The sequence below is a fragment of the Pan paniscus genome, chromosome 23 (assembly GCF_029289425.2).
Source record: "Pan paniscus chromosome 23, NHGRI_mPanPan1-v2.0_pri, whole genome shotgun sequence".
In the NCBI taxonomy this organism is placed as follows: domain Eukaryota; kingdom Metazoa; phylum Chordata; class Mammalia; order Primates; family Hominidae; genus Pan; species Pan paniscus.
The window spans coordinates 48,427,193-48,709,048 of NC_085927.1; the positions used below are offsets into that span (position 1 = coordinate 48,427,193).

General features: G+C 49.5%; 8 protein-coding genes, 1 long non-coding RNA gene and 1 pseudogene across 23 annotated transcripts; 4 read left to right on the forward strand and 6 right to left on the reverse strand.

Moving 5' to 3' along the window:
• Positions 1 to 6,685: 6,685 nt before the first annotated feature.
• Positions 6,686 to 85,034, reverse strand: FAM227A (family with sequence similarity 227 member A). 2 transcript variants are annotated; one of them, XM_034949048.3, is made up of 17 exons: positions 84,528 to 85,034; positions 78,285 to 78,520; positions 74,132 to 74,214; positions 68,409 to 68,478; positions 67,486 to 67,562; positions 65,202 to 65,348; positions 57,566 to 57,667; positions 56,970 to 57,074; positions 54,888 to 55,011; positions 51,877 to 51,984; positions 48,925 to 49,004; positions 36,292 to 36,379; positions 34,161 to 34,255; positions 28,683 to 28,840; positions 26,127 to 26,279; positions 20,324 to 20,427; positions 6,686 to 15,093 (listed from the first exon to the last, which is right to left on the reverse strand). In XM_034949048.3, exons 2-17 carry the CDS (start codon positions 78,424 to 78,426, stop codon positions 15,017 to 15,019), a joined length of 1,713 nt encoding a protein of 570 aa, XP_034804939.1. In that variant the 5' UTR covers positions 78,427 to 78,520; positions 84,528 to 85,034; the 3' UTR covers positions 6,686 to 15,016. The 2 variants fall into 2 exon arrangements, with proteins under 2 accessions (XP_034804939.1, XP_054961693.1); XM_055105718.2 differs by lacking the exons at positions 68,409 to 68,478; positions 74,132 to 74,214; positions 78,285 to 78,520; positions 84,528 to 85,034 and adding exons at positions 16,084 to 16,087; position 50,552 and having other exon boundaries at positions 6,686 to 15,088; positions 20,249 to 20,427; positions 51,866 to 51,984; positions 67,486 to 67,557.
• A 7-nt stretch (positions 85,035 to 85,041) lies between these two features.
• CBY1 (chibby 1, beta catenin antagonist) lies at positions 85,042 to 102,287 on the forward strand. Of its 7 annotated transcripts, none has more exons than XM_063603307.1 (7): positions 85,051 to 85,158; positions 93,956 to 94,095; positions 95,992 to 96,085; positions 96,440 to 96,555; positions 99,301 to 99,406; positions 99,487 to 99,605; positions 101,582 to 102,287. In XM_063603307.1, the coding sequence occupies exons 2-7, from the start codon at positions 94,024 to 94,026 to the stop codon at positions 101,657 to 101,659; spliced, it is 585 nt and encodes a 194-aa protein (XP_063459377.1). In that variant the 5' UTR covers positions 85,051 to 85,158; positions 93,956 to 94,023; the 3' UTR covers positions 101,660 to 102,287. The 7 variants fall into 7 exon arrangements, with proteins under 7 accessions (XP_003821649.1, XP_003821650.1, XP_063459377.1 ...); XM_055105721.2 differs by lacking the exons at positions 93,956 to 94,095; positions 95,992 to 96,085 and adding exons at positions 89,356 to 89,468; positions 89,605 to 89,702 and having other exon boundaries at positions 85,057 to 85,158; XM_055105722.2 differs by lacking the exons at positions 93,956 to 94,095; positions 95,992 to 96,085 and adding exons at positions 89,359 to 89,468; positions 89,605 to 89,702 and having other exon boundaries at positions 85,086 to 85,158.
• Positions 102,288 to 110,376: 8,089 nt separating this feature from the next.
• TOMM22 (translocase of outer mitochondrial membrane 22) lies at positions 110,377 to 112,930 on the forward strand. 2 transcript variants are annotated; one of them, XM_003821600.5, is made up of 4 exons: positions 110,377 to 110,535; positions 110,763 to 110,881; positions 111,319 to 111,436; positions 112,206 to 112,930. In XM_003821600.5, the coding sequence occupies exons 1-4, from the start codon at positions 110,419 to 110,421 to the stop codon at positions 112,278 to 112,280; spliced, it is 429 nt and encodes a 142-aa protein (XP_003821648.1). In that variant the 5' UTR covers positions 110,377 to 110,418; the 3' UTR covers positions 112,281 to 112,930. The 2 variants fall into 2 exon arrangements, with proteins under 2 accessions (XP_003821648.1, XP_063459379.1); XM_063603309.1 differs by having other exon boundaries at positions 111,319 to 112,930.
• Positions 112,931 to 114,064: 1,134 nt separating this feature from the next.
• On the reverse strand, positions 114,065 to 129,785 carry JOSD1 (Josephin domain containing 1). Of its 3 annotated transcripts, none has more exons than XM_034949058.3 (5): positions 129,702 to 129,785; positions 128,553 to 129,366; positions 117,749 to 117,877; positions 117,388 to 117,582; positions 114,065 to 116,454 (listed from the first exon to the last, which is right to left on the reverse strand). In XM_034949058.3, exons 2-5 carry the CDS (start codon positions 128,735 to 128,737, stop codon positions 116,355 to 116,357), a joined length of 609 nt encoding a protein of 202 aa, XP_034804949.1. In that variant the 5' UTR covers positions 128,738 to 129,366; positions 129,702 to 129,785; the 3' UTR covers positions 114,065 to 116,354. The 3 variants fall into 3 exon arrangements, with proteins under 3 accessions (XP_034804949.1, XP_034804948.1, XP_034804947.1); XM_034949057.3 differs by having other exon boundaries at positions 129,640 to 129,758; XM_034949056.3 differs by having other exon boundaries at positions 129,548 to 129,736.
• A 25-nt stretch (positions 129,786 to 129,810) lies between these two features.
• On the forward strand, positions 129,811 to 162,302 carry GTPBP1 (GTP binding protein 1). The gene is made up of 13 exons (XM_034949054.3): positions 129,811 to 130,260; positions 133,868 to 134,832; positions 137,527 to 137,638; positions 144,605 to 144,785; positions 145,350 to 145,698; positions 150,448 to 150,571; positions 152,998 to 153,112; positions 154,709 to 154,853; positions 154,961 to 155,143; positions 155,917 to 156,052; positions 156,687 to 156,865; positions 158,166 to 158,366; positions 159,316 to 162,302. The coding sequence occupies exons 2-13, from the start codon at positions 134,641 to 134,643 to the stop codon at positions 159,406 to 159,408; spliced, it is 2,010 nt and encodes a 669-aa protein (XP_034804945.1). The 5' UTR covers positions 129,811 to 130,260; positions 133,868 to 134,640; the 3' UTR covers positions 159,409 to 162,302.
• On the reverse strand, positions 151,337 to 152,991 carry LOC103786613 (thioredoxin-dependent peroxide reductase, mitochondrial-like; annotated as a pseudogene).
• Positions 162,303 to 163,428: 1,126 nt separating the features above from the next.
• On the reverse strand, positions 163,429 to 187,968 carry SUN2 (Sad1 and UNC84 domain containing 2). 5 transcript variants are annotated; one of them, XM_034949053.3, is made up of 19 exons: positions 184,545 to 184,626; positions 183,425 to 183,489; positions 181,297 to 181,455; positions 179,938 to 180,101; positions 179,626 to 179,763; positions 178,953 to 179,048; positions 178,494 to 178,587; positions 177,444 to 177,514; positions 174,416 to 174,543; positions 171,056 to 171,310; positions 170,239 to 170,316; positions 169,731 to 169,774; positions 168,991 to 169,156; positions 168,445 to 168,666; positions 168,065 to 168,149; positions 167,596 to 167,711; positions 167,310 to 167,477; positions 166,896 to 166,988; positions 163,429 to 165,101 (listed from the first exon to the last, which is right to left on the reverse strand). In XM_034949053.3, exons 3-19 carry the CDS (start codon positions 181,416 to 181,418, stop codon positions 164,988 to 164,990), a joined length of 2,154 nt encoding a protein of 717 aa, XP_034804944.3. In that variant the 5' UTR covers positions 181,419 to 181,455; positions 183,425 to 183,489; positions 184,545 to 184,626; the 3' UTR covers positions 163,429 to 164,987. The 5 variants fall into 5 exon arrangements, with proteins under 5 accessions (XP_034804944.3, XP_034804942.3, XP_054961695.2 ...); XM_034949051.3 differs by lacking the exon at positions 183,425 to 183,489 and having other exon boundaries at positions 184,545 to 187,968; XM_055105720.2 differs by having other exon boundaries at positions 163,429 to 166,988.
• Positions 187,969 to 207,246: 19,278 nt separating this feature from the next.
• On the reverse strand, positions 207,247 to 223,002 carry DNAL4 (dynein axonemal light chain 4). Its single transcript, XM_003821605.5, has 4 exons — positions 222,873 to 223,002; positions 211,401 to 211,608; positions 209,664 to 209,747; positions 207,247 to 208,351 (listed from the first exon to the last, which is right to left on the reverse strand). Exons 2-4 carry the CDS (start codon positions 211,467 to 211,469, stop codon positions 208,187 to 208,189), a joined length of 318 nt encoding a protein of 105 aa, XP_003821653.1. The 5' UTR covers positions 211,470 to 211,608; positions 222,873 to 223,002; the 3' UTR covers positions 207,247 to 208,186.
• On the forward strand, positions 219,228 to 224,841 carry LOC117977397 (uncharacterized). The gene is made up of 2 exons (XR_004668526.3): positions 219,228 to 222,473; positions 224,156 to 224,841. It is a non-coding gene; the product is annotated as an uncharacterized LOC117977397 (long non-coding RNA).
• A 20,039-nt stretch (positions 224,842 to 244,880) lies between these two features.
• Positions 244,881 to 270,554, reverse strand: NPTXR (neuronal pentraxin receptor; the record flags this gene model as incomplete). The annotated part of the gene is made up of 5 exons (XM_034949356.4): positions 244,881 to 249,260; positions 249,510 to 249,689; positions 252,929 to 253,176; positions 254,706 to 254,931; positions 269,490 to 270,554. Coding segments are annotated over 5 exons (1,944 nt in total), but the record flags the coding sequence as incomplete, so codon positions are not given.
• Between the last annotated feature and the right edge of the window lie 11,302 nt (positions 270,555 to 281,856).

Genomic DNA, 281,856 nt, shown 5'->3' on the forward strand with positions numbered 1-281,856 from the left:
GAGTCAGGAAACATTTGAGAGAGCAGCTGCCGAGGTGGAGGCTGTGATGTATCTTGGATGAATCTCTGTGCAAACAGTTCTTTGGGTTCAGGACCTAGTACAGGGCGATCCTTTTTGTTTCTTCTGTCTGAATCATTTTGGTGGAATAAATAGCAAAACATTCCCACAATAGCAGTTGGCATTTTGTGTAGGACGCACCCCCCCAACAGGTGGATTGTTTTAAGAGCCAACAAATAACTGCCATTGTGCTTCCAAATCTGTTATTTTCCCCCAAACACAGTCGTCCTTGTTATATGGAGATGAATGCCCATTTGGGGGAGGAACTGGATAGTGGTGAAAGGCTTTCGCTCTGAGGCCTCACCTAAATAATTATGGGAACTTTTGAGCAACTCGTTAGGTGAAGACATCAACAGTCTACAGAAGAGCTGCAAAGAGCACAGCAAGATGATTTAGGGAAATATAACATATGTAGTTTGGTGTAGTGACAGCTGGGAGAGAGAAATGTTCATAATATTTGAAGGTTGTGTGCAGTACACTTAAAAAAACTAAAATGAGCTGGGTAATGACAAATTCATGAAGGGAGGAGAAAAATCTTATTTGGGTATCATATCGATGGTTAGAGACAACTTTTAAAATATTTAAAACAATAACAAACTCTGGGACAGTTAAAAAGTGCACATGAAGACTTTCCACTAAAATCGGAACCAAAAAAATTGTCTTTCATATCATACAAAAACTCTGAATATCATGAAGGTGGCATTTCATATCAGTGGAGAAATGATGAATTCAGTGAATAGTGTTAGAACAACTAGGTAACCATCTGGAAGAAAAATAAAATTGGAACCACACTTTACACATTATACCAAAATAAATTCCAGACAGATCAAAAAATTAAATCTGAACAATAAAATAAAGTACTAGAAGAAAATATGGGACATTTAAAATTACTTTGTAATAAGGAACATCTTTTTAAGTATGCTACAAAACTCAGAAGCCATGGAAGATTGTTAAGTATGCTTATATTTAAAAAAATATATCCTGCATGGCAAAATGGTACTTTCCTATCCACAATATAGAACATGGCAAACCAGAGCTTTTGTGTCAATTATTAACTGGATAATATAGCTTGCCTAATTTTTCAAATCCTTCAGGAAGTCCACAATTTCTCTACACAATTTAAAAATTTTGTGCCTTTTTATGATATTTTTAGAAATAAAAAAATAGGCAGTGGGATTATAGTTAAGACCTGAATTTTAAACTATTACACTTTACTGCCCCTCCGTGGACAGTCACCTTATAACCAAATAGAGGCACAGGATTCCGGCGCGTATAGCTGGGCTTCTACAAAGTGATGCTTGCTGATACATATTCTTGAAATTTCAAGAGCTTGAATTTGAGAAATGCTTTAGTAGAGAACTAAAGAATGAAGGCTCATCAGGTACAAATTTCACTGGGTAGAATTCCCCCTTAAACATATTTGTTTGTTTTGTTTTGCTTTTTGTTTTTGAGTCAGGGTCTCCGTCACCCAGGCTAGAGTACGGTGGTAAGTAAGATCTTGGCTCACAGCAGCCTCAATCTCCCGGGCTCAAGCGATCCTCCCACCTCAGCCTCCTGAGTAGCTGGCACTACAGGCACAAGCCACCACACCCAGCTAATTTTTTGGTATTTTTTTGTAGAGATGTGGTTTCACCATGTTGCCCTGGTCTCAAACTTCTGGGCTCAAGTGATCCTCCCATCTCAGCCTCCCAGAGTGCTGGGCTTACAGGCATGAGCCACTGCATCCAGCAGTGTTCCATTTCTTTATCTCCAATTTCAAATAATTTCCCTTTAAGAATAAGGTACTTGTAGCCTATTGCTGAGACCTGTACCTCTTAGTGGCTCTTCCCCTGGCTACATAAAGGTTAAAAATGACTGCTGTTTGTAAAGAGTCGATTAAAATTTTAACCTAGGGTCTTACATTATTCACCTCCAGTTACAAGAAGGAATACGGGGTGCCATAGGAACACATGGGAGGGACATCTTATTCAGTTTGTGGGTAAGTGGGGAACATGGCATTTAGAGGCTGACACCCATGAGTAATTCATTAGTCAGGTAATAAGAGGGAACCAGTACTAACTTAAGAGAGTGCATTTAGCTGGAGCTCAATACTTATTTGTAGAATGAATGACTAGTAAAACACCTCTTACATTTGCCAAACTTTCTCTTTTTTTCTCAGTATTCTAGTTCCATCAATCTTGTCATGCTTTTTTTCTTACACTTCTAGTTTATATAGACATTTCAAATACTGTGTTTCTTGCCTCAGCAGAGGGAATATTCTGAAAGATACTAATTCTGCAGTGTGTGGATTTGCATTAACCTAAAGGGGTTTACTATAGATTTACTGGAAAGAAAAAAAAATCTGTAGGATTATGAACCAAAAAATAAAAAACCAAAGTTCCCATCTTTATTCAAAGCATTGATTAGCAAAAATAAAAGGCAAAAGTTGTATATATTTTTGCATATCTACTTCTTTTTTTTTGAGGCAGAGTCTCACTCTGTCACCAGCCTGGAGTGCAGTGGGGTGATCTCAGCTCACTGCAACCTCTGACTCTCTGGTTCAAGCGATTCTCCTGACTCCTGAGTAGCTGGGATTACAGGCACATGCCACCACATCCAGCTAATTTTTGTATTTTTAGTAGAGACAGGGTTTCACCATGTTGGCCAGGATGGTCTTGATCTCCTGACCTCGTGATCTGCCCACCTTGGCCTCCCAAAGTGCTGGGTTTACAGGTGTGAGCCACCACACCTGGCCGCATATCTGTTTATTTCTGATCCTACTTTTTCAGTCACCTAATAAGCATTTTTCCATGTCTTAAGCATAATTTTAAATGATTACATAATATTCCATTGAATGTATTATTAACAAATTCCCTATTATTGGACATTACTAATTAGTGTCAGCATCTTTTTGCATTGTTTGTTTTTTAGGATAACTTTTATTTATTTATAATAAAAAAATAGAGATGGGGTCTCGCTATGTTGCCAAGGCTGGTCTTGAACTCCTGGGCTCAAGCAATCCTCTCACATTGGCCTCCCAAAGTGCTGGGATTACAAGCATGAGCCACTGCACCCGGCAGAGGATCACTTTTCTTAGGGTAGATTTCTGGATGTATAATCATTGATTGAAAGGCTGTGGACAATTTTAAGGCTATTGATAAATATTTAAAGCTCATGGAAATATTTGGTTGTACTAGTTTCCATTTACCAGCAGAGAAAGAGTTGGTTATTTCATAGCTGTCACAGAGCTTACAGTCTAGTAGGAAAGATAGATTTTATACAAAGAACTATATAAGCAGAATTGTGAAAAATGCATTAAGGGAAAAATAGTGTGCACTGTGCTAAGCACACAGATAGAAAGGTGACTAAGTCTCTGCTGTGGAAAGCAACAGTGCTTGGGAGAGGCAGACCGATAAACAGGTTGTTCCTTTAAAAAAGATTGTTTTAGGCCGGTTGCAGTAGCTCACGCATGGAATCCCAGCACTTTGGGAGGCCAAGGCAGGCGGATCACGAGGTCAGGAGTTCGAGACCATCCTGGCCAACATGGTGAAACCCCGTCTCTACTAAAAATACAAAAATTAGCTGGGTGTGGTGGAGCGTGCCTGTCATCCCAGCTATTCGGGAGGCTGAGGCAGGAGAATCGCTTGAACCAGGGAGTCGGAGGTTGCAGTGAGCCGAGATCGCGCCACTGCACTCCAGCCTGGATGACAGAGTGAGACTCCGTCTCAAAAAAAAAAAAAATTTAAATTTTTATTTTATGTAAAAAGATTTTTTCTTTCATTGAGTGGATGCCTTGGATAATCTATTCAAGGAAGATCACTTAGTCCAACTTAAAGAAACCTATATCCTTCGCGTACTGACTGGCAGCACACATTAAGGCCATATTTCCTTTTCTTTTCTTTTTCTTTTCTTTTTTTTTTTTTTTTTTTGAGATGGAGTCTCGCTCTGTTGCCCAGGCTGGAGTGCAGTGGGTGCCATCTCGGCTCACTGCAACCTCCACCTTCTGGGTTCAAGTGATTCTCCTGCCTCAACCTCCTGAGTAGCTGGGATTACAGGGGCCTGCCACCATGCCGGCTAATTTCTGTATTTTTAGTAGAGACAGGGTTTCGCCATGTTAGCCAGGCTGGTTTGGAACTCTTGACCTCAAGTAATCTGCCCGCCTCAGCCTCCCAAAGTGCTGGGATTACAGGCGTGAGCCACCGCACCTGGCTGAGGCCATATTTCTGAATCAGACCTTGCTGGTTTGAGCAGACGTGACAAAAGCACAAACACTGGCCACATTTTCATGGGTGGCTCCAGTAGAGCTGCTGGTGACCTATCTTGCTTTCAGTAGTACAAGGAAGAAAAAGGCATAAACAAGTCATTCTAAGTGTCGTGATTGACAGTTGATACTTCAGTCTTAGTCTGTCCTTGCTTTTTTTTTAAATCACGTTTTCTTCTCTTGCACCTTTTAAATTTCATAAATATTGTTTATTTAACTATAATCCAATATACCACAGCCAGGTGGCTAAATGTCCTGTTTTTGCTCACATACTACCAATTTCTGTTCACCTACTTGAGTACTGTTCTGAGAAAAAAATCAGACTCCATGCAAGTTCTAGAAAAATCTATCCAGGTTCTAGATAAATGAAATGTCAGGGCAAAAACTTGACTTATTGTTGGGTGCAATGGCTTGTATTTGTAGTCCCAGCTACTCGGGAGGCTGAGGCAGGAGAATCGCTTGAACCCATGAGGTGGAGGTTGCAGTGAGCCAAGAGTCCATCTCAAAAAAAAAAAAAAAAAAAAGGCCGGGCGTGGTGGCTCATGCCTGTAATCCCAGCACTTTGGGAGGCCGAGGCGGGTGGATCACAAGGTCAGGAGATCGAGACCATCCTGGCTAACACAGTGAAATCCCCTCTCTACTAAAAATGCAAAAATTAGCCAGCCGTGGTGGTGGGCGCCTGTAATCAGTTACTCAGGAGGCTGAGGCAGGAGAATCACTTGAACCCGGGAGGTGGAGGTTGCAGTGAGTTAAGATCGCACCATTGCACTCATAAGGGTATAAACTCATAAGGATATAAAGAAAGAAAATATTGTTGTATAGTTGTACAATGTGTGTTTTAAGCTACTCCAAAAGAGTTTAAAAGTTTAAAAAAATTAAAGTTTATAAAGTAAAAAAGTTACAATAAGCTAAGGTTAATTTATCATTAAAGAAAAATATTTTTGTATAAATTTCGTGTAACCTAAGTGTACAATGCTTATAAAGTCTATAGTAGTGTATAGTAATGTCCTAGGTCTTCACACTCACTCACCACTCACTCACTGACTCACCCAGAGCAACTTCCAGATCCATTTATTATAAATGCCCATTTATTATAAGCTCCATTTATTGTAAGTGCCCTATGTAGTTGTACTATTTTTTATCTTTTATACTATATTTTTACTGTACTTTTTTATGTTTAGATATGTTCAGACACACAAATATTTACCATGGTGTGATAGTTGCCTACATTATTCAGTACAGTAACATGCTGTACAGGCTTGTAGCGTAGGAGCAATAGGCTATCCCATGTAGCCTAGGCCTGCAGTCAGGTATAACATAGAGTGTACTAGGTCTGTGTAAGTACACTCTATACTGTTCACACGATGACCAAATCACCCAATAATGCATTTCTCAGAGCATATCCCCATGGTTTAAGTGACACGACTGTGTGTATATATATATATGTAAATATATATACACATATAATATACATAATATACAGTATTTAATACATAAAACATTTATATATAACTTTTATGTGTACGTATAACCCACAAAATATGTATAAAACACATACATGTTTATATTTATGTATATATAAAATAATCCTTTTGGGCTTTGTCATTTATTGTCTATCTTATAGAAGTATATCTCAATATATTAAAAGTTTATGTAAATGGTTATTTATAAAAGAAGTTTAAGCTAAACCAGAAATTCATTTGTGCCTAGATATTTGTACTTCTTTAAATCTTGTTCCAGGTAATGTGTTCCTTTAAAGGCTGTATGTAAATGAAAATATTTACTCTTTTTTTTTTTTTTTTTTTTTTGAGATGGAGTCTCACTCTGTCGCCAATCTGGAGTGCAGTGGTGTGATCTCGGCTCACTGCAACCTCCGCCTCCTGGGTTCAAGTGATTCTCCTGCCTCAGCCTCCTGAGTAGCTGGGATTACAGGTGTGTGCCACCATGCCCGGCTAATTTTTGCATTTTTAGTAGAGATGGGGTTTCACCATGTTAGCCAGGATGGTCTCGATCTCCTGACCTCGTGATCCGCCCGCCTTGGCCTCCCAAAGTGCTGGGATTACAGGCATGAGCTACCACGCCTGGCCTTTTTTTCTTTTTTTTTGAGATGGAGTCTTGCTTTGTCACCCAGACTAGAGTGCAGTGGCGCTATCTTGGCTCACTGCAACCTCTGCCTCCCAGGTTCATGCAATTCTCCTGCCTCAGCCTCCCAAGTAGCTGGGATTACAGGTGCATGCCACCACGCCTGGCTAATTTTTGTATTTTTAGTAGAGACAGGGTTTCACCATGTTGGCGAGGCTGGTCTCGAACTTCTGACCTCAAGTGATCCACCTGCCTCGGCCTCCCAAATTGCTGGGATTACAGACGTGAGCCACCGTGCCCGGCCAATTTTTTTTTTTTTTACCTAAAATTTATTTGGTTAAAGATGAAGACACACACACACACAGTAGCCTAGGCCTACACAGGGTCAGGATCATTAATATCACTGTCTTCCACTTCCACATCTTTGTCCCACTGGAAGGTCTCTGCGGCAATTACATGCATGCAGCAGTCATCACCTATGATAACAATGCCTTCTTCTGGAATACCTCCTGAAGGACCTACCTGAGGCTGTTTTACAGTTAACATTTTTTTTTAATAAACAGGAGTACACCATAAAATAATGATAAAAACTATAAGATAGTAAATACATAAACCATAGCTAAAGAACACTGAAAATTAAATAATGAAATAAATAAAACATAAACCAGTAACAGTCATTTATTACCATTACACCAGTATTGTGTACTATATTTTATATGACTGGCAGGCAACACAGTACGTTTGTTCACACCAACATCACCACAAACACGTGACTAATGCGTTACGCTATGACATTACGAAGGCTAAGAGTCGCTAGGTGATAGGAATTGTTTAGTTCCATTATAATCTTATGGGACCACCGTCATATTCAGTCAGCTGCTGACTGAAACATCGTTACGTGGCGCATGACTGTGTGTATGTATACACACACATACATATATATTTAATAGTCATTTTGGGCTTTCTCATTTTTTCAGTCCAAATTTGAAAAACTTTTTAACTTCAGCACATAGCTGTCCAAGAGAGGCTTGCTATGACAGTTTATTTTACTAGCATTTATTCAACACTGCTCAGTTCCACATCTCTGCTGGATATAAAGACAGGTAGGTACCTGCCCTCAAGGAGCCATGAGTCTAGTAGAGAAGACAATGCACAAAGAGATAATCACCACACAAGGCAGGATGAGAGGGATTAGACATGCAGCTGGGAACCAAGTAGAGGCTCTCTCTGGGGTTGCGGGGATGGTGGCCCTTAGCTTGGGGCTGGATCAGTGAGGATTTGTCAATCGGGCAGGGCGGGAAAGGCAGAAGGAACAGAGGCTTATTTGGGGAACTGCAAGTGGTTCTGGTGGAGGATTTTAACTTCAAAATTAAAGGAGAGAGGCCAAAAGGAACGAGTATTTGTTGAACACCCAATAATGATCATGATAGCCAGTACATGCTGCACTTACCATGTGTCAGGCACTGTTCTAAGTGCCTCCCACAGATTCATGCATCCACTCCTCACACAGACACCATGAGGCACAACAATTATCACCCCTATTTACACGATGGAACTGGGGCACCAGGAGGTTAAGTAACTTGCCTGAGGCTCACAGTCTGGCTCCAGTGACCACGCTCTTAACTGACATGCTAAACCACTATATGGCAGGCTTGTATATTCATATCTTGACTTTATTTTCCTGTCATAAGTACACATAGGAGCAGCAACTAAGCCAGACATAGAGCACACTTCAGCCATTCACTAGCTGTGTGGTCTTGGGAAAATTATTTAACCTCTCTGTGCCTGAGTTACGGTATCTGAAAACCAAGAATAATATCGGCGCTGAGTTGTGAGAATTAAATGGGTTAATACACATGAAGTATGTGGGCTCCTGTGTGGAGAACTGATTGGAGGGGCAAGAGAAAGGGCAAAGAGAATGCTAGGAGAATATTGTATAACAGAAGTCCCAAGCCAGGAGTAATGGTGCTTTAAACAAGAAGAGCCTCAATTTGAAAATGGGGGAAATTGTACCTCATTCACAGGGCTTTAGTGAGACCACAATAAAACAGTGTGTAAAATATGCTTAGAAGTGTCCATGGTAGATGCCTTTAATTTTAAAAATTATGGCTAATATCAAATATGCACAAAAGTAAAACAGTATAATATTCCCATCACCCATCTTCAACAGTTTTCAACACATGGTCAATCTTGTTTCACCTATACCTCCATCCACTTTCTCTCTCCCATATTGAGTACAAATTCCATAAATCTTATAATTCCATCTGTGAATATTTCAGTATATATCTCTAAAATGTGATAACTCTGTAAAAAATATAACCATAATGCTATTATCACACCTAGAATAATTTAATATATAAAATATTTAAGATTCAGATATCCATTTGTCTCATAAATGCCACATTTTGTTTGTTTCAATGGGATCCAAATAATGTCCACATGTTGTGATTGATTGATGTCTTTTTTCCTTTTAGAGATGTGGTCTCATTCTGTCACCTAGGCTGGAGTGTGCAGTGGCATGATCATAGCTCACTGCACCCTCCAACTCCCAGGCTTAAGCAATTCTCCCACGTCAGCCTCCCAAGTAGCTAGGACTACAGGCATATGCCACCTTGCTCTGCTAATTTTTACTTTTTATTTTTGTAGAGACAAGGTCTCACTATGTTACCCGGTTTGGTCTCACCTCCTGGGCTCTAGGGGTTCTTCCACCTTGGCCTCCTAAAGTGCTGGGATTACAGGCATGGGCCACCATGCTCGGCAACCGATGTCTTCTTTTAAGTCTCTTTTAATCTATATATTCCCCTTTTCCCTTGAAACTTATTTGTTGAAAAAAATGAAGTCATTTGCCCTGGAGTTTTCCATGGCCTGGATTTTGCTGATTGCATCCCCTAGGTGTCATTTACCATTTGCCATGCTGTCCCCATCCTCTGTATTTCCTGTTATGGTGGTTGGATCTAGAGTTCAGATCACATTCAGGTTTACTTATTTGTAAGACTATTTGATAGGTGGTCTTATGGTCTAATATCAAAAGGCATTTAACAGCTGTTTTGTGATGTAAGCAGCCATGGATAATCAACCTAGATCCATTAATTCATTAGGGGCTTCAAAATGGTGATATTTTAAGTCTATCATTATTTCTGAATTTATTAGATGGATTGTTTCTAAAGACAAGTTTCTGTTCCACTACTATTTGGTTACCTGGTAATACAGTTCATATGGGAATGGCATGATAAATGCTTATTCATTTACTTACCAGTTTTCAAAATAATGAGGAAGTTTCCTAGTATCCAATTAGTTTCTTCCTTTCCCCTTTCCTTTTTTTTTTTCTTTGAGACAGTCTCACTCCATCACCTAGGCTGGAGTGCAGTGGTGCGATCTCAGCTCACTGTAACCTCCGCCTCCCAAGTTCAAGTGATTCTCCCGAGTAGCTAGGATTCCAAGCATGCACCACGACGCCTGGCTGATTTTTGTATTTTTAGTAGAGACAGGATTTTGCCTTGTTGGCCAGGCTGGTCTCAAACTCCTGACCTCAGGTGATCTGCCCACCTCGGCCTCCCAAAGTGCTGGGATTACAGGCGTGAGCCACTGCGTCCAGACACCAATCCGTTTTTTAAAAGTCACAATATGAACTTACAGGTAAGAACATGTTTGACGTGCTTCAAATATGGCAATTATTATTAATGCCCAAATGGTCCTCTCTTTTAGCTAATGGGATTGTCTCTAAGTTTGCTCCCAAGTCTTTCTGACAGGATCCTTGTCTTTGATAGCTTCCTTGGTGTTAAGTGTGATAAGGTGTTTCAGGTCTCATGAATTTCCTGCCCTAGACCTGGAACTGATCATTTCTTCAAGGATCCCTAGATCCTTTTAGGGCAAATAGTATTTCACGACCACAGTCTGGGTCACTGCTGCTGGGTCAGTCTTTATTTCTAGGTCATTTCAATGGACAGTTTTAGGAAATATATACACATATTTTTGAGACAGAGTCTCGCTGTGTTGTCCAGGCTGGAGTGCAGTGGCATGATCTTGGCTCACTGTAACCTCCGCTTCCTGGGTTCAAGCGATTCTCCTGCCTCAGCCTTGCGAGTACCCGGGACTACAGGCAGCCGCCACCACACCCGGCTAATTTTGCATTTTGAGTACAGACAGGATTTCGCCATGTTGGTCAGGCTGGTCTCAAACTACTGGTCTCAGGCAATCCACCCGCCTCGGCCTCCCAAAGTGCTGAGATTACAGGCGTTAGCCACCGCACCTGGCTCAGGTTTTTTTTTTTTTCCCAGACACAGTCTTGCTCTATCACCCAGGCTGAGTCTAGTAGCACAATCATAGCTCATGGCAGCCTTAAGCTCCCAGGCTCAAGCGATCCTCCCACCTCAGCCTCCCTAGTAGCTAGGACTATAGGTATGCACTACCACATCGGACTAATTTTTTATATTTTTGTAGAGGCAAGGTCTCACTATGTTGCCCTGTTTGGTCTCAAACTCCTGGCCTCAAGCAATCCTCTTGCCTTGGCCTTCCAAAGTGCTGGGATTACAGGTGTGAGCCACCATGCCTGGCCTGTTCGTTTTTTAACAAAGCTTTATCGAAGTATAATTGACATATGAGAAACTGCACACATTTAAAGTGTGTTTAGGTGTGTATACACCCATGAGCCTTTCACCACAATCAAGATAGTAGACGTATCTGTCACCCCCAAAAGTTTATTTGGGCCTCTTTGTAACCCCTTCCAGCTTCCCTCCTATCCCCTCTCTAGCTATCCCTCCTGTTCTTCAGGAAACTGTGTGTTCTAAAACATACATTTCATCATCAATTCATAAGCAATTCAAAATCAGGACTATAGGATTTTAACTTCATCTCTTCTAGTTTAACATCTGAATTTATCTTCTTCCATGCTGAGAATATGGGTTTTCAGCAACACTGGGAATGACAGAATTAGAATATCATACAATTACTCATTTGCTTTATCCCACATTACAGCAAATGCTTTTTAAATGTTAGTTCCCTTTGATGCTCTACCCCGCTTCCCTTATAAAGGGCAAATAATTCTTCCCCATAATTTTCCCTTCTAATGTTTACAAAGGGCAGAGACAGGTTTCTTCATATTTAACATCCTGAGAGGCTACAGCTCTGAGTCCTCAGTCATTTCTGGAAAGGGTCCATGCAGGGATGATCTTGGACTGTGCAACAAATGGCCCTGAGAGACAGAAATGCGGTTTGTCCTGGGCTTAGAAAATAAGGAGACCTTCTTGCTGTATGGGGGCTAATAGCAGCGGTGGATAGGTAGACAGGCAATTCCAATCTACTATGGTAACTGCTGCCATAATGGGATGGCACAGAATGCTGTTGGAGCATAATGCAGTGGAGCACTTGTGCCTACCTTGCTCCTGTATATTAGGGAAGGCTCCCAAGATGATGGACGTCTAAGCGGGGTCCTGGAGGAAGAGCAGGAATTAGTGATGTTGGCAGTTAACAAAGAGGAGGGAGGAGAAGGCATTTTCAGGTCCAGAAGCAGCAACAGACAAAAGGTCCAGAAATAGGAAAGTGTGGTTCCTAGAGAAACTGCAAATGAAGAGTTGACAGTGGCTGGGGTAGTAAAGGGAAGGTGAGAGAGTGTTCTGCTTATCTGCCCCACATGGTGCCTTGTACTCGGCAGGTGCTCACACATTCTGGTTTCAGAAGACTATACTTTTTTTTTTTTTTTTTTTTGAGATGGAGTTTCACTCTTGTTACCCAGGCTGGAGTGCAATGGTGCAATCTCAGCTCACTGCATCCTCCACCTCCCGGGTTCAAGTGATTCTCCTGCCTCAGCCTCCTGAGTAGCTGGGGTTGCAGGCACCTGCCATCGTGCCCGGCTAATTTTTTTGTATTTTTAGTAGAGATGGAGTTTCACCATGTTGGCCAGGCTGGTCTCAAACTCCTGACCTCAGGCGATCCACCTGCCTTGGCCTCCCAAAGTGCTGGGATTACAGGCATGAGCCACTGCACCCGGCCAAGAAGAGTACACTTTATAACAGCAATAACAACAATAACAGCTTGTGGCAATTACAAAGTGAAAAGTACTGTGCCAAGAACTTTGCACAAATTATCTCATCTAATCCTCACAACAACCCTCCTAGGCAGGCATTCCCTTTCTGCAGTCAAGAAAGCACGTTCAGAAAGGTCAAGATGCACAGCTACTATGCTGAGTCACACATCCATATGGTGAAGCAGGGCAGGGATTCAAAGGCCCAAATTTTCTCATGCCAAAGCCTAAGCTCCTTCCCTCTTACCTTTCCTTCATCCCCTTTTACATGAGTAATAGCCTCCAAGGGGGTCACCTAGAGTTCTACTCAGGATTCAAGTAAAGATGTGTGTCTGAGGGATGAGCTACATTTCCCAAGATCTGCTTATCTGCTGCTTGGTTTGGGCAAACAGCCATCTGCACCATTTCTTTCCTCTTGGCTGTGACAGGTGAACTGTTCTAGCACAGACCAGGTCACTGCCTTGTGCCTTGAAGCTCAAATGATAAAACCTATGCCCCTCAGCCCAGCTGCTGGTCCTTTGGCAAACCAACCCCTGTGCCTGTGCCCCTCAGTGAAATATCTTCTGTCTCAAAGGGCTGCTGGCACACTGGCTTCACCTGCCTTGGTTTTTCTCAGATTCCACGCAGCTCTCTATCGGAGCATTAATGCATTTATTGGTTTACACATCCTTCTCTTTTTTCCAGATTGTGAGCCCCATAAGGTCAGGGACTGTGTCTTTATTTATCTCTGTATTCACAGGGCCTAGTGCAGGGATGGTACAGAATAGACATCTAGCAAATACCTAATCATCCCCACCAAGTCTGTTTCTTCCTAGGAGAAAATGGAGGTAACAATATCCATCTTGGGGGACACCAGGAAGGTTAACTGAGATAATGTCTAAACCAGACTTAGCAGAGCACTCAGCACATACTAAGTACTCAATAAATGACATCGCCTATGATTACTATTATTATGTTATACAATATTAGATACTCCAGGCCAGGTGCGGTGGCTCACACTTAGAATCCCAGTGCTTTGGAAGGACAAGGCAGGAGGATTACTTGAAGCCAGGAGTTCGAGACCAGCCTGGGCAACACAGTGAGATCCCATCTCTACAAAAAAATTTCTTTAAAAATTAGCCAGACATGGTGGCATACCTGTAGTCCTAGCTACTTGGGAGGCTGAGGTGGGAGGATCGCTTCAGCCCAGGAATTTGAGGTTGCAGTGAGCTATGACTGCGCCACTGCATTCCAGCCTGGACAACAGACTGAGATTCTGCCTCTAAAAAATTTAATTTAGTTAAAATTAATTAAAAAAATTTTTTTTGAGACAGAGTTTTGCTCTTGTTGCCCAGGCTGGAGTGCAATAGCATGGTCTTGGCTCACTGCAACCTCCGCCACCTGGGTTCAAACGATTCTTCTGCCTCAGCCTCCCAAGTAGCTGGGATTACAGGTGCCTGCCACAACATCCAGCTAATTTTTGTATTTTTAGTAGAGATGGGGTTTCACCATTTTGGCCAGGATGGTCTCGAACTCCTGACCTTGTGATCTGCCCACTTCAGCCTCCCAAAGTGCTGGGATTACAGGTGTGAGCCACCACGCCTGGCCTAACTTAAAATTTTTTAATTAAAAAAATTAATTTACATTTAAATCCTGACTTTGGCTATGGTAGGAATGAACTTTAATATTCCTTGTCTCATGAACTGGGAGTGACTAAATGTGTCCCTAGTTGCAGTATTATTTTTTGTTTTCTTATTTCTATTTTAGATTAAATCAGACAACATGTGCATGCTTTACCTATAAAGTTTCTCTCAATTCTTGGACAAAGATTCACTCAAATGAGCTGGAAGGTGAGAGGTTAAGAAGGCAGAAGCCTGGGAGTCACACAAACACATTACAGATGTCATGTCCCTGGGCTGAGTTTAGAAAAGACAAGATGTTTGCCAGGCAGAAAGAGGGCATATTGGAAACAGGCTGGCAATCCCAGTGGTTAGAGGAGCAGGAGGCAAAGGCTCAGAGGCAGCATAATAGAAGCGCCTATCAAATTATCAAATTAATAGTTCCACAAAGCTTGTTACAAAAAATTGCACTCCTCTAGGCCCATTTTCCTTTTCCCTCACAACACTTTTCTCTTTTTCCTCTGTCCAATACTTACAGCATTTAATGTGTTGATACATCTGTCTTCCCTCTACCAGATGGTGACTCCCTTGAGAACAGGGACTGTGTCTTATCTACTGTTAATTACCCAGTGTCTACAGCAGAGAACTTCGGAAACCTTTCTAAACCTGGGCTTGCTGCTGCGTAAAATGCAGTGGATAATCCCTACTTCATATGGCTGGTATGAAAGTTTAACCTTTGTAGGAGGTCATATTTGTAACATACTTACCAGCATGCACGTAATAAAATACTGAAAGAGTAAATCTATGAATAAATGTAGTGACCCAAGCACCAACTCTCTACTCCTGCTTTTCACTCAGCCTAGGAAAAATTACAACGGAATCCTTCCCCTATGGAGAAATCATGATTCCTATTTCTGTCTTTGGCCACAATTTTCTTATTTTCTTGTTGTTCCACTCCACCTCATAGCAGAAATATCACGGATTCTGTAGGCGCTTCCTGGTTCTAGGTTGTGGAGCTCCTCAGGGCTTGGAAGTGAGTGGAAAGAAATGTTCAATTTCTGTTTCTCTTCTCTTTCCCTCTCCTCCTTTCCCCTCCTGTGGGGGAAACAAACGAGCAAAAGCAAAAATTAATTTAAAAAATGTAATTTCTTCAAAGACTTTGCACGTGAGCAGTGGCGTGGCCAGTGGTGATCCTTGTGTGCATGGAATATCGAGGGCGTGCTCCTGCCTCCAGAGAAAGTGGTCGAGCAGGACAGCTGGCATCCACGGCTTCCACATCCCCAGTGCCTCCATCCTTCATCTTTCACCAGTACTGACAGGAACACTGCTGCGTGGGATCTGAACTGGGCCCCAAAAACCTCTAGGTAGCAGGCAGGTACTACTCCATTGGAGGTGACATCCCTCTGGTGACGCTGAAAACCTGGATTGTGTTTTCTAACTCTGTCTGCTTCACACCTCCAGATGTGAATCTTCAGAATATTATTTGCTGGGCTATCGGATGGAGACTAGTCTCACAAGCCTAAAGGACTTCCTTTAATATTTCACGAAAGCATTACATTTCTTTTTTTCTTTCTTTTTTGGGACAGAGTATTGCTCTGTCGCCAGGCTGGAGTGCAGTGGCACGATCTCGGCTCACTGCAACCTCTGACTCCCAGGTTCAAGTGATTTTCCTGCCTCAGCTTCTCAAGTAGCTGGGATTATAGGCATGCACCACCACGCCCAGCTAATTTGTTTTTTGTATTTTTTTTTTTTTTAGTAGAGACAGGGTTTGACTATGTTGACCAAGATAGTCTCAATCTCCTGACCTCGTGATCCGCCTGCCTTGGCCTCCCAAAGTGCTGGAATTACAGGCGTGAGCCACTGTGCCTGGCCTACACTTCTTCTATTTAGGTTCACTGTCCGTATTTGGAAAGAACATGCTACAACTTGAAGGAGAAATCACAAGATATACTAAAAAATATTTTGAAATAAAAACAAAAACATAACACAATAAAACTTATGGAGTACAGCAAAAGCAGTGCTAAGAGGGAAATTTATAGCCATAAATGCCTATGTTTTAAAAACAAGAAACATCTCAAATCAATAACTTCACTTTATGACTTGTGGGCCTAGCAAAAGAAGCACAAACTAAATCTGAAGCTGGTAGAAGGAAGGAGATTAAGATTAGAGCAGAGGACGTGAAATAGAGAATAGAAAAAATAGAAAGTCAATTGAAAGAAACAAAATGTTAGTTATCAACAAAATTAACAAACTTTGAGTTTGAATGACTACCAAGAAAAGGACACACATAGATGAAAGTGAGAACATGATTACCGACCTTACAGAAATAAAGCTTGTAAGAGAATACAAATGCCAATCAATTATATAGCCTATATGAAATGGAAAACTAGAAATACACAAATTACCAAAACTGACTCAAGAAAAAAATAAAAATTCTGCATAGACTTATAACAAATAAAACGATTGAATCAATAATCAAAAATCTCCCTTTGAACAAAGAAAAGTGAAAGACTACAGGGCTTCATTTGTGAATTCTACCAAACCATTAAGGAAGAATTAACACCAATTCTTCTCAAGCTCTTCCAAAAAATAGAAGAGGTAACAGTATTTCATAGCTCATTTTATGGGGCCAGCATTATGCTGATACCAGAACTAGAGAAAGAAATGACAAGAAAAGAAATTATAGACCACTCTTCCTTAAGAATACAAATGCAGAGATCTTCAACAAATACTAAAATATTAAAAGGATTATACACCAGGAACAAGTGGGATTTATCCCAGGAATCTGAGGGTAGTTCCCCTCAGTGAAACATAAATCGATCAGTGTATAGAGCACAATAAAAGAATGAAGGGAAAACCCCACATGATTATCTCAAATGATGCAGAGAAAGCATTTGACAAGAACCAACAGCATTTCATGATAATAAACAATCAGAAAAATAGGAATAGGATGGAATTACTCCAACATGATTATGGACATTTATGATAAGCCCACAGATAACAGCACACTCAATGGTTAAAGACTGAAAGCCTTTCCCTAGGACCAGGGACAGGACAAAATGCCTCCTTTCATGGCTGGTATTCCACTTTGTATCAGAAGCTCTAGACAGATAATTAGGCAAGAAATGAAAGGCATCCAAATTGGAAATGAAGAAGTAAAACTATCTTTATTTACAGATAGCATGATTCTATACGTTGAAAATGCCAACACAGCAAGACCCTGTCTCTACAAAGAAATTTTAGCCAGGCGCGGTGGCTCATGCCTGTAATCCCAGGACTTTGGGAGGCCGAGGTGGGTGGATCACCTGAGGTCAGGAGTTCGAGACCAGCCTGGCCAACATGGTGAAACCCCATCTCTACTAAAAATGCAAAAATTAGCCGGGCGTGGTGGTGCACACTTGTAGTCCCAGCTACTCAGGAGGCTGAGGCAGGAGAATCATTTGAACCCGGGAAGTGGAGGTTGCAGCGAGCCGAGATTGCACCACTGCACTCCAGCCTGGGTAACAGAGTGACTCTGTCTAAAAAAAAAAAAAAAAGCTGGGCGCAGTGGCTCACGCCTGTAATCCTAGAACTTTGGGAGGCCGAGACTGGTGGATCACGAGGTCAGGAGTTCGAGACCATCCTGGCTAACACAGTGAAACCCCGTCTCTACTAAAAATACAAAAAAAATAGCCAGGTGTGGTAGCAGGTGCCTGTAGTCCCAGCTATGTGGGAAGCTGAGGCAGGAGAATGGCATGAAGCTGGGAGGCGGAGGTTGCAGTGAGCCAAGATCACGCCACTGCACTCCAGCCTGGGCGACAGAGCAAGACTCCATCTCAAAAAAAAAAGAAAAAAGAAAAAAAGAAGAAGAAAGCTGTTATAGGTTTTGGGGAATATGTTCCCCAAAAGATGTGTTAAGGTTGTAAACCCCAGTACCCGTGAATAAGACCTTTTTTGGAAATAGTCTTTGCAGATGTAATCAAGTTCAATGAAGACATTAGGGTGGGCCTTTATCCAATATGACTGCTGTCTTTAGAAGAAAAGATGCAGACAGACATGAAGAAGGCCAGGTGATGACAGAGGCAGAGATAGGAGTGAGGCCTCTACAAGCCAAGGACAGCCACGGACTGCTGGCAACCGCACGAAGCTAGGGAGAGGCAAAGGAAGACTACCCTGAACCCCGCACAGGAAGCATAGCCCTGCTGACACCTTGACTTTGGACTTCAGCCTCCAGAACTGTGAGAAAATACATTTACGTTGTTTGAAAAAGGAAAGAAATATACATACAGATGCCAAGAGGCGAATAAAGAAAGATAAGAAAATTAAAGGATCAGTCCAGCAGGTCTGACAATTGACTATCATAGTTCCAGAAATAGCAAAGAAAATGAAGGAAATTTTCAAAGAAATAATACAAGCAAAATTCTCAGAATTGAAGGACTCTACCCTCTGGACTGAGAGCACTCCCGACCTCAGTGACGCATATTAAGAAAAGGACTCATACCAAGATATATCATTGTGAAACTTCAGGATACTAAGAATGAAGACAATATCCTAGAAGTTCCCACAGCTGGGAAGACAGTGACCCACAAAGCCATAGGAATCAGAATAGCGTGAGACTTCTCAACAGTAAAAGCAGCAGGCAGGAAAAATTCTCCAAAATTCTGTAGAATATTGACTTTTAACTTAGAATTTTATTTCCAGCAAAACATTTGCCAAATATCAATCAAGAACAAAGACATTTTTTCATGTCTGTAATCCCAGCACTTTGGGAGGCCAAGGCGAGAGGACTGCTTGAGCTCGGGAGTTCGAGACCAGCCTGGGCAACACAGCAAGATCTCATCTCTTAAATAATTATTTTAAAAATAGAACAAAGGGCCGGGAATGGTGGCTCACACCTGTAATCCCAGCGCTTTGGGAGGCCGAGGCAGGCGGATCACCTGAGGTCAAGAGTTTGAGACTAGCCTGGCCAACATGGTGAAACCTCATCTCTGCTAAACAAAACAAAACAAAACAAAACAAAAAAACGAAAAAAATTAGCTGGGCATGGTGGCATGCGCCTGTAGTCCCAGCTACTCAAGGAGGCTGAGGCAGGAGAACTGCTTGGACCCAGGAGGAGGAAGTTGCAGTGAGCCAAGATCGTGCCACTGCACTCCAGCCTGGGTGACAGAAGGAGACTCCATCTCAAAAAAAAAAAAGAAAGATGTTTTGGATATGCAAAACATTTATCCCAAATAATTTCCCATATACCTTCGTTTTGGGAACTGCTAGAAGATGTGCTCCAGCAAAGTGGACATAGCTTTTTAGGTCAGGACTATAAGGAGACAGACTTGGGCTGTCCATGGCCCTGAGGCAGAGGCAGCTTGAAAAAGAAGTCAGCCCACAGAAGGGAAGAGGATCAAGAGACAGACAGAGAAAGAGCCTGAAAATATCAAGCTGTCAGGTCTAATATGCCTGCAGATGGCCTATCATGGCCTTCCCAGTTATTTAAGCTGCTACATTCTCCTTCCATTTAAGCTAGTTTGAGCTGGCTTCCTGGCACATGCAACCAAGGAGCTCTGTCTCATACAGTTCATAAAGTACATAGGCCAATGCTTGGTACAGAGGAAGTACAAAATCATTAGTAGCCCTTACTACTACCAATAATAACACTGAAACTAAAATGAGAGTGGTGTGAGTAATACATAAAAGTAAGTGAACTTTTTTTTTGAGACGGAGTCTCATTCTGTCTCCAGGATGGAGTGCAGTGGCGTGATCTCGGCTCACTGCAACCTCCAGCTCCCGGGTTCAAGAGATTCTCCTGCCTCAGCCTCCCAAGTAGCTGGGATTACAGGCACGTACTGCCATGCCCAGCTAATTTTTGTATTTTTAGTAGAGATGGGGTTTCACCATGTTGGCCAGGATGGTCTCGATCCCTGACCTCATGATCCGCCCACCTCGGCCTCCCAAAGTAGTGGGATTACAGGCGTGAGCCACACACAGTGCCTGGCCATAAGTGAACTTTTATATGCTCTTTCCTATGTTTTAAGAATTTTCCAGCCTGGGCAACATAGTGATACCCCCAACTCTACAAAAATAAAAAATGAGCTGGGCATGGTGGCACACACCTGTGGTCCCAGCTACTCAGGAGGCTGAAGTGGGAAGATTGCTTGAGCCCAGGAGGTGGAGGCTGCAGTGAGCTATGATGGCACCACTGCACTCAGCCTTGAGGAGAGAGTGAGACTCTGTCTCAATAAAATAAAATAAAATAAAATAAAATAATTATTATTCTTACACTGTTCACACTTCTACCTTTCCCATGGTTTTTGTTCGAACAAACCTTAAACTCAATTTCTCTTTGGAGACTTCCCTTAGTTTTCTTGTCAGGTGATTCCTCATTGACGGCTGAAGGTGGGATGAACATGTGGTTTGCCTTTTTTGTATCTGCTGCTTTTTGATCAATACTCTTCATTTCCCTGGGGGGAAAACACAGAGACATATGGAAAAAGGCTGGAGTGATTAACATGTCCTCAATGTTCTGTATGTCCTATAAACTGATAGATCCACGTGACCATTTACAAAACATGTATTGAAGTATAACATAGAAACTAGGAGTGCACAGATTCTAAGTGTGCAGCTCAAGAAATTTTCATATACTGAGCACGCCCATGTAACCAGCACTCGGATCGAGAAAGAGAACGCTGCCAGCTCCTTAGAAGCTGTCTCACGTCCCTGCTCAGTCACTATCCTACTTCCTTAAGAGCAACCCTGCCCTGATGTCTAGTAGCACAGTTGTGTTTTAAGGCACCACTTTTATCTGTAGACAAAACTTTGAGAATCACTTTATTAATATAAGGCATGATGAGCTTCTCAACAATATCTTTTTTTCTTTTTTTTTTTTGAGATGGAGTCTTGCTCTGTCGCCCAGGCTGGAGTGCAGTGACATGATCTTGGCTCACTGCAACTTCCGCCTCCTGGGTTCAAGCGATTCTCCTGCCTCAGCCTCCCGAGTAGCTGGGATTACAGGTGCATGCCACCATGCCTGGCTAATTTTTTGTATTTTCAGTAGAGACGGGGTTTCACTGTGTTAGCCAGGATGGTCTCGATTTCCTGACCTCGTGATCCGCCCACCTCGGCCTCCCCAAGTGCTGGGATTACAGGTGTGAACCACCGCGCCCAGCAACAATATCTTAAACAACAAAAAGTGGATGTATTTAGCAATGCAACTGCTAACACACAGTTACAAACTTCCTCTTGACAAAAAAATCTTTACTATAATTCACCTAATGAGAATTTATTTATTAAACAAGAGTATCCTTTATTTCTGAAATATATAAGCTATAAACTTAATCCTGGATATTCTATATGAATTTAATGTTAATTTTAAACTAGTTCTGAACTTTAAAACGTTCTGGCCATGGAATGGAAGGGTTATTTGCAATTTCCAGAAGAAATGCATTTCTTTGGACTCATCTTCCTTTGAACTGGATGAAATGTGGACCTGGTGGCTGGAACTTGAGCAGCCATTTCTTACCATGAAGTTAAATCATGGGCTGAAGCTAAATCATGGGCTGAAGCTAGTGGAGCAATATGATAAAAGATCTTGAGACCCTGTCACTATGAACTTTCATATCTGCTGGAGTCCTTGTAAATGAGAGAAAAGAAATTGTAATAAATTTTAGCCACTGTTTGAGTTTTTCTGTCACTCTAAGCCAAACCTAATTATAACTGATACAATTACCTACCTATGGGCCTAGTTCTGAGAAAAGTCTTTACAGACCTTAATTTATTTGATCAATACAACCCTACAAAGTAGGAAATACTATCAAATGACTGAAGTACAACAAAACGACTGAGGATCAGTGAGGTGTGTGCAAATAACCTTTCCATTTTTATTCCATGGCTAGAACTTAGCCCCATAGCCAGACCTACCTGTGGCCTTAAAAAGGCAAAAATAGTTTAATAGTCCATGGTCACAGAACCAGTAAGTAAAAAGACCTGTATCCCAGCCTTAGCCTCTGCCATTCCATGGATCCCGCCATCAAGGCTTGTTATGACTATTGGGAGAGACAGATATGAGAGCAATCATAATGCCTGATGCCCAGAAGGTGCTGAAAATCTGTTGGGACAATGAACTACAGAATAAATAAAGCATAATGGACTGGTCGCAGTGGCTCATGCCTATAATTCCAGCACTTTGGGAGGCTGAGGCAGGCAGATCACAAGGTCAGGAGATCGAGACCATCCTGGCTAACACGGTGAAACCCTGTCTCTACTAAAAATACAAAAAAATTAGCTGGGCGTGGTGGCGGACACCTGCAGTCCCAGCTACTCGGGAGGCTGAGGCAGGAGAATGGCGTGAACCCAAGAGGCGGAGCTTGCAGTGAGCCGAGACTGCGCCTCTGCACTCCAGCCTGGGCGACAGAGCAAGACTCCGTCTCTAAAACAAAACAAAACAAAACAAAACAAAACAAAACAAAACAAAACAAAACAAAACAAAAAAAGAATAAATAAAGCATAATGAACAACAGTTACAGAGGCAGAAGCAAAGAGCCCCAAAGAGCAGTCCCTATGTCTTCTCCCTTCTCCATCCTGACCCTCTCCTCCCTCACCTACATGTTCAATCTCTCCCCCTTCACACAGGCTTGGGTCTTCTACCTTATGTTTATTTATTTATTTAGAGACAGGGTCTCACTCTGTCACCCAGACTGGAGTGCACTGGCATGCTCCCGGCTCACCTCAACTGCCTCCCAGGCTCAAGCGATTCTCCAGCCTCGGCATCCCAAGTAGCTGGGATTACAGGTGTGCGCCACTACCACCCAGCTATTTTTTCTATTTTTAGTAGAGATGGGGTTTCACCATGTTGGCCCGGCTGGTCTCAAACTCCTGACCTCAAATGATCCACCCGCCTCGGCCTCCCAAAGTGCTGGGATTACAGGTGTGAGCTACTGTGCCCAGCCTTCTACCTTATGTTTAAATAGCCCCTGTTGCTTACCATCTGATCTTGCCTTTTTGATGCAGAATTTTATTCCTTCTGCTTCCTAGGAATCCCATCCATCCACAGGGACTTACATCTTCCCCTTCATGTCCCAGGCTCTGCCTTCCGACTTTAGCCTTGTTGAGACTGCCCTCTACCAAGTCGCCTACCTGTCTCTGCCCCACGTTTTGGAGTCTGGCCACCACACTGCTGCTTGCTGCTTCCCTACTGTCCTTTGTCCCCTTGGCTTTATGGTCAGTGTGTCTGCATGTATGGACTCTCCTCCTTCCCTTCTGGTCACTCCTCCCCCCCTTCTGGTCACTCCTCCCCTTACAGAATATTCTGTCCTCCCTGACGTATGTGGTTGCCCTCCAAGGTTCTGTCCTCAACCTCAGCTTCCACATCTGTAAAATGGGGATAAGTAAATAATTGTACCACTTTAAACACACTGTCTTATAACCTAAACTTCGGTCCAATAATATGTTGTGACCATCTTTCCTTGTAAAACAAAAATAGAAGGAGGTTTTTCTTGGCTGCAGAGTATGGAGGTATGATAGTTTTATTTAACCAATCATCTTTTGATGAACATTAATGCTGAACTGCATTCCTGTGGTGGTGGTGGTGGTGATGTCTAACGGGGTTTTGTGAATGTGTGTGGTCTGTGTCCCATAATATTTTATAAATAACTCAATTGTGGCCGGGTGTGGTGGCTCATGCCTGTAATCCCAGCACTTTCGGAGGCTGAGGCGAGCAGATCATGAGGTCAAGAGGTCAAGACCATCCTGGCCAACATGGTGAAACCCAGTCTCTACTAAAAATGCAAAATTAAAAGGCCGGGCATGGTGGCTAACGCCTGTAATCCCAGCACTTTGGGAGGCCGAGGCGGGTGGATCACGAGGTCAAGAGATCGAGACCATCCTGGCTAACACGGTGAAACCCTGTCTCTACTAAAAATATAAAAAATTAGCCAGGCGTGGTGGCATGTGCCTGTAATCCTAGATATTTGGGAGGTTGAGGCAGGAGAATCGCTTGAACCTGGGGGACGGAGGTTGCAGTGAGCCGAGATTGCACCACTGCACTCCAGCCTGGCGACAGAGCGAGACTCTGTCTCAAAAAATATATAAAAATAAAAATAAAACCCAATTGTATTATACTGCATAACAAAGTATTTATCTACATATTCATATTTCTCTGTCCCTCTTATTATGGGAGACATGGATAGCTGTCTAGCCAATAGCAATTCCCTCTTTTTCGTTTGTAAACTGAATCCCATTTTGTTTTGGACAACAAAGTGCCCAGTTCTATGGAAGGTCCAGTCCAGTTGTGGAAATCTTGCCCTCCTTGGCCAGATATTTCCCATGCTTCCCTTGCAGACAGGGTGGCTCCATGAAAGAGTTATAGGGGCATGAAGGAAAGACATGAGAGAGACAAAGAAAGATAAAAGAAAGTGAGCTATTCTTTATGGAAAAATGCCAGCTAATAAATGTAGAAGGAATGGCAGAAGTAGAAAAATCACCATTTTGCAACCTTAAATGTAATAGTTAATCAGGCAAAGACCACTGATGAGTGCTAAAACCACTGTGTGAAAGATGTTGGGGAAGCACATTCACACAGTCTGGGAGAATCACATCATTTATTCCTGACTAATTAGAAAGACAAACATGTGCTCTTACAATGCAGAGATCTGGTAGATACCAGTTTAACCAAGTGTTTAAACTTAGCATCACCAGCAGCAGAGCAACCTGACATGATATGCCTCCTAATGGGATGCAACATAAATATACAACATCACCTGTGAAAGATTCTGGGCAAAATGATTTAACTTGAATCTAATCAAACCTCTAGCATAGACCTAATGTCCAGTGTACAGAAAACATAGGCTATATTGGAACAAATTCAATGCTACTTTGAGGAAATATCAGAAAAACCCAGAATGTGGCTTGAGCTTTTCAAAAAAGTCCATGTCATAAAAAAACAACTAATAAAGGGGGGGGGGGTGGGCAGGATACTGTTATAGATTCAAAGACACCAAAGAGATAAAACTAAATACAATTTCTGGCTAGGCACGGTGGCTCACGCCTATAATCTCAACAGTTTGGGAGGCTGAGGCGGGGGCAGATCACCTGAGGTCAGGCGTTTGAGACCAACCAGGCAACATGGTGAATCCCCTTCTCTACTAAAAACACAAAAATTAGCCGGGCATGGTGGTGCACACCTATAGTCCCAGCTACTTGGGAGGCTGAGGCGGGAGGATTGCTTGAGCCCAGGAGGCAGAGGCTGCAGTGAGCCAAGATCACACCACTGCACTCCAGCCTGGGCAACAGAGTGAGACTGTGGCTCAAAAAACAAAAAACAAAATATAATTTGTGATTCTTGATTGGATCCTGGAGCAGCAGGTAAAGCCAAAGACACACTGAGTTAGGCACAGTGGCTCATGTCTGTAATCCCAGCACTCCAGAGGAGGCTAAGGAAGGAGGATCACTTGAATCCAGGAGTTTGAGGCTGCAGCAGGCTGTAATTGAGCTGCTGCACTGCAGCCCGGGTGACTGAGTGGGACCCTGTCTCTAAAAATTAAAATACATTTTGGGGACAATTGGGGAAATCTGAATTTGGATTAGCTATTAGAGAGAGAAAGCAAATGGGGCAAAATGTGAATACTTGGCAAATGCCTGATGGACAGTTCAGTGTACTATCCTGATGGACAGTTCAGTGTACTATCAACTTTCTGAAAGGTTTTTCTAAGTAAAATAAAATTTCTGAAAAAGGCAGAAGACAGAGGAAAATGTCCATAATATGCTGCTAGTGGGAAAAAATAGGTCTAAAAAACAGACCAACAGTATGACTCTACACTACTTTATTTAGTGATACGGATATATGGGCCCAGAAAAAAAAGACTGGAAGGATTTATAGGAAAATGTTGGCAATGTGTATCTCTTGGTACTTTTATGTGGTTTCCGGGTCCTTTGTTTGCTTTCATTGAACACATAATGTTTTTGTAGTTAGAAAAAAAAAATAACAACAAAAAAAGCTCTGGTCTCTGTTATTAGGAGTTTATAATCTGACCACAAGAAAGCTGATTATGCTTATGATGGTTACAGGAAACCCCCCTGCCCCACCAACCCATTTAAAAATGATGATGATGGTGTGCTGCAAAGGATGAGTGCGGAACAACGGCATTCCCCAAAGCCCCTTCCATACCTGGAGAAGTTGTCTTGCAGCTCCTTTAGATGCTTGTCAAAATAATTCCATTCAGTCCAGTGACGCTGGTACAACTGATTGAGGTTGTCTTTCCGCTTCTTCATGCTGCACAGGGTCTCGCTGATGACATCAGTATACGTTGGGGTGCAGTCAGTGGCTTCCGCTGTCAAGGAAATCCCCGTACTGTGGAACTGTGTTGACCCTGCATTATTAGTGGCATGAGCGCAGTGCATGGGGAAGAGGGGCATGGAGGACAGAGCTGGGAAAATGCCCTGCGTTTCTGGATAAGATACCTGAAATCTGAGCAAGAGATGACTCTCCTGCTCTTTGACCATGGCCTGCTTTGGAGGGAAGAGGCCATCCTATCCGTGGCCAGGCGTTCTCTACGTAGCAATAAAGTCCTTCTCTGCCCCTGTGGATGGAAGGCAGGGCTAAGAAATACTTTTTTAGACTGTCATCTGAAATTCTTATTCTATTATCACAGCGGTGAATAGGAAGGGCTCCCAGCTTTCCTTTTCTCTCAGCCCAAGGCCTCATTCTCCATCTCGTTTGTATATAAAAATATTCTTGGCCAGGCGCGGTGGCTCACGCCTGTAATCCCAGCACTTTGGGAGGCCAAGGCAGGCAGATCACGAGGTTAGGAGATTGAGACCATCCTGGCTAACACTGTGAAATCCCATCTGTACTAAAAATACAAAAAATTAGCTGGGCATGGTGGCACATGCCTGTAATCCCAGCTACTTGGGAGGCTGAGGCAGGAGAATCGCTTGAACCCAGGAGGCGGAAGTTGCGGTGAGCCGAAATCGCGCCACTGCACTCCAGCCTAGGCAACAGAGTGAGACTCTGTCTCAAAAAAAAAAAAAAAAAGAAAATTCTCCCTCTGCTCTGCCCTCCTTCCATCCCTTCTTGATTGGTTAGAATCTCAGCTACACTCGCCACAAGCTGTGGGACCTCAGACAAGATAGCAGTCATCCTCTGTGCCTCCATTTCCATATCTGTAAAACAGAGATAATAATGCCCACTTTAGATGATGTTAATCATAATCCTGGTAGTTATTTATGTAGTATCAGCTGTATGCCATTTAATCCTCATCACAACACTGTAAGTTTGGTAAAACTATCCAAATTTTAGGAATGAGTAGATAAAGATATTGAGCTTGGAGGTCGAGCTGTGCACATAAGATCTCAAAGCCAGTGGTTGCTAAACTGGGACTCAAATCTAGGGCTGCATATCCCAACCCAGGTTCCTTCCACTACACTAAACTGTCTTTAGAGAACAATGAAGTGATGTTTGGGAAAACATGTTGCAAGAAATAAAACACTATGAAATGTGAGTTGTTGTTATTACTCTCTCCCTATAGAACATGTAAATAAGTTTGTGGACATGCAGTTCTGTGCAGAAGATGCAAAGTCCTCCTAGTTCATTACGAAACTCCTCCTGTTGGGGAGCTCAATGTAGACGTGGATCATCCCAGCCCTTGTTATCTGCCAGGCACTAGCCTTTATCTCTGTTGTGTCTGTAATCTGCATAATAGCCCTATGAGGCAGGTACTCTTATCCCTATTTTACAGGTGAAAAAAATGAGGCACAGAGAGAAGCTGGAACTTATCTCAAATCACTGGGTTTGCAGTAGGGTTGGTTCCTGAGTCCAGGTCTATTTGAACCAATAGACCAGTTTGATTCCAAATAGAACCCATGTTCTCTGACTCCTATGGTAAGCTGCTAAGACTCAGGACACCAATATATGCCACACTTGTTTTCTTTTTTGAGATGGAGTTTTACTCTTGCTGCCCAGGCTGCAGTGCAATGGCGTGATCTCGGGTCACTGCAACCTCCACCTCCTGGGTTCAAGCGATTCTCCTGCCTCAGCCTCCCAAGTAGCTGCGATTATACAGGCATGCACCACCAGGCCCAGCTAATTTTTTTTTGTATTTTTAGTAGAGACGGGGTTTCACCATGTTGGCCAGGCTGGTCTCAAACTCCTTACCTCAGATGATCCGCTCATCTCGGCTCTCACAGTGCTGGGATTACAGGCGTGAGCTACCACGCCTGGCCAACCACACCTGTTCTCTTGAGATCTGAGCTTTCTATTAGATCTTTAGGATAAATGGCAACAGGGCCAGGAATATGCTGATGGGTCTAAGGGTGGAGTGTGTCTGAGGAGGGTGTTAGATGAAACATACATGTGGACAACAAATTCCTGGTCAGTACATACTCTGGGGTCAACGAGTGTCTGGGAAGCACTATTTAGTTTCAATATATGTTAGAATACCAAGTTAGCACATTCATTCTGGTAGGTGGAAAACAGATTTTGCACACAAGGAAATTTGACACACCCTGGGGTCTCACGGCCAGTTCACGAGGCTGGCTCTAGATTTGGAACTAAGATGAGCACGATTCTGACCCTGAGGCTCGCACCACTGGCCACCTCTGGCGAGTACACATGGTGTGCCAGGCGCTGTGCTAAGGCCTGGGTGCCATTCCCTGACCTTTGCTTCTGGGAAGACGACGCAGGGGCCTGGAGCAGTGCACACCCTGCCCACAGTGACAAGGATATGGGGTGCTCGTGGTCTTTTCCCTTCTGACTATCAACACATTCTTGCCGTGCTGCTGCAGACCGGCATATTTCTGGAGAAAGTACACAATCAGAGGGCTCTTCCCATAAATGTTGAAGAGGTTTGAAGTCAGCTCAGGGCTTTTGCAGGCAGCACACGACTAAGGATGAAAGAAAAAGGAAAAATAAAGGATATTGTCATTTTTACAGTCTGTATTAAGAACCAGAAAGGCATCAAAGCACTCATGTCCTTTGATCCAGTAATTCCAGTTTTAGGATGCATCCTAAGAAAATTACTCAAAGCAAAAAAAGGTCAAGGGGCAAAGATGTCCACTGCAGAGATGTTTACTATACATAGCAAAATATGAGAATAACTTAAATGTTCAAGGAGAAGACATTGATCTCTTTACCCAAAGGAATGGTATGTCACTAGTAAAATGTTTATGAAGAGTTGATAACCTAAAAAAGGTTTCAGGTATAATAGTAAATTTTTAAATACTGAGATGCAAAGTTTGATAGTGTTTTTTATATGTGTGTGTGTATATATATATATATATATAATTTTATTTTATTTTATTTTTGAGACTTGGGTCTCAATCTATCGCCCAGGCTGGAGTGCAGTGGCACAATCTCAGCTCACTGCAACCTCCATCTCCTAGATTCAACCAATTCTCCTGTCTCAGCCTCCCGAGTAGCTGGGATTACAGGGGCCCACCAGCCACCATGCCCAGCTAATTTTTGTATTTTTAGTAGAGACAGGGTTTCACCACATTGGCCAGGCTGGTCTCAAACTCCTGACCTCAGGTAATCTGCCCGCCTTGGCCTCCCAAAGTGCTTGGATTATAGGCATGAGCCATCGTGCCCAGCCGATAGTGTTATATATTTTATAGAAAATAATTTAGTAAAAGCCAGGTGCGGTAGCTCACACCTGTATTCCCAGCACTTTGGGAGGCCGAAGCAGATCGCAAGATCAAGAGATTGAGACCAGCCTGGCCAACATGGTAAAACCCTGTCTCTACTAAAAATACAAAAATTAGCTGCGCTTGGTGGCATGCGCCTGTAGTCCCAGCTACTCAGGAGGCTGAGGCAGGAGAATCACTTGAATCTGGGAGGCGGAGGTTGCAGTGAGCCGAGATTGCACCATTGCGCTCCAGCCTGGAGACAGAGTGAGACTCCGTCTCAAAAAAAAAAAAAAAAAGAAAATTATTTAGTAAAAAACAGATAGATGAGAGACTGGAATGCTCTTACCAAAACGTTAATAATTCATTCAGCAAATATGTATTGAGTGATTACTATGTATAAATACTATTTTAGGTGCTGGAGATTCAGCAGAGAACAAGACAAATTCCAGCCCTTATGGAGTTTGCATTACAGTTGGAAGAAAACAATGAAAAAAATCAACAAATAAAGGAATAACATGATATGATGAATACTAATAAGATCAATCAGGCCAGGGTATGGAGAGTGGTAGGGAGGAGAGGACTGGGGTTCCATGGGGTGATAAGGGAAGGCTGTGAGGTGAGACCCCAGGGATCCTGAATGCTGTGGGGAAGGGAGCCATGGGAAGGTCTATCAGGAGTTGTTCCTGGCTAAGAGGACAGCAGGTGCAACAGATCCAGCCACTGATATGTGCTTGGTGTGGCTGAGGGGCAGAAATGAGGTGGCTCACAGGGGTGGGGGCGGGTGCAGAGGGAGCAGGTGCTATGGTCATGGTGAGGAGCTGGGATATTTTTCTAAGGGTCATGGAAGCCACTGGCAGATTCTGAGCTGGGGTACAATATAATCTGAGTAATCTGTTAAGGTCTCTTTGACTGATGGGAGGAGAAATGACTGTGAGGGTAAGAATGGGTGCAGAAGAGCAGTCAGGAGGCCCCTGCAGGAGTTGGGGAATTGCTGATGGGGCCCAGGACTTGGTGATTGCAGACAAGGGGTGAGAAGTGAGCAAATTTACAACATATGATAAAGGAGAACTGGCAAGATTTGCTGATGGACTCAACTCTACGTAGGTGTGAGAAAGAGAAGAGTCTAGGGCGGCTCAGAGGACTTGGGTGTCAGCTGCTCAGGTGGGACAATCTGGGGAGGAACAGGCTGGGGCGGTGGGAAAGTCAAGTCCCGTTTTGGATGCTATTTGAGATGCTAATAGACAGCCAGGAGGAAACAGATCAGAAAGAGAACAGGCTGGGGCCAAGAATGGTTTGTTTTCTTCTGCCTTTTTCCAAAAATGACAATACCGCTTTTGTGTTTAAAAAAATAATACATTTTATTTTGAAGAAGCAGTTATACCTTAATGGAACAAAAATTCCACTTCACAAATAAAGGCTGCAGCAGTACCCAATCACACTATTTTCTAATCCTGTTCTAATGGGATAGGGTTGCATTTAATTAATTGTCTAATGGGATTTCTTCTGTCTCCAGCAAGGTTTCTCAACTTCAGCACTACTGAAATTCGGAGCTGGATATTTCTTTGCTGTGGGAGGCTGTCCTGTGCATTGTAGGATGCTGAGGAGCATCCCTGGCCTCCCCCAATGTCCCCCTGCCCCCAGTTCTAACAACTAGAAATGTCTCCAGAGCTGGCCAAATGTCTCCCAGAGGACAAAACTGCCCCAGTTGAGAACCACTATTCTAACAGCAAGATACCACTGGAATCACAGAAACCTGGAGTTAGCAGGGAATTTATAGATCATTTGGTCCAGTGATTCTGACATGCTGTCTCCTAATGGAGGCCATGCTGTGTCCAGTGGTCACCAGGGAAATGAGTGAAACAAGGAAAAATCTACACGAGTCTAAGTAAATTGATTCACTTTAAAGACCTTTTTAAATTTTTTGATTTGTGATATTAATGACTTTCTTTTATAAAATGCTACTGACGACAGACAGCAGTCATTTTGTTTTAATGAATTTACTTAGTAAAAAAAAAATTTTTTTTCAAAGCCTACGAAAGTCCAGCATCTGGGATCCACTAATGCAGTGCAAAGGTTTCTCTGAGGGTGATTCTTTGGCAACCCAGCGTCCTTCCCCTTTCCTAACAGCCCCTGACTCTGGTGTGTTTTTGAGGGGGTGATCTGGCCTCTACTGCATTTGGGCTTGAAGTTTTGCTTTTTGTTGTTGTTGTTGTTGTTTTTGAGATGGAGTCTCGCTCTGTCACCCAGGCTGGAGTGCAGTGACGCAATCTCTGCTCACTGCAACCTCCGCCTCCTGGGTTCAAGCAATTCTCCTGCCTCAGCCTCCCGAGTAGCTGGGATTACAGGCACCTGCCACCATGCCTGGATAATTTTTGTATTTTTAATAGAGGTGGCGTTTCGCCATGTTGGCAAGGCTGGTCTCGAACTCCTGACCTTAGGTGATCCGCCCACCTCGACCTCCCAAAGTGTTTGGATTACAGGTGTGAGCCACCATACCCAGCCAACTAATATTAATTTTAAAATTATTTGCATTACTGTGGGCTGGGAGCGGTGGCTCACGCCTGTAATCCCTTTGGGAGGCCAAGGTGGGCTGATCATTTGAGGTTAGGAGTTTGAGACCCGCCTGACCAACACGGCAAAACCCCATCTCTACTAAAGATACAAAAATTAGCTGGGCGTGGTGGCACACACCTGTAATCCCAACTACTTGGGAGGTTGAGGCAGGAGAATAGCTTGAACCCAGGAGGTAGAAGTTGCAGTGAGCCAAGATCGCACCACTGCACTCCAGCCTGGGCAACAGAGTGAGACTCCGTCTCAAAAAAAAAAAAAAAAATTATTTGCATTCCTGTGGTATGGGCATCCCTCTCCTCATCTCTTTAAACTTCAGTAAAGTCTTCCATTCTTCCATATACACAAATACATGCACACAGAGGCCTTGTGTGAGTGGTTTTTGTAAAAATCAGAAGAGTTCCACATTCGGGCTGATGCAGTTAGTATGTGCATAGTGTATGCCGGACAGACAAGGAGCTTAGTGCCAGGAAAACATCAGGCCCCCAGAGGTCACAAACATATTTGAGAGGGTACTAGACTTCAAACAAATTAGATAACAAATGCTTAAGCCAATTTTTAGCTAAATTCCAAGGAATAGAGTGACCCCTGGTGATACTGGGGGGTTATGTGAGTAAAGATTTTATTGAGAATAGGTAATAATATAAAATATTGGGAAAAAATTGGGGAAGATGTTTTATATAATCTTAGAATGGTAAAATGCTTAGCAACAAATGAAATCTAAAAGCTATAAGAGACTACTAAATATGACTATAATAAAAAACTTCTAAGGTAAAACACCACGATTAAAGTCAAAAGATTAGCCCAGGGGTGGTGGCTCATGCCTGTAATCCCAGCACTTTGGGAGGCTGAAGGGGGTGGATCACCTGAGATCGCGAGTTCGAGACCAGCCTGGCCAACATGGTGAAACCCCGTCTCTATTAAAAATACAAAAATTAGCCAGGTGTGGTGGCACATGCCTGTAGTCCCAGCTACTGGGGAGGCTGAGACATGAGAATCACTTGAACCCAGGAGGTGGAGGTTGTAGTGAGCTGAGACGGCACCACTGCACTCCAGCCTGGGTGACAGACTGAGACTGTCTCAAAAAAAACAAAAACAAAAAAACAAGAAATCTACATTCCTTGTGGTACTTGGCCCAAATTCTATGGCCGACTCCCTTGCTAGCTGGTGCCTGGGGAAGCTCCCAAACCTCTCACCCTGTTCTGGTCCCACTACACAAGACTGAAATTCCTATTGATATAAACTACCATCCACTGAGGTTTGTGGGGAAGGGGAGGAGGAGAGAATGATGCTAGTGACTTTCCTGTGCTGGGCACTGAACTAGAGGGAAAGCTCAGTGGTTGAGAGCTCAGGCTCAGAGCCAGAGATCTGCATGCAAATCTTGGTTTTATCACTTATTTGCTTTTTATTTTATTTATTTATTTTTTTTGAGACAGTGTCAGACTCTGTTGCCCAGGCTGGAGTGCAGTGGCGCGATCTTAGCTCACTGCAACGTCCGCCTCCCAGGTTCAAGCGATTCTCCTGCCTCAGCCTCCCAAGTGGCTGGGATTATAGGCACGCCACCGTGCCCAGCTAATTTTTGTATTTTTTAGTAGAGACAGGGTTTCACCACGTTGGCCAGACTGGTCTCAAACTCCTGACCTCAAGTGATCCACCTGCGTCGGCCTCCCAAAGTGCTGGGATTACAGGCATGAACCACTGCATCCAGCCTTTATTTTTTTATTATTGTTATTCATTTTTTTACTTTTAGTATCACTTATTTGCTTTATGATATTTGACAAATTGGGTACCTGCTCCCAGCATCACTTTGCTCATTAATAAACTGGAGAATAACAATGGTAACTATCTCAGAGGACTGTGACAGTAGAAGAAAATGCACTGTTTGCATAAGGTTTGGCATAGTACCTGGCATATAGTAAATATTCATTAAATGTTAATTATCATTTTCTTACCACACCTCTCACCCCCTTTGGAATCACCTTTACTATTAAATTTCCAATCATGTGCTCACCTTTTTAGGAAACATATTCTCACATTCTCTTGCTTCTGATATCCTCTTGACTCCTTGTGTAGGTTTCTTCAAGACCAGGGTCTGACAATGATGCTCTGTCAATGTGACATTAGCAAGAAAATGGCCATTAGGTTCAAGCAATTCTCGTGCCTCAGCCTCCTGAGTAGCTGGAATTACAGGTGTGTGCCACCGCACCCAGTTAAATTTTGTTGTTTTAGTAGAAACGGGGTTTCGCCATGTTGACCAAGCTGGTCTCAAACTCCTGGACTCAAGTGATCTGCCCACCTTGGCTTCCCACAGTGCGAGATTACAGGCGTGAGCCACTGTGCCCCGCTAAAGCAGTGTTTAGAGGGAAGTCTCTAGCCTTAAATAAATGCTCGTATTAGAAAAGAAGGTCTCATTTCATTCAGTTCAAATATTTTCTAATTTCCCTTGGCAACTCCTCTTTGATACACGGGTCTTCGTGAATTGAATATATATGTAAGCTCTGGGGGACTTGCAAAGTTTCCTACAAATATTTACCTCTATTTAGAGCCCTGGCTAAACCTCTTGGTCAGTGGTCCCCAAGCTTTTTCTTTAAAAGTTTTACTGGGACATAATTCGCATACTAACTTCTCTGAGCATCCATTTCTCCCTCAAAAAAAGAATAAAGTTTAAATAACAATAATGATGTGAAATTACCTAGGATGATACTTAACAGTTCCTGTTCTGTGTTTTCTTATATTCCGTATTCGTCTATTTGCCATCCATTAATTACCAGGGCTAGACTAACAGACAAAGTTGCTAACATACCTCTCCTACAATCCAGAGGCCACACTTTGAACCAACTCTTATATCTAACTCATACACCAAGCCAACTAGGGACAGCCCCTATGCCCCAGAGCCCATTGGAATTATTCAGTCCAGCCAATTCTAAACTTTTTTTATTTTTTTTGAGACAGGGTCTCACTGTCACCCAGGCTGGAGTGCAGTGGCTCAATCATGACTCACTGTAGCCTCAACCTCCTGGACTCAAGTGATCCTCCCACCTCAACCTCCTGAGTAGCTCGGACTACAGATGTGCACCATGGTGTCCAGCTAATTTTAAAATTTTTTTTGTAAAGACAGGGTCTCGCTATGTTACTCAGGCTGGTCTCGAACTTCTGGGCTCAAGCAATCCTACTGCCTCAGCCTCCCAAAGTGTTGGGATTACACTGTAATGTACCCAACTAATCCTAAACTGGTTACCATGCCTTGCTTTGTCTTTCCTGCTGAGAAACTTCAAAAAAGAGTGTGGCCTGTCCCTTCCCCATGCTCCTTTCTGCCTCCTGGCCAGCACTGGTGCTTCCCCCTGTGGCCCTGCATGGTGTGCTGAGTTTAACATTACTCATGATTTCCAGGGCGAATTGCCAGGGGAATTGCAAGTAACACGAAACTTTTCTTTCAATGGCACTGACCTCTCTGTACTATCACAGTCACCAATATAAATTAAGACCTGGGTGCAAATTAGTTCCAATTTTAGTAATTACTGGTTTCTGGTGGGGGAGAGGAGCAGTCATCATGTCTTAAATTTATTTTCTTCTGGTGTCAGTAACCTCTCTTCCCCACAGATAACAGCACTGTGCTGACCTCATCACCACAAAAGTGGAACTTAATCAGTGCTTAGGCTGGGCAAGGTGGCTCACGCCTGTCATCCCAGCACTTTGAGAGGACGAGGCGGGAGGATCATGAGGTCAGGAGTTCGAAACCAGCCTGGCCAACATGGTGAAACCCCGTCTCTACTAAAAATACAAAAATTAGCCAGGCGTGGTAGCGCACGCCTGTAGTCCCAGCTACTTGGGAGGTTGAGGCAGGAGAATCGCTTGAACCTGGGAGGCAGAGGCTGCAGTGAGCTGAGATTGTGCCACTGCACTCCAGCCTGGGCGACAGTGAGACTTCATCTCAAAAAAAAAAAAAAAAAAAATCAATGCTTATTGAACTGAAAAGACAACTACATCCTTTCATAAAATATTACTTGGTGCCAAGGCCCAGGCTGGAACCCCAAGTATAAAGTAGGTCAGCAAATTCTGTTCATACGAACCCAAGAAACCAGGGTTTTGGAGACAATAACTAAGCCAAAAGCCTACATTTCCCTTTTTGGTAGTCAATATACCTTTTGCAGTATTCTGCATTCGTAAGCTTTTTTCTGAGTTCTGCTTGGCTGAAGAGGTTTTTTCACTGGGTGAATTTGCACTAGAAGACTTCAGGAGACAAAAGAGAGAAAGAGAGGGAGAAAGCGAGCGAGAGAGAACAAAATAAAATTGGCAGTGAGAGAAATACAAAAAAGCAATACATGCAATTTCTTTGCTATTTCTTCTTGTTCTCAGCAAAGGAACATGCAGAACGAGACCTTTCAGGTCCTCCCAGGAGCATGGCAGACAGCAGTGGCTGATGTGGAGAACACATGGGCTGGGGACCCAGGGCAACCAGGGTTCCAGTCCCAATTCTCTCACTCAACAGCCAGCGATCTGGGGCAAGTCATCAAACCTCTTTACCACCTTGGTTTCCTTGTAGGATTAAGTCAGCAAATGCATGCAAATTACACGAATGCTCAAGGTGAGTGCTTCAAAAACATTGCTGTCACCCTTTATGCAATCACCTTTTTCAGCAAATGTTTCACTGGGCAACTACTAATGTGTCTGCACTGGGCAAACACTGAAACTGAGCCCCTGGCTTGAGGAGCTTCCAGTCTAGCAGGGGAGAAAACAGGAAATAGACAGTTATACTGAAGTGTGGAAAGCATCCCCTATTTGTTATAGAGAGGCAATAGAAGTTAGGATTATGTTTGAATGTGACAGAGACTCAAAATAACAGTGGCTCAAACTAGGTAGAAATTTCTCTCCCACCATCCTGGGCAACATAGTGAGACCTTGTCTCTACAAAAAAAAAAAAAAAAAAAAAAAAAAAAAAAAAAAAAAAAAAAAAAAAAAATTAGCCAAGCACGCTGGTGTGCACCTGTAGTCCCAGCTACTTGGGAGGCTGAGGTGGGAGGATTGCTTGAGCCCGGAAGGTTGAGGCTGCAGTGAGCCATGACTGTGCTGCTGTACTCTAGCCTGGGTGACAGAGCAAACCCTGTCTTTAAATAAGTAAATATAAATACATTTCTCTCCCACATAAAAGTCTGAAGGCAGGCAAGCCTGGGTTCATATGGTGTTTCTAAGCACTGGTGGTGCTAAGTCCTCAGGGATTCTTTTTTTTTTTTTGAGACGGAATCTTGCTCCGTTGCCTAGGCTGGAGTGCAATGGCATGATCTCGGCTCACTGCAACCTTTGCCTCCCGGGTTCAAGCAATTCTCTTACCTCAGCCTCCCAAGTAGCTAGGATTACAGGTGTCCGCCACCACGCCCAGTTAATTTTTGTTCTTTTATTAGAGATGGGGTTTCACCATGATGGTCAGGTTGGTCTCGAACTCTTTACCTCAAGTGATCCACCTGCCTCGGCCTCCCAAAGTGCTGGGATTACAGGCATGAGCCACCGTGCCAGGATACATTCTGACTTCTTCCAGCACACGGTTCCAGCTTTCATAAGATAAAATAAGACCCTTGTTCCTTTTTTTTTTTTTTTTTTGAGATGGAGTTTTGCTCTTGTTACTCAGGGTGGAGTACAATGGCGCGATCTTGGCTCACTGCAACCTCCACCTCCCAGGTTCAAGTGATACTCCTGCCTCAGCTCCCCGAGTAGCTGGGATTACAGGTGTATGCCACCACACCCAGCTAATTTTGTATTTTTAGGAGACAAGGTTTCACCATGTTGGCCAGGCTGGTCTTGAACTCCTGACCTCAGGTGATCTGCCCAACTTGGCCTCTCAAAGTGCTGGGATTACAGGCATGAGCCACTGCACCCAGCCAAGATCCTTGTTCTTAGGGTCCAAGGAGGCATCTGGAGCTCCTGCCATCATATTCGCATTACAGGCAGCAGGAGGGAGGAAAGGACAAAGAGATAAAGCTGTTTTTTAACGAAGGTTTCCAGAAACTGCCACACGACACATCCACTTACATCTCATTAACTGGATCTTAGTCACGTGGCCACACGTAGCGGTAGGGGAGGCTAGGAAATACAATCTTTATTTCGGCCAGGTACATGCCCAGCAAAAAATTGGAGGTTTTGTTTTCACAGGTGAAGGGGACAACAGATATTGGGAAACAACTCATAGTTGGCCGCAAGTGGTATGAGGAGAGTATCACGGGAAGCTAGAGCAAAGAACGCTGGATTGGTCTGGGCGAAAGCTGGAGGGCTTCCAAGGAGAGAAGACATTTGCATTCTGTCTTTAAGGATGAGTAGGAGGTTGGCAATGTTAAACAGATGGCCCACCAAGTGGCAGACAAGCAGTCCACCAGCCTCAACAACAACCGTTTGCTTTTATAGAAATGTGATATTTGAATGGGCAGGAGAAAGCCGAAAGGACTTCCCAGACATCATGCAGCTGGCTGTCCAACAGCTACTGGTTTTTATAGTGTTGAGGTGGTTGCAGGGAAAACACTCCCAGGGCTCAATGAAGCATCAATGCTCATTCTTTTTCTTTTCTTTCTTTTTTTTTTTTGTTTGAGGAGGAGTTTCACTCTTGTTGCCCAGGCTGGAGTGCAAGGGCGCGATCTCAGCTCACTGCAACCTCCGCTTCTTGGGTTCAAGTGATTCTCCCGCCTCAGCCTCTTGAGTAGCTGGGACTACGGGCGCCCACCACCACGCTTGGGTAGGTTTTTGTTTTTTTAGTAGAGACAGGGTTTCGCCTTATTGGCCAGGCTGGTCTCGAACTCCTGACCTCAGGTGATCTGCCCGCCTTGGCCTCCCAAAGTGCTGGGATTACAGGCGTGAGCCACTGGGCCCGGCCATTTTTTGTTTGTTTGTTTTTAAGAGACAGTGTCTTTACTCTGTCACCCAGGCTGGAGTGCAGTGGTGCAATGCAGCTGGGTCCACATGCATGTACCACCACACCTGGCTAATTTAAAAAAAAATTTTTTTTTTGGTAGAGACAGGGGGTCTCACCATGTTGCCCAGGCTGGTCTCAAACTCCTGGGCTCAAGCCATCCTCCCACGTTAGTCCCCCAAAATGTTAGGATTACAGGCCTGAGCCACCACTCCTGGCAACCTGGCAAGGCTCATTCTTAACAGGCCTCAGAGAGTTCTGCAGTGGAGCAGAGAACAATGCGGGGGGATTCGCTTGGGTTTCAGTGACTAGACCCTCTTACTTGCTGGAGAGGCAGCTTGCTGATGCAGAGAGAGCTCAGACTGACAGTGTCCTGACATCAGCTGAGGTCAGCTGTGTGGCCTGGGGCAAGCCATTTATCCCCTCAGTCTATTACTTGCTTTGTCAAATAAAGATAATAATGAACCACCTTGCAGGGCTGTTGTAAGGACTAGAGAGGATATATGCAAAGAAAACCCGAACATGGGAGGTGGAGGTTGCAGTGAGCTGAGATCACGCTATTGCAACAAGAGCGAAACTGCATCTCAAAAACAAACAAAAACAAAAGAAAACCTGAACATGGTAGACTCCCCATAGAGACCACGTCCTTCCACTTAGAAAGTACTTTCCTGGGCCGGCGCAGTGGCTCACGCCTGTAATCCTGGCACTTTGGGAGGCTGAGGAGGGCCAATCACGAGGTCAGGAGTTTGAGACCAGCCTGGCCAATACGGTGAAACCCTGTCTCTACTAAAAATACAAAAATTAGCTGGGGGTGGTGGTGGGCACCTGTAACCCCAGCTACCTGGGAGGCTGAAGTAGGAGAATCATTGGAACCCGGGAGGCAGAGGTTGCAGTGAGCCGAGATCATGCCATTGCACTCCAGCCTGGGTGACAGGGCAAGACTCCGTCTCGAAAAAAGAAAAAAAAAAATCTTTCCTATCCATTCCCTGATGTTGTGACCAGCCACCACCCCAGGGGTGTATGAGGCAAGGTGACTATCATAAGGGTCGGGGGTAAACCAAGACTGTTCTGAGACCCCCTGTCCCATCCCAGCATAGAGGAGATGGAAGTGTTCCAGCCCACCTGGCCACCCAGCTGCTCAGATTCAGCACGCTGAGGGCTCAGTTGTTATTGTACAGAGTTGGTGGTTGGGGAGCCTAAATTTGAGCTACTATGAGATACAATCTAGGGATGCCTAGAAATGTCTGGGTGCGGAGGGAGCTGCGCAGACCTGGAATTAGCAGGTATGGGCAAGAGCTGCAAAAATCTTGAGTCCTTATTGTTAAGGACACTGACTATATCTATGCTGTTGAACTTGGGAAAATTCTGGTTAAATTAGTAGGTATTCCGACAAGACATAACTAAACGACAATCTCTGGGATATCACCTACCCCTAGATTGAATCTATAAGAATTAATACCAGTCGCGATGCCCATTTTGTGGATAAAAACATTGAGGCCTAGATTTGCCTCAAGCAATGTAACTGATAGGTGCATCACTTAGATGGAAATGTAGGTCTCCTGGCACCAAGCCCAGAGAAGGTCAGCACTGTACCCCAGTGCCTTTGCCCGTGGTTCCACCGTAGTCGTGCACTCCTAGTTCCCATATTTTGGCTTGGGTAGAAATTGTTCTCTCTGTAAGCCAGGTCTCTCCTCCAAAGTCCAGTCTTGTATATTTACCCACTTGGCATCTATCTTCATTTGCACTTTTCATAGGCATCTTAAAGTTAACAAGTTCAAAGTTGAACTCTTGATAGCTTTCCACTAACCCAAACCCTACGCTGTCCATCTCAGTAAATGGCACCATTCGGATGCTGAAGCCGCACACCTGGGAAGCAACCTTCAACTCCGTCCTTTCTTCCCCCACTTCTCCTCCCCACTCCCAAGTGTTGAAAGATCCATCTCCCAATGCGTCAGGTCTGTCTGCTTCTTGCCACCTTCCATATTTGTCATTTAGACAAATACAGAAGCCTCCCAGCTGGTCTTCTGTGCCCCTCCAATACATCCTCCATATTCAAAAGACAGTGTGATCTTTAAAAAATATAAATCACACCATGTCATCCCTAATGTAATGAATTCTCATGGCACTTCAATTATATCCATATTCATATTCCTTTCTATGATGCTTACAACTCTGCAGCATCCAGCCCTGCCAACATCCCAGCCTTCGCTTGTGCCTCTCTTCTCACTCTCTGGGGTACAGTATTGGCCTTCTCTGTTTCCTGAACACTCGAGCTCTTTTTTTTCGCCTCAGGGCCTTTGCACATGCTGTCCCTTCTTCCTGGAAGGTTCTGCCATTTACTCTTCCAATGGCTGACTCCTCATCTCTTGGTTCTTAGCTCAAATGGTATCTTCTGGGGTCATTACTTGTTACATGTGTGCTTTTTCTTCTCCACATATGTGAAACCCATCCCCAAGGTAAAAGACTTAAGTTGCAGCTGGGGTGCAGACATTTCACCTAGGCTCTACCTGCAGATGCACCACCCCTGCCTGAGATTTCAAGATGGAAATGAGCAATGGGGAGGAAATGGGAAGTATGCGGACTCCAGTTTTTGGAGAGACTGTTGACAGAAGCAACTGGTTTTTCAAGGAGTAGAGTAGAACTTTTAACATCCAGTCCTCAGTCACACTGGCACACAGTAGCACACCTTGGCAGAGGCAGTATGGTTTGGCCATCATTCTTGGCAGCATGGCCTCTGAAGCTAACACAGAGACTCTTCCAGGGTAGCTGTGCACCTTTAATACATTTCTTTCTGCTTAAAGTAGCTAGAGTGGATTCTACAGTTTGCAACTGAGAACTTTGGTGATGATTCCTCCTTACAGAGGCCTTCTTTCACTTCTTTTTTTGGCGCTACAAAAACTCTACAAAAAAATATATTATATATATATTTATATATATTATATATAAATATATATTATATATATGCTGTATATATATTATATATATAAAATATATAATATATATATAATATATATAAAATATATAATATATATATAATATATATATAAAATATATATATATATAATTTGTTTGTTTTCCCCCCTGCAAGGATCTAGGTTCCAAGGTCCCAGCCCAGGGATGTCCTTGGACCCTGACAATGCAGTTTGTAACCATCTCATCATCTTCCCAGAGACAAAGCTCAGGATCCTAATACTACATGTTTGCACCTGACATATATAACGGGGAAGGTGTGTACAACTGGGTTTCACGGATGTTGGGAGTCCCTGAAATGTATGCCTTCCTGGCTCAAAGACATCATTTTTCCTAATCTCCAGCTGTGTTTCTCTAGGTACCACCCTTGTATAATATGATAAGAGCTAATGTTTATTGAGTTCTTACTCTGTGCTATGCTGTTTGCTGAGTGCTTGCATGTAAGATCATATTTAATGCCCACATTGTAACTGATTTCTCTAGGTACCCATTTTACCGATAAGAAAACTGAGGTTCAGTGAGATGAAATGACTCATCTGAGAGCTAGAATTCTTTTTTTTTTGAGACAGGGTCTCGCTCTACTGCCCAGGCTGGAGTGCAGGGGTGTGATCTCAGCTCACTGCAACCTCTGCCTCCTGGGTTCAAGAGATGCCTCAGTCCCCCAAGTAGCTGGGACCACAGGTGCACGGCACCATGCCCATCTAATTTTTGTGTTTGTAGTAGAGACAGGGTTTCACCATGTTGGCCAGGTTAAGAGCTAGGATTCTAGTCCATGCCTAATTTGATAGTCTGGTCTCTCAACTATATACTACTTCTCCAGGTTTAGGACCTGGGGAGCTGGGAAGGGGGGACACAGAGTTGAGCCACTGTGCAAAGAGACGCAGGGGAGAATATCCTGCCTGCTGCTCTTTTCATCTCCCTGGTTTTCTCTCTCCCTATCATTTTCTCCCTCAGATTCCATTTCCTACAACTTTTTATCTTTAAAAATATTTATTAAATGAACAAATGACTCAGTCTCTAATAGGTGGGTGTCCTAATTTATAGCTGGGTCTCATAGCAGAAGCCAGCTCTGTGGTTAGATACTTTTTCATTTCCACTGTGCAAATCCCTAACACTTAAACAAGAGAAGGGCAGACAGGAGACCAGAGATGGAAAGTAATTGCAACTCATTCCCCTGAATTGTGGACTCTCAGACAGACTACTGCCATTGAAATGCATATTTTGAACACAGCCAGCTCTTTCATTGAGCAGATGGGAAAATGTGTCTGCTCTTGATGAGAGAGGCTCTATCCCCACCACAAAACCCAATTACTCCCTCTATCCTGGTTTGCCCATTAAAACTTCAGCTGTGCTCAAGGTTCCAGAGTTTTTGATTATTTCTATTTTGGGGGCAGTAAATGGAATCTCTTAACTAGGTTCCTGAAATAACTGTCAGAAGAGTTTATGTATTTCAGCACAAAGAACACACGCTTGTTTCAAGCCATTGTGACAGGCAGTACCCAAACACTGAATAATATTTTGGTCTTGGTCTCTGGGTAATGGCTGTCCCTCTGCAGCACCTATGTCATCTGCACTTTTTGGGAACTGACGTTTACAGAGCACCGTCATATGCTAAGCACAGGGCCAAGAGTTTACATAGATGACCTCATTCATGAAGTCCAGAAATATTTGTTAAGTGTCTTCTTTGTGTTAGGTCTGTTCTAGGAGGTAAAAGAGATAGAACAGCAATAAATGTTACCCAGGCTGGAATGCAGTGGCACGATCTTGGTTCACTGCAACCTCCGCCCCCTGGTTCAAGCAATTCTCCTGCCTCAGCCTCCCCGTAGCTGGGATTATAGGCACGCGCTGCCACGCCCAACTAATTTATGTATTTTTAGTAGAGATGGGGTTTCACCATGTTGGCCAGACTGGTCTTGAACTCCTGACCTCAAGTGATTCGCCTGCCTGGGCCTCCCAAAGTGCTGGGATTACAGGCTTGAGCCACCGTGCCCGGACAGAGTTTACCTTCTAAGAGAGGGAGACAAACTCTAAACAACACATCAACCCAACGGAAGATAAGTACTGTACAGAGATTGAGATAGGTGATGGGAAGACAGTGGCTGGCAGTCAGGGACAGCTTTCTCTAGGGCAATGACAGTGAACCTGGCATCTGTGGGACAAGGAGGAACCAGATTTCCCCTCTGGATCCCTGAGGAAAGCAGATTCCAGGCAAAGAGGACAGCGAGTGCAAAGGCCCAACCAGGCATAGACCTGGCACGTCCAAGAGGCAGAAGGAAGTCCAGTGCCTGGTGCTGCGGGAGGGCATGGGTGCCAGGCACCTGCAGTGGGGGGGCCTGATTCTGTACGGCACTCACTGCAAGTCAGGTGAACGAGACTGGATTTTATTCCAAATGCAATGAAGAAGTTATTGGAGGTTTTAAGCAGGGAATAACCCCATCTGATGTATATCTGTAAAAGATTACTCTGGTCACTATGTGGAGGCTGGGTTGGTGCTACAAGTAAAAGAAAGGAGCCCAGGTGGCAGCTGCTGCAGTCAGCCAGGCAAGAGAGGACACTGAGGGTTAGGAGTCAGGTGCTTTCCTCAGCTGGTTAAGTCTCAGATCCTCCTGGTGTGGCTGAGAGGGCTGGTGGACAGACAAGTACGAGTTCCGGGAGAGGCTAGGGTGAAGGTGGGTCACTGGCGTATGGGCGGTATTTGAAGCTACCAGACCAAATGAGGCCACCCAGGGAGAATATGTAGATACAGTAAGGAAGGGGGCTTGGGAAAGAGTAGACTGACAGAACAGGGAGCTGGCAGAGAAGATGGAGAGGGGTCAGCCAGTGAGGAAGGAAAACACCGTCAAAAGTTTGGCAACAAAGAAGCCAAGAGAACAAAGCGTCTCAAGAAGATGGGAGTGGCCAACCACACCAAACAGGTTAGAGGAGTGACTCAGTCCAAGCCAGTGGGGTCCCCGCGCTGTTGGCAAGAGCAGCTGCAGTGGCTGCCGAGGGCAGGAACCTGACAGGAGTAGCCAGGCAGAGATGGGGGTACAGAGGCATCTTTCAAGAAGTTCTGGGCTGGACGTGGCTCACGCCTATAATCCCAGCACTTTGGGAGGCTGAGGCAGGTGGATTGCCTGAGATCAGGAGTTCGAGGCTAGCCTGGCCAACATGGTGAAACCCCGTCTCTACTAGAAATACAAACAAAATTAGCTGGGCATGGTGGTGCAAGCCTGTAATCCCACCTACTCGGGAGGCTGAGGCAGAAGAATCGCTTGAACCTGGGAGGTGGAGGTTGCAGTGAGCCAAGATCATGCCATTGCACTCCTGCCTGGGCTACAAGAGCGAAACTCCGTCTCAAAAAAAAAATAAAATAAAATAAGTTCTGGAGTGAAAGGGAGCAGAAGATGGGGATGTGGAGTCAAGATAAGAGATGATGAAAGCACGGCTGTTCAGTGATGGGAACGACCCCACAGAATGGGAGGAAATGAAGATGCAGGAAAGAGGGGCGCTAAGGGCATCTCTACTTGGGAAGTTGAGGGCCAAGGTTCAGAACACAGGCTGGGGACTGACCTGGGAGGGGAGCAGGACCTCTCCATAGGCACAGAGATGGCAGACGGTGAGGGTGCAGAGGGGGGCAGGCTGTCTTGGTGGTGGGAAGGCACGGGCCTTCCTGCTGACTGCTTGTGATTTCTCAGTGAAGACCTTCCCTGGGTGGTGCTGGGGTGGAGGGCAGCTGGGGAAGAACACGCTGCAGGGGAAGTGTTTCGAAGGTGGGAGAATCTGGGCATGCTAGGGCAGTATAGTGGTGCGGCCAGGCAGCACTGAGTGCCCTTCTGAGCTGTGGGGCCACAGTCTTCAGAATGTCTGCAAAAAGGCACCATGGTTGTTGTATCTATTTTATACCTATAGAAACAAAGTCTTAGGGAAGTCAAATAACTTGCCTAAGGCCACACAGCTGGAATCTGAACCTGTGAGAACAGACTTTTTTTTGTTTGTTTTTTTGTTTTTTTGAGACAGAGTCTCGCTCTGTCACCAAGGCTGGAGTGCAGCGGCATGATCTCAGCTCACAGCAACCTCCGCCTCCCGGGTTAAAGCAATTCTCTTGCCTCAGCCTCCCGAGTAGCTGGGACTACAGGTGTGTGCCACCACACCCAGCTAATTTTTTGTATTTTTAGTAGAGATGGGGTTTCACCGTGTTAGCTAAGATGGTCTCGATCTCCTGACCTTGTGATCCGCCCGCCTCGGACTCCCAAAGTGCTGGGATTACAGGCGTGAGCCTCCGCACTCGGCTGGAGGAGGCTGTCTTAATGAATTAAGCCTCCAATGCCATTTGTTAAGGAAGCATGTCATTAGAAATGGGGCATTCAGGTACTAGAAGTGGGAATGTTGTCCTAGGGTTTAAAGATTAGTGGGAAGGCTGGGCCTGGTGGCTCACACCTATAATTGAAGCACTTCAGGAGGCTAAAGTAGGAAGATTGCTTGAGCTAGGAGTTCAAGACCAGCCTAGGCAACATAGCAAGACTCCTCTATTAAAAATTCATGGTGACATGTTCCAGATACTCAGGAGGTTGAGGCAGTAGGATCACTTGAATCCAGGAGGTTGAGGCTGCAGTGAGCTATGATCACACCACAGCACTCTGGCCTGGGCAACAGAGTGAGACTCTGTCTCTAAAAGAATAAACCAATTAAAAAAAAGATTAGCAGGGGAAACAGCCATGATCAGAGTAATAACCAAATAATTACATGAGTGCTCTGAAGGAAAGGGACATTGGCCTGTGTAATAAGGAACCTCATCCAGCCCAGAGGGGCAGAAAGCTGACCCTGAGGATGAGAGTGAAGGGGGTCAGAATCTGCCATCCCAAAATAGGCCACTTTGCATAGGAATTATTTTGAGCTGAAGGCAATTGAAAAACAGCAGATGCAGGAAATCTCTTTAAAATTCCAGTTTCCATCTAAAAGCAGAGCATAAATTTTCCTTTGTGAAGGTGTCCCCACTTCCCATCTCCAGTACCAGGAAGAAGAGACAACTCATCACTGGAGATGGCACCCCTTGAATCTGCATATAGAAATCTTATTGAAAGAATCCTTATCTTCCATTAGTTTCTCCCATATATTTACCTTCCCACAATTTACCAACCCCAGAAGCCCAAACCTCTTTTCCTTTGTCTTGTCACATCTCCACAATTAATTGCTCTTTGTTAGGGTGGTATGTGAACTATCAGACCTAGCCACTTCCTTGAGGTTTTCGCTTTCTTCCAATGAAGTCCTGTGTCATGTAAAAATATTAACATCAAATAAAATTTGAATGCCTTTCTCCCGTTAAACTGTCTATCTTTTGTCAGTTTAACTTGTAGGGCTCCATACACTTTGCCTCAGAGGGTAGATAAAAGGTTTTTTTCCCTCCCTACAAGAATCTGAACTGAGATGGAAGGATGACTATGTATCTCCTAGACCAGGGGTTAGCAAACTTTTTCTGCAAAAAGCCAGATGATAAATATTCAGCTTTGCAGGTCCTAAAGTCTCTGTCGCAAGTACTCGACTGCTGTTTCAGTGTGAAGGTAGTTGTAGACAATAGTAAATGAATGGCCATGGCTGTGTGCCAATAAAGCTTTATTTTCAAAAACAGGCGGTGAAAGGTCTGATTCATAGTTTGCTAAACCCTGCCCTGGAATTTTTTTTTCCAGCTCTTCAGAAAAAAAAAAAAAAAAAAAAAGCCTTTATTTGTGGCATTTGGTTAACTGCATGCTATCAATGTCTCTGGACTTGGGAGTTGGGAGGAAATGCTGACAGTGACAATGGCAGTGGTGATAGGAGCTTACCTGGGACAAGAACAGGAGGTACAGAGGCCACATACAGAAAGGGAGTGTGGTATACAAGGAAATAAAAGAAGTCCCCTGAGGCAGGACCCCTGAGAGCCCAGGAGGTTGGAGAAGGGGTTGAGCCAGATGAGCAAGGCTGTGCAAGTCAGTCTACCCTAAAGGCCAGAGGAAGCATTCTGGGGTGTGGAGGGTGTCATTTTATCGGCTAGAAGTAGGATCTTATTTATTTATTTATTTATTTTTGAGACAGAGTCTTGCTCTGTTACCCAGGCTGCAGTGCAGTGGTGTGATCTCAGCTCTCTGCAACCTCTGCCTCCCGGGTTCAAGCAATTCTTGTGCCTCAGCCTCCTGAGTAGCTGGGACTACGGGTGCATGCCACCAAGCCTGGCTAATTTTTGTATTTTTAGTAGAGACGAGGTTTCACCATGTGGACCAGACTGGTCTTGGACTCCTGGCCTCAAGAGATCTGCCTGCCTTGGGCTCCCAAAGTATTGGGATTATAGGCGTGAGTCACTGCGCCTGGCCTGGAAGTAGGGTTTTTAGGGTCGGGGGATAGGATAGGGTCAGGTGGTGATGGGATGATGTACTTAGCTTTGCACTTTGAAAAGATGGCCCTAGAAGTATCTGAGAACCTGAGGGAGACCAGTTAGGTGCCTACTGCAGTAGTGATGGGAGCTCAAACTAGGGTGGTGGGAGTGGAAGAGTGAGAAACAGGTGGTTCTGGGAGGTACATCAGAAGGAACATCAATAGGGCAGAGGAGAAAGTACGTATCAGGGATGACGGCTAGGTTTCAGGTTTGCCATGAGGATTAGTGGAGAAAAAAAATAAGTAAAAGCATCTTGCACTGCAGCCTACACTGAAAACCTGGTTCCTTCCCTCTCTCTTCTCAATTGCTGCATTTCTGTGAATGCCCCTTAGTATGCCACTTAGCCACTTACCCGCGGGAGACCTGGAGGCCTCCCAGGGCTCCTCACTTAGAAGATGGAGTAGACCTGGGCAAGGGGTACAGAGATGTGCAACTAACCGGAGGCCACTGATGCTCCAGAAGAACCGAGGGTTCCTGAAGCTTATGGGACCCCAAAGGAGTCCCAGTCTGTGCCTCCCCAATTACCTGAGGGTGGTAGAATTTCCTGCTCTGGGCTGGCTTCTGGGAGAAGGCTCTCTTACCAGCAAACAAAGAAAACTCTCTCCCTATAGAAGGGGAAAAGCTGTTATTAATTCCTCTTGTCATGGGACAATGAAGATTGCAGCCCAGGAGCTTGAGACAGCCTCCTTTCTGGAGACAGTGACACCCACCAGACCTAGGGTCTCTCTGTTGACTCCACCTGCTGGGCAAGTTACCTAACCCTGACCCTGTTAGACTGTGAACACTATCTCCCTCTAGGGCGAATGCACCAATTAAAGGAAATAATGTATGCACAGGGCCGGCGCGGTGGCTCACGCCTGTAATCCCAGCACTTTGGGAGGCCGAGGCGGGCGGATCATGAGGTCAGGAGATCGAGACCATCCTGGCTAACACAGTGAAACCCTGTCTCTACTAAAAAAAAATATAAAAAATCAGCCAGGCATGGTAGCGCGCGCCTGTAGTCCCAGCTACTCAGGAGGCTGAGGCAGGAGAATAGTGTGATCCTGGGAGGTGGAGCTTGCAGTGAGCCGAGATTGCGTCACTGCACTCCAGCCTGGGCGACATAATGAGACTCCATCTCAAGAAGAAAAAGAAAAAAAAAGTATGCACAGCTCTGTGCATAGGGCAGACACTCAACCCACAGGAAAAAAAGGACTGGTTTCAGAAGAAAAACCAATTCAGAGCTCTGCAAAGTTAAAATGCTTAAGTGCTTAAGAAATAATCTATCAAACTCATAGCTGTTAAATTTAATATTCATTAAAATGTCATTAAACTCAGGCAATTTATGGGTTAGGTTTTTCTTCACTTTGAAAAAACTCCCTGAGTCGGCCGGGCATGGTGTCTCACACCTATAATCCTAGCACTTTGGGAGGCCAAGGTGGGCGGATTGCTTGAGCTCAGGAGTTTGAGACCAGCCTGGGCAACATGGTGAAACCCTGTCTCACCCTGTATTTTTGTACTAAAAATACAAAAATTAGCTGGTGTGGTGGCGCATGCCTGTAATCCCAGCTACTTGGGAGGCTGAGGCTCAAGAATCGCTTGAACCTGGAAGGCAGAGGTTGCTGTGCGCCGAGATCACGCCACTGCACTCCAGCCTGGGTGACACAGAAAGACTCTGTCTCAAAAAAAAAAAAAAAAAAAAAAAAAAAAGAAAAGAAAAGAAAACAAGAAAAAAAAAAACTCCCTGAGTGTGCATGATGACTACAGGGAAATCGTTATCTATGAAGGGATCAGGAAATGGAAATGCTTAGAGAGCTAACAGGTAAAAGTGTCTATGTCGGGAGGCTGAGGCAGGAGAATCGCTTGAACCTGGGAGGTGGAGGGTGCAGTGAGCTGAGATTGCGCCATTGCACTCCAGCCTGTGCGACAGAGCAAGACTCCAAAAAACCAAAAAGTGTCTGGCCCTGAATAAGTGCCAGCTTATAATTTCCAGCTAATAACCACCACCGTGCTCTGCTCCAAAGGTTTCAGGTATTCTATTCCTTAGTGCCCTAAACCAGGGCTTCTCAAACTGGAACATGCTTCTAGATCACTGGAAGTCCTGATCAACTGCAGAGTCGGAGTCAGTTGATTTGGAGAGATGCTGATGCTGCAGGTCCTTGGACCAACACACCCTTCAAATCTCAGCTCAAACGCCACGTACTGACCTTCTCAGGGCTGGACTGGGTACCCCTCCCGCTGTTGCCTTACCCCTCTGAATCCCCCCACTGCAGTGCCCAATCCCCTGCAGGACAATTGTGTGGCCTGAGTTTCCCACTAGATCATGAAGAGGTGAGGTTGGAGGTGGAACTCTATTTCAGACCTAATTGAAGACTAGCTTCCTAAGACGTGCCCACCAGGCATCAAGACAGTTTATCCATTCCCTAGCAATGACCGGACTTGGAATTTACCACCCCTTTTTCCAGAAATTTCTGAATAATCTGCCCCTTAATTTGCCTGTAATTAAAAGTGGGTATAAATGAGCCTGCAGAACTGGCCCTGAGCTGTTCTTCTCAACACACTGCTTATGGGGTAGCCCTGCTCTGCAGAAGCAGTCAGAGAGCTGCAACGGTCAAGGTGAGCTGCTTTGTTCTACCACTAGCTCATCCTTGAATTCTTGAATTCCTTCCCGGGCAAAGCCATGAACCTTTCCAGGGAGAAGCCCCATTTCTGGGGCTCCTTGGCCCTGCAACAGAGGGACTGGGCTTGCCTCCACCACCATGTTCCCAGTGCTGAGCAGAGTGCCTGGCACCCAGAACTCGTTATGGGTCTGCTGAGTGAAATGGAAAAGCTGACCTTGGACAAGTTGCTTCTCTGAGCTTTAGTTTCCTCATCCGTGAAGTGGATTTAGTGTGTACTTCAGCAGGTTGTCGTGAGGATTAAATAAAATGGGCTGGCCAGGCATGGTGGCTCACGTCTGTAATCCCAGCACTTTGGGAGGCCGAGGTGGGTAGATCATTTGAGGTCAGGAGTTCAAGACCAGCCTGGCCAACATGGCAAAACCCCGTCTCTACTAAAAATACAAAAATTAGCTGGGCGTGGTGGTGGGTGCCTGGGATCCCAGCTACTTGGGAGGATGAGGCAGGAGAATCACTTGAATCCGGGAGGTGGAGGTTGCAGTAACCCGAGATCACACCACTGCACTCCAGCCTGGGTGACAGAGCAAGACTGTGTAAAAAAAAAAAAAGAGGCAGAGAGCCCAGCACAGTGCCTGGCACACAGGTAGACACTCATTATCTGGCATCCACTATTCCAATACAAAATTCCATCCCCTGCCTCCCAACGATTATGTTGTACACTACAGTCCACAAGCACGAAGAATTTTGGTGGCTAGTTTGGGGGTACCCGAGAGAGAACTTGACCTGAGGACATCAATGCTAAGGCCTCTCCTCCCTCAGTTAGATAGTGGTTGAGTATGGCAGTGGCAAAGAAGGCGGGAGGCTGTAACTGCTATCTTACCCTTTGTCAGTCTTCTTCTGTATAACATTAATTCTTCTCTGCGGAATCGCTCTGGGTCTAGTTCCGAGTAGTCCCAGCTGTCATAGCTCTGTGGGCTAGGATAGGTGCCTAAGGGAGGAGTCAAGAGTGAGAATGGGGCCGGGTGCGGTGGATCACGCCTGTAATCCCAGAACTTTGAGAAGCCAAGGTGGGAGGATTGCTTGAGCCCAGGAGACCAGCCTAGGCAACATAGTGGGACTCCGTTTCTATTTAAAAAGAAATCAAAAAAAGAGTGAAAATGGACGCTTCTGCAAAAGAGGCCTGGGGAGCCCCTGCTGGCTCCTGGGAGGCTGGGCTTCCAGTGTTAGCCCTGCCCCATGCTAGCCTTGTGGCCTTGGGCGAGTCACTTCCTCTCTAGAGGGCTTTGGCTTCTTCATCTGGAAAACAGGGATGATGACCCTGCCCTACGTGTCAGCTGGGTGTAAGGGTCAGAACACACAGGTGTGTGAGTCCCTGACATGCTTTGCAAATGTGAAGACATCACAGTTATTTGTTTTCCATGTCCCCTGTTCTGGCTAGACCATGAGTTCCCTGAGAACAGGGACTGGGTCTTCTTCATCTTTATACCTCCAGAGCTCTAGATCTGGCACATAATAAATACAGTAGGTGCTTAGTAAATGTTTAACATGATCACACTTAGCTTAGTGCCAGAAATGGTTTCTCTTTACGTGTTTGACAGTGATGCTTCCAAGGATTACTTGAGACATTTGAGCCACTATGCAAAGCTGCTGGCTCCATTGGACAAAGTGGACAGGGGGTTTATTACTGGGGATAAATTGGGGTAAGGTGGTGTAGCCTTGGACGTTAAAGGGAACAGCAAGGTGCAACGGCAAGAAGAGAAGACAGTCAGAAAATGGGAGGCAGGGTGGCATAATGGTCAAAGACCCAGCTTTGGAGTGGCACAGCCCTGGAATGAACACTTGTTCAGTGCTCATGCCTGTAATTCCGGCACTTTGGGAGGCTGAGGCAGGTGGATCACCTGAGGTCAGGAGTTCGAGACCAGCCTGACCAACATAGTGAAACCCCAGCTCTACTAAAAATACAAAAATTAGCCGGGCATGGTGGCGGGCACCTGTAATCCCATCTACTCAGGAGGCTGAGGCTGGAGAATCACTTGAACCCTGGAGGCAGAGATCCTGCCATTGCCCTCCAGCATGGGCAATAAGAGCAAAACTCCATCTCAAAAAAAAAAAAAAAGATTAAATGGGTGTGCAGAAAAAAGTTAACACAGCAGGCCTGAGACTGCTATCCTTAGAAAGGCCTGCTTGCAAGGATGCCTTGGCTGGCCTCTGGGAACCTGGCTAGTAAACAGTTTCTTCCACTGATATAAAACTCTCTCTAACGGAAGAAGAACGGCTCGTTGTGCCTATACTGTTGGTAGAAACTACGTGGCTTATGCTGAACACTGCCTTCCTGGAATTGTGGTACATGACAGACAGAGGTGTCTATGTGACTATCCCAATGAAAACTTTGAGGACTCCAGCTCTAATGGGCTTCCCTGGGCAGAAGCAACACACACATGTTGCTAGATTTTCATTGTAGGGGGATGAGTGGGTTCTGTATGACTCCTTATGGGAGGGAGGGGCATAAGGAAGTCTGCGTATGGATTCCTCCAAACTCTACCTTTTTCCCTTATAATCCAGCTCTATTTCCTTACTACATTACTGTAATAAATCATAGCGAGACTACACTTAAACGCAGAGACCTATGAGTTCTTCTAGCAAATCTTCTAACATGGGGGTGATCTTAGGAAGCCCCAACACAATAGGAAATTTGAAAGTGCTTACTTAGCACAGCACCAGGTACACAGGAACCTTCCTATAAATGGTAGCTTTTAATGAACTTAGAAAATGTCAAGGTTGAGATGGGGGAGGGGACTAGGAGGCGGTTGAAAAAGCAGACATCTGCCGGGTATGGTGGCTCACGCCTGTAATCCCAGCACTTTGGGAGGCCTTGTCGGGCGGATGACGAGGTCAGGAGATCGAGACCATCCTGGCTAACACAGTGAAACCCCGTCTCTACTAAAAATACAAAAAATTAGCTGGGCGTAGTGGTGGGCGCCTATAGTCCCAGCTACTCGGGAGGCTGAGGCAGGAGAATGGCATGAACCCGGAAGGCGGAGGTTGCAGTGAGCAGAGATTGTGCCACTGCACTCCAGCCTGGATGACAGAGCGAGATCCGTCTCAAAAAAAAAAAGAAAGAAAAAGCAGGCATCAAGCTGGTCCTGTGTGTGCTGGAGGGAGAGAACCATGATTGGCCGCTGGGGGGTCACATGGAGGGTAGAAGGGTGGGATGATCTAAACCCGCATACTGCTTTTGAGTCCCTGAGTCCTGGGTGCAGCAGCCCACAGCACATGGTTAACTAACAGGGCTGTGCTGAAACTTTGCTATCTTATTAGGATATGGCCCCTCACTCCCTGTAGATGTAGCTGAGCACAAAAAGGGGATCAGGGGCCAGGCGCCATGGCTCATGCCTGTAATCCCAGCACTTTGGGAGGCCGAAGCAGGCGGATTACGAGGTCAGGAGGTTGAGACCAGCCTGACCAACATGGTGAAACCCTGTCTCTACTACAAATACAAAAATTAGCCGGGCATGGTGGTGCACGCCTGTAATCCCAGCTACTCAGGAGGCTGAGGCAGGAGAATCACTTGAACCCGGGAGGCGGAGGTTGCAGTGAGCCCAGATCACATCATTGCTCTCTAGCCTGGGTGACCGAGCGAGACTCTATCTCAAAAAAAAAAAAAAAAAAAAAAAGGATTAGGAAGGGATGTCTCAGAACTGTTTTGAGGAAGCAGGAAAATTTGTATTCCTTGGGACTCCAACCACATACTTTGCTCTCTTTAATGTTAAGGAGAGAAAAGAGAGAATGCCTTCATGAAGGGGTGTCATAGCAAACAATAACATACCTAGGTGCCAGCGGAAAACATTTTTCTAGAATCGCTTTCCCCGGTGGAAAAAAGTCACCTCTCACCTGAAATCCACAGGCTCATTGTGTTACAGATGTCAGACTTGAATTCGTGCGTGTTGAACCAGGACTGTGGAAAGCAGCAACAGAAGCTGGTGTACACGGCTTTGCTCAGAAGTGATGGCAGCCTCTGCGGAGCAAGCCGAGCTCAGGCAACGTTCTCAACATTTCCACCTGGCTTACATGATTTGGGGATGAGGAAGGACTTTCTTTTTTTATATATAGTTTTTGTTGTTGTTGTTGTTGTTTAGAGACAAGGTTCTCACTGTGTTACCCAGGCTGGATTTGAACTCCTGGCTGAAGTGATCCTCTAATCCACTTGCCTCAGCCTTCTCGGTAGCTGGGAATAGAGGTGTGTACCACTGCACTTGGCTATACTCTTTAATCTACACAATCTAAGAAGTAAAATGGGGCCGGGTGCGGTGGCTCACGCCTGTAATCACAACGCTTTGGGAGGCCGAGGCGGGTGGATCACCTGAGGTCAGGAGTTTGAGACCAGCCTGGCCAACATGGTGAAACTCTGTCTCTACTAAAAATACAAAAAAAAAAATAGCTGGGTGTGGTGGTGCATGCCTGTAATCCCAGTTACCTGGGAGGCTGATGCAGGAGAAGCACTTGAACCAGGAGGACGGAGGTTGCAGTGAGCTGCGACCCTGCACTCCAGCCTGGGCGACAGAGACTCTGTCTCAAAAAAAAAAAAAAAATATATATATATTTATATATATATTTATATATTTATATATATATTTATATATTTATATATTTATATATATATATATATATATATATATATATATATATATATATATAAATTAGCTAGGTGTGGTGGTGCATGCCTGTAGTCCTAGCTACTCAGGAGGCTGAGGTAGCGGGATAGTTCGAGCCTAGGAATTTGAGGCTACAGTGAGTTATGATTGCACCACCCTGGCAGCAAAGCCAGACTCTGTTTCTAGAGAAAAGAAAACAAAGAAAGTCCTTCCTCATCCCTAAATCATGTAAGTATTCACTTACATTTTCTTCTAGCAATCCTTTTAGTACATATATACATACATATATACCTATATAAAAAGTATATATGCATAGTCACATTTTAAATTTTAAAATTATATGTTTAAATACTACAGAAAAATATAAAATGGAAAGGGAGGCCGGGCGCAGTGCTCATGCCTGTAATCCCAGCACTTTGGGAGGCCGAGGCAGGCAGATCACTTGAAATCAGGAGTTTGAGACCAGCCTGGCCAACATGGTGAAACCCTGTCTCTACTAAAAACACAAAAATTAGCCGGGTGTGGTGGTACGCACCTGTAATCCCAGCCACTCGGAAGGCTGAGGCAGGAGAATTGCTTGAACCCAGGAATTGGAAGTTGCAGTGAGTCGAGATCATACTACTGCACTCCAGCCTGGGCGACAGAGGGAGACTCTGTCTCAAAATAAATAATAAAATGGAAAGGGAAAGTTTTTTGTTTTTTGTTTTTGAGGCAGAGTCTCACTCTGTTGCCCAGGCTGTAGTGCAATGCTGCAATCTCGGTTCACTGCAACCTCCGCCTCCCGGGTTCATGTGAACCCTGCCTCAGCCTCCCGAGTAGCTGGGATTACAGGCACCTGCCACTCACTCCCAGCTAATTTTTATATCTTTAGTAGAGACAGGGTTTTGCCATGTTGACCAGGCTGGTCTTAAACTCCTGACCTCAGGTGATCCGCCCGCCTTGGCCTCCCAAAGTGCTGGGATTACAGGCGTGAGCCACCATGCCCGGCTGGGAAAGTTTCTTATAACCTCACTTCCCAGTGATAAGCATTGCTAAAAGTTTGGTAAATATTTTTCCAGGTTTTTTTTTTCTATTCATAGGTATATATATCATAGAGTTGTATAAATTGCTTTGGTTTTCACTTAAATATATCATTGCATCTCCCGATCAGTATAAATAGCTCTACTGTATTTTTGTAACTTCTGCATTCCAAGTCAGTGTATGGATTATGACAATTTACTAATTACTCCCTTATGTAAAGAATGTTTAAGACATTCTCTTGGCATCAGAAATGAATAGAAATCTAATGTGACTTTTTTTCTAGATAGTGGCTGATGCTCACTTTTAAGAGCGCCTCTTCATAGTGGGACTTGGGTACACGAAACAAAAGTAAGGCATAGTGCTGGGCTATCCGGTCAAACAGATTATTCTGGAGCTCCTTGTTTGGCTGCCAGGAATAGAAATGAAAAAGGAATTACTAAAGTCCCTTGCTGAAACAACTGAGGGGCTGGGATTTTTAAATCAGTATTGTTTTCATTTCCAAGAATCTTATTCTCAAGATATTTAGCCTCATATGCTTTATGAAATAATGTGTTCATTTTTGGGGATGAGATGTACAAAGCACGTACACAGAGGCAGAGCACTGTTGAAGACGGCACCCTAACACTGGCCCAGAAGTCCTGAGGTCTACTCTCAACCCTGCCTGTGACAGCCGTGCAACCAGCTCCTAAAGCCTGGGGGAGCCGCAGGGCATTGTGCAATGGCTGAAGCACAGGGTGTGTGGCTGAGGCATGGGACGGGAGGGGACTGGGTGACAGGGGAGGCTGTGGGGTGCTCCATGGGATCAGAGGGGCTTGTAGCTCATGTCAAAGAGAATGGAATTGGTTCTGTAGAAAAATAACTTAAGCAAGGCAGAGAAACAAGCAGATTTGTATTTACCTGGTACCTCTCATGAAATATCCACCAAAAGCTATCCAGCCAGATGGCTCTTGGAGAAGGAGAAGAGAGAAACTTCTCTAATTCTCTACCTGAACAGAAATGCTTGGAAAAAAAAATTCACATTATTATTGTTGTTGTTATTTTTTAAAAAATCCATCTGGAGTCAATGTATTTTAGAATGAACAGAAAAACCACCTAATCTGTTAGTGAGGCCCTACCCAGGTAATTTTACATACTCTCATTTAACCCCTATAATAGTCTTATATGGAATACATCATTATCTCGTAGATGAGGAAACCGAGGACCAAAGTGGCAAGTGGCTGAGCCAGGACTGGAACCCACAAATCTAGACTCTGGACAGCTGCTCCACACCAACTACCTCCAGCTCTCACCTCCTACACTCAGCCAACAGCAACTAATATCAACCAACGCAGTTAATGGGCAAACATAAACCACTGAACTATAAGATTCTGCTGAGTTAGCAGTAAGCATGTGGAATTCTAAAGTTAAAATGGAATTATCCGTGAGCTCAGAGCAGCAGAGATGTAGCTTCCGTTGTCATACAACTGGGTCTTCACCCTTGCCCTGGCTCCAAAGCTCCCACTATAATAATATAACACGTACCATTTAGTGAACGCTTCCTGTATCTGCCCCAGGGCTAGCACCTCCTCTCACTTTATTTTCCACAATCTATGTGGTAGGTAGTACAGTTATCCTACTGTATAGAAGAGGAAAGTAAGGACTGAAAGGTCAGCATTCTTGCCTGAGCTTACATGGGCCAGGAGGTTCCAAAGCAAGTAGCCTGGTCCCAGACTCACACACAGGTACCTCTCCTTTACCATCAGGAAGCGTGCCTCTTCTTTAACCATCACTCACACACAGGTGCCTCTCCTTTACCATCAGGAAGCGTGCCTCTTCTTTAACCATCACTCACACACAGGTGCCTCTCCTTTACCATCAGGAAGCGTGCCTCTTCTTTAACCATCACTCACACACAGGTGCCTCTCCTTTACCATCAGGAAGCGTGCCTCTTCTTTAACCATCACTCACACACAGGTGCCTCTCCTTTACCATCAGGAAGTGTGCCTCTTCTTTAACCATCACTCACACACAGGTGCCTCTCCTTTACCATCAGGAAGCGTGCCTCTTCTTTAACCATCACTCACATACAGGTGCCTCTCCTTTACCATCAGGAAGCGTGCCTCTTCTTTACCATCCATCACTCACACACAGGTGCCTCTCCTTTACCATCAGGAAGCGTGCCTCTTTACCAGCCATCACTCACACACAGGTGCCTCTTCTTTACCATCAGGAAGCGTGCCTCTTCTTTACCATCCATCACTCACACACAGATGCCTCTCCTTTACCATCAGCCATCTCTGGGATGCAGACAGAAAGACCTGGTGGCATTCCCCTGCAGCCTCCACACAGGTAAGATCAACATGCATGGATAAACGAGCCTCATCCACTCGTAAGGAGCTCTCTGAGCCCCGCTCTTTGCTTTGTCTTTCTCACCTTTCCTCGTGTTTCTTCAGCCTGGCAGTCTAGTGGAGTGATTAAGAGCACAGACTTGGGTGCCAGACTGCCTGGATTCAAATCCAGCTCTTTCACTTATTGGCTGTGTGACTTTGAGCAAAGTTACTGAACCCCTCTGTGCTCGATTTTTTCACAAAACACATGGAGACGGTCATGGTCCCCGCCTCAAGGACTGTTGTGGAGGTTCGATGAGTGGTTCCTATTAGGGCTTAGAACACTGCCAGGCATTCAGGAAACACTTGACAGGAGTATACTAGTTACTGATTGTTTATTCATTCACACTCCTCCCACCTTTCAAAAAGGATTTCATGTCAGCTCTTCAACAAATATTTATTGAGCACCTCCAGGTGCTCAAGATGATGCCATAGACTCCCTGCCCTCCAGGGTTTCACAGATAAAGAGACATTTACAACAGTGTGATAGGATCCCCGGGACAAGGCATCCCAGCGGGATGTGGAGCCCAGAGAGGGCATCTCATCTGCGCTTCAGGTCTCGGGACAGTGTTACAAGTAAAAATAACTGGATGGCCAGGCGCAGTGGCTCACGCCTGCAATCCCAACACTTTGGGAGGCCGAGGCAGGTGGATCACCTGAGGTCAGGAGTTCAAGACCAGTCTGGCCAACGTGGTGAAACCCTGTCTCTACTAAAAATACAAAAATTAGCCAGGTGTGGTGATGCGCATCTATAATCCCAGGCCCTTGAGAGGCTGAGGCAGGAGAATCGCTTGAACCTGGGAGGCGGAGGTTGCAGTGAGCCGAGATTGCACCACTCTACTCCAGCCTGGGTGATAGAGTGAGAGTCTTACTCAAAAAAAAAAAAACAAAACAAAAACTGGATGATGCAGCCATAAAAAAAGAATGATATCGTGTCCTTTGGATGGAGCTGGAGGCACTATCCTAAGTGATCTAACTCAGAAACAGAAAACCAAATACTGCATGTTCTCACTTATAAGTGGGAGCTAAACACTGGGTACGCGTGGACATAAAGATGGAAACAATAGACACGGGGGACTCTCAAAAGGGGGAGGATGATGAGGACGAGGGTTGAAAAGTAACTTGTCTGGTACAATGTTTGTTATTTGGGAAATGGGTTCACTAGAAGCCCAATCCTCACCAGTATGCAATATACTCATGTCACACACATGCACAGGTACCCTCGAGTCAAAAATAAAATACGATGTAAGAAAATAACTGCATGATGAAGGGAGAGCTGAGAGCTCCTCAGAGACGGGGAAAGCGTGTGCAGAGGCTATGGAAGCACTTGACACATGTGGGGTACTCCAAGGGGTTTCTGTGCAGTGGAAGCACTGGGTGCAGGTGGCGAAAGAGCAAGCAGGAGCCAGGCTATGAGGCGCCTGGTGCCGGGACTGGGAGCGGTTCTGAAACTGGACAGGGGGAGAAAAGGTACTGGTGCTGAGACATTTTCAACAGGGCAGAACACTGTGACATTGGTGTTCTAGAAAGATCCCTGGTGGCAGTGTACAAGATGCATTGGAGGGGATTAGAACTGCAAGGCAGACAGCAAGCTGGGCAGAAGACACAGTAACCCAGACAGGAAGTTGTGGTGCCTGAACTTGACCGTGGCCAGTGGGAAAGGGAGGAGATACGGGAAAGACGGTAGTTAAATCTTCCTAAGAGTGCGCAGAGGTAGAGATGAGGGTAAGGGAGGAGATTGGCTGATGCCCAGGTGGAAAGCTGTGTTTTCAACAAGACGGGGAGCCCTGGAGGAAAAGCAGAACGGATGGGTATGAGAGCCTGAGGGGCACTGAGGTTAGATAGAGGCAGAGGGATGGAGGGATATGGGAGTCGGCAGTGTAGTGAAGGCCTTGGAGGAAGTGACACAGTTCTGAAGTAGTGATTGGTCTCATGTGGGAATATGATTGCTATGGTCTGAATGTGTTCCCCAAAGTTCATGTATTAGAAACTTAATCCCCAGTGCAACAGTGTTGGAAGCTGGGGCCTAAGAAGAGGTGACTGGGTTAGAGGGCTCCACCCTCATGAATGGATTGATGTGGTTATCTGGAGGTGGGTCAGTTACAAAAGCAATTTCAGTCCTTTCGCCCCCTCTCTCTTCCATCTTCTACCATGGGATAACACAGCACGAAGGCCCTCACCAGATGTGGCCCCTTGATCTTGAACCTGCCAGCCTCCAGAACTGAAAGAAATAAATCTCTGTTCTTTATAAATTACCAGTCTCAGATATTCTGTGATAGCAGCACAAAGAGACTAAGACAATGACTAAGGTCCACCTGCCCCCTAGGGTTTGTGCAGAGAGAGAAGACAGAGAGTAGAAGGGAGGGGTCCCAAAGAACATGGGTGATAAAGGGGCCTGGGACACCAAGATAGTGCTGTTTGCATAGAGGGAGAATGACCCACCAAAACCAAAGGAGAAAGAACTTCAAAATGCAGGGAGTTGTCCTCTGGGTCAGTTCTACCAGAGGTCATCTAATAACAACAGAAACACAATCTTTAGATTCGATAAGGTGAAAGCTAATGATTGACTCGGGACACTTTCAGCAGTGGGTGAGGGTGGGAACCCAGGCTACAGCTGGATGAAGAGAATGGAGATGAGAACATGAAGCCAGCATGTGTGGACAGCTCCTCCAAGAAGTCCCAGGCGAGGGCTGGTGCGGAGCTGAGACGGCACTCCCAGATGGGGCAAGGTGGGAAAGGCTTTTGTCCTTGTGGAGCTCAGGGTTGCTGGCAGCCCCCAGACTCTCTAAAGCAGAGGCACAGCTGATGCCAAGAGTGAGGGGAGGTAACGGAGGAGAGGATTTGAGGAGGTGAGTGAAAGTTTGACATGGCCCCTAAGCAGAGTAGAAGAAGGTCCTTTCGAAGACGGGGCACAAATTTGCTTTGAGTTTCCTGGGAGCCAAAGAAAAGCGAGAAACAGTATCAGCTGTAAGGCTGAAAGCATTCCGGGAGTTGCACAGTTTTATTTGTAGTAAGTCTGAAGGAAAACGTTCCTCATAGGACCTCAAAAATGGGGCATTAAATAACATAGCAGTCTCTGTCCTTGGGGGCTTTCCACCCCACAAATGAATTGTGAACACTCAAGCTGTGCCCAGGCAGTCTGTCAAGGCAAACTGCGCAGGAACAGCGGGTCCAAGAAGCACAACTCCATGTGCTTCTTACAGACAATTTGAAAATAGAAGAAGTAAAAGGAAGAAAACAACTATAATCTTTTTTTTGTTTGTTTGAGATGGAGTCTCACTATATCCCCAGACTGGAGTGCAGTAGTGCCATCTTGGCTCACTGCAACCTCCGCCTCCCGGGTTCAAGCAATTCTCCTGCCTCAGCCTCCTGAGTAGCTGGGATTACAGGCGTGCGTCACCACGCCTGGCTAATTTTTGTATTTTTAGTAGAGACAGGGTTCCACCACATTGGCCAGGGTGGTCTTGATCTCCTGATCTCGTGATCCAACCACCTTGGCCTCCCAAAGTGCTGGGATTACAGGCATAAGCCACTGTGCCCGGCCTATCATCTTATAACCTTATAACTCAGAGACCAGTGGTAATATCTATGTATTTCATTTAAAATTTTCCCACGTGTGCACTTACATAGATTGAATTGTTGGCCAGGTGTGGTGGCTCACACCTGTGATCCCAGCACTTTGGGAGGCGGAGGCAGGTGGACCACTTGAGGTCAGGAGTTCAAGACCAGCTTGGCAAACATGGGGAAACCCTGCCTCTACTAAAAATACAAAAAATTAGCCAGGCATGGTGGCTGCATATCTGTAGTCCCAGCTACTCAGGAGGCTGAGACAGGAGAAGTGCTCGAACCCAGGAGGGGGAGGTTGCAGTGAGCTGAGACTGTGCAACAGCACTCCAGCCTGGGAGACACACCAAGACTCTGTCTCAAAAAAAAAAAAAAAGATTGAATTGTAGAAGAGTTTTCCATACTGATACTTTTCATTCAACAACACAGCATGAAACATTAACATACACTCTTTATAAACATTCACTTTTATCATCACATTTTATCATGGCTACACAGTCCATGATATAGATGTCAAAAATGACCATGCTGTTCCTCTATTATTGACCATTAAACTGTTTCTAATAACACTAATCATATAAACTACCATTTTCTTAGAATTTATGACTTTTAGCACTGTGCTAGGCACCTTTACATGCATTATCTTATTTATTTCACAATAACACCTCAAGGTAGAGACTGATTTTATCTCCATTTTACAGGAGAAGAAATTAAAGCTCAGAGAGGCGCTTAACCACCCAGATGTACTACTTTCCACTTCCTTGCTATTGTAACGAACACTGTGGTGAGCATCTTTGTACACTGTCCTGTAGGGAACGTGATGCTCTGAACACCTGTCCCTCCTACTGCCTCTCCCGAGGAAAGCAGGAGCAAAGGGAATAGGTACCCAACACCTGGGCCACCGCTGCCAGGCCCAGAGACCAGCGCCCCTTCCACTGACTGACTGCAGGCCATGCCAGCAAACAGCACTGTCATTCTGGGCAGTGACTGGCCCAAACAGATCATCTCTCTTAGGAAGTCAGAATGTAAGAAACAGATGGGACCGACATAGCCCAGAGAGAAGGCAGCAGGAAGAAGCCATGAAGAAGAGAGGAGGGGGTCAGGCGCAGTGGCTCACACCTGTAATCCCAGCACTTTGGGAGGCTGAGGCGGGCGGATCACAAGGTCAGGAGATCGAGAACAGCCTGGCCAACATAGTGAAACCCCCGTCTCTAATAAAAATACAAATATTAGCTGGGTGTGGTGGCACATGCCTGTAATCTCAGGCAGGGGAATCGCCTGAATCAGGGAGTGGAGCTTGCAGTGAGCTGAGATCGCGCCACTGCACTCCGTCCAGCCTGGCGACAGAGCGAGACTCTGTCTCAAAAAAAAAAAAAAAAAAAAAATTAGAGAGGAAGGAAGGGCATGGGGAGAAGGAGAGGGAGACAGAGATAGAGAGATGGGGTGTGGCTCAAAGCAGCAGTGAGAACTACAGGTAGAACAGACTGAGATGCTGGGTCTCAGGAATGGTGGGGTGACTGGTTAGGAGCTCAGGGGACAATGATCAGAGCTGCTTTGGGGACAACAGAGTTGTGTGATGATGAAGAGCCATGAGGCACAGCTGTACAGCGGCCGAGACCATCTCCTGGGCTTCCTCCCGTCTCCAAGACCTCCCTACAAGGATCTCCCATCTCCAGAGTTGCCAGTGTTTGTGTCACCTGAGCAAACAGGTTCCTCTGGGCCTTAGAATACTTCCTTGCTTTCTTCCCAAGGAACCCAGCATGCTCTAGTGCGCAGCTCTGCAAGGAAGCATACTCACCCCCAGAGGCGTGAGAAGAAAATATTCTAACTAATGTCTACATAAGAAAGAAAAGCAATTGGCTGGGCATAGTGGCTCACACCTGTAATCCCAGCTCTCTGGGAGGCCGAGGATGGGGAGGGGAAGATGGCATGAGCCCTGGAGTTTGAGAATAGCCTGGGCAACCTAGCAAGACCTTGTCTCTACAAAAAATTTTTTTAAAAAACTAGCCAGTGTGGTGGTGCATGCTACTCAGGAGGTTGAGGTGGGAGGATCACCTGAGTCTGGGAGTTTGAGGCCGCAGTGAGCTATGATAGTGCCACTGCATTCCAGCCTGGGTACAGAGGGAGACCCTGTCTCAAAAAAGTAAGAAAGAAGAAAAAGAAGGAAAGAAAGAAAAAGAGAAAGAGAAAGAGAGAGAGAGAAAGAAGGAAAGAAAGAAAGAAAAAAGAAAGGAAGGAAGGAGGGAGGGAAGAAGGAAACTGAAAAGAAAAGAAAAAAGAGAGATTAAGCATACTCATATGCATTGTAGTGATTGGCAACAGAATAAGTATATAATTTATAAGCAGACACATTTCAATTAGGGTTTGTGATAAAAATTGCACACCAGTAGGATATGTGATCAAAACAGTCTGAAGACTGTTGCTCTGGTAGAAGGAATCTAGGTTTTGCAGTGAGGTTGGGCTAGGGTTCCTAGCTCAGCTCAGACACCTGCAAGCCTGTGGCCCTAGGTGAGTTCCTCAGTTTCTCCTGGGGTGTGAAAGGGTGACAGCTGCATTTGCCCCATGGGTTGGCAAACTCAGGGCAGGCACTGCTTTTTCCTCACCTTGCCACTAAGGCAGTCTCTCTCAGCCCGGACCACGTTGCCCACCATGTCACAGAAGTCCACGCCATTCGGAAGCTTGTTTGGCTTGGAGGTGTTAAAGTTGGAATACTGGTACAGCTCTGCCAGCAGATTTTTATCTGCTGTTTTCTGAAGCAAAAGAGCAGAATATGAAAATGGGGTTCACATTTTGACAGTGTGAAACAATAGGCTAGCTTCCCCTCTTTATTATGAAGACAATATAACAACCTTATAGAATGCTGAGAAAATGAGGGGTGTTTAGGATCCTAGAACCCCTTCCAAACTCCTATCTACATTATTTCTTTTCTTTTTTTTTTTTTTTGAGACGAAATTTCACTCTTGTTGTCCAGGCTGGAGTGCAATGGTATGATCTTGACTCACTGCAACCTCTGCCTCCTGGTTCAAGCAATTCTCCTGCCTCAGCCTCCTGAGTAGCTGGGATTACAGGCGCCCGCCACCATGCCCAGCTAATTTTTTGTATTTTTAGTAGAGACAGGGTTTCACCATGTTGGCCAGGCTGGTCTCGAACTCTTGACCTCAGGTGATCCACCTGCCTCAGTCTCCCAAAGTGCTATCTACATTATTTCTGTTTTCCCTTATATGATTTGAGGAAATGTACACAAACACCAATACGTAACTTCAATCGTAATATGATTTATATATGATTCGTCTGGCTGACTTTGATCGTTCTAAGAAGTAAAATATATATGTGATTTTTATGTCCTGCTTTATCTACTTCATTTCAGATTTTCATGTAGTTATGTTGTCTTCAAAATTATCATTTAAGATGATATATCCTGTTAAGACGTGCTATAATTTAATTAACTACTCACTGATTACTTCCAATTACTACTAATATCACGAATAGCTTGGAGCATGTAGTTCCCCTCCCTTTGGGGTTTAGTGTGAATTTCTTAAAATGCTAATATTGGATATTACTATCTTTGTGGTTAATATATATCATTAAATGATTTTTAGGATAAAACTAAAACATGATGACTATAAATAATGTAAAAATATGGAAAATAGGAAACTAATTACCGCCACCCAAAGGTGCCCACTGAAACACCTGGATGGCCCAGCTGACTTCCTAACTGGGCTCTGGCCATGGTCAATGAAAGAACAGTTCATGATTCACAGCACTGACTCTGAGTTAGATGACTGCAGTCAGGTGGCAGCTCCGCCATGTGCTGGCTGTGCCACCTTTGCAGGACACTTAGCTCAGCCACCATCAATGGATTGTATGACAGTTCCAATGCAGACTCACACCCCCGTTAGGCCTTGTGCTGTTTTGGAATTTCCTAGGCTAAAAGGTGTTAAGAAGGATAAGAACAACATACTGTTTCAGATTCCCTAGCAGTTAAAGGTTTGGATACTTAAGACCTAGGCAGTGTAAAGAACAAGCTAAGGGCTGGGCACGGTGGCTCACGCCTGTAATCCCAGCACTTTGGGAGGCTAAGATGGACAGATCACTTGAGGTCAAGAGTTCGAGACCAGCCTAGCCAACATGGTAAAACCCCATCTCTACCAAAAATGCAAATTTAGCCAGGTGTGGTGGTGCATGTCTTAATCCCAGCTACTTGGGAGGCTAAGACAGGAGAATCACTTGAACCCTGGGGGCGGAGGTTGCAGTAAGCTGAGATCGTGCCACTGCACTCCAGCCTGGGTGACAGAGAGAGACCCCATCTCAAAAAAAAAAAAAGAAATAAAGAACAAGCCAAGGAGGATCTGAAATGGGGGGCTGTGCGGTGGGGCCAGATTGCTGCAGGGGAGGCAGTGGGGAGAGCCTGTCTGAAGTCAGAGGACTGAGCAGGAAGTGGGGCCTGCCATCAGTGAGCTGCATGACCCTGTGACAAGTCACCTTCTGCTCCTGAATCTCAGCTTCCTGAGGCATCCGCAGCAACTCTGCAGTGGCACAACTAGCATGGGGTGTGACTCAGAGCAGCTGCACAGGAGCCTGCAGTGTGGACAGCCCCTTGGAGCTGCATGGCACAGTGGCTCTGGATTAGACCTGAACATCTCTGAGCAGAGACACCTTCTAAGTTCTAAAAATAGACACATGACCTCCGTCACCCTCCCTATTCTGAGGCTGGGGTCAGCTCTGCCGTTTTGAGGGTGTTATGAGAAATTCTAGATTCAGGAGCTCTGCGATTTTTCCTTCATAATCACTACCCAGGCACCAAGTATTCTCCTCCCCAGGAATAAAATCTTTATTTCATGCCTAGCAGAAGCCGGTCAGAAACAGACACAGCAGTAGATCCCTTACCCTTTTTATAACAGAAGATCTGGCATGTCTGAGTTCGGAGCCTTTGCAGGAATACTGAGATTTCCTTTGTCTCTGGACTGCAGAAAAATGGAGAAAGAGATAAATGAGTAACCACAGGGTCTGTCCACAGTGTGCGGTGCTTACAACTGTGCTTTTTCATTCCACCTAAGCTGCCAGAGGACACTCCTACTACTAGTCTCATAGGTCCCAACTGTGTTGCCGACTTATCTGATTAGACCACTTGATCCAGAGAAGCAGCAAGGAGGAGCAGACAGACTGTGACTTTAGGTAAGTTACTCCCCTCCCTCCAAGGCTGTTTCCTCATCTATAAAATATATTAAATGGTACCTACTTCCCAGGTGTTATAAAAATTTAACAAGGGGCCAGGCGCAGTGGCTCACATCTGTAATCCCAGCACTTTGGGAGGCTGAGGCAGGCGGATCACTTGAGGCCAGGAGTTCAAGAACAGCCTGGCCAACATGGTAAAACCCCATCTCTACTAAAATACAAAAATTAGCCGGGCATGGTGGCGAGCCCCTGTAATCCCAGCTACTCAGGAGGCTGAGGCAGGAGAATTGCTTGAACCCGGGAAGCGGAGGTTGCAGTGAGCCGAGATTACGCCACTGCACTCCAGCCTGGGAGACAGAGCGAGACTCCGTCTCCAAAAACAAAACAAAACAAAACAAAACAAAAAACCAAGGGAATGTGGATAAAAGCACCTGGCGCCACATGTAGGTGGTCTCTAAATGGTACTGCCCCTCCCTCCTTCCTTGCTCAATGTCAAGAAGTCAGATTTAAGGCTCCTTCAGAAGAAGACAGAAACATCCTCATCTGAAACTTGGGATTCCTACTCAGTTGCATTTTAGATACTAAAAAAACAAACCCCATGAAAAGAGCATCAAGGCTAAGGGAAAGGTTTTTGCCTTTGTCTTCTGGACTGCTGCGAGTTTTCTCTCTTAAAGCCTTCTTCTCCAACTCAAAACTCTCAAATGCCTTCAAAAACCAAGAAAAAGGGGGGCATTAGGGATTAATGCAAATCCTGGAGAAGGGTGGGGTCAGGGTCTGGGCGTTTTCTCTTGTTGGTGCACAAAAGACCTGGAGCAAAGTTTGTGGCCAGTGCCTTGTCTTTCTCCAGGTGGTAGGTCCTGGTGGCCTCAGTGTCACTGACATCATCCCCCAGAGTGTCCCCACTGTCTCACACTGCCCCTTCTTCTAGGAGTATGTGATTTAGAGCAGGAATTAGAAACTAAACAAGCTATTGTTTAATCTCTTTGTAAAAGGGGGATAATAATATCTATCTTCCAGGGTTCTTTTTTTTTTTTTTTGAGACGGAGTCTCGCTCTGTTGCCCAGGCTGGAATGCAGTGGTGTGATCTTGGCTCACTGCAAGCTCCGCCTCCTGGGTTCACCCCATTCTCCTGCCTCAGCCTCCCGAGTAGCTGGGACTACAGGCGCCCGCCACCACGCCAGGCTAATTTTTTGTATTTTTAGTAGAGATGGGGTTTCACCGTGTTAGCAGGATGGTCTTGATCTCCTGACCTCCTGATCCGCCCACCTCGGCCTCCCAAAGTGCTGGGATTACAGGTGTGAGCCACCACGTCCAGCCTCTTCTAGGGTTCTTATAAGGGTCAAAAATAAAGTGTTTAATGTATTCTAAAACACTGGCAAAGAGGCTACCAGATAGGAGCTGTTCAATAAGGGGTATCTATTATCTACCCTTGACCTCTCAAGAGAGACTTCTCTTGATCTCTGACTCTTCCCCACCCCCATCCTCCTACTCCCCTGAAAAGGAAGAAAGAAAAATGAATGCTAGTGACCTAAGTTGCATTGATTGTCAACCAAAAGTCCAGCAATGAGCTTGGATAACAAAGTTAACAAACAAGTATGAGTCTGTGTTTTTGCCCTCAAGGGACTTACACTCTATTTGGAGAGCCAAATCAGCACTTGTGGAACAATTAAATGCTAAACTGCTGTGATTACGAATCAAAGTGAGGTCAACGTGGGCCAGAGCAGTCACAGAGGACTGTCCAGAAGAGGTGGACATGAGTGTTGGCGGCATCAGGCTCCTGAGCTTGATAAACTGGGAAATACCTCTCCAGGCCTCCCCCATCTTTCCCTTGCATCAGCACTCCCTGGTCTGCATGAGTGAAAGGTACTGGGCATGTGTGCAGGGGTGTGTGTATGTGTGTGTGCCAGTGGTGGGGGGGCGGTCACAGGGGTTAGTCTATGTATTAACATTGTTGCTCCAATTAAGTAAGCTGAAATTTAAGGCATGAGGAATGAATTGGATGGGTATGAGTCACTGTAGCAATATAGCAATATCTCTGATCTTTACCAATGTCATTATAGCAGACACTGTATGGCCTGGAAGGATGGATAAGATTTGCACAGAAAGAGGGGAGAAAGGATAGTTGAATGCTGAAAGAAGAGCAAGTTTTGGGGGGAAAGATGGTAAGACCAGCACTGGGCTGAGTTTACCTTTGAGATGACTTCAGGGCCTACAAGCAGGGCTGTTCTCCAGGAAAGCAACTCCCAAACCGGACCAATGACCGGCATTTTGGGGAAGTATTCAAATACACAGATTCCCGGGCCTTTGCATTAGAGATGCTGATTTCCTGGGTCTGCATTGGGTCCTGAATTTTTTATGCATTTATAGTGGCTCCTGAATAAAAAATTAGCCGGGTGTGGTGGCACGTGCCTATAATCCCACTACTTGGGAGGCTGAGGCAGGAGAATTGCTTGAACTTGGGAGGCGGAGGTTGCAGTGAGCTGAGATCGCACCTGGGCGACAAGAGTGAAACTCCGTCTCAAAAAAAAAAAAAAAAAAAGAAAGAAAGAAAAACCTGCAGGTGAATTTGCCTGCAGCTCACAGGATCTCTCAAAGAGTACATCTTCATCATTGTAATCCTCTGCCTCATAGCCACCATCGAGAAGCAGATCTTTAGTAGCGACTTGTTGGTTGGTTGACATTTCTTTGCTGCTGTCATTTTCAAATCTATCTTCATATCTTAGAGCTCTTTAGATTTATGCCTCAGATTTCTTTAAGTGCAGTTAAAAATAAGAAACAAATACACGCCATTGCCAAAACTCAAAATAGCCAAAAAGACACTTACAGATGATTCACGCCTGTGTTCTTCCATCTTGTGGGAGCCTGCTACACAACAGCTACTTGCTTAACATTTAGCACTCCTGCCTCCCGAAAAGATGTGTGTGTGTGTGTGTGTGTGTGTGTGTGTGTGTGTGTTTGATTGAGAATTATTGAAGGGTTTGTATTTTTTCCCAATAAAAATGTACCAAAATTAACCTTCAGACTTCTCATTTCAGGTCCACATGTAAGGATCTCATAAGTCACCATTCTGTCCCAATAATAAGTAAAGCTGAACAAACTGAAAAATCAACAACTCTTAGATCATTCAGAGAAGTGAGGTCACAGGGCAAACTACTGCCTGAAAACTGAACAGACAGGTAGGTAGATACAGAGAATGCCAACTGGCAGGAGAATAAACCCATGGGCAGAAACCTCCATGGGAACCAGTAGCAAAGCCAAAACTGTCATAAATGAATTCTGCAGGCTCAGTGTAGACACCCTGAGAGGTAAAAACTCCAGCCATCACAAAAGTGAACTCAAAATGAATCAAAATAAAATGTAAACATAAAACTATAAAACCCCTAGAAGACAAGAGGAGAACACCTAGGTGACCTTGGGTTTCGCCATGACTTTTTAGATATGACACAGAAGGTACAATCCATGAAGGAATTGATAAGTTAGATTTCGTTAAAATTAAAAATTTCTGCTCTGTGAAAAGACACTGTCAAGAGAATGAAGTGACAAGTCACATACTAGGAGAAAATATTTGCAAAAAAATCCAACAAAAGGCTGTTACCCAAAATATTCAAAGAGGCCGGGCGTGGTGGCTCACGCCTGTAATCCCAGCACTTTGGGAGGCCGAGGTGAGCGGATCACTTGAGGTCGGGAGTTTGAGACCAGCCTGGCCAACATGGTGAAACCCCGTCTCTACTAAAAATACAAAAAGTAACTGGGCGTGGTGCCACATGTCTGTAATCCCAGCTATTAGGGAGGCTGAGGCAGGAGAATTGTTTGAACCCAGGAGGTGGAGGTTGCAGTGAGTCCAGATTGCACCACTGCACTCTAGCCTGGGTGACAGAGTGAGACTCCGTCTCAAAAAAACAAAAACAAGAACAAAAACAACCCAAAACCAAATATTAAAAGAAATCTTAAAACAATAAGAAAATAACCTGATTAACAAATGGGCTAAAGGTTGGGCATGGTGGCTCACGCCTGTAATCTCAGCACTTTGGGAGGCCGAGGCGGGTGGAACACCTGAGGTCAGGAGGTCAAGACCAGCCTAGCCAACATGGTGAAACCCAGTCTCTACTAAAAATACAAAAAATTAGACGGGAGTGGTGGTGGGTGCCTGTAATCCCAGCTACTCAGGAGGCTGAGGCAGGAGAATCACTTGGACCTGGGAGGTAGAGGTTGCAGTGAGCCAAGATCACGCCACTGCACTCCTGTCCGGGTGACAGAGCAAGATTCTGTCTCAAAAAAAAAAAAAAAAATAGTGGGGGGGGGTGGTGGTACTAAAGATTGAACAGACACCTCAACAAAGAAGATCTACAGATTATAAATAAGCATATAAAAAGATGTATGTCACTGGGGAAATGAAAATTAAAACAACAATGGGATACCACTACACAGCAATTAGAATGACCAAAATCTAGAACACTGACAACACCAAATGCTGGTGAGGACGTGGAGCCGCAAGAACCCTCATTCACTGCGGGTGGGAAGGAGAAATGTTAATACCACCTTGGAAGAGAGTTTGCCGGTTTCTTACAAAACTAAACTAAACTCTCACCATAGGATCTAGCAATTGTGCTCCCTGGTATTTACTTACATGAAGTGAAAACTTATGCCCACACAAAGACCTGGACATGGATGCTTACAGCAGTTTTATCTGTAATTGCCAAAACTTGGAGGCAACCAAGATGTCCCTGAGTAGTGGACAAATAAACCATGGTACGTTCAGACAATGGAATATTTGGCACTAAAAAGAAATGAACTATCAAGCCATGAAAAGATGGGTTGTTCCCAGAGGGAACTGGCCAGGCACAGTGGCTCACGCCTGTAATCCCAGCACTTTGGGAGGCCGAGGCAGGCGGATCACGAGGTCAGGAGATCGAGACCACCCTGGCTAACACGGTGAAACCCCGTCTCTACTAAAAATACAAAAAATTAGCCTGGCGTGGTGGCGGGCGCCTGTAGTTCCAGCTATTGGGAGGCTGAGGCAGGAGAATGGCGTGAACCCGGGAGGCAGAGCTTGCAGTGAGCCAAGATCACGCCACTGCACTCCAGCCTGGACGAGAGTGCGAGACTCCATCTCAAAAAAAAAAAAAGATGTGGAGGAAACTAAAAAGCATAATAAGTGAAAGAAGCCAACGTAAAAAGGCTACGTACTATATGATTCCAACTATATGGCATTATGGGAAAGGTAAAACTATGGAGAGAGTAAAAACAACAGTGGTTCCCAGGGGTTAGGGAGTAAAAAGAGATGAACAGGTGGAGTACAGAGGATTTTTAGGACAGTGAAACTATTCTGTATGACACTACAATGGTAGATACATGTCATTATGTATTTGTCCAAATTCGTAGAATGTACAACACCAAGAATAAATCCTATTGTAAACTCTGAATGTCGAGTGATGATGATGTAACAATGTAGGTCCGTTAATTCTAACTAATGTGCCACTATCTTATGGAATGTAAACAGTGGGGGAGGTTGTGCATGTGCAGAAGCAGAGGGTGTATGAAAAAACTGTACTCTGCTCGATTTCGCTGTGAACTTATAATTGCTCTAAAAAATAAAGTTTAGGCCAGGCGCGGTGGCTCACGCCTGTAATCCCAGCACTTTGAGAGGCTGAGGTGGGTGGATCACTTGAGGTGGGGAGTTCGAGACCAGCCTGACCAACATGGTGGAACCCTTTCTCTACCAAAAATACAAAAAATTAGCCGGGCATGGTGGCACACGGCTGTAGTCCCAGCTACTCGGGAGGCTGAGGCAGGAAAATCACTTGAAAGGGAGGCGGAGGTTGCAGTGAGCCGACATCGCACCACTGCACTCCAGCCTGGCAACAGAGCAAGTCTCCGTCTCAAAAATAAATAAAGTTTATTGGCCGGGCGCGGTGGCTCGCGCCTGTAATCCTAGCACTTTGGGAGGCCAAGGCGGGCAGATCACAAGGTCACGAGAGCGAGACCATCCTGGCCAACATGGTGAAACCCCGTCTCTACTAAAAAATACAAAAATTAGCTGGGCATGGTGGCACGCACCTGTAGTCCCAGCTGCTCGGGAGGCTGAGGCAGGAGAATCGCTTGAACCCAAGAGATAGAGGTTGCAGTGAACTGAGATTGTGCCACTGCACTCCAGCCTGGCAACAAAGCGAGACTCCGTCTCAAAAAAAAATAAAAAATAAATGTTTATTAATTTTTTAAAAAATTAACTTTGAATACTCAATTGTGTAAACATGTTTTCAAATAAATGGAGAGGCCCCAGGGCACTGCGACACCTTGATGATCCCCAGGGCCCTTCCCTGTCAGAAGCTTTGTCTCAGCTCCAGCACAGGTAACTCACCAGGCTGTTGGCCGACGGCTCGGTACGCAGATTTATGTCAGCAATCTTTTGGTTCACCTGGTGCATGGAGCCAATAAGGCATGCTGGGAGGTTAGTCTGCTAAGGAAACTCAGGGTGATGATTACACACACAACAGGATGGGGCTTGTCTGGTGAGAAGGGCAGCCCCTGTCTACACAGCCTCTCTCCTTAATTATTTTCTTTGCATTCACAGTTTTCACATTTCTTTCTTCCTTTTTTCTGAGACAGGGCCACGCTCTGTTGCCCATGCTGGAGTGCAGTGATGCAATCATGGGTCACTGCAGCAGACCTCCCGGGTTCAATCGATCCTCCCACCTCAGCCTCCCAAGTAGCTGGGACTACTCGCGCACACCACCACCCCTGGCCTATTTTTTAAATTTCTTGTAGAGATGCAGTTTTGCCATGTTTCCCAGGCTGATCTCAAACTCCTGGGCTCAAGTGATCCACTCACTTCAGCCTCCCAAAGTGCTCAGATCACAGGTATGAGCCACCGCACCTAGCCCATATTTCTTTATCTTGTTTTAAATGAGATACTTTGCAAATTATAAATGAGAGTTGACCATATTATAGACACCTTGGAACATATAAAAAGTGAAAAAGAGCCATCCATAATGCCACCACCCTAACAACTCTGTTAGGACTTGGGAATTTTCCTTCCAGTATTTCTTACATACATATTTTTGTCTGTATTTACAATCTGAGTGTACGCCTGTTTTACTACTCTGATTTCTCTTCCAGTCATTATTATTATTATTATTATTTTTTGAGATGGAGTCTCACTCGCCCGGCCACTCTTCCATTCATTATTATGAGCATTTTTCCCTTTGGCTAAAGGAGCTTCATGATAATCATTTTAAATGACATTATACTAATCCATGTAGAAGATACACCTTAATATACTTAACTGTTCCTTGGATATTGAAATTTTAAGTTATTTATACTTTTTGGCAATTATAAATAATGCTGGCTGGGCACGGTGGCTCACTCCTGTAATCCCAGCACTTTGGGAGGCTGAGGCGGGCAGATCACGATGTTAGGAGTTTGAGACCAGCCTGGCCAGCATAGTGAAACCCCGTCTCTACTAAAAATACAAAAAAAATTAGCTGGGCGTGGTGGCGGGTGCCTGTAATCCCAGCTACTTGGGAGGCTCAGGCAGGAGAATCGCTTGAACCAGGAGGTGGAAGTTGCAGTGAGCCAAGATCGTGCCATGGCACTCCAGCCCGTGCGATGGTGCGAGACTCCATCTCAAAAATAAATAAAATAAAATAAAACAAAACAAAACAATGCTGTGTGCCAGGCACGGTGGCTCACGCCTGTAATCTCAGCACTTTGGGAGGCTGAGGCAGGTGGATCACTTGAGGTCAGGAGTTCGAGACCAGCCTGGCCAACATGGTGAAATCCCGTCTCTACTAAAAATACAAAAATTAGCAGCGCATGGTGGCAGACGCCTATAGTCCCAGCTACTCGAGTGCTGAGGCAGGAGAATCTCTTGAACCCAGGAGGCGGACGTTGCAGTGAGCTGAGATTGTGCCACTGCACTCCAGCCTGAGTGACAAAAAAAAAAAAAAAAAAAGAAACAACAAAAAAAGAAAAATAAATAAATAATGCTGTGATGCATGTGTGATGTCCCATAGAGAGCTGTTTCCGTATTTTAGAGTATTTCTTTATGAGAGATTTTCAGGGGACAGATGACGGCGTCAAAGGGTATCTCAACCTTGTTTATCACTTAAAATCTGTTCAGTTCTATGGCCCCTCTTCCTACCCTCTCAGCTTTTATATTTCTTTCTGTCTTAGCCTCAATTGATCTAGGATATATCCTTTGTAAAACCCCCATAATCCTATCACCCCTCACTCCCTTCACATAAAGCAAGGTTCACTCTTACTTTCATTACCCTCAAGTGTTCTTACAAATTGGAGGATACTTGAAAAAGGAAGATACCAAGAAGGGACATGACAAATCACAGCAGGTAAAATGGACTTGTTAGGTGTGGGATTAAGAAGAAAGAGGGGACATTAGAAAGCAGCCCTGCAAAGTAAGACCCTGAAACAAATTCTGATGGGATCACACTTTGCCTCATCTTAAGAAGGGCTTCTGAGAGGCAAGGAAGGGGCAGAGTGGTACATGCAGCTGGGCTGGCAGGATGGCTTGAAGGTAAATGAGCTCCACAGGAGATGGAAAGACCTGGGGTTATTTATAGTCCGAGAGGGTTATTTGCTGGACAAGTAAGGTCCTCCAGAGATGGAGTTCTGTGACCCTGGAATACAACTCAGGGTCAGAAGTGAGATGAGGATGAACGAAGACAGGGCCAGGGCAGTAAGATGCTGGTAGAGCCTGGATGATGCCAGAAGGAGCAGATTTGGGGCCAGGGAGAAGGGCTGGCAGGTGAGAAGAGGCAAGGTCAACTTGATTAAAAAAAAAAAAAAAAGGCTGGGTGCAGTGGCTCATGCCTGTAATCCCAAGCACTTTGGGAGGCTGAGGCAGGCGGATCACCTGAGGTCAGGAGTTCGAGACCAACCTGACCAACGTGGAGAAACCCTGTCTCTTCTAAAAATACAAAATTAGCCAGACGTGGTGGCACATGCCTGTAATCCCAGCTACCTGGGAGGCTGAGGCAGGAGAACTGCTTGAACCTGGGAGGTGGAGGTTGCAGTGAGCCGAGATCGTGCCACTGCACTCCAGCCCGGGCGACAGAGTGAGACTCTGTCTCAGAAACAAACAAGAAAACCCAAACAAACAAACAAAATATTTAAAGAACTCTTAAAAACTCGACAGTAAGAAAATACACAATCTGATTTAAAAATGGGCTAAAGGTTGGGTGCGGTGGCTCACGCCTGTAATCCCAGCACTTTGGGAGGCTGAGGTGGGTGGACCACCTGAGGTCAGGAGGTCGAGACCAGCCTGACAAACATGGTGAAACCCCGTCTCTACTAAAAATACAAAAATTAGCCAGACGTGGTGGTGGGTGCCTGTAATCTCGGCTACTTGGGGGCTGAGGCAGAAGAATCCCTTGAACCTGGGAGGCACAGGTTGCAGTGAGCAGAGTCTACGCCACTGCACTCCAGCCTGAGCAACAGAGTGAGACTCTGTCTCAAAAAAAAAAAAAGAAAGAAAAAGCTGGGTTTCATGCTCATCTGTCTGAGGGTGGACGGTTGCACCACAACTTCTTAGTTGCTATCAATAACATCTATAATTCTTTGGGAGATAGAAGGGAAAGAAAGCAACCACTTTTTAAAATTAGCTTTTAAAATCTTCCCCATTCTTTCAACAAATACTTCCAGAGCTTCTTCCTTTGGGGCTCTTTCTGATTATGTTAGTAAAAAATACTGGAGTCAAGCAGTCCTTCACAGTCTCAAATTCTTTTAGAGGATAGGTAGAGTTTAAGTAATTGAAAAAATGTATCTGGCCAGATGCGGTGGCTCATGCCTGTAATCCCAGCACTTTGGGAGGTCAAGGCGGGCGGATCACCTGAGGTCAGGAGTTCAAGACCAGCCTGGCCAACATGGTGAAACCCCATCTCTACTAAAAATACAAAAAATTAGCTGGACATGGTGACAGGCGCCTGTAATCCCAGCTACTCGGGAGGCTGAGGCAGGAGAATCACTTGCTTGGGAAGTGGAGGTTGCAGTGAACTAAGACTGCACCACCGCACTCCAGCCTGGGCAACAGAGTGAGACTCTGTCTCAATATGGCTGGGCGAAGTGGCTCATGACTGTAATCCCAGCACTTAGGGAGGCCGAGGCAGGTGGATCACTTGAGGTCCGGGGTTCAAGACCAGCCTGGCCAACATGGTGAAACCCCATCTCTACTAAAAATATAAAATATTAGCCAGGTGTGGTGGCAGGCACCTGTAATTTCAGCTACTCAGGAGGCTGAGGCAGGAGAACTGCTTGAACCTGGGAGGTAGAGGTTGCAGTGAGCTGGGACTGTGCCACTGCACTCCAGACTGGGTAACAGTGTGAAACTCCAACTCAAAAAAAAAAAAAAAGAAAGAAAAGAAAAGAAAAAATGAATGTATAAGGGACAAGCTAATAAGTAATGTGCATTATAGACCTGAGCACTGATTAGATCTCTGTGGCATGACTCAAGTTAGGTGTATTTGGTCTGATTGTAGGTGACACCACCAGAAGGATACAGGGTGGACTGTTCTCTAACTCCTTCCTCACAGTCTTCACCATTGTATTCCGTGCGACAAGCGAGACAGCCAGGTGCTCATCCACTGGTATCACAGGTAGGGTGGTGAGGTTGATGACCTCCATCTTCCTGAAGTGATTCATTGTCCAATTTCTTGTAAATGGACAAACAAAAAGCTTCCACTTTTAAGAGCCTCTCATTTCCCACTCCAATCTTGTCCTTTGTTTAATCAGCCTCCTGGAAATCATAAACAGCATAGAGCCAGCTCAGAAAACACAAGAAGAAAAGCCCAACCACGTTCCCCAGCTACACAGGGTTGATGGCAAAGCACATGTCCCATGCCTGCATGGGGAATGAAAGGGTTCCGTCTGAGAAGCCTATTCTTAAATGAGGATTTCAAGATATATGGACTTCTTCTTCCAATGTCTGATGCCTGACTCTCCCTCTGCCCCTCCCCCATGATGAAAATTGTTCTAGTTTTAAAAATAAGGAAACTAGAATGCGGAAAAGGCCAGGGCTCCAGACTACTCCAGACCACTCAGCAAGTCAGTTCCCAAACGAGAAATGAAATCAGATCTCTTTGTTTCTCCGAGTCCCAACTCTAAAAGAGATTTGGATTAGGTGACCCTAAGGCTCTCTCCAGCTTTCCGATGCTGTGATTCTAGAATACAGGGTCCATCTCCTCAGCGCGAGGCTCCTGATCAACCTGAAGCTTTCTGCTCCCTCTCAGAAAACTGGCCCCAACTCTACTCTTCCTCCTTGGCTCTGGAACACTCTGGTCTAACAGCTCTCCTGGGTCCTTGCTTGTTGGCCAGGAGCCCATTACTTCCATCTGTGGGCCCTGTATGTCCAGAGTCTAGTGTGATAGGCCTCGTTATAATACAGCAAAAGACTTAGATCCTGCCCTCTAGAAGCTCATACATAACGGAAAGACAGAGAAAACGTTGAGTTTGGTGGGAACATGAACTCAAATGCCCTTTCACCATACTCTCCTTCCCTCTCCTCCGGTTCAGGCCTTTGCTCCATCTTCTCCACAGACATGCATCTTACACGCCAGACCCGCAGAACTTCTTCCTGCTCCCTGACCACACAATGCTCTTCCTACCTCTATGCCTTTCCAGATGTGGTTCCCTCTGTTGGACTACGCCCAGGTGACACATCTGTGGAAACCTTCTCAAATAATTCCAAGCCATTAGCACCATGCCTCCTCTGCAAAGCCCAAGGTTCTGCATTCATCTATCACAGGACTCACAACAGTGAACTGGAATGATTTGCTTCTACTGCTTTCTCCACTGGGCAAATTATGGATTAACTGTGATTCCTTTTAGACTTACCACGGTTTTTTGTTTGTTTGTTTTGAGACAGCGTCTTGCTCTGTCGCCCAGACTGGAGTGCAGTGGCGCGATCTTGGCTCACTCACTGCAGCCTTGACATCCTGGATTCAAGCCTCCCGTGTAGCTGCGACTACAGGTACCTGCCACCCACAACTGCCTAATTTTTGTATTTTTAGTAGAGATGGGGTTTCGCCATTTTGGCCAGGCTGGTCTCGAACTCCTGACCTCAGGTGATCCACCCACCTTGGCCTCTCAAAGTGCTGGGATTACAGGCGTGAACCACCACTCCCAGCCCCTTCTGAATATTTCATACCATTTTAGGTATTCTCTGAAACACGGTAAGTTTTTACTGCCATTACTTGGGGAGGATAAAAGGAGAGGGAAGAAAACTAGCTTCCTTAAATATCTACCCTGTGGCAAGCAATATGCTATGTGCTGGGGGCAGGGCAGAAGAGTGGAAGAGTAAGAAACCTTCTGCTCTCATGGAGCACACATTCTGGCAGTCAAGATTCAAATGCCCTGTTTAAAGTTAACATATTTGGGCTGGGCGCGGTGGCTCACGCCTGTAATCCCAGCACTTTGGGAGGCCGAGGCAGGCGAATCATGAGGTCAAGAGTTCGAGACCAGCCTGGCCAACGTGGTGAAACGCCATCTCTACTAAAAATACAAAAATTAGCCGGGCATGGTGGCGGGCCCCTGTAATCCCAGCTACTAGGGAGGCTGAGGCAGGAGAATTGCTTCAACCTGGGAGGTGGAGGTTGCAGTGAGCTGAGATCATGCCACTGCACTCCAGCCTGAAAGACAGAGTGAGACCCTGTCTCAAAATAAATAAATAAATAAAGTTAACATATTTGATGCTTCTCAGAAGAGGCGATATGAAAAAAAGAAAAATTAAAATAACAAAAAAGTTAATATATTTGAGCATATAAAAACAACGCTGACTTTAGGCTGGGCGCAGTGGCTCACACCTGTAATCCCAGCACTTTGGGAGGCTGAGGCAGGCAGATCATGAGGTCAGGAGATCGAGACCATCTGGCTAACACGGTGAAACCCCGTTTCTACTAAAAAATACAAAAAATTAGCCGGGCATGGTGGCGGGCACCTACAGTCCCAGCTACTTGGGAGACAGAGGTAGGAGAATGGCGTGAACCCAGGAGGCGGAGCTTGCAGCGAGCCGAGATCACGCCACTGCACTCCAGCCTGGGCGACAGAGCGAGACTCCATCTCAAGAAAAAAAAAAAAGGTCGGGCGTGGTGGCTTACGCCTGTAATCCCAGCACTTTGGGAAGCTGAGGCAGGTGGATCACGAGGTCAGGAGATCGAGACCATTCTGGCTAACATGGTGAAACCCCGTCTCTACTAAAAATTAGCCTGGCGTGGTGGCGGGCGCCTGTAGTCCCAGCTACCAGGGAGGCTGAGGCAGGAGAATGGCGTGAACCTGGGAGGCGGGGCTTGCAGTGAGCTGAGATCACACCACTTCACTCCAGCCTGGGCGACAGAGCAAGACTCCGTCTCAAAAAAAAAAAAAAATGCAGACTTTAGCATCTGACAGACTTTTTAGTATAACCCTTAGTCATACAATCAGGGGTCCCCAACCCCAGGGCCATGGATGGGTGTAGGTCTGTGGCCTGTTAGGAACCAGGCCGCACAGCAGGAAGTGAGTGGCAGGTGAGTGAGAGAAGCTTGTCTGTATTTACAGCCACTCCTCATTCCTCACATGACTGCCTGAGCTCTGCCTTCTGTCAGATGAGCTTCAACATTATATTCTCATAGGAGTGCAAACCCTATTATGAACTATGCATGCAAGGGACCTAGGGTGTGTGCTCCTTATGAGAATCTAATGCCTGATGATCCGTCACTGTCTCTCAGCACTCCCAGATAGACTGTCTAGTTCCAGGAAAACAAGCTCAGGGCTCCCACTGATTCTACATTATGGTGAGTTGTAGAATTATTTTATGTTACAATGTAATAACAGTAGAAATAAAGTGCACAATGAATGTAATGCTTTTTTTTTTTTTTTTGAGACGGAGTTTCACTCTTGTTGCCCAGGCTGGAATGCAATGGCACAATCTTGGCTCAGTGCAAACTCCGCCTCCTGGGTTCAAGTGATTCTCCTGCCTCAGCCTCTCAAGTAGCTGGGATTACAGGTGCACGCCACCATGCCTGGCTAATTTTTGTATTTTTAGTAGAGATGGGGTTTCACCACATTGGTCAGGCTGGTCTCAAACTCCTGACCTCGTGATCTGCCTGTCTCAGCCTCCCAAAGTGCTGGGATTACAGGCATGAGCCACCGCACCCGGCCTGTAATGCTCTTGAATCATCCCAAAACCATCCCCCCGATCCCAGGTCTGTGTAAAAATTGTCTTCCATGAAACTGGTTCCTGAAGCCAAAAAGGTTGGGGACTGTGGATGAAATGACTATTTACTGAGTACCTACCATAAGCCAGCAGCATGCTCATACTCGGGACAGGAAAGTGAACTAAACCAGACTTGGTCCCTGCCCTCAAGGGGCTTACATCTACTGAAGGAGACAGGACAATGAGACAATTACGTAAATCATAATTATGAGTTATAACTGTCATCACTACTTCAAAGGGAACAACACTGTAAGATGACATAATAGTGTGTTTTGACCATACAAGGAGATCAAGGTGCTAAAGGAGGAGCACAAGTTAATTAGATAAAGGGGAGCAGGGCCGGGCGCGGTGGCTCACGCCTGTAATCCCACCACTTTGGGAGGCCAAGGCAGGCGGATGACGAGGTCAGGAGATCGAGACCATCCTGGCTAACACGGTGAAACCCCGTCTCCACTAAAAATACAAAAAACTAGCCGGGTGTGATGGCGGGCGCCTGTTGTCCCAGCTACTCTGGAGGCTGAGGCAGGAGAATTGCTTGAACCCAGGAGGCGGAGCTTGCAGTGAGCCGGATCGCGCCACTGCACTCCAGCCTGGGCAACAAGAGCAAAACTCGGTCTCAAAAAAAAAAGAAAAAATGGGGAGCGGAAATAATATGCCATCCAAAATATACCATCCAAGCAGCGGGAAGTGAGGCTGGCCATGCTGGCCATCAAAATAGCACTAGCTACATGTGATAATTAAGTCCTTGGAATTTGGTTAATGTGACTGAATAAGTAAAATTCTAAGGCTGAATGCAATGGCTCATACCTGTAATCCCAATACTTTGGGAGGTGGGGATGATGTCACTGCACTCCAGCCTGGGTGACAGAATGAGACCCTGTCTCAAAAAAATAAACAAAAGGCTGGGCGCGGTGGCTCACGCCTGTAATCCCAGCACTTTGGGAGGCCAAGGCAGGCGGATCACGAGGTCAGGAGATCGAGACCATCCTGGCTAACATGGTGAAACCCCATCTCTACTAAAAATACCAAGAAAAAAAAAAATTAGCTGGGCTTGGTGGCGGGCGCCTGTAATCCCAGCTACTAGAGAGGCTGAGGCAGGACAATGGCATGAACCCAGGAGGCGGAGCTTGCAGTGAGCTGAGATTGTGCCACTGCACACTCCAGCCTAGGCGACGGTGCGAGACTCCATCTAAAATAAATAAATAAATAAATAAATATCAAAAAAAAAATTAGCCTGGCATGGTGGCGGGCGCCTGTAGTCCCAGCTACTAGAGAGGCTGAGGCAGGACAATGGCATGAACCCAGGAGGCGGAGCTTGCAGTGAGCTGAGATTGTGCCACTGCACACTCCAGCCTAGGCGACAGTGCGAGACTCCATCTAAAATAAATAAATAAATAAATAAATACCAAAAAAAAAAAAATTAGCCTGGCATGGTGGCGGGCGCCTGTAGTCCCACCTACTTGGGAGGTGGAGGCAGGAGAATGGCGTGAACCCAGGAGGTGGAGGTTGCAGTGAGCCAAGATCGTGCCACTGCACTCCAGCCTGGGAGACAGAGCGCTGTCTCGAAAAAAAAAAAAAGTAAAATTTTTTTAAAGTAAAGCAATAAAAGAATGGCTACTCCATAGATAGAACAGCCAAGAGTAAAATTTTAATTTTAATTAATTCAAATTTTGGCCAGGCGCAGTGGCCCGCACCTGTAATACCAGCACTTTGGGAGGCCCAGTCAAGCAGATCACCTGAGGTCAGGAGTTCGAGACCAGCCTGGCCAACATGGTGAAACGCCATCTCTACTAAAAATACAAAAAATTAGCCGGGCGTGGTGGTGGGTGCCTGTAATTCCAGCTACTCGGGAGGTTAAGACAGCAGAATCGCTTGAACCCGGGAGGCCGAGATCACGCCACTGCAACCCCAGCCTGGGCAACAGAGTGAGACTCTGTCTTAAAAAAAAAAAAAAAAATTAAATTTTTAAATGGAAGCAGTGCAAATTTAGAAATACTGATTATATCTTGAAATAGTAATGTTTTGGACATATGGAGTTTAAAACATTACTCAAATTAATTTCACTTGGCTTTTTTTCTTTTTTACTTTTTAAAAAATGTGGCTACTAGAAAATTCCAAATCACATACGTGGCCTGCTTTATGTTTCTACTGCACAATGCTGAGCCAGATTGTGAAGATTTTAGTTCTAGGACATGGAAGTCTCCCCTCTTTTAATGCAGGGTGGTGTAGTTGGAAGAGAACTGCGCTTGGAGTCAAAGACCCCTGGGTCCTGCCCCTCACTGGATGGACGCCCTGATACACCCACTAGGCAGCCGGTAAACTCCTTGAACGGCCTAGTTTCTGCACTTATCAGACGGAACCAATAACACACGCTTTTAGGACTCTAGGAGATGTGGAGTTGATTCTCCAGTAGTTCTCTGTCCCTTCCTCACAATGCGACCTTTAAGTAGTCCCTGGGCCTCAGCTTCCCTTGCTTGTAGAAGCCGCCATAAGGGCACGGGGAGGGGGCAGGCTGCCAGAGGTGGGTCATGGTGCGTCTGTCCGTCCGTCTTACCTGAAAGCATCGGCGGAATTTGACGAACCCGGGGCCGGTCCCGCCACGGGTCCCTCAGGGGACCCCGCAAAGTTCTGGGTCGGCCCCCGACAGCCGGTGCCCCCAAACTCACAGCAAGGGGTGCCCTTTGCCTTGTGCTGGGGGAGGAGGAGGGGAGTTGGAGAGAGGCCCATTTTGCTACTCTGAGTCCAGGCGTTCTCTAGGCAACGCCGGCGCGGTCTCCACTTTCCCGTTTCGCTTAACAATGGAACCTTCGTGAGCCGCCGCGTTGTCCGCGAGATGCCGTTTCCATGGTGACAGCCGGGCCGGGGGCCCAGACCAATGTGTCAGTGGGGAGGGTGAGTGCAGGTCCTGGTCCTAGAGGCATGAAAAGGACCCCAGAAGACACTGCCTTTGTATAATCCGTTTACCATCCCGAGGTGATTCACGGAGTTTCTGGGGATTGGCGCAGGCTGGCGCTGGGAACCCCCGCGCCGGTTACCCCTTTCCTCGGTGGTAGAGGCCGGGCGGGGCGGCGCATGCGCGTGGCGGGCGGGCGGCCGGAGGCGGGTGGGTCAAGGTAGCTCTGGGCTACAGGATCCTTGCTGGGGGTTCGGGGAGCGCTTGGACCCCGGCTTCTGAGACGCGTCAGGTACGTCTCCGAGTCCGGCGTCGCCGGCCAGCGCTGCCTGGGTTCACTCGGGGGCCCGAGCTGAGTAGGACGTCCGGGCCTCGCCTGGAGAGAGGCTTCAGGAGGGCCCGGGGAAGGGGGCGGAGGCCGGGCGACCCCGGGCGGTGGCCGCCCTCCTCTGTGTGTCTCCGCGGTTGTGAGTTGGGGCGGTAATTCCTCCCCGTAGGTCGCCGTGAAGGTGATTGCATGAGATCGTGCGTGTTAACGTTTGTTGACAGCTGTTACTTGAGTCCGACAGCCCTGGGGGCCGTGCACCTGCGTATCATGGCTACCTCTGAACTCCTTGGGGGACACGTATACCTTTGAGAATCCGATGAAAGCCAGAGATTCCGCCCTTGTTTTCTTAGAATTAAAGTAAGATAATATATTTTATGGCCTGTTGCAAACGGAAAACCTTTACACAATGATTAGTGATTAGTATCAGTATCTGTGGACTGGGGAGGCTCTACTTACTTGATCCTCTTCCCAGGGTCGTTGTGAGGATCAAGTGCACAGCTTCCTATAAACACTAAAACACTATAACATCTTGTGAGCCAGGTACTATTATTATTCCTCAGTGCAAAGAAAGAAGCCGAAGTCCAAGGGGGATAAATGCTGGAGTCCCACTGTGGGTGAGCCGCAGAGTGATCATTGGAAGCCAGGTGCTCCCCCTTCACTTCCTGTGTGCGGAGCACGCTCGCCCCGGGAGTTTCACTAGAAAGAAGGTTGCCATGGGCCAGGGGGACAGCTTGTACCTCAAGTGCACGCGGATGCCCCAGAATCCCAGGATCTCAGCTGAGCTGTTTGTGGATTATTAGATCTGACTTAAAAGGTAGCTAATCCAGACCCTTCCTCATCTGTAATATATGGATGACAGCTCCCAGCTGTAGTGTTATGAGAATTAGTGCGGTCATGAGTGAGGTGCCCAGTTAAAGCCCGAGAAGTAAAGCAGCTGGGCCAAGGTCTAGCAGGCAACTGAAGGGCAGAGCCAGGCCCCTAAACTTGTTGTGTCCAGCCCATGTGCTCAGGCCCAGTGCAGTTAGCATCAGTGGGGACTTGACTTATTTCTCCTTCTTCAAATGTCTCTAGATTTTAGGCATGCTGGGGGCTGCTTTTTAACTGTGTTTTGTTTATTTTGTTCATAAGTAATACATGAATATATTCTCATTGTAATAATTCATTAAATCTCGAGTATATTTAATATAATTTTGTATTGTACCATATGAAATTGTCACAATTTGACCTTTTTTTAACCTATAAAATGACAATTTCATTCAAGTCAGTCATCTTATTCCCTTTTTCAGGTTTAACCACTATGAACAGTTTGGTGTATCCTTCCAGATCTCTTTCTTTCTGTTCTTTTTTTTTTTCTTTGAGATGGGGTCTTGTTCTGTCACCCAGGCTAGAAAGCAGTGGTGCAATTTCAGCTCACTGCAACCTCCGCCTCCTGGGTTCAAGCAATTATCCTGCCTCAGCCTCCTGAGTAGCTGGGACAACTGGCGCACACCAGCACAACCGACTAATTTTTGTATTTTTAGTAGAAACAGGGTTTCACCATGTTGGCCAGGATAGTCTCGATCTCTTGACCTCGTGATCTGCCCAACTCGGCCTCCTAAAGTGCTGGGATTACAGGCATAAGCCACCGTACCCGGCCTCTTTCTTTTTTTTAATACACACATATATTACTTTATTTTATTTTATTTTATTTTTTTTGAGATGGAGTCTGGCTCTGTTGCCCAGGCTGGAGTGCAGTGGTGTGATCTCGGTTCACTGCAAGCTCTGCCTCCTGGGTTCACGCCATTGTCCTGCCTCAGCCTTCTGAGTAGCTGGGACTACGAATAGATGGGACTACAGGCTCCTGCCACCATGCCAGGCTAATTTTTTGTATTTTTAGTAGAGACGGGGTTTCACTGTGTTAGCCAGAGTGGTCTCAATCTCCTGACCTCGTGATCCGCCCGCCTCGGCCTCCCAAAGTGCTGGGATTACAGGCGTGAGCCACCGCGCCCGGCCTATTCTTTTATTTTCACTTTGTCTTATCATATGGGGGAAATACCATACACGTCATTCTGCAACCTGCTTTCGCAGGTTAAAGCATGTCAGAAGTCTTTCAGGTTAGTTCATATACAGCTATCTCACTGTCTTTAATTGCTATTTACAATTTTATTTTTATTTTTATTTTTTGAGATATAGTCTCACTTTGTTGTCCAGGCTGGAGTGCAGTGGCGCAATTTCTGCTCACTGCAACCTCCGCCTCCTGGGTTCAAGCAATTCTCGTGCCTCAGCCTCCCGAGTAGCTGAGATTACAGGCGCACGCCACCATACTGGGCTAATTTTTGTATTTTTAGTAGAAATGCGGTTTTGCCATGTTGGCCAGGCTGGTCTCGAACTCCTGGCGTCAAGTGATCCGCCTGCCTTGGCCTCCCAAAATGCTGGGATTACAGGTGTGAGCCACTGTACCTGGCCTACAATTGTTTTTTTTTGTTTGTTTGTTTTTTGTTTTTTTGAGACAGAGTCTTGCTCTGTCGCCCAGGCTACAGTGGCACAATCTCAGCTCACTGCAACCTCTGCCTGCTGGATTCAAGCCTCAGCCTTCTGAGTAGCTGGGATTACAGGCGTGTGCCACCACACCTGGCTAATTTTTGTATTTTTTAGTAGAGACAGGGTTTCATCATGTTGGCCAGGCTGGTCTCAAACACCTGACCTTAAGTGATCCACCTGTCTCAGCCTCCCAAAGTGCTGAGATTATAGGCGTGAGCCACCGCACCCGGCTTAGGCCCACAATTTTATTATAAGAATGTGCTGGCCGGGCATGGTGGCTCACACCTGTCATCCCAGCACTTTGGGAGGCCAAGGTGGGCAGATCACAAGGTCAGGAGATCGAGACCATCCTGGCTAACACGGTGAAACCCCATCTCTACTAAAAATACAAAAAATTACCCGGGTGTGGTGGCAGGCGCCTGTAGTCCCAGCTACTTGGGAGGCTGAGGCGGGAGAATGGTGTGAATCCGGGAGGCGGAGCTTGCAGTGAGCCGACATCGCACCACTGCACTCCAGCCTGGGCGACAGAGTAAGACTCTGTCTCAAAAAAAAAAAAAAAAAGAATGTGCCACAAATTATTTGGCTACACCCAAATTGTTTGGATTGTTTCTTATTTTTTACTGTTATCAACAATAGAGAACATTGGGTGTGAGCATGTCCAAGTCTTTCTGGAGTGTAATATTTTAGAAGTAGAGTTGCTGTCCAAAAAGTGTACACATTTACAATTTTGCCAAGTTTTGAGTGCCCTTGAAAGAATTATAGCATCTTCTGATTCCACCAGTAATAACAGTGTCTTTTTCTTCACATCCTCATCAACCATGGGTATTATTCATCTTTTTAATTTTTGCCAATAGGATGAATGAAAATGCATTTTTTTAACTTTTTGTTTTTTGAGATGGAGTGTTGCTCTGTCACCCAGGCTGGAGTGCAGTGGCGTGATCTTGGCTCACTGCAACCTCTGCCTCCCAGGTTCGAGCGATTCTCCTGTCTCAGCACCCCGAGTAGCTGGGATTACAGGCTCATGCCACCGCGCCTGGCTAATTTTTGTATTTTTAGTAGAGACGGGGTTTCACTGTGTTGGCCAGGCTGGTCCTGAACTCCTGACCTCAAGTGATCCACCTGCCTCGGCCTCCCAAAGTGCTGGGATTACAGGCATGAGCCACCACACCGGGCCGAAAATGCATCTTTTAATGATGTGCCTCACATGTTACTAATACAAGGATAAGTATATACATGTGTATATAGACACACACACACCATATGTATGTACACGTATACCATATATGTGTGTGTACAGGTACATACACACGCAGACACATATACACCTTCAGCCAACTGATCATGGCTATGCACCTTGGGAAAATTGGGAAACTTCCCCAAACCCTAGCATTTTCATCTTTATTTATTTATTTATTTATTTTTGAGACGGAGTTTCACTCTTGTTGCCCAGGCTGGAGCGCAATGACACGATCTCGGCTCACTGCAACCTCCACCTCCTGGGTTCAAGCGATTCTACTGCCTCAGTCTCCAGAACTTTATTAATGGATATTCCTCCTATTTTATTCTTGTTCTGTCCTTTACATAAGATTATAGACATAAGATTAATGCTTTCCCCTCTTCTAACCTCTTTCTCTTCTCCAGCAGAAACAGTGCCAGGGCCTTACAGTGTGTTTTGGATGGTGACACAGCATCAACCCCCCTCTGCATCTTGGTCCCCACTCCGTCCCCTCCACTACCAAGCTGGAAGCACTCTGGTTTGTCCAAGTTCTAAAGTGCTATGCCCAGGCCCAAATGCCATCCCCTAAGCTGCTGGTCTATGATTGTTTTTATTTTTATGATTTTATTTTATTTTATTTTATTTTTGAGACAGAGTCTCATTCTGTCACCCAGGCTGGAGCGCAGTGGCGTGATCTCGGCTCACCGCAACCTCCACCTCCCGGGTTCAAGCCTTTCTCGTGCCTCAGCCTCCCAGGCAGTTGGGATTACAGGTGAGCACCACCACTCCCGGCTAATTTTTGTACATTTTTAGTAGAGACAGGGTTTCACCATGTTGGCCAGACTGGTCTCGAACTTCTGACCTCAGGTGATCCACCTGCCTTGGCCTCCCAAAGTGCTGGGATTACAGGCGTGAGCCACTATATGATTGTTTTTAATTCAAACACATAACTACCAGGAAAGCTGTCATGAGCACATAACCCCAAATACCTTCATTTATTTATAAATTATATATACTATACTTATGTATTGTATGTTTTACATACATTCCAAAGAAGCTTCTTAACTTTTATCATTAATTTTAGTGAGATCAATTTCTCCCTTAATGAAAACAGCCTGGAAGTTTTTTTTCCTGTTCTCATTGGATACATACCTTGCTGATTGTGATGGATTCATACTTTGAATTCTCTTTTAATGATAATGGATATAAAACCTTGTTTCAAATAGTCTTGAAAAGATACCAACCCCTCCTCCTGCCTTTTTTGGCCCATTTCTTGTCAGATCCAATTAACCCGTTACTGCTTTTATTTCATAATGTAGTGAAGGAAGACCTTACGCCCAGGAGGAGCAGTGAGAGGTCGGCTGTTTTCTTTTTGCTCACTTGTGCCGTCATTGTTGTTCTCTTCAGTCTATGTCTTCTTAGAAGGATTCTTTGTAAGCTGTGTGTGTGCTATAAATTAAAATTGAATAATATAGGCCAGGCGTGGTGGCTCAGGCCTGTAATCCCAGCACTCTGAGAGGCCAAGTTGGGCCAGTCGCTTGAGCTCAGGAGTTCGTGACCAGCCTGGGCAACATGGCGAAACCCCGTCTCTACAAAAGACACAAAAATTAGCTGGGCCTAGTGGTGCGTGCCTGTGATCTCAGCTACTTGGGAAGCTGAGGTGGGAGAATCGCTTGAACCTGGGAGGTCGAGGCTGCAGTGAGCCAAGATCATGCCACTGCACTCTAGCCTGGGCAACAGAATGAGACTCTGTCTCAAAAAATAAATAAATAAATAAATAAAATAAAAAATTGGGTGATATATGGGGAAAAAAGAACACTAACCCCTGTTTTACATCATATACAAATATTAATTCAAGATGAATTATAGTCACAAATGTGAAATGTAAACAATAATATTAGCAGAAGTTAACAGAAAATATCATCATGACCTTGGGGTAGGCAATTTTTTTTGGAGGGCGGGGGACAGGATCTCACTCTGTCACCCAAGCTGGAGTGCAGTGTCATAATCTCAGCTCACTGCAACCTCTGGCTCCTGGGCGCAAGCAATCCTCCCACCTCTGCCTCCTGAATAGCTGGGACCACAGGCGTACACCACCATGCCCAGCTAATTTTTTGTATCTTTGGTAGAGACAGGGTTTTGTTTGCCATGTTGCCCAGGATGGTCTTGAACTCCTGGACTCAAGTTATTTGCCTGCCTCTGCCTCCCAAAGTGCTAGGATTTATAGGCATGAGGCACCATACCCAGCCTGGGGTAGGCAAACATTTTAAAAATACAATACAAGCACTAATCCTTAAGAAATAATAATAAATTGGGCTGGGTGCAGTGGCTTATGCCTGTAATCCCAGCACTTTGGGAGGTCAGGAATTCAAGACCAGCCTGGCCAACATGGCGAAACACCATCTCTACTAAAAGTACAAACATTAGTTGGGTGTGGTGGCAGGCGCCTGTAATCCCTGCTACTCAGGAGGCTGAGGCAGGAGAATTGCTTGAACCCAGGAGGCAGAGGTTGCAGTCAGCTGAGATCACATCACTGCCCTCCAGCCTGGGTGACAGAGTAAGACTTGATCTCAAAATAAATAAATAAATAAATAAATAAATAATTGGATTTCATTATAATTAAGAACTTCTGGCTGGGAGCTGTGGCTCACACCTGTAATCTCAGCACTTTGGGAGGCCGAGGCAGGTCGATCACGAGGTCAAGAGATTGAGACCATCCTGGCCAACATGGTGAAACCCCGTCTCTACTAAAAATACACAAATTAGCTGGATGTGGTGGTGCGTGCCTATAGTCCTAGCTACCTGGGAGGCTGAAGCAGGAGAATCGCTTGAACCCGGGAGGCGGAGGTTGCATTAAGAAAGCAAAATGAGGCCGGACACGGTGGCCCACACCTGTAATCCCAGCACTTTGGGAGGCTGAGGTGGGTGGATCACCTGAGGTTGGGAGTTCGAGACCAGCCTGACCAACATAGAGAAACCCTGTCTCTACTAAAAATACAAAAATTAGCCGGGCGTGGTGGCGCATGCCTGTAATCTCAGCTACTTGGGAAGCTGAGGCAGGAGAATCACTTGAACCCGGGAGGTGGAGGTTGCGGTGTGCCGAGATGGCGCCATTGCACTTCAGCCTGGGCAACAAGAGCGAAACTCTGTCTCCAAAAAAAAAAAAAGGAAAAAAAAAAGAAAGCAAAAAGAGGTCGGGTGCAGTGGCTCATGACTGTAATTCCAGCACTTTAGGAGGCGGAGGCGGGTGGATCACTTGAGGTCAGGAGTTCGAGACCAGCCTGGCCAACATGGCAAAACCCCATCTCTACTAAAAACACAAAGATTAGCTGGGTTTAGTGGCAGGCGTGTGTAATCCCAGCTACTCAGGAGGTTGAGACAGGAGAATCTCTTGAACCTGGGAGGCAGAGGTTGCAGTGAGCCAAGATAGCACCACTGCACTCCAGCCTGGGTGACAGAGCGAGACTCTGTTTCAAAAAAAAAAAAAAGAAGGAGAAAGCAAAAAGAAAAAAGTGGGAGAAGATATTTTCAGTACTGTACATATATACAGTAGTGAAACTTGTATCCAGCGTATATAAATACCCTTACAAACCCTTACAAAATGAACATGATAGACAGCTCAATTTTAAAAAATGGCAAAAGAGGGCTGGGCGCGGTGGCTCATGCCTATAATCCTAGCACTTTGGGAGGCTGTGGCGGGCAGATTGCTTGAGGTCAGGAGTTCGAGACAAGCCTGGCCAGCATAGCGAAACCCTGTCTCTATTAAAAATACAAAAATTAGCTGGGCATGGTGGTGTGTTCCTGTAATCCCAGTTACTCGGGAGGCTGAGGCAGGAGAATCACTTGAACCTGGGAGGCAGAGGTTGCAGTGAGCTGAGATTGTGCCACTGCACTCCAGCCCGATGACAGAGGGAGACTCCATCTCAAAAAAAAAAAAAAAAAAAAGGCAAAATACATGAATAAGCACGCCACAAAAAAATCCATATATGTCCAAGGAGTATGTTAAATGATGCTCAACTTAATTAGTTATTTGGGAAAAGCAAATTAAACAATGCAACACCATTACATACCTGCCAGAATGGAAAAGATGAAAAAGAAAGTGCCAGATATTGACAAGGATCTCTTGCAAACTACAGATAGGAGTCTAAATTGGTACAATGACTTTGGAAAACCATTTGGCAGAATCTGTTAAAGCTAAATATATGAATGCTCTGTGACTCTATAGTTATACCCCTAAGTATGGAACCAGAAAGTTGTACATATGCATGTAGATATACATGCTCAGGTCTTATGTTCTTAGCAGTAGTTTTTTTTCTTTTCTTTTTTTTTTTTTTTTTTCTTGAGACAGGGTCTTGCTCTGTTGCCCAGACTGGAGTGTGCAGTGGTGATCATAGCTCACTGCAGCCTCAAACTCCTGGGCTGAAGCAATCCTTCCACCTCAGCCTCCTGAGTAGCTGGGACTACAAGGGTACACTACCACGCCTGGCTGATTTTTCAATTTTTTGTAGAGATGAGGTCTCATTATATTGCCTAGGCTGGTCTTGAACTCCTGGCATCAAGTGATCCTCCTGTCTTGGCCTCCCAAAGTGCTAGGATTACTGGCATAAGCCACCATGCCTGGCCTAGCAGCACTATTTTTGACGGTCAAAAACTGGAAACAGGCCGGGCGTGGTGGTTCACACCTGTAATTCCAGCATTTTGGGAGGCTGAGGCAGGCAGATCACTTGAGCCCAAGAGTTCAAGACCAGACTAGGCAACATGACGAAACTCCCATCTCTATTAAAAATGCAGAAAATTAGCCAGCATGGTGGTGCGTGCCTATAGTCCCAGCTACCCATGACACTGAGATGGGAGGATCACCTGAGCCTGGGAGGTTGAGGCTACAGTGAACAGAGATGGCACCACTGCACTCCAACCTGGGGGACCAGAACAAGACCCTGTCTCAAGAAACACAAAACAAAACTGCAAACAGCTCAAATGTCCATCTTCTGTAGACAAGTAAATTTTGCTGTGTTTATACAATAGAATATTATCCAGCAATGCAAATGAACAAACTATAACTACACACAGCTGCATGGATAAATGTCAGAAACATGACGTTGAGTGTGAGAAGCCAGATGCAAACGAGGACTCACTGTGCAATTCTGTGCATGTACAGTGGCCAGGTGAGGCTTATGGAGTGCTGAAATGCTCTGTATCCCAATCTGGAGGGTGGTTTTAAAAAAATGTTTTGAGCCAGTGCGTTGGTTCACACCTGTAATTCCAGCACTTTGGGAGGCCAAGGTGGGCAGATCACTTGAGGTCAGGAGTTCGAGACCAGCCTGGCCAACATGGTAAAACCCTGTCTCTACTAAAAATACAAAAATTAGCTGGGCGTGGTGGCACACACCTGTAATCCCAGCTATTTACAAGGCTGAGGCACAGAGCAGGGCTCTGTCTCAAAAAAAAATCGTAAATAAAAAATAAAATTTAAAAAATATTTGATTTTAATTTTTTTAGAGATGGGGGTCTCACTGTGTCACTCAGGCTGGTCTTGAACTCTTGGGCTCAAGCAATCCTCTCACCTTGGCCTCCCAAAGTGCTGGGATTTCAGGTATAAACCACCACGCCTGGCCCTGGAGGGTGGTTATACTTGTGTAGTAAAAACTCATGAAACCTTACACTTATGATTTGTGGTAGACTTTTCTGTTTTAATGTTATATATATATATATATATATATATTTTTTTTTTTTTTTTCTTTTTTAACCTTTTTTTGGTAGAGATGGGTCCTGCTAAGTTGCCCAGGCTGGTCTTGAACTCCTGTGCTCAAGTAATCCTCCCGCCCTGGCCTCCCAAAGTGCTAGGATTACAGGTGTGAGCCACTGCTCCCAGCCTAAATAAAAAGTTTGCTTCTCCCCTCCTTTTCTCCCCCAAAACCAGGGTGTTATCAGGAAATCTACTTAACTAGGCCTAGGTGAATTGCAATAGGTTGCATTATGCTAAAAGCAAATGTACAGGATGGAGGGGTGTTGTTGTCAGCTCCGCCATGTCGTGGACCTGCCCCCTTTTCAGGACACCTCACGTCACCTTCCATAACAGAACAGGTAACGTAACATATAAGGTGCACTGTTGACAAGTGACACTGGTGACAAGTGAGGAGCACTGTTATCAATCTGGAAAGGAAATATAAGCATAGCTTTACTTATTTATTTATTTATTTTATTTTTTAATTTATTTTTGAGACAGAGTCTTGCTCTGTCACCCAGGCTGGAGTGCAGTGGCGCAATCTCGGCTCACTGCAATCTCTGCCTCCTGGGTTCAAGCAATTTTCCTGCCTCAGCCTCCCAACTAGCTGGGATTACAGGCACCCACCACTATGCCTAGCTAATTTTTTGTATTTTTAGTAGAGACAGGGTTTCACCACGTTGGCCAGGCTGGTCTCAAACTCCTGACCTCTTGATTCGCCCGCCTCGGCCTCCCAAAGTGCTGGGATTACAGATATGAGCCACCGTGCCCAGCCATTTATTTATTTATTTATTTTTTTTAGAGACAGGGTAATGCTCTTTGACTCAGGCTGGAGTGCAGTGGCATGATCATAGCTCACTGGAGGCTCAGACTCATAGGTTCAAGTGATCCTCCCACCTAAGCCTACTGAATAGCTGAGACTACAGGCACGCACCACCATGCCTGGCTAATTTTTGTATTTTTTGTAGAGACAGGGTTTTGCCATGTTGGCCAGGCTGGTCTTAAACTCCTGGGCTCAAGTGATCTGCCTACCTCAGCCTCCTGAGTCACTGAGACTGTAGTTGTGTGCCACCATGCCAGGCTTTTTTTTTTTGAGACATGGCCTCTCACTCTGTAGCCTAGACTGAAGAGCAGCAGTGGGCCACAGCTCACTGCAGCCTCAACCTCCCTGGGCTCCAGCGACCCCCCAGCCTCAGCTTCCCAAGTAGTTGGGACTACAGGCATGCGCCACTGTGTGCCACCCAAAAATCTTAGCATACCGCGTAGCACAAAGGGAGCGTTCAGCACATGGGAGCTATTACCACGCGTCTTAATCCATTTTGTGCTGCCGTTACAGATTACCACAGACTGGGTAATTTATAAAGAAAAGAAGTTTATTTGGCTCACAGTTCTGGAGACTGGGAAGTCCAAGAGCATGGTGCAAGTATCTGGTGAGGGTCATCCTGTGTGAGGCAGAAGGCTCACATGGTGAGCAAGTGCATGAGACAGACAGCATGGCAGCAGAACTCATCCTTTTGCCAGGAGCCCACGCCAGAGAAAACTAACCTACTCCATGACAATGGCATTAATCCATTCATGAGAGCAGAGCTCACATGGCCCAGTCACCCCTTATACTGTTAAACAATGGCAATTCAATTTCAACATGAGTTTTGGTGGGGACATTCAAACCATAGCACCAGGATCATTAGTAGCCACATGATAAAATGTATGTCTTCAAGATTTGGAGACAATGGCATAAGGTCAGTGATCCAGCTGCTTGTACCCCTGACTTTTTCTGACCCTAGGAGAAGGGAGCACTGGCTTTGCTTTCATCAGGCCAAAGATGCCTTTCTTTGGGAATACGTTCAGTCCGAAGAAGACACCTCCTCGGAAGTCGGCCTCTCTCTCCAACCTGCATTCTGTGAGTGTCAGTACTGGGGTCGGCCGGGTGTGCAGCATGAGTTGAGTGCTGAGCGTGTCTCTGAATGGAAAGTGTGGTCCTCCAGAGGCATCGGTGCAGGAGGGCATCCTTTCCGTCCATATCATTGCTATTGCGGAAAACATTTTTGAACTCTTGTTTGGGAATGATCGTCAGAGCTTGTTTATCCAAGAACCTAAGAAGACGATCTCATTATGATATTTGACCCCAAATATCCAAATTTTTTTTTTCTTTTTTGAGATGGAGTCTCGCTCCCGTCCCACAGGCTAGGGTGCAGTGGCGCGATCTCGACTCACTGCAACCTCCACCTCCCGGGTTCAAGCGATTCTCCTTCCTCAGCCTCCTGAGTAGCTGGGATTACAACTGCCCGCCACCATGCCCGGCTAATTTTTGTACTTTTAGTAGAGACAGGGTTTCACCATGTTGGCCAGGCTGGTCTCGAACTGCTGACCTCAGGTGATCCACCGCCTTGGCCTCCCCAAGTGCTAGGATTACAGGTGTGAGCCACTGTGCCCAGCCAGTATTATCCAATTTGACTTCTACTTTATTCTGTGACCTTTTCCTACAGAGCTGGCTATTCAGACTGGCCATGTCTTCACAGAAGGCGAGTGGGGTTGAACAACAAGGCTGTGGGGGCTGAGCATTCACTCCAGGTTTCAGGTTTTAAGAGTCTGTTGTCTCCTGTTCCCAGTGAAAATCATGGTGGGGGCAGCCCCACTGTGGCCAGAGCTGGGCATTCTGTGGAGCAGGCCAGACAGAGGCTTAGGATCTCAGTTTCTGGTGCCCCCAGGCCTGAGGCTCCCTTTCCTCTCTGCCATGTGTGAGAGATGCAGATACACCTGGCGGTCCCTCTAGGACATCCTCTGTCCTAACCCCACACAGCGTAAGAGCAGCAGTGTGCTTACATGACGTCTGTCTCTGACCGTGACTTGAAGTCGGTCCTCCCCTACATTGTTTTCCACATGCTGACAGGTACTTGTAAGCCTTGGTACTTTTAAGGCCTCCACAGCGCTCCGTATGGTCACTGGTGGATTTTATTAGTTCCCCGTTATTATAGGATAACGACCCAGATCTTGGGAGCAGCACAAATGACCCTTGGTGGCCTCACTCCAGCTCTCCTTCCTGCCCTTGCCCTCTGCACACCCTGTGCTGCAGCCGCCCAAGCCCCGTGTGAACCTCCTCTGCGCATGCTACTCCTTCTGCCTAGAATGTTTAATTCTAGAATCTAGAATAGATTAATTAAAGAGCTATTGATTGATACCTTTCTATGTGCCAGGCACTCTCCTAAGCACTGGGCATGCAGAAGTGGATGAAGGAGGGGAGAGAAAAACATCAAATCCCTGCTTTCATGGGGCAGATACTTTAACGGAAGGCTACAGAAAATAAGCAAATTTATATCAGATGGTGATATGTGCCAGACAGCAAAACAAAGCATAGGCCTGGGATGGGGTGTGGCTGAGCACTGGGGACTGAGCTGTCATTTTCAACAGGGTGGTCAGGAAGGCCTAACTGAGAAAGGGACATTTGAGCACTTACCTGAAGGTCTCCCTGTGTTGAGCCGCTATTGAGGGCAGAGCTGGTCATACCCATCCCTGGATACCCAGTACCGAGTCCTGAATCGGGGTGGGTGCTCAGTGAGTTGTAGAAATGAATATCTAGGCCAGGCGCAGTGGCTCACGCCTGTAATCCCAGCACTTTAGGAGGCTGAGGTGGGCACATCACTTGAGGTCAGGAGTTTGAGACCAGCCTGGCCAATGTGGCAAAACTCTGACTCTACTTTAAAAAATACAAAAATTAGGCTGGGCACGGTGGCCCACGTCTATAATCCCAGCACTTTGGGAGGCCGAGGTGGGCGGATCACAAGGTCAGGAGTTCGAGACCAGCCTGGCCAATATGGTGAAACCCTGTCTCTACTAAAAAATACAAAAATTATCCAGGCGTGGTGGCGTGCGCCTGTAGTTCCAGCTACTCGGGAAGCTGAGGCAGGAGAATTGCTTGAACCTGGGAGGCAGAGGTTGCAGTGAGCCAAGATTGTGCCACTGTACTCCAGCCCGGGCGAAAGAGTGAGACTCCGTCTCAAAAAAAACCCCAAAAATTAGCCGGGTATGGTGGTGCATGCCTGTAGTCCCAGCTATTCAGAGGCCGAGATGGGAGGATCACTTGAACCCGGGAGGCGGAGGCTGCAGTGAACTGAGATCGCACCACTGTACTCCAGCCTTGGTGAAAGAGCGAAACTCCGTCTCAAAAAAAAAAGAAAAGAAAAGAATAGAATATGTAAATTGTACTGTCGCACGTTAAGAAGCAACTCCTCTTCCTCTTAATTGTTAGAATTTTATGTCTTTTCCACAACATATGTAGCTCCATATTAAGCAAATGATAACTTGGGGGACTATTACATTTAAAAGGGATTTTTCACTTGATTAACAGTTTATAGTAGGATTGCTTAAACTATTAAGTGTCAAGTAGGTATAAAATAATTCAATTTATTAATTTCAGTATATATAGCTTTTCTGGAAAACATCTAATGTATAAAACAGTGTATTTTTTATCTCACAATTAAACTTTTGCTGTACATCATTTGATTTTATGGCTTTAAAAAAATCATTAAAGGTGCCGGGTAATGATTAGAGAAATGAGTTGTTGGGGTCATATTGTTGGCGGAAGAGGAGCTGGGATGAAGGCGTGTTCCGGGCCTGCTGAAGTTGTCACATAGCATCTCGCCCACAGTTGGATCGATCAACCCGGGAGGTGGAGCTGGGCTTGGAATACGGATCCCCGACTATGAACCTGGCAGGGCAAAGCCTGAAGTTTGAAAATGGCCAGTGGATAGCAGGTGAGCTGCACTTCCTGCCATTTTGTCAAACAAGATTGTAGGAGGAAATCCCCCTTTAACTGGTTCTGTCCTTCCTCCAGAGACAGGGGTTAGTGGCGGTGTGGACCGGAGGGAGGTTCAGCGCCTTCGCAGGCGGAACCAGCAGTTGGAGGAAGAGAACAATCTCTTGCGGCTGAAAGTGGACATCCTGTTAGACATGGTGAGGCAGGTGATGGGGAAGAGAGGCCTACCTTCTCCTTTTGGGGAGGCTCCACCTCGAGTCACTTAATCCAACAGATATCTCCTCAATGCCAGTTTGGCCAGGTATGTTGCTTTGCATCCAAAGCCACACTCAAGAAACAAGACACAGTTCCTGCCCTCACAGTGTAGAGGCAGGTGGACCGACCGTAAGCATAATTACATAAGGACCCAGTTGGAGTCTGCACAGGATCTGCACAGCACACGAGGGAGAAGTTATTTCTGTCAAGTCGGGAGAGCTTCCCAGAGGAAGGGATATCTGAGCTGAATGTGGAAGGATAATGGCAGGAATGGAGGTTAGATGAAGGCATTCCAGGAAGAGGGGTAGAGCCGGCTCATGGCTTGGAAGTGTCTCATACCAAGTAGGCATTAATCAGTGCCCAGCACAGACCAGCTGAGGGGCTCACACTGCATTAGTGTTGGTTTCTTGTGGCTGTTAAAAATCCAGCAACCCACTGGGCCTAGAGGAGCCTGTGAAGGTTCAGAGGCAGGAGAGCATACACCGTAGTGGTTAAGAGCACACACTCCAGAGCAAAATGGCCTGGGTTCCTCACCCAGCTCTGCTACTGACTAACTGCTCTGTAACTTAATTGCTTCAGCAATAAATGGCATAATAGCTAATTGTGGTGGTGCACCCCTGTAGTCCCAGCTACTTGGGAGGCTAAGACAGGAGGATGGCTTAACCTCAGGAGTTTGAGAGCAGCCTTGGCTGCAAAGTAAGACCCCCTTTTTTTTTTTTTTTTTTTTTTTTTTTTTTTTAAAGGACTAGGCTGGGCATGATGGCTCATGCCTGTAATCTTAGCATTTTGGGAGGCCAAGGTGGACGGGTCACAAGGTCAGGAGTTCGAGACCAGCCTGACCAACATGGTGAAACCTTGTCTCTAGTAAAAATACAAAAATTAGCCGGGTGTGATGGCACGCGCCTATAATCCCAGCTACTCAGGAGGCTGAGGCAGGAGAATTGCTTGAACCCGGGAGGTGGAGGTTGCAGTGGGCTGAGATCGCGCCACTGTACTCTAGCCTGGGCAACAGAGTGAGACCCCATCTTGGAAAAAAAAAAAAGACTGACATTTTAGGCTGGATGTTTTTTTATTTTTATTTTTATTTATTTATTTATTTTAGACAGAGTCTCGCTCTGTAGCCTGGGCTGGAGTACAGTGGCATGATCTCCACCCACTGCCCCACTGCAGCCTCTGCCTCCCGGATTCAAGTGATTCTCCTGCATCAGCCTCCTGATTAGCACCCGCCACCATGCTTGGCTAATTTTTGCATTTTTAGTAGAGATGGGGTTTCACCATGTTGGCCAGGCTGGTCTCCAACGCCTGACCTCAAGTGATCTCCCTGTCTTGGCCTCCCAAAGTGCTGAGATTACAGGCATGAGCCACCACGCCCGGCCTGGATTTTTTTTTTAAAAATGAGCATAATCGTAGTATCTACCTTATAGTGAGTTAGTACAAGAAAAGCACCCAGCCTGGCCGACAGAGCGAGACCGTGTCTCAGAAAACAAACAAACCAAAAAACAAAAACAAAAAAACCCTAAGGAGGAAAGTGGCATTCTATTTCCAGCATTTTTTCCCCTCATCCCCATTATGGGAGCTACAGCTTAGAATCAATTTCAACTCTAATCCCTTAGCCTTACAATCACCAGTATCTGCCTTTGACGTCCTCTGAGACCTGCTCTCCTTCGTGCAGGGAGTGCCATGCCCTCGTGGGTGACAGCGTGCTGACAGAGTGGACTGTGAATATTCTTCAAGTACTTGTGGTCCTGGGTCATCAGGGGTTGCATTCTACCCAGTTACAGAGGGTTTCCCATCGTGGAGGCCAGCAGCATCAGAGAAGTGGCAGGGGGCCTTTCCTCCATGTGTAGGGCCGGCCTTGCTAACCCGAAACATTTCCTAGAAATGTGCTGCTTCCTAACAGCCGCTGCTTCACTTTCAGCTTTCAGAGTCCACTGCCGAATCCCACTTAATGGAGAAGGAACTGGATGAACTGAGGATCAGCCGGAAGAGAAAATGAAGACCCCAGAGACATTTATTGGGGAGTAGGATGTGGCTGAGTGCTTTTTTTTTTTGGCCAGACTAGCGGATTCAGTCCTGGAAGAGAGTATCATATAATGGGACCCACAGGCACTGGCACCCTTGGGTTGGCAATAGAAGGTGACATGGAATGGAGAAAACCAAGATTCCAGATGGGGATAGTAACTAGAAGGTGCTTCAGATGCACTGCCTGCGGGTGCCAGTCTGAAAACCAGACCGCACAGAGGCCTGGGGCTGCTGATGAGCTTTTTGGTGCTCTCCACACACAAGCTCGCAAACACACATGTCCCAGAATAGCTTTGTTGGGTTGTGTTGGGTTGTGTTGGGAGAAGCGGCTGGAGTTCATTCTCTCACCCCCTTACGTTGGTGTTTGGCGTGTGACAGCAGTTCTACAGAGCTCTGTGTTGGGGTCATGGATGAGCGGCTCTCTTGGCTCTTAAAGGCAGGCCTCTCTCTTCTTGCCTTTAAAGAATCCTCCTTCCTCACACCTGGCCTCCTCTGGCTTCAGCTTCTCAGCAGCAAGCACCAGCCTTCCACAACAACACTATATTTTTATGCTACTTTCCTGTTTGCACTACTACTTTTTTATTAAACGATGTTAAATAATCTCTCTGTGACCAAAGTGACTAAAAAGAGAACCATGAGTTTCTCAAGAAGTAAATGGAGCTGGCCAGGCATGGTGGCTCACACCTGTAATCCCAGCACTTTGGGAGGCTGAGGTGGGCAGATCACCTGAGGTCAGGAGTTCAAGACCAGCTTGGCCAATAGAGTGAAACCTTGTCTCTATTAAAAATACAAAAATTAGCCAGGCGTGGTGGTGGGCACCTGTAGTCCCAGCTACTTGAGAGGCTGAGACAGGAGAATCACTTGAACCCAGGAGGCAGAAGTTGCAGTGAGCCGAGATCATACCATTGTACTCCAGCCTGGGCGACAAGAGCGAGACTCCGTCTCCAAAAAAAAAAGAATTAAATGGAGCCTGGCCAGGTGTGGTGGCACACACCTGTAATCCTAGCACTAGCACTTTGGGAGGCTGAGGCGGGCTGATTGCTTTAGCTCAGGAGTTCAAGACCAGCCTGGCAATAGCGAAACAAAATAGAAAAAAAAAAAAAAAAAAAATTAGCTGGGCATGGTGGTGCACACCTGTAGTCCCAGTCTCTCAGGAGGCTGAGATGGGAGGATCACTGAGCCCAGGGAGGTTGAGGCTGCAGTGAGCTGTGATTGCTCCACTGCACCCCAGTCTGGGTGACAGAGTAAGACCCTGTCTCAAAAAAAAAAAAAAAAAAAAAAAAAAAAGTAACTGGAGCCTGGAGTCTAAGCCTCTGTTGTTCCATCAAAAGACAGAATTGGCCAGGTGTGGTGGTTCACGCCTGTAATCCCAGCACTTTGGGAGGCTGAGGCGGGTGGATCGTCTGAGGTCAGGAGTTTGAGACCAGCCTGGCCAACATGGCAAAACCCCATCTCTACTAAAAATACAAAAGAAAATTAGCTGGGTGTGGTGACACATGCCTGTAGTCCCAGCTACTTGGGAGGCTGAGGCAGGAGAATCGCTTGAACCCGGGAGGCGGCCACTGCACTCCAGCCTTGGCGACAGAGCAAGACTCTGTCTCAAAAAAAAAAAAAAAAAAAAAGGTTTAGTGTGTGGGGAACTGTCACCCTTGTAGGAGAGCATTCCAGCTTTCCTGGGCATTGGCAGAGGCTGATGCCAAACAGAAACAGTCTCTCTGCTCAAAATTCGCCTGCCCTCCTGCTTCATGGTGTTGGGACTGGCCGGGACCTGGCAGGAACCTAATGGTTGGTGTGAGAATTTGTGCCTTAGGCAGTATGAGCTGGACTTTTCTGGCAAGAGGAGGGAATCCAGCTCCTGAAATCAAGCGGGAAGGAACTGAGGGGGTGGGGGTGGGGGCATGGTGCCCAGGGCTTTAGACTAGGGACAGGCTACCATGGTTAGCCACTTCTGAATGCCCGGTACATGCCTGGCACCAGGCTCCCTTTGCTCTCACTGTCTCATTTCCCCTTCAGCTCAGCCCTGTGTAGCAGGGGCTATCGGCACATCCATCTGCAGAGAAGGAAACTCTGGAAGGTTCAGACACTGATCTAGGATCACACAGTAGAAGTGCTGGAGCTTGATTCACACAGCCCGCTATGAAAGAGAGGAGCTGGGGGCGGCCTCAAAGGGAGCTGCTGTCTGCAGTCCATCCTTACGGCCAGCAAAGCACTCTACGCGGGGGATGGATCGAAGGGCAGATTTGTAGCTCCAACCCATAACCTGACTTTCTGATACAGGAGAGAATGTTTAATACAGAAGAAATTGGAAGAGGATCCACATATACGCAAGGTGTAAATCTTCAGGTGCAGATAATAGGAACAGTGGAGTTTGCTTATGCCTCGGCTGGTATCACTGGGGACCCTTTATTAGTATTCCTGATGCTGGACACCTCCCGATGCTGGACACCTCATTTGCATGACACTCTTTCAAGTTTGTTATCCCCATCACCATTTTTTAGATGAGGAAACCAACCCAGCACGGTGACACAGTGGAAGGGGTGGGGACAGGACTGAAGCCTTGGGCATCATGTGGGCATATTTCGTTGTCACAATGGTGTGGATCCCCCCATGACCAGCACCATTAGGACCTTTGGGGGTTGCAGCCAGGAACCCTAAACATCCTGTGGTAGGAGGGGCAGTTCTGCAGTGAAGAAGGAATTTCTTTTGAGTGAGCGGGGAAGCAAAAGCCATTGTTATGAGCAGATAAATGCTATGATCCAACTGCGCTTTTAAAAGGCGCTGGGCGTGGTGGCCCATATCTGTAATCCCAGCACTGTGGGAAGCTGAGGTGGGTAGATTGCTTGAGCTTAAGAGTTTGAGACCATCCTGGGCAAAATGGTGAAACTCCATCTCTACCAAAAATACAAAAAGATTAACTGGGTGTGGTGGTGTACACCTGTGGTCCCAGTTACTCAGGAGGCAGCGGTGGGAGGATTGCTTGAGTCCAAGAAGCAGAGGTTGCAGTGAGGTGAGATCGTGCCATTGCACTCCAGCCTGCTGACAGAGTCAGACGCCGTATCAATCAATCAATCAATAAAAATAAAAGGATCCTTCTGGTGGCTTTGTGGTGAGAACAGACTGAAGGAGGCCAGGCCCATCCCAGGGAGGCCGCAGTAATGAGGTGAGGTGGTCTGATTCTGGATAACACTTGAAGGTAGAGCCTCCCAGTGATGGCTGGGAATCAAGGACAGTCCCATGAATGAAAGTCTTTAGGAGAAAAGGAAAAAACAATCACCCATATATCGCCACACTAACCCTGTTTCCTTCAGCGAGGTGTTTTGTTTTGTTTTTCTTGAGACATTATATATTTTCAAATCTAAATAGAGCCAGATATATCCTTCAGGTTCTGGCTAAAATTCTTCATCCTCAAAGACTTTATTGGCCAGGCACAGTGGCTCATGCCTGTAATCCCAGCATTTCAGGAGGTCAAGGAAGGAGGATTGGGCTGAGCCCAGGAGTTCGAGACCAGCCAGGGCAACATATTGAGACACCATCTCTACAAAAAAAAAATTTAAGTTAGCCAGGCGTGGTGACACACACTTGTAGTCCCAGCTACTTTGGAGGCCGAGGTGAGAGGATCCCTTAACCTGGGAGATGGAGGCTGCAGTAAGCCAAGATTGCACCACTGTATCCTCCAGCCTGTGTGACAGGGCAAGACACTGTCTCTTTAAAAAAAATTTAAAAAGGGCCTGGCGCGGTGCCTCATGCCTCTAATCCCAGCACTTTGGGAGGCTGAGGCGGGCGGATCACCTGAGGTCAGGAGTTTGAGACCAGCCTGGCCGACATGGCAAAAACCTGTCTCTACTAAAAATACAAAAATTAGCCTGGCATAATGGCAGGCACCTAATCTCAGCTATTTGGGAGGCTGAGGCAGGAGAATCATGTGAACCTGGGAGGTGGAGGTTGCAGTGAGCCGAGACTGCGCCAGTGCCCTCCAGCCTGGGCAAAGGAGCAAGCCTCCCATCTCAAAAAAAAAAAAAAAAAAAAAAAAAGAAAAGAAAAAGAAAAGAAGATTCTGTGGACGAGAGGGAGGTCATGAGTGCAGGATTAGAGGCAGTAATGGCAGGAAGTCCGAGTTTGAGTCCTAGCAAGGGGAACTGCGCAGACAACAGGACAGGCATGGGCTAATGTGCACTTTCTAATGAGAGGGGCTTATAGTTTTTATAGGATTCTCGAAGGGAGCCATGCCCCCACCCCCCAATTAAGAGCTACTATATCACGTTTCTAATTCTGACAAGACAGAAACAAGCAAGGTGGAAATCTTGGGCTCGAGAGATGGGGAGTAGAGGAGCTAGGAGCCCAGCGTTCTTGAACCTGCCTCTCCCATCCGATGGCAGTCACCTGGGCTCCTAGCATGGGGCATTGCCACTCACTTGCTGACACCCTTGTCCACTGATGCGACCTCCATCCTGGCACCAGTCTCACCATGTCATCTCTGCTGCTGAGCCTTCCTCTTGAAGCCTTCAGCAATTCCTCAGCCCTCTGGTTTCCCTCTCTCCCCAGTCTTTAAATGTCTGATTCCACAGGACTCTGTCTTTTTTTTTTTTTTTCTGAGACAGAGTCTGGCTCTGTTGCCAGGCTGGAGTTCAGTGGCGTGATCTCGGCTCACTGCAACCTCCGACTCCTGGGTTTAAGCAATTCTCCTGCCTCAGCCTCCTGAGGAGCTGGGACTACAGGCGCCTGCCACCACATCTGGCTAATTTTTGTGTTTTTAGTAGAGATGGGGTTTCACCATGTTGGCCAGGATGGTATCAATCTCTTGATCTCGTGATCCACCCGCCTCAGCCTCCCAAAGTGCTGGGATTACAGGCGTGAGCCACTGCGCCCGGCCAGGGCTCTGTCTTCTGTTCTCACTCTGCCTTTTCTTTTCTTTTTTTTTTTTTGAGATGGAATCTCACTCTGTCGCCCAGGCTGGAGTGCAGTGGTGCAATCTTGGATCACTGCAAACTCTGCCTTCTGGATTCAAGCGATTCTTCTGCCTCAGTCTCCCAAGTAGTTGGGATTACAGGTGCTCACCAGCACGCCTGGCTAATTTTTGTTTTTAGTATAGATGGGGTTTCACCATGTTGGCCAGGCTGGTCTCGAACTCTGGACCTCAGGTGATCCACCTGCCTCAGCCTCCCAAAGTGCTGGGATTATAGGCATGAGTCACTGCCCCCAGCCTCACTCTATCTTTTCTAGATCATCTCATCTCCTCCCAAAGTTTTGAATACTCTGCATTGCATGATTTCCAGTATTTTTTCTTATCCCTTGGAAATTCTATAATCATTGAAAGAGCTCTTTCATCCTTAAACAGGTTTTTTTTTTTAAATCATGTGTTGCTCTTATGAATATAAGCAAAATTCATTGGTTTTCCTAAAACTTCTCCACATTAGCATTGCGAATTACTTTCCATTTGGAGTCACTAATGTCTGTGCTTTTCAAATAAGATTGGTCCCTCTACGTTCAATAGCGTCAGTCTTCTAGCATTTCTTAAATGAACCCATAAAAGAACTAAAAGCTGTTGGCACTGGGCTCTTAAGCTGCCCTCGAAATTATAAAGGGCTAGCCCGCTTTTTTTTTTTTTTTTTTTTTTTTTTTGAGACAGAGTCTCACTCTGTCGCTCGGGCTGGAGTGCAGTGGCGCAATCTTGGCTCACTGCAACCTCCGCCTCCCAGGCTCAAGGATTCTCTTGCCTCAGCTTTCCAAGTAGCTGGGAATATAGGCGCCTGCCACCACGCTTAGCTAATTTTTGTATTTTTAGTAGACAGGGGGTTTCACCATGTTAGCCAGGCTGGTCTCGAACTCCCGACCTCAGGTGATCCATCCGCCTCAGTCTCCCAAAGTGCTGCAATTACAGGCATTAGCCACCGCACCCAGCCCCGCTCTTTTTAAAAAAGTAAACTTTAACACAGGCAAAAAAGCATAGTTCATAAGTCTACACCTTGATGAATTACCCAAAATGAACACACACCTAAGAGAACCATAGCATCCCAGAAGCTACTCTCCTGCCCCTTTCCAAAATTAACCCCTTCAAGGGAATCACTGTCCTGACCTCTCATCATAGATTGGTTTCTGCCTGTTTTTGAACTTTATATAATGGAATCATACAGGAGTACCCTTTTGTCACATGAAAACTGTCTGATAGGCCAGACTCACGCCTGTAATCCCAGCATGTTGGGTGGTCGAGGAGGCTGGATCACTTGAGGTCAGGAGTTTGAGACCAGCCTGGACAACATGGCGAAACCCCATCTCTATTAAAAATAGCCGGGGCCATGCCTGTAATCCCAGCTACTCGGGAGACTGAGGCAGGAGAATCACTTGAACTCGGGAGGCAGAGGTTGCAGTGAGCCGAGATTGCGCCACTGCACTCCAGCCTCCATCACAAAAAACAAACAAACAAACACAAAAAACTGTCTGATAGAGATGCCCTGTCCAAAGATGAAAGGGAGGCCTGGGGACTGTATCGGAGGGAGTGTGAGACACAGGACAAATGCTCATTACTGCATCCTCATGCATCACAGAAGGATTTGGACTCTCCCATCCTGGGAGTCTCTGATTCCAGGTTCAATTGGCTAAAGGTGTTTATCAAATTACCCTGTTTAATAACATGGGGCACATTTTAAAAAGACGCACTTACATCCATCATATAGGCAAAAAGTAAAAAGATGGATAACACCTAATGCTGGGGACGGTGTGGGACAAGGACATTTCCATTTACTGTACTATTATGAAAGCATCTGATAGAGGCTGGGAGCAGTGGCTCATACCTGTAATCTCAGCACTTTGGGAAGCCAAGGCGGGTGGATCACCTGAGGTCACGAGTTTTAGACCAGCCTGGCCAACATGGTGAAATCCCATCTCTACTAAAAATACAAAAAGTTAGCCAGGCATGGTGGCACACACCTGTAGTCCCAGCTACTTGGGAGGCTGAGGCGGGAGAATCGCTTGAGCCCAGGAGGTTGCAGTGAGCTGAGATCATGCCACTGCACTCCAGCCTGGGCGACAGAGCAAGACTCCATCTCAAAAACAAACAAACACACAAACTCAAACAAAAATTTATATCTGCATACTTTCTGACCAGCTCACCTACTTACTAGAAATCTATGTACTATGCCTCAGTTTCCTCATTTCTAAAATGGGGATAACAGTGCCTACCCCAGTTAGCTGCTGTGAAGATTAAAGGAGGACACACCGCACCCACCCACACCCACAGGCACCAGAGCACCTGGTATTTAGGTGTTAACTCTTACCTTTGTTTGGTACATTGGGGAGATTTACCTGATGTTTTCCCAAAAGACCTGCAAGACACTAATTTATTCCTACCAAGTAAAACATGGCTCAGGAAAATGAAACTGGATCAGTGTCTCTCTAAAACAGCCCAAGAAGCAGGCCAAGGAGATGGACAAGGAAGATAAATCTTTGGCCCTGGTCACAGGCCGAATTAAGAAATCCAGCAAGGTGGGGCGCAGTGGCATAGGCTTGTAATCCCAGGACTTGGGGAGGCTGAGGCAGTCGGATTGCTTGAGTCTCGGAGTTCAAGACCAGCCTAGGCAACACAGTGAAACCCTGTCTTTATATATATATGTATGTGTGTGTGTGTGTGTGTGTGTGTATATGTGTGTATGTATATATACATAATATGTATATATGTATACGTATGTATATATACACATATATACACATACATATATACATATATACATATATACACATATATACATATATATATACACACACACATACACACACATAAAATATATATTACATATAATATATAACTATATATAGGCCAGGTGCGGTGGCTGATGCCTGTAATGCCAGCACTTTGGGAGGCCGAGGCGGGCAGATCACTTGAGGTCAGGAGTTCAAAACCAGCCTGGCCAACATGGTGAAACCCCGTCTCTACTAAAAATACAAAAAATTAGCGGGGCATGGTTGGTGGTGCATGCTGAGGCAGGAGAATCGCTTGAACCTGGGAGGCGGAGCTTGCAGTGAGCCGGGATCACACCACTGCACTCCATCCAGTCTGGGCGACAGAGCGAGACTCCGTCTCAAAACAAAACCAACAACAACAACAACAACAACAAACTAAAATCTTACAAAAAGCGACCTGTTCCATTGTCCCTTGGGCCTGCGGTGATGGTGGGCCTGACTCCATTCGTCTTTAAACATCTCTATTCCCGGCCACATCTTTGGCCACCTATGCTCGAATAAAGTGTTGTCTTGGAGCCTGTTGTAAATTTAAGAATAAACTTTTGTTAAAAAAAAATACAGTGGCTCATCATCTCTTGAGTTGTTTTCACTCAGCCACTCCTACCTTAGCTGTGAACTTAAAGTAAAACAAGCCCCCAGAATCTTGCCAGTCAGCCCTTTGATCTTTGTTCTCCCCTGAACTCTATTACCTGGAATTAAAACAACGCATTTGAAAAAAAGAAAAACAAGCAAGTTTCTGAGCTCACCCTATACCCGCTGAACAGAATGACTGCGGTGGCGCCCCAGAACCTCTCACAGGCCTCTCAGCTGCTGCTAATGCCCGCCGAAGCCCCGACGCCCGGATAAGGCCAGGGCTGCCGGACCAGCTGCGGGCACTGGAGGACCCGGGGCTAGAGGGCGCCGCTCTCGCCCGGCTCGCGCCTCGGCTCCCGGAAAAGCAGCTCTGTCCGCCGTTCGGCTGCGCTCACCTCCTTTCCGCTTCCGGTGTCCCCTACAGTCATGGCTGCCGCCGTCGCTGCTGCCGGTGCAGGGGAACCCCAGTCCCCGGACGAATTGCTCCCGAAAGGCGACGCGGAGAAGCCTGAGGAGGAGCTGGAGGAGGACGACGATGAGGAGGTACTAGGGCCTCGCGGGGTGCAGAGCGGGAAGCGGGCCCGCTCGTGGGTGTGGGATCCGCGTGGTACGGGATCGGAGCGAAGCGGCTGCTTTGGGAGGCGGGGTTAGGGGCCCTGCTGGGCCCTGGGTGCCCTAGCTCCAGTGGGGCTCGGCGGCTCCCAGTGCCGCAGCGGGGCCAGGAATGGATGTCGCTTTTTCGGCTAAGACCCGCGTCTACTCCACCACAGCTAGATGAGACCCTGTCGGAGAGACTATGGGGCCTGACGGAGATGTTTCCGGAGAGGGTCCGGTCCGCGGCCGGAGCCACTTTTGATCTTTCCCTCTTTGTGGCTCAGAAAATGTACAGGTAAGGAACGAGGGCAAAGGCACTGGGTACGTGCATGGGATGGTCGTGGTGCTGTGAAAGAACACGGGGTTTGGAAGCAGCAGACCCGTGTTGGGTGACCTTGGGCTTGTACCCTATCCTTTCTTAGTTTCCTCTTCTGTAAAATGGGGATTCTTACCTGGCAGGGGAGTTGTGGGGGTTATTTCAGATTGTTGGAGATAATTAATGAATAAGGAGCTTTGTAAGAACTCAGGAGAATGTTAAACCGCCATCACTAGATGATACAGCTACCATAGCTGCTCCTCCTGTCTCTGGTAGGAGTATGGTGTAAGGAGCGGGTAGAATACATTTATCAAAAACATTGGAGTATGTAATGTGAGAGGTTTGGTTACTGGGTAGTTCTTGCCTGTTTTGTTTGCATGTCTTCATGCTCACCCTCTGGGGATTTTCCTCTGCAGGTTTTCCAGGGCAGCCTTGTGGATTGGGACCACTTCCTTTATGATCCTGGTTCTTCCCGTTGTCTTTGAGACGGAGAAGTTGCAAATGGAGCAACAGCAGCAACTGCAGCAGCGGCAGGTGAGCCCAGACCTTGGGCTTTTTGCCAGTGGTGGAGACGCAAGTTATTTCACTAACACATTGGTCCCCAACCTTTTTGGCACCAGGGACTGGTTTCATGGAACACAGTTTTTACATGGATGGTGGGTTGGGGGTGGCCAGGGGTCAGGGGGTGGTTCTGGATGATTCAAGTGCATTACATTTATTGTGCACTGAATTTCTATTATTACATTGTAATATATAATGAAATAATTCTATAACGTAGAATGAGTGGGAGCCCTGAGCTTGTTTTCCTGCAACTAGACAGTCCTGTCTGGGGGTGATGGGAGACAGTGACAGATCATCAGGCATTAGATTTTCATAAGGAGCTTGCAACCTAGATCCCTCGCCTGCACTGTTCACAAGGGTTTGTGTTCCTATGAGAATCTAACGCTGCTGCTGATCTGACAGGAGGTGGAGCTCAGGCAGTAATGTGAGCGATGGTGAACAGCAGTAAACACAGATGAAGCTTCTCTCACTTGCCTGCTGCTGATCTACTGCTGTGTGGCTCAGCTCCTAACAGGCCATGGGCCAGTGCCAGTCCACAGCCCAGGGGTTGAGGACTCCTGTTGTAGCACCTGAGTTGACCAACAGTTAATGTGTGGGTGGGGATTGGGATCGGGCCCATGCTCTTTTAGTTGTCTGACTGTGCTTTCAGTATTATTTTTGTAGACGTTGGCCCCATCGGGTATGATGAGAATAAGCTCTCTAGGCCTGTATGATGCCTTACACCCCTCCTTTTCTTTTCCAGATACTTCTAGGACCTAACACAGGGCTCTCAGGAGGAATGCCAGGGGCTCTACCCTCACTTCCTGGAAAGATCTAGATTGTTATTGCTGTTTGAGCTGTCTCAGTGGGATAAGTTTGAAATTCAAGTGTTTGAACTGCTGATAATTTGGATTTTTTTTTTTTTTTAACTTTGGCACATTGATCTATCTAAACCTGGTGGGGAGAATTATCCCCACATTGTCTCATGGAAAGACTCAACTTGCAACTGTGCCCTCCACACTATCCTTACTTCTGTCTCCACTCTGATACCAGAGTGCGGCCATGCAGACGGTTATTCCAGCTCTGGTCACCCGACTCCTTTCACCAAATTGCTCCTAACTGGAAGATCTCACTTTCCCCTTGTGGGGTAGGAACCGATGCCAGTGGGAGGGATGTGCCCCTGAATTAACGACTGTTTTTTTTTTTTTTTTTTTTTTTAAAAGAATGGAGTTGTTGGGGAGGGACATGCACACAATGTGAAACAGACAAAATGCATTACACCTGTAGTGTAAAGTGGCCACTATGAATCCCTATGTATGAGAGGAGGGAGGCAGGCTGCAGCTTCAGCCACAGAATGGGGACTATGGAAGACAGCAGGAGCTCATTTCCTCTGCACATTTTGGCTGTTAGACCTGTGTGTGTGTTTAAAAAAACAGAAGTCAGTGCTCACTTTTTGTATTTAAATATTAAAAATGATTCCAACTGAAAGTGTCATCCTAAGTACCTTGAAATGAGACCACGTCAGAGACATGTACTGCCCCTCACATTTTCTCACCTAAACCAGCAGCACCTCCATCTTAACAGCCATAGGCCCAAATTGTTTCCAAGTGAAAATTCATTTTTAGCCAAGTACTTCATAGCAATCTTTGCCCTGAATTTAGGCAGTCACTTTGAGATCCATCAGCCTAAAACAAAGGATTGGGTCTATGTACTTCTTTAGTCTATAATGACACTGTGTAATTATAAAGTATTTGTAGGGAATAACATAATACTGATTTCTGGGGAATAGGGGAGGGGGACAAAATTTTTTTTTTTTTTTTTTTTGCCTGAGACCAGGTCTCACTGGAGTACAGTGGTGTCATTTGGGTTCACTGCAACCTCTTACCTCCCCTCCAACTTGGCCTCCTGGGTAGCTAAGACTACAGGTACACGCCACCGTGCCCAGCTAGTTTCTTTTATTTTTGGTAGAGTCAGGATTTCGCCTTGTTGCCCCAGATAGTGTTGAACTCCTGAGTTCTAGCCATCCACCCGCCTCTGGCCCCTCAAAGTGCTGGGATTATAGGCATCACCCACCACGCCCAGCCAGAGTAAGCCTTTTGTGTGTTTATCAGATCAACCAACACTACAATCTAGGTGGTACTGTTCCCATTTTACAGAAGAGGAAACAGCCACAGAAAGGTAATTGCTCAAGGGTGCAGAGTTAAGTGCTAGACCTGGATTCAAATCCAGGCAGTCCAACTACAGAACACTGCTGCTGTGCGCTCGGGATGGTGGGGCTGGGCCCAGGCCCGCTGGGTATACATGATCTTTCACTTGTTAACTAGGGAAAAACACTAGTCACCAGTGTGGTACAAACTTGTACTTAGGTGGATTCTTCAAATTGTCAAGATTAGTTTTTATAAATTAAAATAGACTGAAAAATGTCTTGGAGACATCTTTTGAACCAAATCCCATTTCAGTGACTATTTTGTCTGGATTTCTCAGGTGAAAGAGTTAATCAAAGAATGATATGTCTCTAAAAGATGACTTCCGCTGGCAATGAACTCCTTTTAAAACAGCGTCATACTAAAGTTTATTTTTCTTTACACAATTATAGAATTCAGGCAGACAAGGAGACATATATGGAGTTTTCCATTTTTAATATTTGGTTAAACAAAATACATCTTTTGTAAACAAACCCAGCACAAGGCCAACAACAAAAAGGAATAAAAGCAAGAAAAACAAAAAGCCTAGGGTTGCCCGTTATTGGGCATCAGGGTCAGGCCTGTTCACTTCCTTAAAGGAAGTGGGGCTTTTTGCCCTTGGGCATCAGCATGGGTCCCTGTTCCTAAGCACCAGAATTGGATATGAACAGAGAAACCAGCCCTGAAATGTTTAAGCGTCTTTGCATATCCCATTGGCTCATGGACTCCAAGTGCATGGGGACTCTTTCAAGTGCCATTTGCACAGGCCCAAGCGGATTTGTGGAGAGGAGTTTCCTCCTCTACCCAAGAAATGGCTTACTATCTGACAGTGCCAGTGGCCCCAAGGTCCTGCTTGTGACAATCAGCAAGGTTGGCTGTAACGTCTGGCTGGTGGTGGTTGGAATGTCATTGTGCAGGGCGGGAAAAGAGCTCCCTGTGGTGCCAAGCAGGTCTGGTGTAGAAAATGGTGCAGAAGAGACTGCGGCCGGTTGCTGAGAAGATATAACGCCGTAGCCGCTTGGTGGCCTGTTACTCAGCATTAAAAAAACGGCCTTGTTGGATTGAAGATACATGTGCAGAAAAAGTGCTGGTGTCAACATGCACTCCAGTCACAGGGGGGAGAAAGCCCAGCTTCACCCCGTTAAGCTTGCTCAGGATCAACATGCAAGCCCCAGGCTGGCTTTGCTGCTGGAGAGAAGTCTGGCCAGTGGGACAGCTCTCAGACCTGCCACGACCATCGATCTGAGGGCCAGCAGGTCACCCCTGCCTGCCACCTGCCTTGAGGCAACCACATCCACTTTGGAGACACGCATATGGTATGATACTTATTTCTCCTCTTTTGTTTTCCAAAGTTACAAGAGAAAAGTGGCCTACAACTATCTGAAGAGGTAGGGGCGGGTTGAACTTCCATTGATACAGAGAGGAAACGACATGAAGATGACCAGCCCAGGTCCTATTCCATCCATACAGCACAGAACCACCCAACCTGAGCTTGGCAACTACAGTGGCAGCCTCCGAGCCTAGAGTGTCTACTGAATTGTGGCTGCCCCTACTCCAAGAAGCTTGTCTTCACAATACTTTCTTCACCCAACGCTGCCCCAAATTAGTGGAATTTGATGTCAAAAGCAGACTTTTTTTTCCTGATTTTGCCAGAGTGAGTGAACTGGGAAAACTGCTCTTTGGCTTCTCTTTTGTCCCAGAGCCTCCTAAATCAATGCTGCGAAATGGTAGGGACAACACTGGAGTGAAGAAACCAAGCCACCCCATGGCTGTCCCAGGTTGGCTTTAGCCACATCCTGTTCAGTATCCTCCTCACTTCATACTAGAATATTAGTTAATTTTTCATTATAAAACTCTGCCGGGTGCGGTGGCTCACGCCTGTAATCCCAGCACTTTGGGAGGCCAAGGCGGGCAGATCACCTGAGGTCGGGAGTTTGAGACCAGCCTGACCAACATGGAGAAACCCCGTCTCTACTAAAAATACAAAATTAGCCAGGCGTGGTGGCAGGCGCCTGTAATCCCAACTACTTGGGAAGCTGAGGCCTGAGAATCGCTTGAACCAGGAGGCGGAGGTCCTTGCAGTGAGCCGAGATGGTGCCATTGCACTCCAGCCTGGGCAACAAGAGTGAAACTCAGTCTCAAAAACAACAACAACAACAAAAAACCTCCACGTATGGCCATAAACCACCCTTAAACCTGGGGATAAGGGTTGGAGACAGCATGCTGTACCGCTGCTAGGGTTTTGGACATGGTTTCCTGAGAGACCTTTATGCTCTGGGTCCTTCAAACCAGTCACATGGGGTTTGTGTGCACTATCTGCAGACCCACTGTTTTCAGACCCAGACAGGATGGAAAGTGGAGGCAGCATCTCTAGGTGAGTCTGGAGCAGCAGTGACAACTCAGCAGAACCTGTGTCAAGTCCTCATAGAAAAGGGAAAATAAGCTAGGATTCCCTCCCCGCTCCACTTTCTCCTCTGTCTCTTAAATAAAACAAGGGTTTGTGACCACTGGCCTTAAGTGCACAGAACTCCTACCTTCCTTGCCCAGGAACAAAACACTGAGTAGTTCTTATAACAGTCCACACGTCTGTCCTATTGCACTGTCAGATCTGAAGGGGAAAAACCTGATGAGATGTTTGGGGAAGTGGCAAGGGCAGACCCACTGTAGAGGCCACAGCACGTCACAGAGGACTGAAGGGGCTGAGGCGAGAGGGAGGTTGGGCAGAACTGTTACACATCGGTCCTCCAACTCTGATGAGCCTCTACCTCTTCTGGTACCACCAGCAGGAGTTCACAGTTCTTTCCTCGCAAATGATGTTTTAGAAACTTCCTATGGAAAAAGAGATAGAGAAAATGAAATGCTGGCAAGTTGCAAATTCCAGTCTCAGGACCACAAAGTCACCTGAAACCTCACTCTACCCTCGGCAGTGCAAAACACATCCCTGTAGTCATCTGGTTTTGGAGGGTTCCACATTTGGTTACCCTCCAATCTGTCCAGTTAAAATTCCAACCTGAATTTTGCTCATCTTTGTAGTTACTGCCAAGAGTAGCTGGATCTGTGAATAAGAGTACCCAAAGTATATAAAGGACTTTTTCTTGGTTTGTTTGGAGACGGAGTTTTGCTCTTGTCGCCTGGGCTGGAGTGCAATGGCATGATCTCGGCTCACTGAAACCTCTGCCTCCCAGGTTCAAGTGATTCTCCTGCCTCAGCCTCCTGACCAGCTGGGATTACAGGCGTCCGCCACCATGCCTGGCTAATTTTTGTATTTTTAGTAGAGACAGAGTTTCATCGTGTTGGTCAGGCTGGTCTCGAACTCCTGACCTCAGGTGATCCACCCGCCTTGGCCTCCCAAAGTGCTGGGATTACAGGCGTGAGCAATCGCCTCTAAAGAACTTTTACAAATGTTCTTTGGTCCTGGGGAAATTCAGTCCTCCCTGGCCTGAATGTTTGTCTTCCTTTCTATGAACTGGCAACTACACTGTCTCAGTTGTCTTAAATGGAGAGAACGTTACAATGCCAGCCCCACCAGACTAGAAGGCTGGTATCCCAGGCTGGGCATCTTCCCTACCAAAAGGACTTAAAAGTACTGATGCGCCATTGAAGATTAAGGTCAGGTCTGAGACACTATGATTCTAAGGCAGGGAGAGAATCCAAGGGCACAGGAATTTCATTTCCTTTGTCAAATAACCAGAGATGAGCTCAGTGTCCCCAACATAAGAAATGAAGCAGCCTAGCAACTTAGTCACAAAAGGTGCCGATTACCTGAGCTCGCTCTCGCCTCCAATCCACTCGGGCATCTTGAGTTTGGAGTCGAGGTTGTAGTAGGCCCCTCCCACCTCTCGAACACAGATCCAGTGCTGCCTTTTGAGGGGCAGTTTCAGTGGACCCCAGCATAGGCTGGAGGGCAGATTCATGATGAAGCCCATGACGTTAGTGAGGGCAATGACACCGACATCCCTGCAGGGGAGAAATGGTGGCAGGCTCTGATGCAGCCCATTTTCCAAGGTTCCCTGGCTGTAATACCACAACTGGCTACCTCCCCACTCATGCCATGAGCCCAAGTACTAAAAGCTTATACCACAACCGTGCTGTTCTCCATCAAGTCAAGCCTGATTCAGATTACCTGCGCTTGTCCCACCAAACAGCTTCATAGCCTTTGGTCTGAAGTGCTGCCATAATGACATTCACATCGTAGTTGCCATTTCCCAGCATGCTCTTCTTGTGAGGTGTCACCATGGTGTTTGGAGACAACCTACCAATGTGAAAAGAGGAGGGCTGAGACTTGCTGGATGCCTGAACCCCCTGACCCCGCACTACCAGGGATGGAGAGCACTTTACATTACTGCCCCTGGAAGTTAGTTTCCCCACATTCAAGTGCAATTTCCCCAGCTTCTACCTAAGTATTTTGTAAGTGTTCCATGAAGGTGACTCACTTATGAAATCCCAGCCTCCTGCAGCCTTTCTGCTCTTCCTCCTGATACTGATTTTCCTGCCTCATGCAAGCCTTTTTTTTTTTTAACATTGGAAAATAGGATTCAATCTTTTCATTTGCATGGATAGTAACTGGTGTCACTCCTGCTTTCTAGTTAAGGCCTGCAAACTTGGTAATCATTAATCATTAAATACTCAAAGGCATACAGAAGCCTAGACAGGTGACATAAATGTATAAACTGGGGTTGGATATAAGGCAATAAAAAGTAGTGAGGCCTACTGGAATGCACGACCCACCTAAAGGCATTGTGTGTGTGTGTGTGTGTGTGTAGTACTTGAATAAATTTTTCTTAAAATACCCAATAAATCAACTGAAAAAAAATTTGTGCCAGGCAAATAAAACTCAGCTGCAGCACTGGTTTGCCCACCCAGCTTGAAGCCATTTACTTCCAGGTTTCTTTAGCCAGTCTGTATTTTAAGACAAGGTCCATGCTGAAGGCATTTCTAATTCTATTATTTTACCTTCATAAACTTGTCAGGCCAGGAGCTGGGGAAAGGCCATTTTGAAGGAAGGGTTCAAGGGGCATACCTTTGGGCTTCGTGTGAAGGGGAGAAAGGGAAGTGTGGCGAGTTCCTCAGGACATAAAGTGCATGATCAAGAGGCTACTACATGCCATCTCCAGAAAAGAATCAAGACGTTAGGCCAAGGATGTCAACTCTAAAAAACTTAAGAAATCTTGTATTTTTAAAATTTTTCTGTGCACAGCAGAAATACTGGTATTTTTTTTCTTTCTTATTTTTTGAGTCAGAGTCTTGCTCTGTTGCCCAGGCTGGAGTGTGATGGCGCGATCTCAGCCCACTGCAACCTCCGTCTCCTGCATTCAAGTGATTCTCTTGCCTTAGCCTCCCAAGTAGCTGGGATTACAGGCACCCGCCACCACGCCCACCTAATTTTTGTATTTTTAGTTGAGATGGGGTTTCACTATGTTGGCCAGGCTGGTTGGTCTCGAACTCCTAACCTTGTGATCCACCCGCCTCAGCCTCCCAAAGTGCTGGGATTACAGGTGTGAGCCACTGAACTCAGCAATACTGGTATTTTTCAAATATAAAACATACTCCTGGCCAGGCGCGGTGGCTCATGCTTGTAATTCCGGCACTCTGGGAGGCTGAGGTGGGCAGATCACTTGAGGTCAGGAGTTCAAGACCAGCCTGGGTAACATGGTGAAACCCTGTCTCTACTGAAAATACAAAAATTAGCCAGGCGTGGTGGTGCATGCCTGTAGTCTCAACTACTCAGGAGACTGAGGCAGCTAACTGCTTGAACGTAGGAGGCAGAGGCTGCAGTGAGCCGAACGTAGGAGGCAGAGGCTGGATGTCACCACTGCATCCAGCCTGGGTGACAGAGTGAGACTCCGTCTCAAAAAACAAACCAACAAACAAAACAAAACAAAACCCCATGCTCCTGGCCGGGAGTGGTGGCTCACACCTGCAATCCCAGCACTTTGGGAGGCCAAGGTGGGAGTATCGCTTGAGCCTGGGAGTTAGAGACCAGCTTGGGCAACATGGCAAAACACTGTCTCTGCAAAAAATACAAAAATTAGGTGGGCATGGTGGCATGTGCCTATGGTCCCAGCTACTCGGGAGGCTGAGGTGGGAAGATCACCTGAGCCAGGGAAGTCAAGGCTGTGGTGAGCCATGACTGCACTCCAGCCTGGGTGATAGAGTAAGACCCTGTCTCAAAAAAAAAAAAAAAAAAAAAAAAACCCACAGAATTAAAAACAACAAACATACTCCTGCCACTGCTTAAAACCTTCTGATGGCACCTAAAGCACTTAAATACACTCTAAACTACTTCCTTTGGCGTGCAAGGCCCTCAAGGTCCTGCAGATCTCATCTCTTACCTTTTATTACACTGACCTTCTTACTGTTCCCTAAAAACAAAGCTCTTTTTCTCACTGTGCACTCATGCACTCACTGTTCCCGCTGTCTAGAATGTTCTTTCTGTAGTTCCTTATTGTTTGGGTGTCAAATGTTACTGCCATAGAGAGGCCTTTTCTTTTCTTTTTCTTTTTTTGAGACAGAGTCTGGCTCTGTCGCCCAGGCTGGAGTGCAATGGAGCGATCTCAGCTTACTACAACCTCCGGAGAGGCCTTTTCTTGACCACCCAACCATAAGTTTCTCCCAGTCACTACCTCACATCAACCTTTTGATTTAATTACAGCCCTGTCACTACCAGATGTGTTTCTCATTGGTCTGTTTTTCTACACTAGACTGACAGCAGGGGCCTTGACTATCTGTGAACGCTACACTGCTAGGGGCCTTTGAGTGCCTGGCACAAGACAGGTGCTCAAGGAATGTTTGCTGAAATGTTCAGTGTTTATTTTTGTTATCCTTCTCTTTCCCTGTAAACATTAGTAACTGACTCTTAAAAGGGCTTATATGCTCATCTCCAGGGCTAGCAAAGAAATCTGCAACCAAACTTTATCTTACCTGTAATAATAACTATCACTTATTGAAAAATCTCTGTGCCAAGCACTATGATAAGGTACTTTAATTTGCATTTCATTTAATCTTCACAATAAACCTATGAGGATATGAATTATTTCTATTGTATAGGTCCATAAAACTGAGGTTTGGTGGTTTTAACTGACCTGCCCATGAGCACTTACAAGTGACAGAACTAGGATTCCACCGTGGATTCATTTGAATCCAAAGTTATGCTTGCTGTCTTACAGCAAGGACCCAAGAATCAGAGTGGCAGGGGATGGGGGCTTGAAAAGAAGAGAGGCCAGCTACATCCCTGAGGACTGGGGCTGAAACATAGCTTAAAAAGACAAAGGCTCTCCATGGGTACTCACACATTTGGATTAAATGAGAACACACTGCCAGGTGCAGTGGCTCACGCCTGTTATCCCAGCATTTTGGGAGGCCGAGGTGGGAGGATCACTTGAGGCCAGGAGTTTGAGACCAGCTTGGCCAACACAGTGAAACCCCATCTCTACTAAAAATACAAAAAAATTAGCCAGGTGTGGTGGCAGGTGCCTGTAATCCCAGCTACTCGGGAGGCTGAGGCAGGAGGATTGCTTGAACCCGGGAGGCAGAGGTTGCAGTGAGCCGAGATCATGACATTGTACTCCAGCCTGGGCAACAAGAGCAAAACTCTGTCTCAAAAAAAAAAAAAAAAAAAGAAAAAAAGAGAACAGAACACATATGAAAGAAGGCCTAGCCCCTGATATAATTGGTTCCTTTCCCAAGTTTCTTGTTCCTTTCACTGAAGTCTCTGACCAGTACATGAATGAAGGCTCCAACAAGGAAAATGCTGAGTCTTCCACCTCATTCACCATCTAACTCCCTACCAGGCTCAAACCTTAGAGCAGCGCTTCCCAAGGGTGCTCCTGGAGATGCCATTTCCATGTTCATTAACAGAGGATCCCAGAAGGCATCCAATACAATAACAGCTGAATGAACCAAGTAGGTAAATGGGTTTCCTGCAGAATTCTTGGAGTCCCTAACATGCTAATCTTCACCTTGAATCTCAAGGAAAGGGGATTAGAAAATATGCTTCAGTTCCCAAACAAATTTGACCACACATTTGTTTTGAGGTGTACCTTACAGAACTAGTGTTCCAGTGATCTTTCTTCCCTGTCCTTCATCTTCCGTCTTGGATTCAAATCCTTTCCTATTACCACTCCATCTCTCTCCTAACCAGAGGCTCCTCACCTCACACCTTGACTTCTGAAACAGATTCCTAAAAATTGATCACTTTGCTTCCAAGCGCTCCTTCCACCAATTCAGCCTCTATGTTCCTGCCAAATTCACCAAGGCATCAATTCACTTCCCTTTGTATATATAGGAACTGACAATGGTACCAACTGCCTGGTTGGCCAGTCTACACTTCCTGGCCCCACTTGGCCAGCTATATCCCTCTCACTGGGCTTAGTGCACTTTAGGCACCATGATCATATGGCCTTTATTCTATTTTTTCTTCCTCTGTCACCTAGGCTGGATTACAGTGGTATGATTGTGGCTCACTGTAGCCCCAAACTCCTGGGCTCAACTGATTCTCCTGTCTCAGCCTCCCTCTTGAGCCACTGTGCCCAGCAGCCTCTATTCTTTTATCCTATTTCCTGTTCCAAGCCAAATCCTACAGCTTCTTCACACCCTATCTCTTCCATAGGATCTTCCCTGGATCCTCTGTAAAAAAGGGAGGGAGAGTGAGGAACATACATATCTGAGTTCATATCCTAGCACCGATCAACACTAACTGTGGGATTTAATCTCCATGCCTGTTACCTTGCCTGTAAAAATGGAAATAATTACTATTTTATAGGACTGTTGGAGAATTCAGTTATTTCATATATGTTCAATCAAACACTAAATCCCTGGATAGTTTTTTACTCTATATCCCTCACAGCTAGGCACTGGCAACTCAATAAACACATGTTGGGCAATTTGAATACAGGAAATATTGAGTAGCTTCCATCTCATTCTAGAGGAATGGTCATTTGAATAAGTGGGGCCCACCCAGCGTATTCACCACACCAGCACTTGCTTGTACTTTTAACAGTAATCAAGTGGCCACTGTGTTAGCTGCTTTTATGGGCTTTATCACTTCCAGCCATCTTGAGATACCATAAACATGGAAGCTGAGGTGCAAAGGTTATGGTGACTTGCATAGTCAGGCACAGCTGGTGAGTGGCAGGGCTAGGGTCAGCCTCTACCCTAAGACAATACTGAACAGTGCTCTGGATATTTCAACACACCAGTCCCACTGAGTTCCATGGGATCCTGATGATTCCAGTGGAAAGTATTCTTGAGACTCCTTGGCAAACTCCTGTTTGGGACTGTCTTAATGATTTCCATAAAAATTCTGGGCTACAAAGTGAGCCTCTCACTTCTGTCATCCACAGCCAGAGGTTAGAGCCATGAGATGTGAAGTGATGTAAAAGTGAAAAGACGGGCCGGGCGCAGTGGCTCAGGCCTGTAATCCCAGCACTCTGGGAGGCCGAGGTGGACGGTTCATGAGGTCAGAAGATCGAGACCATCCTGGCTAACACGGTGAAACCCCATCTCTACTAAAAATACAAAAAAGTAGCCGGGCGTGGTGGTGGGCACCTGTAGTTCCAGCTACTTGGGAGGCTGAGGCAGGAGAATGGCCTGAACCTGGGAGGCGGAGCTTGCAGTGAGCCGAGATCATGCCACTACAATCCAGCCTAGACAACAGAGCGAGAGACTCAGTCTCAAAAAAAAAAAAAAAAAAAAAAGTGAAAAGACGGGCTCTAGTCCAGGTCTCCCCACTGTCTGTGTCCTCAGATAAGTCCCTGTTCCTCTCTCATGGTTTCCACTGTGTCTGACTATGGTGATGATTTTGGATATTAATGAAAAAGGAGATGGGAGACATTTCATCAAGATTCTTTTCCCCGCCCTAATTCTTTCTTTCCTTATCAGATCTGAAGAGATGTGACATCAGAAAATATGGCTCAGAACTTCCTGATGTTTCTAAATCAGGCATGGGTCAAAGAGCTAGGCACACATTAGTAATCCGTAGGTGTTAGCTATTATTACTATGTGTTTGCCTAGCCCTTGGACAAGAGAATTCAAGTCTCTAGAGGTTAATACTTAACAACAACTTTTCTCAGTTATAACCACCATACTTCTAAATGTGGCCCCTTCCACCTGCTCAAGGACTATGTAATGGGGAGGCTGGAATAGTCACCCTCTGTGGTAGAGAATGCTAATTGTTCACCAATATCCCCAATCTCTTTGTTCCTTCCAACTTTCATTAGATTTTTTTCCCTTGATACCAAGCTACTTTTTGCCTAGATTTTTTTTTTTTTTTTTTTTTTGAGATAAGGTCTCACTCTTTTGCCCAGGCTGGAATGCAGTGGCACGAACATGGCTCACTGCAGCCTCGACCTCCTGGACTCAAGCCATCCTCCCATCTCAGCCTCCCAAGTAGCTGGACTACAGGCGTGAGCCCCCATGCCTAGCTAATTTTTAAATTTTTTGTAGAGATAGGGTCTCACTATGTTGCACAGGCTGGTCTCAAACTGCTGGACTGAAGCCATCCACCCAACTCGGCCTCCCAAAGTGCTGGGATTACAGGCATAAGCCACCAAGCCCAGCCGTGGTTAAATTTTAATATTAAATATCCAAGGCCGGGCACGGTGGCTCACGCCTGTAATCCCAGCACTTTGGGAGGCCAAGGTGGGTGGATCACGAGGTCAGGAGTTTCAGACCAGCCTGGCCAACATGGTGAAACCCCGTCTCTACCAAAAATACTAAAATTAGCCGGATGTGGTGGCGGGCGTCTATACTCTCAGCTACTCAGGAGGCTGAGGCAGGAGGATTCCTTGAACCCGGAAGGCAGAGGCTGCAGTGAGCCCAGATCACGCCACTGCAATCCAGCCTAGGCAGACAGAGAAAGACTCCGTCTCGGGTGGGGGGAAAAATCCTATTTGGGAGAGGAATGCAGAACTAGATGTAAGAATCTAATCACTAAAAAACTGGGATGAGTCTAGTGAAAATGTTTCAGGCCTGAGCATTTTCAAAACCACCTAGCAAAGCTGCCATCATGTAATTTGATTTCTATGACCCTTTTTTTCAAACCTTAGACCCCCCCTTTTTTTTTTTGAGAGATGGGAGTCTCACTCTGTTGCCCACGCTACAGTACAGTGGTGCGATCTTGGCTCACTGCAACCTCCACCTCCCGGGTTCAAGCGATTCTCCTGCCTCAGTTTCCCGAGTAGCTGGGACTACAGGCGTGTGCCATCACCCCAGCTAATTTTTGTTTTTTTTAAATAGAGACATGGTTTTGCTATATGTTGGCCAGGCTGGTCTCAAACTCCTAACCTCAGGTGATGTGCCCACCTCTGCCTCCCAGAGTGCTGGGATTACATGCGTGAGCCACCGTGCCTGGCCCACATTCTTTATATAAAATGATGAGATCTAATATCTACATCTGTATACATATACACTGATGACACTTGCCCAGTTTATCTTTTCTCCAATTTCACAGGTTGAAAACAGATGCTTTTTAAACAAATGACCTCTTTTTGCAGATGTTACGACTATGTTCAAATCCTGGACCAAGCCTCTGACACACCTGACTCCTCTCTTCCTGTCCTTGTTGCCGCCATGTTGAGTCATTAGCTCAGCTCTGAGTTCCTATTCATTTGTAAGCATGAATCATCTCATATCCACAACTCTATTGAAACTCCACCCTGCTTTTGTATTTTGCTTCTTTTTTTCTGGCTAAAATTCAACTGCTAGGATGAACTTCCTCTCAACAAATAGTGCTTATCAACATTTCCCTCCCATTTCTACCATTCACTAGCCACACTTTTAAACAGCATAGAATTATATCTGCTAAGGTCCAAATTGATCACTTTTCACTTTTTAATTGCTCTGAATGCCAGGGTTCTAACTTCACTTAAATCTAATCTCAAGGCCTGGTTAAAGCATAGCTGAGATGTGCTTCTCAGGGGCTGAGGCCTGTTCGACTCATTTTCTCTATGGTGCCTCATAGTGCCTGGCACTCTGCAGGCAGCTAGTCAATGTTTGTTTAAAAAATTCCATCTTCTCTCCCTCACCTCTTCTCCCTTTGCTTTTTCCTCTAGATTCCTTTCACACTTCTGTATTTTTTGTTCCTACCTACTCATACATTCTTTCAATATAAAATACTCTACACAGAATTCCACTTCTGGAGTTGGGACAGAATACATGCCCTTATGTGCTGGCTTGCCAGCACTTTTTGGATCTTTATATTATGCTGCTAGAATTGGGGAATGCAGTACAATTTGCTAAAGCTTCAAAAGGAATAGGATCTTAGTTCCATGTGGGCATTTGGCAAATATTTAGCATTCTTCTATTCAGGAGAACAAAGCTGAGAAACTCTTGTTATCATCCACACACACTTGATGAGCACAGTCCAGAACGTCAGTGCTGGCCCAGCTCAGCAGCTGGAGGAACAGCTACTGATAGCACTCTACAGGCGCTTCCAGTACTCGAGAAACAGGAGAGCGGTTAGCGGGGCAGGTTCTAGAATCAAAAGGCGTGGGGCCAAATTCTGCCATCAATACCTGTGAACTCTCTGTGCCATGATTTCAACTGGAAAAATGGGCAGCAACAGAATCCATCTTGGAAGATCAGTGTGAGGACTGAGTGGACACAAGGAAAGCACTCAGAACGGTGCTTTGCACCAAGTGTTCATGTGTGTTAGTGATCCTATCATTATTCCCATAGTCAGATCAGGGGCCAAATGTACAGAAGTGAAAACTTTTCTACCAGAGTGTGACTGGATACACAGAATCTTGTTTCTGGAATTTATTTACTAGTAGGTGAAACTGGGCAAATCGCCTAAAATGAATCCTAGTTTCCTAAGTTCATCACTGATAAGGTTGTTGCAAGATTGTTCATACATATCACAAAGTACTAAGCCATTGAGGTACTCACCCTGAGTCCTTTCCTTCTCCCTAGTTTTAGCTCAGGAAATAATTTGCAAATATCTGATTAGGAGTAGGAGAAATACTAATGGCTGGCCAAAAGGAAGCATGTACTGGGTCCTCCTTTCAGTGACATGACCTGATGATCTGAGACGAATTATTTTATCTCCCAGTGCCCCAGGTCCTGAAGAGTCAATTCTACTTGCTGCCAGATAATGGCCATGATGCAAATGATATATTAGCTCTGGTAAGGCATTACTCTGGTTACTACTGGCATTGGAAAATAATTACTCTCATTATAGTTTTGTCTGCATCTGGGGATTAACATTCTTCTAAGAGTAGGCCTTTGGCTCTTTCAGGGCAAATGGTCCATACCTGTGTTTTACAAATCACCCCAAATAGGTTGCTTCCAGCTGTAATTCTGGTCCCTATGTGGCAACAATTTCACTTCCAAGCTAAGAGAGTAAGAAAAGGTCTTCTGGAATTGCTAATATGCACTGCTTGAAGAATGCTTGAGCTTCTCTGCAGCGAGGACTGCGCGGGCCTAACTCCTTCTAGTCGGGGTCATCAGGCAAGATCATCACCTGAGTTGCTATGGACTGCAGACATGCTGTTGTGTCCATTAAGACACCACATAACTGACTCTCAAAACCTTTAATAAAGTAATTCTAGAAAATCAAAGCAAAGAGAAAAAAGCTGAACTTTTTTGTTTTTCCGAGACCTGTCACCCAGGCTGGAGTGCAGAGTGGTGCAATCTTGGCTCACTGCAACCTCCACTTCCCAAGTTTATGCGATTCTCCTGCCTCAGCCTCCCGACTAGCTGGGACTACAGGCGTGCACCACCACACCGGGCTAATTTTTGTATTTTTAGTAGACACAGGGTTCCACCATGTTGGACAGGCTGGTCTCAAACTCCTGAACTCAGGTGATCTGCCCTCCTCGGCCTCCCAAAGTGCTGGGATTACACCGTACTTGGCCAAAACCTGAACCTCTATTAACCTGTGGGGTGGCATTTGTTCTAAGTGGGTAAGAAAGGCCATCTAGAATAAAGGAGAAAGAAGAGATCTGGAGTCAACTTCAAATTATAGCTTTGCTATTTAGAAGCTATTTGGACATATTACCTGACCTTTCTGCCTATCAGTATAATACAGGCAGTGAAATGACTGTTGGGAGAGCTTCACAAAGCAATGTATGAACAGCACTACTGCCAGCACATGGCCTCACAGAAAAGCTGAGCATTGTTTATACATCTTGCTTTTGGTACCCACCACATTCCACCTTTAAAGACAGATGACTGAACGTGTACGTATCTAGTCCCACTTCTAGACTGTAAACTCCTCGGCAGCAGAGCTTTACAGGCATTATAGCATAGTGGTCAACAGCATAGATATAAGAATTCAACCCCAGCTCCAAGTCTTGTTATCTTGGGCGAGGTACTGAACTAAATGTGTCTTCATCAGTAAAATGGAAATAACATCACATATTAACACGTATTCCATGGGACTGTTGAAGATCACTCAAGAAAACACAGCTGGCCGGGCGCGGTGGCTCACGCTTGTAATCCCAGCACTTTGGGAGGCCGAGGCGGGCGGATCACAAGGTCAGGAGTTCGAGACCACGGTGAAACACCGTCTCTACTAAAAAAAAAAAATACAAAAAATTAGCCGGGCGTGGTGGCGGGCGCCTGTAGTCCCAGCTACTCGGAGAGGCTGAGGCAGGAGAATGGCGTGAACCCGGGAGTTGGAGCTTGCAGTGAGCCGAGGTCGAGCCACTGCACTCCAGCCTGGGTGACAAAGCGAGACTCCGTCTCAAAAAAAAAAAAAAAAAAAAAAAAAAGAAAAGAAAACACAGCTGAGGCTATGAGTACTTTCCTAGCCCACCGTAAGTGCCCGATAAATGGTAGTGATTATCTTTTCCTGTCTTGTGTCCCTTATACCTGCTAACGGAATCTAGCTAATACCTACAGCTTTGAAGGTTTATGAAGCTGAGACACTGCCCCACCCACAGAAATCCAGAAATATCAGTATCAAGATGCCAAGAAGGGTCCCCTACCTCTGGAAAATCTCTTGCAGCGTATCCCGGGTGAAGGCATTGCTGTCCTGGAAGACGTTATTGAGGGCGTGGAGGGCACAAAGCTCCCTGCGCTGTTTCTCATGGTAGATTTGTGGGGGTGCTGCCTGGGGCAGCTCCAATGATTCAGATTTGGCCTTGTCTCCTTTCCATGGCACACAACTCATGTTTTTTGTTTTAGGTTCCAGAGATGGCTATAAACACCCCACTCTTCCCTCTAGAGGAAGAATGTAAGCTTCTCAGTCTTTTCCGGATTCCTGAGGTCCACCTTATTCTCTGGTGTCCATGATTTATGCTTTGTCACTGGGAGAAAAGATTGGAATCAAAAGGAAAAAAAAAACCCACCTCTTCTCTCTTCTCAATAGAAAAATAACTTTTGGATTACTTTTATTTTGCTACCACTGTCAAAGTGCAGAATTTAAAAAAACACATAAAATGTAAGACCTTGTTTCCGTTTCCCCACCCTTCCCTCCCACCCCCCTCCAAAATCCCCACGATTTTCTTGCTGTTTCCCTCTGCAAATGCCAGGCCTCAAGGCAGGAGGACCGAACACAATCGGTCACATCGCTCCTTTTCTTCCATTTCTTTCGAACCACGACGCCAATGACTCGGGAGACAAGGCCTGGGTGACGGATAAATTTAGCGCACGAGTCGAGTAGCTAGCGCGGGCCGGCAGGCGTGGGACCGCGAGCCGCGCGGGGGCCTCGGGGGCAGCCCTCCATCCCCTCGGGTACGGTGGGGCCCGCAGGGCGCGGCTCCCTCGGAAGGCGCGGACTCTAGCCCTCTGGCCGCGGCCCTGCGGAGGAGGAGACAACTCCGGTCAGCGGCGAGCGGGCGCGGGAAGTGCGCGGCGGGGCCGGCCCCTGCCCGAGGGAAGGTTCCGCGCGGCGAAGGGCTGGCCCGCGAGGGGTGGGGCCGGACAGTCAGCCTCGCGCTCCCGGGCCCGCGCCCACCCGGCTCGCAGCCCCTACACAAACCTCCCCGCCCGTCACGTGAGCGCAGGCCCAGACGCCCTCCCGCCGCAGACCCCAGCGCCGCCGAGACTGCTCGCCGCTGGCGGTCCCCTCACCGCAGCCGGCCGCCACCTGGAGTGCGCGCCGCCAACTGGGCCGTGCGGGCGGGCGCGCGCACCTGAGCCCGACGTCAGCGGCCCCCGCCCGGCGCGTGCTCCGGAAACGCCCTCCCGCGCCGTCCTCACTCCTCCCAGCCGTGGCGTCACGCCTGACGTAAGTCTGACGTCATCGGCACCGGCCTGGGAGCCGCAGACGCCGGGCGTGTAGGGGCGCAGTTCAACGGTTGGGGTGTTGCAAAGGCCGTGGGTGTGGGGCTGCGGGCTGCGCACCTCGGCGGCGGCCGGCAGGGTTGGGGTCCAGCCGCTCGGCTCGGCGCAGCCCCTAGCGGGGCGGCCTGAGGGAGTCCTGCCTGGACGCCAGCCTGCCCTTCTCCCGGGCGTGGGCGTTGTTTCCGGGCGGCAGCCAGGCCAGCGGCTGCAGTCCGCGGCTTTCAGCACCCGTCCCTTCTCTGTGCCGGGCTTTTCGGCCGAACGTTCTCGCTCCTTCTGCGTTGACTGTTTTATGTGTGGTTAACGCGCGGCTCACCAGGGGGGATTTTGAAGCACCTGATTCGGTCGGGCGCAAATTGCCTTGGTTAGTGGGCCCGACCGTGCCGCACTGTCCAGGTAGCGTCAAGGGTAGGTGTCTCGCTGGGAGTCACATTTCAAGTGGAAAGGAGAATCCTGTTGCAGTTCCTTGGTGTCGCATTTCGGTTCACTACACACAAGCCACTGCCTTCTTGCCTGGGGGCTCCCCGCTCTTCTCACGGTGGCTTTCCTCTCTGCAGAGACCTCTGCGCGAGGTATACCTAAGCGCATTGTGTGCGTCTTCGGGAAAAGGCGAAAACTACTCGCAGTCCCACGTGGATTTCATTTTTTCCCCTTTACCTACTCTTAGGGTGCGTGGTAGGCATCATTATCCACCTTAGCTGCCCTTCTTTTGGGTTTTCTGTAAAACTGGAAAAACGAGAAGAAACTGTTGCACTTTAAATTTAGTTGTTTTGTTTTGTTTTTTGGAGACGGAGTTTCACTCTTGTTGCCCAGACTGGAGTGCAATGGCATGATCTCCGCTCACCGCAACGTCCGCCTCCCGGGTTCAAGCAATTCTCCTGCCTCAGCCTCCCGAGTAGCTGGGATTGCAGGCATGCGCCACCACGCCCGGCTAATTTTGTGTGTTTAGTAGAGGGGTTTCTTCATGTTGGTCAGGCTGGTCTCGAACTCCCGACCTCAGGTGATCCACCCGCCTTGGCCTCCCAAGGTGTTGGGATTACAGAAGTGAGCCACCGTGCCCGGCCTTTTTTTTTTTTTTTTAAGATGGAGTTTAACTTTTGTCGCCCAGGCTGAATTGCAACGGGGCGATCTCGGCTTACTGCAACCTTCACCTCCTGGACTCAAGCGATTCTCATGTCTCAGCCTCCCGCGTAGCTGGGATTACAGGCTCCTGCCACTACGCACGGCTAATTTTTGTATTTTTAGTAGAGACGGGGTTTCACCATGTTGGCCAGGCTGGTCTCGAGCTCCTGAGATCCACCCGCCTCGGCCTCCCAAAGTGCTGGGATTACAAGCGTGAGCCACCGCGCCCGGCCTGAAGTTTTATTTATTTTTGAGACAGGGTCTTGCTCTCTTTCCCAGGCTGGAGTGCAGTGGCGCGTTCACGGCTCACCCACAGCCTCTGGGCTCAAGCGGTCTTCCTGCCTCAGCCTCCTGAGTAGCTGGGACTACAGGCATGCATCACTACACCTGGCTAATTTTTATTTTTATTTTTGTAGAGGTGGGGTTTCATCACGTTGCCCAAACTGGTCTCGAACTCTTTCCTGGGCTCAAGTGATCTGCCCATCTTGGCCTCCCAAAGTGTTAGGATTACAGGTGTAAGCCACTGCACCTGGCAAACGCGACTATTTTAAAACCATTACCCTCAACGTTATGATTTAACACGCTGGAGTGCCTGCCTCAGGGTGAGGAGCCCTCTGGCTCTGTCCAGCCAACTTTTGAATTACATTTTTGTGGCCGGGCGTGGTGGCTCACGCCTGTAATCCCAGCACTTTCGGAGGCCGAGGCGGGCGGATCATGAGGTCAGGAGATTGAGACCATCCTGGCTAATACGGTGAAACCCCATCTCTACTAAAAAATACAAAAAAAAAATTAGCCAGGCGTGGTCGCGGTCGCCTGTAGTCCCAGCTACTCGGGAGGCTGAGGCAGGAGAATGGCGTGAACCTGGGAGGCGGAGCTTGCAGTGAGCCGAGATCGTGCTACTGCACTCCAGCCTGGGCAACAGAGACTCCATCTCAAAAAAAAAAAAAAATTAATTTGTAAGCTACCCACGGCTATGGTTATATTTACATATGAATAGTTTGAGGGCTTGCTCTGCAGCAAGCAGTGTTCTAAGTGCTTTACATATATTAGTTCATTTACAGCTGATTTTATCCTATTAGATACTTTATTTCTTTAAAGGAGAAAACAAGCTCTAAGAAGTTAATTTGCTTAAAAGGTCACATACATATGATATGTGAACCCAGTACATAGTGAATACAGAATTTGAACCTAGGCTCCAACTTTTCTTCAGAAAGACGTGTAGATGGGTAGGGTAAGGAATTCCTTCTATAAAATCCCATGATAGAGTTCCCTGTTCAATTCAAAAGTACCTGCTCTGAGAGTTCTTTTCTGGGTAAAGGCTATAGTGCAAAGGGCATTTTTTTAGTTCGCTATTAGCTGTCAGCACATTCTGGACTTGAACTCTTTTTTTTTTTTTTTGAGATGGGGTTTCGCTCTTGTTGCCCCGGCTGGAGTGCAATGACTCGATCTTGGCTCACTGTAACCTCTGCCTCCCGAGTTCGAGCGATTCTTGTGCCTCAGCCTCCTGAGTAGTTGGGATTACAGGCATGCACCACCACACCCAGCTAATTTTGTATTTGTAGTAGAGACGGGGTTTCTCCATGTTGGTCAGGCTGGTCTCGAACTCTCGACCTCAGGTGATCTGCCCACCTTAGCCTCCCAAAATGCTGGGATTACAGGCGTGAGCCACCGCATCCGGCCGACTTGAACTCTTTGGAAGAGCCAGTTGGTGAGATGCTATCAATCTGGGCCATAAAGGAAAAGCCAAAATCTGTTTTTTAAAATGTTCTACTCTCAATACAACACAACACCTCTGGTCACCAAAATGTGTGGATTTCTCCCCACCAGCAACCCATCAGTGCTGCAGGGGACACCAGCTGGATGTCCTCTAGTTCAATTCAATTCGTCTCACACTGTCTACCTGGAGATACTGTCAGATCCCACTGATTAAGGGCTCAGTCCCACAAAACTGTGCCCCTCCTTCAGAAGCCTGTTATGAGTTCAGGCCTCCAGTACTTCGTTTTTTTTTTTTTTTTTTTTTTTTTGTGAGTGGGAGTCTCGCTCTGTTGCCCAAGCTTGAGTGCAGTGGTGTGATCTTGGCTCACTGCAACCTCCGCCCCCCCCCCCCCCGGGTTCAAGGGCTTCTCCTGCCTCAGCCTCCAGAGTAGCTGGGATTACAGGCACATGCCACCACGCCCAGCTAATTTTTGGTAGAGACAGCGTTTCACCATGTTGGCCAGGCTGGTCTCGAACTACTAACCTCAGGTGATCCACCCGTCTCAGCCTCCCAAAGTGCTGGGATTACAAGTGTGAGCCATTGCTCCTGACCCATATAGGATGGAGGTGAGCAATTTGGCAAGGAAGAAATTAAAAAGCACATAAGAACAGTATCAAGACCATTGGAATCAGATGACTTCCTGTCCAAGATTCCCAGCTGTGTTTGTGCAAATAAGACTTGATAGTAGTGGAAAACAGGGACAAGAAGAGACTGTCTCTTTCTTCTCAGGTAGATCCCCAAAACTGAAAGCCATTTTCAATCCTGCCACTTGCTCACTAAAGATTTAGGGTTTAGGTCCAAACCCTAAATCTTGGATTCCTTATCTTCTCAAACATGCTCTTGTTTGCTTGATGCCTGGTTCGAGTGGCCAAGGCCGACATTCTTAGACGTTGGTTAATCCCTAATTTTGCCAAACAATGACGGCCTAGGCTTTTCCGGCTTTTGAAACAGGAATTCAAGACACTAAAACGTGTGTTGATGGCATTTTGGGTTGGGGCTTTTCACAACTGATGACACTGGAAAAATAACCCATAGGAAACTACCTTATGAGACCCTAGATTTCGGTTTAGCAGTTCACCACAAAAGTGGTGAGGTGTTTTTTGGCTTTTAATTTTAGCTGCTTGCCTCTGTTTTTAGTTCGTGTGATTGTCTCCGCAAAGGCAGTGAATGGAGAATTCTCCCTAAGGTCAGCATTTAATTATTGCCTCACTCTGGCTGCTATAGTATTACAACTCTTGGAACGTACAGCATCGATCCTACTATTAAAGTTGCCTGGAGCATGCCAGCACGTTGGACATCGGCATTCCAGCAACTGCCTCAGTCACTGAGTCGAGTGGGAGGCTCATTTTGCAGTTTACTATCTCCATGAGCAGGTCCAGGCGCGGGACCTGTTCTATGACTCGATTGGGTCCTGCCCTTGTCCGTCATCGGAAGGCTTACAGCGCCTACTGTTTTGCAGTAAGATTTGCAGGCTTAGTACCGCCTCTGGAAACAAGGAGCGTGAAGGGGCGTTGACGAGTAACGTTGTTTGTATTTCTCTCCTCATTGGATGGCTGCTGTGTCAGTCACACTCTTCTCTGCTCCCGTTGGCGGGAAGGCTTCAGGCGGGTAGCGGGGACTCGGTACTGCCCCCTCCCAAGCTGGGAGCAGGGCGCGTGATGTCGCAGACATTTGTTGTTGGGATTTGGGCCTCATTAATTATTCATTAGGTACTTGAAAGCTCTGCAGGGATTGGTGGCTGAGAGGCCTAGTCTATTGTTTCTTAGCTAGAGGTACGTGTCACCCAGTACGCGGCTGGAGTTTTGCATAAATTATTCCGATAAGGAGCGGGGCGGGGCTCTGTGCATAGATTAGTCAAATGAGCCTGGGAGGGAGGGAAGCCGGCTACGAATTAGCCTAAGTTATTAAAGATGGCGACGGAGCGCAGTCGCTCCGCGATGGACTCGCCGGTCCCGGCCTCTATGTTCGCCCCCGAGCCCAGCTCCCCGGGGGCGGCCAGGGCCGCGGCGGCCGCCGCCCGACTCCACGGCGGCTTTGACTCGGACTGCAGCGAGGACGGCGAGGCGCTCAACGGCGAGCCAGAGCTGGACCTCACCAGCAAGGTAGGCCCGGGCGGCGGCGGCGGGCGCTGAGGGGAGCGGGCGGCTGGCCGAGCAGTCTCCGGGGCGACGGCGGGGCCAGCGGCCGCCCTGTCCGCGGGGAGCGCGGAACGGGAAGAAGGGGCCGAGCCCGCCCACCTGCTAGTCTCCGGGACGTGCGGGGGTTCGCGGCGCGAGGGGCCGTCCCCATGGTCCCCGCACCCACCTTGGCTCCCCCGCGTCGCCAACCCAGCCTCCCGCCCTCCCGTCTCCCGCCGAGATCGTAACCCCTCGGCTCTGCCACGTGGAACGGGGGCGCCCGATGCCAGCTGCGCTCCGCGCGTTCACTGTCCCCGCTCAGTGCCCCTCCCCGTTCTTCGGGTCCCCACTTGAGGGGATTCGGAGACCGAGAGTCTCCTCTCCCTGGACCGCGCGGGACAGCAGAGGGGCGAGGGGGCCCGGCCAGGGGGCCGAGACGCTCATGAAGACAGGTAGTCGGAGGCCAGGGCAGGGTGGCCGCCGCGTCTCTTCCCAGACTCGGGAAAGGAAACAGAAAGTAGTCGCTCAGCTGGGGAGGAGCATGTCCGAGAATGTCTACTTTTCGAGGCCACCCGAAACAAAATGGAAAGATGGTCAGGCTCCTTAGTCTCGCTATCCTGTGAGTGGAAGCTCATCTTGTATGAGTGGAGCAGTGAAGGACGTTTAAAACCGTGTTTTTTGAGCTGTCGAGAAGGTAGGCAGGAATTAAGGCCTCGCCAACGGCTTGACATTGTGAAGAATAGAAAAGTAAATACAAGATGTGACTGGTGTTTTGAAGGTGCTTAACGTTCCTTAGGGAAAGAATGCCAACTTGGGAGTCAGACAGGCCTGGGTTCCCTTTCCTGCCCTACCATCGAAAGGCTGTGTGACGTTGGGAAAGTTTCTTAACCTTTCAGTTCTCCAACCACCTCATCTTAAGAAAGTACAGATGGGTTGTAAAAATTAGAAATATTTAAGAAGACACTTAATAGTGCCTGATGCATACTAGAGACTCAGTAAATGTTTGAAGTGAACGAGATAGTTCCTAATTTCCTGTGCAGATTAAATAGCAGTGGGTGAAAGATAGAACACCAATACCACCACTTACATTTGTAGGATAGTTACGATAGACATTTTATCCAGCTTTGAAAATGTTTGTGACTTTTTATAGTTTATGGCGGCAAATTTGCATGAAACTTGGTCGTAAACTGGGGAGGAACTTTCCCTGCAACCTAAGCAAGTTATTTTCAACTGCTCTTTGCCATTGTAGTCTCAGGTGAGCACTTGGAAGCCAGCTAGCCTGTCAAAGTTGGTCCTGTCTTGTGCCTGTAATGCCATAATGAGGATGGCCAAACTTAGAGAGATGGATGGCCAGGACGATGTAAAAGACCCAGGAAACATCCAGGTTACAATTACAAGCTCTGATGAGTCAACTCAGGAAGTTACAAGATTATGGACCTGACTCAAGAGCAAACAAACTGGATGTCAACACATGGTCAAGGTGCTGAAGAAACATGGTAGGAAATTGCAGGGCAGAGTTGCAAAGACGGTAGTACCTTCATTTCTTGACCAGCTCATTTAATATTCCTAGAAGTGTTATTTCATCACATACCTGGGGAAGTCCTCCTTACAATTAAAAAAAATCATATGTATATTAATATCGATGATATCAAAAAGAAAAAGTGATGGTGTGGAGGGAGAGAATGGTTGGGTTGAATAGATTGATTCCGGAGGAACAGATTAGAAGTGAAAGGTTCATGTCCTTACAATAGAAAATGTGGAGACCTAAGGCTCCGAGAGCTTCCAAAGGGAGAAACACTTAGTGAATAGTGGTGGCTAGTTTCATCCAACAAGGTTTTTCTGGGAATGATTGGGTGAAGAAAACCTTGTAGGTTCACATTTATTGAGCTGTGGACTAGATGCTTTACATGTTATATTTGCTCTTTACAGTGGCCTTAGGATGCAGGTAGTATTAGCTCCGTTTTATAGATTGAAAAACTGAAACTTAGAGGGGTTAAATTCTTTGTCCAAGGTCACACAGGAGTGGTTAGAGAATGGGGTCTGATTGCCAAATGGCTTACCCAAGTAAATGGTTGACACTTCAATGTTATTGGCAGACATTTGCAAAATGACGGTGCTAATACTCCTCGTAGTGGTAATGGTAATGGTGTTTTGTTGATGAAGATGAGTCTTGCAGGCAGTTTTCATTCCCAAATATTCAATATAGCTAAGACAAGATAGAACAGAATTCTTTTGTTATCCTGGAAGCCACTGGCCTGTGGGTGGAGGGCATGGAGGTATATGAGGTATATGCCTTGTGGGCTTCCAGATGCCAACTGCAGGTAGAAGACTTTGGCATGTAGATGGAAAGCACTGCGCTTTCTATCCACAGTGCCATATTCTCAGTCACTTGGGTCCTGCCCTTCCTGTTAAGCAGCAGGAGGCAGGCTGCTTGTGCCCTCTTTACCATGGGTTATGGCTCAGACATACACATTGTAGTATATCATTTGGCTCATATAAGGCCTGAGGCTCAAAGGCTACTTCAGGAGAAGCAGAGAGGGCATGAAGGGGCTGTGCAGCCTTTTTAGATGAGGGTGCTATGGGGTTCAGTCAGGATCTTTGGTTAGGCTGTATTGATCAGCTTTGGCTGTGGTGCTCTTCTAGCAAGTGTGGTCCTAAGGCTGTTGGTTTCTTTTCTAGCTGGTTCTAGTGAGCCCTACATCAGAGCAGTATGACAGCCTACTTCGGCAGATGTGGGAGAGGATGGACGAGGGATGCGGAGAGACCATATATGTCATTGGGCAGGGATCAGGTGAGCATAGTTTTCCTTTCCCTTTATATTTAAAAATTATTGGGCCGGGTGCGGTGGCCCTGCCGCCTGGAATCCCAGCACTTTGGGAGGCCAAGACGGGTGGATCACCTGAGGTCAGGAGTTTGAGACCAGCCTGGCCAACATGGTGAAACCCCATCTCTACTAAAAATACAAAAAATTAGCCGGGCGCTAATTAGTGGTGGCGGGCGCCTGTAATCCCAGCTACTCGGGAGGCTGAGGCAGAAGAATTGCTTGAACCTGGGAGGCAGAGGTTGCAGTGAGCCAAGATCGTGCCATTGTGCTCCAGCCTAGGCGACAAGAGTGAAACTCTGTCTCAAAAAAAAAAAAGAAATTATTTAGAGCACATTTTCCCCGCTTTTTGAACTTTTCTGCTTATGTGTCTCAGTTACAGTGATTCTTTAGTGTCTGCAGAACTGTTTGGAGTACATAAAAGTACAAAGTGAATGTTAATTCTGACCTTAGTGGCCATAATATGCTTGACTTTCCAAGCAGTTTTACAGATGCTTCCTTTTTACCTCCAGTACTCTCTATTTGCATAAGAGGAAATGAAGCACAAAGCAAAGGAACTTCTTGTCTAAGGTAATAGGGCAAGCCATAGTTAGGTCTAGAATTAAGCTTATTCCTGGGCAGCCGGAGGTCTTCCCTTCCAGGCCCTGTTTACAGATCCCATTGCTACTTATTTTCTGCTTAGCAGAGGACCTCCGTGATTCTTCTTGGTGTCAGCAAAGAAAAGATGCCCAGAATTCCTCTCTTGTCGGGCTCCTTGCCCCAGACCCTACTGACTATTTAGTCTGGATAGCTGGGATAACAGAGGTCGTCCTCTCTCCCCACTGGATCCTGTCAGACACATAGGCTTGTAACCATTCTGAAAGGGACTGGTTATTGTTCTCCAAGCTGCTTATTCCTTGTAACAGAACCTACTATTTTAGAGGAAGGCAGCCCTCACAACAATCCCAGAGTATATTACGGTTTCTTCCCCTGGTCACTCCTAGTTAGCAACTTCAATACAAGACCTGCTTACCTTCATCTTCATTATGGGATTATCTTTGCTGAAATGACAGCTGGGGTTGTTAACGATTATGAATTCAGCCCATACCAGCACTTGTCTCTGTCATCTTTGCAGGAAGCCCAGGTGGGCCTGGATGCATCATTAAAGAAACACTTTTCTTTGCTGAATGTAGGCTTTGTAAAGCCAGGTAATAATTCTTTTGTAGTTTGAGTTGAAGATTGAAGAAATCTCAAAATCATTCTTAAACTATTTTATACATATCTATTAAGTATCTTCTAAGGCCTGCCACTGTTGCAAAGCTCTTTTGGAAACTTAAAATCTGATCCCTGCCCCAAGGAGGAAAGATGGCATATACACAAATAACCTCCATGGGAAACAGTATTTGGAAATGTTGTAAGAGTGACATAAAGAAGAAGGATTTGCTCTCCAGATGCAGCTGTGCCTTCCTTTGAAATATCTTTCATATCTGTTCTTTCCTTCCCATCCTTGCTGCTACCTCTCTAGTTGCGGGTATTACCACCTAAAGGAAGGCATGGTCAGAGAGATAGGCAAACTAAGAGGTTGCGTATCAAGAAAGGGAGAGAGTTGATTAGCATTATCAAGTGCTACAGAGGCAGCAATGAATGCCAGGTTCAAAAAAAAAAAAACATTCCATTTGTTGACTAGGAGATCATTGGTAGCCTTTTGAAGCTTTGATGTCAGGTACACATCTGGCCTGCTCTAATAAGATGAACCACTCAAAGATCACTTAATGATTGTAGAATTTCAGGAACCACATATAGGTCAATTTTGACAAGTGTTGAGTCTGTTTTTGAAGACCCAGATTCTTAAGACTCCTCTTTCCCCTCATCCTTTTATGTGGACTCAGTGAATTTTACCATGCCTTGACAACTCACACCCCACCCGTGGCAATTAACCCACCCATGGCAAACCCACCCGTGGCAAAGCGTAAGATGTCAGACATTTATTAACACATCTGTACACCCAAGCATCATCCTCAAATCCACCAGTTGGATGCTATTAGATTCTTAGTGACTCCTCCTGCTGGAATTCTTTACAAATAGAAAGAGATCATAACTAGTTAAACAAGTTGAACAATAATCAGAAGACTAACCCAGATACACGGCCCCAAGGAGTCAGTTTCATCAGTGATTTCCTTGCTGCTTCACCTCTGTTTATCACATCCTTTCTCTGTAAAATGGGAATAATGATACCTTCCTCATCCTACCTCACAGAAATTTTGTATAGATAAATAAGACATTTAAAATTGTAACAAATGTAGAGGAATGTGCTCTTTAAGAATACATTCTTAATGTTGATATTTTAAAAGGGGGCAGTCTGGCCTAATCTATAGGATCTGGAACCTGGCAGGCCTGGATTTGCCTACTGACTCTTTTCCTTGTCTTAAAATGGGGATAATAATGGAATCTCTCCCATGGTGTAGTAGTGAAGATTAAATGAGAATTCAAGGAAATCATCGTGAATAGTGAGCATTACATAAATGTTAGCTAATATTAGTAGTTGCAGTAATAATTTTTTTAAGGGTCCCAGGTTGTAGTTGATTTATCATGAGATTTCTTTGAAAAAGAAGACTCATGCCTATAATCCCAGCACTTTGGGAGGCCAAGGTGGGCCAATCACTTGAGGCCAGGAGTTCGAGACCAGCCTGGCTAACATAGTGAAACCCCATCTCTACTAAAAATGCAAAAAATTAGTTGGGCGTGGTGGTGCACTGCTGTAATCCCAACTACTCAGGAGGCTGAGGCATGAGAATCACCTGAACCCCGGAGGTGGCGGTTGCAGTGAGCTGAGATGGCGAGAGTGAGACTCTATCTCTAAAGAAAAACAATTAAAAAAAAAAGTTCAGGGGACATAGGAGGAGTATTAAGTCTTTTAAAATTATTATTATTATTTTTGAGACAGAGTTTCTGTCTGTCATCCAGGCTGGAGTGCTGTGGTATGATCTCGGCTCACTGCAACCTCTGCCTCCTGGGTTCAAGCAGTTCTTCTGCCTCAGCCTCCTGAGTAGCTGGGACTATAGGTACCTGCCACCACGCCTGGCTAATTTTTGTATTTTTATTAGAGACGGGGTTTCACCATGTTGTCTAGGCTGGTCTTGAACTCCTGACCTCAGGTGATCCCCCTGAGCCTCAAAGTGCTGGGATTACAGATGTGAGCCACCGCGCCCGGCCAAGGAGTACTAAGTCTTTGTGGAAGAGTCAGGAAAGGCTGTGAAGAGGAGCTGCCCTTTAATTGATTCTAAAGGATGAGTAGGAATTTTCCAGGTAAATGGAGGGAATAGTGAATGGGCAGAGGAAACCATTCTCACAGAGGCATGGAGGCATTGGAGACAGGAATATATAGTGGACCAAAAGTAATCCAGTAGGATGAGTGGAGAGTATGAGGTCCTGAGTGGTAGGAGGAGAGGCTGGGCAGAGGAAGGCAGGGCTCAGATTCTGAGGGTCCTTAAATGCCATGCCAAAGAGGTTAGACTTTTATTCTGAGAGTCTAGGGAGTCTTTGCAGCCTGTAGAAGAGGAGAATACATATAAGAAAAGTGAATGAGCCGGCAGGATGGAAATCTGATTAGCGTCTGGCATGGCTGAGTATGTGGCCTTTAGTAATTGGACCTCTGCAGCTTTTCTCCTCCACCTTTGTCTCGGCTTCCACAGAGTGAGGAATGTGATGCATGCTGGAGACGGGTAATGTGACTGACCGAGAGCCCTGATGGACAAGGTGACGTTGGTGATAGCCCTTGGTGTGGAGCAGGACCTGAAAGAACAGGAGCAGGGGACGTTGAATAGAATTTAGCCAGCCTTCTCAGGAACACTCCCAGCAAACCCTTCTCTAACCCTGAAGGCTTTCACAGCTCACTTTGCCGTGCATTTAGAAACTCCTCAGCCCAACCGCTCCCTCTTTGTTCATTTGTTTTACATTTTACAAACATTTGAGGACTCGATATAGGAAAGGCACTGGTTGTGGGGCATCAGGAAATTGTTGCGGTATGTTCCTTGTTTTCAAGATGCTTATGTATTGTGCGGGGAGGGGAGGATGTGTATCCAAAACGCTGTTGCACAAGGCAGTACATTGCAAATGTAAGGGAGACACAGACATTTGTGGGCAGAATGAGTAGGATTTTGCCAGGAGGAGGTGCGCTGTTGGGCTTCCAGGATAGGAAATCCATGAGCAAAGGTGTAGAGCTAGGACCCTGCAGAGAACCCCAGCACAAGGAAGGGGAGTGCTGTGTGTGTGATGGGGCCACTTGCACCATAACAGAGCTTACAAGAAGAGAGTGAGGAGGGAGTACGGCACAAATGGGGAGGCTGTTAAGCAGTTGGGCCTGGGGAGCCATTCAGAAGCTTTGACTTGAAGTGACGGCGTCAGAGCTGTCCTTTATTTAGGACCTTAAGGGGTTAGTTGGAGGGAATAGAGACTGAATTTGTAAAGACAAAAGTTAAGAGTCTGTTGTGGTGGTTCAGGTAGAATAAGAGCCTGAATCAGGCTGGTGGCTGCAGATTGGCAAAAAGGGCAGACATCAGGGAAGGAGGCAAGGTAAAATGCTAGAATCATCAGGACTGGACTGAGGAGACTGGTGGCTAGAGAGATGGTATTGTCATTGTCAGAAATAAAGAAGGAACTGGTCAGGCAGTAAGAGGAAAAGGCTCTGGTTTTGGAATCTGAAGACCTGAACTCATGGCCTCCCCCAAGCTCTGAGATCTCCCTAGGTTCTTTTTACCCCACTGTTAAAAGGGAACAATAATGCCTACCTCATAAGATTACAGTGAGAAATAAAATGCTTTATTAACATTGTTAGTGTCTGTACTGTTGTTTAAAAGAGGGTTGGGTTGGGTGTTGAGTTTGGATATCAGACTTCTAGGAGTTATCCAGGCAATTGGAAATTCAGTCTGGAGTTCTGGGCATAGGATGGTGTTAGAAATGAGTGTTTTTATAGTTTTCAAAATGACAGTCAAAGCCATAGAACAAGATGGCCAAGGGGAAAGTTTGGAGGAAACAGAACAGGGCCACTGACAGACTACTGGAAAAAACTGGCATTCAGGAGACAAGAGGCGGGGGACAGGGGTGGGGAGGCACATCAGGAGAGGTCAGGTGATGCGTGAGCAGGGCGGGAGGGAAGTGCTTCAAGAGGGAAAGGCTGAGTGGCCAGCAGTATCGAATGCTGTAGAAGTCAAGAAGAGGGCATTAGAGAGTTTAGAAGGCCACTGGTGGGCCAGGCATGATGGCTGACGCCTGTAATCCCAGCACTTTGGTGGGAGGCCAAGGCGGGCAGATCACTTGAGGTCAGGAGTTCGAGACCAGCCTGGCCAGCATGGTGAAACCCCGTCTCTACTGAAAATACAAAACTTAGCCAGGCATGATGGCGGGCGCCTGTAATCCCAGCTACCTGGGAGGCTGAGGCAGGAGAATCGCTTGAACCCGGGAGGCAGAGGTTGCTGTGAGCAAGGATTGTGCCACTGCACTCCAGCCTGGGTGACAGAGTGAGACTCCATCTCAAAAAAAAAAAAAAAAAAAAAAGGCCACAGGTGGCATGTGACAACTGCGGTTTCTTCTGTAGTGGGCAGATTCCCAGTGAGTAGATGGTGGGATAGTACAGTCAACACGCGTTGATGACTCTCGAGATGTTTGATGGTGAAAGGAAAAACAGGAGATGGTAGCTTTGCAGATAAGCAGGAGCAAGGGAAGGGGGGTGGTTTTCCTTTCCTTAGTTTAGGAGCTTGTTTGGAGTGGGAGGAAGAGAAGAAGAGACAAGGAGAATATTTGGTGCGGGGGAAGAGAGTCACACATGCTGAAGGGGTTAGCCAGCCAGGGAAGGAGCAGGGGTGCTCTCAGAGACAGGACAGCTGGGAAAGGCTGAGGGAGTGATTGTGGAAATTAAATCCAGCACCTCATGGAAAGGAGCTGACGGGTTGTCATATAGTAGGAGCTCAATAACTGTTTGGTCGGTTGGTCCTGCCTTCTGTCTGATTCCCTTCCTTGTCCTGAGCTCAAACTCATTTCTCCAGCTGCTTGCTGGACATGTCACCTGAGCCACCTCAGTTAAAAATCTTATCTCTAAAATGTTTCTGAGTTCCTCCCCCATTTTCCTCCATCTTTCTGTCGTCATTATCTCTTGCCTGCATTATTAGAATTACTTCCTAACTGGACTCCCCCCTTACTGGTCTCTCACTTGCTGGTGCACACTTGGCACTGCTACTCAGGAGATCTTTCTAACCCACAGCCATCTGATCATGTTACTCCCCTGCCTCAGCCTACGGGTGTCTCAATGCCTGGTGCAGGTGTGTCGCTGCTGTCCGTCTGTTGTGCTGCTTCCACCTCTCATGTAGTCTCCCGACACTCCATGTCACCCATCCTGCTCCTCAACACACTGAGCTGCTTCCTGGTCCCTGAACTTGCCATGATCTGCCACGCCACGCTTTGTTCCTCTGGCTAGGATGTCCTTCCTCCCTCTGCAGGCCCAGCACTTGTTGACCTAGCTTGGCATCAGCCCTTTGCAAAACTGTCCTCGGCTTCCCCAGGCAGTGCTTTATGTTCTCTTCACACAGTCCTAGAGTGCAGCACTTGAGCTGTATTGCAATTAATTAATTTCCTGTCTGCCTCCCCCACTGGGCTGTGAGCTCACTAGGGGCACCTGTAGTCCTAGTACCCAGCATGAGGCTTGGCATAAAACCTGGGAGAGCCTCGGTGGCTGTTGTTGAATGAAGTAGCGAATGCTCTGCTTGATGGAGAGGTCTGTGGCACTGTCATGTTTTAACTTGGTGTGTGCCCAGGTTTTCTCTCAGGTAGAGAGGACCCCTGTTCCTCTGCAGTGCTGGGGTTGGGGGGTGGTGGCCTTTGTTAGGTGGGGTTCCTGGCTGGCTGGTTGGCAGGATGGTTGGTCAGGACTCCCTCTCCTGCTGATGTCTGGGCTCTTGTCACCAGATGGGACTGAGTATGGGCTGAGTGAAGCTGACATGGAGGCCTCCTACGCCACAGTGAAGAGCATGGCGGAACAGATAGAGGCTGATGTCATCCTTCTGCGGGAACGGCAAGAAGCTGGGGGCCGCGTGCGTGATTACCTGGTCCGGAAACGAGTAGGAGACAATGACTTCCTGGAGGTCAGGTGAGGAGGCCGCGGGACGTTTTGGGGTCACCATTCTTCACAGAGGTTGGTGACTGAGCCTGTGGCACTTGGCGTGTCAGCTCCATCCTTTCCCCTCCTGAGGCGTGGAAAGAGTGTCCAGGTGTCTGGAGACGTGGGCTCCTTGCTCTAATTCTGCACTTCCCTGTCCCTTTGGGAAGAGCACGAGAGAGGCCAGCCGTGCATTCTGTGGCCATTCTCTGTGGGTGTGTTTCTTTTCCCTTCAGCCTGTGAGCCTGGAAACCAGGGTCATGGAGAAGAGCCTTTTGTGCCTCTGGTAGCCTTGCGGCTCTTCCTGGCAGCACCCAGAAGCTAGTGGGAGTTAAGGGAGATAGCCGCTGTGGGAGTCTGGGCCCTTCTGATGACTCTGCAGCAGCAGCTCTAGGAACCTTCCCACTGTGCTCCTCCGGCTCAAGGAGGAGCTGTGAGCTGGAGGGGATCGGGGCAAGCCTGGACTTGCGGATCCAGTTACTGGGGTTATGATGGTCGCTCCACTTCACTCATTCACTAACTCTCACATAGATGTATGGGTTCATCTACACGCAGGGTAGCAGTGGTGGGCAACGTGGATGCTGGCAAAAGCACGCTTCTGGGGGTCCTGACACATGGGGAGCTGGACAATGGCCGAGGCTTTGCCCGCCAGAAACTCTTCCGCCACAAACATGAAATTGAATCTGGTCGCACCAGCAGTGTGGGCAACGACATTCTGGGCTTTGACAGTGAAGGCAATGTAGTGAACAAACCTGACAGCCACGGCGGCAGCCTGGAGTGGACCAAGATCTGTGAGAAGTCCACGAAAGTCATTACCTTCATCGACTTGGCTGGTCATGAGAAGTACCTGAAAACCACTGTCTTCGGCATGACAGGCCATCTGCCTGACTTCTGCATGCTCATGGTGAGTGGGAGGCACCCCAAGGAGGGGAGGCTTCAGCAGGGTTGCTTGGGTCTGGTTATGTGCAAGTCTGAAACTGTTCTGAGACTGAGGCCTGTTGGTTTGGGGCTTTGACATCGGGTGAGGCTGGCAAGTTTTGCAGGGGTGCCCAGTCCTCTGAGTAATGGTCTTCTCAAGGCTTGAACCTTGATCTCTCCCTTACATTAGACTAGGGAAGGTATCCTCTTGGTAAAAACCAGGTACCCTTGAAGACCTGTCTTATTTTTTGCAGAGGCATAGAGGAGGGTTTCTCCTGGGCCTTACTTGTTACCTTCAGAAATGTTTTCTGCAGAGGATTGGGCTACTTTGAGGAGGTGACACCAGGTAGGTAGTACCTTCAGAGGGGCAGGCCTGGGGAAGAAACGGAGAAGACAGCCATAGGAGGCACAGGCCACAGTCGAGAGGCCCTGAAAGGTGGCCTCCTGGAGCCTGGGAGGAGGATCGGCCAGTGCACAGCCCTTGTTGAGAGGCTCCTGTGTGTCTGGTACTATGTGAGGTCTGATGATACAGCAATGAACAGGGCTGTCCAGAGGCTCCCAAAAAGCTTAGGGTCAAGCGTGATTAAATTTTTAAGCAGCTATTCCTGCTCGGAACATTAAAAACAACCAAAAAGTGTTTAAGCAGCTCATCTAATAGATTAACTGAGAAAGAAAGGGAGCAGAGGGCTCTGTGTTGGATCTCATTGCTAAGCTTGCCTTTGTGACCCACTGATCTTCCTCCCTGGACAGACAGTGGGAGTGCTGAGGGGAGTGGCAAGGCCTGTAACCTTGTGCACATCTCCACAGCTTTCACAGCAGGAGTAAGGAAGAGGGAGGGCGGGAAGGGACAGAGTCAGAGACACATATGCCTCGAGTGTTCCCTTGGCAAGGCCTTCCCAAAACCCTTCCCCATTTCTCGATTCCTTCAGCTGCCTGTATTAATAAATGTAGTAAACATAAGCATCTGTTCATAGCAAACTTGATCAAGTTGCTGCACAAACACAGGTTCTCAAGCAAATTCTCCCTAAACTGGAAAGCAGTAAAGAGAGGCAGAGCCATGTGAACACTCGTAGGCTCTCTGCCTGAGGCTTTTGGGACCTCAGCATGCCTTCATTTCCCATTTCCTTCAATGTTGCAAAGGGCCATGACCAGCTTCTTGACTGGGCTGAGGAAAGCTGCTTGCCAGGAAGGGATCTTAGTGGAAGCTCCAGAGGGCGTATTTAGGGGAGTTGTTGGGTTGATATTAAGAAGGGTATAGAAACTGGTTGAGAATAAGCATTTTTCCAGCTGAGCTACAGTGAGTAAGACCAATTAATGGAAATATCTTCACCCTGGACAAAATGTTACATATATATTATCTGACTTTTTGGTTGTGATCCAAATGTTAACCTTTCTGTAGAAAACAATGAAATATTTCATTATAGTCCCATGGCATTTGATTTCTAGGAAAAAATATTTAAAATATATAGAAAACAGCCGTAGAGCACTCTCTTCTCCAGGTTGGGAAGAGCAAAAGCAAGTCTGCGTTGGGTTGGAAAGGTGGCCGAAGGGCACGGGAAGACGTCGGGAAGACTGTGGAAGTGTCCTGGTGGAGGGAGAGGGAAGTGCCAGCTGGGGTGACTCATCTAGGAGCCATGGAAACTCAGTGGGCGTCTCCGTGACACACTGGAATGGATAGGGCACTGTGTAAACACATCATGGCAGCTTTTCTTTCAAATTTTCTTCTGGTTTAGTATGGTACAAAATTGTGAAAAGTTTCCTCCCAGAGGCAACCAGTGTTTCCAGTTTCCTGTGTACCTGCCAGAGATATTTTGTACTCAGATCAGCAAATGTGTATATATTCTCTCCCTCCAATTTTAAACATTCAGAAAAGGTGAAAGAATAGTATAACCAATACCATAAACCCACCACTTAGATTTAGCAATCATTAACATTTTGCCATATTTATGTGTCTATATGGTGGGTACATATGTGTATATATGTTTTTTATTTATTTTAATTTTTTGTTTTGAGATGGAGTCTTGCTCTTTCGCCCAGACTGGAGTGCAGTTGTGCAATCTCAGTTCACTTCAGCCTCCGCCTCTTGGGTTCAAATGATTCTCCTGTCTCAGCTTCCCGAGTAGCTGGGCTTACAGGCACGTGCCACCACACCCAGCTAATTTTTAGTATTTTTAGTAGAGACGAGGTTTCACTATGTTGGCTAGGCTGGTCTGGAACTCCTGACCTCCAGCAATCTGCCCACCTTGGCCTCCCAAAGTGCTGAGATTATAGGCGTGAGCCACCGTACCCAGCCTGATTTAATATTTTTTAAAGAGACAAAGCCTCACTCTGTTACCCAGGCTAGAGTGCGGTGGTGCAACTGTAGTTCACTATAACCTCAAACTCCTGGGCTCAAGGGATCCTCCCATCTCAGCCTCCCAAGTACCTAGGACCACAGGCGTGCACAACCATGCCTGGCTAATACTAATTTTTTTAGAGACGAGATCTTGCTATGTTGCCCAGGCTGGTCTCAAAACTCTTGGCTTGAAGTAATCATCCCACCTTGGTGCCTCCCAAGGTGCTGGGATTACAGGTGTGAGCCACCGTGCCCAGCCAAGTATATATGTTTAGTTTGGTTTTTTTTTTTTTTTTGGCTGAATCACTTAAAAATAGTGGACATGTCTTCATCCCAGACAAAGTCACAATGTAGACATTGTGACTTTTCACTGCTAAACACTTCAGCATACAGCTCCTAAAAGTGAGGCCTGTCTCCTACTGTTTTTACAATCAAGAAAATGAAGAATAGTTACCTAATATCCTCAAATATTTAGTCTGTATTTATGTTATTTCAGATGTTTCCCAAATATCTTTCAGCTGCTTTTTTTAAGCCATGAATCAGTCACCAGTTATCCCCCACTGCCTTTTATTTTCTTTTTTTCTTTTTTTTTTTTTTTGAGACGGAGTCTCGCTCTGTCGCCCAGGCTGGAGTGCAGTGGCGCGATCTCAGCTCACTGCAAGCTCTGCCTCTCGGGTTCATGCCATTCTTCTGCCTCAGCCTCCCAAGTAGCTGGGACTACAGGCGCCCGCCACGATGCCCAGCTAATTTTTTGTATTTTTAGTAGAGACAGGGTTTCACCATGTTAGCCAGGATGATCTCGAGCTCCTGACCTCATGATCTGCCCGCCTCGGCCTCCCAAAGTGCTGGGATTACAGGTGTGAGCCACCGCGCCTGGCCTTTATTTTCTTTGAGATGGAGTCTCACTCTTGCCCAGGCTGGAGTGCAGTGGCGCAATCTTGGCTCACTGCAACCTCCGCCTCCTTGGTTCAAGCAATTCTCCTGCCTCAGCCTCCTGAGTAGCTGGGATTACAGGCAACTGCCACCACATGCAGCTAATTTTTTTTTTTTTTTTTGTATTTTTAGTAGAGAAGGGGTTTCACCATGTTGGCCAAGCTGGTCTCGAATTCCTGACCTCAGGTGATTCACCCACCTTGGCCTCCCAAAGTGCTGGGATTATGGGCATGAGCCACCATGCATAGCTGAACACTCACCTCTTTTTATGATAGCATTCTATATGCAACTTACTTTTTTTTTTCCCCTTAAAAGCATATTTTGGAGATTAGTCCATATCAGTAGATAAAAATTTCTTCCTTCTTTTGTACAGCACATTTCATACACGTGCCCTGATTTATGTAACCAGTCCTTACGGTGATATTTGGAAACATTTATTGTTACTGGAAGGATAGTAACAGTAATAACAGGTGCAATTGCTTAAACACCTAGTTCCTGCTAGTTGTGTGCTGGACCCTTCATGTGTGTTGTGACATTTAAACATCAAGTGACCCTCTGAAGTGGATATTGTTATCTCCCCATTTTACAGATGGGGAAACTGAGGGCGAGTGATGTTAAGTTGAATCCACTTTTTGTTGTTGTTGTTTATGAGACACAGTCTCGCTCTGTCACCCAGGCTAGAGTGCAGTAGCTCGATCATGGCTCACTGTAGCCACAACCTCCCAGGCTCAAGTGATCCTCCCACCTCAGCCTCCCAAGTAGCTGAGACTACAGCATATCCTGCCACACCCAGCCAATTTTTCTTTTTTTTGTGGGGTGGGGGAAACGGAGTTTCGCTCTTGTTGCCCAGGCTGGAGTACAATGGCACGATCTCGGCTCACCACAACCTCCACCTCCCAGATTCAAGCGATTTTCCTGCCTCAGCCTCCTGAGTAGCTGGGATTACAGGCATGTGCCACCACGCCTGGCTAATTTTGTATTTTAGTAGAGATAGGGTTTCTCCATGTTGTTCAGGCTGGTCGCGAACTCCCGACCTCAGGTGATCCGCCCGCCTTGACCTCCCAAAGTGCTGGGGTTACAGGAGTGAGCCACTGTACCCAGCCTTAATTTTTGTATTTTTTTGTAGAGACGGAGGTCTTACCAGGTTGTCCTGCCTGGTCTCAAACTCCTGGCCTCAAGTGATCCGCCTGCCTTGGCCTCCCAAAGTGCTGGGGTTACAGGCATGAGCCACTGCTCCTGACTTGGATTCATTTTGATGGCTCAGGACAGTTGTTTCCCTGACTGGGTTTATCTTTTTTATTGTTTGCAAGTCTCCTCTGATTTTGACACCCCACATCATTGAGTCAGGGGTTAAAGTGATTTTTGCCCAGCCCAGCTTTCATCCACATCTGCTTTTGAGCCCCTGTGTCCACCCAGCAGCAATCTCTTTCTCTCTCGTCCTGACACTTCCTTTCTGTGTTGGGGCAGGTGGGCAGCAATGCTGGCATCGTGGGGATGACCAAAGAACACCTGGGCTTGGCACTGGCACTCAATGTACCTGTCTTTGTGGTAGTCACCAAGATTGACATGTGTCCTGCCAACATCCTGCAAGGTAAGTGAAGCCTCCAGCTAGCAGCAGCCCCTCTGATTGGGGCTGTCACCTACTGTGCCTTCAGGTGGTCTGCTACCACGGCTTTAGCCCAGAAACTTCTTTTTTATTTTTATTTTTTTATTTTACAATATGTTTATTTTTATTATGTGCTCTACATTGAACACTTCAGCAAAGAAAATAATTATAATAATTTCAAAATGCAATCCCTGGATCCAATAACTATCCTTTATAATCCATTACACTGATCAATATCTAGAAATATATGTAGACAAAGTTAGCTAATGAATAAAATAAGTAAAATGACTAGGTAAACTATAAATTTCAAGCATGAGGGATCATGCATGATCAGTTAAGTCACTCTGCCACTTTTTAAAATAATATTCACATTTGCTTCAATCACATAAACATTCATTGCAGGAGTTAAATTTGACTGCTGATAACAATTGAAAGCTGTGATCTTTGTTAGCTTAAAAGAAAATTCAGCTTAATACAAAGACATTCAAGATGAAAATTTCAGGACCCTTGATCAGAAGCTTTCAATGTGTGTTGCTCCACTTTGTTGTAGGCAAGCTTCAAGTAAGGCTAAGACAGAAGAGTGTTTCCACTGAAGATGTGATCTAAGAATTGCCTTCTACAGAGGCGAATTATATTCTGTAGAAACTAGCTAGCCACCAAGATGTTACCAATAAAGGATTCCTTATACTAGCAACTAACCATGTTTAAAAGGCCTTAGCCATTTAGAGTAATATTTATGAGTACAAGGATAATTGGTTCCTTGCCTTCTACAGATAATCATCTATAAAATGATAAAAGCAGGCTTCAACTGTGTTTCTTCTCTGGGGTGAGAAGGTGCAGATACACATGGGTGATCTACTGATTTACCTTCTGAAAGTACTCTTTGGAAGCAGCTGGATTTGGCTTGATTGTAGGAGAATCCAGTGTCCAGTTTGCTGGGCAGACTTCTCCATGGGTTTCTACATACTGGAACGCCTTCACCAAGTGGAGGGTTTCTTCCACGCTTCGGCCCACTGGGAGGTCATTGACGCTCAAGTGCTTGATGACTCCATTGGGGTCAGTTATGAAGAGACCTCTTAGTGCAAGACCAGAACCTTCTAACAGCACACCGTAGTCTCAGGAAGTTTGCTCAAATCTGACAAGAGTGGGATGTTCATGTGGTCCAAACCACCATTATTTCTTGGTGTATTTATCCAGGCAAGATGACTAAAGTGGGAATCCACTGAGACCACAACTTCACAGTTCACATCATGAAATTCCTTAGCTTTGTCACTAAAAGCAACAGTTTCTGTAGGACCACGAAGGTGAAATCCAAAGGATAGAAGAAAAGCACCAAATTATTTCCCCTTAAAGTCATCAAGGCTTAGGTCTTTGAACTCTCCATTGACAATGGCTGTACCCTTAAAATAGGGTGCATGCTGGGCGACAGCAGGTGCATGGTATGAGGAGCTGGTGCTAAAGAATTTTGCTTGACTGGAACCAGACCATAATATGTTTGTCAAGCTCGTTCTTCCAGAAGCAGCAAGCTTGAGGGCTGCAGTGGCAGAAATGCCCCAAGGAATGGCACTCACATGTCGGGCAGCCGATGCTCAGAGTAGCCTTCCCACAGCAGCTACCATCTTCAGTGCACGCGGGCGAAACTTCCTTTGTCTTGTACTTAGGTCTTGGCCTGAATTTCCATCAGCCCAGAATCTTCTGCTACTTCCTCCCCTATTTAGTTCTTGGTCTGAACACAGCCTAGAATTATCCTCTTCCTTGTTCCTTCTGGTTCCAAATGCAGAAATCTTGAGATCCTGAATCTGGCACCTCTTTTCAGGTGACCCCAGGCAGAAGGAGTTGGGCTCTACCAGCTAAGCTGGATATATACGGGGAAGTTTGGACAGAGGATCTGATTACCTTTTGCCACCAAAGCTTTGACACAGGGTTGCAGGACTAAGCCTTCATGCCTTTCTCCCTCACTGCTAAAGATTGTAGAAAAGTATCCCTTTGGGAAGCCTCATAATAAGGGTCTCCGTAGACTTCTAAATGTCTAAGAGATCCTTTTTGTTGGATGAGATTTTTTTCCAGGAAGTAGTGCATTCTGAGAACTGAAGTATGAAGTGAATTGTTTTTCTTGGGGACCCTCAAGTCACATGCTTACAGGAGGCAGGTCGTCTAGACACAAGAGAAATCTGCCAGGTTTCAGACGCAGAACCCTAGAAAAGAGGCCCCATCTGTGCTTTTCTTACTCTAGCAGCACCCAAAGTTTTGATCCTCCTTTTTGCTTCTCCAGGCATTGTGGCATTTAACACTGGTCCATCTATCTGTCTGTCTCCTGCTTGCATCAGTAATGAGTGGACCCATCTTGCTCTTAAAGCCTGGCCAAAGAGAAGGCTGTGTCCCCCTAATTCTGTTCCATTGCACCCTTTAAGAAACCCTGAAGCTGTTACAGCGTCTGCTGAAGTCACCAGGCTGCCGGAAGATCCCCGTGCTGGTGCAGAGCAAAGATGATGTGATTGTCACAGCCTCCAACTTCAGCTCTGAAAGGTAACGCATGGGGAGCGCACACTTCAGACAGGCACCCTTGCAGGCCGGACCACAGTGAGTGATGGGCCTGGAATGGCTGTCAGTTTGGGCATAAGGTCTCATGAAAACACCACATCAACACCTCTTCCTATTCAGAGATCGGAGGAAATAGAAGCTTCCAATCTTAGCGCAGGGTCTCCCAAGCCAGCATTGTTGCCCAGGGGTAATATCACGTAACGCAGATTGTGAGGTGCTGGCATTCCTGGGGTTGGCATCCCGGCTGAGACTTCAGTGTCCTTATCTGTGAAATGGGAATAACATTCCCTTCCCTGTAGGGCTCCCGTGAATGTTGGAAATGAAGTATGCAGAGCACTTAATGCCCTGCCTGGCTGATGGATGGTAAATACACAGCCATTTTTGTAACTCAGTTTTTTATACTGTTGCTCCTCAAAAGCTCACTAATCATAGATCAGTTTTGGCATTTACTCATTAATGTATTCTTTCATTCCATAAATATTTATTGGATGTTTGTTCTGCGAGACTCTTCATCTAGATGTTGAGGATTCAGAGTTGAATTGAACACAATCCTTGTCCTCAAGGTGTTCAGCTCCTTGGTGAGAGATGCTCTCTCGATAATGGTGAACTCTACTAACTCTGCCTGTTTGCCCAGAGCTTGGTCTATAGTGCCAGGCCCAGAGCAGCCTGGCTTTTTGCCTATGCCTCTGCCCTGATGTGACCTTCAGTACCATCAGTTAGCCTGCAGAGGGGGCACGTTTCAGACAGCTCCATTTGAGCTTGTTGATATTGTTGAGTGCCTATTCTGTGCAGGCACTATTCTAGGAGCTGTGGGGAATGTATAATTTGTGATCTCAAGGATTTTAATTCAGTCACCCTGAATAGGAGCAATAGAGGCCATTTACAGGACTCTGATGAAAAATCAGATGCAGTCATGTGTAATGGAGAAAAAGCTCTCCAGGAACTCAGAGGAGTCAAGAGTGTCCACCCAGGAAGGATTTCACGGAAGAAGTGGTATTTGAGATGAGCTCTGAAGGGTGAGAGGGCCTGGTAGTTGCGTAAAAGGGAAAGAATTCAGGAAGGAAGGTCAGAGTGAGCAAATCCACAAGGGCAGAAAAGTTCCAAAGTTTTAGGAGAAGGGAGAGTTCTCTGGTGTGGCTGGAATATAGGAATTTGCGAGAAGTGAATCTGCAGAGATGGCTACAAGCCCAAGCCAAAGGGCTGTGAGTGTTGGGAGAGGGATTTGGGGTATCTTGTCTGTGGTGGAAAGGCGGTTAAGGATTTTAAGCAAGCATGCGTGTGTTTTAGGAAGAAGCAGTCATGAGGTTCCAAACTAGGGCAGTGGTGGAGGACAGAGAGGAGAGGACAGGTGTCAGAGACAGAACTGAGTGAGAGAAGAAGGCCTCAGAGTAGGGCTGGCCAGGAGCTTGCTAGGTCAGGGCAGAGAGGTCAAGCCCTTGGAGGCAGGTGAGGGAGAGGTGGAGTCATGAATAGTGGCATCTGCTCCTCGAGCCCTGTTGCTGCCCCTGGCCTGTGTCAGGGCAGGACCTGGTCTCCTGAGCGCCTGTCTCCTTTTTTCCTTCCTCTTCTCCCTCTGCTTAGGATGTGCCCGATATTCCAGATCTCCAACGTTACAGGCGAGAACCTAGATCTGCTGAAGATGTTCCTCAACCTCCTCTCCCCCCGCACCAGCTACAGGGAGGAGGAGCCTGCTGAGTTTCAGATTGATGACACCTACTCCGTCCCGGTAAGTGGCTCTGGGCGGGTAGCTGGGTGGGCACTTCCTACAGTGGCATCAGGGGGTGGGTCTGTGCTGGGGATGCACTTATGAGGCCAGGGTCTTCTCCTTGGCAGGGTGTGGGGACAGTGGTTTCGGGGACGACACTGAGAGGCCTGATCAAGCTGAATGACACGCTGCTGCTGGGCCCAGACCCCTTGGGTAACTTCCTGTCCATTGCTGTCAAATCCATCCATCGCAAGCGCATGCCTGTCAAGGAGGTGCGGGGTGGCCAGACAGCATCCTTTGCGCTGAAGAAGGTGAGTAGCGATAATACTGAACGCTCCCCTCAGACTCCATCATGCTAGGCTCTTGGCCAGATGCCCTGCTCACCCACTCTAGTCCTCATGGCTGCTCTGCAAGGTCGGGATTACTGGCTTCATTTTTACAGATGAGGAAACTGAGGCTCAGAGCCCAGGGACTTGCCCAAGACACACAGCTTGTAAGTGCTAGAGCGAGGAATGCCTGCCTTCTAAGCTCTGTTCCTCCCTCTGGTGCCTGAGCAGGGTGGCCTGAGCTCAGTGGTGAGGTCAAATAGGAGTATCCCTGCTGTGCAAGGATCCTTCTACACAGGACCATTGGGATCTGCGCCACATCCTCTTCCCATTCAGCCTTCTATCTCCTGGGGTTTGGGGTGGGTTCTAGTTCAGGGGTCACCTACCTTTACCCACCAACTAAATTAACCAGGAATAGTAGGACTTTCTTCCCCACAGTGGTCAGGTCATGCCCACCTGTTGTTCCCCCTGAATGCTTGCCTGCCTTTGCTTCCTCATGCGTCCTTCATGGCCGAGCAGCTGAAGTGCTGATTCCCGCATGAAGCCTTCCTGACCCCCAGTAGTAGTGTTGAGTCTTCCCATGGAGCACTGAGGGTGCTCGTGCTGTCCACCCTAGAAGGCCTGTGGTCCAGTTGGTGAGGAAACCAGGCAGAGTTGGGGTGGTCCCTATCCCTAGAAAGACTCTTGGTCCCTGGGACCAGGGGTGAAACCAGAAGGCATAATTGTCCCTGAGGGCTGGGGCTCCCTCTTTCTTTCAGATCAAGCGCTCGTCCATCCGGAAGGGCATGGTGATGGTTTCCCCACGTTTGAATCCCCAAGCCTCCTGGGAGTTTGAGGCCGAGATTCTCGTCCTCCACCACCCCACCACAATTAGCCCGCGCTACCAGGCCATGGGTAGGTGTCTAAGGCCCTGCCAGCCCAGGAGGCCCTCGTGTTAGCTCCCCTCAGAAGGTGTTCCAGCAACCCAGGCCCCCTAGTTCCAGCTGCAGCTGGGTGGTAGGCCTCCTTCCTGTTTAGTGATGCCGTTCCTTCTGTTCCACCCATGAGCCGCAGTGTTGATTCCTTCCCACAAACACTGAGGGCTGGGCTCTTGAGACCCAGACCTGTCCTCAGGGACCTCACATGCAATCCTTCAGCAAGGTCTGCTGAACGCTGCTATGTGCCCAGCGGTGTTGCTAAGGTGCTGGGAACAAAGATGAGGTAGATGGGCAAGGATCCTTCCCCGCAGAAGCCCACAGTCCAGCGAGGAGGTGCATGTGCAGTGTGCTGTAATCCCAGGAACTGGGACCCTTGTCTGCACAGGGCCTGGGGGTGGGGGATGACGGGTGGGCATTAGCTGGAGGAAAAGGTGGGAGATGGTAAGGCAGGATCAGAGCCAAGAACAGGCTTCACGGGGGTCTGTAGCCCCAGAGATAAGCCCCCACCCTTCCACAGCTTAAGCGTATTTCATGCTTTCACTCACTGCCTCCCGTTGTCCTGAAGCCACCAGGTGGCTCCAGCCTATCCTGACCTCTAGCTTCCTTGACAGTGCACTGTGGGAGCATCAGGCAGACAGCCACCATTCTGAGCATGGACAAGGACTGTCTGCGCACTGGGGACAAGGCCACTGTACACTTCCGCTTCATCAAGACCCCTGAGTACCTGCACATAGACCAGCGGCTGGTGTTCCGGGAAGGCCGCACCAAGGCTGTCGGCACCATCACCAAGGTATGGCCAGGACAGACCTTGCCTGCCTCCAGGAAGCACCAGGGGCCACTCCTGTTCTGTGACCCTGAGTGCAGGGCAGAGGTTTAGTCACTGCCATGGGAGAGCTGGACCCACTGAGGTGTGGCCTCGGTGCCATCTCTCTACTCCCTTAGAGGTATCCTGTGGCCTCCTGTCCTGGGCAGTGGTGGTGACCATGGAGAGGAGAAGGTAGGGTTAGGGTATGATCTTCCTCCATAGAAAACTGGTGACAGACTGTCTGGGCCCAGCCAGGCTCAGCCTCCAGGGTGCTGTCACAGGTTCCTATGGCCTCACTGGGACCATGTCTAAGGTCTCCTCTCAGAGCAGAGGTCTGGTTGGAGTAAGTGCAGGGGGTTATGGGCCTGAGTTCTCTTGGGGCTTAAGCTGTTGGTGTATCCTGGACACTTGCCCACTGCAGACCTTGCCCCTGGTCCTGGAGGGGCATTTGATAGAGGGGTTTGACCCCTGCTCCGTACAAAGGAGGTACTGGCCCCAGCCTATCTGAGATCTTGGAATCATTCTTCGGCTGGCCTTGCCTCCAGAAAAGGCCCCCATCCATGGTCACCCTGGGGCTACAGATGTCCTTGAAGGCCTGCATGCTCCTGGGACTGCTGAGTTTGGCCAAGGCTGCAGCAAACACTGTAATGTCCTCTGGGACTCACTGGGCTTCTTTTGTGCTTTGTATGAGATAGAACTTGGGCCACAAGGGAAGATTTCAAGTCAGTTACTTCTGGCCAAACTCCAGATGTTTCCAGCTGAGGAGACATTCACTTGGTGTCTTCGGGAGGCCCTGAGTTAACACTTGCCCTAGACTTGTTACGGGGGCAGCAGCAGCGTGCTGGGGCTGGAGCCGCAGCATGCTCTGAGGAGTCTCCACCAGCTTAGCAATGAGGAGAGCCCGGAGCTCCACTTGCCAGGCTCTGTGCAGGCTCTGGGCTCTGGGGGCTGGACTGAGCGGGAGGTGGGAGCAAGGTTCACCAATTTCTCTGCAGGAATAGTAGCTGCAGCAGAGAACAGGATGGAGCCTTTCTGGGCTGGGCAGAGGCAGGAAGTGAGGCATGAGCCCAGGGCCATAGCAGTCCTCAGCCACTGAGTGGGGATGAGAATGCCTCTTCATCCCCACTGCCTCCTGTCACAGCCTTCCTGCCATCTGCCTTGCCCTGAACTGGCAAGATCAAGGAATGAGGAGTCCGTGGGAGAAGGGGGCTGAGGGTGGGGGGTAGCCAAGCCAGTGCCACTGCCCCGCAGCTCCAGCCTCAGCCTCTCTCCATGGCTCCCACAGCTCCTCCAGACCACCAACAACTCCCCAATGAACTCCAAGCCGCAGCAGATTAAAATGCAGTCGACGAAAAAGGGCCCCCTGACGAAACGAGACGAGGGGGGCCCGTCTGGTGGGCCAGCAGTAGGAGCACCCCCACCTGGAGATGAAGCCTCCTCTGTAGGGGCAGGGCAACCAGCTGCGTCCAGCAATCTCCAGCCTCAGGTGAGCACGGGCCCCTCGCAGCTTCGGCACGGTGGTGGGGGCTGTGGCTTTTACTCTGATTCGGTGAGGGTGACATGTAGGCAAGCCTCAAGCCTGGCTAGAGGGTCTCCTCCACAGCTCTGGCACTGAAGTGCTCCTAAGAGTGAGGCATTTGTCTCTAGAAGCTATAAGGCAGTGCTTCCAAATCAGGGAATACAGCCCACCTGAAACCAGTTTAATTGGCCCTAACTAGCATTTGGTTTTAATGAAATAAAATAGAACAGAAAAATGTCGAAGCCTCCCTTTCATAGTAAGATTAAGTATTGCAAGTATTGCTGGTGTGAGTGTCCAAGTGATATATGTGTGCCCTGCAGTCCAGCAGGTTTGAGAGACACTGCCTTAGAGGGTCCTCCTCTGTCCCCTCCCTGACGTGCACACATCCTGAAGGGGAGGTGGCTTTGGGATGTGCCAGTGCACCTCTTACTCGGCCTCTCCTGCCAGCTGTCTCCCACAGGCACTCTCTCCCGGCGTGATGAAGGCCTGGTGCCCCTTGCACCCCTCTCCCCAGCATCTTTCTCCATTGTCCCCTCATTGGAAAAGGAGGCTATGCCTGGATCTGTCTGTCCATTCTGTTATCTGTCTCCCATGGGTCTTTCCTCTGGTTCGTTCGCTTCCTTTCTCTCTCTCCTGCTCTGCTTTGTGCTTCTCTGAACGGCCGCTTCTCACACCCTCATCATGTGTGTCCTACCCACCCTGTAAGGAAGGCAGGGCAGGCACTGGCTCCATTTTAGAGACAGAGGGGAGGTGTTGCATGCAGAGTGACCCAGTAAATTCCTGGTCAGGCTAGGGTGAGGACCACGCGGCCTGCTCACGCATCTTCCGTCCCTGTCTCCCCGCTGCTCAGCACCTCTGCTCTCTGGCCCTGCTCCTGATGGGCCAGTGCTTCTCAAGCTCCTTCTCTCTCTTTCAGCCTAAGCCCAGCAGTGGAGGCCGGCGACGAGGGGGCCAGCGCCACAAGGTGAAGTCCCAGGGGGCCTGTGTGACTCCTGCCAGCGGCTGCTGAACCTTCCCCTGGCCTACCCTCACCACCCAAGGGGTCATCATCTCTGGCCACCACTCCACCAGATGGGCAGAGCAGCTATGACCGCCACCCAGCCCTCCCGCTCAGGCCACAGCCGGAGCCTCCGCATTGCCCCCACCCCCATTTTCCAGGGGGGTTGTAATTTATAAGCTGACGAAGGTAGCCAGACTTCTGGAGGACTGACCATCTCACTGTCCTCCCCACCTTCTTCCTCACTCACACATTTTTTGTACATCTGGGCCCTTAGTTTTTATTCTGTTTATTATATGTCTCTGTCTCTATTGTGTGTGTGTGTGTGTGTGTGTGTGTGTGTGTGTGTGTGTGGGGTGCAGGAGTGCCACCCCCAGGGCCCTGTCAACCTCTCTTTTCTCCTCCATCGCTGTCTGCCTGCGTATCTGTCTCTGAGAATCCTCGGGGCGGTCAGGGGATGTCAGGAGGGGAAGGAGCCGCCCTCCCTATCTTGCTGCTCCTCTTGGCACTCAGGGGCACCTTCCATGGAGCCAGACTGGGTGGAGGGGCTTCTGGGATTTGGTGTCTGCTGCTGCCAGAGCAGGAACCCCCAGTCTAGGACTTGGGCATTTTAACAGAGAGAAAGTAGTGGCTTCTCCTTTTCTCTCTCTCCTCCTTTTTCCCTTTAAGCCCACAGATTCAGGTCATGCCAAAAGCTCTCTGGTTGTAACCTGGAGACATGTGGAGGGGAATGGCGATGGGATTATAGGACTCTCCCCATCTCGGGCCCTGACCCTGACCCTTGCCACCAACCCAAAGACAGCTGGTGGGTTTCCCCTTGGAGACAATCCTGCGTTTGCCTGGGCCGGCCCTGGCTGCCCTCAGCTTTCGCTGATCTGCCCGGCCTGGAGCCTCTCATCACCCCGCTTCTTGTTGGGCCTCAGGCACTGGTTACCAAAAGGGGGTCTGGGTCTGCTCAGGATCATGTTTTCTAGCACCTCCTGTTGGAGGGGTGGAGGGATGTTCCCCTGAGCCAGGCTGAGACTAGAACCCCATCTTCCCTGAGCCAGGCTGAGACTAGAACCCCATCTTCCCCGCCACGCCACCCCTGTGGCTGCTACAGGAGCACAGTAGTGAAGGCCTGAGCTCCAGGTTTGAAAGACCCAACTGGAGCGTGGGGTGGGCAGGCAGGGGTTAGTGAAAGGACACTTCCAGGGTTAGGACAGAGCATTTAGCCTTCTGGAAGAACCCCTGCCTGGGGTGGGACTGTGCAGGCCAGAGAAGGTGGCGTGGGCCTGAACCCACCTGGACTGACTTCTGCACTGAAGCCACAGATGGAGGGTAGGCTGGTGGGTGGGGGTGGTTCGTTCTCTAGCCGGGGCAGACACCCAGCTGGCTGGGTCCTTCCTCAGCCTTGCCTCCTCCTGTCCCCAACCCTTTCCTTTCCTCCTGCTTGCGGACTGCTGGTCCCCTCTCCTTCCCTCCTTCCAGCTGTTTCTAGTTACCACCTACCCCTGGCCGTGGACTGATCAGACCAGCATTCAAAATAAAAGTTTGTTCCAAGTTGACAGTGTGGTGCTCCCTGCCCAGCCCCTCCAGGTGGAGGTGCTGCCGCGGGAACGCAGTTGCTCTGCCTGCCCTGGGGCCCCTGGCGACAGCTGGGAGCAGGGCAGTGCTGTGAGGAGCCCAGCTTTCCCAGTCAGGCAGGCATGGCTTCCATGTTCAGGCTCCCTCACCAGCTGGTGACACGGGACAAGCTTACAAACCTTCTCTGAACCTCAGTTTTCTCATTTACAAGAGGCAAAGCCATACATCAAGGTTGTGTGGATTCAGAGAATGTGAGGCCCTGGGGTGTCCTACACAAGGGAAGGGCTTGCTCAGTGAGCGGTCTGCACACTGTTAGCCACCCTGCCACCTCTGTGCCCTGGGCAGGCTCGAAAGGAAAGCTCTGGCTGGGACTGCCAGGAGTCTCACACGCTCCTGTTGACATTCCCAGCAGCCGCCCCTGAGGTCGATGTTTGTTCTGTTTTTCTTTTTCTTTTTTGAGACGGAGTCTCGCTGTGTTGCCAGGCTGGAGTGCAGTGGTGTGATCTCTGCTCACTGCAACCTCCGCCTGCCAGTTTCAAGCGATTCTCTGCCTCAGCCTTCTGAGTAGCTGGGACTACAGGTGCACGCCACCACGCCCAGCTAATTTTTTGTATTTTAGTAGAGACAGGGTTTCACCATGTTGGCCAGGGTGGTCTTGATCTCCTGACCTCATGATCCACCCGCCTCGGCCTCCCAAAGTGCTGGGATTACAGGTATGAGCCACCGCACCGGGCCTGTTCTATTTTTCTAGTTAAGGGAACTGAAGCTCAGAGAGAAGTGTCACCAGCAGGTGTTCATTCCCATGCCAGCCTTGCCCCCCGGCTTTTCCCAGGCAGGCTCCTGCGTGCCCACTGGCTCCAGCCTGGTCCTCTGTCTCTTGGCTGCTTCACTCCTGCTCTTTGTCCCGACTCTGGCCCTGCTTACAGGGGCCACTACCTGCTGGTGCCTCCATAACAAGCCTCTGGCGTTGAGCCCCCTGGCATGGCAGGGGCTGTGGGGTCTGGTTTCCACAAGGCTTAGCCATGGCAGAACCTCGTTTTATTTTAACTCTTTGCCCCTACAAACAGCAGTACTTGCCGGAACCATTCTTGGGATTCAGGAGCTCGTGCGACTGCCTTGGCCTCTGGCCGCACCCAGGAGGGTGGGGTTGGATCTGTGTAGTTGCCAGGCCCACACCTGCCAGCAGGGGGCTGACTGGATCCATGCTTTACTGTGTTTAATGGGGGTAACAGGGGTCCCTACAGCCCTCCCAGCTAAACATTTGGAACAAAACACCAGCCCTTTTGTAGTGGATGCAGAATAAAATTGTTAATCCAATCACCTCCAATGGCAAGGCCTGACCCTTCTGTGTGTGCAGCAGGTGTTTGTGGCGTCTTTCGCAGGAGTAAGGCCTGTGATGGTGGGATGGGGATGGCCAGACCCCTGACTCCACAGTCAGGACTGTTCTGGCTTATCAGCCACCCTGGCACAGAGAAGGTCACAGGAATGAATATGCCACGCACAGGGGCAGCACAGGTTTAGTTGGGTTGGGGGAAGTACCATGGAGCCGGCAGTGTGAGGGCTGTGCTGTGAGGGCCCAGTAGGATTTGAATGTACAGATGGGCAGAGGGCATGTGCCCAGCCCAGGCTCTGGACTCTTGCCACAGTGTGTGGCAACTTCCAGGGGCTTGTTTATTGGTGCTGCGTGGGGATGTCTCCTTTGTTTAGATGGCGTCAGAGGCAGAGCAGGTGTCAGTGAAGGGGAGTGAGCACAGGACCAGCTGTCTCCCAAGAGGCTGAGGAGCTGGCCCAAGGCTTTGGGGGCTGGATTTGTGCCTCACCCAGCTCCTGTCTTGTGGCTGTCTCCACAGTCCTCCCTACTGACTGGGTTTCTGCCTTTGTTTTCTCAGCCATGATGACGAGCAGCCCTGGGCCAGGTGCCACGGTCAGTATGAGAAGCTCCAGGATCAGGCTAGAGAACCACCCGAACCAGGTCTGGGGAGCTATCTGTGGGAAAGGTCAGGGCCTGTTTTTCTCCTAAGCTGCTGGCTGTTCAAGGGACCTACCTCCTTGTCCCTTCCCAGTCACAGGTCCAAGGGGCAAATAGCGAATTCCCATGGAGGAGAATCACTGCACTCCAAGTGGACATGGCTGGTAGGTAAGTGTAACTTTTTCTGCTGCTGTTCAGTGGTACTGAGAGACAGGAAAGCCCCACTGCTCCCGCCCCACCCTTTGTGATGGGTTATCAATGACAGCTAATAAAGCCACCTCACTGCTTCCTCATGCCAGCCCTTGACCCACAAACACTGGAGGAGACCTGCCTCAGGTCCCATCCCCCACCACAACTGGGCTTTAGCTGAAAGTTGTGGGTGTCTGAACTTCAGGAATAAGTCTTTGGGGACATTCGTTTGGCCAAGAATTCATTCCCTCATCTGCCCAAGAGCAGCTGCCCTAGGTGATAGGCAAAAGCCACATGAAAGCCACATCCCACAGCTCTTGGGCGTCATTTATTTTTTGCATAGGCATAAATTAGGATCTGGAGATAAAAAACTTAAGAACCAATAGTGCAGCATTTGTGACAGGAGAGCGCAAAACAAAGCCTGGCTGCCTCGGGATGGAGCAGGGGCGGCCTCACCACCACTGCATCCAGCCTCATGCTCCAGAGCGGATTTGAGGCTCAGTGCTGCAGTGAAGGCCTGCCCGCCTTCTTGCCCCTTCCCCGCAGCCGGACCACCAGACACAGCCGGAACCAGTGCCCCAGGCCCCTCTCCACGGCCAGGAACAAGAAACTGAGTATCACCCAGTGCCCCACAGAACGGGGCTAGGAATCAAGCCCTTAGCTTTTCAGTTAGAAAAACAGACCTTGAAAAATATATACATAATACAATGGGGCCTGCTGGCTCTAAAAGTCCCCTCCTCCCCCTTCCCTATCCAGGGTAACTTCTGCCAGCCTCTTCCCCCAGCCCCCACCAACTGCCCCACAGAGAACAAACCAGAAGGGCGACTACCTGAACAAGAGCTGCAAGAGCCCAAGGGGGCAGCCTGAGCGGACGACCCCTACATCAGGGCCTGGTTAGATGTGGGGGCCGGTGCAGACAGACCTCGCACCCCGATACCCTGAACGTCCCCACAAGAGCCCAGGAGTTCCATGCTCCCCACTCTTCTTGCTATAACCCCAGATGCTAATGGCCCCAAAGACAGGTCTAGGTCTCCATACCCTGGGAGAATGTGGAAAGCAAGCTCAGGGGCACTGGCAGGCCCTAGCAGGAACAGGGAGCAGGGTGGGCCCCAACCTAGCATCAGGAGAGAGAAAAGCAACTACCGTCCCCAGCAGAGGGGAAGCCTACAGGGTTGGCCCTGGGCCCCTTAGAAGATCACAGCAGCCAGTCCCCTTTAGGGCACAAGAAGCCCCATGGCCCACTGCTACCCTCCCCGGGACAAATACACACTTTTGTCGAAGGCCCTCAGGGACCCTGTGGTTCAGGCTTCCCTAGGTGGAGGGCACTAACCTTGTAGGAGAGCTGGGCAGCTCTCCATCAGGTGCTTCCTGCCTGGGGAAGTCCCATCCTGCTCTGGAGCTAAGCACCCTCCTCCCAGAGGGCCTCGCTTCCCTGCCCAGGGGCAGAGGCAGCTCACCTAGCCCAGGCCGTAGCTCGCCCCTCCCACAGCCCTGGCACCTGCTTCATCCGTAGGCCTCCCTTCAGCAGCTCCCAGGCACCAGCCCCTGACCCCAGCCAACACCAGTCAGGTCCTACCTCTCCCAACTTCCCAGTCCCCCATGATATGCTACATATATACACACTCCCAGGATGGGAAGCAGACGCCACGGGCACGGAGGGAAGGAAGAAGGGAGCTGCTGGAGCCTGCTAACCGCCTCGAGCCGCCTGCTGCTCAGGAGACCCTGCCCGCCCTTTTCATCTGCATGGGGCCACAGGCTCCTCTCTTGTGCTCCTAGAAGTCAGAGCGCCGAGCAAGCGTGTGGGGGAAGCGGCGGGGTGCTGTTCACCCACTCCCAGATGGCTGGCAGCAGGCACCAGTAAGCAGGGCTAGTGGGCGGGCTCCCCATGCACTCTGAAGCGGTAGATGCAGGTGTACTCGGGGTGGCCCCAGTTAGTCAGGATCCGCAGCTCCACCACCTGGTACGTGGCCATCGTAGGGGCCTGGGTAGAGAAGAAAGGGATTAAGAGCATCAGAGACCTGTGAGGCCTCACTGACAGAGAAGGTGGGAAGGGGAGACAGCCTCGCCTAGGGCCAGATGGCTCCCCTGCTCCTTCCCTGGGGCTCTGAAGAGAACCAGGCTTCAAAATCTCCTATCTTTAGCCTCCTGAGCAGTGTTTCCAGCCAGTGGGTTAAGGGGCCACCTGTAGCACACTTCATCTGAAACCGGAATGAATTCATCCACAATCGCTTTTTTATTGTGATCAACAGATAGAACCACCTTCATAGAGGGCTTCATAGATGCTGATGTGGGGCACACTTGATTCTTTTTCTCCAGTGCCCATCGGGCCTCTGTCTAGCCACAATGTTGGGAATGGTGTTAGCAGCATATCTTACCTGGGCAGATGCCACAGGCCTAGCACACTCCTGGCTTGTCCCTTCTCTCTGGCACATCGTTCTGTCCTCTACCCTCTTTTTTTGTTTTTGGAGACAGGGTCTTGCTCTGTCACCCAGGCTGGAGTACAGTGGTGTGATCACAGTTCACTGCCTCAACCTTCTGGGCTCAAGGGATCCTCCCACCTTAGCCTCCCCAGTAGCTGGGACCACAGGTGCATGTCACCACACCCGGCTAAATTTTTTAACATTTTTTGTAGAGACGGGATCTTGCTGTGTTCACCAGCCTGGTCTTGAACTCCTGGGCTCAAGCAATCCCCTCGCCTTGGCCTTGCAAAGTGCTGGAATTACAGACATGAGCCACCTCGTCTGGCCTCTATACTTTCCTAAAGAGAAATCCCAACCTCTCTCGCAGCCTAGTTACCTCCTCAGAGCTGACGACAACTCAGTTCTTTCTGGCTCCCCCAACAGCTCCACTGGACTGTCCCATAGGTGCCTCAGACTCAGCCAGACCTGCTCCCTGCTCCACATCAGCCCCCATCGCAGTGGCTTCTTCCTCCCACCCCATCCAACTGGACATTCACGACCCTCCCTGCTATGTCTTTGTCCTCACTCCCAACGCCCCTCTCCCCCGCCTATCCTGTTCTGGCTGCTTTCCCTCAACCACTTCCTGACGGGTCTCCCAGGCCCAGGCTCGCCCCCTTCGAGTCATATAGTGATGTTAGTCAAATGGACATAGCTTTGTCACCTGAAGCACAGCACTGCCTCCCCCAGGTCCCTGAGGGCTTATTTCCTGCCTCTCTGTGGCCTCCTCTTCCTGCCACTGTCCCTTGTCCACCTCCCACTATCCCCGCCAACCCAATTCCTCACTCCAGGACTCCCCCGGTGTGGGGCTTAGGCCAATGGTTTGTTCAGATGCAGGCTCCTGGGTCCTGTCAGCCCTAAGGAACCAGACTCTCCTGGGGTGGAGATTGGGAATCTGCATTTCTAACTGACTTAGGAGATCGGATGCCCACTGAAGTTTAAGCCGCATGCACTGCCTGAGGCTCCAGCTGGCCATGGTAGAATGCCCGCGCCCTGGCATGTGCTGGCGGCGGCTCCTCGAACGCCTCTCCCGGCCTTCCTTTCCTGGCCACCCAACCCCTCTTGTGTAAAGCCCACCTCCTGGTGTCCTTTTCCAGGAAGCTTCCCTCATGCTGCCCTTCTGGAAGGTGCCTTCCCCTGTGCTGACATCTGCAGGATGCGTGTTACACCCCATTTGGATATCACATCTTGAGCTGTGGGAAAGGAGAGCAGGGCTTCCCTCTCTGAACCCCATGCCTGGCAGGGTAAGTGCCCAGGGAGCACCTGCTGCCTGGATGGGGAGTCTGCGCCACTTCTGCTAGCACAGCAGCATCCCGTACCTGAAAGTGAAACGTCTGAATAGGCTCGCCGTCCTGATCGTAAGTGAACTTGCCAAGGAGTGTCCCCTCCTGCTGCAGGTCTTCGTCAAACCCCTGCAAAGAGAGCGGAGGGAAGTGGGGAGGGGCTGGAGCAGGGAGAACACCCCTCCCCACTCCAATCCCTGCTCCTCCCACCCAGCAGGTCAGGCACCAGAGTGGCCTATGACAAGTCACTTCACTCTCTTGTGCCACAGTTTCTGCCTCCAAAGCCTAAGGTAACAGGGACTGAAGTGCTGTCTCCCACCCTAGCTCCTCCTCTTCCAAATCCACTCCCCTCCCTTCTAGTCCAAGGGTGACCCTGACTTGATCCTCAGTAGAGAGGCCCACAGGATCCTCCTGCAGCCCCTCTGGCCCCACCACAGGACAGATACTCACAAAGATGGCGAAGTCCTTGGGGGCACTGGAGATAGTGCTGTTGGGTGACAAGGCCTTGGGCACATGCTCTAAGGTAACGGCCGTGGGGCGGATGCGGGCAGAGAGGCGGACCACGGCGAAGCCCTGTGGCCCCTGGAAGGCCCAGCAGTTGCCTGGGTGCACATCTGGCTGGAGGAGCAGAAAGTCATGTCAGGACAGGGCCCTGAGTCCAGCTCTTGCTGACCCCAGATGGGACCAGCCCCCAGTGTGCTCAGAGCCCCCGCTGCTGTGCTTGCCAGGTGCCCACCTGGAGGATGACTCGGGGTGACTGGGAGTGGTACCACAGGGGGATGCCGAAGAGGCTGAGGAGGGCCGTCTTGGTCTCGTAGGTCTCAGAACATCGGGTGCTGATGACGCTGGCCCCTGAGACAGGAGAGGAAGGCAGGGTGGGCTCCCGCACGGGAGGAGGGCCCCGCTCAGGCCATTGGCTGTCTCCTCGCTGAAGGTGGACGGCAGATGCCCCAGGCCTAGCCTTTAACCCTAACCGAGATGCTCAGAGCAGCTTTAAAGGTCAGCCTCTCCCTGGCCCAGGATGGTGCTCGGTACGTCCTGACTTCCCTGAATTGCCACTTGCCTTTGTGATGGGTACTAGGTTGGGTGATTTCTGCTGATCCTGAGCTTTGCTTGCTCTGCCCCACCACCAACCTGGTAGATGCCAGGGGACCGGCCATTGCGGGGTCCAGGACAAGGCAGAGCGAGGAAAGCAGGGCACGTACCTCCTGACTCCAGGGCGTAGTCTGCCAGCCCGATGCGGTCCTCACTGTAGCGCTGCAGGGCCTGCTTCACGATGTGGTGCACCTGCTGCAATGCAGGCACCAGGAGACGGTTGCAGCAGGGAGCAGACGTGTCCCCCTGTCACCTCGTGGCCGTGGGCCAAGGACCCATGGGCTGACCCCTTCTAGGCTTGCACTGTGCTGGTGCCCAGGCAGATGTGGGCACACTGCCACCCACCCATGCCAGCCCCACAGCATGCAAAGCCTCCTGCTTGGCACTTCCATCCTGGAACCTGCCAGGGAGCTGGCAGTGTGGGACTGTCCAGGGCTCCCAGGGAGGAGAGCTGTGAGTGGGTGTGTGGAGAGGGGCATGTGGGCCTCACCTCCTCTGTCACTCCAATCACACCTTCTTTCTGCAGCGTCAGGCCCAGGGAGGCCGCAGCTTCCCTGGCCGACTTGCCCTGCATCTCTGCCACATGGGTGAGGATCTTGCTCTCCAGCTCTCGCAGCTGAGCTTGCATCTCCTCTCTCTGAAGGAGCCCCACGCGGCCCCCTCCACCTCGGGCAAGGAACTGACTGATCCAGGCCGGGAACTGAGATTCCACCTATAGGAACCCAAAGGGGTGTCACCCTGGGGGGGCTTGCAGGGACAGCAGGAGCTGCTATGACAGGGCCAGTGCTTAGCTGGATAGCAGGGATAGGGTAGGAGGGAGGCCACTGGAGGAAAGAGTTATGAACACTCCATGGGCACTAACAAAAACAGGAAGAACGCCTGTCAGTGAGAGCCCACATGTGTCAAGGCCAATGCCACAGTCTCTTGGGCATAACAGAGGCTGCAGGGGCAAGGGGTGCTGCTTTGCAGGCCCCAGGACACGTGGTCTCAAAGGAGGAGGAGAGGGACCAGCAGGGCCCTGGTGGTTCCCACTCACGTCGTCCCGCACGACCTGGATCTGCTGGGGCAGTAGGCCCACTTCATCCGCCACCGAGCTCTGCTTCAGTGCCAGAGCCGCCAGCTCCTGCTGCAGGCCGGCCAGCTGGTCCTCCAGCCGCCTCAGCTCCTTCACAGAGCTCTCCTGGAAGGACTCCTGGGTCATGCTGGTCCCAGAGAGAGAAAAGTAAGCCTCGGATCTCTTTGGTGGGAGGTAAGGCCACGCCAAAGATGAAAGAGGACCCCCTAGTGGGCTCCCGTCATGAGAGCGGGTGCCCAGCACTCATTGTGAACCTGAGAAGGGGCAAGGCCTCTCCTGGGGGTTCTGGCTGCAGAACCCCTGCCTGTCCCAAGGAGCTAATTCTGAGCCTGCTCCCTTTCTAAGCCCAGAGTCCAGAATGTACTCTGCCTCAGCCTCTCACATCCTCCACAAGCATGGACATCTGGGGCATGAGAAGGCAGTTATGTGAGGCTGTAAGAAAGGATGCTGTGTCTATAAATGAATCCCGGTCCTCTCACACGGCCTGCCCCCCGCTCTCAGGACCCCCCTGCTAACCTCCATGGCACCTCAAAGACAGGCCCTGGGCAGGGGTCCTGAGCTGGGTTTCAACCCCTCCCCCCACCATCTGCTTGGCAAGACGATCAGAACTCTCTGCTCTGCGGCTCTGCTCCCCAGTCCTGCCTGGAGAGTGGGTGGGGCTGGGGAGGAGCAGGCCGAGGCCAGCTGGTGGCGCCCAGTACCTTTGCCACTCTGACTTCAGCTGCTGGATGCGAGCCTCGGACTCCTGTGTAGGAAGAAGGGACAAATACAAGAAATACCCATCTCAGAAATTGGTGTTCCAAGCTCAGAAATTGGTGTTCCAGAGTAGGATCTGCTGTCTGTTAGCGTCTTTGCTTAACCACACCCCTGCCCAAGGTCTCTTGACCCCTGCAGCAAAAATCAAACTGGCCTCCTGGTCAAAGCCCTCATGAGTCTTGTCCATGTCTGACACACTGAGGTATCTGTTCACCCACACTCAGCACATGCACACCAGCATGACAGGCCGCTGTGCCCTGGCACACCCCAGGGAGCCCCTGCACAGCTCTCCAACTAAGGGGTCGGGGGTCAAACAGAGAAGTCAGAGGAGGGCACGCCCCTCCCCATGCAACACCCAAACAGTCCCTTTGGAAGGGCCGAGGGGTCCGAGGTGAACATGTTGGATGGGGTCAGGACCTAGTCACAGGCCCTGAGTGCCGCAAGCCCGCTGACCTGGGAGGCCCGGACGATCTTCTTGAAGAGGTCTTCTGAGTCTTGCTGATGCTCTGCTCTCAGGGCAGACAGTTCTTCCTGTGAGACGGGAGTGAGAGGACAGGTTGGACAGAGCCATGCTTATAGGGACCCTCATGACTAGGAAGTGGCGGAACTGGAATTCAAACAAGGTCTGTTTGCTTCCAGAGCCCTGGCTCTCAGCCTTCTCTGAACCACGCAAGACTCCCGCTTCAGCTCCACTGCACACCTGTGCGGTGTCAGGTACCATGCTGGGGCTTTCTACTCGCACAGCTCACTATGGGGGTCGGGGAGATACGATGGCCTCCATCAAAGAGGAGGAAACTGAGGCTTAGAGAAGGTGAGGAGGCCTGGCGTGGTGGCTCACGCCTGTAATCCCAGGACTTTGGGAGGCCAAGGCAGGCAGATCACTAGAGGTCAGGAGTTCGAGACCAGCCTGGCCAACTTGGTAAAACCCTGTCTCTACTAAAAATACAAAAAAATTAGCTGGATGTGGTGGTGCACGCCTGTAATCCAGCTACTCGGGAGGCTGAGGCAAGAGAATCGCTTGAACCTGGGAGGCACAGGTTGTAGTGAGTCGAGATCACGCCACTGCACTCCAGGCTGGGTGACAGAGTGAGATATTGTCTCAAAAAGAAAAAAAAAAAAAAAAAAAGAAAAAGAAAAGGAGAAAGGGAGTAACTGCAAAATGGCAGAGCTGTCTGATCCCAAATGACACTTGTTCTCTCTGCTGCTGGGCACCTTCACGCTTTCCTATGGGTGTCACCCACCTCCCACCCTGAGGTATTCCACCTCCTACCTGGATGCGAGCAGCAGTTTCCCTGCGGAAATCCTCCTTCAGGGCAGCTTCACGGCGGCTCACTAGCCCCTCCAGCAGCGCCAGGGTGTCCTCGTGGCTCAGGCCACCACCACCTCCCTGGCCAGGAGCCCCTTGCCGCAGCTCCAGACGTTCCAGCCGCATGGCCTCCTTCTGCCAGTTGGAGGAAAATTCAGCAGCAAGAGCTTCCAGACGCCGCTCCAGAGAGTGTACCCGGGACATAACACGCTGCTCAGCCTGGAAGGGCAGAGAGAGAGCCACGGAGTGAGGGACCCTTGGATGATAGTGCTTCCCAAAGACCACCCCGACACAGCCAACACAGAAAGAAAGGGAAAAGATTCCAGAGACGTTCCAGCATAAGGCCATGCAGGGCCGGCTGGAGCTCGTGGGCAGGGGCTGCCGACCTCTGAGCTGGGTGTGCTGGGAGCCAGGGATCACTGGGTGCCGGCCACAGAGGAGGGTCCCTGAGGACACAGTACCGAAGTCTGATCCCAGAGGAGGAAGGAAGGTGGGCCGGGGAGAAGGTCTGAGTGCAGGGATGGTCCAAGAGGAGGACTGGAAGCTGCAGGGGGCCGTGGACCCTCCTGGCCTGAAGCTCACTCCTTCCCCGCCTCCTACAGGGGCAGGGGAGCCAGGGCTGCGAGTTCTGTCTGTGGACTCTCAATGGCTTTCACTCCTTCCCTAGGTAACTATGGCTAAGAGAGAGAATAATTTGAAAATACGTTCTTTTTCCTCTTTAGCTGGATGTCCCACAGAGAAAATGGAATAAATGTCATTTGGACTGAGGGTGGCATTTGATAGTGTGTCATGAATATGAGAACGTTGTTGGCTTAACAACAAAATCATTGCCAAGAGAAGTGATAAAAACTGTCAAATAAAGGGCAGGGAGCTACTGAGCAGCAGAGGTTCTGAGTTTTAGAAATTCTGGTTTTTAAATAGGCGCTACATTTGCATGACTCAAAAAGCACACAAACAGGCGGGACGTGGTGGCTCACGCCTGTAATCCCAGCACTTTGGAAGGCCGACGCAGGTGGATTACCTGAGGTCAGAAGTTCGAGACCAGCCTGGCCAGTATGGCGAAACCCTGTGTCTACTAAATATACAAAAATTAGCTGGAGATGGTGGCAGTCTCCTGTAGTCCCAGCTACACAGGAGGCTGAGGCAGGAGAATCGCTTGAACCTGGGAGGCAGAGGTTGCAGTGAGCTAAGATCGTGCCATTGCACTTTAGTCTGGGCAACAAGAGCAAGACTCCGTCTCAAAAAAAAAAAAAAAGCCCACAAAAACCAGCAAAAAATCCTCTGCCCCATCACCCCAGTTGCCTCACCAACAGCCTCTCCCAGACCAGGAAGCTGTTTTTATTTTAACTTCATGCAAATGTTGCTAATACAAGATATATTCATTTTTTTAACTTACCCTTTTTTACAAAAAAGATGGTTCTGAAATTGAACTGTATTTAATGTCTTTAACGGTGAAAAAAGGAAAAGTCATAGATGACATGTCATTATTTTGTAAAATAATAAGATCATGGTCTGGTACTCACTTTGGCAGCACATATAATAAAATTGGAAAGATCATGGTCTGGAAAGTAATATATACAAAAATAGATGGTTAAACATGTGATACCGGCTGGGCATGGTGGCTCACGCCTGTAATCCCAGCACTTTGGGAGGCCAAGGCGGGCGGATCATGAGGTCAGGAGACAGAGACCATCCTGGCCAACATGGTGAAACCCTGTCTCTACTAAAAATAAAAAAATTAGCTGGCATGGTGGTGCGCGCCTGTAGTCCCAGCTACTCGGGACGCTGAGGCGGGAGAATCGCTTGAACCCAGGAGGCGTAGGCTGCAGTGAGCCCAGATCGTGCCACTGCACTCCAGCCTGGGTGACACAGCATTCCAGCCTGGGTGACATAGCAAGACTCTGTCTCAAAAAAAAAAAAAAAAAAAGTGATACTATGCCAGGTGCAGTGACTCATGCCTGTAATCCCAGCCCTTTGGAAGGCTGAGGCAGGAGGATTGCTTGAAGCCAGGAGTTCAAGACCAGCCTGGCAACATAGTGAGACCCTGTCTCTACAAAAATTTTTTTTAAAAATTTGACAGACATGGTGGTGTACACCTGTAGTCCCAGCTACTTCACAGGCTGATGCAGGAGGATCGCTTGAGCCCAGGAGTTCAAGGTTACAATGAGTTATGATTATACTACTGCACCGCAGCCTGGACAACAGAATGAGACCCTGTCTCAAAAAATTTTTCAATGAATAATAAAAATGTAATACCAAGTTAAATTCAGTGAGGTGCAAGTGCAGGTCAAATAACCATAATTAGAAAATGAAGAGTTTTATTAAAAATAAAGACAGGGCCTCACTGTGTTGCCTAGGCTAGTCTCGAACTCCTGGCCTTAAGTGATCCTCCCACCTTGGCCTCCCAAAGTGCCGAGATTACAGATGTGAGCCACCAGGCTTGGCTTAGAGGTTTAAATTGTCAGTATCAGTACCTGTGCTCACATTGCTTTCTGGTTATGCTGACTGCAGGCTCCTTGAGGGCACAGCCTGGGCCTGATTCATCTTTAGACTCTGGCAGATTATAAAAATGGCCACCATCCCTCACTCCTCCCTGCAGCTGCACCTCTGTCATGTGACCTTGTGGGTTCTCTTGCTGAGAGGTGAAGTCTATTTCCCTCTCCTTGAATCTGGATTTGGCTCTGAGATTTGCGGTAGCCAACAGAATGTGGCGGGAGTGACGGTGTGCTGGTTCTGGATCAAGGCCTCAAAGGTCTGGTTGCCTTGGTTCTCTCTTGAAACCCTGCCTGGGTGCGATGAGAAACAGCTGGGGCTAGCCTGCCGGGTGAGCAAAGTGCACATGGAGTACAGCTGTCCTAGGCAAGGGCCTTGACCAGCTGGCCCCCAGCTGACGCCCCCAGCCAACTGCAGACAGACAGATCCACACAGGCAAGTACGAGCCCAGCCAAGATTGCTTCTCTTTTCTCAGACCAGAAAGACCACCCAGACAACCCACAGACTCATGAACTAATCAACCATTGTAGTTTTGAGCCACTGCTTTTAGGGGTGGATTATCTTTGGTAAGAGGTAACTGACTGGGATATTATCCTAGTCATAGAAGGTGCCCAGTAAATATTTGTGAAACAGTATTGAAAAGGAACAAAGCATACAAGATAATTTGTTGGATTCCTTTTCTTTCTGTTTTCTGTGCCTTGTAAGATGGCAACTAACAGTACGCCTCAGCTTTGTGTGTACGGTGTGAGGCAGGCTGAGGGCGCACCCACCACTTTCACCGTCACCTAATTATTGCTAAGCTCTTGGGAGCTACCACCCTCAGAGACTCACCTGGAAATGTGGCGATGAGTCTCTGGCTTCCCAGCCCTCATCCGGCCTCCTGCTGTCCTTCGCTGCCCACCAGGAAACCAAAGCAGGGTGGAATGTCTGCAGCCCATAGGGGTAGAAATACCAAGCGCCTGTGCACAGGGGAGAGGGTGTTACCCTAGCTGGGCCTCCAGCAAGAGGCGCGCGCCAGGGAGGATGGCTACCTGATCCCTGCCAGTGCTTGTGGCCTGTCCCACTCGTGGAGCTGTGCCCTTCCAGAGGCATCAGAGGGATGCAGGTGCCCCCATTCTCTGAGGTGGCAACTTCCACCCAACAACCTCAGAACATATTCATTCTCACACCCCCACGGGAATCCTTCATCTTTCTGTAAGTGGCAAAACTTGGAGAAAACATTTTGAATGAGTTAGGGATGATCCAGGGTACAGCCCAGAAGACCTGATGGTGGTTCTCAGCCCTGTCTGGTCATCAGAATCACCTGGGGAGCTTTTAGTACAACCAGGTCTGGCCCTGCCCTCTGGAGAGCAAGCTAATTGGCCTGGGGTGGGGCCCCTGCGTAGGTGAGTTTGTAAAGCTCCCTGGTGACTGTCATGGGCCGCCATGGCTGAGAGTCACTGCAACAGAAAGCATCACCCCCTCTAAGAGAGGCTGCTCGAGGCCCAGACACGAGCACCAAGCTGCAGCCACACAGAGACATGTTCATTCTGTTTTCAGGGCCATCTGTTTGATACCTGTTTACTCCTGAGCTCTGGGGCAGGTGGCAGGGGAGTGGGGGAGGGAGGGCTTTCTGTCCTGATAAAGCTCCATTCGCTACTCAAGCACCAGAGGTTGGCAGGTGCAAAAGGAAGCTCATGCCCATGGGGCTTGAAGTCCAGCATGGACATGGCCTTCACGCACACACTCCCTGAGCAGGTCACTGAACCCCCTCCACGTGCATCTCTATGTGATGGGTTCACAGCACTGACTACAGCAACCCCACAAGGCCATGGTGAAGCTCAAATTGAACTGAGATAATGCACGGGAAAGTGCTCTCTGGGTACATTGCTATGCAATTATAAAGAATCACTGACTGGGCCGGGCGCAGTGGCTCACGCCTGTAATCCCAGCACTTTGGGAGGCCGAGGCGGGTGGATCACGAGGTCAGGAGATCGAGACCATCCTGGCTAATATGGTGACACCCCATCTCTACTAAAAATACAAAAAGAAATTAGCCAGGCGTGGTGGCGGCCATCTGTAGTCCCAGCTACTCGGGAGGCTGAGGCAGGAGAATGGCGTGAACCTGGGAGGTGGAGCTTGCAGTGAGTCGAGATCGCACGACTGCACTCCAGCCTGGGCAACAGAGTGAGACTCCATCACACACACACAAAAAAAGAATCACTGGGCGTGGTGGCTCACACCTGTAATGCCAGCACTTCGGGAGGCCGAGGCAGGTGGATCACTTGAGGTCAGGAGTTTGAGACCAGACTGGCCAACATGGCGAAACCCCGTCTCTACTAAAAATATAAAAATTAGCTGGGCGTAGTGGCATGCACCTGTAATCCCAGCTACTCGGGAGGCTGAGGCAGGAGAATCGCTTGAACCCGGGAGGTGGAGGTTGCAGTGAGCCAAGATTGTGCCACAGCACTCGAGCCTGGGCAACAGAGCAAAACTCCGTCTCAAAAAAAAAAAAGAAGAATCATTATTATTTTAAGGGTGGTGCTCAGTTGCCACTGGATATGAACCAGCTGTTCTTGTAGCAGCAAACACAAAAACGAAGCTAACTTTTGGAAAAGTGTTCTACCCTGTTATTAATAAAAGAAATACAAGTTGAATGATATTAAGCTTATAAAATGAACTCTCAAAAAATAATAAAGCATGGTCTTTAATTACTTGGTACAGTCATTAAAATTGAGCTGAGAGTCACATAGGCAATTCATATGAAACTAGCCAAGCTGTCAAGTGAAAAGCTGAACACAAAATGTCTATATAAACAAGGAAGGGCTGGGTGCAGTGGCTCACACCTGTAATCCCGACACTTTGGGAGGCCGAGGTGGGTGGATCACTTGAGGTCAGGAGTTTGAGACCAGCCTGGCCAACATGGTGAAACCCCGTCTCTACTAAAAATACAAAAATTAGCCGTGTGTGGTGCTGCATGCCTGTAATCCCAGCTACTTGGGAGGCTGACGTGGGAGGATCACCTGAGCTCACAAGGTCAAGGCTGCAGTGAGCTGTGTTCGTGCCACTGCACTTCAGCTGGGGTGACAGAAGAAGACTTTGCCTCAAAACAAACAAAAAACCAAGGCAGGCCTGTGCTAGCGCCTGGGATGATTCAGGGCAGCTGGTAAGTGACTGGTGTAAAAAGAGGCACTTATGGCCGGGCACGGTGGCTCATGCCTGTAATCCCAGCACTTTGGGAGGCCGAGGCAGCTGGATCACCTGAGGTCAGGAGTTCGAGACCAGCCTGACAACATGGAGAAACCCCATCTCTAGTAAAAATACAAAATTAGCTGGGCATGTTGGCGCATGCCTGTAATCCCAGCTACTCGGGAGGCTGAGGCAGGAGAATCACTTGAACCTGAGAGGTGGAGGTTGTGGTGAGCTGACATCGCGCCATTGCACTCCAGCCTGGGCAACAAGAGCAAAAACTCTGTCTCAAAAAACAAACAAACAAAAAAGGCACTTATTTCCCTTTGCTGCTTCATTGTTTTTATTTTAAAGACAGCTCAAGATTTAACTTCATCTTGTAAAAATAACTCCCTCATAGCAGATGTCCCTGTTGGAGTGGAAGGAGGATGACTGCTAACGATAATGGGAGGGCATCCCGCTTTTCACCCAATGTTGCGGCACTAGGGTGTGCTCCTGCCCAGGGCGGCACAAAAGAGGCTCAGGAGAGGTGGGGAGGGCCATGCAGAGATGATCCAGGGTCCAGGGCTCAGGCCCTGCCCAGTCACAGGCACACCCCACCCAGTCTTGCCCCTTCCCTGCCTGCCAAAGGTCACCACCCTCTGGTGAACACATCTCTGTGCCTCCCTCTGCTCTCCCCACGCAGGCTCACCATACGTCAGGCACGTCAGCAAGAGCAGCGGCAGCAGGAACCAGAGGAGCGTCTTCAGGGACGAGAAGCGCCTGGACCACGCGGGAGGGCAGGACGGGGGAGGCGGAGGTGTGAGGGGAGCTCCAGGCCTCCACGTTCCACCCAGGGACTACCCTGAGATGTTTTCCTGGGTGCTGAACTAGAGCTAAGGAGGATAGCTTGAGCTTCTCACTGTGCCAGGGTCAGCCTGGACATGTCAGAGCCTTTCCTGCTGGGCAGGTCTTAGAGTGATGGGACAATTTTGACTGAATTTTACTGATGTTATTAAAAATAGTGTGGTCTTTGAAAAACTCAAAAATTTTTATATGGACAGGTCCTCTAAGTATGCAAATATAGAAAAAAAAAGTAACTCCTTAAATAACAACAAGGAACCTGTTTTTGGTGACACAAACCCATCCTTGCCCCTTGTTTCAGTATGGCCAGCTGTCCCCTCTGCCCGGACCTGGATTACGGCCAGAGGGATCCTGACTTCTGGGTTCCGTGTTCTGCCTAAGGGGCACATTCTCAAATCCTGGTTCTGCTGGTTTAGGGACTTGGGGAATGAACCCATAGCATCCTCAGGCAGAGCCTCTTTGTGGCTCTGACCATGAGTGGGGAACTCAGGGGGTTAGATTGTCCCAGGCCCAAGAAGGAAGATGGACTTTCTGGGAAACCCCACTTCTTGCCTGGAGTCAGTGGGCCTACCCTGCAGGAGGAAAGCCATCGTGTGTCTGAGAGCCAGGCATGGCTAGACTAGTGTGGCGTTTAGTAGAATGTGTCCAAGAAGAAATAATCTGTGCTCTGGAATCCTGCCTCGAAGGGCTATCAATTCGGGGAGAAGAACCTGACTCTGAGTCCATCCTCTGTCAGGCAGGGGTGGGCTTTGGGGAAGCTACTCCGTGATCGCTAACAAAGGCTCCAGGGAAACTGGGGAAAACCCTCAGAGAATCGACCATTACAGGTTGACACACTTTACCAGTCCCTTCACCCCAGGGCCTTGCGATTTATTGGCAAGGGTGGAGTCTCGCTCACCTGGTTAAAACGAAGACGTCAAGGAGGGAGGCAGCTGTGGTCAGGCGGTACCAGGTGGTGCCAGCCCACCAGTAGAGAAGTCTGAAGAGCCGGCCTGGAAGAATGACCATCAAGCTGAAGGCTCCATATGGTGTTTGGGGGCACCGCTCCTTTGTCCTGTCTGCCGTCCTCCCTGCCCCTACCCCACCCCCACCTGACAGTATGCCTCTGTCCTGCCCTACCGGGACCCAGGTCCTTGGATCCCACCTGCCCACACCCTCTGTCCTGCTCTGCAGCTTCTCCTTCCGTTCCACGCAAGGGGGTCCCCACAGCTCTGGGCTCCCAGTGATTATTCTAGAATGACCTTTCCCCAATGGTCCTACAGTCTCTCTGCATGGGCAGGATGCCCAACTGCAGAGAGATGGGTAAGAAAGCACTATCACCAAGAATGGAAGTAACTGGGCACGGGTTGCAGCCCACCTGGCGAAGTGGCCACCATCCAGAGTAAGGAGCCCGCCCGTGAGACGGCGCTTCGGAGCCGTGAGCCGGAACTCTGCTGGTCCACATCCGAGTAGCCTGCGGGGAACGAGGACACTGGCTCAGTCTCTGTCACTTTCGAGCCTCTTCCTTCACTGTCTTCTGTGAGCCAAGACCACAAGTCACCCACCCTCCTTCACATCCCCACAGCCCCACGCAGGCCCGGTGTGCAGTAAGGAATGAAATGGGAGCTCTTTGACATTCTGTTTCTTCTGACAGCTTCCTGTTTGCATCCCTCTCCTCACCAGCCACCCCTCAAGCTGCTGTTCAGAACTAGGTGCTGGGGTCTGACATGCACACCACTCAGAATGACTGAGCACCCACCATGTGTGAGCCCCACAGGAAAGTGCTGGAATGGGCCTGAATGCAAGGATGTTGGCCTTAGGTTGCCATAGACTCGTGGGGTGGGGAGGACAGACAAGTGAAGGGCAGTCACAGCCCAGGGCACCAGGGGCCACCGCAGGCCAGGCTGGGGCGCACCCAGGGCCGGGCATGGGAGGGGCGCTGTGCCTGCCACACGCTGCCCTGTCTCCAGCTCCCCGGGGCCCCCCGCCCAGCCTTCCTGAGGCCTCCCAGCAGCCTCGGATCTGCTCAGGAGGGAGGAAGCATCGCCTACCCACATAGTCGTCCTCAGAGGAGTAGCCCGAGGAAGAGCCCAGGAAGTCCTCGGTGGCCTTGCGCCCCACGAGCCCGCTGGCCCTGCTGCTCTCTGAGCCGCCCGTGCCTCTCCTCCTCCGCACCCGCAGGTCCTCACCTGTGCAGGGAAGAACCAGGGGCTTTTCTGGGCCTCCAAGAGCTTCTGAAAAGTGGGGTCTGGGCAGAGAGGTGCTCTGAGGAGGGAATCCCGGGGACTGCAGGGGACACTGTGAGGAGTATCTCACGGGAGGCCGAGGAAGCAAAGCCCCGGGACGGAGGGCTCCACACTCACCCCAGCTGGCGTCACCATGCAGTTCCTCCAGGGAGCTCCTGGGTGGGAACCAGGACTCGCGGACCAGCGACTCACTGTAGTAGGAGGTGTGTGCATCAGAGGACGGGCCCAGCTGTGGCGCTGGGGACAGGCGCTTCATGTTGCTGGATTTCCTCTTCAAGGTCCTGTGGGACAACCGTGAGGGCAGAGGTAGGGAGCAGGGAGGTGAGCCCAGCCAGGAGCATGAAGGAAAGCCACAGCCTGCGGCCCTGCCTAGTGCAGGGTGTGGGTTCCCTTGTTGCTAGGCAACTCGCAGCTGCCATTCCCCTGACTCTCCCAATGCTGGCACGTCCTCTCCTGTTCTCTCTGAATCTCACCAGCAGATGGGCAAGATGGGCAGCGGCAGCTAGGGATGGAGCCACATTCAAACTTTACAACCCACTGAAACCAGACAGACCTGACCTGGCCTCAGAGCTAGCCAAAGCCTCAGGGCCTGTCTTCTGGGCCCCATGCCTGTGAGCGGGGCAGGACGACCAGGCAGCTGCTGCCACAGCCCATTTCCCAGTGGCCTGAGGACCGCGCCTGTTCTCAGCCGTGTCGCTGGCCAGCTGCTGAGGCCGGACAGGTGGTGAGACATGCAGGCACGGGGCCAGGAAGGATGGTAAGGCTGACACGCCCGTCCAGAGCAGGGGGGGTTCCTGTGAGCCCAGCCTGCAGTTTTGGGGTTTCCGGCCTGGCTTATGCTTGAAGCTGCCTCTCTCCACTTCCTGTTTTCTTTCTTTCCTTTTTTTCTTTTTGAGATTGAGATGGAGTTTCACTCTTGTCAACCCAGGCTGGAGTGCAATGCCATGATCTCGCTCACTGCAACCTCTGCCTGCCAGGTTCAAGCGATTCTCCTGCCTCAGCCTCCTGAGTAGCTGGGATTACAGCTGCCCGCCACCATGCCAGGCTAATTTTTGTATTTTTGGTAGAGACGGAGTTTCACTATTTTGGTCAGGGTCAGGTGATCCACCTCCCTTGGCCTCCCAAAGAGCTGGCATTACAGGCGTGAGCCACCGCGCCCGACCTACCACTTCCTGTTTTCTAAGCATGAGGGCAGCAGCCCCGGCTCACAGTCGGTGGGAGAAGAATGGGTGCTGTGTGCTCATACACATGGAGCAAGGCAGGACCCCCTTGACCAGACGGGGGCCCACGTCCTTCGATCTCCACCCAAGGTTGCAACAAGAAGGCAGGGGGATGGCTGGACCACAGGGCGTGCGGGCAGTGACCAAAAGCTTGTGGGGCCGTCAGGGGCCGTGGCACTCCCTTGGGTTCCTACCTGAGAGGGTGGCACTCCCTTGGGTCCCTACCTGAGAGGGTGGCACTCCCTTGGGTCCCTACCTGAGAGGGCTGTCTTTAAACAGGGTGCTCTGACTCCCAGCCACCGAGCTCCCTCCGCTGCTGCTGCTGCCGTCATCGTCACCCTGGGAGTAGCGCGTGAGGCGCTGGCTTCTTCGGGACATGATGAGGTGGGATGTGGACTCTTCCCCTGAAGAGAATCTAAGGAGAGAGAGGAGGAGGACTGGATGTGAGGCCTGGGGCTGTCCCCAGCTCCTCTCTAGAGGAGGTGGGACAGAGGCATCGCCTCACAGCCGAGAACAGACCACCCCCCCGGCCCCCGGCGTTCAGTCTAAACAGCCCTGATGGGGGGCAAGGCAGGGATCTGTGAAGCACCCCCGCACTGCGCAGCGGCTGGAGTCACGCCCAGCCTGGGGCTCACTTCGTGACTCTGGAGCCTCTTCCAGGGCGCTTTCCACAGGCTTCCCAATTCTCAGTTTCCTTGTCTTTATCCTTCGTGGTGCTGAGCTCCGCACAAGCCAGAATTGGGTCTTCCTCGACCTCTGGCAAGTAGCAGAGACTCTGGTGCTTCTGGTCACTGCCTGCACGCCCAGTGGTCCAGCCACCCCACCTGCCTTCTCCCTAGAGACTTCTCCCAGTCTCGCTCTAGCTGTGTCCCTTTGCTGACATGTGCTCGTTCGTCGAGGGCCCCAACGAACCTTGATGGAAAACCTTTCCCATGTAGACCCCACCTATGTTCTTTTTTTTTTTTTTTTTTTTTTTGAGATGGAGTCTCGCTCTGCCGCCCAGGCTGAAGTGCAGTGGTGCAATCTTGGCTCACTGCAACCTCTACCTCCCAGGTTCAAGCGATTCTCCTGCCTCAGCCTCCCAAGTAGCTGGGATTACAGGTGTGCGCCACCGTGACTGGCTAATTTTTGTATTTTTAATAGAGACGGGGTTTCGCCATGTTGGCCAGGCTGGTCTTGAACTCCTGACCTCAGGTGATCTGTCCACCTCGGCTTCCCAAAGTGCTGGGATAACAGGCATGAGCCACCACGCTCAGCCAAAAGGATTTTTCTTTTCTTTTCTTTTAATAATAGAGACAGGGTTTCACCAAGTTGGCCAGGCTCCCACCTACGTCCTGATGGCGCTTGCACTGTCTGTCCCCACGGTGCACACTGTGCTGCCACATCTTGGTAAGATGATGATAAAATGGTAAGTGTCTGCTGGGACCGGGCTCCTTGTATACCCCATTTATATTATTAGAAGCAAGGTAGGTATCATTACTCCCATCTACAAGGGAAGAACCTGGACACTGAGGCAATGGGTAACTTGTCCACAGTCCCCAGCCTGTAAGTGCCAAAGCCAGGGTTTGGGCTCAGCTCTGACAGGCTGTAGGGCCTGGGTCTTTCTACTCAGCCATAAAGTTTTCCAGTTGTTTCAGGAATGTATTGAAGATTCTAGTTGTGTGTCCTCAGCTAGAATCTTTTTTAGCCTCACACATGCGCAAAACAAGGCTGTATACAAACTTGTTACACAACAAATATTTGTTAGCAAACTAACAAAATAGGGAGGAGGAGGGCAGCATGAATTACAGTCAGTTCCGGTCACCATGTGGGGCAGAAATCAAGGCTCTGGAACTGATAATGAGGACAAAGGAAGCCAAAGTGCAAAGATCTGGCAAGAGGTAGCATTCTGTGACATGAGGAAGATTAATGAACCACTCAGGTCTAGACACCCGAATTCAAAGTCCCCGACTGCCAACATGGGGAGTCTCAACGTTAGTGCCTCTGCTGGCCCGTACAACAAAGTCACTTGGGAATTCCTAGCACTTGCTTGTGACTTTTGATCACTTCTAATATTCCTGGTTGATACTTAAATGACCAGTTCTCTGGGTTGTGTGGTGAGTATAGAAGTCCACTTCCCAACCCAGGCTGCAGAAACCCGAAGGTCTGGTTAGTCCAGCTAGAAAGTTCTCCTCTGAAAAACAAGCAGCCTCATGTCCTGGCCTTCCTGGCATCTTCCCAGGTCAGATGCCCATCTGGCATCCCCTCTACTTTTAGCTGGTGTTGGAAAAGGGACCGATTGGTAGTAGGAAAAGCAGGAAGTTGGCCTGGGTCCTTGTCTCTATTCCTGTCCTTATAAGGTAATCTCCCCTCCCCCCTCCCTGCCCCGCCCGTACGGTCCCTACCTGAAGGCTCCAGCTGCACACACAGGGACTCCTCTTAGCCTCTGTCCTGCTGAAGGAGGTGACACCTTTGCCCAGGGCAGAAACAAGGCAACATGTTTATACCATACCCAAGCTGCCGCTGGGAAGAACTAAATATTCTGATGGAGGTTGAGGGGGGAGTGCTGAAAACTGTCAGCACCCGCCTCCGCCCTCCCAGAACTCCCAGAGATGCCTCTTAGTCTTTCCTGCGGCATCCTGGCATCACAAAACAGTTTACCATTGAGTCTGGGTTTCACAAGATGAAAAAGGTCGAGGCCCCATTCTCCAAAACAAGAAGTGAGCCTCTAGGAGCTGAAATCTACTACTGCGAATCATAATAGACACCACCCCCGCCCCACCTCCTCCCTAACAATCAGTTAGGAAACGCTCATCGAAAGCATCCTTCCCCACTTCTCAGCTGGGCGACTTCCTTTCTCAATTCCGCCCTTCCCCATCACAAACATCTCCATCCATCTTCAGACTTAAACCAGATCTGGGGCATCTTCCTCGTGACATTTCCACTCCCTGGGCACAGCCAGGCCACACGCCCTTGTGGGACCTGCCAAATGCCCGGTGCTAACTCCCTCTGCCCTCATTCCCACAGGCCAAACCTGCAGAAATTGTCACCAAAGGCGCGCCTCCTGGCTCTCTAAGTCACACCGCGCCCCCCATTGCTTTGTTTTGTTTTGTTTTAGAACTGAACAAAACGGGCCTTCCTCTGAGGCCCTGAGTTCTGACAGGCAGAGGCTGGGAACTGCCTGTCCCTGGAAACGGCCTGTCTGGCACAAAACCCGTAGGCGCTGCCCGGGGCCGGGTTGGGGCAGTCGGCCTTTGCCCTCCTCCTCCCGGGAGGCTGCCCGGGAAGTCCCGCCCGCAGACACCGCCCTCCCGGCTGACCAGTGGCGCGGCAGGCGGGGCGGGGGCCAGGAGGTGAGTCAGGGCGCGGGCCGCGGACCCGGGTGGAGGCTGGAGCCGGCCCAGCGCAGCCCGGAGAGGAGGAAGCAGGCCTGGCGGCGCGGCCCCGCCCGAGTGGCCCGACGGTGACCCGGGGTCAGGCCGGGCCGCGGCCCCCCAACCCTCTCCTGAGCTCGCCCGCACTCACCTGCTGCCGCGGCGGCTTCTAGCCCGGCCGGGGGCGTCCGAGGCCAGGCCGCCGCCGGGGCGCGCCCCCTTTCCGCGTGGGGATCCCGCGGGCGGCGCTCCGCTCAGGGCGACACAGCGGCCGGGCCCGGGGCGCGCGGGCACGCGAAGAGCGGCGACGCGGGACAAGGCGGGCGGGCGGACAATGCGGCCGGCGGAGGCCCGCGCTGCGCGAGTGGGGCCGGGCGGCGCGCGTGTGGCCGACTCTGTATGTGTGCGCCTGTCAGTCAACGCTGACAGGCCGCAGCCCATTGGCCAGGCCCCGCCGGCCGTCACCGCCCACCGCCGCCACCCATTGGCCGGTTTGAACACAAAGCCCCGGCTCGCCCCGCCCCCGCGTAGGCCCCGCTGCCCTGCGCGCTCAGCCTAGGAGTCCGCGCGTGGGAGGCGCTGGGCGGGCGGGGACCCCGGGCTGCGGGAGGACGCGACGGGAGCCTGTGCTGGGGCTCGGGCTCAGCAGGGCACTGGACTCCCGATCTGGCGGCTCAGAACACCTGAGACAGCTCTGAGCGCCCCCACGCGCGCCTGCAGCCTGGTTCACCAGGCCGGCGTCCGAGGGGAGGGTGGGAGCCCTGGGAGCGGCAGCGCGTGGGTGGCCCTTGGTGCGCTCTCGGTGAGGCTGTCGAGGGCTTGCTCAACACCCGGCACCAGTGCCGTTGTCCTCTTAGCCGGCCATTTCTACACCCATTTTTCAGACAAGGAAACAGGTTGCTAATTTGGGGATTCCAGACATGCTGGGAGGCCCTGCCTCTTCCCAAGCTTTACCCAGAGCACCCAAGTTTCACGACAGCTCTTCTATTTTTTGTTTGTTTTAAACAGATTTTCTATTTTATTTAAATAGAGACGAGATCTCACTATGTTTGCCTAGGCTGGTCACGAACTCCTGAGCTCCAGTGATCCTCCCGCCTCGGCTTCCCAAAGTACTAGGATTACAGGTATGAGCCACCGCGCCCGGCCAGCTCTTCTGTTTTAAGGACGGTGCTTGCTGCACTTGAGCTGTGGGAAGGCAGGGCTGGCCACTCATTCTTCTACCTTACTCAGACTTGGAACGAGTTCTCAGCGTTTGAGTAAAATGCTGCCTGACTCCGGGGGTCCTGTTCCTTGGCTCCCCATCCGCCAACTGTACAGATAGAGCAGGTGCACAGCTTGGGATGAATCTCTTTCTGTGCCAGCCCTTCTAAGGGCAGATGAACAGTCGTTATTTTACTTTTAAAGTACCAAGAGGAAACGAGACAAGAATGACAAAATCACCGAGGCAGGAACAGGAAGGCTGTGGGGTCGGAGGATTGAGGAAAGGCAAAACCCTCATGCTAAAGTGGCTTCAGCCCAACTCCAGACAAAAACAGTCCCCTTTCCTGGGCCTCCATTGCCTGCTCTGGAAAGAGAAGAGTCTCCTGCTGGCCATTATCACTCCTAGGTTTAGACTGCAAGCTCTTTGAGGACATGGACAAGCTCTCCAGAGCCTGGTACCGAGCCTGGCTCCGGTCTGAGTGTCTGCTGAATGGAGCAATGAAAGGAGAATTCAAATCAGACGTAGGGGCAGCATCCAGGTAGGGGAAGGGCCTCTCTGACTCCTCATCTCTGGGATGCTCAACTCCAGAATTCTGTCCTAACCACTTCTATGGAGTTTCCACATCCTACCTCCTCCATTGCACAGCCTGCTTCCCCCTCTCCGGGGGTCCTGGCAGACAGGGGGGTCTGGCCTTGCTGGGGTCGGAGGGGAGTCCAGGTCCCCTCCCAGGATGTGCTGAGTGGATATGTGAGGCTCATGCCCACAGGCTGACTGAAGGCAGGCCCCTCTTAAACTCTGCATCCTCTGGGGGCTGGGAGCAGGCAGAATAATGGTCGCTACAGGAATTCGGTACTAATGCTTGGAATCTGTGACTGTTATCTACATGCAAAGACTTTGCAGATGTGACTAAAGATTTTGAAATGAGATTATCCTAGATTATCAGGGTGGGCCCTAGGTGTAACACAAGTAACCCTTTAAGAGAAAGATAGGGGCTGGGCACTGTGGCACACGCCTATAATCCCAGCACTTTGAGAGGCTGAGGCAGGTGGATTGCTTGAGCTCAGGAGTTTGAGACCAGCCTGGCCAAATTAGTGAGACCCCCCCCACCGCCCATCTCTAAAAAAGAAAAACAAAAAAAGAAAATAATTAGCTGGGCATGGTGGTGTGTACCTGTAATCCCAGCTACTCAGGAGGCTGAGGTGGGAGGATAGCTTGAGCCTGGGAAGTCAAGGCCACAGTGAGCCAAGATCAAGCCACCACACTCCAGCCTGGGTGACAGAGCAAGACTCTGTTTCAAAACAAACAAAAAACCAAAGACAGGCAGAGAAGACGAGGAGAGGGCAATGTGACCATGGAGGAAGAGACTGGAGTGATGAAGCCACAAGCCAAGGAATCAGAATAATAATAAGTGTCCTGTGTGCCACACCAATGAGCTCTGTGGCCTTGGACAAGTCAATGGGGCTCTCTGGCCTTCATTTCCTCTTGCATGAGGGTCACATGGGCAAAGGACTTCTGAACTACTTCATCCCAAAGGGGTTTTATCACCATGATCTTTGTGTGGAGACGGGAGGAGGTTGGGCCCTTGGTTTGTCCTGGACCCATCATCTGTCAGGTGGGCTTCTCTGTGCTGCCAGAGAGCAGGGCCTCCCCTCTAACACCCCACGTGATGGTGGAATGTGCTGTGTGCCTGTCTGCCTCCCCCATGGACACTGGACAGTGACAGGTCGTGGTGGGTGTTCAGCGTCCTATGAACACGAGTTAAGGAAGAGCCTCCAGTCACCTTCCTGCAACCCAGGCCAGCTCCACGTCTCCCTCCCTGCTGTCAGCATCAGTCAGCAGCCAGGGTGTCGGCGTCTGTCATTTAACCATCACAGGCAGGCCTTGGCGGGGGCAGGGGACTTTCATGTCAGGCATTCTGGCTGCAGGAACTCGCTTGGCAGCTGTCAGAGGGCGGTAACCTCAGGGGAACTTGGCGACCGACCCTCCCTCCAACTCCCGGGGGCTGTTTCTCTGCACCTTTGGGGATCTGATGTGGGCTCCCTATTCCACCCCACCCAGTCTGGTGACAAAGGCTGCGTATTTACAGAATCTTTCATCCTGAGAGCTCAAAGAGCTCCATCACCAGGTGACAACCGCAGTTAAACTCATTTTATGGAAGAAGGCTACTCTGAGGAGTGCAGGCGTGGGATCCAGGTTACAAAGTGGGTCAGCTAGGGTGCCAGGAACACAACGTGGGTCCCTGACTGAGGGGGACAGTCTTAGGCATGCAGAGATTTGGCCAGACTGTTATGGGTGACTGTGCCTTAGTCACCTCTGTCCCCCACACCTATTACAGTACCTGGCTCCTAATAAATGCTCAATAAACGTTCATCGAGCGACTGCCTGACTGCAGCTTCCCAATCTTAAATCACCAGCTCCCCAGTGTGGTTGCAGACGCAGATCTCCTGCAGGCCTCACCTGCACTCCTGGGGCCTCACCCCAAGGCCTCTCCTACTCCTGAGCCCTTACTCAGGCTGTGCCTCAGCCTGGAACGCCTTTCCTTGTTTCTCTGCCTGATGACATTCTAATCTTTCGGCCGGGTGCAGTGATGAATGCCTGGAATCCCAGCACTTTGGGAGGCCAAGGCAGGCAGATCCCCTGAGGTCAGGAGTTCGAAACCAGCCTGGCCAATATGGTGAAACCCTGTCTCTGCTAAAAATACAAAAAAATTAGCTGGGCATGGTAGTATATGCCTATAATCCCAGCTACTTGGGAGGCTGAGGCAAGAGAATTGCTTGAACCCGGCAGGCAGAGGTTGCAGTCAGCTGGCACTCGGTAGGTGTAAGCTCCAATTAGCCGTCATTGTCACCAACACCCTGAGCACAGTAGCTGGCTGAGTGTGTGCTGCCCACATGGAGGAAGGCCTGAGCTGGCTGTGCACTCACAAGGGAGGCTGGGGCAGCGCTGGAGCTCCCGAGGGCACCGATCCATGGGCCAGAACTCAGGGGCTGACATAGCCTGCTTGCCCCATGTCCAGGGTGTTCCTCCGGGACCCAGCCTCTTCATACATCCACCAGCTGCTCCACCTTCCGTGGGGACATTCTGGGCCAGTGGTCCAGAGAGCAGGCTTGGAATGCAGACACTCCTGGTGAACGACGTGGGCAGGTTTAACCTTTCATTGTCTTGATGTCCTCATCTGTAAAACGGGGATGATATCAATGTGTCTGTGTCATGGGAGCTCAGTACAGTGCCTGGCCCTGGGCAAGGATTGCTAACTGTCACTAACTAGCAATCAAGGCTATTTTTTTTTATTTATAAGCATTTATTTATTTAGCAAATACTTACTGCTTGCCTGTTCTGTCAATGTAAGACATGCCCCTGCCCTCCCAGGGCCCACTGTCTGGTGGAGAAGGCAGTCATGTGAGCCAATCATCACAACACTTCAGACTCGTGCCCAGGAGGGACACAGGGCTCAAAGGGACCCAGTGTGACTTTCATGGGCCCCCTCCTCCAGAAAAAGTATTAAGTATTGTGTTTTGCAACTATGTCAGTATCCACAAGCCGGCTAGGTTATATCCATTTTTTTCCCTCCTGATTAAACAAATAATTAAAACATTTCTGTCGGCCCCTGAAAATTCATGGCCCTGGCCCTGGGCCTGCTGTGCCTAGTGGAGAGTTGGTCTGGCCCTGACTCTCGTAACCAGATTTGGGGAGTCAGAGAAGCTGCTGGAGAAAGAGACCTCTGGAGAAAGAAAGGGCAAGAGGAGTAGCCGGGGACAGAGGGGACAAGAGTACCAGGCAGAGGGGATAGCAGCGAGAGCGCTCAGCTCACTGGTGGGGAAGCTGCCAGATGAGCCAGGCCCCCTGCGTGGAGACAGCTGGCAGAGCCGCCTCCGCCCATCCAGCCCTGTCACTGCAACCTCCAGCTCTGTCCCTTGGGCTAGCTGGAACGCCATAGCACAACCTGAGTGCCCCCGACCCCAGTAAAAACTCCCCGGTCTACCCACCTCTCCCTCCTGCAGGGCTGCAGCCCCCAACCCCTGCTCTGGTCTTGGCTTTTTTGTCTGTAGAGCAGGGGGAGTAATTGCCCTGCCCCCTTCCCTGCCAGGTGTCTGTGGAGGCAGAGGAGGTGGGAGGACCCTCTAGGCCACCAGTTCTCACAGCAGTGTTGCTGTGGGTGTGGCCTGTGTGCTTCCCATGCAGGGACACTCAGCACCCAGCTGTCAGCACTGCAGCCTGTACGCAGTGAGTCACTGAGGGTGGTCCCCAGGGAAGCCGGAGGGCTGGTGGGCCTTGGTTATAGCTGAGGGCATTTGAACCTGGGACCCCAGTTCATTCAGTCCTCCTTTGTGCCCACTGCCCCTCCCCCAGTGCCTCTGTTTCCCTGGGGACGGTGCTTCCTGACAGCCAGAGGGATCCAGGTGTAGGGAGTCTGGGTGGGTGGCCTTGATGGCACATAGCTGCATGTGGGCAGCTGCCCAGCTCGGCTTGACTCGGCTCTGCAGTCAAGCACGTCGGGCGGCACCTCCCAGGGCCCTGTCCATGCACCTGTGCGTCATATGCAGGACGGCCTGCGGCTGCCAGCCCGGGGCCTCAGGGGCTTGAGACGCAGGAAGTGGCTCTGCGGTAGGGCATAGTGGCCAGGAGCTGTGGGCTGGAGAGGGCAGCTTGTTGATGCTGAAGGGAGGGACGGTGGGGCAGGATCAACTGAGCCATGGACCAGGGCAGTCCCCTCCCCTCCATGTCCAGGAGAGGCTCACCTCCAGGTGGGTGTGAGAAGGTGAGAGTGTGTGTGAGTGTATGTGTGTGTGAATGTGTGTGTGTATGAGTGTGAGTGTGTGTGGGGAGTGTGTGTGCGAGTGTGTGAATGTGTATGTGTGTGTGGGGTAGTGTGTGGGAGTGAGAGTGAATGTATGTGTGCATGTATGTGTGCGAGTGTGACTGTGAATGTGTGAGTGTGCGAGTGTGACTGTGTGAGAATTGTGTGAATGTGTGAGAATTGTGTGTGAATGTGTGTGCATGTTTGTGTGACTGTGTGCAAGTGTGTGTGTGACTGTGTGTATGAGTGTGTGTGGGGAGTGTGTGGGGAGTGTGTGTGGGGAGTGAGTGTGTGAATGTGTGTGTGCGAGTGTGTGACTGAATGTGTGAGTGTGCGAGTGTGAATGTGTGAGAATTATGTGTGTGAATGTGTGTGCATGTTTGTGTGAATTTGTATGTGTGTGTGAATATGTGTGTAAATGTGTGTGCATGTTTGTGTGAATGTGTGTGCAAGTGTGTGTGTGTGTGAATGTGTGTGTGTGAACTGATGCCTGCTCTGGCGACCTCTCCTCTGTTCCCTGGACTGGCTTCCCGAGCTTGGGCCACAGGGGCTCTGAGGGTCCCCTGGGTCATGGTCTTCCCTCTCTCCTTTGAGTCTGGGGTGCTCGGAGCTCCCCTGTTTTCGCCTCCTTTTCTGTGCCCAGGTTCTTTTCTCGGTGACCCCATCCTCCTCTGTTTGATTCTCAACAGCTCGGCTCTTAGGGCCAAGGTGGCTGCGGTGATTTGTAATTCAGGCAATTTCTTAATCTTCTCCTTCTGGCCTCTCCCCAGGCCAGCCCCCACCCCTCCTCAGCTCCCTCAGCGCCAGGTTCCTGCCCCCACCCCATGCCCACCCAAGTCCTGCCCAGGACATGCTTTTTGGATCCTGTGCCCCCCTCTCCCTCCCACAGGCTCAAACCGTTCCCCCTGGGACCCCCTTGGCACAGCCCCGCCTCCTCCTCCAAGACAGACGGGCCTTCTGCCCCCATGGGGCCTCTTGCTACACTGTCCCCTTCTCCAGTGAGCTTCAGTCCCTGAACTTGACTCTGGATGGTTTCTGCAGCTTCCTGGCTGCCCCCTCCCCTCCTCTCCGCTCCAGCCTCCACAAAGCTGCCAGGCGGATGTTCCTGAAGCAGGGGCTGGACCCGGCCACCTGCCTGCAGCCGATCATCCGTGCATGGCTCATCAGCCCCACGGCCAAGTCCATGGCCTGGAGGCCCCTGTGACACGGCCTCTATCTGCCCCTCTGCCTCATGGCCTCCCCTCCCCTCCTTCCCCGCTAACTGTGTAGAAAAGAATGAACATAGCAGGCTGGAGACAAAGGCCTGCCTGCAAGTCTGGCCCTGGGCTGGCATCTGGGAAGCTGGATTTTGGGAGGATTCCCACCATTCCCTAAGAAGACCAGCTCACAGTGCCAGAACTGTTTCTACACACAGTGTGTCCACGATGCACGCCGGCTTTCCTTCTTGGGGGCTGGAATTCCGGTACGTGCCAGGCAGAGGGTGCCCATGAACCAGCCCCTGGGCTGAACCCCGGGCACTGAGTCTCTTTTGGGTGTCCCTGGTAGACAACATTCCCGTGTTGTCACCACTTGTTCTGGAGGGATTGATTACATCCTGGTAACTCCAGTGGGTCCGCTGGGGGAAGATTTTTTTTCTTTTTTTTTTTTTTTCGAGACGGAGTCTCGCTCTGTCTCCCAGGCTAGAGTACAGTGGCCCAATCTCGGCTCACTGCAAGCTCCGCCTCCTGGGTTCACACCATTCTCCTGCCTCAGCCTTCCGAGTAGCTGGGGCTACAGGCGTCTGCCACCACGCCCAGCTAATTTTTTTTTTTTTGTATTTTTTGTATTTTTAGTAGAGACGGGGTTTCACTGTGTTAGCCAGGATGATCTCGATCTCCTGACCTTGTGATCTGCCCACCTCGGCCTCCCAAAGTGTTGGGATTACAGGCATGAGCCACCACGGCTGGCCTTTTTTTTTTTTTTTTTTTTTTCACCTTTAAGCTCTGTTGGACTTGATGGGAAAAGATTCTTTTTTCTTTTTCTTTGAGACAGAGTCTCGCTTTGTCGCCCAGGCTGGAGTGCAGTGGTACAATCTTGGCTCACTGCAACCTCCGCCTCACGGGTTCAAGCGATTCTCCTGCCTCAGCCTCCCGAATAGCTGGGATCACAAGCATGTGCCACCACACCCAGCTAATTTTTGTATTTTTAGTACAGACAGGGTTTCGCCATGCCAGCCAGGCTGGTCTCGAACTCCTGATCTTAGTTGATCCACCAGCCTCGGCCTCCCAAAGTGCTGGGATTATAGGCATTAGCCATCGCGCCCAGCCAGTCCAAGTCTTCTTGACCAGGGCAGTTGAGGTGGAGGCTCCCCCAACTTCTCTCATTTTTCATTATTAGCCTCGCGAGCATGTTATAAACAAAGGCTGATTGTCACGCAGTCTTTGGGGAGTCCTCCTGTCTGTGAAGCAGAGTGACCCTGAAGGTCAAGCTGGCGACAGTGGGCAGGAGGCCTGGCTTGGTCCACGTCCGATGGCAACACTACTCCACCGGACAGGGGTTAGGGACACTCCTCCTTCCACACTCTTGTGCTGGAAAAGATGTCAGGCTGGGCAGCTGGGGAAAGAACCCCAGGCAGCTGAAAAACAATCCCGGCTTTGGCTGTTGGAAACACCCCCAGCTTTTTTTTTTTGTTTTGAGACGGAGTCTCGCACTGTCATCCCGGCTGGAGTGCAGTGGTGCAATCTTGGCTCACTGCAACCTCCGCCTCCCAGGTTCAAGTGATTCTCCTGCCTCAGCCTCCGGGGTAGCTGGGATTACAGGCTCCCACCACCACGCCTGGCTAATTTTTTATTTTTATTTTTGTATTTTTAGTAGAGACGGGATTTCACTATGTTGGCCAGGCTGGTCTTGAATGCCTGAGCTCGTGATCCACCCACCTCAGCCTCCCAAAGTGCTGGGATTACAGGCGTGAGTCACTGTGCCCGGCCGGAAACACCCCCTGCTTTTTAGTCCTTGGGGTGGACGATGCTGTCCCAACCCTCAGGAAGGACGCTGGGTATCGGGGCCACAGGGATCTCTAACTGAAGCCACCCTGGCCTCAGCCTCAGTGACCCTCTGCCCTGGTGACAACTAGAAGGGGACTGTCCCTGCAGCAGGATGGCCACCCCGACCCCACCAGCCATGCCTCAGGTGTGGGAGTGGAACCTCGTCCACAGAAGCTGCCCCTTATGCGTTACAGGACCTCATCAGCCACCCACCTCTCAGAGGACAAGAGTGTTTCTGGGGTTACTACGAAGGTTAAATGAAATTATTTTTATTTCAAATGATTTTTAAAAAATCATTTAAAATATTATGACTTGGCCGCGTGTGGTGGCTCATGCCTGTAATCCCACCACTTTGGGAGGTCAAGGTGGGCAGGTCACTTGAGGTCAGGAGTTTGAGACCAGCCTGGCCAACATGGTGAAACCCCATCTCTACTAAAAGTACAAAAATTAGCCGGGCGTGGTGGTGGGCGATTGTAATCCAGCTACTCGGGAGGCTGAGGCATGAGAATCACTTGAACCCAGGAGGTGCAGGTTGCAGTGAGCCGAGATCATGCCACTGCACTCCAGCCTGGGCGACAGAGCAAGACTGTGTCTGAAACATAAATAAATAAATAAAATAAAATAAAATAAAATAAAATAAAATAAAATAGTATGACTCAATGAATAATCTGTGCCGCACATTTTAGCATCAAGAAGGGGTGGGGCTGTGTATCCCTGGGCCTCCTCAGGCCTAAGACTCTGAGTCTGTGTCTAAAGTCCTGGGAACCTCACTTGTGGTGGTTCATAGATGTCACCAGGTCACGGACGGTGACAGAGGACAGAACACCCCAGGGGAGGCTCTCACCTGCTCTCTCAGCACTCAGGAGAGATGAAGAGGGGTTTCTGTTCACCTCCAGACACAGGTGCACACACACCCCACACAGACACATACAGAGATACACAAAGACATAGACACCCATACATTAGAGACACACAGACACACTTGGATACATCGAAACACACACACACACAGACTCCTGAGGAGCTCTGCTAGGCCTTGGGACCTTGAAGGTTCCTGGAGAAAAGGTAGGAAAGGGGCTCCCCCAGGCCACTTGGGGTAACAGTGGGGGGCTCCCCATGTAGCCCTTGCAGCCACTGTCACCCTGGAAGTGCTCAGATTGGGAAAGGCTCTGTCAACCTGGGGAAGGGGCCACAGGGGACTCCAGTGGGGCTCAGTGGGGCTCAGGGGCCACCCAATGAGCTGGGAGTCAGGAGCCCCTGCTCTCATCCAGTGCTCTAGGACAGGCTACAGGTAGGTGGGCTGGTTGCTTGCCAGCCATTCTGACCAACTACTCAAAGCCCAAACCTCTCTGAGCCTCACTGGCCCACAGGTAGAAGGAGGAGGTGGCCAGACAGCAGTTTGCCAGAATGTTTCCTAAGATCTGAGGACAGGATCCCTGCCGACTCCCCCTACTTCGACTAGAGCTGTTCTGCTCTTGTTGACACACTGGGGTTCCCTGGGCAAATTGATTTGAAAAAAGGGATTCTTCTGCCAAAGAAAAAACAACGACAACAAAAAAAAGACAACTGGCCTGGCCAGCTGCCCTGTGACTCACCCTGGCTTGGCGCCTGCCACCTGTATCCAGGATGAGGATGAGCAGCGGGAATCCTTCCGACCCAGGCACAGCAGGCGAGTCTGTCTCCCCCTAAGGGCAGCTGGGAGAGTCATGGGCATAGCTTGGCTGAGGAGCTCCGGTGGACCCGGGCCCACCCCAGTCATGGGGCAGTGGTTGGCCAGGCTGGGCCCAGGGAAGGGGGATTGATGTCTCATAGGCTCGGGTCTCGTGGAAAGGCCGAGGGGCTGTCAGCAGACATGGCCCCATGTGCACCCTGAACTCAGGGAAGGATGTTGGCTCTGTCCGTATTCCTCTCTGGGCCTCAATTCTCCAAGAGGAGGGCATGGCCATTGACTGCTTTCATTATCTTGTGCCAGGCATGGGGTTCCCAGTGAGTGAGACCCCGCAGGGCTGTCCTCTGGTGCAGAGAAGAGGGATTTGTGGGGTCACACCAGGACTCACATAATCACGTAATGTCCTTATAGTCTCTTTAGTCCTGCTTCAGGTCGCTCCTCTTTTTTTTTTTTTTTTTTTTTGAGATGGAATTTCGCTCTTGTTGCCCAGGCTGGAGTGCAATGGCGCGATCTTCGCTCACCGAAACCTCTGCCTCCCCGGTTCAAGCCATTCTCCTGCCTTAGCCTCCTGAGTAGCTGGGATGACAGGCATGTGCCACCACGCCTGGCTAATTTTGTATTTTTAGTAGAGGAGGGGTTTCTCCATGTTGGTCAGGGTGGTCTTGAACTCCCGACCTCAGGTGATCCACCTGCCTGGAACACTCCCAAACATAGCTAGCTGCATGGCCCATTCCCTCCCTGGCCCTCTGCTCCGGAGTCCCACTGACGTCAGGATACCCTGGCAGAGGGCAGGGGCACTCATGCTAGGCCAGGGATGGCCACTGCTGGTCCTGGGTGGAGGGGCCACCGCGGCACGCCTTCCACAGCCCCAGGGACACCTGCCAGACAGACCATGGGCGCAGCTTCACCTCCCGGGGCTTTGGCTCCTTTACCTGCTAAAAGTGGGGTAGTGACGTCTGCCTTGAGGGGCTGTAGATAGGCCACAGTGAGAACATGGCTCAGGGCTGTGCACATGCCCACCTCCCTTCCTCCCCTGGCTTCCTTCCCCAAACAGCCCACAGGCAGGCCATTCTAAAGTTGGGGGAAATGGGCCTGGATCCCTCAAGAACACGAGGCTTTGAGCCTGCTCTGGACTTACTTGTCTGCTTGGCCACATTAGCTGTATGATCCTGGCAGCGCACCTGGCCGCTGTTTCCCCGCCCTGCCTCCTCAGGTGCACCCACAGCTGTACGCGGTTCTAGAGGGACGCTCCTGGGAGGGGGTTGTTTTTTGAGGAGGAGGGGGCAGTATGGAGCAGGCCACGGTCCCTTTTCAGGGTGACTGTAGGCTTGCAGGGTGGGGTGGACTCTGTTCTAGAGGTGACACTCCCAGCCACAAAAAGGATGCCAAGAGGGGCTGGCCCTGCCTGCATTTTCCCTAAACCCAGATACTGGGGCCTGTGCATACTACAGCGGGTAGGGAGCCCCCTTCCCCTGCGGGGAGCTCAGAACTGCCCCACTTTAGGCAAACCTAAGTGAAGAATCCGAAGATGCTGTGGAGGGAATGTTGGAGTGTTCCCCAGAGCTTCCCCATCCAATTCCATTATCTTATCCCCTGGGGGAAGAGGATGAACCAGTCACTCCCACGAGCTCCCAGAGAGGCACCCAGCATGGACAGCAGCACTGGGGCAATGAGATTTGGGCACCCGGGTGCGAGCTCTTGGAATAACCTTCTGAAAGGAGGGGCCTCGGAGTGTGGAGGCAAGAGCAGTGGGAGGAAGAGGTGGGTGATGATTGCCAACGGGACCACCAGGTCCCAGGTGTCTCCCTGGCCAGGACCTGAGCACCTTCCCCTCTGCCCTCAGGGGCCCTGTGAGACCGGCAATACTGAGCGGCAACATGGGGTGAGCTCGGAGTGGGAAGAGGAGGAGCTGAAGCCCGCAGGCCTGCAGCTGCAGCAAGGTGCAGACCTGCCTGCTCTGAGGTGGCTGCTGTAGGACCTACACAGGTAGGGCATGCAGCAGGTGCTCAATAAATATTTGTGGCTGGGCGCAGTGGCGAGAAGGTGGGGGAGCCTCCACCTCAGCTGCCCTAGTCAAGAAGCCTTGGACTGGCTGGATGCGATGGCTAATGCCGGTAATCCCAGCACTTTGGGAGGCTGAGGTGGGTGGATCACCTGAGGTCAGAAGTTTGAGACCAGCCTGGTCAACATGGTGAAACCCCATTAGTATTAAAAATGCAAAAATTAGTCGGGTATGGTGGCAGGTGCCTGTAATCCCAGCTACTAGGGAGGCTGAGGCAGGAGAATCGCTTGAACCTGGGAGGGGGAGGTTGCAATGAGCTGATCACACCACTGCACCCCGGCCTGGGCGACAGAGCAAGACTTTGTCTCAAGAAAATAAATAAATAAATAAATAAATAATAAATAAATATTTGTGACTGAAGAGCAGAAGGAGGTCAGGCCTGACTCGAAGCCACCACACCTTTTCTCACTTGGGCCCAACGAGTGTGACGAGGCTGAGCCTCAGAGAAGGGTGAGGTGAGCCCCCCAGCACCCTCCCAGCAGTCCCCCTCAACTGCAGTCCTCCCAGTGTCTCCCCCAAGTCCTCCCAGGGCTTGGCCAGCCCTCCCAGTGTCCTCCCAGCGCCCTGTTGATGAGCCATGTTATGCCCACATGTGGCCATGAGAGGTCGCCCTGCGCCGCCGGCTGCAGCGAGACTGCGTGGTGGAGGAAGGAGCTCATCTTGGGGAAATAGCAGGATGTGGCCAGGGCAGGATTGGAGGATTGTATTATCCAGAGGGGCAGGGGTGCAGGGATTCCCAACTTTCTGCTGAACGGCGCACCGTAAAGGGGTCCCTTGGGGCATAGAGGAGAGATGAGCCCAGGGAGGGGGCGGCTGGCCCCAGAGACACACAGCAAGCCCATGGCAGAACCAGAGGGTCCCCCGACCCAGGCCCTCACCTCCTGGGCTTGAAGAGGGCCTGCCTGTGTTTGGGGCACGTCACGGTCAGCCTCAGTTGGGTACCCAAGACTTCTGGACTGCAAGGTGGAGATGAGGTCAGAGAGGACAGGGCTGGGGACAGGGAGCGTGGGCTGGGGGCTGAGGGAGGAATTGGCTGACCCGAGGCCACAGTATCCTCCCTCACTGGAGGTCCTGCAGGTCATGCTGGTCACTCCTGTTGATGTAGAAGTGGAGCTGGGTGGGGCCTGGCTTGGTGGCTCTGCCAACTTGGTTTGGACCTCACTGATCCTGGGTCCCCAGACTTGAGGATTAGAGCTGGGCCCTGCTGAGAGGTGGTGGGACCAGGCCATGCTGGGCCTCGCAGGTCAGGTTGAAACATTGGGTTTTGTCCAGGGAAGTGGATAAACTGTTGGCTGGGAGGTTAGGCCACGCTAACCAGCATGGTCCCTCTGGTTATCGTCAGGCAAGAAGTAAGTGGGAGCTGACTTAGGAGGCTGCTGCTCTCCGTGCCTATAGCATAGCTTGAGGCCCAGCTCCATCCCTTACTGGCAGAGCAGGTTACCGGCCCTCGGACCTGGAAGAAGGGGCCTGTGTTCCTCAGGCCTGGCCCTGTGGCATCCCTCTCCTGCAGGAAGCCCTTCGTGGCTCCCCACTGTGGGCCCAATAACACATGTGTCTTGCCCAGCCCCGTCTTCAGCGCTATGCACTCGTCACTCATAGCTCGTTGGCTGCAGTGCCCTGACCGCTCCTCATCTCCCTGGGGCCTACTGAAATCTCTTCCAGCCCCAACTCAAATGTCCCTTCCTCTGAGAAGCCCTCCCGGCCAGCCCTGGGCATCGAGGCCTCCACTCCTCTGGGCTCCCTGGCACTTCTGGCCCCTGGGAACTCAGTGGTCATGTTGGCCGAGTCTGCAGTCAAGGCCCCTGCGGGAAGAGAGCTGCTGCTGGTGGCAGGGATGGGCCGTATCTGGCCATTCCAGGGTCCAGTGGCAAATACAGCATTCAACAAAATGGATGGAGAGGAAGGGAGAAGAAGGGAGCCCGGGACAGAGAAACCGGCTGAGACCCTGTCCTGGAGCCCCTGAGCGTCTGAGCTGTACAGGCCTCACGCAGCCCCCTTGCTTCTCACTGCACTGGGGGCCGGAGGGGCTTGGCTCCAGCCCGGGTACCCAGCACTCTCCTGGGGTCCGGCCTGCTGGAGCCTTATTGAGGAGAAGACAGGGCTGGGCTCCAGAATACTCATTACAGGATGTGTGCCCACCCTGGACAAACCTCTGAAGACGCCAGCCCATCACCAACGTGCTACTGCCTTCTTCAGCTCCACAGGGTCCCTGCGCTGGGGCAAGGACCAGCTAGCCCCATCAGAGATGCCCCTCCCCCTGAATCCTTGAGGCCCTCCTTTCACAGTGGCATTTCTGATGTCCGGTGGGTCGCCTTTCCCTGTTCAGCACCCTGTCTCCATCCTGGCGCGTGCTCCCTGCCCCCAGCCCACCCTCCGGGAGGGAGCTGCACCTGCCATGTGGGTGCTGTCGCCTCCTTCCAAGCCACCCATTTCCATGCCTTGCCTCAGCCAATGAAGCCCACACAGGTCTGACCCCTGCCTGTCTCTCCAGAGGCATCTCTTACAACCCCCTCACCCACGTGGCCCCCTTGCCCTGGCTGCACCAAATGGCCTTGTTTTCTTTCTTTTCTTTCTTTTTTTTTGAGATGGAGTTTCGCTCTTGTTGCCCAGGCTGGAGTACAATGGCGCGATCTTGGTTCACTGCAACCTCTGCCTCCTGGGTTCAAGTGATTCTCTTGCCTCATCCTCCCAAGTAGTTAGGACGACAGGCATGCGCCACCACACCTGGCTAATTTTGTATTTTTAGTAGAGATGGGGTTTCTCCATGTTGGCCAGGCTGGTCTGGAATTCTGGACCTCAGGTGATCCGCCTGCTTCGGCCTCCCAAAGTGCTGGGATTACAGGTGTGAGCCACCACGCCCGGCCAATGGCCTTGTTTTCTAAAAATGTCACGCTTCTTTGTTTTCAGCACTGTGCACACACTCCTGGCTCCTCCTCAATCCCATCCTCTTGTATTGACCTTCAGCTCCTTCCTAGAGATCCAGTTCAAATGTCCTTCCTCTGGTCTCTGCCCCTGTCCTGGGCACTCTCAGTACCCAGAATGGCACTCTGCATACAGAGCTGTTCCTGTTGTCTCCTGCGTCTGCCTAAATGCAAGGTTCTCAAGTGTGGCAACCATGTCACACTGTTCTGTGTTACTGGCCCCAGCAGAGGCCAGCACAAAGAATGGGCTGAAAAGTTTGGTGAATGAATAAGTGGATGACAAGGGCATTTACTTAATAAACAATGATTGAGCACCTGCTGGGTACACAAGCCCATACCGAGCCTCGTAGTGGGTGCTGTAACACCAAGCCCCTCAGCTGGGGCAAATGCCTGGAGAGCAGTCAAAGCAGGGAGGTTCTGCTCACCGCCCTGCCCCAGGGTGAACAGGAAAAGCTCCAGAGAAGCTTTGCAGGGCACTCCTGCTGGAAGCACCCTCCGGAACATCTGCCCGGTGCCCCCTCGGCTCTGCCAGTTCCTTCAGGAGGCCCCTTTAGAGTCTGTGTACCCTGGGAACCAGAGTGAGTCTGTGTTTCCTCTGCATAGGGCCCAGCACCTCACAGGAGCCCCTGAATATTTGCTGAATGATGGCTGGAAAGACCACCAGGACAGCAGGCTGGTCCCCAGTTGCAGGCGAGACTGAAAGCTGTTGTCATGTCAGAGGCTTGTGAACCAGAGCAACTCCATCTTGAATAGGAGCTGGGTAAAATACGAGGCTGAGACCTACTGGGCTGCATTCTCAGGCGGTTAAGGCATTCTAAGTCACAGGATGAGACAGGAGGTCGCCACAAAATACAGGTCATAAAGACCTTGCTGATAAAACAGTTTGCAGTAAAGAAGCCGGCCAAACCCCACCAAAATCAAGATGGCGACGAGAGTGACCTCTGATCGCCCTCACTGCTACACTCCCCTCAGCGCCATGACAGTTTACAAATGCCATGGCAACGTCAGGAAGTTACCCTATATGGTCTATAAAGGGGAGGCATGAATAATCCACCCCTCATTTGGCATATCATAAGAAATAACCATAGAAATGGGCAGCCAGCCGCACTCAGGGCTGCTCTGTCTATGGAGTAGCCATGCTTTATTCCTTTACTTTCCTAGTAAACTTGCTTTCACTTTACTCTATGGACTCACCCTGACTTCATTCTTGCACGAGATCCAAGAACCCCCTCTTGGGGTCTGGATCCAGATCCCTTTCCTGTACAGTCACAGGCCTAACATGAGACCCAGAGCCAAGCTGGCCTCTTACTTGCTGCTTACCACCCTCTGGCAGCCGCTGCTGATGACAGAAGCGTTATGACCCCCTCTGCGGCTGCTTCCCCAGAACCTCATCCTCCCAGTGACCCTCTGGGCTCAGCTAGCAAGGACTTCTTCCCATTTTACCCACAAGGAGAATGGGGCTCAGGAGACGAAGGAAGTCACTCAAGGCCACACGGCTGGCATGGGGTGGGGCCGGCATTGGAACTCAGGTCTCACTGCAAAGCCCAAGCTCTCTCCCCGCTGGGCTGCCCTTGAACAGCACCTTCCCTCCCACCCGTGGGTTCCACTTGTGTTGGATTTTCATCTTTTCCTAGGATCCAGGTCTAAGTGGAGTGACTGTGAGTCCCAAACGGACCTGAGGCCTTTCATGAGGGGCCTGGAAATTTGGCCGAGGGCATCAGAAGTCAGAGGACAAAGTTCAGCCCCTGACCCAGTCCTTGCTGATACACCTCCTGGAAAAGTTTTCTCTTTTTTCTTCCTTGTTTTTTTTTTTCAGAAGGAGTCTCACTCTGTCACCCAGGCTGGAGCGCAGTGGCGCGATCTTGGCTCTCTGCAACCTCCACCTCCTGGCTTCAAGCGATTCTCCTGCCTCAGCCACCTGAGTAGCTGGGATTACAGGCACGTGCCACCACGCCTGGCTAATTTTTATATTTTTAGAAGAGACAGAGTTTCACCGTGTTGGTCAGGCTGGTCTCAAACTCCTGACCTCAAGTGATCCACCGACCTCAGCCTCCTGAAGTGCTGGGATTACAGGCATGAGCCACTGTGCCTGGTCCTGGAGAAGTCTTTTCCATCCATCCACCCATCCACCTATCCACCCACCCATCCACTCATTTACCCATCCACCCACCCACACACCCACCCACCCATCCATTCATCCATTCATTCATTCACCCATCTATTCATCCACCCACTCAGCTATCCATCCACCCATCCACCTAACCACCTATCCACCCACCTATTCATCCATCCATCCATCCATGGACCCATCCACCCATCCATCCATCCACCCATTCATCCACCCACCTGTTCTTTCATTCACTCACTTGCTAGTCACAATGCATTTTCGATTCATATCAGCCCGACCCAGTCATTGCTGATGCACCTCCTAGAGAAATCTATTCCATCCATCCACCCATCCACCCATCCATTCATCTATCTGTCCATCCGCCCATCTACCCACCCACGCATCCATCCAGTCATCCATTCCTATTTTCATTCACTCACTTGCTAGTCACAATGCATTTTCAATTTATATCAGGCCCTGGGCTAGGCATTGGGGATGCACAGAGAGATAAGACAGCCCCAGCCATCGAGTAAATAAAGCATAGCAGGTATAGACACCATGACAGAAGATGTGGCACCGTGGGGACGCAAAGTGACTATGTGTCATGGGGTGCAGTGGGGAAGGGGTTCTGGAGGAGCTGGTATCACTCTGAGCTGCTGATGTGCAGTGGAGACCTGAGGCCAGCTCCCATCCTGGCATGTCACACGTTCTCTATGACGCCATCTCCCTACTGTTAGGGGAGGGAGGAGTCGCATGGAAACTTCCAGGCTGCTTCATTGGCCATTTTGAGACTGGAAGGACAAACGCAGTGTGGACCCTGCTGGGTCAACAGCCAAGTCCTCCCACATAATTGCCATTGGGATTGTCTTTCTGGGTTCTGGTCCCAGCCACCTGGGGCCCTTGGTCACTGGACCAGGTGCATGTGCGTGTGTGGCCGCCCTGCCTCTCCTGCTTTGGCTCTGCAGGGGCCCAGTGCCTACAGGGGCTTAGAGATGATAACCTACCTACCTGGCACACCCCAGCCTTCCAGACTCCCAAGCCTCGCACCCAGAGTGGAGGCCCAAGGAAGGGATGGCCCCCCACAGCACCTGACCCAAATCTTTGATCAGCCCTTCCAACTTTAAAGCACACTCACATTCAGGGCCAGTGTCTCCTGGGGGCCCTACAGTAACTTCGGGAAGCAGGCGTAGCCGGAGCTGCGAGTCCTGTCTTGCAGGTGATGAAACTGAGATCTGAGAAGCGAAGTGGCTTGTTCAAGCTGGCAGGCAACCCTGGAGAGGGTTCAGAACTGTCACAGGCCTGCGGGGAACCCTGGCTCTGCCACTTAGGTTGTGGGTCTTCTCATCTGCACGAGGGGGACACTGAGGGCATCTCCTCACAGAATGGACGTACACATTAGGGAAGATGGGGTTGGTGAAATGCTTGGTGCTGTGCCTAGCACGTCTGAGGAATCTAATAGTTTGGGAATATTATTCAAAACGATTCGAGTCTTCTGCCTTCTAGGCGTGCTCTCCTTCCACCCCCACGGCCTTTCTAAGGATTGGAGATAGCAGCTGGCGGTGGGAGGTGGTTGCTTTAAATATGAGATGAGGAGAACGAAAGGAAATTAGGACAGGGTGGTGGCTTTTGTGGCTGCACTCTGACAACCCCCTCCCAAACCTGGACACAATCAGATGCTGCCTGCTTCTGCGCTTAAGGAGCTGAGCCTCTGCTGCACAGCTCTCACTCCTGCTGTGGGGCGTGGGTGGGGGACACTGGTTTGAGGGGGGCCCCCACAGCCCAAGGGCACACCCCCTTGCCTACCTGTAGGGTCTGTCCTCTGGAGAAGAAGGAAGTAGGTTAAACAAGATGCTGGAGTTTCTCTGCACCTCTTCCAAGGCAACATGAAATATTCACCAGATTTCTCCACAGGCCCCGCAGAGAGCTTCAAAGGTGGCTGTCCCCGCGGCAGCACGCTCCCTTCCACAGGCGACACAGGGCCTCGTGACCAAGCCCTCACCCTCCACCTTCTCACACTGACTGCCTCGGCACCTCTTGCTCCCCACTCTTGGGAGGCCTGTGGTTCTGGAGTCCCAGCAAGGGGACCTATGGTTCACTCTCTCTGATCTGGCCGGGCACTCACTGCTCTCCCAGGCAGAGGGACAGGCCCTGGGGTTGGGGCCTGTGACTCCCTTTAGACATGTCCAGACAAGGTTTCCGATTTTTGCCCCACACTGACTCTGGCTGGGCCCAGCAGAGTGGACTGGGGTGTTAGTGGGGCGAGGCCCTCCTCCCCATACTGCAGATGGCAGCGAAGAGGCGGGGTTGGTGGCAGGCCTGTGGTCGCTGCCTCCACTATAAATGCTGCAACTGCCGTGGAGGGTGCAGGGGAGGCCTGGCGATGGTGGGGGAAGCAGCTAGGAGATGGACGGCCCAAGGCATGGCCAGGCCGCGGGGAGCCCAGCTGTCTGTGGGGGATGGGGCAGGAGGGAAGTGGACGGAAGGTCTGAGAATGCAGCGTGTGTGGAAGAGCAGGGACTATCCAGGCAGGCAGCCCAGGTTCAAGTCCCGGCTACAGCTGCTCCCTAGCTGGACCCTGGGTCAGACACTCCATCCTCCAAACCTGGGTTTCTCCATTTGTAAATAGCAACAGCAACCCCTAATTTGGAGGTCTGTTGAGAGTTACACATCAGGGTCCTGAGGGAGGAAGCCCAGTGCCTGCCAAGTGGGGGAAGCCTCCTTCCTCCTGAGCCCCAGCAAACCCCTTCACCTTCAGCCCGTCCTCTCTCCCCAGCCCCATACCCTCTCCCATCCACGGCCACTGCCCGGCTTCCCTGAATCCATTGTGAGCTTCCTGGAGCCCCTGCTCTGCACGGGCGGCTGGTTCCCTCCAACAATGGTGACTTCCCCCTCCCCACCCCCATCTCACCCCTTCCTGGGAAAATGCCAAGGCCCAGTTCAATGCCACCTCCTCTGTGAAGTCCTCCCCAGCCCCCTAGTGAGAGTCACTCTCTTCTCTGAACTCCAGATTCCCTGAACCCCGTCTTCTCTCTTCTGGCAAATGAACCTGTCTTGCTTTTCTGTTCCTGGGTCTGGCCCTCAGTAGCCTGTATGCTGGGTGGCAAGGACGGTGCCTTCTCCGTGGTCACGGCCCTCTCCTTTCAGCCCATCATCAAATGCTTATTGAATGTTACGGGCAGCAAGGGCCCCGGAAGGCCAGGTGTCCACGTCTGGCATGGGTCTTGGGGAGTGGAAGTAAAGCCACCGGGGCCAAGGAAACCCCTGGGAAACACACCTGCCATGGTTCCGTCACCTGACCTGGCCCAACGGTGACCACACCATTGTCTGGGAGCAGGAGGGGGAGACTGTGAATGACCCATTTCTGGGAAGGCAAGTGAGGAGGGATCTGCTGCAGTGACAGGAGTGACTAGGGTAGAAGGTTTGCTCGCCACCTGTGGTACCACCGTACGGTGTGACTGTGAGGGCCAGACACTGCACAAGCCTCATCTCACTGAATCTCCACCCACCCCGAGGAGCTGGTGTCAGCACCCCGTCCACAGGTGGCAAGAGGAGGGGCACAGCGATAATTCGGTGCACACCTCGGGGGTGTCACCTGTTCCAGTTGCGGTCCCAGGCCTCCCGTCAACCTCGTGAGGTGGGTGCGGTGTATCCCCATTCTACAGACAGAGCCACTGAAGACAGAGAAGTTAGGAGGAGCAGGGCCAGACCCGAACCAGCTCTGCGGGCCTCAGCACCCACGCTCCTGCCACCCCCACCACCCTGGTTGCCGGCTGAGCCAGCCTCGCTTTTTGGCGCCCACGTGCAGCAGATGAAAGGAGAGAACAGATGCAGAGCGGGCGGTAATCAGCGCAGCTATTCCAGGCCTCGGCGCCTACTCCCCACCTCCAGTGCCGGCCCCCGCCTCTCCGTTCACTCCCTTCTGCCAATCCCTCCGCAACACCCGAGTGGCACAGGGCTCTGGCCAGGGCAGGTCTGAGGCCAAGGAGCTGCCCCATCCGCCAAGTCCCAGAGGGCCAGGACCAGATGGAAAGCCACCCAAACAGATGGTCAGCCTTGAGGCGACAACTGCGCCTTCTCGTTCTTGCTTGTCTGTCCCACTGCTCTTGGGCCGGGCGCGCACACGGCAGCAACCTTCCCCTTGGCTGCATGGGTCTGGTCTGAGCAAACCTTACCTGCTCGCCACGAGGCTGCCCAGCCAATCTGTTGATGGATCTTGTTAGTGCTGGACGCTCAGTCTCACAAGGGTGGGACTGGGACTGGGACAAGGACAGGGCTTCAGCTCCCAGACCCATGTATCCTAGGGACCATCTCAGGAGGGCCCCTGTGTGCATGGGAAGGCGGGCTCTCCCTGCTCTGCCCACGCCCGGGGTGTTCACTTCTGAGGCTCAGATTCAGGGGACAACCCCTGAGGGGGATTCACAGGCCTGCACGTGGCTCCTGTCCTCAAGTCACTTCTCATCTCCTGTGTTTACCCCAAGTGCCTTGGGGTAATGTCTAGTTTTCTGTCCTGAGAGCAGCCCTCTCCCTTGGTAAGATCCTGTTTTCTGTTCAAGCGTCGGCTGTCAGGCCTTACCCCACTGGAGACCCTGTACTCCCCAGGCTGGGCTTGGAGTCCCTCCTTCCTCCTCCCAGAATGCCCCGCTCTATCTTACAATGTTACTTTTCGTATGAGTGAAATGATGGGGCCCATGTCCTCTGCAGTGGACCGAGAGCTCACTGAGGCCAGACCTGTGGCTTGTCTTTGTATCCTCAGCTCCTGGGGCCTGACCCTCAGTGGCTGTTGAATAAGCATCTGTTGAACTGAGTGAAATTCTGTGGGCCTGAAAACATCTTTACTGTAGCTTAGTCCAGCTGCCAAGCGTATCTCAGTGTCTGTGTGGCCCCATCCAGCTGCACTTGGCCCCCAACCTCAGTGACCTAATGGTGAGAGGGGCCAGGCCATGTCCAGTGGGGCTATGCCTGGGCCAGGGGCTTCCAGCAGCCTCACAGGTTAACCAGAAACATCTCTAGGTGCCTGAGCCTGAGGATACTGATCACACCTTCCCCTAACATCAAGAGACTGTAGAATGAGGTCAGTTTTTGGTAATTTTAATTGTAAAAACCAAGGCATTTATATAAATAAGACCGCTGTGTAAAATACGATTCACCCTTCTACTAAAACCCTTCTCCCACACTCAAAAAGAACATAGAAAACCCAGCAGAGAGCAGTACAAATCAGCATGCGGTCCCTGATGCGAAGTCGCGGGCAGGCCAGGGTTCCCTGCGGAAGCAGCCTCGTGGTGAGAGCACTCCTGCCCAGGTGTCCCACCAGAGGCTCGGTGACCCCTCGAGAAACTGCCAGGTAGCAGCTCCCACACACCAGCCCCTGGCTCTCAACTGTACGGGTCGAGGAGGGGACGGGAAAGGCTGCTTGGTCCCTACCAAGGCTGGGGGCTAGGGGGCTGCTGGCCCAGTGAGATGCAGTGGTCTGTTCAGCCTGGGGTCAAGTTGGGGGAAGGGGTTTCTGAGGGGTCAGCACCTCCCCAGAGGACAAGGAGAGAAGCTGCCTGTGTCCCTTGAAAGAATCATCTCCTTCTTGAGGCCATTTTCATATGACCACTAATGACAAGGACGGCCGGCACTTCCCGGCAGTACTGGGGATGGCAGGGCAGTGGGGATCCCAGGATGCAAGGGGAAGGCAGCCCTGGAGAAAGGGGGACTGGCGTGTTCCTGTGCGGAAGATCTCATCTCCCACCTCCTCTACCCTGTCACACCGCCCCACCCCACGTCTCCCACACAGACCCATGCCTGCTGCCCCGTCCACACCCTGAGACTCCGAGGGAGACGGTTGAGAGCCTGGGGATGGAGATGTCAAGTTCACACACTGGGCATGGCTCAGGAAACTGGTACACAAAGACAAAAAGAAAAGACCCCAACTCTCCTTGGAAAAACCAGGACCTGCCTAGGGCTGCTCCCCACCCCAGACGAGTGGCAGGAAAAGGCCCTGCAGGGGACGGGGCAGGGGACAGAGTGTCAGGAGCACTTCCAGACGCACACAGCCAGGGTGCCCCCGAAGTACAGGTAGAGGAGGTTCTTCACCTCGTGGGTGATCTCAAACCCAAAGCCCTCGCCGATCACCACGTGCCAGGAGGAGCCGAACTTCTTGTCCATTGTCTCTTTGATCATCTTGGCGGCGCTCTGGAAGGAAGAGGGCGCTTATCAAGGGGGCGCAGGGCAGGTGGGGGCAGGAGTCAGGTCCTTCTCCAGGAAGGAGAAGGCTGGCACTGAGGTCTTGGCAAGAGAAAGGCCTGCTGTCCTATTTCTGTTGTCCTCCTGCTTCAAAAAGGGTTTCCACGCAGGCCACCTCCTGCCAGGTCTATTACACAGGCACAGAAAACTAGACATTACTCAGCAGTCAAGAAGAAACTGGCTGAGGCGGGAAGGCAAGCATCAGGTCTGGAGATAGCCTGGGGCTGCGTCCTGGCTCTGCACTTAGTGCGGGCTTCCTGGGCCAGTGCCACCTCCCTCAGATGTAACCTGGACAAGCGGGGCACCAGGCAGTCTCAGGACCAACTGGATGGAGAGACCTGGCACCCTGCAGACTGCGAGGTACCTGATGCGTTCAGTGGGCTCTGGGGAGGCGCCGACTACTCCCCTAGTCATGGCCACAGTCGACTTCTTCCTGTGCCTGCTCTTTCAAGACGCGCCCCCTGTGTGAGGAGGTCTAGAGGGGCAGGGACCCCCACTCGGCAGGGCGAGTCCAGGCGCAGGTGCCTGAGGTACACCAACAGCGCCTCCCACCATGCCAGGCACCATGCTGGGCACTCTGTCCCCATCGTCTCAGTAAATACATCCTCACAACTGGCCCAGTGAGGAGGCACCATCACCACCCTCCATTTAAGGACTAGGAAACTGCACTCAGAGTTGAGAAATGGCTCATTCAGGGGTACAGCTGGGAAGGGCTGAAGCCAGGATCTGAACCTGGGCCTGGCCGACCCAAAGCCTGGGCTCCCACTGGCCAGTGTCTTGCCTCCCCACCGGCTGCCGCAACACTGACTTCTCGCTCTCCCCACCAGATTGATGAATGGCCTTCCTGCGTTGATGCCTGCTGGCCATATCCCCAACACCTAGAACAGCGCCTGTTCAACACCTTTTTGAATGGATGAGTGAATACATGAATGGATGCCTGGGCAGGCCTCTGTTCACCACTGGGATGGAACCACGGGGAAAGGCGCCCTATTCAGCAGCCCACCTGAGGCAGGGAACATGGGCAGGGGCGTCATGGACACCCCTGTGGCTTTGCTCCTCTAGGGCTGGGTGTGACCGTCAGTGCCTGGAGTCAGCGCCAGCCTCTCACTCACTGACTTTCCCCAGACTGAACGCTTCCAAGGAATGCTCTGGCCTCATCCTAGCAGTACTGTCTGGAGCCAACTGCAGGGAACAGGGGCCACTCTATTCACCCACAGGGGCCATCAAAAGCACGAGGGGCCGCCTGCACTGCTGGCAATACCTCGTTGTTGTTGGAGAATTTCTCACAGGCTGTGACACATAGCTCCATGGTCTCCACGCGCATCTCCTCTGGCATGTCCGAGTGCTAGAGACAGGGCAGGGGTGACAAACAAGAGACAGGCTTAGCCCGTGACCTGGCCTTCCTGGCTGGCCTCTCTGTCCCAAGCTTAAGGCATGGACAGCAGGTAGCCTCCCTGGCCCAGCCCTGGGCAGGTGACCCATCTCCTGACTGAGGGCCTGCAGCTGGGGCAAAGGCGTGGCATGGAGCTGAGCCTCGTGGGCTCTCAAGCCCAGGCTCTCTGCAAGGGCGCGAAGCCAGCACCAGGTTCCAGCCAACAGACATGGGAAGAAGGCCGGCTGAGGGCGGAGGGAATGCTGGCTATGGAAGTGTGTTCCGACGGAATCTCACCCCGGAGGCCCGAAGAGGCCGCTGGGCACTCTCTGGGGCCCCTGGTTTTCCTCCGGCCTTTCCCTCTGCTCCTTCTCCATCGATCTGCTGGATTTCCTTCCTCCTCCCAGCTCCTGGAGGGCCCTGGGCCCCACCTCCACTCTCCCATCTCCAGCGACTCCATCTCTGGGGTCTTGTGTGTTCCGCGCCTGTCTGTGTCCTCTCTGTGGGAGGGCTCCCACACTTCTACCCCCAGCTCTAACCTCTTCTTTGGGCTCCTGACTACTCTGTCAAACTGGCCACTTGACAACCTCACTTAGATGTCTAAAAATAACTTGATTCCCACAAACCCATCTTCTTCCATCTCCTTTTCCTGGTAATTGATACCATTTTTTCTCCCAATACTCAGGAAAAGACAGACTCTAGCAGCCACCCTGGACTCTCTTGCTCCCATACCCAGTCTCCAATTTGGCAGCAGGTCCTTTGGCCTCTGCACTCACGGAACACCCTAAACCCGACCGCATCTTGCACTCTACTCTGTGAGCCGCACCCTGCCACCCTCATCGCTCTGGGCCTCCGCAGTGGCCTCCTCGCTGGTCTCCCCACTTCTGCTCTGGTATCTCCAAATCCATTCTGCTCACAACAGCTGGAGTGAGCTTTTGAAAACCAAACAGATCTCATCACTCCCCTGCTTAAAACCCTTCAGTGTTCCCCCTTCAATTCAGGACAGAACCCACAGTTCTCACCACATTCTTCACTGTGGCTGGCCAGGCCTGTAGGGTCTGGCCCCACTGGTGCTGTTACGTCCTGCCACCCTTCTCAGCACTCCATTCCAGCCATGCTGGCCTTCTCTCTGTGCCTCCAAAATGCCAAGTTCATTCCCATCCCAGGCTTCCCGTGCCTCTGTTTCCCCGGCTTGGCATGTTCTTCCCCAGGTCTTTGTGAGGTTTGCTCTCTGTCTTCAGGTCTCTGATCTGCAAAACCTCTCCAGAAGCTAACCTCTGCTCTCCAGCTCCTTCCACCTGCTTCATTTTTCATTACAGTACTTACTGCCTACAATCATGTTCTTAAAACATGTATTTCATGTGGGCCAGGCCTTCGCCTGTCTCGTTCACCATCCCCACAGTGCCTAGAACAGTGCCCGGCATAGAGTAGGTGGCCCAATACTTGGTGAATGAATGAATGAATGAAACAATGAATCACTGTCAACTCCAAGATGTCTAGGTCTGAGCAAGCAGAGCCCTTCTTAACTTCCTCCCACTGCCATCCTGCAAGGGACAAGCTCCACCCACCTTTCTCCAGGCTGTGTGGGCCCTGCCGGCAGTCCTGCCTCCCGCCCCTGGGGCTTACCCTGACCAGAGGGAAGGTCTGCAGTCGCTTATAATCAGCCTCATCTTTCTTCCCTTCTGTTTCTCCCATGATCCTTCCACTGTGACCACTGGAGGAGAGTGGGGCTTTCAGGAGGTGCTGGGACTGGCAGTTAAGACACACCCAGGAGATTCAGGAAGCAGGCCCTGCCAACTCGGTGGGAGCAGAAAATGTCTTTCCCCTGGGGGTGCTGCAGAAAACAGGAGAAACCAGAAAAAAAGAGCTGGCTTCAAAACCATACATCGCAAATTAGAAATGTCTCAGTAACAATCTGACACCTCCCCATCTTAACTCCTCCGCACCCTTTTCCAAATGGCCAGCAAGTCTGCAGACGGGAGGATGAGTCAATACGAGATGCTGGGACCTGGTTAAGAACACACTGGTACGATGCCGCAAGCCCACACTGTCATTATCAAGACAAATACTGACTGTGGGCCAGGCCTGCGGGATGGAGGCTTGAGCTGGCAGTGAGCAAATGCAGTTTCCCCACGTACCCACTACATACACGGGCCTTCCTTCCCACTACATACACGGGCCTTCCCTCCCACTACATACACGGGCCTTCCCTCCCACTACATACACGGGCCTTCCCTCCCGCTACATACACGGGCCTTCCCTCCCGCTACACACATGGGCCTTCCCTCCCACTACACACACGGGCCTTCCCTCCCACTACACACACGGGCCTTCCTTCCCAGAAGCTCTGCTTAGGAAGGGAAATGTTCAGGTCACCACTGACAGTCTGGGCTTATTGGCAAGCAAGGGGGCCCCTCTGCAGGCCCTGATCTTCAGGGGAATGGGCACGGTGCTGCTCTGTGCCCTCCCTGGCACACCAGGCTCCCTGGTTGTTCTTTCCTACTCCTTCTTGGACCACTGGGTCCTGTCCTGCTGGCCCAGCAGCTGGGAGGCTTGGGTGCTGCTGCTGGTTCAGTCAGTCACCAGCAGTATGGCCCTGGGCCCCAGACTCCTCACCAGTAACGTGGGTACAGTCACATCCATCTCATGCGGCCGTTATAAGAATTCAAAGAAACAGTGCCTGTAAAGCTAAGACAGTGCCAAGCACATGGCAGGCACTCAGTACACGGCTGTTCCCTAACCGACGGGGCTTCTACTAAAGGGACGGGCCTGGACCCGAGATGACTGGCAGCACTCCTGCCAATCCACGCATTTCTCTTTCATCTTCAACCCAATTTATCTCATAATTCAAAGTTTTTTTTTTTTTTATCTCAGAAGTACTGATATAAGCGGATACAAATCACCAGGTTGTTAAGCCCTTTTTAATGATTTATATTAGACAAATATAGCAAAATAATGTTATTCCAGCATTTCTCACATTTCCAAATAAATTTCCTTTCACTGCACAGTCATGGAACCCAAAGGTGCTGAGCACGGTAACTAACAGGCAGGTGATGACACGTGACGGCTGTCGGTTTCCTGCCTGTCGGTGTTTCACATGCATTTACACACCTTGTCATGGCAACAACCCCGGGAGTTCGGTTCTGTAGGGACAGAGGCATGAAGCTGGTCAGTCGCTGGCCTGAGGTCACTCAGCTCGTTAGCGACACAGCTAGGGTGTGAATCCAGGCCCGGCTGTCGGCGTGGGCACTCCTAACCCCTTGTTCATACGCCTCCTCATGGGCACACAGGAGGCACTCACAAGCATACATCAGCTGCCCACTGGGACAGCTCCTATCATCCTAGAAGGGAGACGAATCAAATATTTGCTCTTCCCCTTTGCTGTCTCTTTCACTTTTTTTTTTTTTTTTTTTTTTTTGAGACGGAGTCTCACTCTGTCGCCCAGGCTGGAGTGCAGTGGCACGATGTCAGCTCACTGCAAGCTCCGCCTCCCAGGTTCATGCCATTCTCCCGCCTCAGCCTCCCGAGTAGCTGGGACTACAGGCGCCCGCCACCACGCCCGGCTAATTTTTTTCTGTATTTTTAGTAGAGATGGGGTTTCACCGTGTTAGCCAGGATGGTCTCGATCTCCTGACCTCGTGATCCGCCCGCCTCAGCCTCCGAAAGTGCTGGGATTACAGGTGTGAGCTACCACGCCCAGCCTGCTGGCTCTTTTTCTAATGTTAACTTGACCCTGGTTTGGCCCAGCCTTGAGCTTTCTGGGCACTCTTTCTGGGCTGTGCTCTCGATTTGATCCCCGCTCCAATGACTCGGTGCCACTCCATTTGGTCGGCTCCCTCGCATGAGGCTGGAAGCCTGGCACAGACCCCCCCCATCCCATGACATTGGTATTTTCTAATTTCCCAGTGGACAGATGGCTCCACTTATCTCATCAATTCTGGGCATTTGTACCACTCAGATGTTAGCAGTTTTTGTTTGTCTCTCTCTACAAGCTGGTGAATTACCAAGCACAATTTCATTGTACTTTCTGGTCAGGTTCCTTATTTCACAAAATTCAGGGAATCATTTTGTCTTTGCTCATGAATGTGAAGGCGTATTTCCAATTCCAGGCTGTCCTCCTAGCCTTACTGCTTCCTCCTCTACCTTTGTCCAGGTGTGACAGAGGTGGCGGCTACACTGATGATAGAAGGAAAAGGGCACACAGTTTGTTTATCTCTGAGAATTTCAAGGGGGAACAACGAAAAATGTGGAAGCAGCTTCTTAGGCATCTTCCACTGAGATGTTTCCATTTGATTCAATTCATCCCGGAGGCTAAAAAGTGCTGGCATGTAGGAGCCAGGAGGGAACCAGGAGCCAGTTGCGGACATGCCACCCTCCAGGAGGTCAGGGTCTGTGACAGCTGCTCTAACATGCAGAATCCTGCTGAGATGTCCCATGACTTCAGAGGTATGACCAAGGCCCATTTATCAGGAACAACGGGGAAAAGCCAGTGGGAGAGTGACCTGTGCAGCATCTTGCAGAGCTCAGAACTGTGTGGGCCGCAAGCCAGAGTGTGCAGGCACGGACACCAGCTCTGTCAAAGACGAGCATTCTGCTCACTTCCTTTCTTTGCAGCCTTCAGCAAGTAATTTCACCTAAGCCTTGGTTTCCTTCTCTATGAAACGGGATACTAAATCCTATCTCTGCGTTCTCAGGAAGCTGTTGCAAGCCCCAGGTATGTGTATGTGAGCGATTTGAAACGTTAAAGCTCTCTGCGCTATTATCACACTGCTCTCTGCTACCAGCATTAATTAGCCAGGACTTGGTCACCAGGATTCAGCCAAGTTTACTAAGGGCCCTGACTACAAAGAGCTTTTTCTAACCACTACACATACTTCTGGGGACCTAAAAGAGATGAGACAGAATAAAAAGGAATTGTTATAGATGATGTGTTTCCAAATACAGAAAGGCAGGAGAATTTTTTATGACGCTGTATCATTATAGTACAGCTAGAGTCATTCAGCCACAGTCCTAAAACTCTCCTCAAAGAATGTTACCAAAAATAGCAGAACCAGAGGTTCTAACAACCTTATCAATCTTCCATGCAGAGAAGCATGTGCCTGAACGCTTCGAGCCAGAAAGAGTCATGGCAGGTCTAAAAGAGCCTTTTAATAATATAACTGTGGCTGGGTGCAGTGGCTCACGCCTGTAATCCCAGCACTTTGGGAGGCCGAGGCGGGTGGATCACTTGAGGTCAGAAGTTCGAGACCAGCCTGGCCAACAGGGTAAAACCCTGTCTCTACTAAAAATATAAAAATTAGCCGGGTGTGGTGGTACATGCCTGTAATCCCAGCTACTGGGGAGGCTGAGGCAGGAGAATGGCTTGAACCCGGGAGACAGAGGTTGCGGTGAGCCAAGATCACACCATTGCACTCCAGCCTGGGTGAAGAAGCGAGACTCAGTCTCAAAACAAAACAAAACAAAAACAAAACTGTGCCCACCGCCAGGGTACTTGAATCTCCTGGGTACAGAAGCTCGACCCCAGCCCATCTGGCCCACAGTGGTGCAAAGCCAGGGGCAGCCTTATTCCATCTCCCACTGCCCCTGCTCTCCTCCTCACTCAAGGGCCATCTGTGGGCTTTACATATCCTCACCCCCTCTGATGTGAGGCTCTTCCTAGGCAACAGCGGGCACAGACAAGGGCCCTTTATCTCATTGCCTGGTCAAGGCCAGTGTTCCTGGTCCTGCTATCCCTTGTTCTTTTGTGGCACTGACCTCAGTCACCATTCATTATTCTGTGTCTGAAGCGTCTGGGAAGAATCCTAAAGAGGGTTAGGGTGTGTGGGAGGGATTGGGAAAAATGAATGCATGCGTTCTGGGAAATAAGGCCCAAAATATCTGCCAGCCCCCTGGGAGGGGGGCAGCCATTCAATGTCTGGAACATCCTCGGCCCTTAGATCACGGCTCGCCTCCCTGTACCACCCACCATGCACCTGAGAGATTGCAGGACACACCTGGAGCATGTCATGGTGGTTCTGAGTACAGACTCCACCGTCGGATCTGAATTCACATCTTGGTTCTGTTTCAGACAAGGGCTTACCTCCCTAAGCCTCAGTTTTCTTTTCTTTTCTTTCTTTCTTTTCTTTTCTTTCTTTTTTTTTTTTTGAGACAGTGTTTTGCTCTTGTTGCACAGGCTGGAGTGTAGTGACGCGATCTCGGCTCACTGCAACCTCCGCCTCCCAGGTTCAAGCAATTCTTCTGACTCAGCCTCCCAAGTAGCTGGGATTACAGGTACGTGCCACCACGCCCGGCTAATTTTTGTATTTTTAGTAGAGATGGGGTTTCACCATGTTGGCCAGGCTGGTCTCGAACTCCTGACCTCAGGTGATCCACCTGCCTTAGCCTCCCAAAGCGCTAGGATTACAGGCGTGGGCCACCGCACCTGGCAGCCTCAGTTTTCTCATCTGGAAATTGGGGCTAAGGACTCAGCTTCTGTTACTGGTGCAGTAGGAAGGAAACTGCGATATCCTTCTTCATAGACCAACCTGCTACACATCTAAACGTGCAGCCAAACAAACCACTATCTCCCAAGTTCCCACTACGTGCAAACCACTATGGTAGTAATGAAGGAGGAAAGAGTCACAAGGAAATTCTGTGAAACCTCTTGGGGCTGAGGTGGTAGTGGTGTGGCTATGGTGTGCCTTCACATCCACCATCTCATTTCATCCTCCTAACACCTGTGAGGGAAGGATCCGGCTCCCTATTCTCAGACAAGTCACTGGAGCTCAGAGAGGTTTTATGGGTGGCCTGAGGGTGCACCGCCAGCAATGGCAGAACCAGGATCGGAACCCCAATCCATCCTTCTGACTCGACCTTCTGTGCTTTCTCCTTTGGCACAAGCAAGTAGGAGACAAGCCAGTAACACAGATGACTTTGATACTCAGCATCCACCCATCCAGCCTCTGTCCAGGCCTGCCTCTTGCTTCCCGCCACATCGGGGACACAGGCGGGCACTCCAGTCTTCCTTGGCCTTCTAGCAAACAAATGAAGAACAAAGCTGACAGGGGAGGAAAAAGGATCCTAAGGACTTGGGCATTCATCCAAGACGCTCGTTGTGAGGTCAGGAAATGATGCAGAAGCCAGGCTCCCAGACCAGTTTAAAGTGTGGGCAGACGCAGGGCTGCCATTTTAAAATTCTGCTGCAAAAGGGCCTTAGAAGATACATCATCTACTACAAAAGAGGAAAATTTGGCAGAATAAAGATCAGCCATCCTCAAGAAAAGTCAAACACACGAAGTTGTTTTTACGTGGTCCTTATTTTTTCTCATTTTGCTGCAGTCCAATGAAAACTTAATGTGCCTGGGACTGAGGGAGGAGTGGAGGGAAGGAGAGGAGGGAGGGAGAGAAGAGAGGCCTGTTGTCTGGATCTGCAATTCTCAACATTTCCTCATGTCCGACACCATGTGATAAGTGACATTGACTCATACATGCACCCTCAAGGACTTAGCCAGACTTGGATGAAATCCCAGACAGTTTTGTCAAGATACAAAGTATAAGGAAAGTCACAGCCATCACAGCTATTAGCTCCCAGAGAACAGCTGCTCGCCACACACAGCAGGGCAGGCTCCCGCCCCCCTCTCTCCCACGCAAGAGAACAGATTTGAATCTAAGGGAGTAAGAGTGACATTATCACAGAAATAAATTGGACTTAGCATGGATTTATTTTTTAGAAACTCATTCACAATTGCTAATTACCAGTGACATCTCACAACCGATCACGACTTAACTGTGCCCGTGAGTCCAGATTCCCTGGGGCTGAGGAACTTGATTTGGCTCTAGATGCCCCAGAACACAAAGGCCAGTGTCTGGCACACAGCAGAAGCCCAGAAATTATCCAAATTGCAATTAACTTATATTTTATTTGCCCCCTGGGAGGGGAGAGGACCTATCACATCCATTCAGGACTATTTATTGAACACTGATCCTGAGCCAGGCACCAGAATGGGCGATCTACATACAGGATGTCCCTCCCCTAGTCACTCTGTCAGACAGGCACTACTAGCCCTACGTTACTGGTATAGCCACACAGACTGAAAAAAAGAGAGTTTCCACCCAGTTAATAAACAAAGGGGCTAGGATTTGATTGCAGGTATATATGACTTCAAAGATTATGCTTTTTCTTTTCTTTTTGAGACAGGGTCTCACTCTGTTGCCCAGGCTGGAGTGCGGTGGCATGATCACAGCTTACTGCAGCCTCAACTTCCCAGGCTCAGATGATCCTCCTGAGTAGCTCATGCTACCACACTCAGTGGTGGCACACTACAGGCTTGTGCCACCATACTCGGCTAATTTTTGTATTTTTTGGAGAGACGGGGTTTTGCCATGTTGCCCAGGCTGGTCTCAAACACCTGAGCTCAAGCAATTTGCCCACCTCAGCCTCCCAAAGTGCTGGGATTATAAGCGTGAGTCACCATGCCTGGCCTGATTATGCTTTTTCAACTACTCGACTATAATCAACAGACAGTCCCTGCCTTTAAGGAGCTTACAATCTAATATGGAGACCAACAGGCATACACAAGGAACTAACTATGGTTCCTGGCAGAAAGTAGTGCCACAAGACGGGCATACTTGCAGTGGTGAGGAGGGTGAGATAAGACAGCAAAAGCAGCTTGCTGGCAGGGGCAGCAGCATTTGAGTCAGGCCTGGAAAGGTGAGGAAGAATTGCAACAGGTGGATGAGGTGAGGAAGACCTTCCAGGCGGATGAACACAACAGTGCCAAGGCAGATAGTACAAAGCATCTTCTGGGAAAGTCTAACAGTCCGATTTGGCTAGAAGATAGAATTTGGCAAAGAAGGGAGAAATAAATCTGGGAGAAAAGGCTGGGGTTGGGCTGTGGACATGTAGATGGGTCCTGAAACCCATGCTTACATATTTTTGTAGACATGGGGTCTCTATGTTGCCCAGGCTGGTCTTGAACTCCTGGACTCAAGTGATGCTCCCACTTCAGCCTCTCAAAGTGTTGGGATTACAAGTGTGAGCCATCATGACTGGCAAGATGTGTGGATCTTTTTCATAGTGAATGGGAAGCCCTTTGGAGGTCTCTGGGTGGCTGGTGACGTGGGTGGGCTGGGTTGACAGGAGCAGAGACTGGAGGTAGGAGCAGTCGCTAGGAAACTGCAGTAATGGTCCAGGGGTATTAATGTCACAGGCATGGAAGACTTGAAGGAGAGTGGTGGCTTCAGGAATGGAGACGACGTGAGCTCTGCATGCAGGCAGAATCAAAACAACCTGACAACTGCCCAAGTGGAATGAGCATGGTGGAGTGAGGAATGATGCCCAGGAGGATGGTGATGCCACTGATGGGGAGAGGGGAAACCAGGTGGCACAGCTGAGTAGAGAAGCAGGTCAGTTTCATTTCAGAGCTGCAAAGTTTAAGTTGCTGGTAAGATACGCAAATGGAGGTATCTAGTCAGGAGAAAGAAATCACCAAGTCATGGGCTATCGGGGCAGAACGGAAGCCATCAAGTCCAACTATCACATCAACACAGTCATGCGTTGCTTAATGACAGGGGCATGTTCTGAGAATCGTTAGGTGATTTTGTTGTGTGAATGTCATACAGTGTACTTACACAAACCTAGATGATGTAGCCTACTACAGACCTAGGCTATATGGTACGGCCTATTTCTCCAAGGCTACAAACTTGTATAGCATGTTACTATACTAAATACTGTAGGCAACTGTAATGCAATGGTGTTTGTGTATCTAAACATAGAAAAAGTACAGTTGGCTGGGCGCGGTGGCTCACGCTTGTAATCCCAGCACTTTGGGAGGCTGAGGTAGGTGGATCACTTGAAGTCAGGAGTTCGAGACCAGCCTGGCCAACATGGCAAAACCTCGTCTCTACTAAAAATACAAAAATTCATTGGGAGATATACCTAATGCTAGATGACGAGTTAGTGGGTGCAGCGCACCAGGATGGCACATGTATACATATGTAACTAACCTGCACAATGTGCACATGTACCCTAAAACTTAAAGTATAAAAAAAAAAAACAAAAATTAGCTGGTGTTGTGGCGCGCGCCTGTAATCCCAGCTACTCAGGAGGCTGAAGCAGGAGAATCTCTTGAACCTGGGAGGCGGAGGTTGCAGTGAGCAGAAATCACACCACTGCACTCCAGCCTGGGCAGCAGAGCGAGTCTCCACCTCTAGAGAAAAAAAAAAGGACAGTAAAAATATGCTATAAAAGATAAAAAATCATACACCTATATAGGTCACTTCCCATGAATGAAGCGTGCAGGACAGGAAGTTGCTCTGGGAGAATCAGTGAATGAGTGGTGAAGGCCCAGGACATTACTGGACACTATTATAACTTTATTTTACTTTTTAATTTTTATTTTATTTTATTTTTTGAGATGAATCTCGCTCTTGTTCCCCAGGCTGGAGTGCAAAGGCGCAATCTCGGCTCACTGCAACCTCCGCCTCCCGGGTTCAAACGATTCTCCTGCCTCAGCCTCCTGAGTAGCTGGGATTACAGGCACGTGACACCAAGCCGGGCTTATTTTTGTATTTTTTTATTTTGTATTTTTAGTATTTTGTATTTTGTATTTTTAGTAGAAATAGGGTTTCTCCATGTTGGTCAGGCTGGTCTCAAACTCCTGACCTCAGGTGATCTGCCCACCTCAGCCTCCCAAAGTGTTGGGATTACAGGCGTGAGCCACTGCGCCCAGCCTATTTATTTTTATTTTTTAGATGGAGTCTCGCTCTGTTGCCCAGCCTGGAGTGCAGTAGTGTGATCTCGGCTCAATGCAACATCCACCACCCGAGTTCAAATGATTCTCCTGCCTCAGCCTCCCAAGTAGCTGGGATTACAGGTGCCTGCCACCATGCCTGGCTAATTTTTGTGCGTGTGTTTTTTTTTTTTTTTGAGTACAGACGGGGTTTCACCATGTTGGGCAGGCTGGTCTCCATCGCCTGACCTCAAGTGATCCCTCCGCCTTGGCCTCCCAAAGTGCTGGCATTACAGTTGTGAGCCACCATGCCTGGCCACTACTGTAACTTTATTTATAAACACCGTAAAAAATTTACATAAATTTAGGCTGCACTAAATTTATAGAAAATATTTTTCTTTCTTCCATAATAAGTTAACCTTAGCTTACTGTAACTTTTTTACTTTGTAAAAGTTTTGATTTTGTTAACTTTTTGACTCTTTCGTAGTAACACTTAGCTTAAAACACAAACACATTCTACAGCTATACAAAAATATTTTCTTTCTTTATATCTTTATTCTATAAGCTTTTTTCTACTTATAAATTTTCTATTTCTTTTTTACTTTTTTTTTTTTTTTGAGACAAAGTTTCACTCTTGTTGCCCAGGCTTGAGCGCAATGGCGCTATCTCGGCGCACTACAACCTCCACCTTCCGGGTTCATGCCATTCTCCTGTCTCAGCCTCCTGAGTAGCTGGGATTACAGGTGCCCGCTACCACGTCTGGCTAATTTTTTGTATTTTTAGTAGGGACAGGTTTTACCATGTTGGCCAGGCTAGTCTCAAACTCTTGACCTCAGGTGATCTGCCTGTGTCGGCCTCCCAAAGTGCTGGGATTAATAGGCGTGAGCCACCGCGCCTGGCCTTTTTTTATTTTTTATTTTTAACATTTTTAACTTTTTTGTTAAAACTCAGACACAGATACACTAGCCTAAGCCTACACAGGGTCAGGATCCTTAGTGTCACTATCTTCCACTACCACATCTTGTCCCGCTGGACGGTCTTCAGGGCAATAACACGCATGGAGCTGTCATCTCCTATGATAACAAAGCCTTCTGCTTGAATACCTCCTGAAGGACCTATCTAAGACTGTTTACGGTTAAATTTTTTTTCTTATAAGTAGGAGGAGTGTACACTGTAAAATAACAATAAAAGTGTAGGATAGTAAACACATAAACAAGTAACAGTCATTTATTACCATTATCAAGTATTATGTCCTGTACACAATTGTATGTGCTATATTTTATATGACTGGCAGCACTGTAGGTTTGCTTACACCAGCATCACCACACACGTGAGTCATGCATTTTGCTTTGACATTACGATAGCTATGTAACTAGGTGATAGAAATCTGTCAGCTCCATTATAACCTTAGGGCACCACCGTGGTATCTGTGGTCTTTCTTGACCAAAACGTTGTTATATGGTACATGACTGTATTTCAATCTCCATCTGTCCCACTCCCCACCCCTAAGTAACCCTAACCATGGAAGCCCAGGAGGAAGATCAGAGAGGGTCAACTGGAGAAATGACAGTTCATGCTGACCGGGTTGATAACATTTCCCAGAGAGGGAAAATGTGGTGAAGAGACAAAGGAAGGAAACTAACAAATATTGAATCTATACTGGACTGGACTCTGTACTTCATATTAGCCTCAGAATTACCAAAGGAGATGCACCGTCGTATCCTGATTTTACATATGCACTGATTAAAAGCGCAGGGAGGGTAGGTCTTGAGACTGGGAATCCAAATTAGGTTTGCCAAGTTATTTTCACAATACACGATACCTCCCACTGGGGAGCACATCCTCTCGGAAGCCTAAAGTTGGGTCAAAGAACAACGACATCCTAGAACGTCAGAGTGGAAGAGGCCTTAGAGATCACTCAACTCAACTTCTCGTTTACAGATGGGGAAACTGAGGCCGAAACAGGGGAAATGACCAGCCCAGAATCCCAGTAAGTCGCCAACTCTCCAAGCCAAGAGCGGTCTGACCTAGTTGATGGCGACCCCGCGGGAGAGGGAATTACTCCGCGAAAGGTCGGGGGATCAAGGTGCTGGGGGAAGTCGGCTAAAGGAGGACGCGGGACCACGAAGCTGGGCAGGCCCTGGGTGGGTGGGGAAGAGCAGCCGGCAGAGTCGCGATGGCAAACCTGTCACGACAGAGCTCGCAGGTCCCGAAGTGGGGGTGAGGGTGGGGGTTGAAGATGGGAAGACCTGGGGCAGGGGAACAGCAGGCAGGAGACTGAGGTGGGGCCTCGGCGGCGGGCGAGGCCTCTTCCGCCCTGCGTTGCCTCCCGCCCTCCCTCCGGGCCGGCCCTCCCCGCCTGGCTGCCCGCCGCATCCCGGGGCCTCACCTGCTCCTGCGGGGGCCGGAGCCGGGGCCGCAGCCAGCGAACCCCCGCCAGGGTTGTCAAGGAGCGAAACAAGAGTGTCTTAGCAACCAGCAAGGAAGTCCTGCCCCCTCACCGGACGTTGACGGGAATTTCACTTATTATTGGTGGATAAAAGTATCAATCAGAGTGAAAGGCCCTTACAAGTCAGGCGTTTGCAAGGACAGGGGCGTGGTTTAGAGGCCAGGGAGGCGGGACTTCACTTATAGTTTTCTTAAGCGTGCCCGAGGAGCAGGGGACACATTGAAGTTCTTTTTCTAGGGAAACAAACTTCGAAAAGCAGTACTGCCATGGGAGGTTCTTTTAGTCACTTGAAATAACAAATGCAACTTGTTGGTGTCGTGACACTTAGCCACCACTTTATTGGGATCTGAAAAGCCTAATAATAACTAGCATTTTTGTAGGGCTGTACAATTAATATTTCACTTGATTCTCATTACAGTACTTTTAGGTGATAATATTCGTCATCCCATCTGAACTAAAGTTCAGAGAGGTTAAGTAACTTAGGTTACTTAACCTAAGTAAAGGTTAAGTATGGTAAAGGATGGAGGTAATCTCCCTGGAGAAGGAACCCAGGGGCTCCTTCCTCTGTGCCACACCCTTGTATGGTCACCTAGCTCTAGTCACTAGGAGACATTTGTACCACCTAATTTCAGACACAGTTGCCCAGAGCCTACCTTTTCTTCCCCTTGGGAGGAAAAATTAATCCGAAAGTACGGAGAAGGAAAAGGGGAAAGGGGAAGAACTGGCAGATTCTATTATTTGATTGGTAGATCAAAGGGTCAGCTGGGTACTTCGTAGTTTAAACCTTTATTATTGTGATGAGTACTTGGGGTGAAACCCCACTGCCACATTTACTGGCATTGAAGCTGTCTTTGCCAAAATTATAACTGAGGAAATTATGACAGTGAAAGAGATCAGACCTAACCCACTCCATCTTGCCTTTCTAGCCTTTAAGCTGTCTTTGTTCATTCCTAGGCATAGGCTGAATGAACCTTGGGAAGGAATTTAGTTTATAGTTTTACTCTGAAACAAAATTGACAATAGCCCTTTCCCAAAAAGGCTCCCTTCCTGCCTTGGGACCAGTCTGCCTTTGTAGGACTAACAAATTAGCTACAACATTAGAAATTATGGTTTAGGGGTCACACAGCAGCCTCTGGCTGCAAGAGTCTGAACCTTCCCAAATTGCTCCTGGGGATAACATCACTATTGTAAAACCTAAGATCAGTACTTGATATATTTTGCAGACCGTGCGCTCAATGGATCAGCTGACACCACCCAGACCAGTAATTTGGCTCAAACAGTTCTGTGATCCCACCCAGGAACAGAAGACAGCAAGAAAACCTCACTTCGACCTCCTCAGTATTCCATCTTCGACTTAATCAATCAGCACTCCTCGCTTGCCAAGCCCCTACCCACAAAATTATCTTTAAAACCTCTGATCCCTGAATGCTTGGGTAGCATATTCAACTGCCTCCTAGCCATGTGCACCAGAATGTTCCACAAGCCCTTCAAACTCAGTGTGTCCCAAACTGAATTGATCATCTCCCTCCAATCTGCTCTTCCTGCATTCCCCATTCCAGTAAATGGCACCACCCCCAACCCAGTTGCCTCCATCAGAAACCAGGGGGGAGTCCTTCACCCTTCCCACTACAACAGCCCACTTCCAATCACAAGCATGCCAATTTCGACTCCTCACTATTTCCTGATACAGCCTTTCTGGCCACGTTCATGGCACCCTCCATGTGCACAACACCACAATCCCATCTACATGAGTGCAATCTCCTAGTGGGACTCCCTGGCTGCAGTCTTGCACCTCTCTAATTTATCCTCTGTACCATAGTCAACATGACCCTGCCAAAACCCAAATCTCACCGCTGCATTCCTCTGTTTGAGTAATTTGAGTAACAATAAAACTCCCCTCTCCCGCACAGCTGGCTCTGTTTGAATTACCTTTCTCCATTGCAATTCCCCTGTCTTGATACATCGGCTCTGTCTAGGCAGTGGGCAAGGTGAACCCATTGGGCAGTTACAGCATCTACTGGGAGCTCAGCCCTCGTCAGGTGCTAGTGATTCAGAGAGGAGTAAGATGAGGACCTTGATCCCATGGAAGGCACAGTCCAGTGAACAGACAGCCATGTGAAGAAATAGATATAGAATAATTCATTCTACCGATGCTATGGTAGAGGTGTGGGCAAGATTCTGGCTCTCTCCAAGGAGGGAGTAACTAACTCTCAGAGTGTGGTACTTGAGTTGGCCGAGTCCAGGATGACCCCGGGGGGCTAATTGAGGGTGGGACAGCATGTTTCACTGGGGAACTGTGGGTGGCTCTGTAAGGTCTGGGTGGAGGGCGAATGTAGGTGTAGGTGGGAGGTGATGGGGGTGAAGATGCTAAGGGAAGTAGGGAAGTAGTCAGAAGGGTTTTGAATGCCAGGTTCAGGGACTTGAGTGCTCCCTGGGATGAGGTAAGAATAGGCACGGTAGCTGTTGGAGGGTTTCAAAACGTGGTCACATTTGTGTTGTGGAAAGATCACTCTGGTGGTGAAGACGGTGAATTGGATTTCGAGTGGGTAGACAGGAGGCAGGCACAGTGGGTTTGGTTCTGAGAGTTGGCAGCTTGAAGGGTGCTAGGTCCTTGCTGGTTCTTAAGATGCCTCCCTGGTGCGTTCTGATGGTCCGTGGAATGTCTGACTCAGCCTCCAGATTTCCTTAATCCTCTTTGCCAACTTTCTCTAGGAGACGGAAGGTAGCCTTTGAGGGGGAGGATGCTCTTGCCTACGCCTCTCATCCAAATTTCTCCCAAAAGGGGTCCACAGTTGCTGTCTTCTCTTTCTCACCTCCCATTCACTCTTCAGCCCACTGCAATCTGGCTTCCACTCCCACGACACCACTGAAATTTCCTCCTCCATGGTTACCAGTGACCTCCTGAAGAGCGGAATCCAATAGACCCTTCAGTCTTTAACTTACTGGACCCAGCCCCACTTCTGGCGTGAGCCTGTTGACCATGCCCATCTAAATGAACTTCTCTACCCCATCGGTGGCACCTGGAGAACTCTTTACCATATAGATTCTAGGGCCCTACTGCTCCAGGATGGTGAAAGGCAGGAATGTGTATTTCTCATCAGCACCCATGGTGCACAGTAGAGAATCACTGCTCTATCCCAACATCCAGGGAACCTCACTCTCCTGCATGTCCTCAAACCTCTCCTTTTCGGCCTCCTTCTTGGACTCTTCTTTCTTTCTTTCTTTTTCTTTTTCTTTTTTTTTTTGAGATGGAGTCTCGCTCTGTCACCCAGGCTGGAGTGCAGGGGCACAATCTCGCAATCTTGGTTCACTGAAAGCTCTGCCTCCTGGGCTCATGCCATTCTCCTGTCTTAGCCTCCTGTAGCTGGGACTACAGGCGCCCGCCACCACGCCCAGCTAATTTTTTTTTTTTTTTGTATTTTTAGTAGAGACGGGGTTTCACCGTGTTAGCCAGGATGGTCTCAATCTCCTGACCTCATGATCTGCCTGCCTTGGCCTCCCAAAGTGCTGGGATTACAGGCGTAAGCCACCGAGCCTGGCCTTGGACTTTTCTTTCTTTGCTCTCTGTGCCTATCTTGACCCCCTTTTCTTCTCACTAATGCTCTCAAAATTCTTTGTACCTGAGGTCACCTCCTCATCAGTAACAGTGTTCCCCTGAGTCACATTCCCTGGGGTATTTACTGGAATTGAGGGTAGGGTATGCACTTTTGGAAAAGCCTCCCTGGTGATCCTGAACACTGTCCCAGGGAGCTATGCCACCCCATGCATATCTTGTTGAGGATTGCTACCTTAGGTACTTTCCCCTGGGGGTCTCCTCCACTCCCAAGGTTTCCATCGTCAATGTCCTTCTAAATTCTGATGCCTCCTGTATTTCTTTTTCTATATTAGACCTCTCTCTGGAGCTCTGGACCCAAATATTCAACTGCCTCCTGGCCATGTCCACCAGAATGCTCCACAAGTCCTTCAAACTCAGTGTGTCCCAAACTGAATTGATCATCTCCCTCCAATCTGCTCTTCCTGCATTCCCCATCTCAATAAATGGCGCTACCCCCTACCCCCCACCAGTTGCCTCCATCAGAAACCAGGGAGTCGTCCTTCACACTTCCCACTACCATCGCCCACTTCCAGTCAATCAAAAGCATGCCAATTTTGACTCCTAACTGTTTCCTGATACAGCCTTTCTGGTCATGTTCATGGTACCCTCCATGTGCACCACACCACAGTCCCATCTCCATGAGTGCAACAATCTCCTAGTGGGACTCCCTGGCTGCAGTCTTGCCCCTCTCTAATTTATCCTCTGTACCACAATCAACATGACCCTGCAAAAACCCAAATCTCACCACCGCATTCCTCCGTCCGATAACTTCTTCTCTCCTTCCATGGCTTCCCATTGCCTAAGGGTGACATTCACCTGCCCTGTCCTGGCATTTAAGCCTTCCCATGGCGTGGCCCCGGGCTCCCCCATCTTCTTCTTGCTGCTCCATCCCCTGTGCTTTACGCCTCCACTACACCAACTCTCATGGCTCTCCACACACGCCAAGCTGTTTTTCACCTCCCTGCCTTTGTTCACAAATTCTCTCTGCCCACATCCTCCCTGTGCTCCTCCCTCCCTCCTTTTGGTTCTATGAGCCCATAAGGTTTGGCCTAAGCTTGTATACTTTGGGATCTCATCTCTTGCAGTCAGAAGAGTCTTTTGTGTTCCTGTGTCATCTGGTTCATGTTCCTGTCACTGCCCTTCGTCACCATTTTGTACTTGAGTTTCATTCTCTGTCTCCCTTTGTGAGCTCCTGGAGAGCAAGGGCCTTGCCCTCTTCATCTTTGCATCCCATGTACCACACAGGACCTAACCAAGAGTTGGTGCCCAGTCAATGCTTCGTGAATAAGTGTGTGAATGAATGACTGAGGTGCAGAGGGTCAGACTCTACTGCTCCCAGACTCAGCTCTTGTCAATTCCAAGACTTAGCCTAGTACCAGCTACACCCTTTCTTGGGCTGCTCTTGCTGTTTAAAGTGGCTGATGGTGGACACCCAGGAATCAGCAATTGGATCAGTTGCAAGTAACAGAGATTGGAAAAATAGTGGCTTAAACAATGCAAAGTGTTTGTTTTTCTCATGTAACAAGAAGTAATTCAGGGCTGCCAGGCATGGGTCTCCATGGTCTCATCAAGGACCCAGCTGAGCCAGCACAAGATCCACACCCCCATACCTCCAGCATCTCACTTGCACCCAGGTAGAAAAAGGGGGAAGGACAAAGGACAAACTAATGATTGCTAACTGAGTCAGTGCCCTTAAATGACACTTCCTCTAGCATCTCATTGGTCAGAATGATGTCACATGATGATCTTAGCTGCAAGGGAGGCTGGAGAATATATTTTAGCAGGGCATATTGCAGCCTCCAATAGAATTGTGGTTCTGTTTGTAAGGAAGCAGGGAAATGTAGACACTGAGTCTGCCTACCCACCCAGTTGCCATCTTCCCAGCCTTCTTTGCTGTGAGAGTTGCTATTGAGTATGGGTACTGAGTAGCACATACTCAGGGAAGTTGGGTCCAGTCCCAAAGGATGAGTCCTGTCTAGTTTAAACCAGTCATGGTACTCCCATTTCCGCCCAAGATGGGTTTGGGGTGAGCATGTGACCTACTTCTGGATAATGAGACATAATTGCCTTCTGAGGGCTTTCCAGAGAGTTTTCCTCCCTCATAAAGAAACAGATGTGATGAGGTAATCACCTCCCTTTTTTCCTGTCTTGAACACAGTTGGGCGATGACGTGATCCTGAAATAGCCTTGGTAAGCTACAACCATGAGTGGTCAGGGCTACAGGAAGCCAAATGCGGAGGATGGTGGAGCAGGGAGATGGGAGATTCTGGCTTGATCGAGTCTTTGAGTGGCTGAGTTGACCAATCTTGAAATTGCCTACCTCCAGGCTTCTTGTATAAGCCACATTTTAACCATATGTTCTGCTACTTGCAGCTGAAAATACCTGATATTTGTGATTTGTCTGTCTAGCATCCTTCCCTTTGGGAAATAGCACCCTTTCTTTTTTGGGGGAACTCCTATCCTCACTCAACCCTGTGGTTCTAGTTGGGGATGGTATTCATTGTACCTCATCCTCCCTGGGGAAGGATTTCTGATCCAAGCTAAAGCAGTCATAATCCTTCCCTGAGATTGTTTTTTTAAACTAAGCATACACTTGAGTATGCTAAGGAGCCTCTTAGAGCGAGCCAACCTGGAGGAATAGAGACACTCAGAAGGCATGAGGGACAGGGAACCAAAGAGTCTTCCTGGAGGTCCAGTTGTCCTTGAGGCCAGCTGTTCCCATAGGTTGATTATGAGAGTTCATAGATGCCCCACTTTTTGCCTACACTGGTTCAGGTTGAATTTCTGTTACTTCTGACACACATGGGGCCTGAACCTCCTTCTTCCCCTACCTAAGTCCTTCCCATCCTTCACATTTCCACTTGGTTGCCTTTTTATAGCCAATTCTTTGCTGGAGTTAGCTGCTGAGGACATAGGGATTATTGAGACTCAGTCCTCACAACCCAATGGAAAGACAGATATAGACAGTCACAATCCTGGCGGGGGGGCAAGTACTACAAGACACAGAAAACCTCAGGCCAAGGTGACTGATTTATTTTTATAACCTGATGTGGTTTGGATTTGTGTCCCTGCCCTAATTTCAAGTCAAATTATAATCCCCAGTGTTGCAGGGGCGGGCCTGGCGGGAGGTGATTGGACGACGGAGGCAGATTTCCACCTTTGGTGCTATTCTTGTGGTAGTGAGTGAGTTCTCACAATATCTAGTTGTTTAAAAGTGTGTAGCGCGTCCCCGCATGCCTCTTCCTCCTGCTCCGGCCAGGTGAAGACATGCCTGCTTCTCCTTCACCTTCTGCCATGATTGTTTAAGTTTCCTGAGGCCTTCCCGGCCATGCTTCCTATAGAACCTGCAGAACTGTGAGCCAATTACACCTCTTTTCTTTAAACCGTCTCAGGTATTTCCTTATACCAGTGTGAGAACTGACTAATCCATAACTCTAGTGTCTAACAAAGGGTCTGGCACAGAGTGTTGGTGTGATGAATGAATGAACACATGTACCAATTTGGTTAGAGGAAAAAGCCTTTTCACCGTATGTAGCTTGTGGTCAATGCTCTTATCCCTAGGGTTTTGCTCTCATGGCCCAAGCTATTTCACACCACATCCCATCCCATGCGACAGGATGGAGGAAGGAAGGGAGAGGAGGGGAACGGCATGCCATCTCCATTTAAAGATTCAGCTGGGAAGCAACTGAAGTGCATCATTTTACTCCATCCCATTGCCCAGAACTTAGTTGTGTGGCTTAACCACAAGGAAATCTGGGAAATGTAGTCTTTATTCTGGATGGCCATATTTGCGCCTAGCTAAAAACCAGGTGTGTGCGAGGGGTTCTATTTCCATGAAGGAGATAGGAGAACAGGTATTGATGTCCAACTAGCGCCTCTGCCACAGTGGGGCTTCGGAATAAGGCGGATGTGATTTCAAATCTCAGCTTCTCAGCTCTGTGATCTCAGCAAGTCACTAGACCTCTCTGAGCCCAACCCTCTTCATCTATAAAATGGGAAGGGTCGTGAGGGTTGGATGGCATAACTTGCACGCAGCACTTTACGGGGGATTAAATGTCTGTCGCTCTCCTCTTTTCCCTCCAGCGGAAGGACTCATGCTTGAATTCTAGCCCTGTCTCTAAGGTTCTATGTGACCTAGACTCCTGGATCCTCTTGCTGGAGGAAGAGGTATTTAAGGCTTGGCTGGAGGATCACTTAGCGGGAAGTTGAGAAGGAGATTTAAGATCATATAGGGGGCTGGACGCAAAGATCTGAACCTGAGATTATAGTATAGGTTTTTGACACCTGGGGTGAGTGTCTGTTGAGTGTTATGAAGCTTCTCCCGGGACAGCACACACACATGTTGCCCTACTCAGGCAAAACAGATAGACTTGAACAACAGCTTCTCTGTTCAGATACTGCAGGGATGTACCTCCAGTTCCACTATTTGAGTGTCACTTGTTTGTGTATATGGCTGCCTTGTTCTGGACTGAAAGCTCCTGGGAGCAGGAAAAATCATTATATTTATTGAGCAGCTGTTATTTGCCACTTGATTTATATTTTCTTGTTTAGTTCTCACTACCACCTAGCAAGAACAGTTTTATTGTCCCCATTTTGCAGATGGGGAAATTGAGGCTCTGAGTTTACTAGAGTCACCTGTCTCTCAGTAGCAGAGCCAGAATCTGAGCCCCAAACTGCATCATGAGAGCCCATTTTCTTCCTCCTGCACCATGCTCCCATTGCCTTGTTCATTTCCAAATCCCCAGCTCTCAGTATGGTTTCTAGAGCACAGGAAATGTTTAATGAATTCTTAAAATAGAGAAAGCCTTGTCGCTGGGAGTGGTGGCTCATGCCTGTAATCCCAGCACTTTGGGAGGCTGAGGTGGGTGGATCATTTGAGGTCAGGAGTTTGAGACCAGCCTGGCCAACATGGTGAAACCCTGTCTCTACTGAAAATACAAAAAGTAGCCGGGTGTGGTGGTGCATGCCTGTAATCCCAGCTATTCGGGTGGCTGAGCACGAGAATTGCTTGAACCCCGGGAGGTGGAGGTTGGAAGTTGCAGTGAGACGCGATTGCGCCACTGAACTCCAGCCTGGGAAACAGAGTGAGACTTTCTCAAAAAAAAAAAAAAAAAAAAAAAAGAGAAGGCCTTGTGTGGACCAGAGTTGAGCGGGAGGGGAAGAGGTGTTAGGCTCTCCTACCCTCATCCCTGAGCACCTCTCACTCCATTCCTGACGAGGCAGTTCTCCAGTTTCCTGGGGGTCGCTTCATGCTAGGTCCAGATGACCCAAAGGTGGGGAATGTGGCTCAGCTGTAAGCTTGGATCCTTTCCCGGAGCACAGCTAGCTTCAGGCTAGCTGTGACAAAGTCTTTGTTACAGCTCCCTGGGGCTTGTTCTTGGAGCTCCCCACCCCGGGCACTCCCTAGCTCCCAGAACTTTCTCCCTGCCTTTCCCTCCCTCCCTCCCTCCCTCCCTCCCTTCCTTCCTCTCTCTCTTTCTTCTTCCTTCCTTCTCTCTTTCTCTCATTCTTTCTTTTTTTTCTTTTTTCTTTTTTTTTTAAACAGAGTCTCGCTCTGTCGCCTAGGCTGGAGTACAGTGGCGCGATCTCAGCTCACTGCAAGCTCCGCCTCCCGCGTTCACGCCATTCTCCTGCCTCAGCCTCCTGAGTAGCTGGGACTACAGGCACCTGCCACTAGGCCCGGCTAATTTTTTATATTTTTAGTAGAGATGGGGTTTCACCGTGGTAGCCAGGATGGTCTTGATCTCCTGACCTCGTGATCCGCCCACCTCAGCCTCCCAAAGTGCTGGGAATACAGGTGTGAGCCACCGCGCCTGGCCTCTTTCTCTTTCTCTCTCTTTTTCTTTTTCTCTTTCTTTCTTCCTTCCTTCCTTTCTTTCTCTCTCCCTCCCTCCCTCCCTCCCTCCCTCCCTCCCTCCCTCCCTCCCTCCTTTCTTTCTTTCTTTCTTTCTTTCTTTCTTTCTTTCTTTCTTTCTTTCTTTCTTTCTTTCTTTCTTTCTTTCTGTCTCTCTCTCTCTCTTTCTTTTCTTTTCTATATAGAGACAGAGTCTTGCTTTGTTGGCCAGGCTGGTATTGAACTCCTGGCCTTGAGTGATCCTCCACCCTCAGCCTCCCAAAGTGCAGGGATTACAGGAATGAGCCACCATGCCAGGGCCCTTTCTCTTCTTTCTGCTTCACTGAAACTTAACCATCCTAAATCCTTATTTTAGAAGGAACCAATTTTTGGCTTTATTGGTTCTCTCTATAATATTTTTGTCTTCTGGCCGGGCGTGGTGGCTCACGTTTGTAATCCCAGAACTTTGGGAGGCCGACATGGGTGAATTACTTGAGGTCAGGTGTTCGAGACCAGCCTGGTCAACAGGGTGAAACCCCGTCTCTACTACAAATACAAAAATTAGCCGGGTGTGGTAGTGCCTGTAATCCCAGCTACTCAGGTGGCTGAGGCAGGAGAATCGCTTGAACCCGGGAGGTGGAGGTTGTAGTGAGCTGAGACCGCGCCACTAGTCTCCAGCCTGGGCGACAGAGTGAGACTCTATCTCAAAAAAGAAAAAAAAATTGTCTTCTATTGTATTAATTTCTGCTATTATCTTTATTACTTCCTCTACTTTCTTTCTGTTGGATTAACTCTTTCCAATTGCTTGAGATGGAGCCTTAATTGACTATCAGCCTTCCTTCTTTCCTAATGTATACATTTATGCCTACCAATATCCCTCTAAACATAGCTTCAACTGCATCTCACATGCTTTGCTGTTCCACATTTTCATTATCATTTAGTTAAAATTGTCTAATTTCTATTATGATTTCTTCCTTTATCCGTGAGTTATTTAGAAGTGTTTTGCTTAATTTGTAAACATTTGGATATTATCTAGATTCTTTTTTTTTTTTTAAGATGGAATCTTGCTGTGTTGCCCAGGCTGGTCTTGAACTCCTGGGCTCATCATCCTGCCTCAGCCTCCCGAGCAGCTGAGATTATAGGCATGAGAAACCACACCCAGCAGGGGCTATGTATTTTTTCGAAAACGTTGATTTCTGGCTTTAGTATGCTTTCATTCTCAAAAATTCATTGAAACTTACTTTTAACCCAGGCATGTCAATCATCGTCATACTTTTCTATGGCTGCTGTTTCAAATTCCCACAAACTTAGTGACTTAAAACAACACAAATGGATTATAAGTTTGAAATGGGTCTCCTTGGGGCCAGGAGTGGTGGTTCATGCCTGTAATCCCAGCACTTTGGGAGGCCGAGATGGGCGGATCACCTGAGGTTAGGAGTTCGAGACCAGCCTGGGCAACATGGCGAAACCCCGTCTCTACCTTAAAAAAAAAAAAAAATTAGCTGGGCATGGTGGCGCGCGTCTGTAATCCCAGCTAATTAGGAGGCTGAGGCAGGAGAATCGCTTGAACCCAGGTGGTGGAGGTTGCAGGGAGCTGACATCGTGCCACTGCACTCCAGCCTGGGTGACAGAGAGAGACACCGTCTCAAATAAATAAATAAATAAAATAATAAAAATGAAAAATGAAATGTGTCTCATTGGGCTAAAATCGAGGTGTCCCCAGGGCTGCTGTTCTTCATGAATCTCTAAAGGACACTCCGTTTCCTTTCCTTTTCTGGCCTCTAGAGGTTTCCCAAATTCCTTGGCTCACAGTCCCTTTGCATGTTTAAAGCCAGCAGTGACCGGTTGAGTCTTTCTCATGCAGCATTTCCACTATTTGAGTATCACTTGTTTGGCACTCCCTCTTCCACATCTAAGGACCCTTACAATTTCACTGGGTCTATCCAGATAAGCCAAGTTAATCTCCTTATCTCAAGACTACCTAACTAACAGCCTTAATTCCATCTGAAACATTTCCTTTTGCATGTGACATATTTACAGCATCTGTGCATTAGGATGTAGACATCTTGGTGGTGGGACATTTGTTTGTTTGTTTTTGAGGCAGAGTCTTGCTTTGTCACCTAGGCTGGAGTGCAGTGGTGCAATCTTGGCTCACTGCAATCTCTGCCTCCCAGGTTCAAGCGATTCTCCTACCTCAGCCTCCCAAGTAGCTGGGATTATAGGTGTGCACCACCACACCCAGCTAATTTTTGTATTTTTAGTAGAGATGGGGTTTCACCACGTTGGCCAGGCTGGTCTCGAACTCCTGACCTCAGGTGATCCACCCCCCTCAGCCTCCCAAAGTGTTAGGATTGCAGGCATGAACCACCATGTCCAGCCCAGTTTGGGTAAATTTTTCATGTGCAATTGAAAAGAATATCTATTCTGTAGTTGCTCTATTAGGTCAAATTTGTTGAATCATTTTGCCAAATTTTCTATAACCACACTGGATATAATTTTATTTTTTTTTTTGAGACAGAGTCTCCCTCTGTCACCCAGGCTGGAGTGTAGTGGTGCGATCTCGGCTCGCTGCAACCTCCGCCTCTTGGGTTCAAGTGACTCCCCTGCCTCAGCCTCCTGAGTAGCTGGGATTACAAGCATGAGCCACCATGCCCGGCCAGATGTAAAATTTTTATCTGCTTGTCCTATAAGTTACTGAGAGAAGTGTGTTAAAATATTCCATTTAGTCAACTCTTGTTTTGCACTTGTTAAATTTTCCTTTTGGTTCTGCCAATTTTTTGTTTTGTTTTGTTTTGGGTTTTTTTGAGACCAAGTTTCGCTCTGTCCAGCCCAGGCTGGAGTGTAGTGGCATGATCTCGGCTCATTGCAACCTCCGCCTCCCAGGGTGAAATGACTCCCATGCCTCAGCCTCCCAAATAGCTGGGATTACAGGCACCTGCCACAATGCCCAGCTAATTTTTGTGTTTTTAGTAGAGACGGGGTTTTGCCATGTTAGTCAGCCTGGTCTCGAACTCCTGACCTCAGATGATTCATCTGCCTTGCCTCCCAAAGTTCTGGGATTACAGGTGTGAGCCACTGCGCCCAGACTTGGTTCTGCCAATTTTTACTTTATATGTTATGAAGCTATGTTAATATGTGCATACAAATTTAAAACCATCATACCGTCCTAAGAGATTGATTCTTTACCATCATGAAATGTCCCCTTTTATTTTTAGCAATGCCTCTTGCCCTTAAGTCTACTTTAATATAGCTATACCAACTTCCTTTGAAGTAATGTTTGCATGCTATATATTTTCTATCCTTTTAATTTCAATTTTTCTATGTAGTTTTTTTAAACCCAGATTGACACTATTTGGAATACGTATCTTTTTATATTTAGTGCAATTACTAATTTACATTAAAATTGTTTAAATCAGCCCACTTACTATTTATTTTCTATTTGTCCTTTCCTTTGGGAGTCCCTTTTTTCTCCCCTTTTTGGGCCTTTTTTGAATTATTTTTACTATTCTTGGTAGGTTGTTAGTTACATACTCTTTTGCAATCCTTTAATGATTACTGTAGGAAAATATAACATTGATCCTGGACGTATTAGAGTTTAATATAAAATTAATACTTTTGCTACTTCCAGGACAATGTAAGGACATTAGAATATTTTAATTGCATTCACCTCTTCCCAATTTTTGTTTTTATTGTCATGAATTGTAAAACTCACAAGACGTACTTGCTTTTATTTTCAATCAACATTAAGTAAGATTTATCCACATATGTACCCTTTCTGTTGTTCTTCACTGGAATCACCATGCTTCCTTCAGGGATCATTTTCCCACTCCCTAAAGCACTTCCTTTTGTGAAGTTCTGTTGATGATTAAAAACATCAGTGATAAGTCCTCTCAGTTCTTTCTTTGTCTGAAAATATCGTTATTTCATCTCCATTTCTGAAGGATGTTTTCACTGTCTCTAGAGTTCCAGGGTGGCAGTAATTTCCTTTCTGCACTTTGCAGATATCGGTTTATTGTCTTCCTTTCTCCATTCCTTCTGTTGAAAAGTTAGCTTTCAGTCTTGCTACTGCTCCTTGAAAGGTAATGCATCTTTTTCCTTTGGATGCTTTTAAGATTTTTCTCTTTGTGTTTGATTTACAAATGTTTCACTATTTACAACTGTTTCACTATTAGGGGCCTAGTTGTGGTTTTCTTTTCATGTTTGGGGTTCCCTGAGATTCTTGAATCTGTGGCTTAATGTCTTTCAACAGATTTGGGAAAATTCTTAGATGGTCTCTATTAAAACATTATTTCCGGCCAGGTGTGGTGGCAGGAGTTCAAGACCAGCCTGACCAATATGGTGAAACCCCAACTCTACTAAAAATACAAAAATTAGCCAGGTGTGGTGGCAGGTACCTGTAATCTCAGCTACTTGGGAGGCTGAGGCAGGAGAATCACTTGAACCTGGGGGGCAGAGGTTGCGGTGAGCCAAGATCATGCCACTGCACTCCAGCCTGGGTGACAGAGTGAGACTCTGTCTCAAAACAAAACAAAACAAAACATTATTTCCGCCCTAATTGTGCTGTTTACTTCTTCTGGGTCTCCTTACATGTCAGATCTTTTCACTATGTCCCATATTAATCTTTATACCCTTTTCTGCACTTTTCATTCTTTTCTCTCAGTCTTTATTCTGGGTAATTTCTTTTGGTCTTTCTAATAGAGTTCACTTCAGCTGATCTAATCTGCTATTAAATCTATTTATTGAGTTCATAAGTTCATTTAATGTATTTTTCAGTTCTATCATTTCCATTTGATTCTTTTTTACAGTTTACAATCCTCTGTTGAAATTCTTCCATTTTTCATCTAAAGTCCTGAATAGGCTTCCCTGTATTCCCAGCACTTTGGGAGGACAAGGCAGGAGGATCCTTTGAGCCCAGAAGTTCAAGACCAGCCTAAGCAACATGGTGAAACCCCATCTTTACAAAAAATACAAAAATTAGCCAGGTGCAGTGGTACACACCTGCAGTCCCAGCTACTCAGGTGGCTGAAGCGGGATGATCCCTTGAGCCTGGGAGCTGGAGGTTGCAGTGAGCCGAGATGGAGCCACTCCAGCCTTGGGGGAAGAGTGAGACACTGTCTCAAAAAAAAGCCCTGAATATATTAATGATAATTATTTTCAAGTCTATGTCTTATAACACCACTATCTGGATAACAGGCCCATCATGGCCTATTTTAAATGAAACATTTTATTTCAAAATAATTGTAGACTCACTCAGTTGTAAGAAATAACACAGAGAGAGCCCATGTACCCTTTACCCAGCTTCCCTTAATGGTAACATCCTATGAGAGTATAGTACAACATCACAACCAGGATATTAACATTGATACTGTCTTATTTAGGTTTCCCTAGTTTTACTTGTGGTCGTGTGTGTCTGTATATATGTGTGTGTGTAATGTGTGCATGTTTGTGTGTGTGTGTGTATGTTTGTATGTGTGTGCATGTGTATGTGTTTGTATGTGTGTATGTGCATGTGTATGTGTTTGTATGTATGTGAGTGTTTGTGTATGTGTGTATGTTTGTGCATATGTGGGTATGTGTATGTGCATATGTGCATGAGCATGTGTATATATGTGTGTAATGTGTGTGTATGTGTATGTGTGTGCATGTGTGTATATGTGTGTATTTGTGTATATTTGTGGGTATATGTGTATGTGTGTGTATGTGTGTGTGTGAGATTTAATTGTAGGCAATTTTATCACATGTGTAGGTCTAATGGCCTTAAAAAAATTTTCCCCCCCGTCTGGATTTTCAGTCATTCTGTTTCATTTCCAGATATGTCTGGTAATTTTTTTTTTTTGAATGCCAAACTTTGTGTAACAAAAATATAATGTGAGAGTTTGGATGGCGTTGTTCTCTTCCTCCAGAGAATTTACTTGGCTTCTGGCAAGCTGTTGGTGAAGAGGCAGACACCTTAATTCAATCAATGAATGGGATGCTTGGAAACTGCCATTCTGTGTGTGGGAGGGCTGGACTATTTCCCTACTCAGAGTGTGTAACCCACTAAAAGCCTGGGTCATTTACCAGAGCTCCTCATCCTAAACTTCAGTTTTTAGCTGGAAGCTCTAGTTCTCATTGTCGTGTAATTTCTTGAAGATATTAACTGGCTGCTCAACTTAGCCATTTGTTGTTAGTGGATAGGGGCCATAAGAGGAAGGCTGCTGCCCCAGAATCCAGGCTCACCTCTCTGAACTTCTCTTCTTCCTGGGATCTTTGTCCCTCAACTCTGACTTGTCTTGATACCTCTCCAATGCCTTCCTTGGATGCCTTCTTTTATTTTTTCTGAGATGGAGTCTCACTCTGTTGCCCAGGCTGGAGTGCAATGGCATGACCTCGGCTCACTGCAGCCTCCACTTCCCGGGTTCAAGTGATTCTCCTGCCTCAGCCTCCCGAGTAACTGGGATTACAGGCACGCACCATCATGCCCAGCTAATTTTTGTATTTTTAGTAGAGACAGGGTTTCACCATGTTGGTTAGGCTGGTCTTGAACTCCTGACCTCAAGTGATCTGCCTGCCTTGGCCTCCCAAAGTGCTGGGATCACAGGTGTGAGCCACTGTACCTGCCTTTTCCTTGGATGTCTTAAATATGTTCTGTCTTTCTAGGTTTTCTCAGTGGGAGAGCTGGTCTGCAACAGAAATCTGCACCAGCCTTTGTTTCTCACACGAATGTTTTGACATCCTTGAGGGACTAAGGGGAACCCCTTAATTACAGACCATATTGTGTAGCATTTGGGTACTTGTTCAGGAGTCAGACTGGATTAAATTCTAGTGTTGCAGCTGGGCGTGATGGCTCACGCTTGTAATCCCAGCACTTTGGGAGGCCAAGGTGGGTGGATCACCTGAGGTCAGGAGTTCAAGACCAGCCTGGCCAACATGGTGAAACCCCATCTCTACTGAAAATACAAAAATTAGCTGGGCGTGGTGGTGGGCATCTGTAATCCTGGCTACTTGGGAGGCTGAGGCAGGAGAATTGCTTGAACCTGGGAGGTGGAGGTTGGAGGCTGCAGTGAGCCGAGATCACTGCACTCCAGCCTGGGCAATGGGCAACAAGAGTGAAACTCTGTCTCAAAATAAATAAATAAATGAAAATAAAAATCTAGTGTTGTCACTTCCCAGCCATGTGATCTTGGGGAAGTCTCCCTCTCTGGGCCTCAGTTTTCTTATGGAACTTGCCTCCTTGGATTAAATAAACTAATATATGTCAAGTACTCAGAGAACTGAGTGCCTGTCATATAAAAGCACTCAATATATACCAGTTATTAGTATTCAGCAAATCAGTGTTAAACACCTACTCTGTGCCAGGGCGCTGGATCTATATGGTGGTGAAAAAGACAAATACAGTCCCTTCCCTCGTAGAGCTGACAGTTTATTCAGGAGGACACTCTGGTGACTTATCATAGGAAGTTAGTACACTACCATTGTCAAAGAGAGGCTCATACTGTGGTGAGAATGAAAAAGGATGATAGAGCAGGGTACTCTGGCAGGTTTGGTTCTAGGTTGAAAAGGGAGGGCTTGGTTCCCAGGTCTGCGGTAATAGAGGGTATGTGGCAAATGACAGAGAGCGACCAGGCAGCTACTTAAGGCCAGGTGGTCAGCAAACACATCTGTGATTGCTGCATGACAGCTGAGACTTGGACGATCAAAAGGAGCAAGTCCACTGAGACCTGGGGAAGGAACATTCCAGGTTGAGAGAACGACACATGCAGGTTATCTGAATCTGGCACGTTTGAGGGGCAGCAAGAAGGCCAGTGTGTCCTGGAGTGGAATGAGCAGAGGGGAGAGAGTGACCACATAAAATCCAGGAGGTGGGCAGGGACAGGATCCCAGAGGGCCTTGAGAGTCACCACGAGGGCGTGGATTTTAGTTTAAGCGAACTGGGAAGCTTTGGAGAGTCTTGTCCTGTCTTGTCTTTTCCTTTTCTCTTTTCTTTTCTTTTCTCTTTTTTTTTCTTTCTTTTCTCTTTTCTTTTCTTTTCTTTTTCTTTTCAACAGAGTCTTGGCTATGTTGCCCAGGCTGGACTGCAATCTCCGCCTCCTGGGTTCAAGCAATTCTCCTGCTTCAGCCTACTGAGTAGCTGGGATTACAGGCACCTGCCACCATGCCCAGCTAATTTTTGTATTTTTAATAGAGACGGGGTTTCACTGTGTTGGCCAGGCTGGTCTCAAACTCCTGACCTCAGGTGATCCACCTGCCTTGGCCTTCCAAAGTGCTGGGATTACAGGTGTGAGCCACCATGCCCGGGCTGCTTTGGAGTTTTACAGAGGGGAGTGACAATATTTTGATTGCAACATGATCATTGTAGGTGTCATAAGGAGAACTAATTTTTTTTTTAAGAGTCCCACTCTGTGGCCCAGGCTGGAGTATAGTGGAACAATCAGGGCTCATTGTAGCCTCTATCTCCCAGACTCAAGTGATCCTCCTGCCTCAGCCTCCAGAGTAGCTAGAACTACAGGTGTGCACCACCACGCCCAGCTAATTAAAAAAAAAAAAAACATTTTGTGGAGACAGGATCTCATTCTGTTGCCTAGGCTGGTCTTGAACTCCTCGGCTCAAGCAATCCTCCTGCCCGACCTCCCAAAGTGTTGGGATTACAGGGGTGAGTTACTACTGCATCCGGCCAGAGAATGGATTTTAAGAGAGGAAACTGCATTTTTAAGAGACAATGGTGGCTTGGAACAGAGTGGTAGCAGAGTGGAGAGGAGTGAACGTGGGTTGAGATATGGGTTAGTAGTTGAGTCAATGGGCGATGGATTGAATAGATGGGCAAGAGAAAGAGAGAAGTCAATGAGCAACTGGAATTGAGCCTATTTATTTGAGCCTATTTATTGAGAAGGGGGTGAGTGGGGTAGGGAGCGGAAGATCAAGTGCTTAGTTTTGGATACCTACATTTTGAGACTCCTATTGGGTAACCTGGATATGCAAATGTGGAGTTCAGGGAAAAATCTAGGAGGGAGTCAAAGCCATGGGCCTGGATGAGATTTCCTAGGGAGAGCATCTAGGTAGAAAGAATAAAGAGACCCAGAACTGCACCCTGGGGTACTGCAGCATTTAGGGACCAGGGAGATGAGGAGGCACCAGAAGGAGTCCTAGTAGGAACCACCAGTGAAATAGATCAGTAGTTCTCAAAGGGTGGTCCCAGGACCAGCAGCCATAGCATCATCTGGCGCTTGTTAGAGAAGTGGACGATTGGGCCCCGCCCCAGATCTACTGCCTCAGAACCTCCAGGGTGGGGCCCAGAGGTCAGCGACCAGTGCTTTAACTCGCTCCAGGCGATTGTAATGCAGGCTACAATTTGAGAACCACTGAGGTGAAAGACAAACCAGGAGAGGGTGTGTTTTGGAAGGCAAGAGGATACATTTTTCAAGAAGGAAGAAGTATGTTAGATGCAGCTGAGAGTGTGGCTAAGACAATGGCAGAGGCCTGGCCATTGGATTTTGTAACGTGAACATTATTGTTGGCCTGGACAGGTAAGACTTCGGTGGAGTGGGGGTGTGGGGGGAACAGCAGCCTCATGGGAACTGGACAAGATGTGAATGAAAGTGGGATGAAGTGGCATCAAAACTGTAGACCTGGCTGACTGTGGTGGCTCACGCCTGTAATCCCAGTACTTTGGGAGGCCAAGGCAGGAGGATTATTTTGAGCTCAGGAGTTTGAGACCAGCCTGGCCAACATGGCGAAACCCCGTCTCTACTAAAAATATAAAAATTAGCTGGGTGTGGTGGCACATGCCTGTAATCCCAGCTCCTCGGGAGACTGAGGCAGGAGAATCGCTTGAACCCGGGAGGCAGAGGTTGCAGTGGGCCAAGATGGTGCCACTGCACTCCAGTCTGGGTGACAAAGTGAGACTCCATCTCAAAAACAAAAACAAAAAACCCCCAAACCCCCAAAAAACTGTAGACCCACTGTCTAGCAAAGGGTTAACTCAGCAGGCTTGGGCTGATGGAACCCTGTGCATTCCAAAGAAAGGACTGGGCCTGGAGCAGCTCCCCAGCAGGTAACTTCTAAACCCTTGGAAGGTCCTGCCTGATGAGACTATCTTTGTTTACCTTGGGCCATGCCAGATAATTTATGCTGACAAAGTCTTTTATGCCAAATGCCCTTGGTCACACTGTATCAGTTTGACCTCTGGAGGGGGTCCTGAGACTGAGTAGTTAAGGTCAGTCATACGGGTGCTCCATTACATAACCATCCCCCAGTATAGACCCTGGACACCAAGACTGGGGTGAGCCTCCCTGATGGACAAGTCTCTTGTGTGTGTGTCACACATCATTGCTGAGAGAATGAAGTGCTGTCCGTAGGACTTTGGGAAAGAACAACTGGAATCCTGCTCCTGATCTGTCCTGGATTCCACCCTATATGCCTTTCTCCTTGGCTAATTTGCATCTATATCTTTTCAATGTAATAAACCATAACCATGAGTTTAGCAGCTTTTCTGAGTTCTGTGAGTCCTTCCAGTGAATCATCAAACCTGCGGGTGGTCTTGGGGACCCCTGATACACCTGATTTTTCAAGAGGTTTTGCAGTGAAAGGAGAAAAGGAATGAGTGACAGCTGCAGGAGGTATTGGCCCAAGATGGGGATTCTGTGTAAGAGAGGAGATACTGGGGCAGACATGGAGGCCCATTGAAATGACAAAGTAGATAAGGATAGGTTGGTAATGCAGGAGAAATGTTGTTGAGAAGATAAAGTGGAAGGGGATCCATTACACAGCACCTCTGATAGGAACAGTGACAGTTTATTCAGACTAACCAGGGGAAGCCAGAAAATCTGGGTACAGTGCGGGTTTGCAGGCAGACTTGGTGGTGGGGTGATGGGGGAACACTGAACTAGTGGTTTTCTCAATGAACTAGGAGGTGAGGCCACCCTTGAGTGTGCAGAGCTGGGAGTGGAGGGCTGTAGATTTGAGGAGAGAGGGAATGTGATGTAGTCACTTTGGAGAGTAAGACCCCAAACAAGGAATGTGTACTAAGATTGCAGGGCAGGGTTGGAGATCTCTGGCCAAGGACTGAAAATGAGAGTCAGGCTGGGCGCGGTGGCTCACACCTGTAATCCCAGCACTTTAGGAGGCTGAGGCAGGTGGATCATTTGAGGTCAGGAGTTTGAGACCAGCCTGACTAACAGGTGAAACCCTATCTCTACTAAAAAAAAAAAAAAATTAGCTGGGCATGGTGGCATGTGCCTGTAGTCCCAGCTATTCGGGAGGCTGAGGCAGGAGAAACTTGAACGTGGGAGGCGGAAGTTGTAGTGAGCCGAGATTGTGCCACTGCACTCCAGCCTGGGAGATGGAGTAAGACTCCGTATCAAAAATAAATAAATAAATAGAAAAGAAAATGAGAGTCAACACACATCAAAATCCGTGCTTTTTCACATCCGCGTTCAATTGTGCAGGTGCTGGCACGAAGCAGGTGGACAGCAGGATTTCACCAGGGTTGGACCTTGCCAGCTGAGTGGGACAGAGGGAGATGGAGTGTTTGCAAGTAAACTGGTGCAAAAGAGGATAAACAAGGCATAGCTGCCTGTAGCTTAATTTTGCTCAGTGGTAATTAAAATATTTTTATCTTAAAACAAATCTGGATTCATTCTGGAGTAGAATGAAAAAAGCCCATGAATTTTTCAGATAACAGACTTCAAAGGCAGTTTCTCTGTTTTGAAGTGCCACTTCCAGGGATACCTACCCCCTGGTCCTCATGTGGTGACTCTACTCTTGTTGGAAGTTTGGGAAGCTTTGGAAAAGTCTGGAAAGCCCTGTCCTACCGGTGTGATCCCCTGACCCCTGGCTAGCACCCTGACTTTTCATAGGGATCATCTGAGGACGACATCCAACCAAGAACAGTGACAGTATTGAGAGAGTAGGAGGATGAAGGCTTTGTGCCTCTAAGACGGTGTGTGCAGGGAGGGCTGGGGACTAATCAAGAACCTCTTAAGGATGGGGCAGGTGCTGCAGGGGTGGGGTGGCGTAGCTGACCCTGATGCTGGTCTTAGAGTCCAGTCTAGAGGCCAAACATATCAGAGGAGTCTGGGTAGTGTGGGGAAGGGAGCGGCTGAAATACAACAACCAGGGCCCCTCACCCCGGCACCCCTCCCTAGGACTCCAAGAGATGAAACACTCTGGGGGTCCAGGCAAGTGACTGGGACAGACTAGGTCCCAGGAAACAAGTCAAGGACCCGGATCCCAGAACTAGAGCACAAGATGTGGACGGGGTATTGGGAATGAGGCCGAAGCCCAGTTATCAGAACTGGGACACGTTCCATGTGGGACTTGGGTTCTTTACATCCTTCCTGCATAAATCCTGGGAAATGGGGTGTGTTTAAGCCTGGAACAGGGAGAATTTGTCAGCTGGGGGGCATATTTAGGGGCGTGTGTGGCCCTGGGGCAGTCCAGGATCAGGCGTCTCCTCTGCGCTTCCCTGTGGCCCTGTCCAAAGCAGCTCCCTCCTTCCTGCCCAGCACCCCCTAGGGCAGCCCCATCCCTGCAAAGAAGAGCCTCAGAGTAAACAGCATGTTTATTTTGAACATTCAAGTTTACAAAAACAAAAAGGTAACAAAACCATGACACAGATCACACACACATACACACACACACACACGCACACACACGCACACATGTTGCAGCTCATGTCAATTTATGTACAAAACAGGGAGAGGAGAAAGGGGCAAGGCTGGGGAGGGGTTGTCAGTAGGGTGCACTAATGTCACAGTGTCAGACAACTTGACATGCTCACTCACACTCAGCCTGGGCCCATGTGAGCCCCTTCTCCACCCAGGGGTCGGGGGTCAGGGTGGGAGGTGGGGGTCTGGGGTGGCAGGCAGCTGGAATAAAGGGGTGAAGAGAGTAATCCCTTCTCTGGGAGGGAGCCCCTTTCCAAGTTTACTCAGGCCAAGGGTGCTGGGACACACAAAGGAGGGGGGACTCAGTGCTGGGGAGAGGCTGCTGCGTCCTAGAGAGGGCTGAATGCAGTCAGAAGGCTGGGCTCAAGTCTCCTGTGTCCAGCTGGGTGGCCTTGAGGGTCGCTCCCCTCCCCGGGCTTCAGCTTCCTCATCCGTAAAACGAGGGCTTTGGCCTCCTCTCAGAGCCCTTCCTGCCCAAATCTGTGGTCCCAGGTGATGCAAAGTGGTGGCAAGGGGATTGGTCCCCTTGGGATGTTGGTGCGGGCACCACATGCCACAAGATGGGAAGATCTGGCAGATAACAGCTGGGAAGCAACTGGTGCAGGGCTTGGCCCCAAGCAAGAGTTGGAGGAGGAGCAATTTCCCTCCCCTTCCCTGCCCAGGACTCGGGAGATGCTCAGCTTCCTTTTCTTTTTTGGCTCTCCTGCGAACTCTAGCTGAGCTAAAGAAGGGCTGAAGCTCTGGCCCATGGTGGGAGGGACACATTCCCTGAAGCAGCTGAGCCCCCTGGCACGGCTTCACCAAGGGGACCCTGGCCCTGGGGCTGGCCCACCCCCTGCCTCTGTTCCTTCACTTCAAGCCCTGTGGGCTGGGAAAGGGGTCGGAACACGTCTGGAGCAATGGTGCCCAGATGGCACTCTACACAGGTGAGTGGGAACTCAGCCCCTGGACGTAACCCCCTTTGGTTTGAAATCTGGGCTCCATCACTTGCTAGCTGATTGACACCAGGCAGATGACATCACCTCTCTGTGCCCCAGTTTCCTCACCTGTCTAACGGAGCCAAGAACGTCCTAACTTAGAACTGTGTTGTGAGATCAACAGGACGGTGCCTGTGCCACACTCAGTGCAGTGCCAGACGGCAGGACAAACACGGGCTCCATCGTCTTATCAGCCAGGAGCAGCTCAGGATGTGACTGGGCCATGTCTGACTCCTCTTTCCCTGTCTGCTTGGATGTGCTCAGGGGCAGCAGAAGATAGGAAAAGCGGGACCCAAACAGTGGTGCTGGGGAAATTTGTTCCTGTTCCCTTTGGAAGCCTGAGTGGGTGATGCGGCACAGGAACAAGGCTTGGACGTCAGAGGTCTCATCTTCACTGTGACAAAGCATAAAGGACTTGGGGTTGTGCGTGTGTGTGGGCTCAAGTGACCACGCAAGTGCTGTCACCTCCTTCCTAAGACCCCATCCTTCTCCCAAGTCCTCCACAAGAGCTACCTTCTTCAAAACAATAACAAAAACACATCAAGCTTGGCGTCACTGAAATTGAAATTCTGAATTCTGCCGTCACCCCAGCAACAGTGCCAGTATGATGAGACACTTGACCCAGCACTTGGGTTGATGTCTTTGGCTGTTACCGTGGCAACCTAGGTCTCAGCAGGTCTGGCTGAAGCCCGCCATCGCCTTTTCTTCCAGTGGGATTGTACTGGAGGGGCTGGGCAATCTATTTATGTTCTCGAAATGGAAAGCAGGATCTGGGCGCGGGAGGCAATGCAACTTGGAGTAGCTTCCATGGCACTGAGCCCCCCGGCCTGCAGCTCTTGCATCATGTCTCAGGCTAAGTGGCCTCAGGCAGTGGAGATAGGGAACAAAAAGGCAGGCAAAAGGTACAGTGCCCACCTGAGCCAGGGAGCATGCAGCTGCTCAGACACCTGGTAGGTGACTAGCAGGGGAGGGATGCCTCAGCTCTCCATTCTGCTGAAGCACCCAGGGATCATAACCTCCTCCCCGCACTTCCTGGGGTGGGGACGCCAAGATGTTTGGGTGTTGCATAAAGGAAGATGTTCAGATGTCATGTTGGAAAGCATCTGACCTCGCGGATGTCTACCTGCTTAGGTGTAGACTGAACTCAAAGGTCTTCAGGGGCAGGCAACATGGAGGGGGAAGAACACTGAAGAGGGAGTCAGATGCCCTGAGCTCTAGTCCTGGCTCTGCCCCATGCTCTGTGATCCTGTGCAGGTCACGTGTCCTCCCTGACCTCTTCCCCATTTCTCACAAGCAAGATGCAGCTGTGGTGCCAGATGGGGTGGCTTTTCTCATCTTTAAGATTATTATTATTTTTTTGAGACGGAGTCTTGCTCTGTTGCCCAGGCTGGAATGCAATGGCGTGATCTCGGCTCACTGCAACCTCCACCTCCTCAGTTCAAGAGATTCTTCTGTCTCAGCCTCCTGAGTAGCTGGGACTACAGGCATGCACCACCTAACCAGCTAAGTTTTGTATTTTTAGTGAAGATGGGGTTTCATCATGTTGGCCAGGCTGACCTCGAACTCCTGACCTCAAGTGATCTGCCTGTCTCAGCCTCCCAAAGTGCTGGGATTACAGGCGTGAGCCACCGTGCCCGGCCTCTCAGCTCTTAAGATTCTGACACTCTCTTGGGGAAGCTGGTGATGACTCAAGGGGACCAGGAAGCCATCAGCCCTTTGAGACACTCTCAGACAGGCAAGGGTGCCAGGCTGGGTTGATCCAGAGGGAGCTGGTTTTTTACAATCCATGCATGAGGTTAGTCTGCCTTGAACCTTGCCCTGGACTCTGAGTCTCTGCTGACCCTAACCCATGACTGGCTTCATCCCATCCACTGCCGAGTCCTGGGATCTACCCCTGCGAAGCCCAGGATCACCAGAGCTTTCCCCACATATCCACCTGGAATCACAGAAAAGCTCACACCCAATCTGGAGAGCAAATGACCAAAGCGAGGGCCTCAGCTCACGAACGAGGAAGGCCAGGCCCAGAGAGGGCAGGGACTTACAGAAGGCCACACAGCACATTAGCAGGGCTGGCTAGGAACCAAGGTCTTCTCCCCTTCACCCAGTCCTCTGCCCACTGCTTCATGCTTCTCCCCACCCTCTCAGCTTCTTCCTTGCTGCCCCAGGACCATGCACTGGGTAGGTAATGTGGCTCTGCCAGAGGTGGGGTCTCCTGGGCCATGAGGCCTCTACCTTAGGGCTGCTCCCAGCCCAGGCTGAAGTGGTCCAAGTCCTGTCCTTGGCATGGAGGGAGAGGGATGACTATACCAGTGGCCATCACTATGGGTGAGCACAAGGGGTGAGTGCAGCCCTTTGGCCTCCTGGGGTCTTTGTCCCCTTCCCTCCAGGCTGGAGCTGGGAAAGGAATGTCCTGGAGACTGAGGTGGGGCTGGGCCAGGCATGGAACCAACATTCAAACCGCTACACACAAAGAGAGGAGGAAAGAGGAGGAAGAGGGAGGCATGGGCGGGGTGGGGGAGGCTCCATCGAGATCCCACTGCCCTTGACTGGCAGCTGGTGGAAAGAGGGAGGAGGGTAAGTCTAACCTCTGATGTCCTCGTCATCCCCTTCTACAGCCTGTTGTGGCCCTGAAGGGGAAGCCACTGGGCCTGTTGCATGGGGGACAAGGGGGCGGGCGGCCACCCCCACCAATGAGATAGTGGGGTCCCCCTCATACACAACCCTACCCTACTGGGGGTGCTGTCAAAATTAGTGAAATCAGATACAATTGATGGGCAGGGAGGGGTGGGGTAAGAGACAACTCCAGTGCAGTGCCAGGTGGGCAGGCTCCCACTGTTCACTTGAGACGCTCCTCCCCACTCAGGTGGGGACAGGGGACACACTCGCAGGGCAGGGCATTCTGGAGGTGTGGGTACAGGTGAGGGGAAATGGGAGGCACAGCCAGGAGTGGGGCAGGAGGGAAGGCCTGTGCGTGGGCAGGCTGAGGAGGGAATATGACCCCCCTCAAGTCCCCAAAGTGGCAGGCAAGGGAGGGGCCCTGGATGAGGTGGCCCCTCATGCCTTGGCCCTCCCCTTGCAGACATCGAAGGCAGCCTTTGTTGCGCCCCCAAAGGCCTCCACCAACTTGTCTTCCCAGGGAAGGACGTTGCCCAGCAGTGGCGCAGTGCAGTTGGCAATGCCCAGGACCTGGGCTGGTGTCAGGGCGTGGTCCCACAGGTTAAACTGGGCAATGTCACCGACAAAGGCCTGGGTGGCATCAAACCGGCCACCCAGGGTATCCTGGGCCAAGACAGCAGCAGAGAAAGGAGAGGCATGGAGTGAGGGAGCAGAAAAGACAGGCAGGCTGGCTCAGTCAGGCTCTTGTCCCCGAGGAAGCCCCACCTTCAACCCCACTGAAGCCCCGCCACCAACGCTCTAGCCCCACCTTCAAGATTCTAGTTCCTTGGGCAGGTCTCTGACCTCTCTGGCCCTCAGTCTGCCCATCTGCACAATTAGGAGGTCCAGCCCCAATACCAGCCTGAGCCTTACCTGCTCCTGGCCCAAGATAAGGATCCCATGAGGCTTGATGGGGTGCCAGGCAGCCAGGTTCTCACCGGAGCCCTGCAGCTCCCCGTCCTGGTAGGCAGACCATAAGCCATCCCTTGTGGTCCAGGCGATGCAGATGTGGTGCCAGCCATTGTCCTTCAGGCTCAGGGGCAGCTGGGCCACCTGGACACAGGTCCCCCAACTCCAGGTCAGAGGTGCCCCAAGGCCCAAGGCCCATGGCTGAGGCAGTGGGGTGGGGCTGGGGAGACCCATGTCCATCCTTCCAGGGCCCGACCCCAGGCCTGACCCTCTCCATCCTCCTGCCCAGTGTCTTTCCCTGACTCCTCTCTCCTCTTTCCTCAAAGACCAAACCAGATCACAAGGGACTCTCTGGTTTTGGTTTTCAGTTGTCACAAGGTAGTTCACTCACTCTCCAACAGGCCTATTAAGGTCACTTGGGGAGAGAGGGATGTCTCATAATCCAAACTTCCCCTGAACACCTCACACAGCACTCAGCACACAGCTGGGGCTCAAGAAGTACTGGCAGGGATAGAATGAGCCTTGGACTCAGAGGCCAGGCTCCAGCATCTGGCCCTGGCTCTGCCACCAACCCCTGTGTGATCTGGGGAAGCTGCTCCTTCCTCCCTGGGCCTCAGTTTCCTTATCTGTAAAGTGAGGTCAGACAAGGGATGGCAAATCTACAGCTGCTGCCTCTTCCTCCACCCAGGGCAGACATAGCCAATCAATCACGAGCCTCGATTTAGCTCAGATCCCTCAGCACAGTGCTCTGGAAAGCCACTGCTGATGGGTTAGAGCTGGCCTGTAAGATGAAAGGTGCTTGCTGTCTGTGGATTTGGTGCTCCCAAAGGGCTTCCTTATCTGGTAAGTTTCCTGAGGTCACATTATTTTTTTTTGAGATGGAATTTCACTATGTTGCCCAGGATAGAGTGCAGTGGTGTGATCTCAGCTCATCACAACCTCCATCTCCTGGTTCAAGCAATTCTCCTCCCTCAGCCTCCCAAGTAGCTGGGATTACAGGCGGGCACCACCACGCCCAGCTAATTTTTTTTTTTTTTTTTTTGTATTTTTAGTAGAAACAGCGGGATTTCACCATATTGGCCAGCCTGGTCTTGAACTCCTGACCTCAGATGATCCACCCGCCTCAGCCTCTCAGAGTGCTGGGATTACAGGCATGAGCCACCTTACCCAGCCTGAGATCACAATTTAATGTAACATTCTCTGAGGCCTACGTGGTGCCTGGCCTTGTTGTGGATGCTGGGGATGTGGAGCTGGTCCATGTCTTAAATGAGCTGAGTCTGCAGGAGGGGAAGGACTTTGGGGCAATGCTATAAGACAAAATAACGGAGGGCATATGGGAGGTACAGAGGCTGCGAGGCCCAGAGGTAGAGGGGATATGGGAACAGAAGCCACGTCAAAACCCGTCTGGAAGGACAATGGATCCACCATTCCATTGCTAGGCAAACCAAGTGGTCGGCACAGAAGGAGTAAAGGCTTAGAGGCTGGAATAAACAGGGAACAGTGAGCAGTCTGTTACGCTGGCTCTCAAAAGGACTCTAGAGCGTCCCAGACCAGGGCTGCCCAGTGCCCTGTCCAGGGTGCTGAATTCCTTCTAATGAGAACTGAGTGCTGAACTTGGGCCAGGCCAAGGACGGCAGCCAGGGGGTGATGAAGGGCACAAGGCAGCAGGATCTAGATGTAGTCCAGCCACCCCGGTGGTCGTAGGGTTTATTGGGCCATAAGGGAAAGTCACTGGTCCCTGGACTCATCTCCTCCCTCCTCCTCCTCCCCCTCCAGAATGCCATGAAATGCACCTTCTGCTAAGCCGGGTCTGATGGGTGTCAATCACTCCTAGTGGCTTTATGTGTTGTGGGCTAGTCACAGGTGGGTACGATATGTGGTATCTGCATTTCCAGGGGGGTCTCAATAGACCACCATGGCTGCAAGGCCCAAAACAATGTGGCAGGCAGGGAAGGAGCTTTGGGAGTGGATGACAGTGATGAGATGCTCCCCTTCCTCTCCCCTCAATTACCATGCTCCTGCTACATCATTCTCCCTGCCTTGTCCTTGTCCTGCCTTCCAGCCAGGCTGAAGGAGGGGCATCGGGGAGGGAGGCCTGGGCATGAGGAAGATGGGTGGCCCAAGGGCAGAACAGGGGAGGGGTTAAAAGGTGGTTTCTGGATCCCAAGACCCTGAATCACATCACACCCCAGCAGCTGTGTGGCCAGGGTGCATTACTTCCCCTCTCTGAGCCTCAGTTTCTCCATCTGCAAAATGGGGATAATGAGGGTACCTACTTCCCAGTGCTGTTGGGAAGGTCAAGGGTAATAATGTGAGTAAACTGCTTATTAGCACAGTGCCCAGTATAATAAAAATAGCTCACAGTTATTGATGTCTGCCAAACGCTAGGCTCTGCTCAAAGCCCTCTACATGCATTTAAGCCACTTCTCACTACAACCCTAAGAGGCAAGAGTTCTTATCATTCCTGCTTTAGAGATAAGCAAACTGAGGCACAGGGCAAGTAGAAGACTAGTCTGAGGTCACACAATGGTGAAGATGCAGAACCAAGACTCAAACCAGCATTTGGGTCCCAGAGCCTGAGTACAACACCTTTCTACTCTCCATAGTGGGGAGGGCCTGAGGGGCGGGCTCCAGGGAAGTAGAAGGAACGAGGAGGCCATGAGCACTCCCTTCCTCCCTCCATCCCCAGGTAGGTCTGTGCACCTCCCTTCTCTCTCTCTCTCTCTTTCTTTTTTTTTTTTTTTGACACGGAGTCTTGCTCTGTCGCCCAGGCTGGAGTGCAGTGGCGTGATCTTGGCTCACTGCAAGCTCTGCCTCCCGGGTTCTGGCCATTCTCCTGCCTCAGCCTCCCGAGTAGCTGGGACTACAGGCACCCGCCACCACACCCGGCTAATTTTTTTGTATTTTTAGTAGAGATGGGGTTTCACCGTGTTAGCCAGGATGGTCTCAATCTCCTGACCTCGTGATCCGCCCGCCTTGGCCTCCCAAAGTGCTGGGATTACAGGCATGAGCCACTGCGCCCGGCCACCTCCCTTCTCTTTAAGTCCAGGAGGATGAGCAGGGCCCTGGGGGCAGACACCTCAGCCCCATCCCATAGCTGGGTCACTGGGGAAGTCACTGGATCTCCAAGAGCTTCACTTGCCTCCTCTGTAAAATGGAACAACACTTAGAGCCTCTATTAGACACAGCCTCTCTTCTGGCAGCTCCATGTCTGGCTTGTCTTTATATTCCCAGAGCCCACCCTGGCACACAGTAGGTACTTAATGTGTGCTGAATATGCAGAGCAGGAGAATGAGCAGGAGAATGAAAGAGCCCAGTGTGGAGTGGGCGCTTCTGGAAGGGTGGCCCTCCCCCAGCCAGCCCTCCCTGCCAGCCCTGCCCACCTTGTCGTTGATCAGCAGCTCCATGGGCTCATGGCCCGCCTCTAGCAGTACAATCTCGTTGGCCTGCCCGGGCACCGAGTAGGAGAAGGGGGTGCCCTGGCCGGTGCCGCTGGACCTGGACCGCAGCCACATGCAGGCGGTGAATGCGTAGAGCTCGGGCAGCGCCTTCCGCACGCGGGCGTACATGTAGTTGTTACGGATGGGGATGCTGATCTTGAAGGCATCTGGAGGACTGTAGGCTGAGGACCCTGAGGGTGGGCAAGGCAGACATGGTGGAGGTCGGTGGACACCGAAAAGGGTGGGGTGGACAGGGCACACTTCAGAAAGAAGGCTAACAGCTCCCAGGCACCTGCTGCATGCCCAGTGCCTTCAGGGCTCTCTCTGCTCCACCTCTGTGTTGAGGGGTGTGAATAAAGTGCAGGGGCTCTGGACCTTAGATGTCCTGAGACCAAATCTCGTCTCCCCCACTTCCCAGCCACGTGACCGTCAACAAATTAAACTTGTTGGGAGACCCGGGGTAGACAGGCCAGAGGCAGGGCTGAGGAGGGCTGGAGGTTGCTTCTCCTGTTCCTGTGCTCCACCTAGGATGCTGGCCCTGAGCCACCAGACCTGTCCCTCCCCTGCAGCTGTGCCCCTGCGATGGCCCCTCCATTCTGAAATTTGCTCCTCACCTCTGTTTTCAAGAAGTAGCTTGAGGCCTGCCTCCTCCAGGAAGCAGCTTGGATTTTCTTTCTTTTCTTTTCTTTTTCTTTCTTTCTTTTTTTTTTTGAGATGGAGTTTCCCTCTGTTGCCCAGCTCACTGCGACCTTCACCTCCCAGGCTCAAGCAATTCTCCTGCCCCAGCCTCCCGAGTAGCTGGGATTACAGGCATGCACCACCACACCCAGCTGATTTTTGCATTTTTAGTAGAAATGGGGTTTTGCCATGATGGCCAGGCTGGCCTTGAACTCCTGACCTCAGGTGATCCGCCCACCTCAACCTCCCAAAGTGTTGGGATAACAGGCATGAGCCACCATGCCTGGCCCTGGATTTTCTTCTCCTGAACCCCTGTTCCCCATGTAAGCTGGTCCCAGCTAACTGCTCACCATTTCCCCTGTTCTCCCCAACTCGTCTGTAAGCCTCTTAAGGGTGGTCTTCACAAGAATTCAAAGCTGAAAGGTCTTTGAGAGCTCATGAGTCCTAAACCCCTATTTCTCAGATGAGGAAAACTGAGGCCTGGGGAAGGAAGTGAACTTCTGAGGTCACAGAGCAAGCCAGAGACAGATATGCAACCAGGAGCCAGGTCTCCTTATGCTTATACCTGTACCCTGCCCATTATGCTCCTCTGACCCCTTGGCAGTGCCAGGCACAAGTGTTAAACAAAATCCTTACCAATTCATTGAAAATGCTATTTTGTGGGTGGTTAAATGTATGGCTGTGGAGTCAGACCTTGTTTGAGGTCCAGACCCGCCACTTTTGTCTGTGTGACCTTGAGCATGTCACTTGACTTCTCTGAGCTTCGGTTTTCTCATCTGTGAAAACTGTGGATTAAATCAGCTGATGTATCAAGTACTTAGCCCACTCCCAGGACACAGTAAGTGCCAGAAAATGAGATCTGTTAATAATGTTGATAATGATAACAATATCCCCCAATGATTCTCTCCACTGTGTGTTCCACAGCCTCCTCCCCACCCTCCCGTCTGTCCATGTTAGCCTCCGGGGAGCATGGATATATTTTTTGAGTGGCTCTGTCACCCTGAGGACCCCTCCAATGCCCTCTGCAGGACCCAGGACCCACCGTGCTCCAGCTCAGCCACACGACCCTGCAGGACGTCCAACTCCTTTTCCACTTCCTGCCTCTGCCGGCGGCTGCTGTGGCTGAGGGCCACACGCTCCTTCTCCAGTGCCAGCACCTGGGCCAGCAGCTGCCCCTCCAGCTGGTCCATCTTGGAGTGTAGGCCGGTGGGCACAGCAGAGACTGGGGCTGGGGCAGCTGAGAGGTTCACACGGGCTGGAAGCTCCTGCTGTTCACAGGGCAGAGAAACAGAAATCAACTGAGGGGAGGAAGGACAGGCTGGGAACACTCAGATGCCTACCGCCCCTGCTCAGTGACCCCAGGGGAGCCTCAGCTTCCCCAATATGCAAAATGGGAATGACAATGGCCAACATCAGGCAACAGATGCATCCTGGGTCCCTGGCAGGCTCTGTTCCTGGTGCTGGCACATGACGGTGAGCAGCAGGCAGAGCTGGCCCCGGCCCTCAAGGACAGCTCAGGCCGTGGTGGGGGTGTGGGGCGTGGCCATGAGTGCTGTGAAGGTCCCCCAGGTGGTTTCAGGGTGCAGCTGGGGCTGAATGCCCCACCCTAGTCCTTCATAGCAGCAAGGCTAGACACTGATGGGCTGGTAAAGGGGCGGACCATCTTAGTCTTCATTCCCTCACTCAGCAAGCTTCTCTAGAACGGTCCTTGGCAAAAGGCTCTGTATGGCCACTGGGCCCACTCAGGGCGTGAAACAGGGACTTCTGGAGCAGGGCTCCGGTGGCTTGACCATACCAGGGTGACAGGTGGTTGAAATCACATACTTTGGAGTCAGACAGCCCAGGGTTCAAAACCAGCTCAGTAACCAATCTGCTATGTGACTCTGAGAAAATATCCTGACTTCTCTGAACTTGTTTACTCAAAAGAGAGCTGCACCTATTTGGAGAGTTGTGGGGAGGACTAAGGATTAAATATCAATAAACAGAGCCTGCTTATTGCAATTCCTGTCTAGGGCAGGGTGTTCCAGGGTAGGCTCTGACATCCCCCATCCAGCCCGGGATGAGGTCTAAGTGTTCAGAGTTCCCTACGACATGCCTGTCTTATCTTAAGACCCCAAGGGCAGCAGAACTGGGGCAGGAGCTGGGAGGGTTTCCTTCCCCTTCTCCTGCTGGAAGAAGGCCCCTCTGGGGTGGAGGAAGGCAGGTGAGGCCGCAGGTCCAGACTCTTCAAGGGGACAGTCTGTGGCAGACATGTCACAGAAATGTCAGTAGGAGATTAATAATTCAATGAGCTGCTAGGAGCTAAATTAAACCTTCACCATCCTCCACCATCCTCCTGGTTTCCCCCTCCTCCATGGTCCCCGCTACCAGGCCTGATGCTTGCGAACTCCCCAGGGGCCTGGGAAGTTTTTGCTCAGTCAGTTCCTTGCTCCCAGGCTTAGGCCCCAGACACGAACTCATTGCATTCTGTGATTCAGTCACTGAGCAAACATTCAGAGGGCACCCCCATTGTGCTGGGCACTGCCCCAGATGCTGAAGTTGTGGCTGGAGGCAAAACAGAAAACCAAGAACCCCACCTTTCCTCAGTTTCCTAAGCTGCAAGGGGATGGCCTTGCAGCCTGGGACAAGTATAGAATCCCCTATCCAGCCTCACTGGCCCAGCCAATGGCCTTGTCAGTCATTTGCTGGGTGACACTGGACACTGCTGGTGGCTGCTGTGACTGAGGGCCGCGTGTTCCTTCTGAGCTGTGCACTCCTCCTTAACTTCTCTGAGCCTGTTTTCTAGCCATGGGACAAGGGGAGAAGTGCGTCCCCTGCATCAGAGTGCTGGGGGCAAAGGACCACTGCCATGCTCAGTGCCCGAGACTTGGGAGCTGCCAGTGTGGACAGCAATGTGACCTCATTTTGAGGAGTTGCAGGAACCGGCCCTCGGCTCTGCCACTGCCCCGTGAGAGTAGGGGCAGGTGGGCTGACACTCCGAGATCATTTTTCCCCTTCTATAAGATGGAGACATGGAATGCTCAGCCTCCAGGGCTGGCCAGCATTAAATGATGGCGTGTAAGTGAAGTGCCCAGAGCCTGGCCCACGGTGGGTGCCGGGGGCATGGTTTTGGGTGCATGGGGTAGGTGGGAAGACTGAATGGGACGCTCTTGCTGCCGGCTGAGCCTCAGCAGACACCTTGCAAACATTCCCTCTCTGAATCCACTTAACATGCCAGTGTCCCCATTTCAGGGGCAGGAAAACTAGGGTGAGTTAACTAAGATCACACCAGGAGCAGGAGCAGAGCTGGGATCTGAGCCTAGCAGTCTGGCTCGCCCGCCCCCTCTGCATCACTCGCCACGCAGCCTCTCTTGGCATCTGCCAAGCAGCCTCTCCAGAAGCCCTATTCCCTCTCTGTCCCACCTGTCCCTTGGCTCCCATGGGAAAGGTGAGGTTGCTTCACAGGGCAGGGGGTCTGGTGCCACTCACACTCAGCAACCCCCCTCTTCTGCTGGCAGTGGGAGGGGCTGAGGATCAACCTCTCCATTCCAGGCTATAAGATGGGGCAACAGACACAAGTCACTGTGGTCGTCCAGGCTGGCTCTGGAAAGGGACCCATGAAAGCAGCGGGAGAGGGGGGACTCTGGCCACCATTATCCACCCCCCCCCAACCTCTTGGGTAAGAGGTCACAGCCGCCCAGCCACGCAGATGCCTACTTGGCCCACGAGGCTGGGGTGGAGGCCAGGTGAAGGTGGGCATGGGATGGGCGAGGAGCCTTACAGTGCACTCCCCGCTTACATTCATCTTTGCTTTCCCGAGGGCTCCTTCTGTCAAGGTGCCTATAAACCCTGACTCTGGTGCAGACTAACCACAAAGCCTTGGTTTCCCCTCCTCTAAAACGGGAACAGGCTGGGCATGGTGGCTCATGTGTGTAATCCCAGCACTTTGGGAGGCCAAGACGGGCGCCTGAGTCCTGGAGTTCGAGACCAGCCTGGGCAACATGGCGAAACCCCATCTCTACAAGAAATACAAAGATTAGCCAGGCATGGTGGTGCATGCCTGTGGCCCCAGCCACTTGGGTGGCTGAGGCAGGAGGATTGCTTAAGCCCGGGAGGTTGAGGCTGCGGTGAGTCATGATCATACCACTGCACTCCAGCCTGAGCAACAGAGCGAGACAAAAAAAAGTGTGTGTGGGGTGAAACAGGCTTCCTCTTGTTCATTCCCAGGACAGATGGAAGGATGGGAAGACAAGTGACAGGCCCTCATGGACTATAAAAGCATAATGCCAACTGTGGGGCTTGACTACATTAGCTGATGGGGCACTCATTACCTCCAGAGCCTTCAGGTGACACTGGATGGCCCACAGGGTGACAGGGTCAGCCACCCACTGCATTTGAGATGGCTGGACTTCCAGGAAGCCTTGGACTGAGGCAATCAGCTCAAGGGGCGCATTTCATCTCAGGGCTGGAAGGGCGGGCTGGGGCAGGGTGTCCCCGGTCCCAGGTACTGTTCTGTCCTCAGTTCTCCACCCGCTCTGTGCCAAGCTTGAGGCCAGAGGGGCATGCGGGAGTGAGGCTGTGCACCAGGCCCATCATAGGCACTTGGCATGTGTTTACTCATGAATCCTCGCAGCTGCTCGCTGAGGCTGGCACTCTTCGTATCCCCATTTCACAGATGGGAAACCAAGGCAGGAGTCGTTTTGAATTGTCTATAGCAATGGGGCTGGGCCAAACCGATACCCCTGGAGCCAGCATCTCCTCTCTCCAGCAAAGGGAGAGAGGGAGGAAGACTTGCCAGGAAGAACAGAGGGAGGAAGACCTGCCAGCAAGAACAGGGAGTCGAGGCTATTTAAACAGACGCTGTTTGGAGGAGAAAACGTGCGGGCTGAGGGGGTGTGCGCTCAAGCTGTTCTTTTGTCAGAGCCACCGGCTCTGCAGCGGCCAGGAAGGCCATGGAGGAGGTGGGCTCGCCGGATCGTGTGTGAGTCCCTCCCCGTCCCAGTGTCTGAATCAGAAGAACACGACTCCCGCACCCCCACTTCCCATCTGCTGTGGGCGCAGGCTGTGCCGCGTGGGCTCCCGGCCCGATGCCAACTGGGCCCCTCACCTAAGATGATGGAGGGAATGATGACGCCAGCACCCCCACTCAGCTCCTGCTGGGGCAGGAAGGTGGAGGCTGGGAACCCATGGCCTGTCCCGCTGGGAGTCCGGGGTGGGGTTTGGCGTAAGTGTGCTGGGCCTAGAGCCAGAGCCCCTTGTTCTAGGCCCGGCTCAGCCATAATGTGCTGGGCTCATTAGCACTCAATCAGAATGCTAACGGCAGCAGCTGTCTCCATCGAGCACTCGCTGCATGCCAGGCCCCGCACTAGGGAAGCTCTGTGCAAACAGTTCTAGGCTGCTCTCAACAGCCTAGGGAAGTAGGGAGGCCCACTCAGAGATGAGGGAACTGAGGCTCAGTGCCTGTCTAAGGTCACATACCTGTGACGCTGCAGAGCCAGCACTCCAGCCTGGCCTTCCTGATCCTGAAATCTGTGCTCATTCCTCAGGCTCACACTGATGGTCTGGGTCTGTTGGTTGATCTGCCAAGTGGGCACAGTGCTGGTTGCCCTGCCTAACTCGAAGGCAAGCAGGAGAGGTACTAATGGCCACGGGAAGTCTAGAAGATCCAGAAGGTTGTGTGAGACTATGGCGCAGGGCAGCTTCACAAAGGGAGACTGATAGGAGGGTCCTGCCAGCGTGGGGTGGCTGAGGCTGGGAGGATGCAGGGAAACCCCATCACCTTAGCCCCACCCGGGGTCTATTCCCTTGCTGCAGGGAGCAGAAGGCAGGTGCAGGACTCCAGGGCCAGAGTCCCACCCTCTGCACCACTGCCCCTGCCCAGGATCACCCAGGTAGTGGTACTCCCAGCTGGCAGTGAGGCAGAGGCTGTTCTGGGACAGCCAGACCACCAGGTTTTGCAACGGTGGGAGTTTGGGGTCAGAAAGCTTTCTCAGAGAAACCCCATCCTGCCACCCCACCTCCCTCACCAGGGGCAGACTGCAGGGGCACCAGGACCAGGTGGAAAGTGAGCAGCCTTCAGGGGGAGCAGTGTGGACCACGGCCCCTCACCTCCCCCATCCAACCATCCCCTGAGTTCTGAGTCCTGCTAGGGCTCACACCTGGGCTTCACCAGCTGAGTGGCCTTGTTATGTAACGGTGCCATGCCTCAGTTTCCCCATTGGCCCCAAAGGGTAAAAGAGTAAATCTCATAGCATCGTGGTGAGGATTGACTGAGTTCGTAGACAGAAAGCGCTTAGTGCGCGGTAGGCATAGGAAGCATCACAGGCGTGTCTACTATTAATGTCGTGACTAACAATTTTTTTTTTTTTTTGCGATGGAGTTTCTTTTTTTTTTGAGACAGAGTCTCGCTGTCACCCAGGCTGGAGTGCAGTGGCGCGATCTCGGCTCACTGCAGGCTCCGCCCCCCTGGGGTTCACACCATTCTCCTGCCTCAGCCTCCCGAGTAGCTGGGACTACAGGCGCCCGCCACCTCGCCCAGCTAATTTTTTGTATTTTTAGTACAGACGGGGTTTCACTGTGTTAGCCAGGATGGTCTCCATCTCCTGACCTTGTGATGGGGATCAGCTGATTGGAAATGTTTGGTTCTTGAGCCTGGGCAGGGGCCTGGGTAGTAGTATTTATGCCTTTTTGCCCATCTGAAATACTTGACATGATTTTCTTTTAAAAACAGGAAAACAATCCTAAAGTGGCATCTCTAATGGTTGAATCTAACCCTGCGTCTCACCCAGAGCTTCACTCAGCTCCTAGCCTTCTCCCTAGTCCTGGCTACTGTCCACTGGACTGTGCCACAGCTTCCACTCCCACCCTCCACACAGCGGCCAGAGGCAAATCCAGCCATGTTGCTCTCCTGCTTAAAATCCTTCCACAGCCCCCTCTCCCTGCCAATAAAGTCCCTGTCCTCCTGGCTTCAGCCCTTACCCCGACAGGACATAGGTCACGCCCACTGAAAGTCCTCTGCTGCTCAACTGCCCCAAACTCCTTCTCACCCTAAGGCCTCCACACATGCTGTTCCTTCTCCAAGAACATTCTTCCCGCCCCCACCCCTCCTCTGCCCATTGCCTGCTCATCCTCCAGATGGCAGCTTCCCTGATGCCTGAACTGAGATGCTCCATAGAGAGAGAAGAGGGCCCTGAGAGCTTCTCTGGCAGGGCTGCACAGCACTCATCCATCCATCCATCCATCCATCATCCATCCATCCATCCATCCATCCATCCATCCATATGTGCCGCAGCAACATGGCGTCGTAGTTGCAGACACGAACTGTCACGTTAGACAGGCCAGCGTCATTTTCAGTTCCTTGCTTACTAGATCTGCAGCCTTGGGCAAGCTGCTTAACTCCTCTGGCCCTCAGTTACCTTATCTGTAAAATGGGTGTAATAATAGTACCTACATTTGGGGATATAAATAATGATAAAATGAAAGAACAGATATGAAGTGTGGTCAACCATAAGAGGCAGTACGTGGTTGTCACATTACTATTATTCTTTGCTGTTATTGAGAGGCAGGAGAGCATAATGTGTCATGGTGCAGGCCCTGGAGCCAGACTGCCTGGGTGGAAATGCCAGCTGAGTGAGCTGGACAAGCTTCTGAAACTTTCTGAGCCTCAGTTTCCTCATCTGTAAAACAGAGATAGTAATAGTACCATAGTTCTTGTGGGATTCAATTGTAAGGCCCTTGACAGGCCTGGTGCAGAGGGTGAGCTCACCCCTGCTGCCTCTTGCCAAGTGCCAGGTGCTGTGGCCCCAAAGGCAAATATGGCCCCATGGTTCCGCAGGTGGCGGTGCTCCCAGCTGGCGGTGAGGCAGAGGCTGTTCTGGGATGGCCAGGCCACCAGCTCTTGCCAAGGTGGAAGTTTGGGGTCAGGAAGCCTTCTCAGAGAAACCCCATGCTGCCACCCTGCCTTCCTCTCCAGGGACAGACCCAGCAGGTGGCTCCGCCTCCTCCTACCCAGGCGGGGAACAGGTGAGTGGTGGGCAAAGGACAGGTTGGTTTTGATCATCCTGGTCTCCTAGTGCCACTTTGGAGCTGAAGGAAAGAAGACAAATGGGGAGGAGGATGAGGAAGAGGGAGCAGGGATGGGGTTGGCCATGTACCTCCCGGGTCCGAGACCCCAGACCGTGTCTAAAGACCCCTCTGGCCCCAGGCCCCTTGCTCCTCCCTTCAAAAGTCCCTCCTGTCAGGCTGCTGCTTCCAGAAGCCCAGCTGGGAGTTCTGCTGAGGTCCTGCCTGCCCACACACCTTCCGGGCCCCAAAAATCCTCAGCAGATGGAGGTCCCCCACCCCTAGCCCACTTCAGTGAGAAATCCTGGCTTGGTCTTGACTCAGCCTCTGTGGCTGTGGGCAGGTCCCTCAGCCTCTCTGAGCCTCAGCTTCCCCTGGAGTGAAACAAGGGCTGTGGAAGCACATAAGCGCTCCCACCTTGGGTTGGTTGCTTCTATCCCTGTCCCCAGAGTTCCACGGGGATGATGTGCCCAAGACTGTCCTGGGGAGATGCCCCACCCCGCTCCGGCACCCCACCTTCTTCACTCTGTGAGGAGCACCGACCTCTGAGTTCATTCCACCTCCTACAGGCAAAGATTTACAAAATGGCCAATAAACATAAGAAAAGGTGCTCAACGTCATGAATCATCAGAGCAATACAAATTAAAACCACAGTGAGTGCACTACACGCCCACCGAAACGGGAATGTTTTTAAAATGACCATACCGAGTTTGGCGAGGTTTACACGCGGGCGGGCTTGTAAACTCTCTCAGCTACTGTGGGGAAATGTTTGGCTGTACCTTCCGACGCTAAATATATGCCCCTCTTGCAACCCACTCCTGTGGCTCGATCCAGGGAGAAATGAGGGCTGATAGCCGCCAACAGATATCCCAAGAATGTTTACAGCAGCCTTATTTGTAAATCAGAAACAACCCACAGATCCATCCACAGAAGAACGGGTAAATGAATTAAGGCTCGTCCGCGCAACGGAACACCACACGGCAATGAAAACGGCAATCCTCCGTGGGTACACGCAACAAGCCTGGATGCCACAGACGTGACACTGAATGAAAGATCACCAGACGCAAGGGTGCACAGCTGTCTGCGTCCATTTGTACGAAGTCCAAACACAGGCAAAACTGACTACTGTGACAGGAGCCAGAATAGCCGTTGCCTTTGGAAGGCTACTGTCTTTGGGGGCACCAGGGAGCCTTCTGGGGGTGCTGGAAGTGTTCCAATTCCTGATCTGGCTGGCGCTTTCACAGGGGTATCCATCCACAAATTTTCGTCGAGCTGTCCACTTACGATTTGTGTCTGTTTAAGTGAGATCTGTGACCTCTTACGTATCTTGAATGTAAGATAAACCTCAAAACAAACAAGTCACACAGGCTTATTTATTTATTTATTTTTTGAGATGGAGTCTTGCTCTGTCGCCCAGGCTGTAGTGCAGTGGTGCAATCTCGGCTCACTGCAACCTCAGCCTCCCGGGTTCAAGCGATTCTCCTGTCTCAGCCTCCCGAGTAGCTGGGACTATAGGTGCCCGCCACCATGCCCGGCTAATTTTTTGTATTTTTAGTAGAGACGGGGTTTCACCGTGTTAGCCAGGATGATCTTGATCTCCTGACCTCGTGATAGGCCCACCTCAGCTTCCCAAAGTGCTGGGATTACAGGCGTGAGCCACCGCGCCCAGCCCCAACAGGCTTTCAAATCTCCATTTCAGACAGGAAACTGAGGCTGAGAAAGTTAAGCACCTTGCCTGAGGTCACAGAACTCTCAAGTGACAGAGCTGGAATTTGCACCCAGGTGATCTGGCCCTGGAGTCTGTACCGGGAACATGTTCCACACTGCAGCTTTCTCAGGGCTGGAGGGGGCACTGTGGGGGAGGGAGGACACTGTGGGTCCACATCCTCCAACCAAAGCCCAGTAGCAGAAGCCCTCTCTCCACATGCCACAGCCCCCCGCCATTCCCTTCTCCCAAGCCCTCCTCACTGCCAAACAGGCAGGGTCAGGGGAACCAGTGCCCACTAGGCAGAAGCTTCTAGAATGGGCAGCAAAGTCAGAGAAAAACAAAGACAACCAACGGAATTTAGAGAAGACACCAAGAGATCCTCGAAGCTGCTGTTTATCTGCAGATTTCCCAGAGGAACATAGTTCTGGGAGTGGGTGGAAGGGGCTCGAGGGCGGTACACACATGTAACCCCCATAAACACACCTACACCCCACACAATCCCTATTTAGAAGCCTTCTGCCCAAGAACTCAGAATGTAGAGCCTAAGGGGACTGGGACTTAGCTCCTCCTCCCGCCTGTTTTACAGATAAGAAAACCAAGGCACCAAGAGGGAAAGTGATTAGTCTAAAGTCACAAGCAAGAACCCAAGCCTGTGCCTCCCAGCCTTTCTATTTCAGAGACTTATTTATTTTTATTTTTTATTTTATTTTATTTTATTTTTTTTGAGACAGAGTTTCACTCTGTTGCCCAGGCTGGAGTGCAGTGGCATAATCTTGGCTCACTGCAACCTCTGCCTCCTGGGTTCAAGTGACTCTTCTGCCTCAGCTTCCCAAGCAGCTGGGACCACAGGCACATGCCACCATACTTGGCTAATTTTTGTATTTTTAAGTAGAGACAGGGTTTTGCCATGTTGGCCAGGCTGGTCTTGAACTCCTGACCTCAAGTGATCTGCTGGCCTCGGCCTCCCAAAGTGCTGGGATTACAGGTGTGAGCCACCGCGCCTGACCTATTTCAGAGACTTTTTAGAGCTGGAAGCATGTTTCGGGTGTATCTGGCCTGCTATATCATTCTTTGTATGGAGGGGAAAACCGAAGCTGGTGGGGGGCGGGGCAGGGATTTGCCTTGGTCTGTGTCCTTCACTGTCTCTGAGCTTCTATTTGCTCATCTGTAAGATGGGAATGCGTTCAGCCTCTATCATAGGACTGAAGACTGAATAAGCTAATATGTATCTAGTAAGTGTCTAATAAGTGTTAGTTATTATCAGCAGCAGCAGCAGCAGTGAAGGTCTTGCAGCAAGTCTCTCGGCTATCTAGCCGGTCAGCAGGACAAGCCTTGAGGACTGGCCTTCACCCCTCTCACTCTGGGCTCCGAGGCAGAAATGGTCCAGGACAGTGACTAGCACAGGCACCGCCCTCACCTGGCTATTTTTTTTTTTTTTTTTTTTTTTTTTGAGATGGAGTCTCGCTCTGTCGCCCAGGCTGGAGTGCAGTGGCAAGATCTCGGCTCACTGCAAGCTCCACGTCCCGGGTTCACGTCATTCTCCTGCCTCAGCCTCCTGAGTAGCTGGGACTACAGGTGCCCGCCACCATGCCTGGCTAATTTTTTGCATTTTTAGTAGAGACGGGGTTTCACCGTGTTAGCCAGGATGGTCTTGATCTCCTGACCTCATAATCTGCCCACCTTGGCCTCCCAAAGTGCTGGGATTACAGGTGTGAGCCACCGCGCCCAGCTCACCTGTCTTTTCCATGCTCCCAAAGGTGGGTGACGTCTGACCCCTCCAGATGGGTCTAGAGTTGATGATGAAGAACGAGGGCTCTACAGCCAGACAGTGGGCTCCACTGCTGCCTTGGGGCCAGTTCCTTAACCTCTCTGAACCTTGGTTTCTTTGTACCTCCCTCACAGAGATTTTACAAGGATTAAATAAGATAATGCACTGTGCCTGCCGCATAGTAAGTGCTCAGTAAGTGTTCGCTATAATGGTTATTTGGCTCCCGCTCCAGGATGGGAGGAGGCAATCAGCTTGCCGGGCTGGGTTAAGGATGTGGTTTATGCCAAAGAAATGCTGTTGAAATTAATCTTGAAGTTCCATTGTATACATACATTAAATTAGCACAAAAATGGAACAGGGGAACACACATGCATGGCCTGTAGCCGCATCATTGGGCCAACTCTTGGAAAGTGGCTCCTGGCCTCAGCCATAAAAAGTCAATATTGGCCAGGCACAGTGGCTCACGCCTGTAATCCCAGCACTTTGGGAGGCTGAGGCGGGTGGATCACCTGAGGTCAGGAGTTTGAGACCAGCCTGACCAACAAGGTAAAACCCCATCTCTATTTAAAAAACAAGAATTAGCTGGGCGTGGTGGCACATGCCTGTAGTCCCAGCTATTCAGGAGGCTGAGGCAGGAGAATCGCTTGAACCTAGAAGGCAGAGGTTGCAATGAGCCAAGATTGCGCCACTGCACTCCAGCCTGGGTGACAAAGCTAGACTTTGTCTCAAAAAAAAAAAAAAAAGTCAATATTCTCTGACCCAGTACCCAGTAATACCACTCCTGGGAATTCAGCCTAAAAAAATCAACAGACTTAAAAACAAACAAACAAACAGCTCTCTGTATGAAATGGATCCTGCAATGAACATCTGGAAGAAAAATAATTAGAAACAACCTACATCTCCAGTAACAGGAGCCGGTCAAGTGACTGATGGATGGGGAGCTGCAGATGAATCCCAGGATATTATGGCATCATTAAAATGGTAATTACACAGCAGCTCTCAAACAATGGCTGCATATGGATAAGGACCGAAAGAGGGTTGCAAAAAGGGAGAAAATGACGCAATCGAATGCAGCATTTTCCCCAAAACCTTTTGATTTATTTCAATGAACAACAATAACAACACAAATAAAAATGGAAAAGAAGACACTTTCCCCTAAGCCCTTAAATGTGGCTCCCACCTGAGGCTTTGGGGAGAGGACAGGCCAATCAGACCTTCCCTTCCCTTTTGTAGGAGGGGTGGTGATGCAGGGATGTGCCTGGTGGGGACCAGCAAGGAAGTGTGATGATTATGGAAGCCCAGGTGGGGATAGGAAGGGGACAGAGTGTGAACAGGGATGGCTCCTGAGAGGAGGTGTACTTGGAGCAGACTCTAAGATGAGGAGCAGGAATGTGCTGGGGGTGATCCAGGCAGAGGCAGGAATGAACTGAGAGAGGGGTCAGGAGCGGGGGCCAGATCCAAAGTGGTAGCCTAGGAGCAGGCCGAGGAGTTAGGAGAGCCCCATGGTGGGCTTAAGGAAGACCCTTGGGGCTGCCTGGAGGAGGATGGAGGGAAGGGTGTGCCTGGAGTCATGAGACCAGAGAGGAGGCTGCTGCAAGCGTGTACAGAGATGAGGCCAATCAGAACTGGGGGGAGAGGGAGGGGCCAAGGATGGTTTCTCAGGGCACATGGAGGTACCTGGTTCAAGCTGAAACACAGTGTGGTTAGGGGGCTGATGGGACAACCAGAGAGAGATGCTCAGGAGGCCGATGTGTTGATGGGTCTGGAGCTTGGGAAGGAAACCTGGGCTGGACACTGAGTTTGGTTTGGGGCCCCTCCGTGGAATGGGTGTGGGAAGCCTCAGGGCATGGCTGAGTGTACCCAGGGAAAGTGAGGGCCAAGACGGGCACATGCCTTAAAGGAGGAGGACCCTGCAAGGAGACAGAGGCAGCAGACAGAGGGCGGAGGAGGGCTGCTGTGAGAGGCGGCTGGAAGCCTAGGGCATGGAGACCTGCAAGAGGGGATGATCAGCAGGGTCAGGTGTCAGAGAGGGTTCCCCCAAGATAAGGACTGAGAAGTCCTCATTTATCATCTTGGGGACATTAGCAAGAGCACCTTCAGTGTATCCTGGGAGGTAAAGGAGACCCTGAAAATCTGGGCACTTTGAGGATACTGAATGAGAAGAGAGGGGAGAGATTGGACAGTGGCTAACGGGTGCATGGGACTCCGCTGAGCCAAGTGGTCTCACCCTGTGTCTGCTGTGCTCCAGCTCCAGCCCCAGCCCCTCCCAGAGGCCCCCAAAAGACTAGCTGTGGCTGTTGCCACGCTCAGAAAGCAGACCTGGTGGCCAAGCAGGCCCCTGCCCTTCTCTGTCTGTGGCTGCTGCACTCAGAAAAGAGGAAAAGGTATACATGGGGAAGCCAGGGCTCCCCCAGCCTGGAAGGCTGACCTGTTGCCAAATTCCAGCTGCCAGGATCCCCCCAACCTCAGCGGGCTAACCGGTAGGGAGGCCACCCTGCCAAATGCTGCAGGTGCTGGGGGCACAGGTCCAAGGCAGGTCCAAGCCTGCCAGCCCCAGACGTGGGAGGAGCCACCTGTGCCATCTGGGCATGGGGGCAGGGGCTATGGCAGGCACGAGGAAGTCTATTCAATGAAAGTCAAAAATTGTTTTTTACATGACTAAAACCTGTTGCCTAAAACCTGTTTGTTCCTATTTTGAGTTTTGGCTGTATTTTAAAAATGAGTAATATTATAGCTTAATGATAAAAATAGCCATCACTCAAATTGACTGAACATACCTGTGTGCCAGGCACTATTCTTGGCCTTTCATATAAAGTACTTAATCCTCCTAATATCCCAGTGAGGTAGGTGCTATTACTATCCCCATTTTACAGGCGAGAAAACTAAGACTTCCCTTCATTGCATACTTTCAGCTTTTTCCTGATTATTTTCCTGCTCTTGGTTCTCTCATCCTAGAAATCCCCCAGAGCTGGAGTCGGGGAAGAGGTGGGTATGGGCCCGGCTTTTCTCCTGCCTCTGCCACCTCTCTTAGGACGTTTCTGAGCTGAGTTTTCTCATCCGTAAGGTGAGGGGTTGGCTGCAATGGCTGACTGGCTGCACTCTGACACCCTGTGGGGAGGGTGCTGACACCAGTACAGACGTCCTGGAGGGCTGTCAGACCACGACATCCTCAGCCTTGTGAGTGGGCATCACCAGTGCTGCTTGCCCAGGATTTGACTTAAAAAGCCCCGGGAGTAAGGGGTCCCTGCATTTACTCCCCGCCTCTCTCCTCCCTCCAACTTGCCTGCTGCACTCCACCTGGGTGGAGGTAGCAGAGGGGGCAGTGTGGGCTTTGGCCTCTTTCTCTTCCTTCCACAGATCTGATTTTGTTGCTTAACCTCCTTCCTTGTGGTCTGGAAGTCAGGCCATGGCTGGGGTAGTGAATGTGTCCCGGATGTTTGTCCTGCCCAGTCTGTCTGCCTTGCACTTCTGGGAGCCCCAAATTCATTCTTACAGGGAGGAAGGTGGCCATGGGACTCCAGGGGGGAAATGACTGGCCCAGGGTCACATGAGAGCCAAGAGTGGGTTCCCCCATGCTGGACCCCTTGTGTCTGACCCCAAGCCTGAGTCAGGAAAGCCTGGAAAAGTGAGTGGAGGAGGAGGAGCTCGGGGGGCCCTGTTCTCCATTCAGCCCCCACCCAAGAGCTGTGGGCTTCCAGGTGTGTGAGGCTGGGCGCCTGGCACCTGAGCTCCTGCGGTTTGGGTCATAGTCTGAGCCAGAGTGGGAGATTCAGGGTAGGGAGGTGGTGAGGGGCACCCAGGTTTGTCTTATAGGGCACTCTGTTCCCGGCTCTGTGTAATGAGGGGAGTACCCCAAGTCCTTTGGACAGCGCATCCATCTCCTGGCCATAAAGTGTGAGCGTGGAGCTGGGCTGATTTGGGGGTGTCCGGAAGAAGGAAATGAAAGGGACATTTAATGAGGTCCTAGTACGTGCCAAGCATTTTCACACACCTACATTTGATTCAATTTCCACTACAAGTGGACACTGTTATACCTATTTTACAGACACAGAAACTGAGGCTCAGAGAGGTGCCTGGAGACGGAAAAGGGTGGGGAGCGAATCTTTCTGGCGCGCCCTCTGTGCCTCAGTCACCGTGCCAGACGCCTGCCCGCGTTCCCTATCGAAATTCCCCCGCCTCGCCAGCGAGGAAGGCGCGATCGTCCCCGGAACACAGACGGGAGACCGGAGGCTCGGGGACCGCGGGACGACCGCGGCCGGGCGGCCCCTCGCACCACCCGGGCGGCTCCCCCGACGGCGCGCGGCGCTCACCTCCAGGCGGTCGATGCGGTCCCGCAGGGCGCGCACGGCGTCCTCCAGCTCCAGAATGAGCGCAGGCGAGTCCCAGGGCCCGTCGGCCATGGTGTCGCGGCGGGGCCCGGCGCCCTGGAGGCCGCGCGGCAGGCCGCTCTCGCAGCGGCCCAGCTTGCCGGTGAGCTCACGGATGGTGTCCTGGTCGGCGCGGATGCGCGCCTCCTGCTGCAGCGCCGTCTGGCGCAGCTGCTCGGCCGTGCTCTGCAGCAGCAGCAGCTCTTCGCGCTCGCCCGGCGCAGCGCCCGCCGCGTCCCCCTGCTGGGCCCCCGACGGGCAGGCAGCAGCCAGCGGCGTGCACAGGAAGCGGCTGAACAGGGGCCCGGGCGGCAGCGGGTGCGCGCTGGCCGCGGGTGCCCCGGGCAGCGCGGGGGGCCCGGCTGAACCGCCCGCGCCGTGCAGCGCGCTCAGGCTCCGCTGCGGGCCCGGGGACGCGGCGGCGCCCGAGGCGACCGAAGCATTGTCGGCGCCGCCGGGCAGCGCCCGCGCCGGGCTGGCCGCCAGGGGCACGCTGGCGATGATGCAGATGACGGCACCGAGGAACGCCAGCATGCCCGCGGCCAGCAGCACGGCCAGGAACTTCAGCGTGAGGCGGGCGGCGGGGGCGCCCGAGGCCCCCGGCAGGCGCGGCGGCGGGGTCGGGGCGCGGAGCCCGGGCGCGCTGGGCCGAGCGGGGCAGGCGCGGGAGCCGGAGCCGGAGCTGTCGCCGCGGCCGCTGCTGCCGCCGCTCTGAGCCCGGGCGGCGGGAGGAGGAGAAGACGGCAGGCGGCGGGGAGGGGGAGCGGGCGCGGCGGCCCCGCCCCACTCGCTCCCCCGGGCCGGCCCTGGCCCTGGCCCAGCCCCGCACCCGTTCAGTGCCGGGCGCCGGGCTGGGGGCGCCGCCGGGGATGCGGCGAGGAGCGAGGGCAGCGCCTGGGACCTTATCTCGCCGCGGTCACAGCGCAGGGGGCGGCGACCCGAGGGCCGCGCGGCGGGGCTCCTGGGTGACCCCCATCCCAGCCCTCCCGTGCTCGGGCCCCCTCCCCAAGCCGGTTATGTTCACATCCACCCGGGAGGGAGCTTTCTTCCGGGTGGGGCTCTGCACTGGGCGCGCCACAAGCTCGGTCGCAATTGAGCCTTGCCGTGGACAGGCTCACAATAGAAATGAGGAAACTGAGACACCCGAGGTCAGGCCGCTGTCCAAGGTCACCGGGTGGCTGCGTTGGAGCCGCCTGCGAGCTTAGGCACGTTTCACCGGACCAGACTGTGGATGGGGCTGGAGTGGGAGCGGTTAGAGGTGGAGAAGAGGCCAGTGTTGGGGGTTGGGGGGAGGCTCGGATTTTGACCTAACTTCTGTTTATACTGTGGCCACCTGCCCGTCACCCCCACCTCCAACCTTCTGAAGGAGCAGAGTTCACTCCCCGCCACCCTCATTACAAAATCTTCCTGTGATCTCAGAGGATGATGGAAATTCTCTCCTCTGAATCCTTGGGGGCTTAGAGCCTCACAGGTCCAGAGAAACCCCCCACCCCTACTGCAGTCTGCCTTCGTCGGCAAGCGGTGCCACGTGCCTGGTGGGCATGTGGACCAGGCCCAGAAGGAACAGCAGGAATGGGAGTGGGCTGTGCTGTGGGGGTGGCAGAGGAGCGTTTTACTTTCTTCTGTCAAAAATGTCTATATATATTTTGTTGAAAATTAACTTTGCAATTAAAAACTTAAAAACAATCCTACTATCCTCCACACTTTATCCCCAGCTCCAATTTTCCATGAGGTCTTTCCTGACCAATACGGATTCCCAGGGCTGGAAGGGCCTTGGGAGGGCTGTGGTTATTCCCAGCTCTGTCTCCCTTCCAAGCCTGCATTTTTGACTTGAAGGGAAAGCGCAAACCAGGATCTCTGGACCACCACGGCTACCACTGTGGTTTCGAGTGTACTTCACATAGCGCTGGTGGTGGGGAGAGACCGGAATGTTTCCCAGGAGGCCACAACCCTGGGGGACGCTCTCCAGCCACTGGGATTTTGTCCAGTGTTCCCAGGCACACGTGCTCCACCTCCCTCTCTCCACACATGTTAGGATGATGTCCACCCTGTTCACCCATCTCTAGGAGCCAGGGATTTTCATCCATACCTGAGTTGTGAAAGAGGAGAGAAGCAAACACAAGCGCTGTATGCCAGGAACCTGAGTGCTGTGTGTGCGTGGATGTGCGCTGGTGCTCACTGAAGTCGTGACCTCAAAACCCAGGGCAGGCAGCTGGGCTTGGAGGAAGCATCTCATGGACAGAGAGATGGGCTGGGCTCTTGGAAGGCAAAGGCCAGCGGTAGGCCCTGCTAAAGTCCTGGGGAAGCATGAGACATCGGGACTCCTGGTACATCTACACGTGTGCCGTGAAGACAGAAACACAGAGATAGCATCCCCAGGAGAAACTGTCATAGGAAGTCCAGGGAAGGACAGGAGATGCCAAGAGAGAGGGCTGCTGCCAAGAGCAGCAGAGCCACTGTGACTTGGGCACCAAATGGTGCCACCTTTACCTGAGCTGCCCCCTGAGACTTTGGGGACAGTTTGGATAAATGGGTCCAGAGGCTGGAGTCAAATTGTGTTTAAACTGGTCTGTTGATCTCCTAGAATGACTTTATTTTTTATTTTATTTTATTTTTGAGACAGAGTCTTGCTCTATCACCCAGGCTGCAGTGCGGTGGCGTGATCTCGGCTCACTGGAACCTCTGCCTTGCGGGTTCAAGCAATTCTCCTGCCTCAGTCTCCCAAGTAGCTGGGACTACAGGTGCACGCCACCACGCCCAGCTAATTTTTGTATTTTTAGTAGAGATGGAGTTTCAATATGTTGGCCAGGCTGGTCTTGAACTCCTGACCTCAGGTGATCCACCTGCCTCGGCCTCCCAAAGTGCTGGGATTACAGGCGTGAGCCATGGCGCCCAGCCTCTCCCTTCTTCCTTGGCCCATCTCTATCCCCAGCATTCAGCATGAAGCCTGCCCAGGGAAGCTTCTCGGTGAATGTTTGCTGAACTAGTTCCTAATGCCACTGCTGGAGGCAGAGGAAGGAGGAGAGGACGGAGAAGTCCCAAAGCTCGTCTCTCCTGGGTCCTGGGAGAGAGCCCCCTTAATCCTAACACAGGATTCCTCAAGGGATGGGCAGAGAAGTATTCTCAGGGGAACTTCCCTAAAACTGGAATAGTTCCTATATTTTCCCTCTGAATTGTCATGACTCCTAGTTTTTTTTTTTTTAAATTTCTTCACTTTCATTCCATTCTTAGGCCAAGGGAATTCTGCCATATATAACAAATATAGGAATTCATTTTAGAAAATATGTTTTGAGACCTACATTGTGCCAGGCATAGTGCCAAGCATTGGAGAGAGCTGGGAACAAGACAAGCTCACACAGTTTATATTCCAGTGGGGAGGCAGGCAGTAAACAAATGAATAACTAAGTAAACAAGTTAATTTCCAATAATGATGAGAATGACAAAGAAAAATCTTCAAGTGATGTTATAGAAAGTTACAGGAAGTAGGAAGGGGGAATTGGGAGGTGGGCAGTATTTATAAGGTGGTCAGAAAAGGCCTGCATTGGAGCTCAGACCTAAATGACCTGGGAAACCAGCCATGCAGAAGTCTGGGGAAAGATGGTGTGTTCTAGGCAGAGGGAACCGCTAGTGCAAAGGCCCTGGGGCAGAAAGGAGCGTAATATATTTCAGGAACAGAAGGAACAGAGTGGGGCTAGAGGCAGAGTGAGATGTAGGGGAGGGAGGAAGCTGGACAGGAAGGTGGGGGCCATGTAGAGATTTACAGGCTCCGGGAGGGGAGTGGGTCTGACTCGAAGCCCCACTGGAGGGCTGAAGCACGGAAGTGATATCACCTGGACTGTGTTTTTAAAATACCACGCTGGCAGTTGTCTGCAGACTGGGTTACAAAGAGATAACAGAGGGCCGGGAGCGGTGGCTCATGCCTGTAATCCCAGCACTTTGGGAGGCCAAGGCGGGTGGATCATTTGAGGTCAGGAGTTCTAGACCAGCCTGGCCAACATGGTGAAACCCCGTCTCTACTAAAAATACAAAAATTAGCCAGGTGGTAGTGGTGCGCGCCTGTGATCCCAGCTATTCGGGAGGCTGGGCAAGAGAATCACTTGAGCCTGGGAGGCGGAGGTTGCGGTGAGCCGAGATCACGCCACTGCACTGCAGTCTGGGCGACAGAGACCCTGTCTCAAAAACAAAAACAAACAAAACGAGGAAGTAGGGGGGTTACAATTGGAGGGCTATGCCTCCCTCCAGGTGCTTCTCCAAGTAATGGTGACTTGGAATTGGTGGTGGTGGAGAGACGTGGATGAATCTGTTTTACAGGTAGTGTTTGTCAGTTGGGTCCTCCAGGAAGCGGACACTGAGATGGGGTTGGAAGTGCAAGTGCTTTATTGGGGGTGATGTCCTGTGAAAGATAAGAGGGCCAGAAACAGAATTGGGCAGGGAGAACCTCCGACTTCGGTGCTGATCTAACAAAGTGTTGGCCACCCCGATAGGGAGCTCTGGGGCCGAGACTGCCCACGAGGGAGTTTTTGCATCAGGCACAAATGGCCTGTCTCTATGGTGCCCTTTTCACCCTGAGTCATTGGCTGGAAGTTGCCCCAGAAGAGCAAGGCCTCAGCTCAGAAGCTGAGGTGGATCATGAAGTTGGAGAGTGTCTGCTAACTGCCTCACCTGCTGCTGAGTGGCAAAGTTGTTGTTGAATGGAGAGCTAAGGGGGCCCCTCCCTGGCTGCCATGGTCCATTCCTTACACCAAGGTCCAGTTCTCCATACACGGTGAAGAGTAGTCCCTCCAAGGTGCCCGTGGCCTCTCTTCCTTAGGGACACCTGGAAGGGGGAGGTTAGTGGGAAGAACACCAGTGTCCGCTACTGCAGTTGGCCTCAGGCTGCAAGAGGCATCATGGATTCTTCCCCTGTCCATCTAATCATTCTCCCAGTCATTGTCTCTGCTGATAAAAGGGGAAAGAACATTCTTTCATTCCCCGGAGCCTAGGAAAGCCCGTGGTATTTTCTCAATAATGTTTTTTGAGGCCAGGCATGGTGGCTCACACCTGTAATCCCAGCACTTTGGGAGGCGAAGGCAGGAGAATGTCTTGAGCCCAGGAGTTCAAGACCAGCCCAGGCAACATGGTAAAACCCCATCTCTGCAAAAAATACAAAAATTACCTGGGTGTGGTGGCACGCACCTGTAGTCCCAGCTACTTGAAAGACTGAGGCAAGAGGATCTCTAGTCCAAGGGGTCGGGGCTGCAGTAAGTTGTGATTGTGCCACTGTACTCCAGCCTGGGTGACAGAGTGAGATGCCGTCTCAATACAAAAATAAAAATAAAAGTTTTTTGAACTGAGATACACTTTTAAAAGGGGGGAGGAGGGAGAAAGAGGAATTGCACAGGGAAGGCCTTTAGACTGTAATAAAGTCATTTCTAAAAGATGGGTGATTGGATGCTAATTAGGTAACTGGCAGTTTCACCAGGCACATGGCAGAGCCAGGATTTGAACACAGGCTTGGGGTGACGAACTCATCCCATCTGGCCTGGAATTTTCCCAGTGTCAGCACTGAAATGCTAGCATCCTGGGAAACCTCTCAGTCCTGGGCAAACACGGACAGTTGGTCACCCTGGCTATCTTCAAACCCATTCTCCCACCACACTGTCTCAGTGCTGGTATGTATCACATAGCAATGAAACACACACGTCTTTCTCTTCCCTCGACCTCCATCCTTCCCTCTCCTCTAGCATCTCCCTCTTTCCCTGCTGCCTGCACACTGTGAGCTCCTCGAGGGCAGGGACCAGCTGCAGCACCCTCCTCTCTGTGACTCCAGGGCTGGCACTCGTGGGTGCTCAAACTCCCAGTGAAGGAGTTTGGGTAGATGGGTGGGATTACAGATGTGAGCCACCGCACCTGGCCTCAAAAAACATTTATTGAGAAAACGTGTTGTACCTTTTGGGGTGTGCTTGTGAACAAAGAGTTCTTTTCCCCAGGGGGGTTGGTAAAGAGATTGGGGACAAAGAGAGTGTCTGTGTCCATCCTGAAGTCTCCATCTAGGTCCGGTCTCAAGACCTGAGCTGCCTCAGTCTCCTCACCTGTAAGGTAGAGCCAGTGGTACCTATGTATAGGATTGTAATGGGAAGGAAATGAGGGCAGGTGAGATGTGTGTAAAATCTCTCCCGGGGACTCAAGACAGGGACCATTTCCTACCATGCTACTGTGTGTTATCAGGGCAAGGCTCGGTACTTGCTATACCTTCCTTATTTATTCCTAGCATATATTAGGTGCTCAATAAATGTTCATTCCCTTCTTGACACCTTTGCCTTTGATTCCCCAGGTGCCTACAGTGCTTACTCCCTAGTTGCTGTGCCCTTTCTTGGTTCCCATCCCGCCCCCGTTCTAAGCAGAGTTGGGGAATCATTCAGATGAAGGATCATACGTGTATTCAATCAACACACGCCAGTCTGAGGGCTTCCAAGTGGGGTGCAGGGCTCAACTGGGGCCCAGAAGTGTTCACACATCAGTAGTGGATACTGGGATTGGGAGCCCAGACCAGAGAGGAGGGCAGAAGCCAGGGTAAAGAGAGCTTTCCTCTCAGGGGAAGCCCAGAGATTTCCATCCAGAGTTTCTGCCTCCCTGGAAGCAGCAAAAGGAGCCAACCCAGCTTGCAGATTTGGGCAGGAAGCAAGGACATCTGTTCCCGCACAGGCTCAGGAGGGGCCGAGAACCAAGGAGGAAACGTGTGTCCACCTTGTGGGGGGCCCTTGGAGTTGGCTGGAAAGTGCGTGCCTGAGTCCAGGCCCAGTAAAGAAAGACCAGAAGGAGTGGCCGGCCAAGGATGCTGTAGGGGCGGGGTGGGGGTGCCCTCACTGTCTCAAGGGCCTCCTGCAGCCCCTGTTTGCTGGCCTATTCCTCCTGCCACTTCTTACTGTACTGGGCTCTCACCTTGGCAGCCCTGGAACTCTACAGTATAATCTTTCCATGTCACAGATGAGAAAATCAAAGCTCAGAGACATTCGGTCATTTGTCCTGAAGCCCCTGGTCTGTGGGGGTACCACTGGCATTTGAACCCGAAGTTGTCAGACTCAGGTTCCCCAGCTCACATTCTGACACTGCCCTTCAAAGGGTGTGTGGACTGGCCCCTGCTGGGTGAGGAGGCAGCCAAGTCCGTCCTGGGAAGCCCCCTCCTCCCCGTACTCTCCCCCTCCACCTCTGGAGTGCATCTCAAAACTGCCACCATGGCCCCCTCCTTGGCTCACCAGCGGTCCCAGCACCAGTTTCTGTTGCACTGTCTGTAACTTGTGTTTCCCCAATGAGGCTGTGGACTCCTCAAGGCCTCAAACCTTATGTTCTTCATATGTGGGTCACTGGCACCCAGGGCATGTCCAGGGTACATTTGATTCCTGCCCAATGGACCCTAAGGAATGGTGGCCACCTCTGCAGCTCCTCTAGGAAAGGCATTTTCAGGTGGCTCCCAGGGTTCTACAGCCACTGCACTTGGAGACAGGGAAGCTGAGTCCTAGGGCTCGGGGAAACTTCCTTTCCTCATCTGTAAAATGGGTATGCATAAACCTAACCTGCCTATGGTGAGGTAGGGGCACCTGAGATCTCACCTGGGTGGCCATTCGTGTGTGTCCAGCGAGGAATCAAGGGTGCCTGGTAGCTCTTCCTCAAATACCATCTGTCTCCTGATCTAGCTCAAGTACCCAAGGTGAGCCCTAGAAGTGGGGGGCAGGTGGAGAGATTCCGCAGGTTGGAAGAAGGGACTACACATGAAGCCAGGGTGGGGTGGGCAGTGCTGCCAGCTGGGCCCCTCCCTGCTCCTGCCCGTCGAGCTTGCCAGCCCGCAGGCCCACCTTGGGCTGGGTCCAGGCTTGGTTCTTTCTCTTCTCTGAGGTTTGCCTGCCACCAGCACTAGCCACAGCCACTTAAGAAGACACCTCCCTCTCCAGCCTCCCATCACACACGAGGCTCCCTAGCCACTCAGCCTTGAAGGGGTGAGGGACCAGGAGCATTTTTTTTTCTCAGCCCCTTTGCAACACTACACTTTGGCATGGGTACTTGGTCTCCATTGTCCTCAGCTTTGGGGGTCTGGGCTGCAGGGGGACAGCAGGGCTGGAGAGGAAGGAACGGATCCGAGTGACATTTCCATTAAGGGGTCAGTTAGTCACAAACGCTGATGGCTGGCTGGAAAGGAATGAGTCAAACACAAGGCCTGGGGTTCAGGCCCCATCAGGGAAGCAGATGAGTCAGGCAGCCTGTTGTGGGGTGCACTTTGCAGTCGGGAGATTGGTTTTAAACGTGGAGTTTGAGGGCATTGCATCAAGGTGGAGTGGAGTAATTGAAATATGGACTTTGAAGTCAAGGAGTTGGATTTTAATCCCAGCTGCACAACTTACTAATAGAGTCACCTGGAGCAAATGACTCAGCCACTCTCTCCGGTTTCCTTGGCTGCACCACGGGAGGATTTATGCAAGAGTGAAATGCGAGTGTGCAGCTCAGAGCCTGGCTCATGGAGCGCTCAGCAGAGCTCCCTGCAATTCCAGGAGGAAGGGGGTATTACGATCCTTTCCCATTTCATAGATGGGGAAACTAAGGCACAGAACAGATACGCACATATTCCCAGGGCCCTGTACAGCCAGGCTGTCCAGCTCCAGTGACTGTGCCCTTAACCACGGTGCCATGCACAGAACGGTGTTGGCGTGGTGGTTAAGGATGATCGCATGGGGTCAAATCCTGGCTCTACCACTCCAGAATTTCTAAGCAAGTAATCACATTTCTGAACCTCAGTTCCCTTATCTGTATGTTGTGGGTACTGTGCTCTCTGGTGCTACGGTTAGAATATTTGTCCCATCCAACACTCATGTTGAAGTTTAATCCCCAGTGTGGGGGCATTGAGAAACGGGGCTCTTAAGAGATGATTGGGTCATGAGGGCTCCGCTTTCATGAATGGGTTAATCCATTCATAGATTAACGGATTAATGGGTTATCATGGGAATGGGGCTGTGGTTTTATAAGAAGTAGGAGGGAGACATGAGGTAGCACTCTCAGCCCCCTCACCCTGTGATGCCCTGTGCCACCTCAGGACTCTGTAGAGTCCCCACCAGCAAGAAGGCCCTCACCAGACACAGCCTCCTTGACCTTGAGCTTCTTAGCCTCCATAACTGTAAGAAATAAGTTCCTTTCCTTTACAAATTACGCAGTATCAGATATTCTGTTATAAGCAACAGAAAACAGACAAAGACATCTGGGTTGTGGGTATTTAATGAATTGGTTAGTGTAAAGTCCACTCTGTACGTGTTAGCTATCCTTAGAGTAATTCTGAGTTGGGAAGGATAATTAGAGGGAGCCCCCTCCCCCATTTTATAGGAGATGATACAGAGACCAGAGAGGGTGATTGACCAGGCTGAGGTCACACAGCTGGAAGAGCTGGGACTCAAGCCACTGTTTTCCTACTCACCTCAAGCTGTTACATGGGAGGAGGACATCAAGAATTGGTGAGCAGATAGCTGGGATGCCAGACTGGAAGTCAGAATTGTGGTCATATCTGGACACAGAGATCTAGAAGGTGTTTCTTCTTACTCACCATCTCCTTTAATCCAAATAAGCCTGCCAAGTAGGGGGTCCTAGTCTCCTTCCCAGCTGAGGAGCACTGAGGCCTGGAGAAGTGACCGAGAGGCTGCAAACCAGGCCGCCTGTCTCATGGACAAGGGTCTCTTTATGGTGCCTGAGTTTGAAAGGCAGGCAGGCAGGCAGATGAGCCCCCCAGAGGGAACCAGAGATGATAAGAGCAGAAGCCTTCCACAAGGGCACCACTGCACAGAGACCAAGCCGTGTGTGCCAGCAGGGACTGCCAAGGGAGCTAGCGAGTGACGATCATTTTAATGAGTCCCCTTGGGGGACAGGGTCCACATTTGCCTTTTCCAAAGTGTGTCCTGTTTCCTTGCTCACAGCTGGGAGTATCTGAGCCTTTACCGAGAACTCCTAGGGATATCCAGATCTTCTCTGAAAGAGCCTGTTGCTGGCGCTGCAGTTTCAGACCCTGAGGCGTGATGGGCAGGATAAGCTGGTGGGGGGCTTGTCCTTATTTCACAGGACTGAGGACCCCTGCCACCCAGCTTTGTTCTGTTTCCATCAGCCCACCCTGGCTCTGCACCGATGTTTCCCAGGCCCTTGTGTTCATAAAGGCTGATTGCTGGCGGCCGTCATTTAAATGGAGGCTCATGTCTTTGTCAAGCTCTGAGCTCACTCATCCTTTGGAAAAGACAGAAAAGACTTTGGTACCAATTTGCTCTAATGAAGGCCACATCCCTTCTAGAGGGATCAGAGGGGGACCTGTTCCCATCCAGCTTTAAGTCAGATTGGCTGTGCGCCCCCTGCGTGTCTGCTCGCTATTAGGAATGTTCACATTCATCTTTGAATCTCATTGTCCTAAAGATTTCAGAAGGTTGGGGAGGGAGCAAGATGCAGGGGAAAGAGAGCTCTGGGTTACTATCCGGATAGATGAAGTTTTGGGTTTTAGTTATCTTTTTGCTATTGATTTTGTTTTGTTTTTCAAATTTTTAATCATAGTAAAATATGTTACAATAACAAAATTTACCATCTTAACCACTCTTTTTATTTTTTAGAGGCAGGGTCTTGCTCTGTCACCGAGGCTGGAGTGCAGTGTTACGATCATGACTCATTGCAGCCTTGACCTCCCAGGGTCAAGCGATCCTCCCACCTCAGCCTCCTGAGTAGCTGGGACTACAGGCACACACCACCATGCCTAGCTGATTTTTCTATTTTTTGTAGAGATGGGGTTTCGCCATGTCGCCTAGGGTGGTCTCAGACTCCGAGCCTCAAGTGATCCACCCCTCAACCTCCCCAAGTGCTGGGATTACAGGCATGAGCTACTGCCCTCAGCTCCATCTTAACTATTTTTTTTTTATTTTATTTTAAGCTCTGGGATACATGTACAGAATGTGCAGGGTTGTTATATAGGTATACATGTGCCATGGTGGGTTGCTGCATCTATCAACCCCTCATCTAGGTTTTCAGCCCCGCATGCATTAGCTATGTGTCCTGATGCCTCCCTCCCCTCCACCCCTTGACGGGCCCTGGTGTGTGTTGTTCCTGTCCCTGTGTCCATGTGTTCTCATTGTTCAACTCCCACTTATAAGTAAGAACATACAGTGTTTGGCTTTCTGTTCCTGTGTTAGTTTGCTGAGGATGATGGCTTCCAGCTTCATCCATGTCCCTGCAAAGGACATGATGTCATTCCTTTTTACGGCTGTGTTACCCATTCTTAAGTGTACAGTGGAGTGGCATTACATACATTCACATTGTTGTGTAACCATCACCACCATCCATCCCAGAAGTCTTTTTGTCTTGTAAAACTGAAATTTCAGGCCGGGCACAGTGGCTCACGCCTGTAATCCTAGCACTTTGGGAGGCCAAGGCGGGTGGATCACGAGGTCAGGAGTTCAAGACCAGCCTGGCCAACATGGTGAAACCCCGTCTCTACTAAAAATACAAAAATTAGCCAGGCGTGGTGGCGCATGCCTGTAATCCCAGCTACTCAGGAGGCTGAGGCAGGAGAATCATTTGAACCTGGGAGGCAGAGGTTGCAGTGAGCCGAGATCACACCATTGCACTCAAGCCTGGGCGACAGAGTGAGATTCCGCCCGTCTCAAAAATAAATAAATAAGTAAATTGGCCGGGCACGGTGGCTCATGCCTATAATTCCAGCACTTTGGGAGGCCGAGGCGGGCAGATCACGAGGTCAGGAGATCAAGACCATCCTGGCTAATACGGTAGAACCCTATCTCTACTAAAAATACAAAATAATTAGCTGGGCATGGTGGCGGGTGCCTGTAGTCTCAGCTACTAGGGAGGCTGAGGCAGGAGAATGGCATGAACCCGGGAGGCGGAGCTTGCAGTGAGCCGAGACTGTGCCACTGCACTCCAGCCTGGGCGACAGAGGGAGACGCCGTCTCAAAAAAAAAAAAAAAAAAAAAGTAATAATAATAATAATTAATTTTAAAATAAATAAATAAAACTGAAACTTCATACCCATTAAACACTAACTCCACATCCTTCCTCCTCCTAAGCTCCTGACAACCACCATTCTACTGTCTCTGTATGATTTTGGCTACTCTAAATATCTCATGTAAGTGGAATCATACAGTATATGTCTTTCTTATGACTGGCTTACTTGACTTGGCATCATAGCCTCAAGGTTTGTTCATGTTGGAGCATATGTCAGAATGCCTTTCTTTTTGTGTATGTGTATTGCCTTTCTTGTAATGTGTATGTCATCTTTTGCTTCTCCATTCTTCCATTGATGGACACT

What these genes read in the sequence shown, in the direction of transcription:
- TOMM22 (XM_063603309.1), top strand. Translation starts at nt 110,419, where the DNA reads ATGGCTGCCGCCGTCGCTGCTGCCGGTGCAGGGGAACCCCAGTCCCCG. An exon ending in AGGAGGACGACGATGAGGAG is followed by an intron (nt 110,536 to 110,762) that starts GTACTAGGGCCT and finishes ACTCCACCACAG; the next exon opens with CTAGATGAGACCCTGTCGGA. An exon ending in GTGGCTCAGAAAATGTACAG is followed by an intron (nt 110,882 to 111,318) that starts GTAAGGAACGAG and finishes TTTCCTCTGCAG; the next exon opens with GTTTTCCAGGGCAGCCTTGT.
- SUN2 (XM_055105719.2), bottom strand. Translation starts at nt 184,834, where the DNA reads ATGGGCTGCGGCCTGTCAGCGTTGACTGACAGGCGCACACATACAGAG. An exon ending in GCATGGTGACGCCAGCTGGG is followed by an intron (nt 179,764 to 179,937) that starts GTGAGTGTGGAG and finishes TTCCCTGCACAG; the next exon opens with GTGAGGACCTGCGGGTGCGG. An exon ending in TGATTGGAGTGACAGAGGAG is followed by an intron (nt 168,150 to 168,444) that starts GTGAGGCCCACA and finishes CCTGCATTGCAG; the next exon opens with CAGGTGCACCACATCGTGAA.
- JOSD1 (XM_034949058.3), bottom strand. Translation starts at nt 128,737, where the DNA reads ATGAGTTGTGTGCCATGGAAAGGAGACAAGGCCAAATCTGAATCATTG. An exon ending in GTTTGGTGGGACAAGCGCAG is followed by an intron (nt 117,583 to 117,748) that starts GTAATCTGAATC and finishes TCTCCCCTGCAG; the next exon opens with GGATGTCGGTGTCATTGCCC. An exon ending in GGAGGCGAGAGCGAGCTCAG is followed by an intron (nt 116,455 to 117,387) that starts GTAATCGGCACC and finishes CTTTTTCCATAG; the next exon opens with GAAGTTTCTAAAACATCATT.
- FAM227A (XM_034949048.3), bottom strand. Translation starts at nt 78,426, where the DNA reads ATGAATCACTTCAGGAAGATGGAGGTCATCAACCTCACCACCCTACCT. An exon ending in AGCCGTCGGCCAACAGCCTG is followed by an intron (nt 68,479 to 74,131) that starts GTGAGTTACCTG and finishes TGGTTTTTGAAG; the next exon opens with GCATTTGAGAGTTTTGAGTT. An exon ending in GATCTTCTGTTATAAAAAGG is followed by an intron (nt 65,349 to 67,485) that starts GTAAGGGATCTA and finishes CTTTTGCTTCAG; the next exon opens with AAAACAGCAGATAAAAATCT.
- CBY1 (XM_063603307.1), top strand. Translation starts at nt 94,024, where the DNA reads ATGACGTTGAGTGTGAGAAGCCAGATGCAAACGAGGACTCACTGTGCA. An exon ending in TGTGCATGTACAGTGGCCAG is followed by an intron (nt 94,096 to 95,991) that starts GTGAGGCTTATG and finishes CTGCCGTTACAG; the next exon opens with ATTACCACAGACTGGGTAAT. An exon ending in AAATGGCCAGTGGATAGCAG is followed by an intron (nt 99,407 to 99,486) that starts GTGAGCTGCACT and finishes TCCTTCCTCCAG; the next exon opens with AGACAGGGGTTAGTGGCGGT.
- DNAL4 (XM_003821605.5), bottom strand. Translation starts at nt 211,469, where the DNA reads ATGGGAGAAACAGAAGGGAAGAAAGATGAGGCTGATTATAAGCGACTG. An exon ending in AGACCTTCCCTCTGGTCAGG is followed by an intron (nt 209,748 to 211,400) that starts GTAAGCCCCAGG and finishes CCCTGTCTCTAG; the next exon opens with CACTCGGACATGCCAGAGGA. An exon ending in AATTCTCCAACAACAACGAG is followed by an intron (nt 208,352 to 209,663) that starts GTATTGCCAGCA and finishes TCTTCCTTCCAG; the next exon opens with AGCGCCGCCAAGATGATCAA.
- GTPBP1 (XM_034949054.3), top strand. Translation starts at nt 134,641, where the DNA reads ATGGCGACGGAGCGCAGTCGCTCCGCGATGGACTCGCCGGTCCCGGCC. An exon ending in AGCTGGACCTCACCAGCAAG is followed by an intron (nt 134,833 to 137,526) that starts GTAGGCCCGGGC and finishes TTTCTTTTCTAG; the next exon opens with CTGGTTCTAGTGAGCCCTAC. An exon ending in CTGTCGGCACCATCACCAAG is followed by an intron (nt 156,866 to 158,165) that starts GTATGGCCAGGA and finishes TGGCTCCCACAG; the next exon opens with CTCCTCCAGACCACCAACAA.